Genomic DNA, 288,358 nt, shown 5'->3' with positions numbered 1-288,358 from the left:
GGCTTTTTATCGCTCCTGGGACAGCATTGGGGTTGGGGCAAGCATCTGATTGCTTTCCTTTATTCAATACCCAAGAGCGTTATGAGAAGGAAATAACATACACAGAGAGAGAGAGAGAGCAATTTATTTGAAATCTATGAAGCATCCACCATTTCGCGATTTCTTCTGCCAACATTAATCTCCCAACTCCAGCAGTATCACAGCTTAGAGACTGGAATTTTAAATAATGAAGGACACCCTTCCTCAGCGGAGCATCGAACAGATTGACAGGCTGGGACAATAAGAAGTGTACACCAGCAACTAGGAGTTCCCTAGGGCAGCCTGACTTAGATGACAAACAGCAGAGAACAGCTGTTAAAGGTTCAGCCAGAAACCTTTAGTGTCAATACGCCAAAGATCATCTTACTTAAGAATTGTAGGATCTTGGGAGAGTCACCTAATCTCTCTACCTTTTTTCCCTTCATCTCAATACACCTACTCCACAAGTCTATCAGGAAGATTTAAGGATATCATAGAGCATAAAGATTTGTTAGAATCTTTTCTTTTTTTTTTTAAACTGGTTTTTTGAGACAGGGTTTCTCACTGTAGTTTTGGTGCCTGTCCTGGACCTCGCTCTGTAGACTATGCTGTAGACCCACACAGATCCTCCTGGCTCTGCCTCTCAAATGCTGGGATTAAAGGCTTGCGCCACCACCACCCAGCTAAGATTTGTTACAATCTTTAAGCAAGTTACATGGATAAAAATTGTTAAAGTTTATAATGAAGTAACTATCTTCCATGCTTATGAGTCAATGCCAGCCCTGCTATTTGCTAGGTTTGAGGCTACTGAACATATTTCTTATTTCTCTACAACTCAGTTTCCATGACTAATCTGATAGGGTTAAGGTCTTAGCCTTGTATAAGTAGTTGTAGTTGTTAAAATCAATGTGGCAGTGTATGTACTTTACACAGTATAAGGCACACAATGGTCGTTTATGAATGTCAGCTCTTGATCTGTTATGATGACAATATTTCCAGGATGAGTCTTGTTTGCAGCCCAAGCTTACCTGGAAGTATGTAGCCCAAGCTGGCCTCAAGTCCTCCAGCCTCAGCCATTTATTTTGAAAAGCTCTTCCTAGGACACTGGAGGAGAACACATGAGGCCTTAGGGACAGCCTGCTTTGGAAGGCACACACACAGCACACCACCTACAAGCCCAGAGCAGCCGTGCAGTGACCCGCTGGAGTTGTCATCACTGGAGCTCACGTACCCCATCTGTGATTGCATCTCCTTGTTCTTCTACTTGTCTCTTTCACCTCGGAGTCTCTGCATGGCCATTGTTCACACTGCTCAGGATGAGGACAGCCTGCACCCTTAGCTGCATGGCCATTGTTCACACTGCTCAGGATGAGGACAGCCTGCACCCTTAGCTGCATGGCCATTGTTCACACTGCTCAGGATGAGGACAGCCTGCACCCTTAGCTGCATGGCCATTGTTCACACTGCTCAGGATGAGGACAGCCTGCACCCTTAGCTGCATGGCCATTATTCACACTGCTCAGGATGAGGACCGCCTGTACCCTTAGCTGCATGGCCATTGTTCACACTGCTCAGGATGAGGACAGCCTGTGCCCTTAGCTGCCGTCATTCTAACGCCTTCCTCACTTCCCACCTGACCCTCATTGCACACTCACATAGCACTTGAGCCCTGGGATCATTCCAGTGGTCTCTTCATTTACAAAATGATGTTTTAACAAAGCAAAAGAGGAAAGATTTTATCATCTGGACATCAGAAAAATAAAATAAAGAGGCTACAGGACCAGAGAAGTCTCAGTTCTTTGACTCAAATTATGTACAACAGATGAGAAGGGGCTAAAGTGTGGCAAGCCAGATTAAATCAATCTACATGATGTTTCCTGTTTTCTGTTGCCCCTAGACTCTTAAAAAAAAATCTCAATGCTATTAGGCATAAAAATGCCTCTGGCAGAGGAGCAGCTTGTAAGAGGATAGTGACAGCAGGATGTATATAAAATGCGTGATGAAAGGCAGGCTCCTCAAAACAGAGAGCTTCCCCTGGGAAATTAGGGCTGGCAAGCTCAGGAGCACACTCCATATGCCCTGTCCGACATCATCAGCCACAGCCACCTGTGACAAAATGTCCCCACCTTCCAATGTGCCCACGGTCAGGCTTTCCCATGCTGTCATTTTTTTTCCATGTCTCCAGACATGGACTCTCATTTTCATTTTCTCTTCTCCTACACCTTGTTCATTTAATTATTCATTTGATAAACACATCCTTAGCGTTATGTGATTCAGTGTTGTCTTCACTTTCCCAAATAGCTGTCCTGGTCTGCCTGAATCATAATCATAATAGTATAGTGATGAAAATACATGTACCTAGGCCCTTTCTCAACTCTAGTGGATGGGGGGCCTCTCATGGATGGACACAGGGACTTGAAACTGTGATGTACTCTGGTTGTATTCAAATATACAGGTTAGCGTGGGGGTGATATACATTGTACTCACTAGCCATAGATTTCTCTTATGCATAGACTGTCTTTCTCCTAGAGCAAAATTATTTCCAATCATCATTTCCGACTCATCACCTGATCCCTCATACCCTAGGTATTAGACAAGCTAACACTAGCTGCTTTAACAGATACATACATGCCCCTCAATTATGCAGCTTAACACAGTAATGGCTTACTTCTCATATAATACTTTAATGTAGGCTAGTCACTTATGCAAGACTGTTCTCAAAGTGGTGATTGGAGGACCAGATAGCTTTCCACTTGTGACTGCACAGCCTTCAACATATAAATAACCTCCCTAGGCATTCTTCAGGAATGCCCAGCAGTCCAGCCTGCCAGAAGAGAAAGGGCATGAGCGATTGCAATTCAGATTTTCAGGAGTCAGGCCTGAATAAGGCCATTTACTCTCTCTGTATACTTTCCACTAGTCACACTAGGTGACACAACCAGAGTGTACCTCAACGAATATTTAATGGTCATCTAATGATGCTCTCAGAGAGCAATGGTTTTACTTATTTCTATTTTTCACTGATAAGCCAACTCAGGGACCCTTTGATTTTGATTTTGAAAGTAATACATACAGATTTTTTTAGAAACAAAAACAGTACACCCTGGAACCTTCTGTCACAGGTGAGAGGTTCCTCAGGGATTACAATGATACCTGTCCATTAAAAAATAAAATGGGAGATGTTGGAAGACATTGCTGGCTGGTCAGAGGTCTCAACCTCCCCATAGCCTGGTAGCTTATCTCAATAGCACAGCAGCGTGGAGTTCCCTGCCTCCAGAAAAGCTTCCTGCTCTCTACTTGCCCTTATCTGGAGAAAGTCCTTGGGCTTGGAAAACTGACCTTATCTAAAAGCTGTCTCTAAACCAGATGCCTGATTTGTCTTTATCTTGACCCTTGGCACAGATCCTTACTAAGAAGACTTGCTATAGGAGCTCTGCTATAGGACCTTACTGTCAAATACTAAGCCTTGTGATAGGAGCATGCCTATATATTCCTTATAGTCTGGAAGAAAATTGAGATGATTCACTGAAATCTGTCTCCCAGAAGGCTGTCTCCATTTCTGCTCATGGGATGTGTACAAAACTTTCTTTCATTTCTACCTGTTTCCCCTTTCAACCTGGTGGTCAACAGGATGAGAGGAAAAGAGTATCCTATAATTTGTAGGTGGAGTTTTCTGTCCTGCCAGCCCACTCCCAAATAAATACACAGAGACTTATTAATTATAAATGATCGGCAGATAGCTTAGGCTTGTTCCTAACTAGCTCTTACAACTCAAATTAACCCATATTTCTTATCTATACTCTACCACATGGTAGTACCTTTTTTCAGCACAGCATGTTCATCTCCTGCTTCCTCTGTATCTGGTTGGTGACTCTGGCCTCTTTCTTCCCCGTATTCTCTTTTTGTCTGCAAGTCCTGCCTAACCTCTACCTTCCTAGCTTTATTAAACTAATCTGACTGCCAAATCTTCACAGTGTACAAAAGGATTATTCCACAACAGAAGTGTTGCAAGTAATGCAGACAATAGGTTTTCAGTGGGAAATAGACTCCATGAAAAATGTAGCTAGAGGTCATTTGCATAATATTTTGGCCCCAAATTGCTGTTGTTTTCTCTATTCCTGAGAAATTGAGTAACATGGATTTAAAAACTAATGGGCTGATTTCTTAGAAACAGTATTAATTCTGTTGGATGGTTATTACTGATGACTCATTCAGGTCTATAGTGAAAAAGAAACAAGTGGGGCAGAAAAAATGAAAAATCTGTTTTGCAGAGAAACACAGCCCTAGGTAGTTTTAGATGGCAGTCCTGTGGTGAAACAGAGATAGAAAATTTCAAGGTGTTTAGCATTATTGAAAAGAAGGTCCTTGCTTTGCATTGGAAGCCTAGGAAGGTACCCCAAGGGTAGGACTGTCATATTCCTTTAGATCCTTAAAATTTGGGTTATAGCCAGGTGACAGTGGTGCATGCCTTTAATCCCAGCACTTGGGAGGCAGAGCCAGGCAGATTTCTGTGAGTTCGAGACCAGCCTGGACTACAAAGTGAGTTCCAGGAAAGGCACAAAGCTACACAGAGAAACCCTGTCTCGAAAAACTTAAAAAAAAAATGGGTCAATGAGTAAAAACTTTATCAATGATGTCAAAACTTGAGGGAAAATGATTGGAAATGTTAATTTATTTCTATCATAGTTTATTGATGATGACTAAAAGATGAGCAAGAAGAAGTGAAACACATGTCCAAAAACAAAAATGATATTATCTATGTTTTGCAACAACATTTACTTATCCCTGCTACTACATTCTGCATGAATAAAAAGCACTCTGGCTGCTAGTCAGACTGCACTATTCTTACCAAAAGAAAGAAAGACAAGGATGTTGTTTCTGTTGTGGTTTTGCTTTGGATATCAGAGATTTTTAAAAAAAATCTGTCTGCACCTCATACAGTTCATTCAAAAAGTCATTCTCAAGCACCAGACAATCAGTTACATGAACTGGGGAGATGGCTCAATTGGTAAAGTGCTTGCCACACAAGCATGAGGACTTGAATTTGAATCCCTAAAAAAAAGCTGATCATAGTCAGATGTGCCTGAAATCCTGGGGCTGGGGAGACAGAGACAGGAAAATCCTGGGAGCTAACTGGACAGCTAGTCTATCCAAATCAGTGAGCTTCAGATTCATTGAGAGATGCTGTCTCAAAAAATAAGGTGAAAAGGTAATTAAGGAAGATATTTCACATTGTCTTCTGGCTTCCACATGCTCACATACATACATGCCTACACAGACACACACACTCACAAACAAACACATGCATATGATATGCACAAAAGATACTAAATGCATATATGAAAATATCATAATGAAACCTATTGTTATATATAATTAACATGTGCTAATAAAAAATGAAATAATCTTTCCCAAAGAAAAATCTTTATTAAAATGAGTTGTGGTGTCTGGTGTTGACATGACCCTTGTCACAGATTATAAACAAACCAATCCATTATATCTTTACCTCTTGCCTCTGCAGGTTACTGAGACCATATTGGATAGCAATGGTGAGACAAATCCTTATTATGATGGCCTTCAGAAGACTTTTAAAATAAATTGCCAGCTGAAAACATGGTCATCATTATCATACATGGTGGGAGGAATATTCCTGATAGAGAAAAGCATTTAAGTAAGGTGTGGTCAACAAAAGTGGTCTCAACAATCAAGAGTTTGTTACATTGGTGAAGATCATGTAGCAGATCCAAAGCTCAGAACCTTGGAGACTGTGGTAAAGTGATAGTAATCCAGAAAAACTCAAGTTCATCATCTCATTCTCTTCCCTCTGGAGCTGTAAAGGGACTAGCAAAGAAAGGAGAAATTAGTACTGGACAGGGAAGATAAATAGATAGCTAGAGAGACAGACAGACAGACAGACAGACAGACAGACACAGATAAGAGTAAGGAGACTGAGCATGGCAGCACAGGTCAGTTATCCTAGCAGTCAAGAAGCAGAGGCAAAGGGATCATGAATTTGAAGCCATTCTGGAATATGCACCAAGGCCAGCCTGGGTTACACACAATTACAGAGAGACTGAGATAGATAGATAGATAGATAGATAGATAGATAGATAGATAGATAGATAGATAGATAGATAGATAGATAGATAGATAGATAGATAGATATAAAGAAAGCAAAAATGATGGGAAAGGGCTTTTCCCTCGTGACTTAATCATGAGCTGGCTCATTAGCAACAATAATAAAGGTAATAGGGTGCTGTTGTTTGGTGATATATAAGCTGGAGTCATCTGGGAAGAATATGCTAATATGACTCAAAAAGATGTGACAGCTTAATTTTGGCAAGAAACAGTGAAAAACAGTGTTTATTTAAACCTCATCTTCAGTGTACATGAGGTGATATTATGTTCCCTAAAATATTGTCCACCCTAATAAACTTATCTGGGGTCAGAGAACAGAACAGCCACTAGATACAGAGGCCAGAAAATGGTGGCACACATGCCTTCAATCCTATCAATTGGGAGGCAGAGATCCATCCAGATCTCTGTGAGTTCAAGACCACACTGGAAACAGCCAGGAATGGTGACTCACACCTTTAATCCCATGAAGTGATGGCAGAAAGGTATATAAGGCATGAGGACCAGGAACTAGAGGCTAGCTAAGCTTTCAGGCTTTGAGCAGCACAGTTCAGCTGAGATCCATTTGGATGAGGACTCAGAGGCTTCCAGTCTGAGGAAACAGGATCAGCTGAGGAATTGGCAAGGTGAGGTGTCTGTGGCTTGTTTGCTTCTCTAATCTTCCAGCATTCACCCCAATACCTAGATTCAGGTTTGTTTTATTAATAAGACCTTTTAAGATTCGTGCTACAGCACACGTGTACAAATTAACAAATCATGCTCGACAGATATACTTCTGCTGGAAATCCAGAAAGAGCAAAACATTAAATTCCCAACCACACATTAATCAGCATTGCCAGCTACTCTATTAATTGGTCAATCTCTGGTTCAAGACTTGATAGTCTTTTGCTTTAAAGATATGAGAGCAAAAAATAAAATGTAGCACAATGATCACATGTATAATAATACTTAGATTTGCAAAGAAACTCTAAGCACCTTCATTCTGCTTAGTAGAATGGTTGGGAGAATCGAGTCACAAAAGGCAAGTTAGGTATGTGGGGCGTATCTGTGATCCCAGTGTCTAGGAAATTAGGACAGAAGGATCAGGAGTTTGAGGTCAGCCTGGGCCTGGGTTATATAGCAAGTCCTGAGAAAGAAAGAGAGACAGACAGACAGAGACAGAGAGACAAAGAGAGAGGTCCTTACAAATCTTTTGCAGAAAATTTCTCTTTCATATTCTCCACTTTATTCTATACTTTAAAAATCATATTGATATTTCAAGTTCCATTTAAACATTGTCTATTCTTTAAACCTGGTTATCTCTCATAGAGCTTTTGATATTATATGGATACTTGCATATTTCTTTGTAAGCTTCTTGCATTCCTTCACTGGAACAAAATAATGTATGTTGTGGAATATTGCTTTAACTGTGCAAAGGTGTGTTACATTTCTTTATGCTGCATTTGTTTAATTATGTAAATATGTGTTGCATTTGTTTATGCTGCATTTGTTTAATGATGTAAAGATGTGTTGCTTTGCATGCCTAAGACACCTGATTGTCTAATAAAAAGCTGAATGGCCAATAGCTAGGTAGTAGAGGGATAGGCAGGCCTGGTGGATAGAGAGAATAAGTAGAAGGAGGAATCTAGGCTCAGGAAAGAAGAGAATGAGGAGAGAAGAAAGGAGAAAGGGAGGAAGGTGCGTAGGGCCAGCCAGCCAGGCAGCCACCAGACAGACAAACACAGAAGAAGCAGAAAAAGTAGGGCATACAAAAGAAAGGTAAAAATCCTTGAGGCAAAATGTAGATTAAGAGAAACAGGTTAATTTAAGTTTAAGAAAAATAACTAGCCAGAAACAAGCATAACTTAAAGCTGAGCATTCATAACTAATAAGTCTCCATGTCATGATTTGGGAGCTAGTTGGTGGCCCAAAAGAGAAAGCTTGCTATAAATGTATGGCTGCATAGATGGTTAGAAGGATGAGCTGGAGCTGTAGAAAGGTACAAAGATAGTATGATATCACAGTCAAATAGTTAGGCTATTTGAGCGTTGTTTGTTTTTACTCTTTGACTCTTTTGGGGGCCCACCACCCAGCTCCCAAATAAATCACACAGGCTTATTCTTAATTATAAATGCCTGGTTTTAGCTTGGCTTGTTTCTTGCCAGCTTTTCTTAACTTTAAATTATCCCATCTACCTTATGCCTCTGGGCTTTTTCCTTTTCTTACTTCTGTATAACTTTTATTCTTACTCTGTGACTGGCTGGGAGGCTGGGTGGCTGGCCCCTGTCGTCCTCCTCTCCTTGTTCTCTCGTTCCTTCTCTAGATACTTCTTCTCCTCCAATATTTCTCCTCCTGTTTATTCTCTCTGCCTGTCAGCCCCGCCTATCCTTTCTCTTGCCTCAATATTGGCTGTTCAGCTCTTTATTAGACCATCAGGTGTTTTAGACAGGCAAAATAACACAACTTCATAGAGTTAAAAAAATGAAATATAAAAGGATGCAACACATCTTTGTATCATTAAACTAAATGTTCCACAGCATAAACAAATATTGTAACACATCTTAAAATAATATTCTACAACACCTGGATGTGGATTTCAGCTGTGCCACTCACTTGCTATGTAACCTTCATTAAATTATTCAGCCACTCAAGTCCAGATTCCTAATCTGTATAATGGAGCTGACAGTACAATCTTCTAGATATATGATTAGGATTAAATGAATTGATTCAATCTTTTATTTTCATAGCAAATGAAAGTTAAAAATATTTGGATTTTTCTAATCCACTATTCTGGAAGCATTATGGGAATTCATCCATGTCTGTGTAGTTTTCAGACATAGTCATCAGGTTGAGTCCTTTGAAACAGTGACTGTTTTAACAAGAGCACTGTTTTTTGCAGAAATTAAATGTAATCAGTGGATTTTTTTAAGTGTAGATGAATGACAACTTGTTAGGTTAAGCTCATAGCATAGAAAAAGAATACCAAAAATAAATAAAATTTCCCATCATTACCAACTCTCTTCACTTTTCTCCTAAAACATCCTCCCAAGTACTAGGAATATGCTTGTGCAAATTAGTAACTCCCTTGCTCCCAATAACTACTAGAATTGGTTAACATGAAATAAATATTAATTATCTTGTTCTACCTTAAATGTGACTTTCTGACATCACAGATATAGGCACTCTAGGTAGGACTTGTGTAGGGACACTTGGGAGTGGCACTGTTTTCCAGAGCACCATCACAGGTCAGTGTTTGCAAGAGGAAGGGGTCTGGAGCAGGATGTCTTCTCTTCTAGAAAACTGGTCAGCTGGTGTATACACAGATGTTCTCTGAAATTAATTACCGCCTGCCTCCATCTGTACAATCAAAAGTGTTGCTAAGTGATGAAACCAGGATGTCTGACTTTGATGAGGTTATCAGGAAGGGGCGTCTTACCTTGATTTTCCCAAAACCAAAGACTGGGACACTGGATCTGAGAGTTAGTGCAAAAGCATGAATAAGAGGAAAGAATGGGGCAGGGAAGGAGGAAAATTCAATCTCGGTGTGCATTATTAAAAGGCACTGTTATGCTAAGACAAGACTCCATTCCACCAGAGGAGAATAAAAAATAAAAACTGTCCCTTTAATCAATGTGTATGTGTTGCCTTGTTCATTTTGAAGTCGGTTCTTGGAGGTACTTCCCTTAGATTTATGGTCTGTATTCATACAAGGGATAATTATTCTTCAAAGGTATTAGAAGATGCTAGGGACATGGCTCAGTCAATGAACTTCTTGCCATGAAAGCATAATGATCTGAGTTTGATCACAAGAACCCATGTAAAAATAGTAGGGTATGGTGGCATGCACTTTTAATCCAAGTACTAGAGAGACGGAAACAACAGGAGGACTTGCTGACCACCTAGCCTAGTATACTTGGAGACCTTCAGGGAAATCAAAGACCCAGTATCCCAATAACAAGGTCAACAACACCCGAGAAAAAACACCCAAAGTTAACTTTTGGCTCTCCCATGTGTGTACATCTGCATACACATGAACATACACACACACACACATACACATACAAACACATACGCACACACACACACACACAAACACACACACACACACACACACACACACACACACACACGGGGGTGGGGCAGAATATAGAAAGGTAAGTGTGCTTGATGTCATCTCGACCTTTTCACCGACCATTTGTTTTCCTACCATGATCGCATTTCAAGCTCAATGAAGCCAAGCTGCCGTTAGGCTTTTGGGGCTACCAATCAGATGGTAACTTCCTAGTTCTCATGTTTGGGAATCATTGGTACATGAGCAGTTTTATGTGATAGAATTGGGTACAGCTACCTTAGAGAATGGGAAAGGGCAACCTAAAACTGAGTCCTTCAAAGTTATGCAATCAGAGACATAGGAAAAAAATGAACAAAAGATCTTTCAGATTGGTGCTCTTATTCTCTATTACTTTCTTTGTGTTTGTCTCTATCTCCTTCCCCTGCCAACTCCCCTCCTCAATAAATTTCATGTTTCCTATCACCTACCCCCAGGATTTCCAGAATCCCAGCACCAAACCACCACCTGACCACTAATGTCCTAGAAACTTTCTCCTCTACCTTTCCAAAAGACCAACTGTCCTTCCTTCCCACAGCACTGCAGAAGAACCCTCTTCCCATCAGCACATTCCTATTTCTAGAAGCATTCTACACAGATGATGTAAGTGAGAAACTAGAGTGCCACTCTGGTCTTCTTTGCCTCCCTCTTCCTCAATTCCCAGCTTCCACAGACATGTCTAGTATACCTACACATCCTTCTTCTTCTCTCTTCATTGTTAGAGGAGCAATTCAAGTCTTCAGATATATTTCTGAAAGTAGTATCATCATTCCCTCACTAATTTGAGTACCATCATTTTTTATTCATTGCCTTCCATATACCAACTCATCACACTCCTGAAATGATTTTTCTACAATATGAGTCAGATCATGGTATGTTTCTACACAATTCTTTAGACATTCAAGACCACAATTTTAAACACATCTCAGCCATAGGAGTGATGACTATCCTACACTCTCAGATTTGATAACCTAAAAAACAGGATGGACTGGGCTTCATTCAGCATGCAGTGAGCGTGTGAGTAAAGAAATGAAAATGAAAAGTGAAATTGCAATAATTGCCTTGTTACCTTAGTGAGCTACAAAGAATTCACTAGGCTGTTGTGGAATATTAGTTGAAGATGTGTAACATTCATTTATGCCATGGAATATTTGTTTAATTAGTCAAAGATGTGTTGCATTCTTTTATGTTGCGTTTTGTTTAACTCTGTGAAGCTTTGTTACTTTTCCTGCCTAAAATACATGGTTGGTCTAATAAAGAGATGAATGACCAGTAGCTAAGCAGAAGAAAGAAATAGGTGGGGTTGCCAGTCAGAGAGAATAAATAGGAGGAGAAATCTAGGCAAGAGAGAAGAAGAGCAAGGATCAAGAAAAGGAGGAGAGGAGGACACCAGAGGCTAGTCACTCAGCCAGCTACAAATTAAGAAGGAAAGAGGGATATATAGAAAAAAAATGGTTTAAAAGCCCAGAGGCAAAATGGAGTTAAAGAGAAACAAGATAATTTAAGTTAGAAAAGCTGGCTAGAAATGAGCCAAGCTAAGGTCAGGCATTTAAAAGTAAAAATAAGTCTCAGTGTATTTATTTGGGAGCTGGGTGGTAGGCCCCCAAAAAGTTAAAAAAAAAACTACACTAGGTTCTTATAATGATGCATCTGACTCTGAGAAAACAACATTTATAAAGCAGGCATGGCCCCCATAGTGAGGTGTGTGTGTGTGTGTGTGTGTGTGTGTGTGTGTGTGTGTGTGTGTGTGTAAGCTAAGGTGTTGTTTGAATCTTAGATGGTCTTTTAATAATAAACCCAGAGCCAGATATCAGGGTCAAAGCTGAAACATCAGAGAATTAGAATGGCCAGCCACTAGTTCTTACCTCTACGAAATCCTCAGCCTAAAGAGAATGAGTTCCTATTTCCTCATGCCTTATATACCTTTCTCTGCCCTGCCATATTACTTCCTGGGATTAAAGGTATGTGTGCTTCCCAGTACTGGGATTAAAGGCATATGCCACCACTGCTTGGCTCTGTTTCCAGGGTGGCCTTGAACTCACAGAGATCCACTTGGATCTCTGCCTCCAGAGTACTAGGATTTATGGTGTGTGCCACCACTGCCTGACCTCTGTGTCTAATCTAGTGGATGGCTCTGTTCTTTGATCCTCAGGAAAGTTTATTAGGGTACACAATATTGGACCTTTGACCATCACACCTACTGAGGCCCTCATTGGCCTCTCTGGTTTCCAGGCAACAGGAGAGAGAGCAGGGAAGCACTGGGGCATTGCAATGCTGACAGTCTTCCTAGTTTATTATTCTTGAAGTGTGCCAGAAATGTTAAATTTCCTCTCCCAATTTACAAATCCAAGAAAGGATGGACTGCATGCAAATTACAACTTTTCAAAATGTTTCTGATAATCCTGGCTATCCTCGTGTCCTGGCTGCTGTGCTTCATCTTCACGGTGACTGATGTCTTCCCTTCCAATAGCACCAACTATGGCTACTATGTGCGCACAGACGCCAGGAAGGCTGTGCTTCTGGTAGCCCCATGGTTTAAGGTTCCATACCCATTTCAGTGGGGGGATGCCCACCGTCTCTGCAGCCGATGTTGTTGACATGCTCAGTGCTGTCATAGCCAGTATCATTGAGTTCATCAGTGACCACTATGCCTGTTCCAGGCTCTCCTGCACCCTACCACCTCCTCCTATCCATGGAAGGTCTTTCCTGTGTTCTCAATGGCATATTTGGTACTGGGGATGGCTCTGTCCTCTGATCCTCAGGCAAGTTAATTGGGGTACACAATATGTCACCACACTAAGGTTATCCAGTTCACAATTTAATGGGGGAATATTCTGTGTAAATGCACAGAACACACACACATACACAGAGTTCCAAACAAAACTTGGTCCTTGGCTGCTTTCCCAGCATCATCTTTTTCCTTTCCCTGCCATGTTCTTCCAACCATGCCAAGGCAATTTCTCTTCTCAGTGGAATACATTGCTTACTACTCCCCTTCCCTGGGGCAATGCTTCTCCTGCTTTGCTGGTCTGTACAATAAAGTGAATTCATTTCCCTGCCTGTATCATTCTGCTATGTATTGTCTAAGTAATAACTTCCCGTTGCAATCATGCATGTGTTTGTTTCTTTTACTACACTTAGAAGGGTTTGAAAGTAGGGTAATGTTATTTGCTTGTTTATAATGCCAACATAGTGGGGGGATACATTCCAATAATGTTACATGATGAATTTAAAAGACCATACTTTTTGCATGTATTGTATTACCTATGAATCATCCAATCGAGGCCAAATATGGTGACTGATAAGAAAAGCTTTTGATGAAGAGATCAAAAGGCTCTTGCTTGCAATTAGAGCCAGTCCAATGCTGATGACCATTTGACAGCCAAAAATTTCAGAGGCAACTGGGCTGAGATGCTGCATAAATGGATCATGTCAGTCCTAATACAAACAGTTGGTGCTCTTAAACGAGGAGAAATTATTTGAATTACAGTGATTGCCTCATTCCTGTGAATTCCCTCAGCAGCAACACAATCTGTTCACCCAAAAGGGGCTTTTGAAAAGCTTCCCATATTTCAAGGCAGTGCTTCCTATACTGAATAAATTCACTCTGAAACATCTGTTAAGGTAGTTTGTACAAGGCAGAGATGATTTCCTTGAGAGTAGTGAACTGCATGAAGTCCTTCTCAGTTATACAAATATTGTCTGGCATTTGAAATCCTCATGATCTCCTCAAAGGATGTACAACAACAAGTAGGTAAAAAGGGAAGAAAAGCCACGGTTTAAATTTACCAAATTTCTGAGCTTTGAGCTGTTATTTCACGGGTGCATTATTTCTTTTACTCCTCATGATAACTGCTTGTGATTTCTTGAATGGGTTATTATTCTATTTCTTGCCTCTATCATCTGTTCTATACTTTTCATCCTTCTCTCATTCTAGAAAAATCTTTTCACCCCTTCAAGACACAGAAAGATATCATCTCTTCCAGAACCTCAGCTCCAGCTCCTTTCAGGTACCTGTCTGTGCTCTCAGAATCCTGAACACATCTCTATTTCATTGATGTTCTTCATAGTGGGGAAGGAAACATGCAGAGAAAGTATGTTGGCAGGAGAAGGAAGCTGGCCAAACACATTTTCACACATACACAAGGAGCAGAGAGAAACAGAGACAGAGAGAGACAGAGACAGAGAGAGACAGAGAGAGAGATGAAGCAGGAAGTGGATGAGGTTAGAAACCCTCAAAGCCCAACCCCAGTGCCATGCTTCCTCCAGCAAGATTGCAGCTAGTAAAGGTTCCATGACCTCTCCAAACAGTGCCACCAACTAAGGACCAAGTGTTCAAATCCGTGAGCCTATGGGGTACAGTTGTCATTCCAACCACACCATTCATTCACCATATGGGATTTGTGCCTCTGAGGAACCCTGACTAATATGCATGTCTTTTTTAAGAGGCAAATTCTATAGCTTACCTACAATATTTTACCAAAATCAGGGGTCATGAATTGGGATCACTGACTAAAAACCTTACCCCTAAATCTCTGGGTAAATAATGCAAAAGAACTTTATATAGAGAATACCAAGCAATTGTCTCCCTCAGAAACATGAATTAAGCATTACTTCTTTTTATGACTCAGTCATTTGGACTTATATGACTAGAGTACCACTGTACTCTAACAAATAAGAGAGAGGAAGCTTTCATCCTACTCTCTAGCAGATCCAAAGAGCATTTTAAAAAATACTGTATTTTAAAATGATACCTTGCTGGTCTGTCAAAGAAATCTTCTATGGTAGCTTTATGAACTGTCATGTAACTCAACATCCTTGATTTGTACAGTAAATTTTGCTTTTCCCTCTGAAGCACCACACAGTTTAGAATTCCCAGGATCAGCACCCATGAGAAGCCAGATAACCCAGTCAGTACACACATATAAATAAGGTTGCCATGGTTGGCTTGTCTTTTTCCCCTCCCTTCACCTTCAAGGGCTTACAAAGAGCTCCAATACATCTATTTTTAAACCTGTTTTCTATCCATCTGATTGATTCAGGTTGACAGCTCTAGGGAGAGAATAGAATATTCACCATCAAGGATCCCCTCTTCTTGAAATGATTTTCACTTTTACATACAGTGTAATCTATTTGCTTTGTTCCATAAGCAGGATCTTATTATCTCCTTTCTACCTCTTAACCACAGCCATTTGCAAGTTAAATTTTATTTTAGAACTCTAATCTTCAAATTAGGAAATATAGTTACATCACCTTGGATTTGGTCACAAAAACAGAAACCATTCTAGATACATTGAGCAGGAAGGAACTTGCCATAGGAAGTTAAGAGGCATACACACACCCTGGAAAGGTAGGGAAAAGTCAGGAAATTTGATCAAAACATACATATAGATAGGAGTTGCAGAAGTTAACATTCGTAGCTCCAGTGTGAAAGTGGACAGTTTTCAAGGGCAAGTTTGCAGCCTCTGTCAGCTGTTTCCAATTCCCACTGAAAGATAGCAGTCCAAATTTCATTTTTTATTATTTTATTTAAATAACGTATTTTTCATTTATCTTACATACCAACTGAAGTTTCCCCTCCCTCCTCTCCTCCTAGTCGTCTTCCACACCCCACCCCACCCCTCCCTCTACCCATCTACCCTCCTTCCCTGCCCCTCCATCCAGAAAGGGGCAGGCCTCTCGTGGGCTTAAGCAAAGCATGGCACATCAACTTGAGACAGGACTGACCTCCTCCCCTTGAATCAAGGCTGGACAAGGTAATCCAGCATGGGCAACAGCTTCTCAAAAGCCAGCTAAGTGTCAGGGACAGGTCCTGATCTCACTGCTAGGAGCCTTACAAACAGACCAAGCTACACAACTGTCACACACATGCAGAAGGCCTAGGCCGGTCCCACAGAGGATCCCCAACTGTTGGTCCAGAGTCTATGAGCTCCCACGAGCCCAGGTCAGCCACCCCTGTGTGTTCCCCATCGTGACCTTCCTGATTTGTGCAACCCCTCCTCCCTTTCTTCGGCAAGACTCTCAGAGCTCAGCCCATGCTTGGCTGTGGATTTCTGTATCTGCTTCCATCAGTGATTGGATAGAACATCTCTGATACCAATTAGGGTAGACACCAATTTCATTACAGGGGAAGGCCAGTTCAGGCATCCTCTACTATTGCTAGGAGTCTTATCTGGGGTTATCCTTCTGGATTCTGAAGTTTTCCCTGGCACCAGGTTTCTCCGTAACCCCAAAATGCCCCCCATCAAGACATCTCTTTCCTTACTCTCCCCCTCTGTCCCACCTCCCAGCATTTTAAAACAAGAATCCTATTTATAAGGGAATATGAGGAGCGTAGTCCTACTCTTCCCATCCCTGCAACACAGGAGATCCTTAAAGGGGAAGGAATGGCACTCAGTATCTACACTTAGTGTGTGAACAAGCACAGCAAAACTGTATCAGTACATAGTTAAAGAGTTCACACAGTGCGGGTAATTCCAAGACAGAAGCAAAAAGACTTAACAGCATTTGGGAGTAGAAATGACTAAATGGAAGATGGGAACAGAAGAGGAGGTAAGTTAATCTCAGATCACATTATAAAAATACTGCTATGCTTGGGGTTGGAGAGGTGACTTAGTGGTTAAGAGTTCTCTTGCCAACACCCATATTAGGCAGCTTACAACAGCCTGTAACTGTAGCTCCAGGGGAACCCAATGACACTTATCTCTGAGGGAACCTTCACTTATGTGCACATAACCCCACACAGAAACATACACACGTGTGTGTGTGTGTGTGTGTGTGTGTGTGTGTGTGTGTGTGTGTGTGTAAAATTTAAAACTAAATATAAAAATTTTCTGCCTTGCTAAGTGGGTGCTAGAGTCCACCAGAAAAGCAGAAAAAAACAGCTAAAACTGTAAAAGGTGGAAGTATGTGTAGATATTGTTTCCCTCATTGCAAGTCTTGTTCCTGGAGGTGCTTTCCTTGTAGACTAGTCTTTGCTCCTACATGGGACAATTGGGTTTCCAAGATGTCAGAAGGGTCTTTGAAGCAGATGCAGGAAGGTATGTGCTTGAGGTAGAGTCTTGTAAGTGTATTTAGAGTCTGGTTTTGCAAGGAAATTTGCATCTCTGCCATAGCTGAAAGCAAAGAGAGCTAGCAGGGATAATGTAGGTACAAGAGACACCGGTAAGAGCTTCCATTGCCCTGAACTTCTTTATTGGATCATTCTTGAAAGAGTCCATCTCCACTTTCTCACCAATTGTTTGTTTTCAACCCACTAGGATGGAATTTCAAGCTCAACGAAGGCAAATTTCTGTTTATTTGGTTATATTGGTGTTCCCAAATCAGGCCATCCATCACTTCTTAGTTCTTGGGTTTGGGAGTCACTGCTATACAGGTGCATTTCTGTCATGAGACTGGATCAGGACACCTGGGATTTAAGGTTCAAAAAATATGACTTGTGCTAGAACAAATCATTTTATTTAAGTGAACAGAAGCAAGCGATAGTCTAAGCAGGGATAGAAAGCATCTACTAAGTGCCCATCTGAGCCCTAACATCTGTTCTTCCAACATGACATTAGAAGTCATTCTTTTGTGCTATGAAGACTCTGTTTTCCTGAATCCCTAATTACATTGCTAGGGAATATCTTGGGCTTTCATTAACAAATATCAGAGGAGGAGTAGTTAGCAGCCAGTAGACCACAGATGGATAGACAAATGGGCCATCGATTCTGTGATGGGAAAATGTGCCACCAGAAGTGATTAAGGACAGTCATTCATAACAAGTTTGCCCTACTTCCCGATCTGCTGTAGGTCTGTCCTGTATGTCATTACCATCTTCCACAACTCAGGTAAAATGTTATTTCTTGTTTCATTCATTTTCACTGTCCCTTCTTGACTTTTGCTATTTTTATGTGTTAATGGAGAAGACATTTTACTGCAAAATGTTTGGTGTTTACATTTCATATCCAAGTCAGAGTACGTACTAACCGTGAGTTTGCTTAAGGGTTGAAATACTTTACCCATCCCACTATATGAGCTATGATTTTATTCAAATTCTTGACTTGAATTAATTAATTAATTAGGATGGTAAGCTATACTAGTATATTATGAATGATTATTATTGAGAGACAATAGATCAATAATAATGTAAAATATATTGGTATTTCACTAAAAGATTGATTGCATGAAGGACCTCCAAAAAATTGCATGATTTTTTCTGGATTTTGCCAGAAAAACAGACTTGCAATAGCTTTCTCCAGTCTCACCTGCCTCTTTTATACCCACAAGAAAAATAAAATCAGAAGAGAAATGAATGCTTTCCATGAAACAGTCTAAAGGCCAAGGCAGAGTTGGGTTCAGAAAATGGATTGGAAGAGAGGCAACAGCATGCCCTCACCTTCCTTCTCTACCTGGCCACTGTTGCTCTGCCTTCAAGATCTCCATTCAGCTTTACAAGCCTGACATTATCAGGCAGTGGTAAGCACCACCCCCCTATACCAGCATTACTCACCCTCGCCACTCCTTACATCTATGACTGGCAAATCTTTCACTGTGAAGGAATGACCCTGCACTGCAGTATGCCTGCAACATCCTTGACCTCTGTCTGAGGCATGCCAAGAACTCTGTTCAGTTGTGATAATCACAAACTATCTCCAGAAATGGCCAAATGTGCCCAGGCAAGGAGCTGAGTAGCTCTCATTCCCTGCACAACGTCTTGAAGAAGTCAATGATTCTGTAAGTCCTGTTTAGTTAAATGTTGATTGTCAGCACTTATTAGACTATTGCGGAACTAAAACAGAACTAACAAGCATGTATTTATCAGTCTAAGGAGTCTAGAATGCAGCAGATTTTTTTCTTGTCAATTGATTTCTTCTTTTCTTCTTTTTTGAGATTATAATATAATCATGTTTCTCCTTTTCCTTTTCTCCCTCCATGCCATCCTATATACCCCTCCCTGCTCTCTTTTAAATTCACAGCCTCTTTTTTTCATTGTTATTGCATGAATATATGTATAACCTGCTCAGCCCATATTATTTTTAATTAACATTGTTTAAATAGATCCCTCAGCATGTCTGAATAGGCAAGCCCTATACACAAATCCCCGATTACCTGAGAAAGAAAAATAGCCATTGCGATAGGCTGCTTGCAGTGCTCACACATTTCTTTAAGCTTTTATTTTGCCCTCAGCAGTAATAAGCCCATTCCAGTCCACTGCTGATCTGATAATGGGATGCATTTTCATATTTATCTGCTTTCACGTTGGTGGCCTCTTCAGGCATGCTCCCTGATTGCTCTCCAATCATTTCCCAACTCTTTTGAGAACATTAGGTATTAATTCAAGCTTGTCAAATCTTATATGATATATTCCATTTCGGAGCTAATATCTCATCAACCTTACCTGGCACTAGAAAATTCAATTTCTCAAGATACCAGCTGCTTTCCTAGAGACCTTGCATATCTTTTTGGAACAAGCAATCAGAAGTGTTCTTGTGGAGCTCAGATCTATTTATTTATTTATTCATTCATTCATTTTTGTAACTGGCAAAATTCTATGAAATATATATGAATTATATATATGAAGTGTATATATATATACATATATATATATGTCTTCCAAAATAAGTAAAGTGAAAAATGTGGTAAAAGAGCTTCTCTGCTGTAAGTAAGAGTAAATAATACAACACACATATAAGTATTTTACAGAAATTTTGCAAAGACCTTCAAAACCTATTGTCATTTCATCCTAATTAAAGCACATTAAACTCTAGAAAAGTCTTTAATAAGGCTTGGGGACATCATGTTAAAAATCTAACAGACTTCAATTATTTCTTTTAATGAATAAAAACATTGAAAAAGTCAATCTGCAGCAATACATTGTGGCAAAGGGAAGCTTCCACAGCTCATTTTGCAAGGCCAAGATTATCTCTCAAGACATCGGAATGCTCCAGAGTTTGCTGCACCAACTCTGGTTATGAAAACATTCAGTGCATTGTTTGAGCTGGAGAAATGAAGACTGTGGTCATGTGTACTGCGGCAGCAGGCTAATAACTACAGTGATTTCAAAGAAGGACCAAGCATAAGAGATAAATTAGAATATTACCATGACTGTAATCTGCTATAAAAAAAACTCTGTGATATCGATGAGAAGTAACTATAAATACTGTTAAGACTATTACAGTTGCCAATACTCTTAATTGGAAGAAACAGTCTTGGAAAGAAGCGGTGTATTTCAGTTAGAGGTCAGTAAAAATGAAATGTTTTAAAATTTAAATGTACCATCATCTTAAATTCTCTCTGTATAGTACCAAGTTAAGAAGAGCAAAAGTCAAGAGGAGTTGTAAAAGATTTGACCATTCAATGTAGATTTCCACCCAGCACACCAGCATTTTTGATGGCTTCTACTAAATTTTCTCCATTCTTCAGCCAATCTTACCCTCAGAAACTACTTTACTCTTCTCTGAACATGGTCTTGCTGAAGGGCCTTTGCTCATCCATTTCTCTGTACCTAGAAGAAAAAAAAATTAATGGGTGATTTAGTATTTCTGCATAGTAGGATCTTTAACCACTGTTGTTAAGGTTCCTCAGAGAAATCGAACTTATGGATGATAAGGGCTGGGTAGTCCAACAATGGCTGTATTCACACTGGACAAGCTGATAACCTGGTATCTGCTCCATCAGTGAGGCCGGATGTCTCAGTAGTCCTCTTTCTTCATTGTGTCTTTTCTACTTTTATAAAAAGAGCTGGAGAGATGATTCAGTGGTTAAGAGTATTTACAGCTCCCTTTTCTTTTAGAGAACTGGAGTTCAGTTCCCAGAAGCCTTGTCAAGCAGCTGACAACAACTGGTAACTCCAGCCACGGGGATATAATACCCACTTCTGGCTTCTGCAGACACCAGCACACATGTGCATATGCCTACACAGAGGCACACCTGCACATATATACATAAATAAAAAATAAAATAAATCTTTTTTTTAAATAGAACTAGCAAAAATTTTTAGCATTTTCATTTAGGGCAATGAAGGTTTGAAAGATTCCTGGAGAGTTGCTGGGTCTTTAGTCCACACTAGAAGTCCAAAGAAAATGGGTTCTAATGTCAGCATAAGGTAGCAACAACAGCAGCAGTACAGAGTACATACATGTACCAGCACTGAACAAAGGCAGGCATGTAAAAGCAATACTGATTTTCCCTTGGATCTCATATCTGGGGCACTGAGGGGAGGTACTAGCCACTCTGGAAGAGGTGCATCCCCTTTCACCTCATCTTTCCAAGACATGTTCTCACAGGCCCACATAGGGGCAAGTGTCTTATTGGTTCTAGATCCCATCTAGATGGTAGACCAAGATTAGCCATCACAGCTACCTTGACATTCTGGCTGCTGTTTAGGATCAAAATTTTGAATTTAGAGTTGCTATTTGAAATTGTAATCTATGTCATGGGAGTTAATTTCTGCATAGTTAGAATAGGCTAAGCCCAGCCATTCTATTGAAATAAGAAATGTACCTATATAACACTGATCCCTGGCCAGGGCTTGAAACCTACTGATTATAGTGTAACTTTTAGAGCAAAGAGTTTGGGGGAGGTTTGTACCAGCTTGTCAGGACAGTATATTGATAACAGATTAATAGTTTGTTCCCAGTCAGAGTGAGACCACCAGAGGTCTCAGCTGCCAATAGTGGTTATATAAGAATATACATATGCGGTCAACAAAAAAGATATAAATCAAAAGCCTCTTGGCAAATCTCTATTTCTCAGTTCCAAAGGTCTATGTACACCTATATGGCTACTGATGAAGAAATAAGCCTAACCCTTAGTTGATTCAAGACTCAATCAAGTTAGCAACCTAGAATAACTGTCACAACCCCATTGATGTTTTGCCCATGGCCATGGATCTCCAAAGGGAGATCAATGCATCCCTACCCCTAACCTCTCAAGATTTCTTATTCAAGATACCCTGTAGTTATTGTCTTAGTTTCTTTTTCTGATGCTGTGATAAAATAGTCCAACAAAGGGAGAAATGATTTGTTATGATTCACTGCTCAAGGTGAGAAAGTAAAAGTAGCTGGTACTTGAAGGAGCTGGTCACATCACATCTACAATCAGGAAACAAACAGTGATTAGTGTTATGCTGCTGTTTAGCTTTCTTTCCATATTTACACAGTCCAGGATCCCAGCCAGGGTATGGTGACACCCTTAGCAGGCATATGTCTTTGTCACTGTTCTATTGCTGTGAAGAGACACCATGACCACAGCAACTCAAAAATCATTTAATTGAGGCTTGCTTACAGTCCACTGTCATCATGGCAGGGAGCATGGCGGCATGCAGGCAGACATGGTGCTGGAGAAGTAGTTGAGAGTTTTACATCCAAATCCACAGGCAGCAGGAAGAGACACACTGGGCCTGGCTTAGTCTTTTGAAACTTCAAAGCCCACCCCCAGTGACACACTTCCTCCAACAAGGCCACACCTCCTCCAACAAAAGCATACCTTCTAATACTCAAGCAGTGCCACTTCCTGATGCCTAAGCATTCATATATATGAGCCCATGGAAGGCATTCTTATTCAAACAACAAGTCTTCCCACCTCAATTAATGTAATCTAGATAATGCCCTACAGGCATGCCCAGAAGCCTGTCTCCAAGATGATTCTAGATTCTATCAACTTGTCAACACTAACCTCACATTTGTGATATACCTATATTACTTTAATGTTCTTTCTCTATTGTGTGTATTTTTTTCATTTAAAAAAAAATTGGTATTCTTATTTAGGGTCCCATGAGTGCTCTTGAGCAACTTTTGTCCTACTCAACTGCCACTGTTATGAGTACACAATTCTGACCCTCATATCTCCCTCCTTCTTGCGTCTTGTTGACTTGTCCCCATGGCACTTATCTCTATCTCCTGCACTATTTATTTTACTTGTTTACTTTATATGCTATACATTCATTTGTTATTCCTTTGTTGTTTTTCTTATTTTACTTCCACTAGGAGTTCTATGAAAGCAAGATTTCTGACTTAATTTTTTTTACTGCATTATTTTCATTATCTTGACCATAGCAGACTTTCTGCAAATATCCAATGAGTGAACTGCAGAAAAAGGGAGAATAGAAAAATCATTTTGAGTTCAACGCAGTTTTGGCTCAGCTCTGAGGCTGAAAATCAATGCAGAGAAGCTTAGAAAGATGGACAATGATAAAGAGTATGTTCACCTGCTGATTATATTCAAGTCAGTTATCATAAGAGACAGAGATGTTAACTGACAGCCAGCTGCAATAGGAATTGATGCACATAATCTACATTGACTTAAAACCCAAAAACTGATGTCCATGAAAGGCCACAAGTAGCTAAGCACTTCTCTTTCTGACAGTTATTTCAGCCTCGGAAGGCAATCAGAATCACTCAGGTGTGGCATCTCTCTCAGTTGCTCTAATACTTTCAGAAGCTCTTGTTTTTCCAGGAACTCTGATGTAGAAGTGGGGGAACAAAATGGCTGGCATTTGGCAAGCCCCACAGAGTTTGTCAGTCAGCGACACTGGCGCTGAGGTTTGGGAATCTAAACTTTTGACAGTGAACTGCTTTGATGCTCCACTGGTTCAGGGGTTAGGTTTCTCATCACTAGAAGCAGTAGTCTGTAAATGCCCCTGCTTGGACTTCTGATCAAGAAAATGAACACTGACTTGAGAACTCTGCCCAGTTGAACAATAACCAACTGCTTGTTTGTTCTACAGCAGTGATTTCTAAACCTGGATCTGTATCAGAGTCATCTGAGGAGTATTTTAAGAACACAGATTCTGGGATCTGGTGATGTAGGTCAGTGATGTTACCTACCATGTGTGAAGCCCTGAGTTCCATCACCAGCACCACACACACACACACACACACACACACACACACACACACACACACACACACACACATATTCCCTCTGTACTCCCCACCTTGATTAGGACTCTAAATTACCAGATCTGAGGTGAAGGTGCTGGGATTCAGGTTTTGGGCAGGTGGTTGTTTCTTGGGGTTTTTTTGTTTTGTTTTGTTTTCATATCTGTATATTATTCTATTGTCTGGGACATTCATTCTTAATTGTGTTAGAAGTGATCAATGAGTTCAAAACCCATCAGTGATTTCAATAAGCAAGTTATTTTCATTTTTTTTAATAAAGAGGAAAGCCAGATTATTTTTTTCTCTTTTTAAAATGGTATGTGTGTGCATGTGCATATTTATGTACATATGTACACATGTGTGGAAGCCAAAAACCCCAACTGTCCTTCCCCAGGACCCATCTACTTTGTCTTTTAAGACAGGGTCCCTCATTAGGACCTAGGGCTTCCAGATGAGCCACCAGTCTAAGATGGCTGGCCATCAAACTACAGGGGTCCACCTCTCCAGTGCTAAGTCCCAACACCCAGCTTTTCTTTTTCACATGGGTGCTAGGAAGCAAATCCAGATCCCCCTGATGGTATGGCATGTGCCTTACTGTCTGAGGCATCTTCCCAACTAAGGCGGAAAAACAGTTTTAACTGTCAAAGCAGTGAAATCCTTTCAGAGGAGACTATGCAGCTTGCTGCAGGCTTAGGTAGTGTGGTGATTGACATCTTGTTTCTGTCTTCTCTTCATTGTACAGCGGTTTCAAACTCTCCAGGGAAAGTTGGACAAGATGCACAGTAAAATGGACAGCACTGTCGGTTTGCTCTTGACTTGGTTAAGAAGTTGGTCGCTGGTGTGGGGCTTTTTGTGCTTTTTCTTTGCTTTAATCTTTCTGCTCGTTTTTTTGCTGCTATTTTGTTTTGTTTGGAATCTTTAAACTTTTTTTTAACCAGAGGGCCAAATTCTGAGAAGGTGGCAGGTTAGCACCCTAAATGCTGCCTTACATCTCATCTCCAGTCATCAGATTATCTAGAACAAAGATGCCCAAGACACACCAAAGGCAATCAATCATCCTGGAACCTAGTCTTGGGGCCAGGTGGTGAGCCATATTCCTGAGACTTGGCATGTTGGTGGCTTCCTTGTTATCATTCCTGGCACTTTTTTTCTTTGTTCTTTGGTTTTGGTTTTGGTTTTCGAGACAGGGTTTCTCTGTGTAGCTTTGGAGCCTGTCCTGGAACTAACTTTGTAGACCAGGCTAGCCTCGAACTCACAGAAATTCACCTGCCTCTGCCTCCTGAGTGCTAGGATTAAAGGCATGAGCCACCACACCCGGCTCATCCCTGGCACTTCTTGTTGCTTTGAGAGAATCTCCCTCTGTGTCCCAAGATGGCCTGGAACTCACTATGAAACCCAGGGTACCTTCGAACTCATGGGCACTTCTTCTGCTCCTAGTGCTGCCTCCCTAGTGCTGAAATTATGAGCATGCGCCACCATGCAGATGCTAGTATTTTGTTTTTATTAATAAACTATAGGGAAAGAAGTGTCATAATTAGCATCTCTTATCAACTTGACACACCTGATAGAAGAATTGCTCCCACCAGATTGGCTCCTGAACATATCTGTGGGACATTTTCTTAATTGCTAATTGATGTAAGAAAGCTCAGCTCACTGTTTATGTGAATCCTTGAGCATGTGGTCCTTGGTTGTATATGGAAAGTAGCTGAGCAGACCAGAGGGAACAAGCCTGTATGCATTCCTCCATGGTTCCTGCCTCTTCTTCTGCCCTGACTTCCCTCTGTGATGGGTTGTGATCAGGAAGTATAAGCCAAATCAACCTTCCCCTGCCCCCAAATTGCTTTTAGTCATGGTATTTATCACAGCAACAGAAAAACAAGCTAGGACAAGAGAAAGGAGATGAGTGCTATGTGATTTTCCCAAGAGAGAAATAGCCAATAATAACTTGAGGACCTTAGGGGGAAAAAAAGCAAAATGTTTTCATGATATGCCACCAATCCCTGCCCAAAATAAATGAAAACATGAAATGGGAGATGGTCACACACAATTCACTTCGAGTAACCAAATAAATCCTCTTCAAATCATGCAGACTCCTCTTTGACATGTATATGCCAAATAAATGAGACACAGTTGAAAAGGACATCATCAAAGCATCTCTTGCCACTCTTCCCACCAGCTGACAATCTGCTGAAGCAGTTAACAGGGGATGGCCGCATTGTATATGATCTAACAATCACTAAAGACAGGTCTGGAATGAGCCAATATTAGCTTCCAAACGCTAATGGTGCAAATGTATTGCCAAATGCCACATTCCACAGCTTTATGTTAGGAGCTTAAGATTGGCTGTTATAGATATACTTACAGCACAAGAATTGGTAAACTACAAATCAGATGTTTGGATTTTTCCCATGGTCTTGTATGTTAACTATTTTACCAGTATCAGAGGCTGTTTCAAAGCCAAAGTAGACAAAACCAAAGTGCTGTTGCATTGTCGCTATATGATCAAGTTAAGCATTTATTTTAAACAACCTTCTATATTGAGAGCAGCCATATACAAAACACTGTCTGATTGTTCCTCGCTGGGATAAAAATGAAACTATATCACTAATCTCTGAGTCATTTTTTTTTGCATTTTAGTGTCTTTTTTGTTTTTGTTTTTTTCTTTTTTTTAATTTTTTAAATTTATTTTATATACCAACCTCATCCCCTCCTCCCAATCCCCACCCCTGTCTTCCTCTCTACCCACCCTTCATCCCCTCCTCCAAAAGAGTAAGTTCTCCCATGGAGGGACAGCTGAGCCAACTGAGCCAACCTCATAGGAACTCACGAACATTAGACCAACAGCTATGGAAACTGCATGAGACTGGACTAGGCCCTCTGCATATGAGAAACATATGCGCAGCTTGGTCTGTTTGAGGGGCCCTCTGGCAGTGGGATCAGGATCTCTCCCTTGTGCATGAGCTGGATCCCATTATCTATGGTCGGACACCTAGCTCACCCTTGATGCAGGGGGAGGGGTTTGGTCCTGCCTCAACTGAGTCATTCTTTTAAAGACAAAAAAAAAGAATTCAATGAAGAAGCCCATTATTCTTTGGATCATGATTTCAAGAAGGATCTCTGTCCACTGTGATAAGCCTAAGAAAATGAAGGTTTATGCGGGCGGGAATGGTGGTGATCTGTTTTATTGTTGTTGGGTTGGTTGCTTTGGGTTTTTTGTTTTAGTGGGGTTTTGCTTATTTATTTAATTAGTTTTTGTTGATATCTTTCAACACAGCAAGCACAGCTGGAATGAGCATGTGAGAGTAAAGTTTTCCTCTTGTAAAGTAGCTGTCTCCAGTCCTGACATGGAATGGAAATCACATGGGATACAGAGAGTCACAGCCTAAGGAAAATGATCTGCCAGCCTCATTGAACAACTAATTCGGCATCCCCACCACTGTACAACAGCTGCCTCCAATGCACAGATTATCCACCTAAAGACAGACAACTGCTTAGTCGTTAATCAGAGGGCAAGAAATCATCACTGGGCAGGCAAAGGAAAGAGAAAACGTTTAAAGCCATAGAACTTGAGACATTAGGATTCCTACAGTCCAGTCTCTCTAGATCCTTGGTGGAGTGTCTTCCTTGCAGTTGGTATGGTACACATTTCCTCTCCCTCTCTTGTCCTACTACAAATAGCACGTGAAGTTTCACAAAACCCAGCTAACATAGGAATCCATGGCATCAGAATCTATTAATGAGCCAAAAGCCATAACAGAGAATGTTTCCATCATTAACGGCTGGCAGCCACAGGCTATGCAGAAATTTATTAAGTATTTTTTCATCACCAGCAATTAGACAGTTCCACAGCACATCTGAGACATGACATTTAAAATACAAACACCATAGTTAATATCAGTTTGGGAAAATGCAGAGACGAAAATGGCCAGGTGATACACTAGATATGAAAATCTTCCAAAGAAACAATATGTACCTTCAATGCTGTGCGTTAGCTTTGTCTAAAGAATCTTTTATACTGCATTGGGGTGGCAAATGACCACAGTGGCCCTTAAATTGAACAAAGTCAGTCTTTCCCACTAAATCTAGACAAGTGTGACTATCGACTCTGTTTTGGTTGAGTTCATGCCACCAGCAGCCTTTCTAAGAGTATGAATTTGAATTTTGTTGCTCCCTCCATATTCTCTGGTGACAAAAGGCATAAAGAACTGCTGACTAAGGAACTACATCCTATATGAAACCCTGAAAGAGACAACTGATGCTGTCTGCTTATGACTTGGTACTCACACTATTTCACAATCATTTAGTTATAATGAATAGGATCTGCTTATGCTAGTTAAAGCAGAGGGATAAAGATATCATAGGAGAAGACTCTGTATAGATTCCAGGTTCCAGAAGCAACAGAAATAAAAAAAAACTTTGAAAAGCTTAATGATACATTAACAAGGATACATACTACAATCTTTGACTACTACTTGACTCAGCTGTCCATTCATCAAGTTACTACATTATTTGATTCAAATCTTCCAGAGAAGGAATGTGAATGACCACTGTCAAACCTACAAATTCGCTACCATGTGAGTGCTCTCCATATCTGTCTCATTAGATCATGGGCAAAGCCATGCAGGACAGTTACCATCTTTATGAATAAAAAGCAAGTATAAAGAAAGCTAGGACAGTAAATTGGAGGTGAACTACAGGTCCACTAGCATCTTTAGTCAGCACCTACCACAATACACACACAGCCTGCCATTAAGATTTTAGTGAATGCTAATCCAAATTCAAATATTCATTAGTTACTTTTATCATTGCTATGACAAAATACCTGCTAAAAGAAACTTAAGGAAGGATGGCTTTACGTTGCAGCACCGTTTGCAGGTACAGTCCATCATGGCAGGGAAGGCATGGCCGCAGGAGCATGAAGCAGCTGGTAGCATTCTGGTGCTCAGCTCACTTTTTCTTTTTTATTCAGTCTAAGACCTCAGCACATGGAAAAGTGCTGCCTATATTCATGGTGGCTTTTCCTTCCAAAGCTAAACATTTCTGGAAACACTTAAACAGGTATGTCCAGAGGGGTGTTTCCATAGGGATTTTAAATCCCATCAACTTGATAGCCATTACAGCATAGCTTGAAATTTACCTTACTTTAAAACTTAGAAAGAAAAATAGATCCCTCCCCTGAAACTAAAGCAGTCTCCCATTTTGTGTTTTCAGCCATCCAGTGAGTTGACTCATTGTGGGGAAAATTCAGCTGTGTCGCAATTGTCCATCTGGTGACCTGCAGTACACCCAGACTAAGAGAAACAAAGGATTTGACATGTATGCTGCAGAACATTTATTATGCTTACTTCTTGCTGTAAGGTTAATATTTTTGCTCCTCATTGCTAATTCTAGATCAGAGATCAGAAAACCTTTTTTTTTTTTCCGCTGTAATGGACCAGGCAGTAAATGATTTGGGTAGTGTCTGTCAAAACTCAATGCTGCTATAGTGCTGAAGCAGGATAGACCAATGGTGCAAAATAAACATACCTGGGTTCTAGTACAGTGTAATTCTCAGGGAAGAAATCCGGGAATGGAGCTTGAAATTTACCTTACTTTAAGGCTAGCTTAGGCTATAATTCCAGCACTTGGAAAGCTGAGACTGAAGAATTGTCATGAACGTGAAGCCAGTGTGGGTTACATATGAGTTCAAGGCCAACTTGGGCTACAGGCTGAGAAGTGTCTAAAAACCAATAGAAGGCATGAAGGATTTGTTCTGGTAACCAACCTTTTTTTGTGGCCAATCTCTGTTTTACACCATTTCTTCCTCATCCATGAGACACCTAACTTCTTTTAAATTCACACTGTTGGAGGATACATCTTGCCTCTCAGCTTTCCTGTAGTCATCAAGAAATGCGTGCCATTCAGACCTTGCCTCCCATCTCTTTCCTAGTCTTTTCTATTTGTCATTGCTGTGGGCAACTTTTCCAACCGTGACAAGACAATTCAGACTGAATCTTAGTTTCTTTGTCTTTGAAAACTTTGGTTCCAACAATCATTTGCTCTTTTCCACCTAATCTACTCACTTTCTCCTGGAGGATCTCTCCAATGACCAAACTACCTCTAAAATATGGATTTCAAGATTCTCAATAACGGCCAGTCTTCTTTCTAACTCTGTGACCCAGGTACTGACAGTCCTTTGAGTCACTGAGGCCACTGAGACTTCTGATAGACTTATCATCATCTGCCAGCCCTGTTGCCTCAAGTCTTCCTATCCCTCTGTGCCCAGTTTAGACAGGCAACATTCCATGGTACCCTCCTCATTAACTCCATCATCTCATTTTCCCAGTGCTCTGCTTGTGACCCACCTGCATCTGAGAACTGAATGTGACTGAAGGATAAACACCACCACAACCCCAGCTCTCATCATGGCAGCCCACACACTAACAATCCCACTGCATTTCTATAATGAAGTTCATTTTGCCACTCTTGGAGAAATTTTATATTTTTTCCTACTCTTAACTTCCCCACAAAGCCACCTTTCCATACTCAGTTATCCTGTGTAATTGAGAAAATAGGAACTGCCTGAGCTTGTACTTCTCTAGATTCCAAAACATGGCCATTGGTGAGCTGTGGCTGTGGCTCACTAAGGGCAGACACAGTCTTTGCTGAGCATCATTTTCTTGGGTAGAATTCCCATAATTCACTAAGAGAACTATGTTAATTTTCCCAGAGATGAAAGGGGGAGAACAATAACATGGGGAGACATTAATTCCATTCCCCCCAAATGAAAGAGAACTGTAGTTTTAGGTGGGTCCCAGAAGCAGATACTCACTTCTTCACACATAGAGGCTTGAAGAGGTGTAGCATGGGTTTAAAAGGAAGCTGCTACAGGTTCTTTGTAGGAAGGCTAGGTTCAGGTAGTCAAGCTCCCAACTTTACATGGCTGCCTGTGCCTCTTGTCTACAAGGAACCACAGGAGCCTTGAGAAGAAGTATCATGAATGATCAAGAATATACTTCTTGCAATATCCTGGGCAATAAAAGGCCTTTAACAGTTCTGCTTAACCCTTCACTGGAGTCTATATTGTGAATGAGCTTGAATTTCCAGCCAGATGGATGGTGGTTCATGACCAGCTGAACTCATTTTAGAGAACTAAAGAAAGAGAAAACATTTTCTGTGCTATATTAAAAAGCAAAATGCAGCCCACTACATTTGATCCTGTACAATGCAAGTCAGGGGACTAAATTTCTGCTGGGGGCTTTCTGGAGTGCATTCCTATTTGAGTAAAATACACAAAGTGTGGACTGAATGAGAATGAGGCTGATATTACCCCCAGTCATCACAGCCGTGGCTTGGCTTTACAGTAGAAATTCTTGGACTTCCAACTATGACACAATAGAATTATCTTTTTGAACTTATGAAGTTTACACACCTAGAATATCACATTAAAATTTCTATACAGGCTCACGGAGCCTTCTGAATTCACTGTACTCAAAAAAAAAAAAAAACGGAAAGAAAGAAGCAGACACGCTTTCCAAAGGGGCATAGAAAGTTAGAAAATCTCCTATCACCAGCAGTGAGCAAAGAGGCCTTGGGTAGGGAAGAAAGTGAGCGAAAATCAATTTTACTTGCTTTGGTCTCACAATGGATTTTGCAAAGGAAAGGGTAGAAAATCAATCTTGTCAAATCAGTGAGTATTTATATACTTGAAGGAGTCTAAAGGTCTTGGGTTGTGTATTAGGCAATAGAACATCCTTGTCCTCTCTTACATCATGAAGGCTACAACATGAAGGTTGAACTCTTTTCTGTACTAAGAGAAAAGCGACAGGGAGTTTTGCCGTGTTCATCATCAAGATCCGTCCAAGGCAGAAGCCAAACCTGGTTAACTTTCCTCAGTCTCAGCTTAAACACCATGAAGGCATGGCATCTAACAGAGGCTTCTTTCTCCTGCATCTGATGGTGTGTATTGGGAAGCTGGGTGCTACGCTGTCTGATAAGACTTATGGCCTGTGATCAAAGCCCACACCATAGTGAGTAGCAACAGAGCACTCTGACAGTGTCATTGGGAAACCAGGCAGGAAATCAGAGTGTGGAATGTGTGTGCCTAGAGTAGAAGGAAGTTGTGGCCCTCTCTGAGCTTCATTTTCCAGAGAATGGAAGAGAGATCACAGATAAGTCCTGAAAGAAGATCAGGAGAGGCAAGGAACTGATGCTCTCAATCCTGGGAAAGTTGGCCAGGAGGTTGACCAGGAGGTGGACTTTGCAGCAGATTTAATTACCTTTGTAAGCAAGTTGTCCAACTTGGTTTCTATACAGTCAAGTGACTCTCTTCTAAAACATCTGCCTGATGCTTTCTTTATTTAGAAACACAGAAGAGTCATGACAGCCAACACAAGATGCAGTTGTGTCCAACCTGGACACTTGACTCCCCAAGCAGCCGTATCAGTGGCTTTATTCTTGTGGAGAAGTGCCCAAAGTGAGTTGGCTTTTCTGTACCTAAGTTTCTCTAGCTATAAAATGAATACAACTGTGTTTGGTATCACAAAGCATTATAATTATTATATCGGGTAATATTTGTGAAAGTCTTTGCTCCAGGTCCAACATTGGGTCATATGTTAAGTGCTATATGCATGTTTGATAAAATAACAAAAATAATCATTGTTATGTTACTGTACATTGGACTTCAGGCAAATCAACCCAAACTTAATGGCTATTAGCCATCAGCAGGTATAGCCATCTGGAGGCATTCTAAAATGTCTCCAAAGCATTTACCTTAAAGTCAAACTATTACCCAGGTAGGCTTGACTTAGAAGCAGACAGTATTTTCCAGCTGCTCACAGTCAGGGAGATGTGTTCCTCATGGCCCGAGAGGAAGTAAACTGTGCTGGCATTTTCAAAAATGGCAAGAAACTCAGTAGTCTCTAGATGCTGAGAGAGCCCCTGACTGACAGCCAGCGGGAAAACAGGGTCCACAGTCCTACTACTACAAGAAACTGGTTTCTTCCAATAAGCATGAGTTCATTTTAAAAAAAAAAAAAAAAAGCCCCATGGACCCCAGATAAAAAAATAATTGTGTCAACATACGTGTGTAATGACTAATTTTGATTGCCAAATTAATCATATTAGGAAATTCCTCAGGCGTTAGTGTTATGCACTTTTGGTAGTGCCTATGAAGGCAATTCCAAGAAGGAATTACCAAGGTGAATAGGAGAAGACCTGCCATGAATTTGGGGCATGGAGTGTGCCATCCATCCCATAGCCAGGCTGAATAAAAAGAGTAATAAAGAAAGGTCAGTGTTGGCATTCCTTTCTCAATGCTCCTTGGTCCACTGTGACATGAGCAAGCAGCCTCAAGCTCTTGGTTGCTCAGCTTCGAGCTACAAGCTGCTCCCTGCTGTGATGACTTCCCCACAATGATGGACACAAAGCTTCCTCCCTCAAGTTGCTTCTGCTCAGGTACTGGATCACAGAGATGAGAGAAGTCACTAATACACTGTGGTTTCAGTCCTATGGAGACCTGAAACAGAATCTAGCTAACTGTGCTAAAAAGTCTGCCCTATAGAAACAATGACGGATGCAGTTTGTGTTGTGTCAGCCCAATACATCTGTAACAGTTTGTTGTGTAGCAGTCTGAAACTATTACAGCTGGAAAGAAAACAGTAAACATGGGAGTGCCAGATGAGCAGTCAGTGTTGTCCACAGTGTAGGGGACATCTTTGTCACCCTACCCCATGACAGGGAAAGATTTTGTCACCGACAAGATCAGCCCACAATGGTCTTGGCTCATACAAAGGAGTTGATATGCAATAACAAGCTTGATCTTCTAAGACTATATAGTGTGGTACTATATCTACCCAACTCACTGGAAGAACAAGGCTGACTCACTCACCCCAAGAGTTACCAAGTTTGGGGTCTCTCAGGCTGAATCATGGGATCCCAGAAAGCACTGTGTAAATGTCCAGGCCTAAACATAACATTGCTTCTCAGTATCACAGTAGGATCTTTGACCTACCGACCTGCTTCTCAATCCATGTTCCAGAGACCACCAGGAACTGGGAAAGGGGTTTTAGACCTGAAGAGCAGACCTCTGTGCTTGCTTAAAGAAAAGAAATGGCAAAGCACGGGATCGGCAAGAGATTTAACTTCTGAGTTGAACCCTAGCTTTGCCACTTGCTAACTGTGACACTTTAGCCCTTCTGTAGCCCTGTCTGTGGAGTGGAGCAACATTTGTAAAGATTAGTATACGTCACTAATGCTTCATACCTACCTTTTAGTGAGACCTGGGCAATAGGAGCTATTTTAGCTACGTGATGCTGACCTGGTCTTATTTTGAAACCCAAAGGCTGGGTTTTAATCACATTGTAAAGCCCCGCCCCTGTGCCCGGAATAGCTGAGCACACTTTGTTTCCTTGTTCCTGAGCCCTTGGTGTCTGTTTATTGCCTGACCACTTCAGATTGGTACACAGAGTACCAGACCACATCAATCAAAGCCAGAATTTAAAAGTCATTGTTTCCCAGTCCTTTTCTCTTGCTTTCTTCGTTCGTCATAACATGAATTATGCTAGCCATGTACACCTACTGAACCAAAACAAGAAACACATTGCAAAGCAACAATACATTAGTCTACAGAATGTTACGCTGTGATCTGAAAACAGATAAAATGCTTACTGGCTTTAAAAGATGGTATCATGAAGCTAAACTTACATCCATCATTCCTGTAAGTGGATAGCATAGGGTTTTCAGGGCTGTGATAAAACTCATGACCAAAAGCAGCTTGGGGAAGGATAGGTTTATTCTGCTTACCCATATCACAATTCATTGTTGAAGGCAGTCAGGGCAGGGAATTCAAACAGGGCAGGGACCTGGAGACAGGAGCTGAAGCAGAGGCCATAGAGGAATACTGCTTACTGGCTTGCTCCACGAGTTTTCTTATAGAACTCAGGATCACCAACCCAGAGGTAGCATCACCAACAGTGAACTGGGACCTCCCATGTCAATCATTGATCAAGAAAATGCCCTACAGGCTTGCCTGCCGCCCAGTCTTATGGAGGCATTTTCTCAATTGAGGTTCCTTTCCCTCAGATGACTAGCTTGTGTCAAGCTGACAGAAAACCAGCCAGGACAGTGAGGGTGTTTAAGCGTCACTTACACAGCTTTGATGATAGAATTGTTTGCATTGCATCAGGTTAACAAAACATTCAAAGGTGTACACCACTTGTAAACACAACCACATCCATACTCAGAAAAGTGGATCTTTTAAAGGCGTCTTCTGTCTGAGCATTGCTAAGTGAAGTGCTTTAACATTCCCCTAAATTGCAACGAGGGAAGTAGTGGTCATATTTTCCTGAAGATGACCATTTGTTATATGGATTTTCAAATTGCTTAATTGACTAGAATACTTAAAAGAAGAAAAATGTTCTTCTAGAAATTGTTACATTTTTGGATTACCATAGAAAGGGTTTGTCTGAGACATTTTATGTGAAACACCAAGGTTTAATTGACAGTGTTGCCTGTGCCTCGTGTGTGTGTGTGTGTGTGTGTGTGTGTGTGTGTGTGTGTGTGTGTGCATTGTTCATGTGTACGTTTATATGTTCATGCACATTTGCACATTTGTGCCCTTATGTGTGGATGCTATGGATCGACACCAGTGTCTTCCTCAATTGTTCTCCTTTTTTCCCCCTTTGAGACAGGGTCTCTCCTGAATCTGCAGTTTGCCATTCTGGCTAGATTGTCTTTGTCCCTACCAGCACCGGATTTAAAGCTGTGTGCCCCCGTGGGTTCTGGGGATCATCGTGGGGACATGAGTTGTCATGCTTGCATTTACTGAGCCAATTCCCTAAGACCTAAACTGATGTTTTCCATTTTAAAAAAAAAAATGTAAAAATAAAATAGAAAAAAACACTGGCAAAATGGTCACAGCTCCTGCCCCTTGGCAAAAGAGTCGTTGACTAGAATGTGAGAGTTAGGAAACAGTATCTGTTGTTAGAATATGCCGATCTCATTAACTTTTGCCTCCTTAGTGTCTAGAATAATGCCTGAAACAGACGCAGGCACTCACTAAATAATCCCTGGATAAACAAACTCAGGGAAATGAATGGAATTGAATGAATTAGCAAGATGCAGGAATACTTATGTTCGTTAGCTGTCTATAAATTGAGTAGTGAAAGTAAAGATGGCCAGATTAAGAGAGACGTGGGAAGGGCAGGGGCTTTATTCAAACTGGAACTATGGGCTATAGCACCAAAGAAACCATTGTCAGTAGAATCTATCACCACAAAGTTTTCATTCCCAAATGGAAATTTCCAGAGCCTCTGTGGTAAACCATTTTGTGACTGGTCATTTATGGGTAGCAAAGCTTTTGCTTGAATAAGTGTGTGGCAACAGCGCCATCTTCTGGAAAAACTTGTTCGGAATTTGAAAACCGTCTCCTGGAGTTTTTCATATAGCAAATTAAGAATCACAGGAAAAAATATATTGGTTATATTTTGGACGATCATCTAGGCCATATTTAATCTCATATGTCTGGTTACAATCTTTTCTTTCTTTATTATAATGATGTAACAGAACCCCAAATTCCTCTCTCAGAGAGATTACAACCATCCATACTAAACTGCATCACAGGTTTCCTGTAAATCTGAAACTGAAAAGCAGTTAAAATCTGTTAACTTACCATATGAGGAACACTGTCCAATAGAAGTTTCTGCAACTGTATCTGTGTAACACACTTGACAACACAGTGGCCGCTTGGCCTGAGTAGGTCGTAAACCCTTGATATGCGCCTGACGACACTGAGGTGGTTTTCCTTTTACTTGGCTTTAATTCATTTTTTTAATCCACCATATATGTGTACTTCAGGGTTTCCCAAGCTAGACACCATCTGCATGTTGACCTAGATAATGCTTTGTTGTGGGTCGGAGGCTAGCCTGTGTGCGTGTGATAGTCAGGAGAACCCTGGCCTCTGACTAGCTCTCTGTCAAATCATGCACAACTGAGATTATCCAGTAGTACAAATCTCCTTAGTAAAGACAACTAAAAATGTTTGCAGTCATTGTCAATATCCCAAGTTGGGGGGGGGGGTTGAAAAAATCACCCATGGCTGAAAACCCTAAACAGCAACTATTATATTGTACAGAGGGGTTCTTGAATATGCTTAACATGCATATGGGATTTGGGATAGAAAAAAAACTTGCTTCTCTATCTAATACATCCACAACTGTGTCATAAAGTGAGAAAAGGTTAATAGCATAGATACAAACAAAGAAACGTTGTCCTTCATCTCCCTTTGGATGCCATGGAGATGGTGCCAGGACCGTAATAACAGAAAATTCTGTCTTCGCTGAAATTGGCCAGGTTAACAGCAGACAATTTACGTTTGCATCTGGCTCCTCTGTCCTTGATCTGGGTAATTGGATGTATTGATCAGTCTGAGCTTCAGTGTATTACCTGGCAAAGGTAATACAGTAAATAGTGCCCACCTGGGCAGTTGGCTGTGAAGGCTCAATTAGATGATGCATAATGTGTTCCCAGCTTCGTGCTCGCCATGTAGGACACGTTCAAAACCAATAGCTCTTTTGTAGACAGTCATGTTTAAGCAGAGGACAGTCTTTGAGCTCTCTAACCAATAACATAACGTACCCAGTGAGTTCCCATGAAAAATAATTTTAAAGAAAACACTAGTCGAACATCATAAACAAGTTTATTTGAAACTCCAGTGGCAAGAGTTTCAACAGTCTTATTCAACTGTTTGTGGACCCACTCCCTACACAATTAAATGTGCAAAAGGAATCGCTTCAGGTTTTCCGGGAGGAAGAGTCCAGCAATCTTATGATGCTGCCAAATGCCAAAGCATTTCCGGATCCTCAGGCGGCATAACTCCATCAAAGACGGGGGTCCTGGAGGAAGAGCATGGGACAAGTCACACACTGGCTTCACTGACCTAGGACTGCCTTTTAAATCCTGCAATATATAATAGTCTTATACAGAAATACTATACACTTAAGACCATTTTTTTACTTTTTCTGAGATAATAATATAATTACATCGTTTCACCCTCTCCTCCCTCCAAAGATTCCTGTATACCTCTCCTTAATCTCTTTCAAATTCATGGCCTCTTTTTTCATTGATTGTTATGTGCATATATGAAGGGGGCATTCTGAGACCATGTTCTCTCTTTTCCTGTATTTAATGGAAGTAAAATCTTATGATGCTTTAAGATGTATTTTAATTTTTATCTCTATGTATGTGTATACATGGTAGTATGAGCACATGCATGAGGGTACCCATGGAGGCCGGAAGAAGGCGTAGGATCACCTGCAGCTGGAGTTACACAGGCAGTTGTGAGCTGCCAGATGTGAGTGCTGGGAATAGAACCCCAGTCCTCTGCAATAGCAGGAGGCACTCTTAACTGCTCAGTCATCTCCATCCCTCATTGGATTTTAATTTATGCCAGAGTGAAAGAAATTTAAAATTTACCCTCACTAACAGGAGGCTTCAGGAAACTACCTTGGAAATTAAATAACCATACAAAAATTCCAATCATAAAAAATAAAATTCACATTTCATGGTGCTTTTACCTTAAAACTTAAATCATACATGCAAGTATGTTTATGTTATAATTTTAGCAATTTAAAGCTATTCAAGTCTACTGAGTTCCCGATGAATCATAAGTTCAGGTTAGTAAGTTGTATTTACTCTTCTAGTCTCTATTCTAAGTTATCCCAAAGCTTCAGCTCATGGGTGAAAATGAACCAAAATTTGCACAGGGAACACCCAAGAGTTCACTAAATTTTAGGATGGTGGTTCTCAACAGGCTGGGGGGGGGGAGGAGGGGGAAGAAAAGGGAAATACTTTCTCCCTGGAGTCAGGAGCATAGCACAGCTCTTGACTCCAACTGTCAGTGGTACCACAGTTTAGAACCCCTATCATAGTATTAAAGGGAAGGCATAATCACCCATCCCCACCCCCACTCCTTGAGCCAAATTAAAATGGGAAGTTGTTTTTTGGGTAATTTTTAAAAGAAAACTATATACCCTTAATAACTCCCTGAAACAGTAGCCTTCAATCCAGGGTGCCATTTAGATTGGACTGGAGTTGGGCAAGTGTGCACTACACGATGCTGTGTCCTACCCCAGAGACACCGCTTCAGTTACCAATGGTTCGTGCCTGTGCCTCTAGCTTTTGTTAAAGCCCTGGGCCCCAGGTCATTGTATTGTGAAGTCAGTCTTGAGACGACAAGTGAAATGATACCGTGGCCCCTACTGTCCTGTAACCTCCCCACCAGCTACAGGCAAACTGAAGTAATGGGCCTCTCTGGTGGTGGAAAACAAGTAAAAACAAATATAGTCAAAGAAATGTGTGGACGCTGTAGCTGGAGCCCTAAGAGCGCCTTCCAGAAGGGACCAGTTGGAAATTAGGGCATCTTTCCGATTATGTTCAAGGCACAGACCAACAAACCTCACAGCATACCCTTAGGGAGAATGGACGTTAACCTAACTTCACTCAGGAGTGCTGGAGGATGCGACTAATATGTGCTAGATGTACTGTTGGGGCAACTGTGAGAAGCCCTCATAAAGTTCCATGAAGAAGACTTCAGAGCAAGCTTGTTGGGCTGAGAGAGTCATTTTACATTTTCAGTCCGTGCCATGGAAAAGAGTTTTAGACGCCAAGCACGGGAAGAAAGGATAATATTGAAATCCTTTCCTTTAGCTTCCAAAGAAAGGGAGAGCCCCACCTTTCCTAACTTCCATGCCAAGCTCAACTCCCAGCTCGGTTACGTTTCAGCTAATTCCCCAGTCCCCACACCCTTGAAGAAGGACAGCAATTTAATTAAGTTGCCTCCCTGAGCACAGAGCATCAATCAGGTAAGCTGAATCAGCAAGGAGACCTGGAGACAGAAACTGATGTGTTCTATCTGTAGGCTAACTTTTTGTGCTTGCCTGGGACCATTTCTGGTGCGCTATCAACCTGCTAAAAAGTAGCCTTACCAGAATCCTAAGAGTGACTCATGATGGCAACACAGAGGTGATTTTCTTCAGTGGCAAATTATGCTTGGCTGGTGTGGGGGTCCTTAGGATGGAACCTCGAGGCTGTCATTCTAGTAAGCAGGGGTTCTACCACCGAGCTGTACTCCTAAACCAGTAGGACCATAGGCCTTCCTGTCACCACGCCAAGTGGGAAATGAAGAAGTCAAGGATAACCTAGGTCTCTACAAATAGCTTTAGGGAACAGAGAAAGCACCAAGCTGGGCATGGTGGCTACACCTTCAATCCCAACAGTAAGGCAGAGGCAGAGAGCTCTCCGTAAGTTCAAGGCTAGCCTGATCTACACAGCGAGCTCCAAGATAGCCAGGACTACATAGAGATACCTTGTCTCCAAAAAAAAAAACATTTTTAAAAGGAAAACATCAGTGAAGACAATCTGATAAGATTATATGAAGAGGAAGGAGTTATCTTCATCCCACTGTGTGACTTCAAAGGGCCCTGAGGCACAACTGCCTCTGGGTATCACTTTCCCAATAAAAATATTAAAACTTATATTTTACAACTATGTTAGTATAAAGATGAATATAATTCTAGTTAGTCTTTATTCATCATTCTTCATGTTTTAACGAGAATTAAAACATTTCTGTGGGCCCTGAGGGACTATAAGAGAAAGTGGCCCTGTATGGATGCATAGAATTTTTTTTTTAACAAGAAACCATCCAAATGCAGGCAGAAATGCCCAGTGATTATCCAACTGTTTAACAGAAAGAGGTCTCTAGTTGATTCTTTCTGCCTACATCAGTCTTCCTCAGCCTGTCCTGTGATGCTAAAAGGGCAGGCAGCAACTGCAAGATGGGCGATTGCCCTGGGGCAGTGGGAGTAGGAACAAGTCCTTGGCCCACTTGATCATTCCGCCCAACATCAGCACTACTTCTCAGCCTGTGGGTAGAAAATAACCAGCTTATTTTCTTCAGGTATGGAGGCCTGCTTCCCAATCCCACAGTCCAACGGCGAAGCTCAGTCAACACTCTAGGAAGAAAGCAGGTCCTGAATTGCCTCCAAGAACAACTACTAATGCCATCAGGCATCCTCACAACCTGAAAGGGGTCTCTGCTCCAAGTGATTCCCCTTCTCCTATGAACACCACTGCTTAGTTATTTGTGAGCAGTGGGAGGTCTTCTTCATGGAGGAGTGTGGTTAACTGGCAAGAGTAAATGTGTCTTGATTGGTGTAAATCATTAAACACATACCCTAAACTCTCGGTGAGCTGCATCTTAACCCCAGCAATCAATTACTCCGTGCTTCGGCTGATGTACGGAGTAGTTAGACATCTTGGGGAATCAGACAATGCCTAGAAGACTTCTGAATTACTCTAAAGCAGTGGTTCTCAACCTGTGGGTCACAACCCCTTTAGGTGGTCACCTAAGACCATCAGAAAACATGAGTGTTTACATTATGATTCATAACAGTAGTGAGGTTGCAGTTATAAAGTATCAATGAAAATAATTTTATGGTTGGGAGGGTCAGCACAGCATGAGGAACTGTATTAAAGGGTCGCAGGATTAGGAAGGTTGAGAACCACTGCTCTAAAGCATGCTTCAGTTAACTTAAATATCAAATGCTTTTAAATAATAGCTGACCTCTTTAAAAACTAGCAGCCTGACTCCAACATATCAAACAACAAAAGGCTGTTTACTTCATAAGGAATACTGTGCCCTGTGAAATTATCTCAGGTTCCCCATGCATGCTGATGGCAGAGAGGGATCTTTTAGAGAACTGGAAGTCAAAATTTAGGAAATACCTGTCTCTCTCATACTAAAGATCAAAGGAGTCTTATGGGCTAGGGCTTAGATTCAGGCACAAGATAGGCACCTTCTCTCTCCAAGAAGATCTGGATCAGAGGACTGTCCGGAGGAACCAAATCCACAGGCCGTTTCCCTTCAGCATTCCTAGCTTGAGGATTTGCTCCAAAGTCTATCAGCAGATTCACCAGCTCCCCAATGCACATCTTGGCCACTACATGAAGAGGAGAATCCAAGCCTTTGCCTTCATTCACAGATGCTCCTAGACAGTCACAAGAACAAAAGAGGTCAACAGGGGAGCGGGCTCTATTCACCCACTATTTTCAAACATGGAGTCTCCAAAGTGTCTAAAAATGGGGAATCCATGATGAACATAATTCTGTGAGACTGAGAACTGACCTTACTTTATATCATTTAATGTAATAAGAGGGAAATTGGGCAATGGATATACAGCTCTGTTGGTAAAGTGGTTGCCATGCAAATATGAGAATCTGTGTTCAATCAGCAGCACCCAGAGAAACATGTGAGTGTGGTAGCACATGCTTGTAAGCGCAGCATGCTGAAGGGTGGAGACAGACAGATCCTTGAAGTCAGCCAAGCCTAATCAGTGAGCCTCAGGTCCAGTGAGAGACATGGCTCTGAAAATCAAGTTGGATGGCTCCTGAGGAACAAGGTTGACCTCTGGCCTCCACACATCTTGCCTGCGTGCACGCACGCGCAGGTACACACACACACACACACACACACACACACACACACACCCCTCCCCACATGAATATGCACACTTTTACACAAGTATAATAAAAGGAAACTATTATTTGACAATGTGACTGAAAGTACAGTGTGAGCTGTGGAGCACATGGAGTTAACAGCTCACCACAGAGTATTCTACATGGGCATGATACAATCAAGAAAAATCTGGGTAGCATGAAAGCTGTACATCCATTAGTAATGCAGTGTAAGTATTAGTACAGACCAAGAATGGGGCTAGATGGGGAGCCTGCATACATCCCGAAGCCAGATTCATACACTGAGCAGCCAGCACTGCATTTAAAGACTTGAGACTATGTGAGCTGGCTCATTAAACACAGCCAGTTAAGGAAGACATTTTTTTTTCCTAAGGTGGAATAATGGATCCTGTTACCACAGGAAGGGTGGCAAATTCTCTTTAGGATAAGGTGGATTTCTGGGACTATCTCCACCCAACTCTACCTACCCTCTAAATAATCCCCACCCCAACTCCGAGTTTGCTTCTCACTGAGGTATATGCAGGCTCACACTTTCACCTGCTGATGTCCCTCCACAAAAACCGATGCCCAGTTAACAAATGTTAATTGAGTTGTTTTTAAATAACACTTTTTCATTTTGTGAGAGTTGCCAAACATGGCCCTGTCCTGGATAAGAGCTTTAACTGTCTCAAAGCTTAAAATCCACCTACAAGTAGTAATAGGAAGGAGTGAGGGTGGCGGAGAAAACTGGTAAATTAGATATGCTACCAGAGACGTGAAAAGAAATGGAGAACACAAGAGAAGTGCGTGTGGGGGAGCAACTCCTGGGTCTTAAAGGAGGAACAGAATTCAGATAATTAAAGAGATGTCGTAGTGTTCCCAGTGTTGAGAAGGGGACTGGACAACCAGAGGGAGCTATGGAAAGATAGTACATCTCTTCAAGAAAAGGAAACTGTTTATGGCAGACTAAGTTCCTAATCAGAAAGAAATGGGGGAGATAGTCCCAAACTGGAAGAGTCAGCTAAAAGCCTGCCGCCTTGCAAGCTTTTCCGAGCTGAATCATGATTGTCCAGCTAGAGAGAAGCAGAGGAAAGGGGGGAACAGCTAGTGATCATTGAGGGCCACCTCATCATCACCCTCTTCTTCATTGTCCTGCGACTAAGAAGTGAGAGAACTGAAGTGGGGACGATGTAGAAGAAGTTCCCATCAGGACAGGGTGGCCTTGCTCAAGCCCTTTGCCCACACTCCTTCCTCTAGATGGAAGGATCATCAGGATTCACTCAGTTCACTTTTCATTTTCACACCTCATTTTGTTTTTGCTTCTTCACCTTACCTGCCTGCAGAAGAATCTTGGCACAGGCTATCTGCTGGTGTTTACAAGCCACATAGAGAGGACTGCCCAGGTGGCTGATGTTATGGTCGATATTGGCCCCATAAGCTACAAGGGACTCGATGCATTTCACATGGCCTACAGTGCACAAAAGAAGAAAAGTGTTACCGCACAAATTCCCTAAACAACAGTCCCTACAGTCTGTCTGTTTAAACCTGTCCCCAACACCTCCAGCAATCAAAAGCCATGTTCTAGAACGGAGAATAATTTTCAGCACTAGCATCAGAGTAAATGTCTGTTCCCAAGTCCATCAGGTCAGCTCCCCAACTGGACATCCTAGCCACATCATGAAGAGAAGAATGAGGCTTTTGCCTTGGTTCATAAAAACAAGAGGAGGGTCAGCCAAAGAGCAGACTCCAACCATCAACATCCACAGCTGCGGGTAGAATGGCACCTGCGTTCACCAGCCATGCAAAACGACCGACAGCCACTCACCTCCATCAATTGTTGTGTGTGCTTGTGAGCCATGGAGAAACAGGCTAAAGACAGTCCTGAAGAAGGACATGGAATGTATCACAGGCCAAGGAAGGAAGCTTACAGCCTTCGAAGGCTGAAGGAATAGGCCACAGTAAGGACAGGCAAGTCTTAGACCCTGACAAATCCCATGGGAGCAAGGCCCAGTCTGGCAAATCAAGTTTGGTCAAAGCAGACTGATTCTGCCTTGGCCCAGAATGTCATACTTTAAGCATTGCCCCTTTGGGGAGATCTCATGTTGAACCATTTTAGCTGTATGTATCCAGTAAATATGTTGAGTTAGTATGGCCCTTCATAAAGAAATGGCAATGCTTTCCCAGTTAATTACAACATGGTTTGGTCTGGGTGAATGCAAAGCCATTCTGGAAAGCCACTGGGGAAACAAAGTCCTCCAGCAAAGTACAGCCATGCCAGTGCCGATTAAACACCAGAGAAAAGTAAAATTTTAAAAAATCTTACTTTATAGAAAGATTTACCCCCTTGTGGCGACTGTCAACTTGACAGACTCTAGAATCTGATAGAAGGCAAGCCTCCAGGCACACTTGTGAGGAATTATGGAGACTAAGGTTGGCTCCGGGGAAATTCCACGAGGGATTATCTTGGTTACTTAGTATGTGAGACTCATCTCAACTATCGATGTGACCATTCCCTGGGCAAGAGAGATCAAGCTCAGCAGCGTGTGTGCGGCCATCATCCTCTGCTTCCTGGTTGAAGATGCCATGCATGGGACCAGCTGCTTCAGGCTCCCACTGCCTTGAATTCCCCACCACTGTGAGCTCAAATAAACCGTCTGTCCCTTAAGTTGCTTTCATCAGAGGTGTGAGTATTTTATCATGGCAACAGGAAAAGAAACTAAGTGATACCATCCCTGCCTGAACTGATAGAAAATCTTATAGTTCCTCAACTTAAAAATATGGTTCACTTGCCAAACTGAGATGACCCTAAGCCACTACTAACACCCTAAAATAGAAAATGAAAGTTTTAGAAAGCACAACAAATGCTGGTAAAGGACTCTTGTCCACTGCAGATGGGACTGTGCACTAGGACACCCACAATGGAAATCATTATGCAATGAAATTACCAGACAACTCGGCTATACCAACACTCCTGGGTATGGACGAAAGGAACCTGAGCCAATGTACCACAGGGATAGCTGCAAACCCAGGTTCATCATAACATGGTTCACAGTAGTCACGAAATTGAATCAGCGCAGGTCTCCATTAACAGCTGAATAGATTAAGAAAATGTGGTATGTGCACAACACAGAGTTTTATTCTGCCATAAAGAAGAATGGGATTATATTGCTCACATGAAAATTAATGTAACTGGATAGCATCGTATTCAGCAAAATAAGCCAAACCCAGAAAAACAAATACAAAATACACATTCATTCATATGTGGAACCTAGATTATTTATGTGTTCACAAGTGCACACACGTGAACACTTGTGTGTACACATACACACAAACATACATACATACACACACACACACACACACACACACACACACCATAAAAATAGAAACAGGACCACTTGAGGAAGAGGAAGAAGGGCAGGAGAAGGAAAGGGGGTTGAATATATTTGAGGTACATGATAGCCTTGAATGAAAATGTTAGTATGAACCCTATTGCTTCATACAGTTAAATATGGACTAACAGCCGGGCGGTGGTGGCACATGCCTTTAATCCCAGCACTCGGGAGACAGAGGCAGGCAGATCTCTGTGAGTTTGAGGCCAGCCTGGCCTACCAAGTTAGTACCAGGAAAGGCGCAAAGCTACACAGAGAATCCCTGTCTCGAAAAACCAAAAAATAAAAATAAAAATATGGACTAACAAAAAAAGCCTTGATTTCTATGGGATCAAGTATTCCACAAAGGTCCATAGTCTACTATGTATGTACCATCCCTTGTTATGAAAATATAGCTCTGAAAGGGTAATCTCAAACTTAACTGTGCATCAGAACCCCTAGGGAGATTTGGATCAATCTGGGCTAGAGCAGGACCCAAGCCTTCACAAGCCCTGTCATACTGATGATCCTACTACCAGGCACCTTTTGAAAACTACTTCTCCAAAATGTCCCTCTCTTTTCAGTAGTAAGAGCTTTCTTGGAGGACTGGGTTAAAAATCCTAAAGTTCCCCATAGATTTACCTCTCTTTGCAGCCTCATGGATGGGAGAGGCCAGATCACTCTCAGGTTGGGGAGTGGCTCCATGATCCAGAAGCAGATTCACACATTCCTGGCTGCCATTCACGCAGGCATTAAACAAAGGGGTTCGCCAGTCAATAGACATGGTGTTCACCTGTGAAGAAAATCCAACTCCAGGATGAAGACAGTGATTAATGTGAACCAAATTCAAGGTTAACTATCCCACTTTCAAAGCACTAAAGTTCATCTCTTTATATAAAATGAGGGCCACCAAATTGTCATGAAGTATAAAATATAAGGCAGTAATAATGCTACTGAAGATTCGATCTCCTTCCTTGGGGTTATGAACTTTAAAACTAGTTGTGATAATTTCCATAGCATAGCTTACAAATTAACACTTCCATTTTAAACATCCATCCTAGGCAGTAGCCAGAGTAATCTGAAATTGATTTAAAAAAAAAAACCTATTCCTTTTCATTTAAAGGTTGATTCTCATGCAAATATGCTTAACACATACCAAAGATTCCATTCATAAATGAGAGAATTGGTAAAATAATAGGGTCTGATCAGAGAAGAATTTATATCGTCAGTCAATATGCTACTTAACTACGTTTGCAAATAGATACAGAACTGGTTAACACCACCATAAAATTCTAGACTTTGGAGCCATTCTTTTCTAACATTAGAAATTTACAAACTAGCATCCATGTCACTATGTTTGAGCTACACACAAACACTAGCTAGCAAGCCCAAATCCACTCAGACTCTTCCACCTTGTCATATAATCTGATGTATGTGTTAAACGAAGATATTGTGGGGGAGGGACCAGAATTCACTGCCACACCCTCTTTCCAAGGAAGGCCAAGACCTAGAGGACACATAGGAGATGCTCACTCTCCAGGTCCCACAGTGCCACAGGATCACAGAGTGACTGTTTCATTAATGTTTCCATCCCAGCTGCCTCTTTTGCCTCCCATTAGCCTGGGCCCTGTTCTCATCATAACTGACAAGAAACCTTCTCACCCACTGTTCTCCTGACAAAGAAATGAGTTGGAAAAATTTGCCCAATTTTCCTTCCAGGCTTTTGTTCTGTTGTGTCTCATGCATTCGAAGGCTGTACCTTCCTTTAATTCCCCACTTGGCTGACTGGTTCTGAGGTCCTTCTGTTTCAGATTAGACATCATTTCCTATGGAGAGCCCCTTTTGATCGCCCCACTGTAAATAGATGAACGCTTGTATGTGCTCCCAATAATCTCTATTAATCCTATGACTCTGTGTTAGTTCCAAACTGGCCAGAGGCTCTTTCTAGCCCACAGTGCGTATTCCTTTACAACGTGGCTCTGCAGCCCCTCCCATCACAAGATGGAGGCTAGTTTTCCAATACTTGGGCCTGGGCTTGCCTATATGACGTACTTTGGCCAATATGGCAATGGTAAATGTGATGCAAGAGAAAGGCCTGCCTTCCTCTGCTGCCTTTGCAATCCCTGCTCTCAGCTTCCCGCTCTTGCTGCCCTGCCTGCTGATTGCAGTCATGCCTCTCCATCACGGACTCTTATTCCTCTGGAACCGCAAGCCCAAATGAATTCTTTCATCCTTGACTTACTTCTAGCCATGATGTTTTATCACAGCACCAGAAAAGGAACTAAATGTAACTTTCCAGCTAAAAATTAAATAGTTCACCTCCCAGTAAAGCATATGACCTTGATGAGCGTGATACTCTTGAAAAGTACCACTCTTTACATTTCAAATCAGACTAATCAAAGGTACAGGAAATTATTCCGAGGGACAGAAATAGCCAGTTTTCATTTTTTGATATTGTTTCTTTTATTTAAGCTTCACTTACCTGAGCTCCATGACTCAGTAAAACAGTTGCACAAGGCAGATGACCTCTCAGGCATGCTTCATGGAGCGGAGACACGTGATCCGCTGTGATGATGTTTACAGGCCAGCCCTAGAAAAAGAGAAATGGGCTCAAAAGGGAGAAGAAGGCAATAATAGTACCCTCAGGGTGGTTTTTAGCAGAATAATTCCATTACTATGGGAACTCTCTGAAAAGTTAAATCTTATGGTCAGGTTAAAAAAAAAAGTCAGCCAGGTGGTGGTGGTGCATGTCTTTAATCCCAGCACTCGGGAGGCAGAGCCAGGCAGATCTCTGTGAGTTCGAGGCCTGCCTGGTCTCCAACTCGAGTTCCAGGAAAGGCGCAAAGCTACACAGAGAAACCCTGTCTCGAAAAACAAAAACAACAACAACAACAACAAAAAAGTCTACTAAAATATTCACTGTAGTGTAACAACAAAAGGACCAGAAAAATGGCCCATCACACAGTGCAAATGAGAGCCAAGTATAATATAACTGCAAAGGAAATGACTTTACCAGGATCTACTGAAGCCAGCAACTCAGTCATTTCACTCTTAATGATAGAAACTCAAGAAACAGATACCTAGGAGTCTAGCAATGTACCTCAATTGACAGAGAACTTGCCATCATGCTCAATTTAACACCGGGCTTCTCCAAGTACTTACTGAGAAGGACAAGTAAGAGACAGGATAGTGAGGGGCAGAATACGTGCGTGAGCCTCTGCTTGCCTGCCTTACATGTGTGTGGCTGGGAAGCCCACCAGTGAGTCTTGTCTCTTGGTAGTAACAGCCTGTGTCCTCGTCTCCCCTTTACTGGGGTATTTGCTGATGCTGCCTCTTCCTCCTCCTTCATTCTTCCTTTTCTTCCTCCTTCTCCAGTGTCCCTCCTCCTCTCCTCCTCCTAGGCTCTTCCACTGTTCTTCCTCTACTCTTCCTCCTCCCTTGCACGTCTTCTCTTCCCCTTCTTCTCTCTTCCTCCTCCTCCTCATTCTTTTGCATGTGCTAAAGCCACTGCTCTACCCCTGAGCTACATTCGTACTAAGATTTGCTTCTAATTAAGAAAATGAATAAAGGTCATAAAAGGTTGTTTCCAAGATTAAACAGCTTTTATTTGGCTCACTCTCTTTAGTGTTGGCATTACTTCTTAGCTTATTCTGGTGAAGTCCCTGTCAAGAAAATGAGGGTGGCTTCCGCCCAACAACCAGCCAGGAAGTGACACCCTCAGTCCAACAACTCAAGAGGAGTCAAATTTTGTCAGCTACTGCCTCAGTGAGCTTGGATACAGATCTTCAGTTAGTCAAGCCTTACCGTGACTGTAAGACTTTCTTTTGAGAGTCCTGACGCCAGCAAAATGGTGTCTAAATTCCTGACAAAGTCTATAACAAAGCCACGCTTGTTGCTTCATGTTGCTAAATTTGGAGCATTTTTTTTTTTACACAGCAAGTGACGGGGGCCAAATGCTACCGGGCCAAAACACTAGGTGAACCTCCACAGATAAAAAGTCCCAAAGCAAAGGACAACTGCATTCCCACACTAGACCCTCAGAGTCTGGAAATGCAAAGAAGTCTGAAAGTTTATCCTTGGGATCCATCACCCTCTCGGGAAATGCATAGTCCAGGAGCTAGTAGACCATGAGCCCAATCCAAGCAGAACATGAAAAGAGGTCCAGGAGCAGTTCCACAGCCCAGCCTCAGCCCCAGTCTTAGAACACGTTGTTCTGGGAGACATGGATACAATAAAAGTACTTTTTAATCTATGTATGCTTAGGGTTGTTTTTAAGCGCGCGCGCTCACATTTGTGTGTGTGTGTGTGTGTGTGTGTGTGTGTGTGTGTGTGTGTGTGTAGGTGTGCAGGTATGATGTAGACACACGTGTGTTTAGGTGCTTGTGTCCTACTTGATCACAATCCTTCTTATGCCCAGGAGACAGGGTCTCTCACTGAACCTTGCCTTCAATTGGCAGTCAGAAAATCCCAGTAATCCTTCTATCTCTTCCCTCCCTACCCCCCTACACTGTTGAGATTGCATGTACATGTGACCAACCAATCAAGCTTTTCACATGGGTTCTGGAGATTTTGAACTCAGGTCCTTATAATTGTGTAGCAAATGCTCTTATCCACTTGAGCTATTCCTCTACCCTTTATGCATCGCTAATTTAAATCAATGACTCAAATATGTATTATAACTTTTCCTCCTGGAATAGTATAAAGTTGCCCAAAATTGTTCCAATAAATGGCCTTACTCTCCATTAGTCCTGACACATGTTTATCTACTTCTGCAGGCATTTATGAGTGGGTCAGCCACTATCATTCTGTGCCTTTGGCTTTTACCCTCTGAGCAGCGGGGTCACACATTTTGAGATATCAAATCACTCTGTGCTTACACCTCAGTGCACAGGGGCTCAGATCCAGAGCGCAGGAAAGGGTTCTGGGAGACTTGCCATAATATGTTTGTAAATGAGAGGCTCCAGTGCCCTTGACAGTCTTTCTCCATCCTCACTCTGCTGTTTACAGGGAAGGAAGAGACTACAGCTTCCCTCCCTCCAGAACCTCAAATCCCATCTGTACACCGGGACTCCTCAAAACATGGTTCCCGGTGCCCTGACACCGGAAGAACTTAACTGACTGAATTTATCCCTTCACAAGGTCACCACGGACTTTACAACCCGACACTTGTTATTTTACTATGGCCACTATCATTCATTTGTTCATTTTAGTGAAAGCACCGCCTCAAATCTTCTTGTTTTCTTTGATTTTCTCATTCTCAATGTTCTCCTATTTGTCTGATCTACACCATTCATGCTGCAGTCTCGGCTGCTTAGGAGACTGAGGTGGGAGGATCAACATGTCAAAGCCTGCCTGGGCTACATAGCCAAGTTCAAGGGTTAGAGCCAGCAACTTAATGAAACCCTCACTCAGAAAAAAAAAAAAAAAAAAAAAAAAAAAAAAAAAAAAAAAAAGGCTGGTAGCATAGTTCAGTAGTAGATTGCCTGCCAAGCATGTGTAAGGCCCTAGGTTCAATTTCCAGTAAAACACACACACACACACACACACACACACACACACAACTGCATTTTACCTGTGCAACAGATCATGAAATGAACGACACCTGTCCTTTTAACATAATTGTTCACTCATTTTGTATTCTACAAAGTAGCCCTCTAGCTATGACCACCATGTCAAAGCCAGCATTTGGGAACTTGCACATAAACCCAGGAAAACACAAGGCAACATGGAAATCAGTCCCAATGTGAAACCTTTTCACCATACACTATCTATTCCTTTAGTTGTCCTTCTGAACATTTAGGACCTTCTGTACAGTTCATCAGGCCACAGCTGTACTTTCAATGATCTTATACACTGTCTAACTAATAAGACAAATCTGAATCACATAACATTGGGGGTAATTTTTCATCAATTACTTAGTCCACAGTGGGATCTGCCTGCATAAACACATATTGACTGGATGGCTTGTTTTAATTTTCCTATTAGCAGTTGTCACCTCTTTTCAGCCCAGAGCCACATACTTTTTTTTTGGTAGGTTGCTTGGGTTGTACAGGATTGTGACATTCTGTTATGTCACAAAGTGTCATGTGTCCACCTAGCTGAACCTTTAGGCTGGTCAGCTTTTCTGTCCCTGGTTACCACTTCCTTCTCTACACTCATCAGAAAGGAAGCTGGTGACTATCTGTCTCCCTCCCTCCCTCTGTCCCTTCCTACTTCACCAAGGAGATCACAGCCATTTGATATGACACTCTATGCCCCCCTTGTCCCCACCCCTAAAGTCTGTCTGCACCTTCCATGGTCTTCCTTCCCTTTGGAGCTTTCTCTGAGGAAGAAATGTATGAGCTTGGCCTGACAGCCCTTGGAATTATGGGGCTCCTCCTCCACTCATAAGAGCTTCCATCACCTGCCTTCTTACCTTTGCGCATGCCCAGTTCTCTCTCCTCAGACATACTTTATTTTTGCCTCTTGCACCTTCCCATCCTTGAGTCTGCCAAGGCACCATTCAACATCCTCCTTCCTTTCACTATCCGCCCCCCACCCCCCGACCCTCACAAAAAATGACCTCTGCTCTGTTTCGTCTTCCACCTGATATTCCTTTCCACTACACAATCCTGCCCAAACTTCTCTTAATGACCTTCAGATGGAAGCGACAATCCAGCAGAGGGTGAAAGGCCTTCACTGGAGCTGAGGGAGAAGAGGGGAAAGGGAAGGTAGGAGAAGGTCAACCAAAACTAAGACTTATGCAAATGCCCTAAGTAAACCAGGATTGTATGTAAATGCCCTAAGTAAACCAGGATTGTATGTAAATGCCCTAAGTAAACCTGATGCTTTGTAAGCTCCATGGAAAACAAAATAAAAATAAGTAAAGCTCCCCAGTGCCGTCTTTGTCCAAGCCAGTATGCAGTGTGCAGTCTTCCAAGTCCTTCCACCTCTGACTTTGCTGTTTATTCATTCTGAAATAAAGCCTCCAGAAAGCTTTCCTCTGGCTTCTGACATACTGTTCTACCCGATTTCCACCTTCAGATCGTGGGTTTTTCTCTTTCACGGACTCTGTCCTTTCCTCTGTACCTCTCCCACAGTGGGTATTTCCTCACACGTTTGGCTTTTCTGTAAGTTCTTTCTATGTTGCTTGCATGCAAATGCACACATACACACCCATGCTCTTAATCATCCCTGGTACATTTTCTAATTCTATGCCAAGACAATCACCTAGGGACCCAACTAGCAATATAAACTCAGCCTTTTCCAATCTAAGAAAAAAATCCTTGTCAATACCATTTCTCTCAGTGGCATTATGATCTTGTTTGATCTCTAGAATTGAGACCTCAGGAGGTAGAATTGCAAAGAGATTCCCAAGTTCAAATACCAGCACGAGGATCTAGCAAGCAGTGTGACTAGCAGCCAGTTACATATCTCTAAGGTTCAACATGCTCATATGTAAAATGGCTACAATTTCACCTGCCTTCTAAGATTATTAAGAAGACTGGAAAACGGTGGGTGCATAAGTTTAGCACTCAGTTAACAGCCAGGCCAACACTATCTGGGATTTCTTCTTCTTTCTCACTTAGCCTTCAGTCTGCTGCCAGTTCCTAAATACAAGTGATTTTGTTTCTGTCCTGATCTTTAATTAGCCTTTTAAAGATCCCAGTGGGTATCTGTGCAGGCTAATTTTAAATCAACTTGAAAACAGCTAGAGTCATTTCAGAAGGGAACCCCAGTTGGAAAAAAAAAAAAAAGTCCCCACCAGATTGGCTGTGGACAAGCCTGTATTGTGTTTTTTCCTGATTGATGATTGATGTGGGAGGGCCCAGCTCACTGTAGGCCATGCCACCCTTAGGCAGGTAGTCCTGAGTATAAAAAAAAAAAAGTCGGCTGAGTAAGCCATCAGTAGCAGCCAGTAAGGAACCCTCCTCCATGGCCTATGCATCGTTTCTGCCTCTTGATTCCTTCCCTGACTTCCCTCCCTGATCAACTGCTGCTGGAAGTCTAAGTTGAGACAAACCCTGTCCTCCCCAAGCTGCTTTTGGTCACGGTGTTTTATCACAGCACTAGAAACCCTAAACAGGCAAGAAGGATTAACGGTTTTACTCAAGTTTCCATAGGATAAAAATCGACTCTTCCCTACTTGCTTGTGGTGAGAACTTGCCGAGCGGTTTCTTGGTTGGGACTACATGGAGGAATCATGTAGGAAGCTTTCAAAGAGTCCTGGTACCCAGGCTACATCCCAGAGTGGTGGTAACATAATGAAAGCAGGCCCAATTCAACTAGCATGCTGTTTGTTTGTGTCATTGTTAGAGCACTCAGGATCGAACCTGTCATTCATTAGGCAAGTGCTCTGTCTTTTGTCTTCTTTTTTTGTCTTTTGTTTCTATTTTCATGTTTGTGTGTGCTGTGTGCATGTGTGTGAATGTTTGCATACGTGTGAGTGTATACATATGGCTACACCTGCATATGGGCACAATTACATGTGTACAAAGGTCGATGTCTAGCACTGCACTTCCTCCTCATTCACTGGTGGAGGCTCTATAAGTCAAACCCAGAGCTTGCAGACATGACTAGTTTTGCCAGCTAGCTTGCTCTGGGGGTCTCTTGTCTCTGCTTCTGAGGCTGGAACTGCAGGTGGGCCGAATCCCCACCTGGCATTGATATGGGTTCTGGGATCCAGCCTCTAGTCCTTATGCTTGAGCTGCAAGCACTTTAACCACTGAGCCATCCCCCACCCCACCCCAGCCCGTTTTAAAAATGGGAGATAGAATCTGAGACTGGGCTTGAACATACTCCGGATGTTAGGCTGGCCTTGAACTTGTAGTCCTCTTGCTTCAGCTCCTGAGTTACTGGGATTACAGTCATGCCTTAGCAGGCCCACTGATGAATCTGTAATTTTAAAGACTCCCACCACACACGATCTTATGAGAATTCTAACACAAAATCTGCAGGGAAAGCACTGAATTAAGTTCAGTGTTATATCAATGGCCGCTTACTTTCTTCTGACCTAACAAACACCATTGTCAGTTTTTAATGATTTCTATTGAAATATAACAGATGTATTAAACAACTCACAAACCCTAAGTGTCATCTCAGTGAATCACCACAAAGAAAATATACCTGTGTAATCCCCATACAGGTAAAGAAAGAAAACATCTAGATGCCATCCAGACAAATCCCACCTCTGGTACCCAAAGGGATGCTGAGCTGACGTCTAACACTGGACGTTCAGTTTTCTCTCGCGTGTTTAACATTTCATTAACTGGCCCAAGAAGCATGTATTCTGTGTATGTGTTTGCCACTTTGGGTCAGATTCCTCCATCTACTTTCACTGCGGTATGTACATTATAGTTGACAAAATATATTCTTCCCTTGATTTGATTTACCCAATTCAATGTTAGCAGATGTAGCATAAACCAGAATTGGAAGGATTCCATCCTTGGACGATTTAACTTGTCCTGCTATGCAACAGCCTTTTGCCAAGAAAAGAAAATCCCTTAGGCAGCCAGAGGTCAAAGAAGGATGAGGGACATGTGTGCCACAGCTTAGAGATGAGCCCAGCCAAGTCAAGCTTATGTCAACTGACTCAAACATTCATTAGCAAGAAGTCATAGTTATGGTATACTGCCACTATATTGGGATGAGTGTTTCTGAGTTTTAAGGTGGACTAATAAAGGTGGGTGTTAGAAGATGCATTTTATAAAGGCAGGGATTGATGTCCAAACATAACTACTCAACTGCCCTGATAGAATCTAAATAAAGGCATGGCTTTAAGTTGATCATCAGTAAATATATAAATATCAAATATAGACAAGCACCTTTCTTGTTAACAAGTCATAAATATGGCTGGAGAAATGGCTCGCCAGTGGAGAGCACTGTCTGCCCTTCCAGAGGACCTGAGTTCAACTCCCAGCACCAACATGGTGGTGGCTCACAACCATCTATAACACTAGTTCCAGAGGTCACAGCACCCTCTTCTGTCTTGCTAAGGCACTGCACACACACGGTATACAAACATACATGCAGGTGAAACACCCATAAACATCAAATAAAAATAAAACAGACAAAACTCAAATGAAACAAGTGATACATAAAAGTACCAATGATCATTTTTTGTGTTATCCAAATATCATAAGTTATTTCATTTTACCTAAGTAATCTAACTTCTTTTAGCTACAGTTATGTGTTAGAATCCATTTATAATGGGCTGCTACTTCCAAAACTACCTTAACACAGTAGCTTAGGGTAATAAAAATTTTTCATTGGAAATAGTATTCTTATAGACAAATTTCTTATTTTAGATAGGTTCATGAAATTGAGGTATTTTCTGAATTCACTTTTATTTCCACTGCTTTTATGTGTTCTGAAATTAATAGCATTTTCATTCATAGCTATCACAGATATTTTCAGTGAATCATAATTAAGATAGTCTTACCGTGCTTAGAAATCATGATAGTTTCAAAATCACAGCTAAAACTTTAACAAATCAATCTAAAAGTCCATATGTTATTACATCACACATTTGTTTTAATATTTTGATAGGTTTTCCCTGATTTATATTTTATGTACTTAAAACTTTTCTTTGATAATGTGTCCATAGATTTTGCTGGCTTGCAAAAGAGCAAGATCCATTGTCCTGGACAAGGTCCTAGGTTCCAACCCTAACCCTACAGAGAGAGAGAGAGAGAGAGAGAGAGAGAGAGAGAGAGAGAGAGAGAGAGAGAGAGAGAGAGAGAGAGACTCACAAACATAGTGACGTTTTAGCGACTAGAATCTTCTGAACAAAACTTTGTAAGGATGTAAACTGCTTTTAAACCCGTGTCTGCAAGGAATCTAATAATTTAAAAACCAACAAAAATCAGTAAGTACAGGCAAATTACACCTAAGGAGAAGAAATCAAAGGACTAAAATCAAACTGTTGAGAGCCACAGGCAACTGGGGATTTGACCAAACTGAAAATATCACTGAAATTATAATTATAAGACTACATATATAAAAGGACATTTCCCAGCACTTTGGGAGGTTTTAAGCCTTGTGCTGCTGACATTTAGCGCTGTCTACATTTGGACATGGCGGCTGTCCTATACACTGGAGGACCTCAACACTTTCCTTGCTCTCTACCCACCAGATGCATTCGCACCACTCTAGTATGACGACCAATGGCGGCTCTATGAATTACCCCCAAGAGACAAAACTACTGCAGGTGAAAATCCATACAGTGCAAGATGAATTTGCTCAGGTGGTGCAAGTCCGTGTGTGTTTCTGTACGAGCACATATATGTGTGTTGTGTGTGCATGGAGGCTAGAGGTAGAAAATCAGAGTCTTTCACTTTTGCTCACGACCGTATCTTTTGATACAGCCTCTCTTACGGAACCCAGCACTCATCCATTGACTAGACCGTAGCTCCAGGGCTCTGCTCGTCTCTGTCCTCTGAGTGCTACCATTATGACATGTGCCACTGTGCTCAGTTTACTGTCTGTTGTTTTTATGTGGGTTCCGGGGCTTCCCACTTGGTTCTTCATGCTTTCCAGTGGGCACTTTACTGACTGAACCATCTCCCCCTGATAAATATAAGAACACGGTTTATTTAGAAAACTGAAAGGAACATAAATGACCACTTTCTGGCAATTCATTTAACAAGAATTTAGCATGCTTTCCACCGTGTGCTTAGGTTTTCACAAAACATTGACATTATGATAGCCTACAAAGAAGGAAATGGTTATTACAGTGAGATTCACCTCATTTTTCTGATTTTGCTTAAGAGGAAATGTCTGTCTTACTATTGCTCTGTTATTTCTTTTTTCTCAGTCTGGTATAGCAATGGGATATACTTGATACTGTTGTTATTTTTAGAGCTACCTGGCTGATAAGGTTCCTCAGGGTCAGCAGGCATCCATGGATGGCAGCATCGTGCAAAGGTGACCAATCAGACAAGACATCTGCATGGGAAGGGAGGAACAGGTTACATCATGCTAACCAAAATGCTTAGACCAGTACCCAAACTAAGGACCAAAGAAGCAGACTGGAAAAACATGTTGATGAGGTAAGGCAAGCACAGCAAAACAGTACAATGGGATTTAGCTCGTACACAGGAACAGTGGTCACCAGAGACTGGGGAAGTAGGATGAGAAGAGAGATAGGAAAGACTGATTACTGGATACTAAGTCACTATGTTAGAGGAACAAGACACTGTGGTCCACTGCTCCTCCCTAGGGTGATTGTAAATAGGAACTGCCTGATACAGATTTCCAAAAGCTACAAAATTCTTGATGTTTTTAGCATTAAGAAACAATCAGTGTTTGAGGAGACAGATATCTATAAGATGATTTCAACACGGATCGAGCCATGACACGGTACCTCATAAATGTATACAATTTGGGGTTTTATGCATCCTTCAAAAAACAAATCTGATTTAAATTGGTATTTTAAAGAGGCAGATTGGAATGACAGGTCGATGGCTACACTTCCATTCTCGTACTGGTTTCAAAGGCAAATGGTTCATTTAGTTACGTGAGAGCTTTGCTAATTACCAGCATTAGCGAGTTCAGCTGCGGTTGCCAGTCTCACTTCCTGCATGAAACACAAACTTTGGCATCTCAGCAAACAGTAGCATGCACTAATAGTAGCAATCATATAATTACATACACCATTAGGCTCAGAATCAAATCTAAGCAGAACTGTATCTATTTGTAGGTTACCGTCTGTCCCAATATTAAGCACAAGTCAGAATTCAGTCTAACCTTGAAATTGTGGCATTATTTGTGGCCCTCCCCTCTAACCAATGTGCTAATGTGGTTAAAAGAACATTCTGAGTTCAGACCCATTTGACCTCTTCTGAACAGTAGCCCCCTGAACAAACTCTGACTCTCGGTTTAATTTTGGATAAAGACAGAAATATACTTACCCATGGCTCAATACATATTAGCTACTATTATTATCTTGTCATGACACCAAACAGTGTCTTGATTACACCCCATAAGTATTGCATTGAAAACAGTAAATGCAGTCTACTATCATTCATGGGGAATACAAATTTTCAGGAAAGAAGCCTGTAAACCCTACCCAACACATTGAGCTTTCCTCTGCCCTTGTAATTAAGTGTAGATATAATTGATTTCGGCATAGACCAGATTTGTTTCTCATCTCAAGCTGCATCTGATTTCCAGAACAAACAGATGCAGGAAGCTACAATGGGGGAGGTTTGCCTGAGTCGGCATCAGCTCCAGCTCTGCCTTGCTTTGATGAGCAAACGACACGCAAGCAAGGTGCAACTGTCTAATGCTCCTTGCTCCTTGCATGGGCACTTAAGGGCTGTTAAAGGCTGAGAGAGCCTGCGAGCGAGGGGAATTGCTAATGCCTTACAGACTGAAAGGCCACGAAGAGGAAGACAAGAACACTTTGTGCCTAACGCGTGTTAGCTGAGGACTGCCTGCCACCTGGAGCCATCAGTGTCCTGGAAAATATGTCCCAGTGAGCAAATTACCCTCCTTGCAGATGGACTCATTAAGCATTTAGTACATGAAAGGATGCTGGGGGAGGCACCTACATGCAGCCCATCCAGTGCTTTCTTACTGGGGTCACTGAGGTCTGGAGACTAAACATCTTAAGGGAAACGGCTTTTCCTATCTTCAAAATCTTAGACTTGGAACATATCCTCACAGCATTCACAGAGGTTCCTGATTCTCTCAGGAAAAGCACTACTGCTTCTAGGGAGTTTTAAATTCAGATCACAGGTTTGGGAAGATAGGATTCTGAATTAGAATAAAAAGTGCAGGTAATCCCATCCTTTGGGTGTTGATAATGGCAGACATCATTCAGAGAGAATCTTCAGCAAGAAAAGACAAATTTTAAGGTTGGTTTTTAAAATCAATTTTAGTACATGTGCACTCAGCTGCTAAGAAATACAGTTGTTAAAATCCTCTATACCCTAAACAGTCCAGGAAGGTAATTTAGGGCCTAAATTATAACTCTGTTCAGATGTCATTAAAGTGTTGCAACTATATTATTAAATGGAGGCCAAAGACTGGGTCTTGGTTCCTACTTAGTTATCAAGGAAGCAGCACTCCTCTTTGTTACAGCAAATACAGAATGATACTCCTCCCCAAGGTCAAAACCAAGTCTACTGGATACTTTGAAATCATGCAGAGACAGCCTGTATCTTTAAGAAGTATAGGGTGTGGTTTGGGAACACATCACAAGACAGACAATACTAATATCTATATCTAGATAGCTAGTGAACGTTTTCATTGAGCTAAAACCTACAGATGATCTGCCCATTGGAAGTATATATAATCCAACGCTTTCCATTATAAATACAGAGTTGTGCAACCAACACCACAATCAATCTCAGGCCATTTTCATTACCTTGAGAAGAAACCTCATGGCCATTAGTATTCACTCCACACCTGCCCCAGCCCCTGACAAGCATTGATCTGTTTCTTGTCTTTAAGGATTTGCTTATTCTAGACAGTTCATCTAAGTGAAACTGTATGACATGTGGTTCTTTGGGACTGACTCCTTTAATTCAGCTTCCTCCAAGCCGCATCCACCCTGTAGCATGTGTTAGCACTTCATCCCATCATTGTATAGATAGACTACATTTTATTGACTCATTCATCAGGTGAAGCAAAATTGTGTTCTTTCCACTTTAGAGTTAGCAGGAATGCTGTTATAAACATTCCTGTCCACATTTGAGGGTAGACGTATGTTTGCAATTATTTGTGTCTATCCCCAAAGAATGAGATTTCTTATGTTTAGCCTCTGAGGGTACTTTCCAAAGCGGCTGTCCCCCTGTATATTTCCATCAACAATATGAAAGGCTTACCCTTCCATCTCTAAAGCAATTTTGGTATAGCATTTATTAAGCTCATGCTCCTGCCAGAAGAAAAACATGGGTCTGTAGCCTAAACCTTTCTTAAGTTTATACAAGGATTCTACCTTCAGCATACCTCAGAACACCAGGGTATACACAAACCTAAATATTGATACTAGCATTGACACGGCACAGATGGCACATGCAAGGGAGAAGGGAGAGATGGAAGGAGGAAAAGAGGGGGAGGAAGGGAGGAGGAAGCAAGCACCCTAATTTTGCAGCACAGACATAATCCACACATAATCCTTTTCTCTATAGAACTCCGGGCAGAAAGCTGAGACTTGCTCCGTGGGACGGGCAACTGTGGAAAGACCTAGAACATACTCCTCCAGGAGTTTCCAGGGCACACGCATGGAGTCGGCACTGAGCTACAGGCTCAATCCATGGCCAGTAAAATCCTAAGGCAGCCTCCCCCTCTTCCTGCCATCTGCCAGCTAGAAGGAGCAGAACAAGCAGAAGAGGGGACCTATGTTCCTATCAGACCATGGGTGGTGCTCCTGGGAGGAGACTATCCATGAGATGATGGGGAGATTCAATGCCATAATACCTTTTTTCCATCAACTCCACCAGAGTCTTTGAAATCCAACACTCATTGTATGTAACAGACTGTACACAGTCTAGGTATATTGAGTACTCATTCACAGTATTTGCTCAACCATGGTCTATATTTGGTTTTACTGCCAAAAAACAAAATGGATGCCGAATGAGGTCACTGGTAACACCATGGATCCAGCATTGTGGCTTATGGGTAGACTAGGGCAGGGAACTCTCATGACAAAAATATTCCACAAGTCCTCCAATTAGTGTCATTAAACTTACCCTTGAAAAGGAGAGTGTCTCTATCAAGCCTGTGGCACATTAGGAAGGTTGCCATTTCATTTTTATTATAGTTTCTGGAACAATTTCTAAGATTTCCATTATTTCAGGAGAGATTTAAAAGTACACTAATTGCTACGTTCTGAAAAGAGCTATTAAGGAAGCTCCACGAACCCTAGTAACTGTGAGGCAGTAGCATAAATGCATCCATCCATGATAGGAAACATTTTGCAAGGTCAAAAGTGGGACAGGGAGTTGCTCTAAAGAGACTGGAGTATCTGGGACGTGATAAAGGCAGACACAGTGGCATAAACCAACACCACAACACTGGAGAAGAATCCTGATGAGGAGAGGCTGAGGCAAGCATGAGACTTGTTGAGCAAGATGGACCTTCTACTCCATCTGTTATCCAGCCCCCCACCTCGTTCCTCCCCTCTCCTTCACTTCCCCTCTCTGTGCTCTCCTCCCTCCTGCTCTCCACAATTTCACATTATCGCCTCTTCTGTTTACACAGATAGGACACCCTCAGAGCATCCTCTGCCAAGTTGTCTCAATATCTTAAAGAACCCCATCAGAAGATGAAAATTCCTTCCTTTCAATGCCTATTATTGCCTGCTCTCTGCTTAAATGCAAAAAATCTCTTCTAATAGGGTGGGCTCAAACAAATGAAAACCAACTTGTGCCAGAGAGATGGCTCAGCAGGTGAAGATGCTTGCCACCAAGCCTGATGCCTGAGTTCGATCCCTGGGGTCCACATGGTGGAAGGAAAGAACCTCTGCCCTCAAACTGTCCTCTGACCTCCACAGGCACACACTCACACACATACAAAAGGAATAAATGTAAAAAAAATGTTTTTTAAAACTTAAAGCTAGATACTAATCAATGAGCAGTTGGTGGAATTAGGGAGGTGAATTTACCCTTCCAGGTATTTTATGAAGTGTCTACAAGCAGTGTGAATTAGTTTCCTAGAGTGCTGTTACAAACCTCACACTAGGTGGCTAGAGACAACTGGAATGTATTTTCTTGTAGTTGTCGAGGCTAGAAGTCTGAAAGACGTCTGAAAGCTTTGGCAAGGCCATGTATGCCCTTTCCAAAGTTTCCTGGAAGGAATCCTTCCTCGCCTCCTCTAGTTTCTCACACTGGACGTCCATCCTTGGCTTCCCTTGGTTCGTAGATCCCTTGTGTAATCACTGCCTTTGCCTCTGCCTCTGCCTCTATAGCATTCTCTCCGAGTGCTCCCTCTCCTTTTCTTATTGGAAAACCAAAACAAAACAAAACAAAACAAAACAAAAAAACAATCTTCTGGGATTAAGGATCCAACCCATGCCAGTGAGACTTTGTTTTAGTGATTATACCTGCAGCCACTCAATTTCCCAATGGAGTCTCTTTTTGAAGTGCAAAGGCTAGTTAGGATTTCAAAGTATCTTTTGGGAAGTATAATTCAATTCCCAGCAAAGAACTTTCAGGGGGGTAATGGTATTCTTTACCTATCCTTGGGACAGCAGAGTCGAGCATTAAACAAATCTCTGTGAAGAATTGGCTCTCCAACTTCCCATCCTTTCCTCCCTTCCTCTGGAGAAGAGAGCAGAGAAAAGAATGACCCATACCTAGGCCTATGCTTCCTTCTGATTTGTCCTTGTGCCAGACGGTACCTTCAACTGAGCTGAGTGTCTTGGAGCCAACTTTGGAAAACAACATTCTGAATGTTCCACATTCCACACTTCACCAAGGTCAAGGCCTCAGAAGGGTAAACAAATGTAACCAGCTACTGCTGAGGGTTTAAAAAAAAAAAACCTGGAGCAGGGAGCAAAAAAAGTCTACTTGGGAAGAGGAAAAAACCTAAGAGAGCTGCATGGGGGCAGTGATTCTGTAGAACGTGGAAGGTGGGAAGGAATTTATCATTCTGGATCAGAGAAGGAGGATGTAAGCAAGCAGATATGTCCAAGTGTCCAGGCATCTATCCTATGATTCCTGTGTCTTTGAAAACTGCTATCTCTTTAGGCTCGATGGAGTAGTAACATCAGAAATCCCTTTCTGCTTTCCTATCCAACTTACTGGTCCCACGTCTTTGCTGTCCCTAGGTGCCCGTTCCTGACCATTGGAAAATTTCTCCTTTCGCTGAGTTTCAACCACAAGCCCTCTGCAGAACATTCTGAGGCTTCTCACACTCAACCTGTGTTCATTTCCAACCTTAGCCCCAGATCATCAGGGTACGTGGATCCGACAATGTTATTCATACTTTTATGTCCCAAATAAAACTCTGGTGAGCTAGCAAGACAGTCAACTTACTAAAACGCTGGCCACGTAAGCATGAGGGCATGAGCTCAGATCCACAGCATCCACATTAAAAAAAAAAATTGACTATAGCAATGTGTCTATAATCGCAGTGCTGGGCGATAGTGATGAGGGGGCTCTGCAGCTCTCCAGCCGGCTACTCTTACTGAATCAGCATGCTCCAAGTTTGGCAAGAAACTCTGCCTCGAAAACTTAAGGTGGAGAAAGTTTAACGATCACACAACATTAACCCCTGGCCTTCACACATATCTACATACATATGCATGCATACCCATATGTACACATACATGAACATGGACATATAACATAGCTAGAGGAAGAGAACTCTGCATTCTCCCTTTCTCACTCCACTCCTAAGCCATCACTCCTTCAAACTTCCCTCGTATCTAGTTCTGTCAAAACTAATGTGAGGTTGAAAATTTGACAATTTAGGATACTTTCTCTCGGTTTGCCACAATATCGAATCAAGCAGCATAATCTGATTTCTCTCTCCTTTAGAATTAAAGCCCTTTCTGCATCATTTAGGAAGTTTGGCCTAGGTATCTGGTATATGCTTGGATTTGTGCAGCGGTTCTTAAAGTGTGGTCCATGACAATCCCTGTCAGCATCACTTAGGACCTTGTTAAGGATGAAGATATCCAGGCTTCACTCTAGTCCTGTCACTTTCCCTTTAACAACTCCTCTAACTGATGCTGAAGCATATGAGAACCAGTGGATTAGCACAGCCATTTTTTGTGTGTCCCCATAACCTATCCTAACTGGGAGTACTATATTCATCTACTTTTGTATTGCCAGGTCTCTGTTCCAGAACCATCAATGGCTTGCAGTTCCCGAACTCACAAAGCCAAAACCACTTCACACAGCTTTGAAAGCTTTAGCATCCAGTGGCAGTGGAGACGGCTGAGTGAGGAAGTGCCTGCCAAAGATCTGCATTCAGATCCCCAGCATCCACATAAAAAGCCAGGCATGAGAGCACACACCTTTATCCCCAGTACTAGAGGAGCCAAGGAGGCACACGGAGAGCTCTCTGGCCATCCAGTCTTGCCAAAACGTACACTCCAGGTTCAGTGAGAAACAGACCCTGTCTCTAAAAACATGGGAGAAAGCCGGGCGGTGGTGGCACACGCCTTTAATCCCAGCACTCAGGAGGCAGAACCAGGCGGGTGGATCTCTGTGAGTTCTAGGCCAGCCTGGGCAACCAAGTGAGTTCCAGGAAAGGCACAAAGCTACGCAGAGAAACCCTGTCTCGAAAAAGAAAAAAAAAATTGGAGAGAGCAGTAGTGAAACATACCCAATGTTGGCCTCTGACCTCCACCTTCACACTCCAATATTTAGTGCATGCACTCACTTTCATGTACACACACACACACACACACACACACACACACACACACACACACACACGGGGGGGGGGAGGGGCACACTCATACAATCTTCATCATCCACTTCCATCTCTCCAAATTAATTCTCACTCATTGACTCCAAGATACTCTCCATCCTAGCTGGAACAACCTGTCCATCAAAAGTGGATGGTTCCTTTCTCCACATACAAACAAAAATAAAAACAGAAGCCATTGCTGCAAAGTGACTCTTCAGAATGCTCCCGAATTCATCATTTGCAACGATTTAAAAACACTGATCCAACCCTTCTGTGAAAGTGAGTCTTGCTACCACTCTACCTTCCTACTATTCCTAATGTGTGCCCAATACATACTAATAAATTCAGCTCTGTCTTTGTGGATGGAAGCCCTGCTCACCATTGAGGGCCCTGCACAGTTTGCAAGGAAAATCGGGAAAAAACAATGTGCAAGCCTGTCTCCTCAATCAGAGATGGAAGGCATTTTGTTTCATCTACCTTCTATTGTTTTCTCTTTACATACTTTAGAACTCCTGTTTTTTGCCCTTCTAATAGACAAGTGTTATGGGCAGCCTACCAGTGTACTGAATGAGTACACTGGTAGTACTCTGGTACTGTCTGGTAGTACCAGTGTACTGTCTCCTTGAACACTTAGGCCCAGAATTCCTTCACCTGGAACCTGCCGAATGTTTACAGGAGAGTGACCGTGAGTGAATGCATGAGACTCTACATTAGCCAATGTGTCAGCCAACAGGTGCAATTCACACCTGTAGGAAACCTTCCCAGCATGTTCCAAGTCTCCTTTCTAAAGTCAGTCAACCAGCCAACATCCTTGACAAGCCCAGCTTCACCAAATATGAAATATCTAAGAGAACTTTTAATGAAAGAAATGCTTTAGCAATTTAAATGTTCCTATAGGAGCCAATCAGGTGGTGCACATATACATGCATGAACATACATAAATACACACACACACACACACACACACACACACCTGTAATGTCAGCACTTCAGAGGCTGAGACAGGAGGATAATGAGTTTAAGGTCAACCTGGACTACACAGGAGACCAAAACATGGCTATTTATAAGTAACTCTTAAACCTCCTATTTAATAAGTAATACATCTGACCCACAAAAGAATGATTCCTTGGAGCAAAAGTTTTCACCACTAGAAAATGTTATGTGATAATTAAAATTTGTTTCATCTTTATGACTCTACAGATAAAGGTATATTTAAAAAAAAACACATGAAGAATGCAGACTAGCAAGCTGTGGATGGACGTCTGTCCAGTAGCTACCCAATGGATATCCCACAGAAAGACCCATTGACATAGCCCAGATCTCTTCTCTCTCTTGCGCACATTAACCACCCTCCCCAACACTCTGATTTCACATCTTCTATGACTCACCCCCCATCAATGGGTTTGAAAGGAATCGGAGGTGAGGAGAGCCTCCTGGCTTGTCCATCCTGCCCCCTCTTTCACCATCCATAGTACTCTCGTAGGCCAGCAAACTACGTTCCACTTCAGTTGCTCAGGAAAACCAGAATGCCATGCTTCTGGCGCTCCTGGGAAATTCCAGTTCTGTGGTTGGCTGAATTGCACGCGTCCTGGTCCAGGCAATCTGCAGCAGAGAACAGCACAGGCAGGGTAATGTGAGTACTACCTGTGGTCAAACAGACTCTCATGCAGACATGAGCGCGCGCACACACACCACACACCACACACCACACACGGGCACACACCCATACACTCCACCTAGCAGGCTGGAGACCAGCCGAAGTCCACAACAGCCCCCAGGCCTCAAGTCTGCAAAGTTGCTGATGTCACGTCCTTGACTAAACTGAGACCAATCAGGGAGCAAGCTTCAGAGTTTATCTGGAAAGAAATTTACACTTTGTAACTTTTGGAGAACGAAGGGAGCTGGGTGTTTGTGTGGGAAGCAGTTGTTAGAGCTCCTGAGATCTGTTTGCTACCTAGGGGCCTCCTAGACAAGCCCCAGCATCCAAGAGCTGAGAAAGCTGCTTTTGCAGCAGCTCCGAGGAACTGCCTGCACAGGAACATGTACAGCCCAGCCTGGCCATCTGCACATGTGGTTTCAATTTTGCTGGGAGTGTCTTATGGAAAAATGTGTCTGTATGTTACAAAAATGCAAGGGGTAGAGGTGGAGAGGGGTAGAAAGAACTTGTTTGCCTCTTTGGGGGGCTGCAAATTCACCCCATGCCCTATTTTGCCTTTCCTGTACACATTTTGATTTTACTTGTAAATAACAGCTGAGTGGTTACTGTTAGGAAAATGGATCACAGGGTCTCCACCACAGGATGAAGGAGCGCCACTATCTGAATTGCCAGTTGGGAGGAGAGCTGCACTGTTACGGTGCCCTCCGTTTGCCCACATGAGTGTTTAGGCTTTCAGTATGAGTGACTTTCCAATTTCCATTTTCCACCGTATTCCCAGGTGCTGCTTCCAAGGCACGTGGCTCGTGTGGCCACCACCAATGGGTCTGAAAGGAACCCGGTGTGAGAAGAGCCTCCTGGCCTCAGCAGCTTGCTGCTTTTCCTGCCCGCTATCTATTCACCACCCATGACATTCTCCTGCACCAGGAGAACCACTTTGCTCTGCAAAGACGCCCACTTTTCCTCTCTTCCAGGTAGAAGAGACTATCATCTCCCCAAAAGGCTCTGAGCTACTCTCAAGCACAGGCTGGCTTCCAAACGCCAGAGATTTGTTTCTGTCTGAGATGTTTGGATTCTCAATTGAAACATTTAGCAACTACTTTGAACCACTGCGTGTTGTTTGCATGCTTTTTCCCGTGCTTTTTCAGCTAGAGGGTGGCTGCGTAGCTCAGGCTGGCCTGGAGCATACTATGCAGTCAGGCAAGCCTCGAACTTGGTAGCAAACCTGCCTCCACCTCCAGAGCGCTAAGATTGCAGGTATGCATTGACACATGTTGAGGCATCCTTCGTATTTTTAATGCATTTCTGTGCACGCATACACTTACCCTTGTACATCTGTACCCCAGTGTAAATTTATTATTATCCTGTCCTAGAGATTGTATACTTAGTCTGGAAAGCTTTCTGTTATCCCATATGTTGATATATTCATTTCTTTACTCTCCACTGTATTTCACATTGAGCCCAAAGTATTTCCTTGTGCCCAGTGGTCATGGTACATGCCTTTAATCCCAGCACTTGGGAAGCAGAGGCAGGTGGATCTCTGTGAGTTCGAGGCCAGCCTGGTCTACAGTGAGTTCCAGGACAGCCAGGGCTATACAAAGAAACCCTGTCTCAGGAAAAAAAAAGCATTTCCTTGTTCCCTAATGATGAGCCAGATGTTGCCATTTCTTGGAGTGCTAGATAAATTAAATACTGTAATCAGTGTCGGAATACATTGCTTTGGGCATACCTGCAAGTTTCTCTAGAAGAGAGATTCCAAAGACTATAAATACTAATTCAAGGTTATGTTCTTATGGGGCTGGAGAGAACCAGAGTTTGGTTCCCAGCACCCACATCAGGCAGCTCACAAACTGCCTGTAACTCTTGTAGAGTAAAAGGTCCGAGTCTACTGCCAGGTTTGAAAACCTACCAAACTCCAGGTTTGAAAACCTACCAAACTCCACCGATCCCTGAGGTTGAAAACCCACCAACGCTGAGCTTGTCCCTGAGCTCAAACCCACCAATCCCTTAGCTAGAAATCCCATCAGTCCTTGGGCTTGGATTGAAATCTCGCCAATCCCCACCCTGGAAATCTCCACCTTGGAAAACTCCTCCCCAAAGAAACCCTACATAAAGCCTGCCTCCTGCTCAGTTCCCAAGCAGAGGAGCCACCCTCTTGTGTCTCTCCCAATAAATCTTTTGGGTGAGGTTTGTTATGTGGTGTGACTTTGTATTATTCCTTGGCCCCCAACTGCCAGGACACCTTTCTTTTTAGAGCTGTAACACTTACAACTCCAGCTCCAGGAGATCCAATACCCTGTCCTGGACTCGCTTGTCATTCACGTTCACATACCCACACATAAACACACATATATCTATATTTAAGAATTTTAAAATAAATCTTTTTAAAGGTATGCTCTTACACATATGATAAATTATATGAAACCAAAGATATACACATACATGGCTGAATACAAGTAAATTTGGGAAACTTTGAAAAAGATCAGTAGATTACATGAATGTTGTTTTTTTTTCTTTTTGTCAGCAAGTATGTGTACATTGTGTGCATGCATGTGTTCATGTGTGGAGGTAAATGTATATGTGTGTACATGCAGGTATGGAAGCCAGAGACTGATGTCTGGTATCTTGCTCTCCATCTTATATATGTTGGTTCAGAGTCTCTCACTTGAACCCAGAGCTCACTGATTCAGCTACTCTTGATAGCCAGCTTGCTCTAAGGCTCCTCTGTCATCACCTCCCAAACGCTGTGATGACAGAGAAGCCTCCACATCGGCATGGCCTTTGCATGTGATCTGGAGATCTGAACTCAGATCCTCATACTTCTATGGCAACCACATTGCCCACTGAGCCATCCATCTCTCCGGGCCATGAATATTGACTTCCAGTTGTGACATTTGACTATACCATTGCAAAGAGGTCGCATCTTCCCACTGAGGGAAGCTAAGTGCACAAGAGAGCTTGTTTCATTATTTCTTGGAACGGCGCATGAATCTATAATTTTTCTTAGTAAAAATTTTAATTTTAAAGAGAGAGGCTGCTCATTGAAAATCAGGATAAATGCAGCCAAATTGCTTACCATCTCTGTTTGCAGGATTTACTGAGAAGGTGGTATGCATGCAAATCTTTCAGTGCTGTATCAGGAGAGACATGCAGAACCATAAACATACTTGGCAGAGAGTGAGCCATTTACTTCCAACATAGAAGGGCTGGGAGGGGTTTAAACGGAGAGCCATTGAGGGGCAGCTGGGTACTATCGCCATTTGTTCCCACTAAAGTCTTCAGAGCCCAACTTATTTACATTTAATTCAGTTTGAGCAAGATGTGATTTTTCCACAGTCAACTTTAAGTTTCAAAGTGACAGGAAAGAACGTTTTCAGGTTGTTGCCCTAATACCTGGGAAGGAATTCACCAGCATTGAATCTTCTCATTATATTTATTATGTTGAGCACTGTTGGCAAATAAAATGGGAGCAGGACTTTCAACTGCTTGATAGTAGTTCTCTACAGGAAAGCGTCATGCATTTTTAAGACCTCTTATAATAAAAATTGAACTACATGTATATGAGCTATGATTATAGGAAATAAGATGACTAGCCATAAACCATAAGAGAGCAATAGTGTTAGTAAGCCCTAGTGAGCCCTTGTGCCCGTCAGTGTGTGTGTGTGTGTGTGTGTGTGTGTGTGTGTGTGTGTGTGTGTGTGTGTCTGTTTATGTTCAGTGAAATTTGTCCAGGCTGGATAAGAACAACAAAAACAAAAAAAATACAGCATGCAACAGATGGCAAGGCCACACTCATTCCTTCCAAGTGGCATTGTTCACAGGAGACGGTGTCTGGGCCCCACCCTCACTTAGGTGACCAAATCACACCTCACTAACAGATTACTAGCCCATTTACCTCTGAGGAATTGAGGATCCTTGAAACTCACCGCCAATGGACAAGCATGGAGGCCAACCCCTGTAATCTCAGGTTTGAGGTGGCTGAGGTGGAGGATTACCACGTTTGAGGCCAGCCTAGGCCGCATAACAAAGCCCTATCTCCAAATCAAACAAAAACAATAAACATAAGCTGGGACTGACGCTGGCGGAAGGTGGGGGAGGGGGCTTCTAATCAGTCAAGGTTTGTCCAGAAGCAACCAGCCAGCAATTTTCCTAGCGCAAATCCTTTAGGAGCTCAGAGGCACGGGCTTCTCGCGTTAGGAATTACCTGCTTCTCACACAAGCTCCTATCTTTCTGTCATTGGCGAAGGTGCTACAAGTGGACAGCACCCATCCACTCCTGTCCCCGAAGCAGAACCATACAATTCGAACAACATAACGGAGTATTCATGAGGTGAGCTCAAAGCGTGAAATAGTCTACGTAACCCTGGGACTGGACTCTTGGGAGAAAAAAAAAAAAAACACAAGTAGGTCTGTTTTGTTTTGGTTTGGTTTTGTTAATTGAATAACCAGTGAGTCTGCTTCATTCTGCCTGGCCGTGCTTGGATGTGGAACCAGAGAAGGAAGAGGGGGTAGGGGAAGAATTGGAGGGAAGAGAAAAGGGGGTAGATTGGATCCAAATACATTATATGCGTGCATGAATGTTTAATAAAATGTCACTGCAAAAAAAAAGGAAAAGATAGAAAATTTGTTTTATCGTTAAAAAGAGGGGGGCACAAAAGGCAGAACTAAAAATGAGAAACTTTCAAGAATAGAGAAGAATAAGAAAAAAAAATCTTGATGACTGACTGATCCTTGATGGAATTCTGAAGGGTGCGACAAGACAGGAAAGGCATCAGTGTCCCAAACGTGGAAGGATAACTCTGCATGCTGAGTGCACTGTAGTGCTTCATATCTCACCTCCTCCCTCTCATCACCGCGCTGGGGTCTGGGAGAGAACCTCTGTGTTCTTGGGAGATGTAAGATGGAGTACTACTGGGGCAGAGGCGGGTGGGATTGTGAGGCCAGCTCCACTCCTTCCACCCATGGAAAAGGCTGGTGAGTTCCCTCTCCCTGGGACGACAACCTGGAATCTTCCTTGCTGTCATTTGGGAATATAAATTTGACTCTTCCCACTGTACAGTAATGAAGAATCATAAATAACAAACAACAGCCTATTTTGCTCAAATTATTTTTTATATTTTGTAGGCTTGCCTACAGCCTGATCTTATGGTGGCATTCTCTCAACTGAGGCTCCCACTGTAAGATCTTTGCTTTAGTACTGAATTTAAAAAAAAACTGCACTGTAGAATTTACCTTGGAAATTGGCTTCTTTTTTATTCCCACTTAGATATGTGAGATGGCTCAGCTCATAGAAGGAGATTGCTACAAAACTTGATGATCTAAGTTCAGTCCCAGGGAAGCACATTGTGGAAGCAGAAAACCAACTTCCAACAAGTTGTCCTCTGACCTCCATACATGGCATGGGGCACATGCATCTGCACATGTGTGTACAAGTGTAAAAACACACAAAATAAATAAATGCTTTTAAACTTCTATTTTTTGCCCCTCTCACGTCTTCTTAACCCAACTGAAGTGAAGAATCATGATTCCTACAACTTACAAATAGTTCATTTAAAAATATATATATAAGTACTAATATACCACTTCCCATATATATTATACAGAGGTATGCATACATATACGGAGTTGCATACATGTGTCTGCATGCATTTATGAATAAATACATCAGGAGAAGCAACCATGACAAAATGCAAACACTTAGTGAATTGAGGTAATGAACCCAACGGCATTTGTTAAGTTATTCTTACAATTCTTGTGCAAGATAGATGCTTTTCAAGATATAACAATGGTAGGTGTGGGTGAGATAGAAAAATTGGTAAATGGAAGTTAAAGCCTAGTATACACTTTTTACAAGTTAAATTGGTTAATTTGTGTGACCAATGTATTCGTTGTGATATGAGATCTTCTAAAGAAAGGGGAGAATAGCCGGGCGGTGGTGGCGCACGCCTTTAATCCCAGCACTCGGGAGGCAGAGGCAGGCGGATCTCTGTGAGTTCGAGGCCAGCCTGGTCTCCAAAGCGAGTTCCAGGAAAGGCGCAAAGCTACACAGAGAAACCCTGTCTCGAAAAAACAAAAAAAAAAAAAAAAAAAAAGAAAGGGGAGAATACATTCTACAAACATATGAATGACTTCAAGATTTTGAAAGCATTGGGATTTAAAACCATCAAAGGATACTGGCAGGCTTCCTTTTTTGGTTTTGTTTGTTTGTTTGTTTTTGGTTTTGTTTTGTTTGTTTGGTTGGTTTGGTTTTGGTTTTTTTCGAGACAGGGTTTCTCTGTGTAGTTTTGGTGACTGTCTGGATCTTGCTCTGTAGACCAGGCTGGCCTTGAACTCACAGAGATCTGCCTGGCTCTGCCTCCCAAGTGCTGGGATTAAAGGCATCTGGCCAGGGTTCCTTTTAAAAAGAGTATGATTCTGGGCATGGGGGCATACACCTTTAATCACCACACTCAGGAAGCAAATGCAAGCAGATATTTATCCATATGTATATACATACATGCATATATATAGTATATAGATACATAATATTAGGTTATGAAAAGATTTTCCCCAGTGTTAAAGATGTAGCTTAATGATACAGTGCTTGCCTAGCATCCATGAGGCATTAGTGTTCATCCCTAAGACTGAAAAAAAATAAAGTTTTATTCCCTGAAAATTATTCATTGTGCATATATTTATATTTTTTCACTATTGCTTTAATTATTTTATTATGTAAAGCTTATATCTAGAAATTGCAAACGAAGTTGTCTTGGTCAGGGTGACTATTGCTGTGTTGAAACACCATGACCAAAAGCAAGTTGGGGATGAAAGGGTTTGTTTGGCTTACACTTCCATGTCATAGTCCATCATTGAAGGAAATCAGGACAGAAACTCAAAGGGCAGGAACCTGGAGGCAGGAGTGGAGGAGTGCTTTTTTTTTTTTTTTTTTTTTGGTTTTTTTCGAGACAGGGTTTCTCTGTGTAGCTTTGCGCCTTTCCTGGAACTCACTTTGTAGACCAGGCTGGCCTCGAACTCACAGAGATCCACCTGCCTCTGCCTCCCGAGTGCTGGGATTAAAGGCGTGCGCCGCCGCTTCCGCCGCCGCTTCCGCCGCCGCAGCCGCCGCCGCCGCTTCCGCCGCCGCCGCTTCCGCCGCCGCCGCCGCCGCCGCCTCTGCCGCCGCCGCCACTTCCGCCGCCGCCGCCGCCGCCGCCGCCGCCGCCGCCGCCGCCGCCGCCTGGCTTGCTTCTCGTTGTTTACTCAGCCTGCTACCTTATAGACCTCAGGACCGCTATCCCAGGGAAGGCACCACCCACAATGGCACCATCACATCAATCACCAATTAGAAAATGTCCTATAGGCTTGCCTACAACCTGATCTTATGGTGGCATTCTCTCAACTGAGGCTCCCTCTCCAAAGACTCTAATTTGTGTCAGCTTGACATAAAATCAGTCAGCACAGATGTCCTTCAAACACTGTGTTGAACAAAGCAAACATAGATCTATTAAGGAAAAGTTAGAAAGTTTGAGAGGCACTAAGGAAGGGATATTGTCCTTCAAACACTTTTTTTTCATTATAAAGAAATAAGGCTGGAGATATGGCTCAGAGAATATACTTGCCACCCTTGTAGAAGACCTAGGTATGGTTCCCAGAACCCATGTGACAGCATGAAACCATCTTTAACTCCAGTTCCAGAGGATTTAACCCCCTTCTCTGAACTCCACGAGAACCAGGCAAACACATGGTACACATACATACACTCATACATATAAATAAATATTTATGTCAATATCATCTATTATAAAAGTAAATTAGAATTAATCTAAGCAGCTAACATTATGGAATACAATACAATAATTTAAAAGGGTAGTACCAAAATGTTTGAAACTTACCAAACTATTTCCAAAAGGTTTCTGAAAGAAGCAGACATCACAAATAATTTTACAATAGGGTCCCTACTTTCAATCAGAGTGAAAAGATAAAAGACATACAGTATTCTCTCTTATCCACTGTTTCACTTCCCATGATTTCAGTCACTTGGGTCCAACTACATTGTGAAACCATTCGATGAGAAAGTCTTCAAATGGCTCACAGGTTTTCAACTTCGTACCGTCTAACACATGAACCATCATCCCATCTAGTATCTATATGTACTGTCTACTTTGCTGCTCAGACCTCATCTTAGTCAAACATTTAAGCCATTACCTTCGTTATTACCTTGGTATGGGAGAGTACCACAACCACGCGTCTGCTGTTCAGGTAACCTGCCTGAAGAAGCCCAGCCTATGTCACAATGCGCCCACTGTTCCCTTCATGTCATCTGCTTACATAGGCATTGGTTGTACCATCTCACGTCACCACTAAGAAATGGAGGGGAGGACAGCCCAATAAATTATTCTAGGAGAGGGTGTTTTCAAATCTCTTTATTACTAGTGTTTTAGTTTTACTGTATGTGTTCATCATACACGTTACCATGCTACACAAAGACATTTTCATACAATTACCCTACATATATTAGGTATATTCCTCAATGTACCCCCCTACAGTCTTCATTTCAGCCCTTCCCCATCCTGCTAGTCCCTTTCTTCTTCTGGTTTTTACTTTCATATGAATCAAATATATATGATTTTTATATATACATGATTTTATGTATCTATATAAAATCTAAGAACTATGGGTGAGAGAAAATACATACTTGTCTTTCTGAGACTGACTTAATTCACTTAGACTACAAAGCAATTTCTTCAAATCACATGGCTTCATTTCTCTTAATGGCTGGGGAAATGTTTCATTTTATAATTTAAATTTCCATTTTTTTCAAGAATAAATAACCTACTGAGCCCCTTTGGTGTTGTGCATATATACAGGTGTTTGGGGCTGACCACTTGGGACTGAATAGCCTATCAGGGAGCTGGTCCCCAGAAAAGACTGATTCTCCCTCTCTCTCTTCCAGCAGCCATTTTGTTGCCCATAGTTCTTCATATAGGGATGGGAATGTCAATTGGTGTTGCTATTATGCAAATCTTGTTTCAGAAACCATAATATTTCATGTTTCATGGGGGCAGATTCCCTGTCATGTCTGGAAGACACTATTCTAGCAGCCAGTGTCCTGGTCCTCTGGCTCTTACAATCTTTCCATCCTCTCCTTCGCAATTTTCCCTGAGCCTTAAGTGTAAGGATTGTGTTATAGTTATGTCAACTGGGGCTGAGCACTCTGCACATACACCACATTTCTAACCCATTCCTCTGTTGTTGAACACCTAGGTTGGTTGTATATTATTATAATTGTTCTTTTTTTTACTATTATTTATTACTGGTAATCTCTTATACTTAGCTTCTAAAATAAACTTTGTTGTGAGTGTGAAGATATGGGGAAAGCACATAGACTGCATTCAGGAATACCCAAGGTTTAAGGCATATCCTGGGGAATTGGAACATATATCCAACCAAGACAGGGAAGGGTGAAATACATTGAGACAAAACACTAAACCCCAACAGCAAAAATTAACCAACAAATATTATATACATAATGAATAATAATATTAAATTTCAATTACTCCATCAAGACTGTCGTGGTTTGAAAGAAAATGGTTGCCAAAAGCAGTGGCACTATTAGGAGGCGTGACCTTGCTGAAGTCAATTGTGGCCTTGTTGGAGGAAGTGTGTCACTGTGGGGACAGACTTTGAGGTCTCTTTTGCTCAGGCATCACTTAGTGTGACACTGAGTCTACTTCCTGTTGCCTTCTGATCAAGATGTAGCCAGCACCATGTCCACCTACATGCCGCCATGCTCCCGCCATGTTGATCATGGACTGAACCTCTGCAACTGTAAGCCAGCTACCTCAATGAAATGTTTCTTTGTAAGAGTTGCCGTGGTCATGGTGTCTCTTCACAGCAACAGAAACCCTCAGTAAGACAGAAGTTGGTACCAGGGACTGGGATATTACTATGATAGGCCTGGCCATAGTTTTGTTTGGACAAATACGGACTTTGGGAGTTTGGGTTAGGAAAACAGTGGAATGCTTTAAACACTGTTTAGTGGGCTCTGTGAGTAGAAGCATAGAAGACAGCGGTGCTGAGTGTGATTTGATGAACTGTGGGGGCCTATCTCAAGAGGTTTCAGAGGAGAGGAACTTTAGGATGTTGCCTAGAGATCATTCTTGGGACATTTTGATGAAAAATGTGACTGCTTTTTGCCCTTGTCCAAAGAGTTTGCCTGAGGCTAAAGTGAAGAATTTTGGATTAATTCCTTTGGCAGTGGAAATATCAAAACAGCCTAGTATAGACTCTGTCATGTGGTTATTAGTGTTAACTTCAAAGAAGATTTGTAATGAAAAGGAGCAAGCTGAGCAATAAAAATACAAAATGTACAGATTAAGAAAAAGAGCACCAGGAAGTGGAACAGAGATAAATCCTATGTTCAAGGAGCTAAACAGATTTAAAAAATGTAATAAACAGGGTGGTGATCTCAGGGCGAGATCCCACCCATCTAAATTTCCACCTTGTGAAAAGGAACTAAAGAAAAGCAGACAGCTGTGTGTGGTAGTACACTCCTCTAATCCTAGCACTTGGAAGGCAGAGGCTGGCAGATCTCTGAGTTTGAGGTTATCCTGGTCTAGAGATCCAGTTTCAGGACAGCTAAGCTTAGGCAGTGAAGGACAGAAAGCTGGTGAAGATGTAGTTGAACAAGGGGGCCATGTTCCAGTCCCAATAAACAGCAGGACTTGGCAGCTTTGGCCATATTGTTCTGGAGTTAAGGATAAAAGAAAGGGGCCATGGTATTTGTGCCTGAGACTGAGGAAAGCCTCTGAGACCAGGAATGTGTCAGAGGTGTCTCTGAATGGAGGCCAAGAGAGGCAATCATATGAAGCTGTGAAGTTGAAGCCTGGATTGCTCTGGAGACCCCAAGATATTAGAGATGCCAGAGCATAGGATACCTGCCAAGAAGAGCTGCTAACAGGGAGTGGAACCAACCCAAGAGAAAGAAGTGTGTTACAGTTAACAAAGCTGAAGAGCATTTTGACATCAAACATGGAGATGCAAAGTTTGGAGTTTGCCTAGCTGGTTTTTGATCATGCTTTGGTCCAGCAATTCCTCACTATGCCCTTTCCATACATTTTGGAATGGTAATGTATATCCTGTGCCATTCAATGTTGGAAGTATGTGATCTGTTTTTTGATTTTGATTTTATAGGGGATTACAGTTAAAAGATTACATGAGTCTCAGAAAAGACTTTGAAATTTGGACTTTTAAACATTGTTGAGACTGTGATAGGCTATGGAAACCTTTGAAGTTGGACTAAATGCACTTTGCATTATGATATTGTTTTGGTTTCGTTTGGTTTGGTTTGGTTTTTCAAGACAGGGTTTCTCTGTGTAGCTTTGGTGCCTGTCCTGGATCTTGCTCTGTAGACCAGGCTGGACTCGAATTCACAGAGATCTGCCTGGCTCTGCCTCCTGAGTGCTGTGATTAAAGGCATGAGCCACCACCACCCGGTGCATTATGATATTGTTAAAAGCTTATGCAGGCCAGGGAGTGGAGTGTGGTAGTTTGAATGTAATTAGGAAGAGTGATTAGGAAGTTTGGCTTTGTTGGAGTGGGCGCGGCCTTGTTGGAGGAAGTGTGTCACTCCGGGGGCAGGCTTTGAGGTTTCCTATGCTCCAGATACCGCCCAGTGTCATAGTCCACTTGCTGTTTCCTTCTGATCAAGATGTAGCCAGCACCATGTCTGCCTGCACACACCGCCATGCACCCCACCATGATGATAATGCAGTGAACCTGTAAGCAATCCACCCCAATTAAATGTTTTCCTTTATAAGAGTTGTCATGGTCATGGTGTCTCTTCACAACAGAAACCCTAAGACAAGGACCTTACCTAACTTACTTCTTCATCATTGTAAGTCTTTACCATAATCTTTTTTATTGCTGCTCTTTTCCCTTCTTAACCTGACGTTATAGATCTGGAATATTCCATAAGTTCCCCCAAAGACTGGTTAGAATTAACCTCCCTAAGATTTGCAAAAATTCTTCAATACTTTATATTTTGTTGTATACATTTATGACAGCAAGAGATAGGCCATCTCACAACAGATGAGTTGATATATTTTTATCACCATGAAAAGCAATATGTATACTATAGCATGTAAAGCCAGTTAAATAGTCTATTAGATAGCCCATAGACCTAGTTTAGAACCAAACATGACTGGTCTAAAAGGGATCAATGAAATGATTCCTAATGATGTTCTCCTATACTCATAAATAGGTGCCTTGTCCAGTCATCATCAGAGAGGCTTCCTCTGGCAGCAGATGTGAGCAGGTGCAGAGACCCAGAGCCAGACATTATGCAGAGAGGGGGTCTAAATTGGAGGTCTCCATTGGATCCCTCCATTTGGAGCTCAGGGGAATCCCACAGAAGAGGGGGAAGAAAGATTGTATAAGACAGAAGGGATGGCGAATACCAGAAGAACATAGCCCACTGCATAAACTAAGCAGGGCTCATTTGAGCTTACAGACACTGAAGTGGCAAGCACAGGGCCTTACATGGGTCTGCACCAGGCACTCCACATATATGTTATGACTGATAGCTTTGTGGTTTTGTGGGACTCCTAACAGTGGGAGTGGGTTATCTCCAACTCTTTTTTTTTTCTTATTTTATTTTACAATATAATTTAGTTCTACATATAAACCACGATTCCCTTGTTCTCCCCACTCCTGCCCCCCTCCCCTTCCCCCCAGCCTACCCACCATTCCTACCTCCTCCAGGGCAAAGCCTCCCCTGAGGACTGAGATCAACCTGGTAGACTCAGTCCAGGCAAGTCCAGTCCCTTCCTCCCAGACTGAGCCAAGCGTCCCTGCATAAGCCCCAGGTTTCAAACAGTCAACTCATGCACTGAGCACAGGACCCGGTCCCACTGCCTGGATGCCTCCCAAACAGATCAAGCCAATCAACTGTCTCACCTATTCAGAGGGCCTGATCCAGTTGGGGGCCCCTCAGCCATTGGTTCATAGTTCATGTGTTTCCATCCATTTGGATATTTGTCCCTGTGCTTTATCCAACCTTGGTCTCAACAATTCTCGCTCATATAAACCCTCCTCTTTCTCGCTAATTGGACTCCTGGAGCTCCACCCGGGGCCTGGCCGTGGATCTCTGCATCCAGATTCCTCAGACTATTAGGTTGTTTGGCCATCCCATCACCAGAGTAGGTCAGTTCTGGCTGCATCTCGACCATTGCCAGCAGTCTATTGTGGGGGTATCTTTGTAGATTTCTGTGGGCTTCTCTAGCACTTTGTTTCTTCCTTTTCTCATGTGGTCTTCATTTACCATGGTCTCCTATTCCTTGTTCTCCCTCTCTCTTCTTAATACAGCTGGGATCTCCCCCTCCCCCAAGCTCTCTTTCCCTTGACTCTCGCCCTTCATTACCCCCACTAATGTCCAGGCTGTTCATGTAGATCTCAGCCATTTCTCCGTCATTGGGTGATCCCCGTGTATTTCTTGGGGTCCTGTTTTCCAGGTAGCCTCGCTGGTGATGTGAGTAGCAGTCCAGTCATCCTTGTTCCACATCTAGTATCCTCCTATGAGTGAGTACATACCATGTTTGTCTTTCTGAGTCTGGGTTACCTCACTCAGGATGATTTTTTTCTAGATCCATCCATTTGCCTGCAAACCTCATGATGTCATTGTTTTTCTCTGCTGAGTAGTATTCCATTGTGTATATGTACCACATTTTATTTATCCATTCTTCAGTTGAAGAGCATCTAGGTTGTTTCCAGGTTCTGGCTAGTACAAACAATGCTCATATGAACATAGCTGAGCAAGTGCCCTTGTCGTATGATTGAACATTCCTTGGGTATATGCCCAAGAGTGGTATAGCTGGATCTTGGGGGAGATTGATTCCCAATTTTCTAAGAAAGTGCCATATTGATTTCCAAAGTGGTTGTACAAGCTTGCATTCCCACCAGCAGTGGAAGAGAGTTCCCCTAGCTCCACATCCTCTCTAGCATAAAGTGTCTTCAGTGTTGTTGATCTTAGCCATTCTGACAGGCGTAAGGTGGTATCTCAGAGTTGTTTTGATTTGCATTTCCCTGATAATTAGGGATGTTGAGCAATTCCTTAAATGTCTTTCAGCCATTTGAGTTTCCTCTGTTGAAAATTCTCTGTTTAGTTCTATAGCCCATTTCTTAATTGGACTGTTGGTCGTTTTGATGTCTAATTTCTTGAGTTCCTTATATATTCTGGATATCAGTCCTCTGTCAGATGTGGGGTTGGTGAAAATCTTTTCCCATTCTGTAGGCTGTCGCTTTGCCTTGTTGACCTTATCCTTTGCTCTACAAAAGCTTCTCAGTTTCAAGAGGTCCCATTGACTGATTGTTTCTCTCAGTGTCTGTGCTACTGGTGTTATATTTAGGAAGAGATATCCTATGCCAATGTGTTCAAGACTACTTCCTACTTTCTCTTCTAGCAGGTTCAGAGTAGCTGGATTTATGTTGAGGCCTTTGATCCACATGGACTTAAGTTTTGTGCACAGTGATAGATATGGATCTATTTGCAGCCTTCTACACGTTGATATCCAGTTATGCCAGCACCATTTGTTGAAGATGCTTTCTTTTTTCCACTGTACACTTTTGGCTTCTTTGTCAAAAATTATATGATCATAGGTGTGCAGATTAATGGCAGGGTCTTCAATTCGATTCTGCTGGTCCACATGTTGGTTTTTATGCCAATACCAAGCTGTTTTTATTACTGTAGCTCTATAGTAGAGCTTGAAGTCAGGGATCATGATGCCTCCAGAGGTTGGCAATTTTACCAAAAGCAATCTACAGATTCAATGCAATCCCCATCAAAATAACAACACAATTCTTCACAGACCTGGAAAGAATAATTCTCAACTTCATATGGAAAAACAAAAAAAACCAGGATAGCCAAAAGGATCCTGTACAATATCTCCAACTCTTTTGCCTGCTCTTGGGACTACTTTTCTCCAATTGGGTTGCATCTACTGCTCCAGTGCCATGGATGCTGCCATTATTCCCTGCCAAGATCATAATGAAGCTCTGAAACTGTAAGGAAGCCCCTAGTTAAATGCTTTCTTTCATGAGAATTGTCTTGGTCATGGTGTCTCTTCACAGCAATAGAACAGTGACTAAGACAGACATCTAAGCTGTTTCCAATTTCTGTCTATTATCAATAGAGCCTCAGTGAACTTCAGTGAGCAGGTATCTCTGTAGTAAGACATAGCTGAGTCACACAGTAAACCTATTGATGGCTTTTTGTATAACCTCCACACTGATCTCAATCAGTGTGGCTATACCAGATTGCTCCCCACCCCCAGCAATGAATAAGTGTCCCTCTTTCCCCACTTCCAAGTCAACATTTGTCTCATTGGTTTATTTTTTTTTTATTTTTAATATAGCCATTCTGACTGGGGTAAGCTGAAATCCCAAAGTTATTTTTTCCTTTTTGTTCCCTTGATGTTTCTCAATCATTTGTGCTTCATCTTTTGAAAACTATGGTGGTTGAAAAAGAATGTTTGAACATTGGCTTGTATATTTTAATGCTTGGTCACCAGGGAGTGGAATAGCTTGAAAGGATTAGGAAGATTAGGTGTGGCCTTGTTGGAGGAAGTGTGTTGCTAGGGATAGGATTTGAAGTTTCAAAAGCCGAAGCCAGGCTCAGTGTCTCTCTTTCTCTTTATGCTTGCTTGTAGATGTCTCAGCTACCACAGTACCACACCTACCTGCCACCTTGTTCTCCGCCATGATGATAATGGACTGTCTCTGAAACTGTAAGCAACCACCAATTAAATACCCCCTTTCACAAGAGTTGCCTTGATCATGGTGTCTCTTCACAACAATATAGTAGTGACTAGACAATAAGTATCTGTTTAGTTCTATACCTCACTTTTAAATAGTATTATTTGTTTTCTTGATGTCCTTTTTTTTTCCATCACAGGCAATTTATTTTGTTCTATTCATTCACAGTTAATACAGAAAATACTTGGAAACATTTCCATATAATGTTTGACACAGAAATAATCAAATAGAAGTATACAATGTTGACAGGAGACAGTACATTTATAATTTATAACCCCAAATATATTTATAAATTAGAAATGGAAAGATCTACAAATGAAATTATGAAGGTTCACCAAAGTCATTTAATTGTCAGTTTCTCATTCATTTTTATGTCTTAATAATATTCTATTGTATGAATAAGCCACATTTTATTTCTCTCCAGTATTTGATAGCTATTTGAATTGTTTTAACTTTTTTACTATTAGCAACACACTGCTGTAAACCTTCATGTACGTGTTTCATAGGTGCACATTTTCAGTAGTTTGAGGATATATTCCTAAGGGTAGAATTGTTGAGTAACAGAGTAACAATGTTTTGCATTTTGACCAACCACCAAACTGTTTTGCCAAAGTGGCACACCATTTTACAATCTCACCAAATCCTTGTTTTTAAGGCTCTGATTTTTGTACAAAAGCATTCAATCATTCTGTCAGACCAAACCAGGAAAAGTAAGCTATAGTTCAGAGCTGTTCTATTCCATTTACTATGCAAAGCCATTCTTGGCATTTGCAACTCTCAGCCCTTTTGAGTATTCTTGCAGTGTTCATCTTTTCCTCCACCACTTTTTTTTTCTTCTTTTTTTCTGGTTTATTTCTATCTATTACAAATGTATAAAAAATCCTCCATCAACGCTGCTGATAGCAGCAGAACCTTGAGAAATATACCTTTGGTTTGCCTCAGAAAAGGAACACATATTGCACTGTAAAGTTTATAAAATTGGCGCAAAACATTGTGATAATGTTACAATACTAGTTTTAAGAGTTTAGTGACTAATGGGGAGCCGATGGGATACATGCAGAACTGTGAAAGCGATCTCACTTAGCCAGCTGTACACGTAGACTGTAAATCTACATTCAGATCATTTCTGAACTAAGACTATCATCTCAGTTTATCTGTTGAGGTCAACCAGGAAACCCTAGAATATACCTTGATTTTTGCAAAAAACAAAATAGGGGGAGGGGTTTCTTTAGCATTTCAGTCCACGATTAACAGTATCCTAACAGGCAAAGTGTTCTCTCACTGTCAACATAGAATGAACTGCTGCTGGAGGTCAACTTGGGCTTTAATTTGCATTAGCACTTACATGCATAGTAGTCCAAGTTGTTGACCTCATGACTTTAAAAAGTAACTCTAAAAAAGTAAAATGGCCCTTCTTGGAAGACTAAAGAAAGACATCCAGCCACAGTTGTAAAAAGTCTCTTGATGTCCTTTTTTTAGTTCTTTATATATTCTTAATACTAGCCTTCTACCAGATGTATAATTGGTCAAGATTTTTTCCCATTCTGTAGTCTGCCATTTTGCTGGAATGAAGGTGTCCCTTGGTACTTTTTAGTTTTATGATGTCATATTTATTAATTATTGGTTCTAAAGACTGTGCTATCAGGATCTGTTCAGAAAGTAACTTTCTGTGCTAATGAGTTAAAATGTTTTTCCTACTTCCTCCTCTATCAGGTTCAGTGTATCTGATTTAATGTTGAAATCCTTGATCCATTTGGAGTTGAGTTTCCTGCAGGGTGATAAGTATGGATCTATTTGCATTCTTCTATGTGCAGCCATCCAGTCTGACCAGCACCATTTGTTGAAGATGTTGTTTTTTGGCCTCTTTGTCAAAAGTCATGTGGCTGTAAGAATGTGGGCTTAAATTCTATTCCAATGATGGATGTGCCTGGTGTTTACACCCATGCTGTTTTTGTTGCTACATTTATATAGTATATCTTGAAATCAGTGATACCTCCAGGAGAGTTTTTATAGCATGTTTAAATTCTGGGGATCCTATGGCTTTATATATATATACACATACATACATATACATTTAAAGCTGGGCAGAGGTGGCGCATGCCTTTAATCCTAGCACTCAGGAGGCAGAGCTAGGTGCATCTCTGTGAGTTCGAGGCCAGCGTGGTCTAAAAAACTGAAAAAAAAAACTTTTTGATATCAGAAGTAATGAGTGATTGATTTCAACCTTTGGATGAGTTAATCTCTTCAAAAATCTTTCTTATTCACAAAGACTGAAGTCACCTGAAGCCCCATTTAACTGTGATATTTCCAAAGTACTTAGTTGTTTTCTTAAAGAGTTATTTATTTTTATTTTATGTGTGCAGGAGTTTTGCCTGCATATTGTCTATGTGCCATGTGCATGTAGTGCCTGTGGTGGCCAGAAGGGGGCATCAGATCCTCTGGAACTGGAGTTACATGTGGGTTCCGGAACCAAACCAAGTCTTCCACGAGAGCAGCATCTTAACTCCTGAGCCATCTCTCCAGCCCTCCTTAGTTATATATTTTAAAAAATTAAGAGAAATCAAAACCCTACAGAAATTTATTTTAGGAAAACAACAAACTAATAAAATGTATTGGGCAAGGACCAAATCAAGAGCATTTCTTACATACTTAAGGTTTATTTAATATTATCTACCTGTGTCTATACAATATTCAGGATGCTGAACACAGCCCCAGGTACTGGAGGGTCCTGAATCATCTGAAAATAGCCTTTTATCCCCCCCCCCCATTTCAGTTTCATTTTAAGCATATTAACAAGCGTTAAAAACTAAAAAGGTTTCTGGATGCCTGTTGGCAACCATTAAACTAGGAGTTTGCTCCCCCCAAGTGATTGGGTTTATAGAAGATTTACTCTAATTGGGTGAGCTGATGTTTAGGACAGTGAGTCAAGCCACTGAGAGTGTATACTAAGCACCCTACAGCAGGCAACAACCTACGCATTTCCAACTATTGGTGTAAGAGAAATTTCTCCAGCGGTTCTGGAAGGCCTAGCTGGCAGACGGCTTGATGACATGGACGACGGCCCAGGCACTTCCGGACACACAGGCGGCAGAGCTGAGAAAGAGCAGGCGGACCTGGGAGATGGAATAAAAATAGCATGAACCTCCCAGTGGGGTGGAAACTGTAAGTTTAGTTGAATGGCATAGGAATTACCAAATAATGGTAAATGGTACAAGCAGAGGATTCTGCGATGCCCTTTTGTAGAGGATGTCCTTTAAGTTTATCCTTCAACAGTGACCGCATTATTGAACAATGAGCTATCCACCGGCTAGGAAAGAAGTGGGGATCCACACAGTGCTTCTCACTCACTTTTATTGCCTGTGCTAATGGAAGTGATAGGCTGGATGAAGTGAAAAGCACTGGGGTGCAGGGCCCTAAGACAGAGCTTCAGCACAGAGGACCAGCTGAAGAGAGGGTGGGAGCAAGAAGTGTTACCTCTGTGGTTACACAGTCAGTGCAAGGAGCTGGACCGAGGGCCAAGGAGTCCTCGAAGTCCAGCCGGGGCCTCCCAGTACTAACTCCCTGTGTGGTAGACCTGGCTCCCACCTCCCACCCGGAAGGGCTCTCTGTTCTTGCAAGGGTTCCACCTCAATAAATATGTAGAAAGGACTCTACTTTAACCCCATTGTTCCCTGAATTTCGGTCTCAGCGAATCTACTTCTAAAGGGACACTTTACATTATGCCATTATTTCTTTGCTTGTCCATCAGCAAAGACTTCCTCAAGTGGATCTAGTTACTTACTGGCTTATACAGATCCTCACTGTAAGTAAAGTCTACTGTAACGGCATTATGAAAAATATGAAAAAGAGCAGTTTACATATGCAAACAGCCAGATGATACTCAAGATCGATGGGGACAAGGAACATGAGACAGAGAGCTATTCAAAGAACCACTCACCTTTAGTTAAAATGCTGGGGATTGAGAATGGAAAAGATCCCTACCCAGTGTCCCTCAAATCTGGGGCAAGCCTTCCATCAGAAACTAAGTAGCTAAGCGTATGGAGAACATATTAAAACAACGAACTGTTCAGTTCTCTCGGTGAAGCTCAAAAACAATGTTTGTGTTTATGAAGTTTGAGGACAGAGGAGCTTGTTGATAAGGAATGCAATTAAACCAAAGGGCTGAAAACACTCCCAATTGGGGGTGGGAAGGGGGGTGCTGAAGAAGAAAAGAAAAATGTAAAATGTACAAATTGTTACCAACTATGTTCTTAGCGAACAGTTGGAAAAGTACTTCCCAAACTAGGATCTAGTAAGGCAGGACACTACCCTCCAAGTGGCATTTCAAATAAAAGAGCATCTATCAATGGCCTAGACATCAGGACTAATATAGATCGGTGCAAATTAAAGTGTGGGAGCTTGCTAAATATACAGAGTTTAGGACCCCACTTGGACCGCCTTGATCAAAACCTGTATTTTAATAAGCTCCCCCCCCCCGATGATTTGTTTACACAGTAGGTTTTTTTTAAGCACTGACAGAAACTGTTTCCAAAACAATAAACCAGCCATTTCATTGGGCAGGATAGAGGCCCTGGGAGCAGTTTCCGGAAACAGGAGACCCCTTTCTATGTACATCGTTTCGGGAGAACTGGATTCAGGTCTTTCTGGGATCAAGTGGCTTGCTTAGCATCTTAGTGCTTCCTCCTAGTAAGTGTGTGATCTTCTGGAAGCCAGTTCCTCTATGCTTCACTTTTCTCATTCATAGCTAGAACAGTGTGAGTTTCTATCAACTTCTCAGCACTTTTAAGAATTCAGTGAGGTTAGTCATCTGCTAAGACGGCCATGGTGCTACTGGGTGATTTGGTCTTATGAGACCACAAGCTATATACTTGACCATTATTGATGGCCCTTGTGCAGCATGTGCCTTTATTTCTGATTTACCCACGAACTGCCTCTCAGTGTTACAAAGACCTTGGACTTATTCAATTGTGTGCTTTTCCTATGATAAATGTGGCTCTTGAATCATTTCTGGGTGAAAACAAGGTTGTCGGATTGTTTTCTTGTAGTAGAAAATAAAATGCAACAGTAAATACAGAGTGTAAAAGAAAAGTCCTAGGAAACACTGCAGTGAATCCAGGGCTTGTCCCTTCCCACAATACCATCCCCAACTACAAGAGAAAAGGAAAAATGGGGACTAGTCTAGAGATGAGACCACAGTATGCTTAGGGAGGAGAAGCAAATCCCCTATCAGGCCTGTCTTACCTTCATGGAGTAGGAGCGCCTGCTCCACACTGCTTTTGGGAGCAGCAAGATCAAGGGCGATTTTGCCCTGAGAGTTTCTGAGTTTCAGGTTAGCGCCATACTCAGTGAGCAGGTTGATGACCTCCACACTAGACTGCCTAGCAGCAGCATGCAGTGGGGTATCCAGCCACCGGCCATGGTCAACACTGGCTCCTTAATAAAACAGATGACCACAGTCAAAGCTGAGAGGGAATGTAAGACACAATGAACTATTGTCTATAAAAACATCTCAAATACTCTGGCATATTTAACCAACCTGTGAGACTATGTGACTGAAGCCTAGAACCTCAGCAATGCCTGTGAAGTCTATTCCAAAACAGATTGGAGAAAAGTGAAGTTAGGTGTTTGCACACATACACACACACACACACACACACACACACACACACACACACAATCGTAACATACAAAACAAAATATTTGAAATTCTTGTTACATGGATATTTGGAGGCTTTTAGGCAACACAGAAAGAAATTTGTTTGGCATTTATATTATGGGAGACTCAAAAAAGATTTCTAAAATCAACATAAAATAGTAAATGAAAGAATAAAATAAGTAATATAAAACATTTGGAGGTCAAATTTCTCAAGTAAAGATTCTTACTATACCTTACATGTTTATATCAGTAGCTAAATGTCTTAAAAGACTGCTTTAGCAGGAGAGAAGTCAGTCTGCTGCAAACGGCCACCACATTCCATACTCAGTTTCCCTTTGGAAAAGCATCGTCTTGTGAGTCTCAGCTGACATATCCTGAGTGAAACCTAATGACTGCAGAGTAAACTGAAATCTAGCCCTCAGCCCATCAGTAGCCTATACTGCTATCACAATCAACCGATTGGTTCAGAGATGGCCATGCATGCAACTCAAGGAGAGCCAATAGTCCTTCTTGTTACAAGCCCAAGTGTTTGTGGCAGCCATACTGCCACCACCAGGGAGAAGCATACTAGCCATATAAGGCCAGCATCAATGAAAGCAGAGCTGAGAGATAAATACTTGTTTCTCTAGATGAGTTGTGCATTTAGCTTTCAGGTATCCAATACAATAAGAATCTTATCTAGCCTGAGAAGAACGCTAACTTTAAAGCTATTTTTTAAAAAGCCAAGAGGGGAATCTGTGGTTAGTATGTAAAATGAATAGAAAAATCTCTTAATAATAAAAAAATGAAAAAAAAAAGCCTAGCAGCTTCATCTCATTAAAACTGTTCTAATAATTACCTAGTTCTAGAAGCTTCTTCACACAGTCGACTTTCTCGTAGGTACAGGCCACATACAGAGGAGTTCCTAGCTGAGGAAGCTCTTGCTCAATGTTAGCATTATTCGCCAGCAGAATCTCCATACATTCTCTGTGACCTGGTGGAATACAAAATAACCTCACTTGACCACTGTGGTGGCACACGCCTTTAATCCCAGAACTCAGGAGGCAGAGGCAGGCGGACCTCTGTGAGTTTGTGGCTAGCCTGGTCTACAGAACAACTTCCAGGACAGCCAAGGCTACACAAAGAAATGCTGTTTCAAAAAAAAAAAAAAAAAGACAACCTCATTCAAACAGGGACAAGGTGAATATGCACAGAATTTCAGGATTGCTTTCTAGAATGGGCTTTTGAAATAACAGATATTTGGGGCACTAGAGAGATGGCACAGCAGTTAAAACTCTTGCTGCTGCTCTTCCAGAGGACCTGGGTTCAATTCCCAGCACCACATGGTGGCTCGCAACTATTTGTAACTCCAGTCTCAGGGAAATGATGCCCTCGTCTAGCCTCTGAGGGCACTGCATGCACATGGCACACAAACACACACAGGCAAAACACCCATGTGCACAAAATAAATAAATAAAAATCTTTAAAAAGAAGCAATAGATATCCTCCCTATATTAGAAGAAAAACACTTAAGTTTTTGGAATCATAAGCAGAAATCTGCAAAACAAAACGATGAAAATGTTTCTTCCAGGGAACTTTTTTTTTTCAGTCCTGGGGTAACTTCAGTGAAACTCAAGACTCTAAGGAACATAGCTGACCTCACTCTCTATCATGAAACCACCACTTTACAAATGGATGGCTATAAGAAGGAGAGGGATAAATGGCCTTTGTTATTACCAGCACTTAAACCAAAGCTCAGTCCTATTCCCAAGCTCGATCCTATTCCCTCTCCATTACTAAACTCTCAATCTCTTCTTCATCCACCCCTGTAAAAGAGAACCTGTGCTGGGGGATGTCTTTCTGTACACTGTGAATGTATGTTGTTCCCATTGGTTAATAAATAAGCTGTTTGACCTATGGCAAGGCAGCTTAGAAGCAGGTGGGAAATCGAAGGAGAGAGACAGGAAAGAGAAAGGCAGAGTCTGGAGAGATGCCACCCTGCCACCCAAAGAACAACACACCAGCAGACCAGTAAACCATGGAACATGGGTTAATTCAAGATAAAAGAGCTAGCTAGCGAGAGGCCTGCCATAGACCATACGGTTTGTAAATAATATTAAGCCCCTGAGTGAATATTTTATAAGTGGCTACAGGACTGTGGGGCTGGGTGGGACCAGAGAAACCTTCTAACTACAATCCTGCAATTTTATTTGGTTAGACTGGAAGACACAGATGAGAATGAATCCAAACCTTCAGGTACAGAATATACTCAAATGAATTTACAAATTCTCTGGCTAGGGAGAACTCCATAAGTAAGCATTCTCTGTAGAGACTTTGTTCAATGACAGGATAAACATGATTAATTTGAAGTATATCAATTAATCCTTCATGAAGGAATGCTTCTGTGTTGCTGATGAAAGTTTGATGATAGTTTTGAATGTTCCTCAAAAGTTGTACCCTGAATGCCAGGTGGTGGTGGTGGCGGCGGCGGCGGCGGCGGCGGCGGCGGCGGCGGCGGCGGCGGCGGCGGCGGCAGCGCATGCCTTTAATCCCAGCACTTGGGAGGGAGAGCCAGGCGGATCTCTGTGAGTTCGAAGCCAGCCTGGTCTACAGAGTGAGTTCCAGGGAAGGCGCAAAGCTACACAGAGAAACCCTGTCTTGAAAAAAAAAAAAAAAAAAAAAAAGTTGTAACCTGAGGTTGGAAGGATGGTTCAGTGGTTAAGAGCACCTGCTGATCTTGTAGAGGATTCAGGTTGAGTTTCAAGCACCCATACTATAGCTCACAACAGCCTATAACTTCAGTGCCAGAGAGATACATACATACATGCAGACAAAGCACACATATACACAAAATTAAAATGTGCTTTTTTTAAAGCTGTTATCATTAATTAATTTAGCCAACCTTTTCTTTAGAGATAATCAGAACCAAAGCGTGCCTGGTAAATACATGGTAGCTGGTAAATATTTATTTCTGAATAATTCTTATCTCTTTCAATTTTTTGGCAGAACAAAAACTGAGCCTATTTTGAGTTAAACATAAACAGCCTTAAGAAGTTAAGTGTACAAGCCCAGATGTGGTGGCACATGCCTGTAGGTGAAAACATCTGGATCAACACTAGACCTTGAGTCATGCAAACTTCAATCAACCCACCGCCACTGGCTGTGCCCTGGAGTGGTTTACTTACCTCTCTTCACTGCTTCATGGATCGGTGAAGCCAGGTGGACCTCAAGCTGGACCTTGGCTCCAAACTCCAAGAGCATACTGACACACGCAGCGCTGCCACTGCAGCAGGCATTGAAGAGCGGAGTGGCCCCATGAATTGTCAGTCCATTGACCTAGTATCGGCAAAGCAAAACTCACAGAATTCACTCACTCATCGTCATGTCACCAAGTGTGTATTCCTATGTGTGCGCCTGGAGAAATTCCCCCACAATGCCGAAGGACTGAGAGCATTCCATATCTGTGGTGGTTTGAAAGAAAATGGCCCCCAAATGGAGGGGCCCTATTAGGAGGTATGGCCTTGTTGGATGAAGTGTGTCACTGTGGGCGTGGACTTTGAGTTCTCCTATGCTGAAGCTACTCCCACTGTCACAGACCACTTCCTGTTGCCTGCAAGCTATAGGACTCATCTACCTCTGCAGCTCCATGTCTGCTTGCACACTGCCATCCCACCATGATGATAATGAACTGAACCCCAGAACTGGAAGTGAGCCACCCCAATTAAATGTTTTCCCTCATAAGAGGTGCTGTGGTCATGGTGACCCTTCACATCAACAGAAACCCTAACTAAGACAAAAGTCAGTACCAGGGATTGGAGTATTGCAGTGATAGGCTGTTTTTGTTTGGAGAAATATGGACTTTGGGAGTTTGGATTAGGAAAGTAGTGGAATGCTTTAAGTGATGCTTAATTGGACATACAAGTAGGAACATGGGAGACAGTGGTACTGAGTTTGATTTGATAAACTGTGGGGAGCTGGCTCAAGAAGTTTCAGAGAAGAATTTTAGTGTGTTGCCTCGTGATCATTCTTGTGATATTTTGGTAAAGAATGTGGCTTCTTTTTGCCCTTGTCTGAAGAATCTGCCTGATGCTAAAGTGGAGAGATTTGGATTAATTCCATTGGCAGAGAAAAATCTCAAAACATCCTAGTATAGACTCTGTCATGTGGTAACTCTAATGAAGATTTATAATGAAAAGAAATGTAAAATGTAAAAATGAAAGAAAATGTAAAATTTGAAGAGCAAAGGTATGGAGTTAAGTGCAATGGAGTTAAGTGTGTTCAAAGAGATAGATTAAGAAATGGAATAAATGGAATGGTGATCTCAGGACAAGACCCACCCAGATAAGTTTCCAATTTGTGAAAAGGAATTAAAGAAAAGCTTAGAGCTAGGTGTGGTGTACATGCTTTTAATCCCAGCACTTGAGAGGCAGAGGCTGGCAAATCTCTGAATTTGAGGCCAGCCTGGTCTATAGAGCAAGTTCAAGGATAGCCAAGCTTAGGCAGTGAAGGAAAACAGAAAGCTGGTTAAGATGTAATTGAATGAGGGGGGGCATGTTCCAGCTCCAGTAAGCAGCAGAACTTGGCAGCTTTGACCATGTGGTTCTGGAGTTAAGGATAGAAAAAAGGGTCTATGGAAATTTCCCCTGCAACTAAGGAAAGCCACTGAGGCCAACCATGTGTCTTGGGTGCCCCTGAATGAAGGCCTAAAGAGGCCATTGCGTGAAGCTGTGAGGTTGAAGCCTGGATTGCCTGCCAAGGAATGCTGCTAGCAGGAATGGAACCAGCCTAAGAGAAAGAAGTGTGTTGCAGTCAACAAAGCTGAAAGCATTGAAGATCTGAAGAGTGCTTTGACATCAGACATGGAGATGCAGAATTCAGAGTTTGCCCAGCTGGTTTTTAGTCTTGCCTTGGTCCAATATTTCCTCACTATGCTCCTTTCTCTATGTTTTGGAACAGTTATGTATATCCTGTGCCATTATATGTTGGAAGCATGTGATTTGCTTTTTTTATTTTGATGTTACAGGGGATTACAGTTAAGAGATTGCATGAATCTCAGAAGAGACTTTGAACTTTAGACTTTTAATTAACTTTGAGACTGTTATAGACTATGGGGACTTTTGAAGTTGGACTGAATGCATTTTTGCATTGTGATATAGCTTTAAGTCTTTGGGAGCCAGGGCGTGGAATGTGGTGGTTTGAATGAAAATGGCCCCCAAAGGGAGTGGCACTATTAGTGGCCTTGTTGGAGTAGGTGTGGTCTTTTTGGAGGAAGTGTGTCACTGTGGGGGTGGGCTTTGAGGTCTTCTATGCTCACGTTACTCCTGGTGTCACAGATCACTTCTTGTTGCCTGCGGATCAAGATGTAGGAGGACCCTCAGCTCCTTCTCTAGCACCATGTCTGCCTGCATGCCACCATGTCCTGCCATGATGATAATGGACTGAACCTCTGAAACTGTAAGCCAGCCCCAATTAAATGTTTTCCTTTATAAGAGTTGCTGTGGTCATGGTGTCTATTCACAGCAATAGAAACCCTCACTAAGACACTACCTTTATGAAAATTTAAAAACTCATAGCATCATTGACAGATCAAGTGAGTTATTCTATGTGAAATACTTAAAATATTACCTTCTGATCTGATTTACTATTTTTTTTCCGCTTAGTTCATGTCAGTGAACATTTTCTGAGCTTCTTACTAGTTGCCAATGTTTTAGTTTTTTGGGTTTGTGTGTGTGTGTGTGTGTGTGTGTGTGTGTGTGTGTGTATGTGTGTGTGTGTGTATTGCTGTTTTCCCTGAATGTGTACATGTGAACTACATGTGTGCCTAGTGTTTATGGAGATTAGAAAACCAGATACCCTGGTTGTTTTACAAGATTTTATTTAAGATTTTTTAAAAGATTTATTTTATTTTAATTATGTGTATAGTGGAGGGGGGCAGTGGGTACAGATATCCACAGTGGCCAGTAGAGGGTGTAGGGTCCTCTGGAGCTGGAAGTTACAGGCAGCAACGAGCTGCTCAATGTGGGTACTAGGAATCAAACTTCTGGTCCTCTGGAAGAGAAGCTAATGCTCTTAACCACTGAACCATCTCTACAGTCCCAAGATTATCTTGATTACCTTATTTGAGGTGGGAAGACCTGCCCACTGTGGGTGGAACCATTCCCTTGATAAGGGATCCTAGACTTCATAAGAGTGGACAAAGTAATGTGAGTACTAATGTACAGTGCATTCTTCACGCTCTTCCTCTGCATTTGGACGTACTGTGGCCAGCTGCTTCAATTCCTGACACAGAGACTTCTCCGCCAGCCATAACAGACTATAACCTTGAACTGTGAGCAAAATAAACCCTTTCTCTTTTAAGTTGCGTTTATCAAAGTGTTTTATCATAACAATAGGCAAGAAACTAAAGCAGTTCATAATGTGTTTTATCCTTAAACCTCATTTACTTTAGTAATGTAAACTAAAATGATGGTTGACACATTGAATTGAGCAACTTTCACTGTCTGTTGAAATTTGTGATATTTGTTATATTTTATGACAAAAATGTTTTTTTAATGAACACATCTGAATATTCATATTTGGGTTATATAGGCTGAAAAGAGAAGAGTAACTCAAAAGATGAAATACAGACACGAATGGGGCCAGACCTTCACGTTGCTCAATGAGTAAGCACTCTGGAAGGTAACGCCTCCCTAGGTGTTTCAGCCCATGGACCTGGGCAGACAAAGCCAACTAGGCTGGGGAAGTACTCACTTGTGCACCATTTTCCAGCAAGGCCTTAGCACAGGCCACATGACCCCCAAGGCAAGCCTCATGGAGAGAGGAGACCCGGTTAATTGTCACAAGATTCACATTGACACCCTGCAGTTGGGAGAGAAGACAATTAGGTGCTGCATCAGTCCCAGCAAAGCAAGAATGCTGTTCAACAGGTTTCTGTTTTAGACAACTGGGTGTGGACAGCGATACCAGTGCCAAATACAACAGAGCAGAAGCCAAGACCATGCCATTCTAAACACAGCACCGGGGGCTGGAGAGACGGTCCAGAATTTAAGAGTGAGCATGGCTCTTACAGAGAACCCAAGCTTGGTTCCCAACACCCGCATCAGGCTGCTCACAGCTGCCTATAACACCAGCTTCTGGGGAATCTGGTGTCTCTGGCTTCCTAGGACATCTGCATTCAGAGAGAGAGAGAGAGAGAGAGAGAGAGAGAGAGAGAGAGAGAGAGAGAGAGAGAGAGAGAGAGAGAGAGAAAAGAATAAAAATAAATCTTTAAACATAACATGGAGCCTCAGAATCATCTGTTCTGGTTTAGGCAATGTGCTAGGACATGGGTCTTTGAAGTTTATGGCCCGATCCTCTCTCCTCCATGGGTCTACTGGGAAGGAAGAAATTTAAATAAACAAACAAAATGCAAGAAGAATGTCATGCTATAGGAAGCATGTTGAAATTTCAGCTGGGAACATGAAATATTCTGAAAGTCTGATTTAGGGAAGGAGAAAAAAAATCACCAGACATTTAATCCCAGCACTCCAGAGGCAGAGGCAGGCAGATCTCTGTGAGTTCGAGGCCAGCCTGGCTATTTAGGAAGACCATATCTAAAAAATATTAAATAAAATTAAAAGATTGTTTTAGGGTAAATTTCTTTTTGTTTTTTTAAGAGAGGAAATGTTTGATCTGCATACCTATTGTTGTATACTATGTACAGTATAATACACACACAGAGTGCTATAGAAATTTCTCTGCTGAAGGAGTATTGAGAAAAAAAAGTTTAAGAACAGTTAGGAATCATCCTCTCATTTTTCCTTTATCTTATCCATATATGGTTTCCTTTTAGGAAATGAATACTTGATATTCGGTGATAATAGAAAAGAGAAAAGGAAAAGCAAATGAAGGAAAAGGAAAAACTGAGAAAGGAATGGGAAAGAAAATGACTTAAAATAGTCTAGTCCACGAGGTGGCAGTATTGTACAAGAAACACACAGTTCCAAACTCAGCCTCTCGGCAATGGAGCAGTGACATCAAGCAGGCCTGAAGGTCAGTGGTTCTCACCCTTCCTTATGCTGGACCCTTTAATACAGTACCTCACGTCGTGGTGAGCCCAGCCATAACATTATTTTCATTCCTACTTCATAACTGTAATTTTGTTACTGTTATGAATCATAATATAAATATCTGATACGCAAGATACGTGATATGTGACTCCTGTTATCCGTAGCTTAGGGGGCCAGCCTCCAGCTACCAGTACCCTGTAAAAGAGCGATTTGACCCTCAAGGGGTTGTGACCCACAGGCTGAGAACAGTTGATCTAGATTGGATCTTCCTTATTGGGCATGAGAACATAGACATACAGAAAATGCAAATTATTCATAAGAATTGAGGTTCCTCAGCTGTTGGTGACAATATGACAACCTAGAAGGTCCTGAATGAATGAATGCTTTACTTGCATTTTCTCAAGGTTGTTGAATGTTTTACTCACATTTAGCATGTGACCTAAATGTAAAGCAAGTTTTAAACGTAGATTATATGGGCCAGCAAGACAGTTCAATGGGTAAAAAGACTTGCCACACACACAATAAATAAATCAAATTTTCTTTTCAAAAGTGGACTACAGGTGGCTGGAGAGTTGGCTCAGTGGTTAAAGCACTTGATGCTCTTCTAGAGGACCCAAGTTCAGTTCCCAGCACCCACGTCAGATTGCTCACAACTGCCTGTGACTCCGGATTCAAGGCCTCCAATGCCTCCTTCTGGGTTCCAAGGGCACTAAGACACACATGGCACACACACACACACACACACACACACACACACACACACACACACACACACTAAATCTTAAGTAGTAGTCGCTATATTTTTGACTAGTGCAAAGAGAAAAGAATTGATACTGCAGCAAGACAAAGTTCTTTTATGTAATGCCCCTATACCCTTAATCACACTACTAAAATAACAAGTTTGTAGAGTAGTGGTGATAGTATTACAGACCTAGTTGGGCCTGCCGGTGCTTGACTAGAACCCCAGCCCTTGGGAAGCAGAGGCACAAAGATTATGAGTTTGAGGCCAGCCTCTACCAATTTCTAGTCCAGACAACATGAGACTCTGTCTCAAAGAGCAAAGAAACAAACAAAATGGCAATAGAATCAGATGAAATGTAACATGCTTAAAAATGAACAAGTTAGCCGGGCAGTGGTGGCACACGCCTTTAATCCCAGCACTCGGGAGGCAGAGCCAGGTGGATCTCTGTGAGTTCGAGGCCAGCCTGGACTACGAAGTGAGTTCCAGGAAAGGCGCAAAGCTACATAAGAGAAACCCTGTCTCGAAAAAAACAAAAAAATAAAATAAAATAAAAATAAAAAAATAAACAAGTCGGGTGGTGGTGGTGCACGCCTTTGATTCCAGTACTAGCACTCCAGAGGCAGAGGCAGGTGGATCTCTTCAAGGTCAGCCTGGTCTACAGAGTGAGATCCAGGACAGCCAGGGCTACACAGAGAAACCCTGTCTTGAAAAACCAAATAAATAAACAAACAAGAGTTCTCTATGGTAGGACACTTGCTTAGCACATGCAGGACCTGGGGGCCATCATCAGAGCCTAAGAAGAAGGTCCTGAGGAGAGGAGAAGTCGGCAGTAGAGAACTGCCTAGCATGTGCGGCCCTGAGTTCCCTCAGAAACACAACTTGAGGGAAAAATAAATCAGTGACAAGATCACATACAAAGTCCAGGACTACTAATAGTTCTGTTCTCCTTTTGCCGATATTTGCATTTTCATACTATTTTGGAAGCGCTGGAGATCAAATGGAGAGCCTTGATGATGATGATGATGATGATGATGATGATGATGATGATGATGATTTTTTTTTTTTTAAGAACTGACACGGCTGTGAAACCGGGGATGTGACTGAATTGGTAAAGTGCTTGCCTAGCTTGCATGAAACCCTGGTTTTTTTCCTTGCTCCTCAGGCCAGCACAGGTTGGGTGAGGTACGTGCTTTTAATTCCAGAACATGGGAGGTGTGAGCAGGAAGATTAGAAGTTCAAGGTCATCTTGTGCTCCAGCTAGAAAGCTGGAGACTAGCCTGGGATATAGGAGACTATGTCTCAAAACAAGAGGTCATCGAGATGGGTCTGCAGGTAAGGACAATTGCTGCCAAGTCTGATGGACCTAAGTTGATCCCCAGTACCCATACGACAGAAGAGAACCATTAACACAAAGTTGTCTGCTGAATGCTCACCATGGAGTGCCCCCCTCCACCCCTATACATACACACAGAAATAAATAAATATTTGGGGGAAAAAATTTAAAAGCAAAACCAAACAAAAGTAATAAATCACTGAAAAGGGAGGGGCACACACAAAATGTCACTATCCCAGCTGTTTCAATTCAAAGGAGGAAGAAGGTTAGGTAATAGAGAGGACATGGGAAAGAAAGCACAGTGACTCACTTCCTCTGCTCACATGTAGAGTCCAAAACAAATAAAGCAGATGGAGGGTACACTTTCATTTATTTCATAAATCTTCACTCGGATGTTTATTCAACATGCAGGGGGGATACAGTCACCAATACAAATACAGTGCCGTTAATAGCTAAGACTTTCCTAAATCTCCCCTAAGGCCTAAGATATATCTGATTATTAACCTATTTAAGAGCCTACTCTTGAAATATGCATTGTTGTAGTGGGCAACCTCTCCATCGGTACCCTGTGATGCCCAGTTCCTAACGCTGCCTCAGTTGGATAATGCTTTCTTGAATGTGAGCAGCACTTACTTACATCAAATGAGTGCAGTATGGTAGGAAGAGAATTGATGTCACTTCAAAGATTAGACTTAAAAAAAAATGAAGGGATACCGGGCGGTGGTGGCGCACGCCTTTAATCCCAGCACTCGGGAGGCAGAGGCAGGCGGATCTCTGTGAGTTCGAGGCCAGCCTGGGCTACCAAGTGAGTCCCAGGAAAGGCGCAAAGCTACACAGAGAAACCCTGTCTCAAAAAACCAAAAAAAAAAAAAAAAAAAAAAAAAAAAAAAATGAAGGGGCTGGGGAGCTGGGTCAGCAATGAAGAGCTCTGGCTGCTCTTCCGGAGGACCCAGGGTTCAGTCCCAGCACCCACGTGGTAGCACACAACTGTCTGTAACTCTAGTCCCAAAAAATCATGCGCCCTCTTCTGGCTCCTGAGGGCATTGCATGCACATAGTCCACAGGCATGCATGCAGGTAAAATACCCATACATATATTTTTTTTTTTTTTTGGTTTTCTGAGACGGGGTTTCTCTGTGTAGCTTTGCGCCTTCCCTGGAACTCGCTTTGGAGACCAGGCTGGCCTCGAACTCACAGAGATCCGCCTGCCTCTGCCTCCTGAGTGCTGGGATTAAAGGTGTGCGCCAAATTTTTTTAAAAGGTGTTTTGTTTTTTGTTTTTTTTTTTTTAAATGTGACTTCCTTCTTAGGCACCCTCTCTGGAGAAAGTCAGCCGCTACCTCATTACACAGCCCAGTGGTGAAGCCCCCGTGACTGTGTGTAAAAACAGATCTCCCCTCCCCCCACCATGAATCATCACATGACCCTACTGCCACTTCACTGCCTGGAAGCTGCACCCCAAACCCCTAGAAACTTCAAGAATCCAAGTGTTTTTGTTGATAGGAGTCACCATGCTTTGCGGTGATTCATAGCGTGTCAATAGCCTATGAATGCAATCTCAAGACTGATGGCACTAATGCACACTGGAAGAACATGAGGTGAGTTAGCATAACATAAATTTGGGGATCCCCTTCATGTCCTTTAGAGGGAAACTTCTTGTCAGGGAGAGGAGCACCCAAAAAGGAAAGGAGGAGAAGTGGGCAGAAAATGCAACAGCTCCTAGCAAAAGCAGAATCAAGAGGAACACAGTGTGTGGGGGCGGGGATAGGGGTGGGGTGGAGACAGAGATGCCTGGAATGGCAGGGACCTGAGCACAGCTATGGCCAGAGCTAATTAGAAAGATTCTAGATTAGAGCAGGAGCACAGAGGACGGAGTCCGGTTTACTTACTTGTGCAATTAAAGTTTTAAGAGCCAGTAAACGCCCCTGCGCTGCAGCCTCGTGGAGTGGGGATCGGTCAGCCCAGCAGTCTGAAACACAAATCAAGCTCCTGGTCAAGGTCAGGAGACTTCTTCCTGCCACTGTTCCTGCTGCCCACCCACTGCGGGCCTTAAAGGAAGAGAAGAAACCCAACCCGCACCACGCATCCGGAATTGCTGGATACAGGAAGCTGGGCACCGTGGTTCATGCTGCCTTTCCATGGGCAGTTTTAACAAGGAATACTTTTTTTTTTTCAAATAAACAAAGCCGAGGGCTTGACTCTGATAACTCTAAGGTCAAGTGAAGGACTAAATGGACCAATTAGGCTTTGTTTGTTTTTATTTTCCATAATTGCATCTCACCTCCATTCATATCCCCCCAAATTCAAAACCTGTGCGCTACAGAGTAAACACAAAGAAATATGAGAAAAGAGGGCCAGAATATGGCTCAGTGGAAGATCATTTGGCAAAGCCCTGAGTTAGAAAGAAAAAGAAGGGAAGGAGGGAGAGAGGGACAGAGGAAGGAAGGAAGGAAGGAAGGAAGGAAGGAAGGGAGGGAGGGAGGGAGGGAGGGAGGGAGGGAGGGAGGGAGGGAGGGAGGGAGGGAAGAAGGAAGGAAGGAAGGAAGGAAGGAAGGAAGGAAGGAAGGAAGGAAGGAAGGAAGGAAGGAAGGAAGGAAGGAAGGAAGGAAATGCTTTCCTGAATTACTTAGGTGATCTGATTCTTTTGATAATAATATCTATGTATTCTGTGTATTTTAATATAAAATACCCTTTCAGATGATGTGATCCCCCCAAATTTACCCTAGAAAGTTGTCTACATGGGGCCAGTAGATCCAGGCTGCCTGAGCTCAAGTCCTACTTCGACCACTCTCTGCCAAAAGCAGTGTATTGCAGAAAGCATTTGAACCTCAATTCCCTTATCTGTAAACCAGAGATATAGTAATTTATTTGGCAGGGCTCTCAGAAGGCCAATCAAGTATATCCACAGAGTCGGGTGCTCAAGGCCACTTGTGATTGATTAATAATTAGACATTGCAGGGCAGCTCTCTGAGGGGCAGGCTCCAAACTGTTTTAAGAATGCATTTATTTTTTCTGTAATTGTTTCTCTACCACTGAGGCTGATCAGCTTCAATGGACATTTGAGAAGTAACCATAGATTCCAATGGACAATAATTTGTTTTGGAAGCAGCCCTGCTCCGGTTTGCAAAATCTGTGCAGTTTTAAAAGTGTGGCTATCCTCTTTCCATACTGAATAGAATGCAATACACTTTGGGTTTCTTTAATGCAAAGGGTCCTTCTGATTAATGTCTGCTAAGTGATCCCGATGGTGGCCAGAGATCAAGTTTCCTATTGTCCACAAACTTGTTAAAAATAAAATCCCACCGGAAATGGAAGTAGGTAAATTTGAACTCCTACAAGCCTCGCCTCAAGGAATAGTGCTGTTTTCCAATGTATGAGATGGGAAGCTGTGAGCATTTCAATAAGCCTCCTATCGACAGTACTCTTCAGGTTACAAAAATGAAGAGTGCTACAATGTACAGGGGTGGAGTGATACTGGAGCAATTGGTATGAAAATGTGATTTTCAAACTATGTAGACATAAAAGTGTACTTAGACAGACAGTGTAGTTGTGCCCTGAGAAAATATAAACCAGGGCTCTTTGAAGGAGTAGCTGACCCCAGGCTGGAGGGGTGTGTGTGTACTCTAACAGAAAGGAAGGATGAGGAAAGACAGAAAATGTCAAAAAGATAGTGATTCAGGGGCTTCTTGTAGTCAAATATGGGACAATTTGCACATGGAAATAAGCAATGAGAGTAAGAAAATACATTCTATCAAACCAGGAACCTATAAGTCCTTGCTGATATAAGTAAGACATCAATATGGATAATGTGCTTCTTCCTAAAAGATACTAACTAAAGACAAATGTAGAAGAAATAACAGGATCAGGTTCACATTATCACTATATTAATAATAAAGGGAATGTGCATAATTTTATACTAGAGAAATGTAGAAACAATCTTGACCAGCCCAGGTCTTCAAAGGAAAACACAAGCATTGATAAAAAACAAGTTGGCACCGGGTGCCATCTGATTGAATGCAATGAGCCACAAGACATGGTATGAGAGGGAACACAGTGTGAAGGACACTCTATCCCCCTGCCTGAGTCTACTCATGCCCTCAAAGCAGAGCCTGACTCTTCAGAGCAAACTGTGCAGCAGCTTCCACCAAGGGGCAGTCTGTAAAGGACCTGGCCCAGAGCCAGTTGCAGAAGAGCTGGGGGAATCTTTCCTAGACCGAAGCGGAATGTGGAAGGCAAGACCTTGAGTGGGATCCCTTTGCTTGAAAAGATATTATTGGAGTGGTTAGCTAAACATGAATGGAGGGCTTTGGCAGGAGACTAGGAATTCTTTGTATGGATCTTGTAGCTTTTCTGTTCAAATTAATTCCAGAAAATAATTTTTAACCGAAAGGAAAAAAAAAAAAAAACCAAAGGGATAAAAAATGGTCTGTCATCTCGTACTCCTGCTATGAATGCGAAATGCTTTTATAACAAAGAAAAAAAACATAAAAGGGTTTGATATAAACAAACATATGCTGTGTTTTATCTCCATTTACTTCTGAGTTGGTTCAAAGCTGGTGAGTGTGACGGTTTACTTCAAAGGGAAGTGTTTCTCGCTGTGCCACACTTTTCCCACTCAGGCTTTCCAAGACCAGCTACAATTGAGGTGAACTGCCTTTGGAGAAGAACGGAACCTTTGTAAGATTGAAGGTGTGAGAGAAGCAGTCAAGTTGGGAAGAAGTATACCGGTTGGTTCTTTTTTTTTTTTTTTTTTTTTTTTTTTCCGAGACAGGATTTTTCTGTGTAGCTTTGCACCTTTCCTGGAACTCACTCTGTAGACCAGGCTGGCTTCAAACTCACAGAGATCCACCTGGCTCTGCCTCCCAAGTGCTGGGATTAAAGGCATGCGCTACCACTACCTGGCCCTGTTGGTTCTTAAGGACATCCAAATTAACACATTCAGAGAAGTTTCCCAAAAAGCAAAAAATGATATTCTATAGCAAAGTTGAGCCCAGAGCACTCCATACCAGTAAAACAGAAGAAAAATAATAATGGACATAAAGGGGACAATGAACTTTTAAGTCAAATTTAACCAATAATTTTTTTTTAATTTGTTTTACATATAGGTTACATCTTGTGGACCTTGCTTGGCTAGCCACCAAGACAATGAAAAGTGAATTTTAAGACCTGGCTCATTTAGCATTCTTTACTGCATCCTTGTTTTCATTTACTGAATACTGTAGCATTCCATACCATGTCTGAAAATAAATACTAGCTACCAATCAAGGCTGCTAATGGAATTGTTAAGCTAGAGGACAAGGCCCAGCCGGTGAGCAGAATATTTCTGAATCTCCTTGAACATCTCCTTGCATTTCATCTCCAGTCCCCTTCTCATACATCTCCATCTCAGTCCTTGGCAGCTCTGCTTCAGATACACTGGACATGAACACGGGCCCCGGGATTTTCAGGAGTCTTGACCCACACTGGCAGTCCAGCAGCCCGGGCAACAGAAGCAGCAAGTCTTCAGCGTGCCTTTGGCATTCTGTTGTTCTAATGCTAGCTAGTCAGCCCCGGGTGCCCAAAGAACTACAGGTTAAACATTTATTTCTACTCTGAAGATCAAAACTTTAGAAAGAATTTTAGAACGCTCCAAAATCCAAAACTTCTGGAGTGCTGACACAATACTGCCATGCATAGAAAATTCCATCCCATGAACTCAGATGCATGCCCCCAATTTTTTTAAATGTTACATGAAATTTCATGTATGAATTTAGTATTTAATCTAGGGGGTCCCCCCCCCAAGATATCAAATATTCTGAATTCTGGGAGGAAAAAATAATAATCTGAAATCTAAAACTTCTGATTCCAAGCACTTCATGTAAGGGAGACTCAGCCTAGAGTGTTAACCTGGTCAAACATAAAAACAAGACAAGCAGCCACTTACTCCTAAAAGTTCTAGCTTAGGATGTCAACAGGAACTGGATGTATAATTCCCAAAACTTGCCTCTGTGCAGGCTCTGATGATCACTTTCCCTGTGAGAAGCAAGAACCTTAAGCACATCCGTTAGCCAACTCTAGACTTTCTAAACTTTCCGTTATTTATCAGGCCCATTAGACCCAAACCCTAGGCAGCATTTGGATAAACCACGCAAGACTAGTGAAAACAGCCCTAACCAAAGAAGCGTGCACCGTGGGGTTGGTTCTGTTTCTGTCAAGGAAGAAGGAAGGCGCACTCACCTTCGGTGTCAGGAGTCAAAAGTAAACTGAGGAGGGGTAGGGGCTGACGGGAACTGGGCATGGTAGGAGCTAGACTGACACTCGCCTCTCACACTTCCTGTCGGCCCTGCTTATGTTCACTAAGCCCCGGTGGACGTCTCTGTACTCGGGTCTTTAAAATGACTCCACCCCCCCTCCTGAACTTGCACCACGCATCTCCCCCGGCTCCCAGCAGAGAACATGGCTCTCTCTGCTCCATCAAGCAGCTGGAGGTCCAAGAGACAGCATGTTCTTCCCAGGCCTCCCACCTCTTTTCTCCCAGGTGCTTTGAAGATGAAAAGAAGCAAGGGGGACATGGCCCCTGACTCCCAGTTCCCTGGAAGAGGCCGTCCGTCCCACTCACCAGGTCTCAGCCTGTCACAGGCTGAGCTAGCATTCATAGTACTCTCCTACCCTGACTTTTGAAATGAAAATTAGGGCACCAAAATTGGTTTTGAAAAAAAAAAAAAGGATTTGGTATACTTCGGCCAAAAAGAGGAAAGGAAAAAAACAAAACAAAGCAAAACCCTCCTTTTTGACTTTCCCGGTAGCCATCTTACAATTCACAGAAAGGATGGGACAAAGGCCAGGAAACAGGAACATTTAGCTGTGGGTAAGAGCTCCATGTAGTCTCCCCCCAGGAGATGAGCTTTTGCCTTTCTAATACCATAGTCACCGATGAAGTCCCTCATCACGGAATTTCTTGGCGGGGGTGGGGTTGAGGGAGGCGGGGCACCTTTCAGTGTCATAGGCTTTGCTGTTAAATGCTGCAGCGGTCTCTCTGGGCACGTGACCCCTGAACCAACAGGCCTGCTCCTCAGCGGCTTGCTTACCCATTGACAGTTGCTTACCTGCTCCAGAGTCTCCTTAGCAGCGCCCCCCAACTCTCGCTCATGATTCTGAGGTCACCTGGGTATGCCTGTGGTGCCCCCTGCCACTGCACCAAGAAAAAGGCACTGGTGATTGCCTTGGGTCTCTTCCTCACTTCCTCTCTACTTTGCGACTCCAGCTCCATGGCCCATCCCCAGGTTGTACAGCACAACAGGACAATTCACTCCAACATCTGCCTAAGCAGATTCTTTCCCTTACCTGCCCCTTGCCGAAAGCCCCATGACCTCCAGGAAAGACGGGGAGAGTGTTGCTTTATGCATACGAATACCCCAAAATGAATGACAACCATTTTACTCCCATTAAAAAGCTCTCATGGCTAGTAAGCACTAGAACAAAAGGCTTGCGGACTTCAGAACAGACCTTGCTCTGTTTTTAAGAACTATTGTCCTCTAAATTCTGCCTCTCCTTGTGCTATACTCACTTGCAGCGGGGCCCTTTGGCATCAGGTAATTCCTGGTGAGAGTGTGAAATGGGTGCTGGGATATAGGCAGCTAAGCTAGAAACGTTCTGGCCCAGCACGCAGGAAGCCCTGGCACTGTAGAAAGCAGGGGAAGTGGAGCATGCTGTACTCTACAGAAAGAAGCCTAAGGAAGGATCAGAAGTTCAAGGTCATCCTCGGGTACACAAGAGAGTTTGAAGACAGCATCAGATTGAGACTGTCTCAGGAAAAGAAAAAAGTTTGAGATGGTCATGGTGGTGTGTATACCTGTAATCCCAGCGCTCAGGAAGCTAGCAGATCTCTGTGAGTTCAAGGCCAGCCTGGTCTACATAGTAAGTTCCAAGCCAGCCAGAGCTGCATAGTGAGACCCTGTAAAAAGATGTGCAATAAATCTGTTGTATTCCCAACTGGAAATAAAATCACTCTCCAGGAAATAACCTTTTCTGTTTTGATGACTGTCTCCTACAAAGGACCTGGAAGGGTCTTCACACAACTATGTTCCTGAATCTGCCACAGCGAAGGGTGCCTTGTTTTTATTCTTGTTCCCAACACAGGATCTCATACCCTTCTTAGTTGCAAATTGGAGCAAATTGTAAAAAATTAAGGATTAAAGTTATTTGGCAAATTCAGAATTTTTCCATTGCTTTCAGTAAATATGTAACCAAGCTCTCCAAGTACATGAATACTTAAATAGGACTCAATCATTCCCTTCCAAGATACTCTATTTTTACTTCCTTGGCATCCTGCCTGGGTCACAGGACTGCAAATATATTATGAAGATAGTTTACAAATATGTGCGTGCCTGATGAGGTGTATGGAAAATGTTCAAGCATGTTTTCATTTCCTCCTTCACATCTTCTTTCACGCTGTGATTTGTAGCTCTGGTTCTCAGAGTCTGAATAAAATTCACGACAACCCCCCCCAAATTATTGATTTAATAACAAAATCCATTCAGATGGAATATGTTGAAGTTCCAGGAATTCAAAATAAAATTCAATAATTCTGTTACATTTTTGTTTCAAGGATTTTACCTTGTCAAATTTCAACAACAATGTGAGATGATTCTAGAAGACCACCTGTTTACAATATTTGGTCCACATGGTGTTCAATCTTTGTTCAAGCATTAAAACCATAGGAAGCACATCTGTGGCGTTTATGAAAGACAACAAAAGTCATGCATCTCATTTCTGAATCAAAATAATGATAAGAACTTAGAATTAATGAGATTTAAAGAACATGGGGTTCGCTGGGAAAAACCTTAATGAAAATTCCGGTATATCTAAAATGTTATAATATAATGGGGTTAAATGAATATTCACTAGAACATCCAGTTCTGATCAGAAGCTGAAGTTTGGTCAGAGACCTGTATTAAGAAGGCTCCTTTGAACCCATTAGGGGCCAGAGAGCTGAGCTACAGGTTACGTGTGGAGGCAGAACCTTTGCCAGGAACTCGTTGTCCCTATTTGGAAATAGTCAGCAGGCACCGGAGATATTAACCACTCAGAGGACAGACAGGCCAAGGTTTCAGGAAATAAAGACGGAACTAACTAAGGCAAAAGGTTAGGTAGGTGCTGGGACAGAAGAGGAACAAAGGCAGAATACTGAAATGGAATGGACAGGAGTCATTGAAGGGCTGGCTCTCCAGTAAAAATCAGTCCCTTGGGAACAAAACCTAATGATTTGGAATGTAGCACTTAGAAAATGAACTAATGTTTTAGTCTTCCCTTCAAATTGTTTCTTTTTTCTTTTTTAAGAGAAGATTCTATTATTCTACAAGCTCACATCTGCAACTGTAAAATGTTCCAACTTCTAAATCCCTCACCCACTTTTATGGCTACAGCTTTGGCAGAAAACATGGCCAGAATTCAGGTTAAACAATTTCTCCTCTTTATTTGTGTTTTCATTTGGTGCAAATATGTCTGCATACTAGAGCTGAGCAATTCTGCCTTGAGCAGAGAGTCTTTCTAAGTCAATTCACTAACTTACTGAGGAACTGTCATATATTTTTCCAAACAAACCTTAGTCTGACAGAGGAACCACAAAGATGATTTCTGGTGTGAGAATAACACTGTCACAAAAAACCTTTTTTGTCTTGTTTTGTTTTTTCAAGGCAGGGTTTCACTAGGTGGCTATGGCTGTCCTGGAACACACTCTGTAGACCAGGCTGGCCTCCAATTCACAGAGACCCACCTGCCTCTGCCTCCCAAGTGCTGCAATTTATGGCATGCACCACTATTCCTGGCTCACAAAATTCTGCTGCTTTACATATGTAACTAAATAATGTCAAAATAAAAACAATGATTAGAATCATGCAAAAAAAAAAGCCCCACTGTTTTGGGCATGTTAACTGCCAGTTTATTATAGAAAGACATATCAAATCTGAGTGCACTATCATACATGTGAGAGGTATAAGGACACACATGTACATAGACAAATACACACACACACACACACACAAAAAAAAAAAAATAAACAAACTAGCCTCACAACCACCTCTTTTTAACAGTATCTGAAAATGGGCACCATCCCAGCAGCCTGAACAGGATGGCTGCACTAGAGAGTGAATGAGTCTCTTAAGGAGATTTCAAAATTTGGCTCCAGATTAAAATCCAAAGCATGTTTACACAGGTTCTGAGTCTTCTAACACCCTTAGAAGTACACTTCACTGAGGACCAGGAAGACAGGAGTCATGCACAGGAACGACTGGAGAAAATCTTTTACCCACTCTGTCGCTACTATCCCTGTTAGATTTTTGTCTAATAGAAATCATATCAAAACAGAACGTCAAATGCTAGCAAGTCCCTGCCCAAATTCATAAGTCAAAAATACCTTCCTAAATCACACTTCATTTGAAACTAAAAAGAAGCATTCATGTTTTTCCACCAAAGTTACATACCTCCCTGGAATGTGTGACAAATATAATCCCCAAAAGAAATCTCTTTCCACAGTCCAGGCCTTCTGATGCTTTCTTCACCCGCTAGTTGAAGCATTCTGATGCTTTGTCTTAGAGTTCTTGTGTCTTTGTGTAAAACCACTGATGCCTAGCGGTTTCCAAGTTGTCTAGTGCATTGAAATCACAAAGCATGTCTATTTTGAAAGAGAATCTTGGATGCAAACTGAAACAGACACCAACTAAAGCATGATGCAATCCAGGAACCCCTGTGAACACTAAAAATACATACAGCAACTCGGAACAGTGTTTATGACTAAAGCTGCCGCCTCCTCATCGCCATAGTCCTCTTCCATGAAGGGGCAATCCCAGCAATGAGGGCATATCTGCTTCAGTTACTTCTGCAGTATCTCACCACAATTAAGGCTAATTGTTTCTGGAAAGGGATGTAGACCAGCCTCTGCAAAGCACGAGACTATAAGATGTTTTATGTTCTACCCAAACCTTAGTAATATTATATTGTGATGATAAGCTCCACTTTCCGGGGCTTTCTGTGGAGTCAGTGGTACACAGATGGGTTTAGTGACGTTTTCCTGTGAGAAATGGCCAATCAATTCCATTTGCAAAGGACACCACAATATGTATACATACAGCATGCCACACTGACTGCTTTTCAATCAAATTAACTGGTCATTTAAATTCCCAAGGAAACTTAGTCTTACTACAATGCTCTTGTTTATTAGTTTGACTGTAACAACTCTTTTGGTTAGTAGTCTCTCAAGATAGCCTTTATAACCCACTATTCTGTTTACTTCTTAAATAATAATTGGGACTAGAAAATAAAGTTGAAGAACCTTCAGAAATTGCTGCAGAAAACATCATTTGCTACTTCTACTTCCAGTGACAGGTACACTTGAAGACTACACACTCAGCACAAAAGTACAGGGAACGCTTACCTTCAAAAAACACTATTCATCTGATTTTTCAGGCAGGACCTTTTGAGGTGTTGGGAATAAATTCAAGTGTTTTTACCTGAGAGTCCACCATAGATCTCTTCTGCTATCCTAGCTGCCTCTTTTCTGTTTCCTTTGACGATATAGAAATGGGTTAGGAGAGCCAAGAAAACTTTAATTAAAAGCTTGAAGAAGAAAAACGTGGCAAACATTGTCAGAAAAATGTTTTTAAAGCCAAAGAAAGCAGGATCATCCTCCATGTTGGCTTCTGCTCGGCACGGGTTCCCAGGGCTGCAAATTTTTCCTGAGTTATAATTGGCATCATATGACATCTATTTTAAACCGCCTAGCACTCAGTGCTCCTGTTACCAAGAACTCTGTAGGTTCTAATCCAACTCTGATGTGACTGGCTCTGTTGATATTTGTGGCAATGTTAAACAACTTCCTTCTAGTAAGAAACACTCCTGGAGAGATGGCTCAGCAATTAAGAGCACTGGGTTCGACTCCCAGCACATGGCTGCTCAAGACCATCTGTAACCCCCGTTGCAGTAGAGCCGATGGTCTCCTCTGGCCTTTGTAGGCACGAGGCATGCACACGGTACACATACAGACATGGAGGCAAAGCACCCACACGTGTAAGATAAATAATAAAATAAAAATGTTAAAAATACTGGGTGTTCATAACGATACGGAATTTGATCAAAACACATTAGATGCATGTATAGAAGTCTCAAGTAAGAAAACAAAAAAAAACAAAAAACAAGGAATTCCTATCCTGACCTCACTTCCATTTCCCTTCTAAACCCTTATTTTTGGTATAGTGTGTTGGAAAATTGGGATTGGAAAGATAAAAGGAACTCTACATTGCTACAGTAACAAAGCAATACAAGAAAGTGGGAATACAGTTCATCATAGAAAATACTGTTTTGGGGGGGGCACGGCACTTTTACTTGCTTTTCATGTAGAGGTTTACACAGGATTAAGTCCAAATCTTAACTATGATTGGTCAAAAAAAGAAAGAAAGAGGGAGGGAGAGAGAGAGAGAGAGAGAGAGAGAGAGAGAGAGAGAGAGAGAGACTCTTGGCTTTAAGGTACTATCGAACACAAGGCCTACCTTGCATGTTTCTCCAAATGAAAGTTTGAATGGAACTGAAGTACTGAGATGATTCTGGTGACAGGCACTGACCCTCGTGACAAGTTCCCTCAGCAAGCTTCTTTCTCGATCATTCATTTGAAGCTTCGGTGAAGATGGCAACTCCTTCTGGAGGATGCGGCCTACCCTTGATCATGGAAGTGTGGTAACAAAATGGATAAATGCCATGCCCTAGCTTCCAGGTGAAGTCACCATAGAGTCCATGAATCGGTATCGTCCTTAGCTGGGCAGTGATCTTATCAGCTGGCCAATACAAGTAAAACTGATTTGTTTTAATCTCCCTCACTAGTAAGTTTCTTTTTTTATTGTTTATATGAGGTTTTTTTTTCTAAGTTTCTAAAATCTCCTGAAAGTGCAGTGTATTAGTCATGGTTCTCTAGAGGAACAGAACTTATAAAAGAAATCTCACTACATATATAGAAAGGAGATTTATTAGATGGCTTACAGGCTGTGGTCCAGCTCGTCCAACAATGGCTGTCTACCAATGGAAGGTCCAAGAATCCAGTAGTTGTTCAGCTGATGAGACTGGATGTCCCAGCTGGTCTTCAGTAAATACTGGAATCCTTAAGAAGTAGGCTCCAAGGCCAGTGAAGGAATGGACTTGCCAGCGAGAATGAGGGCAGGCAGGCAGAGAGCGAGCTTCCTTCTTCCATGCCCTCTACACAGGCTGCCAGCAGAAGGTGCAGCCCAGATTATAGGTGCATCTTCCCACCTCAAGAGATCTGGATTAGAAGTGAGTCTTCTCACTGCAATTCATTTAAGAAAAAAAATCCCTCACAGGTGTGCCTGGCCATTTGGGTTTTAGTTCATTCCAGATGGAGTCAAGCTGACAACCGTAGCACGAATCTTAAAAGGTCTTATTAACAAAAACAAACCTGGGCCAGGTACTCGGGTGAATGCTGGAAGATCAGAGAAGCAGAACAAGCCACAGCCACCTCACCTCACCAATTCCTCAGCTGATCCTGTTTCCTCAGACTGGAAGCCTCTGAGTCCTCATCCTAATGGATCTCAGCTGAACTGCTGCTCAAAAGCCTAAAAGCTTATCCAGCTCTAGTTCCTGGTCCTCATGCCTTAGATACCTTTCTGCCTCCTGCCATCACTTCCTGGGATTAAGGGCATGTGTCACCATGCCTGGCTGTTTTCAGTGTGGCCTTGAACTCACAGAGATCCAGACAGATCTCTGCCTTTTGAATACTAGGATTAAAGTTGTGTACGCCACCATTTTCTGGCCTCTATGTCTATCTAGTGGCTGGTCTGTTCTCTGACCCCAAATAAGTTTATTAGGGTGCACAATATTTTGGGGAACACAATATCACCACAGACAACCAAGGACAGCCCTCAGAGAAAGCCAAAGGACAATTTTAAGAGTCGAGTTTTTTTGTTGGGTTTTGCTTAATATTCTTTAGGTATGAGTATTTTGCCTATATGTATATATGTGCACACATGAGTGCCTGGTGTGTGTGGAAGTCAGAAATGGGTGTTGAGGGACTGGAGAGATGGCTCAGAGGTTAAGAGCACTGGCTGCTCTTCCAGAGGTCTTGAGTTCAATTCCCAGTAACCACATGGTGGCTCAAACCATCTGTAGTTAGATCTGGTGCCCTCTTCTGGCCTGCAGACATGCAGGTAGAACACTTGCATACATAATAAATAAATCTTTAGAAAAAAAAAAAAAGAAATGGGTGTTGAATCCTTCAATTGTAGTTACTGATGTCTGGAAGAACAAGTGTTCTCTCTCATCAGCTGAGCCATCTCTCCAACCCCAGAGCAGTCCCCCCCCACCCCAGACAGGGTTTCTCTGTGTAGCTTTGTACCTTTCCTGGAACTCGCTCTGTAGCCCAGGCTGGCCTCAAACTCACAGAGATCTGCCTGCCTCTGCCTCCCGAGTGCTGGGATTAAAGGCGTGCACCACCACCGCCTGGCCCCAAAAGCAGTTTTTAAATAAATGCTTTAGGTCAAAAATATGAGTTTCGGGGCTGGAGAGATGGCTCAGAAGTTAAGAGCACTGCTTGTTCTTCCAGAGGTCCTGAGTTCAATTCCCAGCAACCACATGGTGGCTCACAACCATCTGTAATGAGATCTGGTGCCCTCTTCTGGCTTGCAGGGATATGTGCAGACAGAACACTGTATACATAATAAATAAATGAATCTTTAAAAAAATATGAGTTTCTCCAGCAAATTAGAATAACTATCTCTATAAGAACTAACATAGCCAACTTTTCTTTTTTTGTTGTTGCTTGTTTATTTATTTATTTTTGAGACAGGGCTTCTCTGTGTAACAGCTCTGGACCAGGCTGGCAGAGTCCCCTTGCCTCTTAAGTGCTGGCATAAAAGGCATACACCACCATGCCCAGCATAATGTCTCCAAAACCTCTTAAAGGTATCTCCTGGGGGACAAGACTGTCCTCCACCTTCCAGTGGATCCCCACTGAATCATAGCAATATATACAATAAAGAACAAAATTAACTTCCCTAAGTCCTGTAAAATACAAATCCTATGTAGAATGTTAATTTGTCTGATTCCATATTTAAAAATCCAGCCAGAGACTGACGAGTTAGTTCAGTTAGTCAAGTGCTTGTCTTTCAGGAACGAGGACCTCAGTTCTATCCCCAGAAACCATGTTAAAAGGTGCCATGTCCTTCTAATCCCAGCACTGAGGAAGCAGAAACAGGCAGATGTCTGAGGTTTGCTGGCCAGCCAGCTTAATCTGCTTGGCGATTCCCAGCTCAGCAAGACACTCTTGTCACCAAAAAGAGGGATGAGTGACAGCGGAAGGCCTGATTCCAAACAGGACATCTAGATCACTCCAAGGTTCAGGGCACATGGAAGAAGAGGAGGCAGAAAGAATGCAAGAGTTGGAGGATGGGGGGTGTGCTGCAAAAAAACGATGCCTTCTGGACATGACCACTTCTCTCGGGAACCCACCACAGTTGTGGTTCCCTGCGCAAAATGGAGCCCATCAACATTCCATTCCGACACCAAGCCAGGTAGGAGGGGCTCAGGATGAACCCCCCCCCCAAATTTTGGCAGTCAATGGTTGCTGGGGAAGGGACGCCATTTTGTTCAGTGGTACAGCCACTGATAAATTGCCTGTGTGCCAATAAATACCTTCTCACCCACACTCTTACAAACAAGTCTCATTTTAAAAAAAAAGACATGAAAGGAGGAAGATTTGGCAAGAAGGCTTTCAGTGGGAAAGGAGGGGAAACGAGAGGGTAATGAAGGGCATGGAAACAACTGAAATTCGTTATTGAGATGTATGAAACAGTCACATAAAAATAAACATTTTTAAAATCTCCCTGAATTCTATTTGTCAAAGAATCCAGGGCATAATAAAATATTCTACTCTCCTTTTTTTTAACTGGATGCTTGTGGAATGACACCAGACATTGTCAACCTCTACACAAACATGCACACAAATGTGCACTGGGACCCACCCACCCCCAACCCAGCCACTGGACAACCTCATTTTAGATCAGGCCGCCTGGGAGCTGGAGAGATGGCTCAACAGTTAAGAGCACTGACTGCTCTTGCTGAGAACCCGAGTTCAGTCCGCAGCACCCACACAGAGGCTCATAACCATCTATACCTCCAGTTCCAGGAGATCAAACACCCTCTTCTGGCCTCTGGGGGCACCATGTATGCAAATGTTGCAGACATACATGCAGACAAAACACTCATACACACAAAATTTTAAGATATAAAAAAAATGTTAAAAGGAGATCAAGCTACCTTCCTTTGTGAGAGAAATCTGAACATGAATGAAAATAACTGCTTACCACCACTCCTAACCCAGAGTGGGGAACGATAAGCCCTGTAAATAAAGTCAAAATTCAAACTTCTCTTAAAACAGCTGGCAACATACAAAGTAAAATTACGTAGTTCACACACACAATAGTGTGTGGATGTATTCATTTGCCTTCTGTGATAACTAACAGGGAAAAACAAGGGCTTATTGGAATCAGGAAACAAAGGTACAATTGAACTTGCTATTTCAAGAATACAAAAGAGCATATATTCTAGAAATAAAAGATGACAGAGTGGTGCATCAGACAAAGGACACTTCCTGTTTTAGCAAGGGACCAAGCAACACATTAGATCTACTCAAAAAAGGGGAGGGGGGGGGCGTTCCACAAGGAAAAAACATCCTGTCCACAAAATAAGACAAACTGAGAAAACTACTAAAAGATGGTTCTCATCTTTATTATTGGACTCGAGCATGTTTTAACAGACCGGTTTCATGTGTGTGACTGCAGCATCAAAAGAATACAGTGTCTTTTCAACAAATGCCTCATCCATGTTAATTTCACTTTTAAATAATTATGAGTAGCAGCGTGGAACAGTGTTTCCACATACTGACCAGTGCAACATTGACAGTTATAATTAAGGTATCCAGGAAGCCTGAAAATGAATTCTGTCACACAAATACGTTTATTTTCACTTATTCAAAAAAAGGAAAACAATTTTAATTCATAAATTACACATTTACACACAAGAGCAAATTACTTTTCAATTCTATTTTTTTTATCTTAAATAAAGAACAATTGAAGCATTCAGTGATAATTTTGGCAAAAACTAGAAGCAAACAAACATACAAGAAGAAACAGTAGTGTAGAATAAATAAAGCCAAGTGTTAACATGTCTCAGTCTACCATGAATATTGGCACTGTTTGCTAGATGTACATCTGTCTCAATGCATAAAGATTTGAGGAAGACTCAACAGTTTGGACCAGGTCATTTGTCTCCAATAAAAGAAGCCCTAACTTCTGTATTTTAAAAATGACTCTCTAGCGTTTGTCTTTTCATATACACAAAACACAAATATATCTCTTTTATATCAGTGGCAACCACGTAATAGGCATGTGAAGATACTCTTTAAAAAGTTTTGCAAATGTCGTCCTTAAAAAATCCTGTACAGAATCACAATACTGACAGAATCGAATGCCCACAAGCGCCTTGCTGCTTTTATTTCAGTCCTTTTCCCACAAAACCCATGCAAAAGAGTTCAAAGCATTATTAATACTTATCATAGGTAACTTGGGATTAAACAACCCATGGCTCTGGATGCCTGGGACTCCGACTGAGACATTCCACCCACAAAGAGACTGCGTGCTCTGACATCTTTCAGACTTGATACTCTATAAATAAACCACCCTGGAGGCAAACCTCTCCACACACTGGCAATACTTATCAGAAATCAGCTAGGCCATAGTGATGGCGAGGGAGTTCCATCCAGAAGAGAGGATAGCAGCTGCGTTGGAGATGGCACACCCCGTCTGTTCTGCTCAGAAACCACAAAGGGTGTTTACAGGGACTAACCAGGGCACTACAAAAGCAGAGGGTGAGCCTGCACTAGTGTCAACAGTGGTATCGGTCCGTAGAACTTAAAAAGCAACATTTCTTTACACACACACACACACACACACACACACACACACACACACACACGCACACACGCACACTCACACACGCACGCGCACACACACACTCACATGCACACACACACGAGGACAAGGGCTCTTCCTAGGAGAATGCATAAAACAGGTTCAGAGAGGTACTTGGAGTACGCCAGTGATGACTTCTTCCTGCCATTCACTCGCTTGAGCAGTGTGGCATGTTCGCTGTCTTACCACTTCTTGTTTACTAGTCCTTAGTCTCAGCAACCATCTAGTTCAACTTTCATATGTAGCAGATACACAAACATGCTGGCAACCACAGATGGTCTTGCTCAAGAAATCAGATTCCCTGTAACCCTTGAGTGGACCCAGTAAGGGTCTGAGAACATGACTTCAATGTCCAATGAAGGATACATGAACTTGACTTAAAACAGTTTACCTAACTGTTATACCTCCCTAAAGAAAGCTTGTAAACATCTGGTAAATATGAATTAATGGTATAACGTTAAAAACTGGCCAAAAAAGATCCAGAAACATTTGGCCTTTCAGCACCCAAGGCTCCCAAAATATAATGTTAAAACATGTCTGCAAGAGGGATCTGAGTAATCTGAAAAAGGTCATACCTGAGTGGCTAAACCGTTCTCCCCCAAATTTTTAAGAAGTGCAAGGAGTTTCCACACTCAGGAATTGCATAATTGTTTATCTTTCTTCAAAAAACAAAAATAGTGAATGATACAGAGGTAGCGTAATTTACTAAACCAACTTTGAAACCCAAAAACAAAAGAGCAAGGTAATTTTCAAATGCTAACAGGAGTATGGCAAGTGCCTAGGACTTGTGGACTTGGGCTTGCTTCTACCTGCTTTTGGATACCTTATCATTCTCATCTCTTTTCTTATCACGTGGACATGGATGAGTCCAGGCTCCCCTTGGCCCAGTAGCATCCACCGCAACATCAATGACAGAGTCTGGAGTCATCCATTGCAGGAAAATGAGGAAGAGATAGCTAAACACTGCCAGCAAAGCAAAAATGTAGCCTGTCACTGGGCCACAATGAGAGATGAGCCTGTTCAATCTCTTGTGCATTGGCAACACAGTTTCCTTCGACACACGCTCGTACACCTGGAAGAGAGAAGGTGACAGTGAGCTCTCTGAGCCACCACATGCCTGTACCAAAGGGTGAGCCATGACCCGCACTGACCAGGAGCATCTGGCAAACACGTGTTGAGAGAATCACTCACGTTTGCTGTCATTTAGCACAGTGCTTACCATTGACTTAATTCTGGGCTAAACACTGAGTGACACAGAGAACAGGTGACAGTCAGCTGACTACCGGAATGTCAAAGTCCTATAAGGTTGGAAGACGTTTTTTGGCAGGCACACTGTTGAGCTGGGCCAATGCCTTGACAGGGTAAAGAAAGCTCTCACTAACCCTGGCAGACGGCACACACAATCACAGCACTGTACTGAGGAGGGCTGGAGACGCTAGAGAAATGGCTTCTACGTTGCAAGGAAAGCAGGAAGAAGATGCTGAGCGGCAGAGTAGGTGAAAATAACGGTAAGGAAAACAAAGGACTGTGCTAAGAACTGGGAGTTGATGCCTTGCTTTGTAAACCACTGCTGATCCCGCATCCTGAAAACAACGTTAGACATGCAAACTTGTCTCCGTGGGGATTGGAGAAAATCACAATGGACAGTGAACAGAGCAAGCTCTTCTGGAGGTGGGTGGCCTTCGAAAGACACGATGCATATTCATCTAGCTCTTCTACCCTGGGGACATTTTAAGTATAAACATTTTAGTCAGAATGATGTTGAGAAACTGAGGCTGGTGGATTGTAACTAAAATAAATAAAAATTAAGAAAACAAAATAGAAGTTCCTTATAGCAGAAATGCTTAACTTTTGTTTGGAGACAGGGTTTTATGTAGCCCAGGTTGGCCTCAAACTCATTAGGTAGCTGAGGACGGCCCTGTCACTGCCTCCAGAATGCTGGGATGACAGGTGTGTACCACCATGGCCAACTTCCCAATTTACTTTTCAATCAATGTTCTAAACAACCCAGCCAAATTAAAAGGAGTTGAAAGGATCAAAATGTCCATGAGGTAAAAGACAAAATAACTTGTCTGTCCATCTTCACTTGAGGTCAATTAACTTATTATCTTAAGTAATAAATAATTTATGACAATAAAGAGAACATAATTATTATTATAAATGAGGATTAACTTTTTTCTGTTTGTCTGGCTCTTTGAGATAGGGTAGCACAGAACTAGCCTGGAACTCACTTGACTGCCTAGGTTGGCCTGAAAGTTGTGGTCATCCTCCTGCCTCAGACTCCCAAGTGTAAATCACCATGCCCGACTGGATTTTTTTCCTTTTTCTTTTTTTTTTTCTTTCCTTTTCTTTTGCAAATATGTACTGTAAATTAGCCGAGAATATAAAAGAAAACATATAAGATGTTTTCCTATTACCTCAAAGCAAAACTACAAGAAAAGTATTATTACAAAAATGCTACTTGGAGCCTTTAACACAGGCTGGTAAACTGCCATCACAGTTCTTTCCTGAGTCTCAGACTTGGGAGGTTTACATGATGACAAAGTCAAATCACAATTTACAGAGCTATGATTCCAAATCAGGGTGGAGTCTACGATCACCCAAAAAACCTGTCTGGCCAAATATTCCTGCCAACCATAATCCAAACTGCGTTTCTGTTCCACAAGGGACAAGTCAGAATCTAAGGAGTGGTTAGGGAGGTAAGGGGACAGAAAAACGGAGGACGTAGTCTGAAGAAGCTAGCCACGTGATTCTGACATGCACCCCCCCACTCAGTCCAACTTCCAGAAGGAAAAAATAATGGTAACTATTTTCCTAAGCTGATATACCTCTCCAGTCAAAGTTATGTCTGTTTCCAATACCTCTTATGTCACTGAAGCATATAGCATATGCCCATTTTTAAATGAGAACTTGTATCTCAAACCAAGAGTCTCCAGGATGGAAATCTTCTGAATTTAACACCAAATGCATAAAGCCTGAGTCTAAACTATTGACCCTTTTCATGCTCCACTCAACCGTCTTTCTGGTACAGGGTTTATTTGTTTGCTTTTTTTTCTTTTCTTTTTTTCTTTTTTCCGAGACAGGGTTTCTCTGTGCAGCCTTGACTGTCCTGAATCCAGATCTGTAGACCAGGCTGGCCTCGAACTCACAAAGATTTCACCTGCCTCTGCCTCCCAAGTACTGGGACTAAAGACATGCACTACACCCCCCTGCTGGTACAGGATTTCTATATACTAAGAAAGTAAGTTGTTTCCTTCAGCTTGGCATGTGGTAACATGAGGAATGAGGCAGAAGTAGACACAAGGGGACTTAACAGATGAGATTGAGTAGAATAAACATTACAGCATCCCTACAACTGTCCTCTCTAAGAGGATCTGTCAATCCTGTGTGTGGCTTCTTGGAATTTCGCTGTGGCTTCTTCCTTACCGGTGATCATTTGCTCTTAATTTCACATATATCATGAATTCTAAAACAGTGTCAATCAGCCTAAAGTTATGACAATCCTTTCTGGCAGAGTATCATCAGTCATCAGGAAAAGGGCTACCAGAGTTCTGGGAAGTATTCTGAATCAGCATTCACAATTTGGAACCAGCACTGCAATCACCTACCCATTTCCTAACAGAACAATAAACAGCTCCAACACAATGATTTACTTCTCTTTTTGCCTCTGACTGCTGCCACTTCTAGAAACGTTTGTGACTTCTTTAGAAAGAGCTGAGTGAGACTAGACTGTGTTGGTACTATTTTTAGAGGCCAGGGCAGTGAATGATGTAGAAAATCAGCCAAGCACGTGCACCAAATCTGGTGCAAAAATAATAATAATTCTTTTCCATTTGGGAGGGCTCATACCCTTAAACCAAAAGGCAAGGGGCAACCCTGTGTGTGAAGAGAAGCAAATGTGTGTACAAAACATCAAGGAATTCGGACAATCTTTTCTCAACACGTGACATACTTTTTCAGTTCTCTCCGCCACATTCCGCCAGGTGTAGAAAGCCTTTACTACATTGTGGATATTTTCTGGAGCTGGCAACGTCCCCGACTTCACTTGGAAAATAGCTTTTTCCAGGCCTTCACACAACGATTTTACTGAAGGCTCACATAAAATAATAAGATTTTCCGGAAGGACTTCAGGAATCCCACCAACCTTCGTGCTGACAACCTTAAAAAGACCAGAGAGAGTACATAATTCACTGTAATCATTTCCCAGGAAAAGCAAAAGACCAAGCTAAAAAATAACAATTTGGCATGTACTACAAATACAGAATCCCACAAGAGAAGCCCTTAAAGTGTTTTACCTGCAAACCACAACTGGCGGCTTCCACGATGGCCATGCAGAATGCTTCAGTGAGGGAGGTGTTGAGAAAAATGTGTCCTTGAACTAAGACATTTCTAACATCCTTGTGTTCTAAAGCTCCCAAAAGTTGCACCCTAATTTTTGCAATGAGAGGGAGAGAAAGGTGTAAAATTTAAAAAAAAAAAAGTCATGCCACAAAAGGAATTTAATTCCTAAGCTAAGTCTATTATTTATATTACTTACTGGTACTGATGTTTCCTACCTGAAAAGACTAGATATGGCCAAACACCAATGTAATAGAAACAACCTTAGAAACCTATTGTGTTACAGCTCATACAATGCAATTTCATCTTCTCCAAAACTAGTTTGGGTTTAATGAATATTAAGTTTTTGGTTTTCTTCAAGACAAGGTCTCGCTATGCAGCCCTGGCTGTCCTGGAACTCACCTACCCATTTACTAACTCTGTAGACCAGGCTAGCCTCAAACTCAGAGATCTGCCTGCCTCTGTCTCTTCCTCCCAAGTGCTGGCATTAAAGGCATGAGCCACTACACCTAGCTAATGAACACATTAATGACAAAACCATAATTAAATGTTAAAAGCGTCATTTCTAAGTGGGAAACTAACCTTTTTAAAATCAGCACTTCCCATAACATACACTGTGTGTTATAGTAATTACGAAGGAAAAGATATGTCCGAACCTGTATGTGTACAGCAATTTCCATGACTGGATCATGACACTTAAACCACACACAAGATGGCTTGGAAACCTGCAACCATTTCCAACCAAAGTTCTCCCCCAACCCCTATGCCTCTCATCATGCCTCCAACACCTGCCCCCCAGTCAATATTCAACTAACAGACAAAAGTTGTGTATTCTATAAGCTCTCTGATTTGATATAAACTCCCAAAAACATGCCTTATATTTGTATGCTCCTTATAAGCAGAAGCAGGAGCACACCTAAGTCAGGCATGCAGTCAAAAGCAGACACAAACAGCTGCCCTTTTCACACCCACAATGCCTGGGGAGCCGTTAATACCTGTCATGTAGTTGGTATCTTTCCCGCACTTCTTCCAAAATGATTCTCTTTGGTCCCTCTCCTCCAATTAGGAAATTTAATTCTTGATATTTCTGACAGAGTTCAGGTATTATACCACTAAGCAAATCAGTCCCTGAAATTATAAAGTTGAATATTGGAAATATTAATATTTTTCACATTTAACAAACTCCGAGTCCCAGAGAATCCACTTGTTTTAAGTATCAACTACAGCTAGCCTCTTTGAAGTAGACAAGCCAAGCCTCTTAAACTTTTCCCAGAAGGGGGGAATTATTTACAACTGCTATTGGTTCCCAAGAGTTACAACACTTGAAGATTCAGGTTCTGACAGGCATTGGTACTGCTACATACCCAAGTCATGAGCAACCCTGCTGCAGCTCTGTATCCTTTAAGCCATTCACTTGTTCATATCGCCTACTTCGAAAACGGTGTTTAAGATAGCTAAGGTTTGTCAGCTTTCTCCAGAGCACACAGCTGACTAGAAATCTAGGTCTCAGTCCAGCTCTTTATTTTTTTAAAACCAGTCCACCCTCTTATCCTGGCCTAGTAAATGCAGAGACATATATATCTAAAGTCCAAAGTCTCCAGCTATAAAAATCAACAGGACTATGATTCCACTTTCTGCAGCAGGAAAGGGCTAAGCAATGGCTTTAGCTCCTGCCTTCAGTTTGTTAAGACTGCAGTTTATACAGAGAATTTCAGAATGAACAGCAGTGAATGAAGGTGGCAGGGCCTGGGCTGGAAGATCATTATCGTCCATAGGCCTATGGCTATATCTTTCTTTTGTTTTTAAAAAAGAAAATGGTTTTCATATAATATGTAAGCACGATCTCAGGAGACAGAAAGCAACAGAGTAAGTCACAGCCTACTGGCATAAAGAGCAGCTAGCTAATGCTACAGCAATGCTGACTCTATTTGGGAACTTAGTTCATCAACAATTACAAACCATACATTCAAAAGCAAACATGAAATAATCTATTGAGCTGAGTTATTCAATTAAAATATGCACACACATAAATTTGCATATGCACACAAACCACATTTTTTCCCATCAATCTTCCTCAAAATAAGCACAGTGGGAGAACATAGGTTCACGTGGATTTTCTTTTCTTTTCTTTATAGATTACAAACCCACCCCTTCTTTAATATTGTGTGAATAAGGCGGATAATGATGAGTCCCTACAGACTCTCATTGAGTGTTCTTTTGAGCCAGCTAAAAGTAACAACCAGATGCTGGGTGTGGTTTGTCATTACCCAGTCACACCACCCTAGCAAACACTCGGGCAGTTCCCCCACTGTACGAACAGTCTGGCTCTACACTCTCAGAATGGCTGTCCACTGATTGATTAGGGACCCAGAGAAGTGACTTTCCAGATAAAGGAAATTCCTTTATTCTTTACTTTGAGATATTGACCATATAGATAAAAATACCCGTTCCCTGTATCTGACTTCTTTGGGGACATTTTCTGCTCTACGCTTCTATCTGACAAGCAAAACCATAACAAAATCACTTCTTCCACAGATTCTTTCCTTTATAAGAAATTTAGCTTTGGCTATTGTGAGGTTCTGAAGGTGCCTGTGTCTCTGGAAGCTGTCAGAATTTAGTCACTTTGTGGAACCACCAATGGATTTTCAATGATTATATACACCAAAAAAATCGATTCAGACGTAGGTTTCCTGAATGAAGAAGGCTTCCCACTTGCTATCTTTGTTTCAAGTCTATACACATCGACCGGATAACCAGGAAGCAGCTTAGTACCACTTAACACTCAGCTTCCCACCCTTTCTCCCTTTCCCTCCTTTAAAAGAGAATATTAGGTGCCCATTCTTCATACAAGAAAAGATGGATTAATCATTAAAGATACCTACAATGGCTACATTTATGGAACTGACTATATTCACAATCTACATAATACTCGGTTATTTAATCCTGACAAAAACCTCATACGAAGCGAAGCCAGCGACTACCATTGATGCTTTATTATAGTACTCTAGGAATAAAGCAGGTTTTCCCTCCTCACTCTATAACAAACAAACCAAACACAACCAACAAGCTTATTCTGGCTAGATTCTAACAGAAAACACACCACACAAAAGACTACTGGTCACCACATTCACACAAAACAGACAAAAAAAACAACCCAAAAAACTCTGATTCAAATTGACTTTAAAGCACAGTCCAACCATGCTTCAAAGAATGTTCAGATCTGTTCTAGGATAACAATGGCCAGACTGTGGCAGGGTCACAGGGAGACCTTGACTCATGAGCGGGATTCGTTTGTGATCTGTTGCTTACTGTGTAACCTTGGGCAAGCTATTTCCCCTCTCTGAGAACTGTTTCTTTGTCTGTTGCATGCAGGTAACATCTACCCTACAGTTGTTGGGGCAAGTGCGGTACTGTCCCATGCACAGGCTTTATCAGCTGCAGAATACAAATGTTATGTTGTCGTTACCACTACAGCAAGCGGCTGGAGGTGCCTGCACATACAGAGAACAGTGGGGAACCCTGACTAGATGGAAGCGAGAAGGTACAGAAGGCAGTCTTCCTCCATGAAAGCTGGGCAAGGAGAACATGGCTCTATCCTTTGACATTACTTCATTGGCCCTTGAAAATCTGGTCCACTGAACATCTCCCAGGGGAATAATAGTATTAGGAAGGAATGGACCATAATATAACTACTCGCGTTTGAGCTACAGACGTGACCATTGCTCCTCATGTAACATTTGGCAGGGTGCCTGGCCTATGGAGAAGGTTCAGTATATCTGTTGAATTATTGAATTGAAAACAGGAAGGGCTATACTTTGACTCCAGTGTAGCTAGCTCTGAAGGTTAATACCACATTAATAAGATAAAGTAACACATTTAACCTTTATATGAGTAGTTGTGCTGATTTTCAATCATACATGCCATTGTATTTTCTCATCCATCTCACCAAGGTAAGCTATTTGATTAAAAAAATAATTTGGGCAAAGTTTTGAAGTTATAATAAATACATCACCAGTATCCCAGAAGGGGTGCAGAATACAGAATTCCATTCACAACAGCTTGATTAAACAGCAAGACATGATTTCCTTTATCCCAGAAAATGTAATTGAGTCCAAGTTTTCTAACAAACTTCCACTTAAGGGGGTTGTCCAGAACTACTACAGTCATCACCTATACTGACCACTGTCAACTCCCAGATACGCTGCTACACGACAGAGCATAGCCTGCTGGCATTTCTCCACAAAGTCATCTTGCACCCATTCTCCTTATGACTGTACTGAATAATTTAATTAAATATCACAGCAGCTGACAAGTTTCTACAAAACCTAAATAGTTTGAAAGAGCCAATAAATGAATGCCCAAAAAAAGGCCTTGCCAGATGAGAGGTGACCTAAACTGGAGAGTAAAACTGAGAAAAAAAATGCCAAATCCAGCACAGTGTTTCAAACATTTCAGTCCCCCTCCTTTAAAGGAAACCCAGAGCAACTGCGCAAGATGGCGCAGCCAGAATCAGTGAGCTGATCCTCGAATCCTACAGCTCTAAACCAAGCTCCCTACAATTCAGCATGTGCTCAAATGTTTTAAATTCGAACAATTAAGGGGAGCATGTAGTATTTGTTACTGACTCCCCACCCCACAAACCTTCAATGCTATTTCTGACTACTGGACAGCTTTTCAAATACCACCGGGAGACCACTTCTATGGTAAGAAGCAGGTTGCTTCACATGTGTAATCAACACAAATGCTACAGTGGGGACTGTGAGTGCTGCGGAAATGTAAAAACCAGCAACAAGAACAAAATACTCCTGAGGGATAACAGAAGGCGGAGGTGGAGTATAAGCTAGGCAAAGGTCTTTATGAGAGTTGTCTCGGATCCTTCACAAAGTTCCTGTTGTGATCTAAACAAACAAACGCTGTTGCAGAGCTAACAAGTGACCTATCTTTGATCAGCAAGAGGCCACCTTCTCCTTTCTTTACCACTTGACTGCTGATATCAATGCTTTGCAGATGACCAGATAAAAGCAGCAAGCCACAGAACAGCTATGTGCCCCGAAAGGCCTACTGATTCTGAACAATGTGTACAGATATACAAAAGACAAGAAGTTGCCAATGAAAATAGTCATCATGGCCATCTCTGAATAAAATGGTCATAGATGTGCTATGTGAGCTTCGAAAACATCTGCAATTAAGAAACCATTACTTCTGCAATCAAAAAGAAAAGGCCACAGAGCACATTCTGTTCTGACTACCTGTGCGGGGCTCCTGAACTTCTACAAAGAAATAACTGATTACAGGACATGAGGTAAATGCTTTTTGTTGTTGTTATTGTGGTTCAGTAACCATTACAACCTCAAAGGTTGGGGCAGCATTCGTAGCCACTCTATATGTTTCTCTTCTTAGATACATAAACTTGATATCCAACCTTCCCTTGCAATAGTTACAAGGCATTATAAAGCTACCACACAAAATGAAAAGGCAAGCAATCGTTATATACAAGTATTGAACAGTGTTCTACAAGGAATAAAAAAAAAGTCGTCAATGCAAATAGAGCTACTATTTCATTACCTTTTCTGTAAACAAGTCTGCTGACAACAACAATAGTTATTAGACTATCATGCCTCCTAAATGGCTCTGGAGTGAAGTCAGTAGGATCTACAGCGTTAGGAATGACGGACACTATTTCAGGATTCAGTGCTGCTCTTAGTACAGTGTTTTCCTTACTAGTGTAAGAGACACAAATGATGTGGTTTGTGTCACAGAGAGACACAGTTAGAAGCTTGTTTGTAAGCACCGAGCTGACATCAGCAAATCCAAAAAGGGAATGGTCCGTGAAGACTGTCTGAAGCCCCATTGTCTTGGCGTGGAAGAGAGCATCATGGGCCATGGCAGAAAAAGAACTGTGGGAATGGATTATGGTAACTCTCTCCCGGACAAATATGTACCTGAGCAATGGCAGACTGTGGAAGAGAGTTGTGGCTGTAGATTGGTTGTACATGACTCTGAGAGGCAAGTAATAAACTTTGAGGCCATTGGTGAGGTAACGGACACCCTTTCGATTTCCGTAAGCATGGGTGATAATTATGACCTTGTGCCCCCTCTCAATGAGGCACTGAGAGAGCTGGTAAATGTGGCTCTCCACACCTCCCATGTTTGGGTAGAAAAAGTCAGACACCATGCATATATTGTGGGTGCAGGTCCTATTGGTAGAAAGACTTCGAGGGCTAAATCGGGACGGCGTCACTGAGGGAGGCCGGCCATGCCCACCTCGTCTTCTATTGGCCATGCTGAGGTGGTTCAGGCATCAGTTCTCAGAGCAAGCCAGTTAAGAAACGTGTCTTCCATCACCTGAATGAGAAAAATAGGACATCAGCTCAAAGCCACATCCCATTTCATATTCCAAATCCTGTTAGAAATAGTTTTAATGTTAAGGCATCTTTTAGAGCGTTCCCCCTAAATTTATTTATTTGACAACATTGACTTGCTTAGCATGGTGACGTGTCATATGACCAAAACTAAATTCTATGATGTGTTAACTGAGCTAGGAAACTGGTACATTTCAAATGTTAGGACATCGTGCACAATGGTTTGCCACAGTACCAAACCAATTCTTTCCAATAATAAAACATACAAGCATATATTTCCCACCTCCTTTTATCACTTTATCAGCTTCTACTTACTAAGTCACTATATATCCGACACTACACAGACTAAGAGTTTTCTATATGTTACCGTAGTCTAGTTGACACATCCAAACAAAGAATCAATTCTATAATGTAAATGCAAAATCTAAAGCTTAAAGAAGTTAGAGGGAACACAATGCCATAGTGATCCTCTCTACCCACATTTTTTTAAATCCGAGTTTTATGTATGTAGCTCACACTGGCCTTGAACTCCTGATATTCCTAGTCTGACTCCTGAGGACTGGCATTAGAAGCGTGTACCATCGCACTCCAGAATCTCCCTTGCACTTGGACTATTTAAGCCATAGGACATAGTAGAAGTGACACACAAATCTTTGACACCGGCCTACAAAAGGTCTGATGGCTTTCACTTCTGTAGTTACCACGTAAGTCATGCAACTACTGGTCTAGAAGGACATGGGGGAAGCCAGGAATGCTGGTGCACACCTTTTAGCCCAGTACTCAGGAGGCAGAGGCAGGTGCATCTCTGTGAGTTCAAGGCCAACCTGGTCTACAGAGTGAGTTCCAGGACAGCAAGAGCTACACAGAGAAACCCTGTCTCAAAAAAGACAAACAAAACAAACAAAAAAAGAAAGAAAGAAAGAAGGAGAAAGACATGGAGGAGACAATGAAGAGAAGCTTACAAGCTACATGGAGAGAGGTAATGACCTCGCCATCTCTACGCCCTTACCCACGCCCAATCTCTAGACAGACTATTAGCTAAACTATTAGCAGCAGCCTTCCCCGTCGACCCCTGAAAAGAATCACAAAAGTACCACTAGTTAAGTCTAGTAGCAGATTCCAGAATTATGAAAAAGAGCAAAAAGACTGTTGTTTTCTAGCGCTATCTTTTGTTCTGGTTTGTGAGGCAAAAAAAGATACTAAAACAGGCTAGGTTCTGAACCTATTTAAACCAACACAGTGTCTATTTTTATAAACAAAATTTTACAGGAACATGGCTTGCTCATTCATGTGAATGGCTACTTCTATGCTACAATGCAGAATGGCTTTGAAAGAGATCATATGACCCACAGAGCCTAAAATATTTACCATCTGGCTCTTCACAGAAAATGTGCTGATGGCCGCTGCACAGCTTAGCCAGCGATCCAGTTCATCCCATAAGGTTCTGCTGGTTAGCTCTGTGGTTTCCACTCAAATATATCTAGAGCTAGAACTTTCTTTTTGAGAGCACCCTCTTCAAGTGTTACCTGGAGCGCATTCTGCGGACAATCCAGTTTCTCCTTCCTTATTCAAGGATGCTGAGACTCAAGCTGCCCCCTTCTCTTTTCTGAACCTCTTTTAGTTATGTAGCCTTCCCGCCATGAGGGCGCTCCTTTCAGTGCAGACTCTGAAAAGAAAGATAGAACTGGGCATGGGATGCATGTGGGGCTCTTTCCTACATTTACGGTAGAAAATGTTTTTCTCTTTCTTCTTTTCTTTTTCTTTCTTTCTTTCTTTTTTTTTTTTTTTTTTTTTTTTTTTGGTTTTTGGAGATGGGGTTTCTTTATGTATCTCTGGCTGTCCTGGAACTCGCTCTGTAGACCAGGCTCGAACTCACAGAGATTCACCTGCCTCTGCCTCCTTGGTGCTGGGATAAAAGGCATGCGCCACCACCACCACCTGTTGGAAATGTTTTTTTTAGGAGTCTCCTTAAGCTATGCTGATATGAAACGTTAATACAATATTCAGTTCTATAGATGCTTACACTTTTAACGCTAGAGCCTTGGAGATCTGGCAAAAATCCTCCTTAGCTGAGATCTACAAGGCTGCAAGAACTCAATGGAGAATTACTATCCTAAATGCTGAGTTTCAGGTCTCACCTGCAAACTATGTGTCAATTTTCTCCAACAAATTCATCTACACTTAAAATATTCTCGGAAATACAATGTGGGGAGGCAAGGGAGGAACATGGACTTTGGAGGCAGAGGGTTGAGGGTTTCAGAGCAGGTAAGACTAGGCTACATGGCAGGGGGACTCTGTCACATAAACTGGAAAAAGAAGAAAACAGAGAAGATCGAATTTGTAACCAATAAATAATGAAAGCAAAATAATATCAAGCTTGCAGAAAAAAGGAAAGCCTCAAGTTAACACTTTTAAGTGGCTAATGCTGTTCTACTGCAGTGTGGCATTTAAACCTGAACCTTTAGTCCTATTCAGTTTAAAGAAATGAATGATAAGGAAAACAGAAATAAAGAACCAACTGAAATTATCTGAAAGTCTGCCACTGACCTCCAATGTTCTGTTACGAGTCTGCCTGCCAGCAGGTTATCATCCTAAAATCTCTATTGCGTAAAATCTCAACATATTGCATACTCACTGAATCTTAGCTTCTATAGGTTAAGGGAGAGGCTGTAAAATCTACTGAATTCATAGAACAGAGGCTGTAAAATAAGGTGGATTCTCTCGAGCATTACAGGTTGAGCAATCTGTTCAACGTAAATGACAAAGTCAAGAAGACCTCAAAATTCTCGATCATGGCCAGGGAGCTCCCTTATTAGTAGAAGCTCCCGAGGAGCCTTAGACCGGGATCGGGCGGGGCTGAGGAATCAAGAGAACCGTACTTTAATCCAGTCCCAGGGCAGTGGACACTCCCTGAGTGGCAGTTGAGTGCACTAGAGCCAAAGAGAGGATCAGCCCGGGTTCAAAAGCCACCCCTCCAGGATCAGGCAAGGTCTGGCCAGACCCAAAGGGAGAAAAAAAAACGTCCTGAGGTTCCAGTCCCTCGCTCTGTTAAACTCAGCCTAGGAAGCGGCTCTGGCTCTCAATGAACCCTCAGCCCCATTCGACTCCGGAGACCCTCGGACCCGACTTCCGGGCCTCAGGCAGCGTGGGCTTCATCCCCTCCACAGCTTGTCATGCTCCTACAAGTACCGCACAAGCCCGTCTGGAAGAGCGGCTGAGCATTAGAAAGGATAGCCAAGACGCGCACTTACCCTCGAGTCCCATGGCCGCCTCTGTCCGGACCTCCCGCGGCTGTAAGCAGACTCCTGCCCCCCTGCTCCAAAGCACCAATCAGAAGCGTCCGCGACCCGGGCGCCGCGCCCCCTTGGTAGCCAATCACGCAGAGGTTCCGAATACACGTGGAAGATAGACACCCAGTCATTCCCAACTCTCCAGCGCCGGGTTGTAGCGTCAGCGAGCGCCGGAGCACGTCTCCCAAGAGCTACGGAAGGTCCCGGGCGTACGTACCCTAGTTGCCTAGTTACAGCGTCTCTTTTCAGGAAGCCCGCTCTCTCTGCACCTCCTTCCGGTTAAAGAGACTTAGGCGAGAAAGGCTCAGGGAACTCAGGGTCATGGTGTTTTATGATCAGTACCACAGCCAACTCAACCACGCTGGTTCTTATTACTCTGGCACGGTTGCTAAATGCAATAAACAAAAGTACACAGTTGAAAAAAAAAACAGCAAGTCAAAACGAAATTATGAACTTTGAATTTCAGATGTACATTTCAATGAACGTCCCAAAGATTTTGGATGTTTCTTTTAAAAGTTCAGATTTTGGATTTTGTCTTACAACTCTACAGTCCAGGTGGGAAGAAATCTTAGGTATAACCTGAAATGCTCCCACTCAAACTGTTGCAGTCCTCAGCCGAAAGTGTTTTGAGGTCTGGAGCCAGATCATGGTATAGTGGTGCTTGGCGAAGAAGACAGAATCTATGTGATTGTTCTAGTGGTCACCCACTCTTTACAGTTGGTACTTGCAGTTCCCCGGCACTGCCATTCCTGCACTTTCTAGACTAAATTCTTTTCTGAGCAACATCACCATCGCCATGAGTGGCATCCCTTTGAAACCTGTGCTAAAGTTAAGGCTAAATAAAGTTGTAGTACAGTTGAGTTAAATCTGGGGATGATTTTAATTGTAGTATTCTGTCTGAATGACCTCAAAGCATGCCTTTAGAGAGCTTTTTTTTTTTTTTTTAGTTCTCAACCTGTAGGTCTCAACCCCTTTGGGATCAAACAACCCTTTCACAGGAGTCCCATATCAGATATCCTGCATATCATATATTTACATTATGAGTCATCATAGTAGGAAAATTACAGTTATGAAGTAGCAACAAAAATAATTTTATTGTCAAGAGTCACCACAACATAAGGAACTGTATTAAAGGGTTACAGCATTACAAAGGTTGAGAACCACTGCTTTAGAGAATGTTATTGGAAACCACTAAAATGTTGATGTGCAGTATGTTGTGATGATACTTGAAATATGAAGGAAGTCAGAACCAGTTGTACTATCAAATGTCCCAAACAGAAAAGATGTAAAATTAATGTAGGTATCATCTTCCCTTGAAATTTAGTTCTTTGCCAATCCATATGTAAATAAGCTTCCTTGAATAATTTTAGAGTGGGCAGGCATCACACATGTATTGAAAGCTTGTTATCTATATGCAAAGTAGATGAAAAGAAAATCTGGCATGAGTACTATTTCCAAACCAAGATGAAACTAAAGCATATGAAATGGTCTATGAGAAAAGGAATTGCTAAGTGTCATAAGAGAAATACATGGAGAAATACTGGGACTTTCAAGGGAAAGAATATTTCTATCTCCTAGCATTTATGAAACGACGATTAGAGGCTATCCATACAAGTTGAGAGCAAGAGCCTTTTAAGAAAAAAAGTGAATGAAGTTACAGAGACAGATGTTGACTGTTCAGTGGATATTTTTCTGTAATTATACAAGAAAGAAATAGGGAAGAGTGGCATTGGCAGTAAGAATAAGAGCAAACTGGTAGAATGCTTACGAAAATTTCCTAAAGAAAATGTACTTGATGCTGACCCAGATTTCCATCAAATATGACATTTTTCAATCATTATTTTGTGACTGTTTTCCTTGTTCTGCTTCAAGTACAAAAGTCAGATATAATATAAATGAGAAAGGTATATGCTTTGCTCTGTGTGTGTGTGTGTGTGTGTGTGTGTGTGTGTGTGTGTGTGTGTGTATGTATGTGTTTTAAAGAACCCAACAGATACAGAATCAAAATCCCAAACTCTCAATCAAACTAAAAGCTACATAGGCCCAGGACATTGTAAGTGGTGGCAGTAAAATATGGACCAGGGGTTAGCTCCTGTAGAATAATAGATACTGGCAGGATCCATGTACGGCTAGGGACGGAACTAGCCCTGTGAGAGACTTTTACATTGGTGGCCTTCAATAAACCACCTGTCAATTGATCATCTTTATTTAACTCCCTCCCACATCGAGTCTGAGGTTTGACCATGTGACTTGCTTCACCAAAGGTACTCTCAGCAACTGAAGTGCAGCAAATGCTTCATAAGTGTTTATGAACTGGCCCATGCCCTGTTGGAACCTTTGCTCTTGAAAGCCAATGGCTATGTAGGTAAAGAAGCCCAGGCAAGATGTTAAATGAGAACAGCTATACGGAAAATGACTCTGAAGAATGAGACTTAGGTTGGTCATTCCAGCTTTAGATGAGTTCTACTTTGATAGAAAGACTTCAGCCTGTACTGTGTGGAGCAATATAACCTCCTAGCCAATCCTTGTCAACCAACAGAATCAGGAGAAATAAAATCTTGAGAAAGTCAGTGTTGACTGCAGATACAAAGTTTTAGTGACGTTTGTTACACAGCAACAGATAACTTGCCTGAATCTCATCTCCCTACTAGATAATGGATATTGAAAAACTTGGTTGTAACAGTTGGTACCTGTCTAGAGATAGAACTGAGCTACTTAAAAAGTGATCTTCAGGATGCCATCATCACTGCTAGTGTGGTCTATGTCTCACAGATATACTCTCATGGAGGTGAGAGAAGCATGTTCCAGCTCTCAGGAAATTTCCAAAACATTAGAATAGATGTAATACTACAAAAGACAGCACAGAAATGTAGCAAGGGAAACTGAATTCACTCCCAATCCCATTAAAATCATACATGAATGTGAAAAAAACTGAAAATAAAAGTTTTGAAAAAAAGTATGTCAAAATGAAACATAATATCAACTGATAGTAAATAACCAATTAGAAAATTTGAAGAAGCTATTAGTGAATTTTTTAATGTAGGGCTGGAGAGGATGTAGGGATGTAGTTGAGCAGTCCCATGCTTGCCTAGCATACCTACGCTTTTGGCTTTGATTCCCAGCACCACAAGCAAAACAAAATGCTGCATTTCCTCATCCTAGTAGCATTAAAAACAAAAGCTATGAGCCAAAACAATCCTTTCCTTTAGTTTCGAGTATTTTATCATAGCAACGAGAAACCTAACAAATATAGAAAATTAGTACTTGGAAATGGGGCCATTGCTATGGTAAATCTGACCATGTGGTTCTTGAGCCCTCAAAAAACCCTGGAATGCGGTAAGCAGAGCCTAATGGACCATACTGGTGGTAGCTTGGCAGATAAGAATCCTGAGAGAAACACAGGCCCTGGAGGACTGACTGCCTCAAGAGGCTTCAGATAGAAGGAAGAATCTTATCAAGAACTGAGCCAAAGGGAATCCTAAGACAGGACAGAAAGAGAGGGAAATTTATGGGGCCATGAGAAGAGAAAGGAGCTAGATTCTGCTGGAAGCCGTTCACCATCCAAGATCAAGAGTTCTGTCACAGCCAAGTGCGGTGGCACACACCTTTAGATGTCAGCACTGGGGAGGCAAACACAAAGGCAGGTAGATCTCTGTGAGTTGGAGGCCAGCCTACATTGTGAATTCCAGGCCAGTCAGAACTATCCAGTGAGACTGTAACTGGCCTGGCAGAAATGAAGATATTCTAAAGAGACTCTTATGTCTATCAGCTAGACTATCAGACAGTTGAAATAATGGACAAAAAAACCTGGAAATTTCTCCAGAAAACTCAAACTGAGAGAAGCAAAAAGAGCCATCTATAGGGGTAATTTGTCTCCCAGAAAGAGATTCCACACTGTTCTAACAACTTTATCTGACCACTTTATAAGACGAGACTAAAATCTAGATGACAATGAGTTTAGAGTGAGCAGGACTACTTAGATGCTGTGGATATCGTTCTGTATTAACAAAACACTGATTGGCCAGTGGCCAGGCAGGAAGTATAGGTAGGACTAACAGAGAGGAGAATTGAGAGAACAGGAGGCAGAGAGAGACACTGCCAGCTGCTGCCATGACAAGCAGCATGTGAAGATGCCAGTAAGCCACGAGCCATGTGGCAAGGTATAGATTTATAGAAATGGGTTAATTTAAGATGTAAGAACTAGACAGCTAGAAGTCTGAGCCATTAGGCCAAACAGTTTAAATAAGTGTCTGTGTGTTTATTTTATAAGTGGGCTGTCAGACTGCCGGGGCTTGGCGGGACCCGGAGAGAAAACACTCTAGCTACACTTAGATGTGTATATCCTTGGCCCTCTCTTTAAATTTTGATCTTACCTCAGGACCCAGAAGAGGAAGGACAGACTTGAGGACTTTGCTGGACCTCTTTGTCCCTCTTCCTGATGTGGCCACATTGAATACATTCACTTTTCTTTTGGCTCTTTTCATTGGCTTATTGAGAACAGGTAGCCAGGCCTGGCTTGGGACACAGGTTCTGACCCCCAAGTTTGATTTAAAAAAAGACCCAGTCTCAAGAGAAAAAGACAGAGAGAGAATCCTAGCACAATTAAAATTAACATCTGACTCAAAGATTACTGACACAGAGATAACATTCCTTTCCTATATGGATATTATGAGTTAACATAGCAAAAACTAAGGCTTAAGATCTGAATGTATATGGCCTTGAGGGAGTGCTCATTCCTTCCCCTAGTCTTTTTCTGGGACTCTCATATAAGACTACTAGCCCTGTTAACAGTAAAGATACAGCCCTGCATTCCTGTCATTTACAGCAGTACCTTGTCATTATTATCCTGTCCCAGGCCCTTTGGGAACCACCCTGTGATCTCATTTAGAGTCCTTAGCAACCCTTTGAAATTATTAGCTCCAAAACCACCCAAATTCTATATGTGGCTCTTATTAAAGACAATGGGGTGTGAGTTTCTCAGAGAAGCCCACACCCATGCTCTTGGGTGTGTCTTCCTTTCTTCCCACACATACCTTTCCTCCTTTTAACCCTAGTGCTGAAGAAAATCTATATTAAAATGTCATTTAGGAAACTCCAGCTCTACTTCATACTGTTTCACCCTAAAGTTGTTTTCTGTGTCAAAGTTAAGGAACCTGTTTTACCTGAGCCAAAGTCCCTAAAAGATGAGGGCAAACTCTCTAGGATGTTGCAGGCTACAGTACAGAGCTGTCCCATCACCCACTGCTGGCAAATTATGTTATGTTTTGGAAAAGAATGTGGCTGCATTCTGCCCATATTCTGAGAACTTGAGTAAGGCTGAATTCAAAAGTAATGGACTCACTTCTTTGGTGGAGAAGAACTAAGATGGGCCAGGACTAAGGCTGTGGCAGGTCTATAGCTCCGGGTTATCCGGGTCCACAGTGAGAGAAAGTAACAAATGGGGACAGCAAGAAAGACGCTTGAGGGCAAAACACTCCCCATGGAAGACTTCACCTTGTGAGAACCCAAATTCATTTCGAAGGAGAGCCTAAAGTGAGAATGCTACTGAGGAGGTTTCCTTGTCAGAAACAAGCATGTAGGGAAGTTTCCCCAGAGTCAGCACAGAGAAGCTGCTACGAAACTGCGATCCAGGGCTGCCAGCCTACATCTCGAGCTGACAACAGAGCTTGGTAGCATCATCCACATGATGCTGGTTTACAGGCAGCAAAGATGTAGAGTGAGGGGGGTCATGGAAGCTTATGCCAAGGTTCCAGAAAGCCAACAAAGCTGACATATGTGGCAATGTTGAGTTCCCTGCCAAGAGGCCCTGAAGACAGAAGTTTGTGAAGCTGGCAAAGGGAAGCCTAAGTTTCAGTGGAAATCCTAGGGTGTCAGAGATAGCCACTGAAAAAAGTGGCATGCATGGAGAAGAACCACCAAAGAGAGAGACTACATATGCTGTACACAGCAGAGGTGGAGTGGCAGAACTATCTAAGGCAGTGGCTCTCACCCTTCCCAATGCTGCAACCCCTTAATACAATTCCTCAGGTTGTGGTGACCTCAACCATAAATTATTTTGTTACTGCTTCATAACTGTAATTTTGCTACTGTTATGTAACATAAGTGTCTGATATGCAAATTTTCTACTGTTGTGTTATGTAATGTAAATACCCAAGGGGTTGAGATCACCAGGTTGAGAACCACTGATCTAAGCCTCATTGGAGCCTCATTTCTAAGCTTCCATCATAACCCCAGATATCCTTCATGGAGCTGTGAGATTCAGTGCTTAACATGATGAGCTTTGATCTTGCTTTGATCTGTTATGTTATTTCCTTCCTATGCCTCCAATTTCTCCATTTTGGAATGGCAATGTTTACTTCATGCCACTGTATATTGGAAGTATGTAATTTGTTTTTGATGTTGTGGGGGTTCACAGTTAAGAGATCCGAATCTCAAAAGACACTCTGTACTTGCACTTTTGAATAGTGCTAGAAATGATTTTTATTATGGTTGTTGTTCAATTTTTTGAAATTAAAATATAATTACACCACCTTCCTTTTCCTCCCTACAGTCTCTCCCACCACCACCCTCAAATGTTTGGCCTCTATTCTCTTTCTTTAATTGCTGTTGATATACATATACATATGTCCCTAAATATATAAGTACAGCCTGTTCAGTCCATACAATGTTACTTGTATGCTGACCACTTGGTATTGGATAACCAATTGGAGAACTCTTCCCAGAGGAAGAATTCCCTTCTGCTCTCAGCATTTCTTAGTTGCCTGTAGTTCTTTGTCTGGGACTGAGGCTTTGTGAGCTTCAACCCTTCCCCTTAGCATGTCTGTAGGTGTCATCTTTATTCAGGTCTTGCTTAGGCAGCTATGTTGTTAAGATTTCATAGGTATGGTTTCCATGACATGTCTTTTTTTGTTTGGTTGGTTTTGGTTTTTGTTTTTGGTTTTGGTTTTTCAAGACAGGGTTTCTCTGTGTAGCTTTGCACCTTTCCTGGATCTCGCTCTGTAGACCAGACTGGCCTCGAACTCACAAAGATCCGCCTGCCTCCCGAGTGCTGGGGTTAAAGGCGTGTGCCACCACTGCCCGGCTACTGTGACAATTCTAAGACATAACCTCAGGGCAGACATCCTGGCCCTCTGGCTCTTACAATCTTTCTGCCTCCTCTTCTCCAGTGTTCCCTGAGCCTTGCGTGCAGGACTTGTGTTGTAGATGGTGTTGGTGTTGGCCACCACACGACGTCTTGTTCTCTGCATTGCCATTGGTTGTGGTTTTCCATAATGGTCTCTGACTATTGCAAAGAGATATTTCTTTAGAAAGGTGAGGGCTGAGAGCTACACTGATCTGTGAGTATAAGGGTACATATTTAGAATACTGTTAGGAATTATCCTGGTTTAGTAAAGTGGAAGGTGTAGGCTCTCCTACAAGATCTGTGACCTCACCAGACAACTACTCAGGGCTAGCTTGGCTAGATTTCCAGTACCAGTCATGATTTCCTTCCTGTCAAATGAGCTTTAAGTCCAATTAGAGAGCTGCTGGTTATTGCCAAGATACAAGGTGTCAGTATTGCACCCTTAGGGTTATTAAGCCATACTGGTAACTGTTGTAGTTCATAAGTATCACAGCTGGATAGGACTATTGGTTGCTTTCCTCCTTTGGAATCTTTATGGTTCCTTTTGGTACCACCAAAGCTAGTCCTCGGGGAGGAGGCTTTCAGCTCAGATCCAGCTCAGATTTGAAGTTCATGGTATCTTCAGCAATAGGAACATAACATTCATTTCTGGGTATGGGGGCAACAAAGGACAGTAACAATAGGCTATAATGTTTTGAGAGTATCTTTGACAACCCTGACCAACAACTCAAAAAGAGGATTTCTCACTTCTGGTGTTGGGGGTCTGTTTTTCCCACATCTCCCCTGTGATGGAACTGTTCAAAACTATGGACTTTTGCAGTTGAACTGAATGCACTTTGTATCATGAGGTGGCCATGAGCCTATGAGGACAAGGAGCAAAAGGTTATTACTTTAAAGTGGCATGTCTGGGTGTCAAGTTGACAAGGAGTGAATTTGCGATGGTTAGTGTCGTCAACTTGACAGAGTCTACAATCACCTAGGAGAGAAAACTCTAAACACGTCTGTGAGGGAGCTGCTAGATTTGTTTGACTAAGGTAGGAAGGCTCACTGTAACAGCTGACAGTACTATTCCATGGCCTGGGATGTCAGACTGAGTTAGAAGGAGATAGTTAGCTGAATACCAGTATTCCACCCTGCCTGCTTTCTACAAGCAGGCTCCACATAATCATCCACTCCGGTCTCTGGCCACTATGCCTACTCCTTCCACAATCTTCAAATTGTGACCCAAAGCAAGCCCTTCCTTCTGGAAGGTGCTTTTGTTATTTCTTTTGTCACAGCAACAAGAAAAGCACATAGTGACGTGAGATTTGGTTGAGCAATGTCTTCCTCCATGTTCTAGTCCCTAGTTTTGAAGATTTTGTGATGATTTTTAAGAGGGATGTCATGAGAAGGTGGGAAGGAGTAAGATTTTCTAGGACCTTACTTTTCATCCTTCGAGTTTATTCATACTTCCTGGAGCAAATACTGTGCTCTGAAATGCTGTACTTTGTTCTTGGTATAGACATGGTTTCATTATTGGTTCTCTATAGATCAGGCTGTCTCTGCCTCCCTAGTGCTGGGACTAAAGGCATGCACCACCAAGCCTGGCTTACTTCAGGATTTTTGTTTGTTTGTTTGTTTTTCAAGACAGGGTTTCTCTGTATAGCTTTGCGCCTTTCCTGGAACTCACTCTGTAGCCCAGGCTGGCCTCGAACTCAGAGAGATCCGCCTGCCTCTGCCTCCCGAGTGCTGGGATTAAAGGCGTGTGCCACCACCACCTGGCTACTTCAGGATTTTTAAAGGTTTATTTTCATCTTATGCATGTGAGTGTGTTGCTCAACGTGTATATATGTGCATCACATCCATTCAGTGTCTATGGATGTCAGAAGAGGGTGTTAGATCTCTTGGAACTAGAGTTAGAGATGGCTGTGAGACACCATGAGCTGCTGGGCACTGAACCTGGGTCCTCTGCAAGTACAGCACAGGCTTTTAACCACGGAATCATCTCTCCAGCCCCGGTGTCTTTGTATCTTTGATTTTTCTGTTTTTACAATTTCGTACATCTACATCATATATACTGACTACTCTCCCTCTCCCACTCTCCCTGTCCCCCTCTCCACCCCCCCCTCTCTCTCCCCCACCCCCACCTCTCTCTCTCTCTCTCTCTCTCTCTCTCTCTCTCTCTCTCTCTCTCTCTCTCTCTCACACACACACACACACACACACACACACACACACACACACACACACAAATTTAAAGTAATCAGATAAATCTTTTAAAAATCTGTTGACTTCTTGGAGTATTTACTCATGGCATTGGAAGAGAACCAAAGTACATAAATCTGTTTTTCATTTTTCTATTTATTTATGTATGTGTTTATTTTTGAGACAGGGTTTTACTATGTAGCCCTTCGTGGCCTGGAACTTTCTATGTAGACTAGGCTGACCTTGAACTCAGAGATCTGTCTACCTCTGCCTCCTGAGTGCTGGGGATTAAAGGTGTGTGCCACCATATCTGGCAAATGAACTCGTTTTTTTTTCTTTTTTCTTTTTTTATGTATTATCCATACTCAAAGTCCATGTGGGCAACTATAAAATGTTACAGCTGTGCCATAAATGTGTCTGTAATGACTTGAACTGCTAAAACTTAAAGTGAATGAAATAAAAGGAGGAGGCCATGACTACTCCTAAAATATGGAGAAGACTGTTATTGTAGATATAAGGGAGAAGGCAGGCAGAGGGAAGAGTCCAGGCTGAACGTGGCCGGCAGACTAAACTGGACCATAAGAGGAGAGAGGGGGAAGCAAGACAGGAGCCACTGACCTGGGCCTGGGCCTGGGCCAAGAGACCAAGAGAGGTGGCATGGCCAAAATGGCTACGTTATATAGGGAACAGGCTGGGGGAAGGGAAGCAGAAGCCTACCCCTAGGGAAGAGAGGTTTAGGGTGTGGAGCAGGTGAAGAGTGCTGGGAGGAGCCACAGGTACTGAGTGAGATTTGTCCTGGGTTTGAGACCTAACATTCCAGCCCTTTGTTGATAATAGGGAGTGATGTAATTGCTTCTATAACTACTTCCTGATGAAATGCCAGTCAAGAGGCTGGGAATGGAGGAAGTCAGGCAATGGACAGGAACTTCTGGCTTTTTGCTCACAGCCTAGGTTCTGTGGGGGCTAGCAAAGTCCAGGCTGCCTTGAAGTAGTCTGGAATGCCACTCCAAAGCAAGGCTCAGGCTGGAAGGCGCTGATAGGAGGCCTGGGGAAATTCTGTCAGAAGCATCTGGTTTACCAGCCATCAGGTAATTTTGCTAATTCTTTCCTGAAAGAACCTGAAGAGACAGAGAGCAATCATTATTATAAGAAATATGAAAATCAGTGGGCCAAGGAGGTATAGGAGCCCAAGGGAGGCCAAAATGAGAGTTCTGCAAAAGAGCTGGCCCCTGGAGGCCTTAGAGTCTTCCCCAGATCATGGAAGTTTTTAATCTTTCTTCCACCTGGCCAGACCGGTTTACATAGTAGCAGCTTCTTCTTTGAGGAAGGGGCAAGCGCGTCCCCTTTCAGTGGTTTGCAAGTCGAAGGCCCTTTGATTTTGTAGGACCACCGAGGCCAGAGAAGTGAGCTGGTTTTGGAGAAATTGTAGAGCCAAGGTTGATTCCTGGATGGTATCTGGATGGATACCTGCTGAGACAGATACAGATTGTGACCCCAGCTACCTTCAGCCAAACCTGGAGCAGCCACTGAGACTGCCAGACTACCGTGACTGGGGGGCTGTGGCTGGTTGATGCCTGTGTGAGATTTGGAGGAGAGTGTACCATTCTCCTTCCGTGGAGAGGGTGAGTTGGGGAACCAGGGACCATGCACAGGTTTTTCCTTCCTTTCATTGGGTTGCATACTTATAGAATGGCAAAAAGAAGGTAAACCCAGGTCATGGGAACAGCCCATTCAGGCTAGGTGATTTTTTTTTCAGTAGTGATTCAAAAAACTCTCATTCCTTCTATTTATTGTTAGTTGCTGATACTTGACAAAATAAAGACTATTTTATACCATGAGTTGATTACATTTTTCTGAAAGGGACCATGAAGTATACGTTTGAAGCACTCCAGGGTATCAGTTAATCAATTCTGTTGGTATGGGAGCAAAAGCAGCCAAAGGCCATATATCAGCAAATAAGCACATAATGTGTTTAGATAGAATCTCACCTGCCACAAAAAGCAGGGTTACAAAACCAGCCAGTGGGTCATTACTTACAAACCTATGTTTTTTGTTTGTTTGTTTTTTGGAGACAGGGTTTCTCTGTGTTGTTTTGGTGTGGTGGTATTGTGTTCCCCAAAATATTGCGTACTCTAATAAATTTATCTGGGGTCAGAGAACAGACAGCCACTAAATACAAAGGCTAGAAAATGGTGGCACTCACACCTTTAATCCTAGCATTCCAGAGATAGAAATCCCTCTGGATCTCTGTGAGTTCAAGGCCACATTGGAAATAGCCAAGCATGGTGACACACGCCTTTAATCCCAGAAAGCCAGCCTTTAATCCCAGGGAGTGGTGGTAGAAAGCAAAAAGATATATAAGGCGTGAGGACCAGAAACGAGAAGATTTTGGCTGGTTAAGCATTTGGCTGGTTAAGCATTCAGGCTTTTGAGCAGTAATTCAGCTGAGACCCATTCCAGATGAGGACTCAGAGGCCTCCAGTCTGAGGAGACAAGACCAGCTGAAGATCCGGCAAGGTGAGATAGCTGTGGCTTGTTCTGTCTCTCTGATCTACCAGCATGGACCCCAATAACTCGCCTCAGGTTTGATTTTATTAATAAGAACTTTTAAGATTCCTGCTACATTTTGGTGGCTGTCCTGGATCTCGCTCTGTAGACCAGGCTGGCCTTGAACTCACAGAGATCTGCTAGCCTCTGCCTCCTGAGTACTCAGATTAAAGGCGTGTGCTACCACCATCTGGCCAACAAACCTATGTTTTAAAACAAACAGCATCAATGATGAAATGACCACAGGCTAATTATTTATTAAGTTATTGGAAGGACCAGATATCAGAGGATTTGGGGATATTTGGTAAATATTTTGAGAACTGATCCTTCATTAAGTTCTTAGCAAGAGTTGCAACATTGGAATAATCCAGATATCCATGTCATCTAACGGAGTCTGAACAATATGGGTTGTGTAAAGTTACTCTTGGCATTATTTTAGAAAATTTTTCTTTGCTGACCATAAAATCAGTGAAATGATTTGCTGTTTATTAAGCAATTCTTTATTAAGGGTTTACTTTATTCAAAGCTTTGTTTTCACACAAAATGCTAATTCCATTACATTCACAAGTTTCACTGTGCTGTGAAATGCTTTCAGTGACGGAAAGTGGACTGTTTATGCCATGTCATTTTGCTAAGTGTCCCAGCAAGTATTTCAGTGGTCATCATTGTGCTGCCCAATTCGTTTCAGTCTCTACAGGGCTTCCCAGCACATTGCTTTGGTCACATATTTATGATGACCACTACACACTCTTGCCTTGTGGCTTACATGATCAGGGACATCATGTGTTGCTGCCATTCGTGGTTTGCTTCATGCTCCTGGAGAGAGCCCCATCATATTGTAATTTTTGACAAGTTGAGAATTTTCAGCTAATGTTCTAGTACTTAGTATGACAAATATTCCTGTACTGTGACTAGTGAATTTGAATAAGCAATATACCAGCCACTCTACTTCCATCCTATGATCATTAACCTTCATTGGGAACTTGATTGGATCTGGAATCACCTGGGTGTGTCTGTGAGGGAGTTTTCAGAGACATTTTTACCTGAGGCAAGAAGACTTACCCCAAATGCTGGTAGCACCACCCCATGGGCTGGCTCATGAAATGAATCAATAGGAGTAAAGGAACTGAGCTTCCTGCCTGTAGACTTGATGTGACCAACTGCCTCACGCTCCTGCCACCAAGACTTCCCCACCATGATGGACTGTACCCTCAAAACCATGATTCAAAATATACCTTGCTCCCTTAAGTTGCTTTTGTGAAGGCGTTTGTTGAGTCACAGCAATGACAAAAGAAGTTAGTACACATGTGAGGGCTGAAGTTATGTTTTAAGTTTAAATTACTGTACTTAAGAGATCCATAAAACAAAATGCCTCTAACCTGTAAGCCCCACTTGCCTAAGGACCGATAACTTCTTGGAATGCGGGGGGTTGTTGTTCATGTAAGATAACAAGTGACAGGTTTTCACTTCTGTAAACAAGCATGTTTGCACCAGCTGCACAAGATATGTGCTTGGTCACATGTAGGTGGGAGGTACATAGGCAGGAAGTACATCAAGATGTATGCTTGCCCCCGATTGGACAAAGGTGGGAAGTATGTAGCCTTGTGGGTTTTGTCTTTATAAGCACCAGACTAACATTTATTTTTGGCCATTCTCTGGAAATCCCATGTATGGACCTGTCCAGTGTCCATCTTCCTAGCCAATATTTAATTAAGCTTGCTTCAAAGCAGGGTGGTGGTGCATGCTTTTAATGGCAGCACTCTGGAGACAGAGGCAGGCAGGGCAGATTTCTGTGAGTTCAGGGCCAGCCTGATCTACAAAGTGAGTTCCGGGACAGCCAGGGCTACATAGAGAAACCCTGTCTCAAAAAAACAAAACAAAACAAAACAAAACAAAAAAAGAAAAAGAAAAGAAAAGAAAGAAAGAAAAAAAAGATGCTTGTTTTAAGTCACACCCTCCAGGACCAGTCCCATCCTGACCAGCCATTGGGGGCCAAGTACAATCTCTTGATGATTGCTGGGAACTGAGGCAGGAAGGGTTGCCAGGCTTACAAACCGCCAAGCCAAGCAGAAGTTAATTTGGCCCTGGCCTCATGACTTCCTGGGATATCTCCCTGTAAATGGCAGTTAGGGAGCTAGAGCCATTTTTAGCCAAAATACTTTTAATCCAAAGATTCAATATAAGCCCAAACCTTTCAAAGGCCCCAAATGTGTAGGATTTGTCCAAAGTCATCCTTCTATCAGATAAGGCCTTTGATGTGTAAAATAGGTTGTATTGCTCAATTTGTTTTCACTACTAATAACTAAAATGGAATAAGGGAGCTGAAGTTCAACGAGGTTGTTCAGCCTCCCAATTAGATTAGGTGGTGGAGCTTCTTAAACTTATGTCTTCTTTCCTCATCGGAGACTTGACCTCTCTCCCTTTGAACCTATCAGGAATGAGCTGAGGGCTGGAGCGAAGGCTCAATGGTTAAGAGCATTTATTGTCTTGCAGAGGACCCGGGTTCAGTGTTTCATGTCCACATGGCAGTTCACAACTATCTCTAACTCTAGTTCCAGGGTATTCAACACCCTCTTGGGCACCAGGCATACATGAACTACACATACATACATGCAAATAAAACACTCATAAAACAAAATCTAAAAATCCATTTAAAAAATGAAGGAGTGGAGTGACTCATTTATCTCTGCATGGTCAACACACTTGGATTGTCTTCTGTCTGCATCATCAGGGCAGCGTCACCAAATACCTTGGAAGAGTGTATGGTAGGAGGATGTGAATGAAATGACAAGACAGGGAATTGAATGCTAAGTGCACTTTATAAAACCTAGTTGTTTGTGAGCCCGTTCAGAAATTTGATTTAAAAAAAAGGAGAGAGAGAGAGAGAGAGAGAGAGAGAGAGAGAGAGAGAGAGAAGGGAAAGGCCATCAGCAGCCCTGGGGGCACAGAGGGAGAATGCAAGCATTCAACAGGAGAGGTGGGACTGGGCCAGTAGCAGGAAGTGTCTGAGCAAGGATAGTGACAGCAGAATCCGACTACTTTGGAAATCCAGATGAAAACCTAAGTAAGCCATCTGTATTTCTTGCTTTCAACTACCTGTTTTCAGCTGACTGTAAAACTCACTAATTCTGGAGGCTATGCAGCCCAGGATGTTCTTATTCGCCCTCCCTCAGCCCTGCTGTACATGACACTTCTGACCTGTGGGTCATGGTGGTAACAGTTGCCTAGTGCACTTCTCAGGGGTTTAAAGGCTGCTTATGTTGTACCTTCCAAGTAGTCCCTTGGGCCTGTGCAGAAGTCCAATGTGTGTGACCTTTTGATGTGTGAGGTGTGTGTGAAAGCTCCACCCACGGCTCTTGCTAATATCATGGGTCTTGCTAATGCTGTTGTTTTATGAACAAGTGTTCCATGGAGAGCCATGAAGATTAATTACATATTCATAGAGCGTCGACTGTGTCCCCTTTAATCACCTTTCAGCCTACTTCTTTATCCCATAAATATCCCTGTGCTCTCTCCTCTGGAAGGCAGGTTTGAGATTTCGGTCTCAGCCTTTCACATTTTCACTGCCACTTTGTGAATATACTCTTTCTCTTTTTGCAAAATTCATTGTTTTGGGATGAGCAGATACTTCATGGAACTGCTCCAGGAAATGTCCCATAGCTAGGTACAAAAAGAAAGGAGAGAGAGAGAGAGAGAGAGAGAGAGAGAGAGAGAGAGAGAGAGAGAGAGAGAGAGAGTCAGAGAGAGTCAGAGAGAGTCAGAGACAGAGAGACAGAGACAGACAGAGACAGAGACAGAGACAGACAGAGACAGAGACAGAGGACAGAGAGACAGAGGGATACAGAGACACAGAAAAAAATCAGGGACTAGAAATAAAGCTAGAAAGCATTGAAAGCCCCCAATCTACAAGCTTCAGACAACTTAAACAAACAAAGGGAGAACTCAGGACCTGCTTAGCAAATTTAAAGAGGAAGGACAGGCGTTTAGGCCAGGATCCAACAATACCACCACGGGGTTATATTTTTTTTATCTCTCTCTTTCTCTTTGTGACTGTCCTGCTCCAGGGTGGTCTGACCTGAGTGAGAAATTTGGGTTACATACTTATGATCAGGAAATTCTCCAATCCTAAAGGGTTGTGGTAGACAGATCTGAACACAACTATTTACACAATTGTGTGGTAACTGCTGTAATAGAATGTGTGTGTGTCTTCCTGTTTTATCTATGCACAGTGCTCAGAGAGATCAGTGCTATTTAATTCCCTCTGATGAGCCATACCACCAGCAGTAGGAGCACTTTAGGCACAGAAAAGAAAAAAAAAAAGGCCTTGTGCTCCCTTCCAGGGCAGCTATGGGAACAAAGAGAAGAATCATGGTGCCACCCAAGTTGACATGTGGATGAGTGTTGTAGAATAATATTTTAAGTTATGTTATTTTTGTTTATACTGTGTTCGTTAAACTATGGGAAGCTGTGTTACTGTGCCTGTCTAACACACCTGATGGTTTAATAAAAAGCTGAATGGCCAATAGCAAGGCGGGAGAAAGGATAGGTGGGGCTGGTAGGCAAAGAGGATAAATAGAAAAGGAAGATCTAGGAAAAAGAGAAAAGAGATGGAGGAGTGAAGAGAGAGGAGATGATCTAGCAGCCAGAGAAGGAAGAGGACTCCAGGGGCCAGCCACCCAGCTACACAGCAAGCCATGGAGTAAGAGTAAGATTTACAGAAGTAAGAGAACAGGAAAAGCCCAGAGGCAAAAGATAGCAGGGATAATTTAAGCTAAGGAAAGCTGGCTAGAAATTAAGGCACGCTAAGGCAGGGCATTCTTAATTAAGAATAAGCCTCTGTGTGTGATTTATTTGGGAACTGGGTGGCAGGCCCCCACAAAAGAGTAAAATACCAACAACAGCAGAGGAGACTGAAAGATGCACACATGCAGGAACACTGAGGGGCATGGGCTTTCGGAGGAATCTCAAACACTCAGACATGTGAAGAGCAGGGCATGGAGAAAGGTTCAGCAGTTAAGAGCACTGACTGTTTTGCCAGAGGACCTGGGTTTGATTCCCAGCACCCACATGGTGGCTCCCAAGTAAATGTAACTCCAACCACAGGGGATATGGTGCCCTCTTTTTGCCTCCAAGGACACAACATGCACATGGTGCGCAATCATACATGCAAGTGCAACACACACACACACACACACACACACACACACACACACACACGTTTTGTTTGTTTAATTCCAGGTCTTTGGGAGATGTTAGCATTGTTAGGCTGCTCTCCATAAAAGGATGATGGTCAAGTTTAATTTATTCATACACCACAAGGTTATTCACACACACCAGCATTCCTGTGTCGCCCTTGTTTAGAATGATAAACCTTCTGGGAGCTCTGCTTTGGCTTCCCAAAACTGAGGTATAGTTTTAGTCTATTTGTGTGTCCCCTGAACCTCCCATTTCTAGATTTCCTTTTTGTCTTGAAAATATTTCCCATTAGCATGAAAGGTAGAGGAATAGCATAGTAAACATCAAGTTCTATGGTTTGAATAATGATGTTTATTTCCTTTAAATACATTTAAATATGAAACATCAGGCAGTGGTTCAGGAAACTTGAAAAGTACAAGCTGAACAGGAATTACATCAGTGCTGATCATACAAATGAAATTCCACATAAGAAAGAACCAGAATAATTCATAAGCATTGCACTCGGACTTTGCCAGTCTAAGTGATGAATCACATGGCACCTGCTAGTCGATGGCAAGCAACCCTTGCTCATTCATCAAAACAATGGGCTCCCCCAGACCCCTTCCTCTCTGAGCACTGGTGTGCAGAGGCATCTGAAGCTAGAAGTAATCTGTCAGTGACCCAGAGAATCACCCAGCAGCTACTGCATGGAAATGTGGATTCACCATGGCACTAGAGAAAATCGATTTCTCTAACACCTGGGGGTGGGCACCAGTGAGAGCAACTAGCCAAAGCAGCATGCTCTTTACAGTGACAGGGGTGGGGAACTTGGCAGAAAGCTGAATCAAGGATTCTCCTGACTGTGGAGTCCCTGGGCCCTTCTCTCCTTTGGAAAGCGCCAGTGCTTTCCACAGGCTGGCTTTCTATTTGCACATGTTCTGGTATGAAAAGGACATCTGTCCTCACAGCTGTAGAAAGGAAAGTGAAGACGAGACTTTAGAGGCAAGGATCAACTTCAGATAAAGCATTCAGTTCTGATTTCATTTGATTCTGCTTTCAAAGGAGAATTTCCAGACATGTATTTAAAGTGTCAATGTAATATTTTAAATGGGCACTCAACCGGCTGAGGGCTCAGCCTTATCCAAGATGTTGATGCTGCCTCCTCTAAAGCTCGAGGCACGTAACAGAAGAGGGGTTGGGAAAATGTCAGCATCACAAGACAGAGAGAAGGACTAGGAAATACCATCCTCTAGGCATGTCACAGCCTTTGCAATCAGGACCTCATAGCAGCAGCAAGAATCTGCCCTAGCCCTACACAAGATGAAACTTCTCAATAGCTACTTGCGCATTTGTGAGGGGCTCTTGGGGCCCTACCCCTCTGTAATGAACTGTGGGCTGGCTACTGATAGAGTCTGGGAGACGGGGAGTCACCGTCTTCAGTTGTGGATCTACTGGTGGGTGAGCGGAATGAGCTCTGACAGAGAGTTCCAAACCTGTGGTCACACAGATGGCCCCAACTGCCCTTAATGGGTCACAAAACAAAACATAAAGACCTGGGTGTAGGAAAGGGACTTGCAGGGAGGAAATGAGTTGATAAGAGTGTGCTGGGGTTCAAAGAATGTAGGCGTAAAAGTAATTAGAATGCATTTTATATTTATATGTGCATGAAATTTTCAAAGAACAAATTTAATTATTTAAAAAAAATCTCCGTGGTTAGTTTGGGTAGATTTTGAAATTGATCAAAGCCCAATCAACGACCTCTAAGAATTATAGTCATCCATAAGTTTCTTGCCTACACGAATCTAGTGCTACCTCTTCATCAAGAAAACACACACACACACACACACACACACACACACACACACACACACACACACAGAGAGAGAGAGAGAGAGAGAGAGAGAGAGAGAGAGAGAGAGAGAGAGAGAGAGAGAGAGAATTAGTCTGCTGATCTGAACCTCTCTTAACCTGGTTGCTTAAATGTCAGTGACTTCTTTTTTTTGCTTATGATAGCATAATAGCAGGCATGGTGGTGCAGGTCTGTAATTCATGAAATCCTGTTTTGGAACAACAACAAAAAGTTAATCATTACTCTATATACTTCCACTTAAGTCTTAGATGCCAAACCTCTGTCTGTCTTATTAAGGGGGTGCTTGGGCAATGAGAAAAAGGAGCCCCATGAAATCAGATTAGGATGCCCTTTAAATGCCACCAGTCAAGCAAGTTAAGGGGTAAGCGAAAAGACCATTGACCTGCAGGTTTCCGGGTGAAAAATCTTGTGCTTTTGGCAGCAGCTCTCCAGACTTTCTTTGCATTCAAAGCAACTGCAGTTTTCTGGGTGCTGAATGAGATCACCAGCACATGATGTTTTGCAGACACACTCACAACGATCTTCATCAAACTTCATGTGTGGTCCACAGAGAACTGGTTCCTGGAGGTAAGAGAGGTCTAAACAGAAACAGAAAAGTGTTGGTTTGGCAGCCGAAGCCTAGAGGATCCAATGATCCAAATTAATTGCAAGTTCTACATCTTCCCAATAAAACGTGGATCCTCCCAATTTCCTTGCCTGTAGATTTTTGGCCTTAATTTTCTTCATAGGGTGAGTAAGATACATCTGTGATTTCACAACATAAACATATAACTCATATGTTTTCTTAGGTTTTTAATAAAAACTATCATAAGCTGAATATTTCCGACAGATTTTTATGTTGCCGAGTGACCTGTTAAGAATATATACTTCTGTGCTGGAAAGATGGCTCAGGGCTTAAGAGAACTCCCTGCTCTTGCAGAGGACCGGGGTTTGGTTTTCAACACCCAAGTGGTGGCAATTTAAAATTACCAGTACAATCCCAGAGGGTCTGTCGCCCTCTTCTGGCCTGCACAGGCACTGCATGCAAACCACGTGCAGACAATGACGGCAAAACACTCATACACAAAATTAAAATAAATCTTTAGCTACACACACACACACACACACACACACACACACACACACACACACAAACTTATGCAACCAGCCAGTAGTGACAAGACACAGGAGTATGAATGTAGTCCTTGCCAGTGTTTCAGGAGAGTGGGAACCAGGAGTACTGATGTTGTAGAAATATTTTCCCCAGGACTTCCAGATAACCAATGATGCATTTCCTCGTCTCAGATCACCACACTTGTATGAAACACATAAAGGTGACAATGAACTGCGGTCCAGTCTCAGCCAGTGAACTGGAATTCATTGCCCAAAGAGGAAGAAGAGGTGGGGGAGGGGTGACTCCACTGGTAGAATGCTGTCCTAGGGCCCACTAGAAGTTCTGCGTTCAGTCTCCAGTGACTCCTAAACTGGGTGTGGTGACCCATGACTGCAATCCTAGCACTCACTCCAGAGGTAGAGGCAGGAGGATCAAAAGTTCAAGGCCATCCTCTGTTACACAACGTGTTTAAGGCTAGGCTGTAGCACGGAAGCATCCGTCTCCAACGAAAAGCAAACAAGTGGAGAAGGTGAAAAGTTTGGAAGAACTCGTACTTTTCGCCTCAGCATTCGTGACGGTTTTGGAAGAAGATGGCTATCTCTTCCCCAAACCGGCTTCTTTTTCCGTTTGCCTCATTTGGGGACTGGCACCATTGTCCACTAGACTGTGTGGTCACTGTGTCCACTTGGTCCCTTGTCCATACCCTCCCTTCTCCACTGCGCTACCTCTGTCACAAGTCACTTGTATTTCTTATATTGGTGGCTGCCACTCGTGTCACAGCCCCAGCGTGTATCTCTTCAGTCTTCCCCTCAGGTGACTATCAAATGCAAACCTGATCCCATCTCTCGGTAACCCTGGCTATCCTGGAACTTGCTATGTAGACCAGACTGGTCTAGAACTCATAGAGATTCACCTGCCTCTGCCTCTTGAATGCTGGGATTAAAGATGTGAGCCACCATGCCCAGCCATGCTTTAAATGTCTTCAAGTTTGCCTTCACACACAAAAGGGCAAATTTTATACCAGAATCTATAATCATTAAAAGACCTTCCATGACCTTGACCCCTCATTCTCACCCCTCCCTTCCTCTTTTCTCCCCCACATCATCCCCAAATAGCAATCTCTCATGATCCAGTCTCACGGTTTTGACTGCTCTTTAATTGACACATATTTAGAAATTACGTGGACTGGATATCCACAAAGACGCCATTCTTTGTTTCATGAAGAGGAAAAAGATGAGCAGCATATGCTGTAAGTCACTGAGGCAAATGTCAATTTAGGTCAGGGCTAGATGACTGAAAAACAGTTAAGACTCTTAAGAGAGTCATTGAGCACTAGGTGGCAGCAGAGACACACATGAAAGTGTCATGCAGTCCCAGCTCCATTCTTAGAGTAGTTTAGGGGAACACAGTCCTGAGGTGTTCAGCAGGTTACATAGCAGAAGCAGAACGTTATGTCCTTACAAGCAAGTTAAAGGGAACAGAGACTGGATGCAGGAGAACTAGGTCAAACAGCAACCAGCTGAGGCTGACACCCCGAAGTCTTACATATCGATTTCCATCCCTAGGGAGGTTGACTCTGGGTTCCCGCTGCATTCTGTCCTTGGCCTTCTTTCATTCACTACTATTACTATGTTTTATTCATTATAGAAATGATAGGAAAATGAGTCGGATTTGCTGCATTCTGTCCTTGGCCTTCTTTCATTCACTACTATTACTATGTTTTATTCATTATAGAAATGATAGGAAAATGAGTCGGATTTGCTGCATTCTGTCCTTGGCCTTCTTTCATTCACTACTATTACTATGTTTTATTCATTATAGAAATGATAGGAAAATGAGTCGGATTTGCACCAACCGCATCCATTTGGAGAGTAAATAAGTGTAGAGAAGGCAATTAGCTCAACAGCTTTGTATGCAGAAAAGGTGTTTAGTGCATAGGAAGTAATGTGTCATCAGTTGAATGGGACCACGGGAGAAACACACGGGAACTTGGGCACATGAGGATGTTATGAGTGATGAAAACTAGAAGTAACTGGGATGCAATCCACCCTCCTTCCTCGCTTCCACCATTGTTAGTTTCGCCAGAAGTTCCCTGCTCCCTCTCCTGCTCAGGTCAGCTCATTCTTTTCTGCACTGTTGCTCACTTGATCTCTTTACAATTCCGACAGATGTTACCACTCTCTTTCCTGAATCATTTGGCTGGTTTCCATTTGTCCAGAAGATCACAGCCAGGCTCTTCCAGCACAAGCTTACTAAGTCCTTTCACGCCAATCCTAGGAGGTCCCCCAGGTTTGTCTCTTCAAATGGACTCCTTTCCCCATTATGATATATGCCCTTGTGATATGGTTAATCTTCTTTGTTGGCTTTAATGGATTCTAGAACCACCCAGGATGTATACCTCTGGGTATGCCTATGAGGACACTACCAGAGAGGTTTAACTGAGGAAGACCCACTGTAAATGTGAGCTGGGTACCCAGTCTGAATAAAAGGTGGGAGAGGAACAGGAAGGGCTGATGGGCAGGAGCATCCGTCTCTGTCTGCTTCCTGGCTGTGGACACAATGTGATCAGCCCTCTCATGCTCTTGCTGCCAGGTCATCCCCAGCATGGCAGGCTGTTCCCCGTCAAAGCAAAAACCAAAATAAGCCCCTTCTTTCCTCCCTCTCTCCCTCCTTCCCTCCCTCCCTCCCTCCCTCCCTCCCTCCCTCCCTCCCTCCCTCCCTCCCTCTTTCCCTCCCTTCCTTCCATCCATCCTTCCGTTCTTCTTTCCTTCCCTCCTTCTATTGCTTTTGTCAGGTATTTTGTTACAGAAACAAGAAAAGTAACTAACATACCCCAGCCCACTGCTAACATTTTTCAGCATTGGGTTTGTACTTTGCTCTCTCACCTCAGTGCTGAGCTCTTACAGCCCCATTGCTGAGAGCACATCTCTCCTTCCTTCCTAGGCCTTCCATCCTCAATACGCGAGCCTACCCAATGAGTCCTCACCAAGAATTAACCTCCCTCAGAAAGAAGTCTCACCCCAGGTTATAACCCCTCCCATAGTCTGTAAGACCCAATCTGCTGATTTGAGATGTCCCCCCAGGGACCTCCTTGGCTCTGACTCCAGGTAGGGCTGGCTGATGACTTCTGAGTAACTGCATTGTGGTATGCTGCCTTGCTTGTCGCCATTTGATAGATTGTGTCTGGGTTCAATCTATATGTGTGAGCCTTTAATTACATAACTTTAAAAATCGGTTACTTCACATCCTAGTTTGAGCTCTCAGAGAAACATTTAGAAAGCTGCTGAGAACCAGAAAAAACAGGACAACTGCAAATAACAGCTTGCTATTTAGTTTCTGTGACAGATACCATGAGGCTGAACCCTTGCTATTCTTGCTAGATCATAGTTTAAAACAAGCAAGATTCACATTTCATGATCCCCTGTGATAGTTTTCAGTGGAACTATGTGACATGTTATGGGGAACAAATAAAAAACTCATGCATGCTCCACCATATATTCATCCCAGGACTCACAGATTTACTGACTGGGAGACAGAATGACAGGCTAGCAATTCCCAGTGTGGCTGAGACCAATACCATGGTTTGCTCCAACTCCCGAAAAATGTTTCCCCATGTTCTTCTTCCATCCTTTATTTTGATTTCAAATGGTACAGTTGGAAGAAACCAAGTCTCAAAAGACCTTGTGTGCTTCACCCTGAAGTAGTTTTAAAGTTTAATGTTTGCTTTTGAAAGCATGCTTTGGGATGCTTTGGCCATTCTGTACTTTTCTTTGAGAATGAACAGTAGAGTGATTCACTGGTGGATATGGTCACAACAGAGAAGGTTCTAGAATCCAAATGCTTCTGCCACTGTTATCTATGTGATGGTAAGGAGATTACTGGATATCTTGGGGTGGACACTGTGTACTTGTGAAAATGGGCAATCATAGGGTTGTCGTGAAGATTACAACATTGCCTGATGTTATAGCTTGAATGAGAAATGGGCCCCATTGGCACAAGTATTTGAACACTTGATCCCCAGTTGGTTTTGTTCCGGCAAGTTATGAAACTCTTAGGAGGTGGGGCCTTTCTGAAGGAAGTACATCACTAGAGGCAGGCTTTGGTGGTTTATAGTCTCACCCCACTTCCTGTTCTTTTTTTTTTTTGCTTCCTGTGTGTAGATGAAATGTGATTAGCCAGTTTCCTGCTCCGAATGCCAGGCCTGCCTGCTCCACCATGATGGATTCCATTACCCTTGAACCATAAGTCAAAATATGCTCATTCTTCCTGAAGTTGATTTTGGTCATGATATTTTATCACAGCAACAAAAACATAACTAAATAAACCTGGTCATACTAAGCACAATAATGTTGACTGCTTATGTTCTTTGTTATTATTGTGGTTATGACTTCACTATCACCATCATTACCTGCTGTTCCAGGGAGTGGATTTTCATCTTGTAAAACACATTCACATTTGGTGTTATCCCACAGCATGTCAATAGGACAGAGTTTCTTGGAATGAGAACATCTAGGAAAAGAAAATAATGAGCCATATTTTAAAATTTTTCAAGGTAATTCTACTTTGGATTCTTAATATTTAATATCTAATCATCAAAATGTTCCGTGCGGAGCATGTTAGTGCTTTCAAATTTTGTTCTAAGAGTGATACAGGAGAACAAATGTGTGAGAGCACTGTGTCACAGGTGACTGCTAAGAAAAGAAAACCATGTGAGAACAATTACAGTTTTTTTTTTGTTTTGTTTTGTTTTAACTTTTTTACTATTAGCAACACACTGCTGTAAACCTTCATGTACATGTTTCATAGGTGCACATTTTCAGTAGTTTGAGGATGTATTCCTAAGGGTAGAATTGTTGAGTAACAGAGTAACAATGTTTTGCATTTTGACCAACCACCAAACTGTTTTTCCAAAGTGGCACACCATTTTACAATCTCACCAAATCCTTGTTTTTAAGGCTCTGATTTTTGTACAAAAGCATTCAATCATTCTGTCAGACCAAACCAGGAAAAGTAAGCTATAGTTCAGAGCTGTTCTATTCCATTTACTATGCAAAGCCATTCTTGGCGTTTGCAACTCTCAGCCCTTTTGAGTATTCTTGCAGTGTTCACCTTTAAAAAAAAGTGGTGGAGGACAATTACAGTTTTAAAGACCTTAACTGTGGGGGCTAGAGAGATGGCTCAAGAGTTTAGAGTGAGTACTGTTCTTCCATGGGACCTGAGTTCAGTTCCCAACACCCATGTGGGTTGGCTCACAACCACTTGTAACTCCAGCTCCAAGTGATCCGGCACCTTCTTCTGGACTCCAATAGCACATGCACACATGTACACAAACCCACAAAGAGACATACACAGACAGAAACATAAACAAAATAAAATATAAAACGTAATTTATATTTATGAATGGCATCTTATTAGATAGTAATTCTATAGTTGTAAATATTCTTTTTAGGAAAACTTTAGAAAGTAAACTGGAATTTAGGAGAGTCACTGCTTGCTCTGGAGTGAGGGAAGACATGGCAGCTTTGTTAAGAATAAAAGTGTTGGGCCAACGTGACAGTACATCTTTAATCCCAGCACTCAAGAGGCAGAGGGAAGCAGAACTCTGAGGGTTGAGGCAGCCTGGTCCATATGGTAAGTTTCAGGCCAGCCAGAGATACAAAGTGTGACCTTGTCACAGAAAAGCAAAAGCAAAACAAACCAAAAACTACACACACACACACAAATCCTCAAAGGTGTCTGCAAGTAAACATATTGAGTTTATAACCATCAAGGTGGTTTGGGGCCCTACTGCATATATATATATATATATATATATATATATATATGATATGTTTGTCAAATACTATGGATAGATCTGATTTTGAAGCCAAATGATGAAGAATTGTAATGAAGAGATAATAATTTTATAATTTTGCTTGTATCTTTGCTATTTGTTTCTTCAACATTTTTATTAATCTATATTGTGAAAAATAATGGTTTTGACCATTCCCTATTCAAGCATGCATAAAACATACTTTCTTTAGCTTGACTTGTACTTTTACCATCTCCCCTCTTCCCCCTCCTCTTCATCTCCTTTCTTTTCCCTAAAAATTCCCCTTCCACTTTCATGATTTTTTGTTTCTTATGTTCCACAAGACAGAAACCATGCAACACATGTCTTTCTGGGGATGCCTCTATATTGAGTAAAGGAATAAAAGAATGTACACACAATTTTGTCAATACATAAACAGACATTATCAAGTCCAGGAAATGCTTACTGATCTTCTTCTGGGATCTGAATGGATCTTCTGATAATTGAGTAGGGATGACGGGGCCCCGTGGGCAAGCACTTACAGCCTGTATGGTTGGCAATTTTAACAGGCACTAACTCAGGCACTGATGTCAGAGGCACTGATATCTCAAAGAGCTATAGCAAAGAGAGAGAACCATGATGTAAATTTTATTATAGACTTTTTTCAGTTTCCACACTCTGTATTTTTGCCCTTGTCCTTTATGGTAATGACTTCAGCGAAGTTATCCATGCATAATGGAGTTAGTCATTGTAAGAGGCTTGGAATACTATGAGACAGGAAACCGGGGGTTTCTCCAGCTTGGTAAAGTCTCTTAAGTGTTTTCCAAATCTGTTCTTTTTGCCATCACTAGAGTTCTTGAAAATGGTACCACTGGTCCCTGCTCTTGTTTTAAATTTGAGTATAAATTGTAAGGATAAATGAAATAAAATCCTTGGAGGTTCTTTGAGATTTGGGTAGATTTGATTGCTATTTAAACTATTTATTTATCCCTTCCCAAACCATTACTATTAATGACAGACAATTTCCTATGTTTTGACTTTGAGGTTGGCCATGACACTTGTTTTGGCCAATAAGATGTTAGCTGACATGACATACTATAATGTGGGACTGTGCATGCCTTGTGAGATGTATTATTTCTTGGTTATGGTATAGCCACGAGAAGAATATAACCTGGAAGCCATGCTGGTCCAAGGGATTGGGGACACAGGAAGCAGGCCTGGACTCTCAGCACCTTGGAGTATTTCGAACCTCAGATACACAAAAAAGAATAATTTATCATTGTCTAAAGCTCCTGAGTTTTAGGGCATTTGCTATAAAAGCATTGTTCAGCTAAGTTAAAATCATACCCAGACAGATAATTCTAGCTAGTGTGTCTATTTCTATGTCTCTATGTGCCTGCTCTATTGTAAATACTTTATTATTAATTTATTTATCACTTGTAAACACATTATATTTGAGGGAGCTGGAAAGATGGCTCATTAATTAAGAGCACTTGCTGCACCTGCAGAGGACCTGAGTTCAATTCCCAGCACCCACATCAAGACAGGTAACTTCAGCTCCAGGGGAATCTGGTGCCCTCTTCTGGCCTTCACAGGCATTTCACACACACACACACACACACACACACACACACACACACACACACACACTGATATAAATAAAATTTTAAAAAATTTAAATTATATTTTTAATGGTCTTTACATGACAGATTGAGAAAGACATGCCTAAAGTGTGTACAGAAGTTTTTAGAGTGGTTCCATGAAGTGTAGATGAATTTGAATTTCATTTTAAGGCATTTCCACTCAATCACCATTCCAGGAAGTTCTATTTACTTTGTTTCTAAGAAGCAGTTCATCACATAGTCTGTACCTTTAAAGTAGGAACTGCCAAAGTGCACACGTATGCCTATTTGGAAAGAAAAACTTCTGTGCACTTACACTTGAATAAATTCCTTCATATGAATCATTTGTTGAGTGCAGCAGTCAAAACAAAGCAATCAACGATCTACTAAGTGGAAACAATCCATTAAGGTTGTGTTTATTTGGACCTTTCAACATGTCATGGAACTTCCCTGAGAACAAGTAAGGGTGTTTTTCTGCAGAAACTTCATGTTCTTGCACAATTCTTCAGCTATGCTCCACGGAATAACATGATCAGACACTGAACCCTCTGTATGTTATGCAAGCTTTGGTTTACTAACCGTTTATCATAGCCATTCTTATGTCATTGTTTCTAATTATCAAATAGTAGGGGTCAGATATCTTGAGTTCCAAAATTCTCCAAAAGGGTTCAGCCACAAAATTCCTATGGTTTCAAGGACAGTTTAGATGGTAGTGGGGAACAAAACGAAGAAAACTTTAACCTACTAGCAAAACAAATGGGCGTTTAGAACATTCCTTGGCATGGATGTAGTCAGCGTCTATGTAATTGTCTTTTACTGCATGATCGTGAGGAGACAAGCAAATGTGATAAACGAGTTGTAGTAACACGTGAGGAATTCAACAGAGGACCAAAAGGAATGTGGCTTGGTTTCCAGCATTTTAATAATGCTTTCCTAAGGGGGTTACTTCAGGTCCCCCACGCAGCATCTACGTTTACAAGAAGATGGTAGCCAGAGACACTTAGCTAGGGCAAAGGTCACTTGATTCATGTATTTTATTTATTTCCTTCCTGGACACTGCAGGATTCTTTCAAAAGTCTCATGTGCTGCGCATTCTCCCTTTGTTCCCCACTCCACCCAGAGATCTGTCCTCTCATCCTTTCCCTTTCAGGCTCCATACCGGCTGTCACCGCCTCAATAACTGGCGGCTTTGACTCTCCCAGCACCTGCTTGCATTCTCCACCATGCTAATGGGTGGCAGTCACCAAGTGGGAAGTCCTCTACCATTTTTCCTCTGTTCCTCTGCCTTCTTCCTCCTTCGGCCTCTTCAGTTTGGGGGTGAGACCACCTCCCCCCTCTTAGCTGGTTCTTGTTGCATTCTTCCTTCTTTCTTCCTCCAACCCCATCCACACTCTCTTTCAACTCTACTCAGTTATTCCAATTAAATTCCACACACCCAAACAGCTACGTAAGACAGCACGGCTTCCTCCATTCCTTTTAACACCCTGTTCTAGTAATGTCCGAATGTACTGATTCTTGATATTACAGCATTAGGTAGATGGTAACTGATGAGGCTGTGTCGTGTTGGATATTACGTTACCTCCCTAAGCCTCAACGTGTTTCTCTGAAAAGGAGGCTAAGATATCCTTTGAGTTTGTCTAGGGAATTAAATGAGCTTTACCACATGAAGTATGCAGCTCAGTGCTTGGTAACAAGGTCAGCGGCAATGTCTTCATTTCCTCGTACCTGTTTGGAGATGTAGGAGGTGCTTGTGTTCATACACATCACACTCTCTTCATTGCAGCAGCCTCCACACCGGAACACGTTCACACAGGGGGGCTTGAAGAACGTGTTGGTTGTCTTTCCCAGCTCACTGGCGACTTCTACACAAGTCTCTCTAGGACTGCACTGGGTTCTCTGCCATTCCTCATCTATAACTGAAGTAATAAAGTTCATTGAGGCCAGCAGACAAAAATGTTCCTGATAAACAACATAGGTGTTCTCATGTCCTCCCCCACACCTTTGGGTACTTGCTTATTTCACTAGGTGGGTATTTAAACATTTCTTTCAGAAATGTATTTATTTTATTTTGTGTAAATGGATGCTTTGCCTACATGTATGTATGTGCACCACATGGGTGGCTGGTGCCTTTGGAAGTTAGGAGAGGGCACTGGATCCCCTGCAACAGGAGTTACAGGTAGTTGTGAGACATTGTGTGGAAACTGGACCCAGGTCTCATGCAAGGGTGACAAGTGGTCTTAACCACTGAGCCATCTTTCCAACCCCTAAATAGATATTTTTATTCATCCTTTAGTCAAAGATCTGCCTACAAAAAATTTTAAAACTGAAATCTCTATATTTTCCCATTGATACAATCACTTCATAAAAGATTTTGTTTACCCTTGTGGGGAGCACTGCAAATAGCCACACCCGGGCCATATGCAAAGGCTTGATAATAAGGAAGTCGGTGGACTACTGTGAAGACATAACATGTGAGTGTCTTTTATCAATCAACTTGCAGGGTACAACTGGATAGCGTTTCTTCTACCTGAAGCCAGGTATGAATAGGTTTTAAAATCATAGAGAAATGAATTTCTGTTGTCTGCTTATATAAGTGCACTGAGATTTAAATCTGGTAAACACATAAGTAGACATTTCAATGGAATTAATTTTTCCTCAAATAAGACTTTCTACATTTGGAACCATCCACTGGTTTACAGAAGAAGATGAGATAAGCTCCCTGGCCATAGCTAATTTGAGGGAAACCAGAAAAAGAGAAATACATCTCTGGCAATAAATAGGGAAATACAGGGTGTTGTAGAACAATCTTTTTGTGCACTGTGAAGATGAGTCTTTGCCAAGGCACCTTCTGATTGGTTTAATAAAGAGTTGAATGGCCAATAGCTAGGCAGGATAAGGTTAGGCAGGATTTCTTGGCAAAGAGAGAGGAAGAGGAGATGAATTGAGGCGTGAGAGAGACCCCAGAGGACACAGAGAGGGAACAGGAGATGCAAGATGGAAGAGAGGTAAAAAGCCATGAGGCAAATGTAGATTAATATAAATGGGTTAATTTAAGTTTTAAGAGCTAGTGGGGCAAGCCTAAGCTATAGGCCAAGCTTTCATAATTAATAAGGCATCTCTGTGTCATTATTTGGGGCTGGCAGCAGAAAAGAATGTCCATCTACAACAGGGTTTGGGAGATGGCTCAGTTGGGGGGGGAGTGCTGGCTGCCCAAGTGCAAGGACCTTAGTTCAGATCCCCAGAATCCATATAAAAAGCTGGGCACACTGATTACTCCTGGAAGCCTAGTGCTGGGAAGGCAGAGATTGGTGGACCTTTGGGGCTCGCTGGCCAGCCATGCTGTCCAAATCAGTGAGCTTCATTTCCAAAGACAGACCCCATTTCCAAAACTAAGTGGGAGAGTGGGTGAAGAAGATGCTTAACATTGATCTCTGGCCTCCACATGCATGAACAGACATGGGCACATCTACCTGTGTGCACATACATGCACCACATGCATGCTTGAAAAGAAATTACATATTTTTCTTGCATAGCTGTTTCATTTTTCTCACACCATTTTTTTAAAAAAAATTTGACACATGGTCTCACTGTGTAGTCCTAGTTGGCCTAGAATTTGTCATGTAGACCAGGTGGTGGCCTCAAACTCGAGAGATACACTTGCCTCTACCTCCTGGGTGTTGGAATTAAAGGTGTGCGCCACCATACCTGGCTTTCACCATTTAAAAAATGTTATGTTATTTTTAAGTGTGTGTGTGTGTGTGTGTGTGTGTGTGTGTGTGTGTGTGAGAGAGAGAGAGAGAGAGAGAGAGAGAGAGAGAGAGAGAGAGAGAGAGAGAGATGCCTGCAGATATCAGAGTCATCAGATTCCCTAGAGCTGGAGTTAAGAGCAGTTGTGAGCTGCCTGATGTGGGTGCTGAGAACCCAATTCAGTACCTGCTCTTAACTGGTGAGCTCTTTCCAGCTACACTTTCACCATTTTTTAAGTTAGATGTTGACACTTAATGCTGTGAGCAGCCCCTCTTCAGGTTTTTTTTGGGGGTGGGGGGTGCTTACTTTCAGCTTGTCATAGATAGAACTGCAGACTATGATATACTGGGAACATATTGAAACCTTTTTGTATTAGGAAGCCTTAAAATTGACCCCTAGTGATCCCTAGTTCCTGGAGGCCATGCCCTATGCAATTTCCCCTCTTTTTGTGTGTCAATGAAACTGATTAATTGGATTTTTGCGAAGAGGGTACCGCAAAACAGGATGCTACTTAGGTGCTTAGGTTGAAAAAATTCTCTGACTCTGCTTCTCTCCCACGTCCACCTCTCTTTACCCCCTCTCCCCACCCCCTTTCTTTCTCACCAAGGACCACTTTTTAAAAAAGATTTTCTTATTTCAAATTATGTGTATGTGTGTGGATGGTGATGTGCTTGCATGTGGGGGTGGGGTGTACATGAGTGCAGTGCCCCAAGACACCAGAAGAGGGAGACAAATGCCCCCTGGAGCTGGAGTTTCATGGATTGTTGTGACCTCACCCTGCATACGTGTAGGAAACAAACGTGGGTCCTCTGCAAGAGCAGTATGTACTCTTAACCTCCAAGCCAATGGTCCAGCCTGAAAGTCATTTTTGAAGCTACTTCCAACTGAGGGCAGCCTCTAGCTAACAGCCAGTGAGGAAAGGGGCCCTTTACAAAATCCTAGGCTGTCCTAAGGCTCCACAACCACATGCACCCATACACACATGTACATCTGCACATGTACACACAGTCTGTTTGAGACAGTCAAAATTTGGGGTAATATTAAGTTACAGGCAAATGTTTCTATACCCTGTCTTAAAAAATATGTATTGATGGGTGTGGTGGTTTAAAAGAAAATGGTCCCCAAGGGAGTGGCACTATTAGGAGATGTGGCCTTGTAGGAATAGGTGTGATCTTGTTAGAGGAAGTGTGTCACCATGAAGGCGGGCATTGAGGTCTCATATATGCTTAAGCCAGGCCCAGTGAGATAGATCACTTCCTGTTGCCTGTGAGTCAAGATGTAAGAACTCTCAGCTTCTTCTCTAGCACCCTGTCTGCCTGCATGCTGCCTTGCTTCCCACCATGATAATAATGCACTAAACCTCTGAATTATAAGTGGAACACCACAATTAAATGTTTTCCTTTATAAGAGTTGCTGTGGTCATGATGTCTTTTCACGGCAATAGGAACCCTAACTAAGACAATGGTTCTGGAGAGATGATTTAGAAGAGGACCCACATTTAGTTCCCAGCATCCATATGGCAGGTCATATCTCTAACTCTAGTTCCAGTGGGTCTGATGTTCCAGTGGATCTGACCTCCATAGGTACTGCACACATGTGGTGCACAGACATATATGCTGGCAAAACATCCATGCATACACAGAATACAAAATTAATATTTTTAAATTTTTGTTGATAAAAATTCATATGAAGTATCCTCAGATTGAATGCATGAGACACGAACTATTTAAGCATTACTAGGGGTGCTATTTAAATTGGTACTATTAGTCATAACTCTTTGAAGGGGAGAGTAATTGACTTAGGAAAATATTCCTTGTTTAAAATGTTGTTTAATGTTACTTTCTACTTGCTTTTTCTCTTTAAAATTCTAACTTTTAAAAGTTGGACAAGATTATAATCAAAATCTCATGCAGTTATGACCAATGCCACTGATTAAGATTTCATAAGGCCAGCGTTCTTTACTACTGCCCAGGGAATTACCCTGAAATCCATGAGAGAGAGTAGATAACAAAACATAATTGGTGTGACACACTTATTTGATAATCTACTGCTTCTAACTTAGTGAATAACTTCAGCTAATCCTCCATATAATTAGGAGGGAAACCGTGGAGGCTGCAAATTCTCTAATTTTTTTTATGGTTTCCTCCTTGGAAAATGTCAAGCTGGATGACTTTTAAAAATCACTGACTTGTGGTTTTATGGTAAAATTGTCTTTGCAGGTCATCTGTCCATTCCCCGCAGGTCTTCGGCGAGGTAATCTGGTCAAAACCTGTGGTCTCCAGATGTGCATGTTTTTGTAAAGTCTATGTGACATTACAACAGGAATGAACAACTCGACTTTCACTTAGACACACAGTACCATGCATGAGCACAAAGACCCTTCTTCACACTTACACTGCAGGGGGATTTGCCTCACCTCCACACAACTTTCCCCATAGCTGAATCCTGTGCAATCTATTCTTTAACAAATGGGAAAAAAGACAACTCTAGATAGAAAGCAAAGACTAGTTTTTGCTTAAGGATCAACTGAAATTAAGCAGTGGATATATTCATGTGCTATGTGATCATGTTTGTATCTACAAGGCTAAGTCTAACAATGGAGCTGGTTTTTTGAGTTGTTTTGATGTTTCATCAGACAGCTAAAGGTCTAATCAAGGCCACACAACTTTCTTTAAAAACATTTCATTCATTGTGGCACAGTATGTATAAACAATAGTCTTGTAAAGAGTCTATATCTCAATCTGGATATCATTAAAATGGCAGAAGTAGACACCACACACCCATCTCCACCCCTACCCCAGTAATCAACTTGGAAAGATGATGGTCCCTTGATATCTGTGGAGGATTGGTCCCAGGAATCCTTACAGATACACAAATCCTTGGGTTACCAAGTTCCTTATATAATTGGGCTAGAATTTGTAAATAACCCACCTATATCTTCCAGTACACTTGAAATTATGTCTAGATAATTTCTGGTATATAAATAGTTGTTACAGTATACTGTATGTCAAGAAAAGATCTGCCTATGCTCAGTACACATGCATTTCTCCAAGTATTTGACCTGTGTGATTGGCTGAACCCATGGGGGTGGGGAAGACCTGAGGATACAGAAGGCTGATTGCATGCTATTTTTCCAGTCCTAAGTGTTGATTATTTTATGTCAAGAAATTTCTTTGTTATTCTCTGAGTAACCAGTACCCATTGTTATGCTTCACCTTGCAATTTATGCTTCTCACTTTTACATAAAAAAAACCCACAGGATTTTGAAGAAAAAAAGCTATAGCAAAATTCTTGATTTTCCTCTCTATCTGCATAGTAATTGAGAACTCCTGTTGATGAATACTGAGGTTGTTTTGTTTTTTAGTAAACATGTTTTTTTTTCTCCCTAAAAGCAGTCTTTCTGTATTGCTTTGTACTCAAATTCCTGAGCTAAACATATTTTGATAATTTGCAATGTTCTTGGGTTAGATGTAGATATCAAAACCATATTGAATATTCTTCTTTGTGGAGTAGACATTTGAAAAATCAGAATTCTTGAGCTGACAAGTTGGTTCAGTGGGTAAAGGTGCTTGCTGACAAACCCGAAGACCTGTGTTTGATTCCTGAGCCCCACAAGGTAGAAAGAGAGAACTGATTCCTGCAAGCAGTGATTTGTTTAAATTTTGTATTACATCTATTTATTTAAGGAGGGGCACATGTGTGGCTATCTGAGAGCCATTCCCAACTTTATCCAGTGAACCATCTTGTTCCCCCTCTGACATATAACCACCTGTGCAAACTTTTGGAAGGAATTGGTACCTGTGTCACTACCTGATAAGGAAATAATCTGCCGTTTTACTCACAAACCCACCTTTTAGCGTTTCCGTATCGTAGAAAGTTGCTGCAAATCTGGTGGAGCGGTGGGAGGTCGAGCGCGAGTCCAGACTGGCCAGACTTTGGAGCTTCAGCCGGCATCTCCACCGCTTCCAATCTTCAGAGTGTGCGACACGCAGCAGCTCCTCCAAACTAGAAGCAGCTCTGATCTGTTGTTCAGATCGTTCCAACATTGACTGGGATGATCGCTCGAAAGACAAATCCTAGTTGTAGAGTGAGTTACAAAGATACCTTGATAACTGTGGTTGCTAGCAGTTTAAACTATAGACCATCTGAAAAGAAACTAGACAATATTTGAATGTGCACCCGTGCCTAGGCAAAACAATGTCTAATGGCGGACTTCAAAAGGATGGGTCTACTTTCTTACTGCCAGAGCCTGTGCATGTATAATGGAGGAAATTCCCTGAGGTATTAGTCACTTGAACCCAAAGTACAAGGACCAAGGTCCCTAGAAGCCAGGAGAAGACACAGACACAGCGGGGGCCATTTGAAGACGGAGGTGGAAATGACATGATGAGGTCACAACTCAGAGATTGCCTCAAGCCACCCAAAGCAGAAGAGGCAATGGCATCTTGAACTTTGGGATTCTGTTGTTCTGAGACAGCAGATTTATGGTACTTTGCTACTGCAGCCACAGAAAAGCAGTAAAGATTCTTTTTATTAACCTATTTCTGTGACAGCAACCTACTGTTTCCTAGTTTAAGCTGAAGGCTTGCTTTTTTCTACGGTTGCATCTGAATCGTGTTGGCTAATACAGTGCAACTGGACTAGATAGGTATATTCATGGGTTTGGGGAGCCCAAGAAAAGATTTTTCAATATGTAACTGCTTGTGCAAAAGTAGGGGCTTGATTATATGAAATAATGATGCATACATCCATATACTATGCAACCATCAAATTGAATGGAGCCCATTTCCTACTAGAGTTCCCTCCCCTGCCCCCCAAGCACTGGGGATTAGTATGTGGGCGTTTTAAACATGCTTGATAGGCATTTTTCCAACGGAGCTGTCTCCCCAGTTCTAGAGCTGAGGTCTCAATGGCCTCTCTCTCTCAGACTCACATTTATCAGTCCTGCGGCTTTGACTTTATGGTTTCATAGTTAATCGGCATTTAGCATTTATATTGCTTTACATGTTTGTTTACTATTGTTTTATTAACCATGTATAGTCTATGAACTAAAAAAAGTCAATATATGTATCTTCAAGGTCATGTCTTTTGTGTTGTTATTGTTGTTTTGTGGCAAGTTCTCATTATGTAGCCAAGGTTGGTCTGGAAATTGTGATCCTCCTGCCTCAGCTTCCAGAGTCCTGATATGTCAGGCTTGTGTGACCATACCTGGCTAAATTTACCTTAGCCGCTTTACCCAGAAGTCCAGATGGAAGTATACACATGAACACGTATGCACATTTTTGACTGATTTAGGAGAGTATAAGATATGTTTGTAAGCCAGGGGAAAGAGCCAACAGAGAAGAAACTGAAAGCATATACAATGGACATAAAACAGAGCCTGTAAGGCTTGATATATAGCGTGAGTATTAGTTGGTCAGTATGAAGTGCTAAGAAGACCACCTTTTGAAGCAGGGGAGCCACAGGGAGCCCAGTGGGTCTGTACAGAGCAGGGCTGCCTCAGAAGCTCAGTGAGATTACATTGGTGGTTTCTCGTATATCTCTGGAGTTTAACAAAGACATTTTTGGCAAGGAAGAGAAGGAAGCTTAAAGAGCACAGATGGCAAATGGATGGAACTAGAAAAAATCATCCTGAATGAGGTAACCCAAACCCAGAAAGACAGTCATGGTATGTACTCACTCATAAGTGCATTCTAGATATAAAATAAAGAACAATCAGACCACAGCCCATAGAACCATAGAGGCTATATATATAGCATGGAGGTCCCCAGGTTGACTGTGGCTTATAATAAATTTCGGTTCTATTCAATTATTGAAAAAAAAATAGCCAAATGAATGGAAACACATGAACTATGAACCAAAGGCTGAGGGGCCCCCAACTGGATCAGGCCCTCTGAATAGGTGAGACAGTTGAATGGCTTGATCAGTTTGGGAGGCAACTAGGCAGGGGGACCCAGTCCCGTGCTCATTGCATGAGTTGGCTGTTTGAAACCTGGAGCTTATGCAGGGACACTTGGCTCAGTCTGGGAGGAAGGGGCTGGACCTGCCTGGACTGAGTCTACCAGGTTGATTGCAGTCCTCGGGAGAGGATTTGCCCTGGAGGAGGTGGGAATGGTGGGTGGGCTGGGGGCAAGGGGAGGGTGTGGGAGGGGGGAGAATAGGGGAACCCGTGGCTGATATGTAGAACTGAATGGTATTGTAAAATAAATAAATAAATAAATAAATAAATAAATAAATAAATAAATAAATAAATAAATAGCACAGATGGGGTTTGTGAATTTGACGTTGAACTTGTGTGGCATTCCACAGCTTCTGTAGCTGAGAAGCCTAGAGACAAAGCTGGTTAATTGCTCATTTCCCTGACAACTCTTAAACGTGATGGTCCCACATTAAGGCTAATTTGTTAATGGCTGCTCTTTGCCTGACCATTCATCCCCTCTTTCTAGTTCTATGGCAGAGCTACCTCATATTCCATTCAATCTTCAAGATAAAATGCTTTGACAACACTGCTTCAATAAGCTAATGAGGCAGCCTAACAAATACTTTAAAAAAGATTATTAAATTGGGCTTAGTAGGCTCTCTCTCTCTCTCTCTCTCTCTCTCTCTCTCTCTCTCTCTCTCTCTCTCTCTGTGTGTGTGTGTGTGTGTCTGTATGTGCATGGTGTGCATGCCTGTCCACACTGCTTCTGTGTATAACAATAATTATAGAAGAAGAGGTTGTGAATTTGAGGAGTTGGAAAAAGACACAGGAGGAATCGGACAGGGAAAGGTAGGAGTGGAAATAATATAAATACAAGTACTTGTGCATGAACCCCTCTAAAATTTTAGATTAAAAAGTATTAAATTGTACATTGCTGCAAGAATATTTATGGAGGTTAAATTTCATTCAGTACTATCCCTAAATAAGGCTGATGTATGGCTGCATACGTCTTACAAGTCTTAATTCAATTTTGGCTTCTTTAAAAAAAATCCTATGATTAAAAAACCCAGGATAAAATATTTCCTGCAGCCTGAATTAAAGTGATTGAATGATGTTAAGACTAAATAGTTCCTATGACTGGTTTCTTTGTAAAACCACAACATCTACTTACATACTTAAAACTATTTAAGCCTACTTTGCTAAATGAAAACCTAGTTTGAAATAACTGAAAAATTGCAAAAGTCATTTTGATAATTCTAAATGGAAATACCAACAATAGCAAGTAATTCATCTGGGCACACATTTGGGAAGGGTTGAAAATGGACCCCTTTCCAATCGGCATTCTACACTCCTTGATTTTTGTGTAATCAACTCTATATTACCTGTATGGGTAGGACAAACCTAAACATCAAAAAGTGTGTCCAGTGTCCAAAATGCATACTTAAGCCCTTGATTTCAATAATTTTCACTGCCAAACTATTGCCAAATGAGTTGCTCTTTATTTCTTCCAATTTTCCAATACAAGAGCTAGTAAAATCTAAAATAGTTCTAATGTGATTCCACAAAATGAGAGGATGAGAGAGGCCTTCCTGGGTCTCTGCTTAGTAGAGTGGCAGCCTTGGTTCTGTCATTAATTCACGACTGTTAGCAATTCTCCTCCTAAATAACAAATCATTCTCTGATGCTTTTTAGCTACCAACAATCAGTTTTTAAAGCATGGGGCCGAAGGTCTCTGCAACACTACTTTGTCATCATATAAATGTTACTATATACATAGACTAACTTTTTCCCACATGCGGTTACATTCCTAACAGGCCACCAAGCAAGGGCCACACTGTTGGCTGGCTTATTCCCTTTTGAGAAGGATTTGGAGCAGAGGTTCCCAGACTTGCCTTCACCTTGAATGCATGTGAGCAAAAGCTTTAAAAAATACTACTGATTGGATCTTATCATCAGAGTCCCATTTTACAGATTTTGACTACTACTTCAAAAGAAAAAAATATCCCATGTCTGCTTCAGTAGCAGCCAAGTGAAGGGCTTGCAGCAACTTTCTGTATGTCTTTGCAACTTTTCCATAAAGTTAGAATTACTTCAAAATAAAGAGTATTCTGAAGAACTCTTTAGGAAGGGCTAGTGATGTAGCTCCATTAGTAGTCTGCTTGCCTGAATTCACAGAGCTGCACAAACCTGATGTGGTGCTACACACCAGTAACCAGCCTTGATGGTAGAGGCAACTGTATTAGAAGTTCGAGGTCACTCTCCAATATGTACTGAGCGAGTCTGGAATATGTGAGACTTTGTCTCAAAGAAAAAAATCTTCCCAAGTGATTTTAAGAGAACCAGTAATTTGGAGCCAGGCAACACTGATTTAAGTTCAAAGCCCTGGGTTAATATCCGAGATCTGTATAAGAACTCTGATTAGCATAGGATAAATGGCTGATACATGTTGAAAAATTGTCCTAGTCTTTGCATTCCTTTGTGTTATACCTTAAGGTCAGAATATGTGCATGAGTATTTGGCTGAATTGGAGTTTGAAAGCCGGCCCCTTACTCACATACCCTGTCTGTTGAATGTATGAAATGTATTGCCTCCCCAACTCAACTTAAAGCCTGTGGGCATTACATGCACATTCGATTCTTTTTATCCAGTTCTTAACTTGTATGACTTTTAAACGACTGAATAACAGTGATATTTTCTCACTTAAACAGTGTGATGAAGTTAACTGTCATCCTAAATGATAGTCTAAATTGCCTCTCAAATTCCTCCAAATTCCAAAGAGTCCATTTCTCAAGATAAATAAATTTTAAAAAAAGCATTGCCTGAACCCACTAGAATTCAACAGAAAGCTATGCATTCCCTCAAAAGGCAGTCCTGTAAAATATCTCAAGGAAAATATAAACGTCAAGTGGAAGAATCTTGACTTAGGGGTATGTAGCTGGGCCCCTATTCCAACTCTGGGATCTACAAAGAATTGGTCCATAAGCATCCTGGCTGCTTTCCTTAAAGAGCTACAGAATGCTTTTCCTGCACCATTGTGGTCCGGAACTCTTAAGACCCTCATGTTGCAGATATGGAAACAGAGAGCAGCTGTGCTGAGTTCCTCATAGGACCGACCTCTTGAGAGGCATGAGGATCAGACTATGAGTGCAGAACTGCACTGTCTTCAGGAAGTTGGGTGGTAGTGTCTGTGTGTTGAAATCGGGCTTGTGAAAGTGGAATGTCCCGGTGCTTTGGGCTTAGTTATGGAGGAAACACACTTCACATAGCTTTCCCTAGATTTGCTGAAGGAATTAGAAGTTGTAGCATGAATCTTAAAAGTTCTTATTAATAAAATCAAACCTGGAGCCAGGTACTTCGCTGGAAGAGCAGAGAAGCAGAACAAGCCACAGCTTCCTCACCTCACAATTCCTCAGCTGATCCTGTTTCCTCAGAATCTCAGCTGAACTGTTGCTCAAAAGCCTAAAAGCTTAACCAGGCTCTAGTTCCTGGACCTCACGCCTTATTTACCTTTTTGCTCCCTGCCATCACTTCCTGGGATTAAAGGCATTAGTCATCATGCCTGGCTGTTCCAAGTGTGGCCTTGAACTCACAGAGATCCAGATGGATCTCTGCCTCCAGAAGGCTAGGATTAAAGGTGTGAGTGCCACCATTTTCTGGCCTCTATGTCTGTGTCGTGGCTGTTCTGTCTCTGACTCCAGATAAGTTTATTAGGGTGCACAATATTTTGGGGAACACAATATCAACACAAGAAGTGTTACCTGAGGGCACAGTTCTCTCATAACCCATCTCTGCATTTCAAGAAAACACCACAGTCACCCATTTGCCTCTGCAGTGGGTTGGGGGCGATAAATTCCAAACAGTTCTACCTTCCTTCCACCTCTTAGCGACTTCTTTGGTTTCACTCAAGGAACACTTGCATTTCATCTTTACCTTCATGGTTAAGGATTGGCCTAAACCACTACACTTTTCCTGGCTTGATAAGCAAGTAACATTGTGATGCTCCACTCCCGGTTGCTCTCCCCAAGGTCCTCCTTCCTGTCTGCCAAGAAATCTGCCTAGGCCACAGCAGACTCATGAGTCTAAGTGAATATCTGAGATGGCGCCATGCCCTTGCTTTAAGTGGAATTATATTGCCCTAAAAGAAGTTATGCCTACTATCATAAATTATACTACTGACTACTCAAATGGCTTGTTTTAGAGGCAAGAGCACAGATCCCAATTGCTCAAAACTAGCTTTGAGTGACACGATACTCTGGAAGTTTCTTATAAACACGTGCCCATCATATGGCTAAGTAAGCCTACTCCAGGGAGTTTGTCACTCGATAAATGAAGCCTACACTGAACAAAACTCTGTACATTAAAGTTTGTAGTCACTTTTTTTAAATCATAGTCAAAACAGTTGGAAAAAACACATGTGTAATTCAATGAGCCGTTCGTGGCATACTACTCATTAATAAAAAGAACTATTGGTAAATGGGTTAAAGGTTAAAGAAGCCAGTCTCAACATGTTAGACTGCATTATTTTATTTATATGTGATTTTCTTTTTTTATTATTAAGAAATTTTCTATTAATTTACATACCAACCACAGATCTTCTCCTCCCTCCTTCCACCGTCCAGCCTTCCCCCCCAACCCATCCCCCATTCCCACCTCCATCAAGGCAAGGCCTCTCATGTAGAGTCAGCAGAGCCTGGTACCTTCAGTTGAGGCAGGTCCAAGCTTCCCCACACACACTGCACAAAGGCTGTGCAAGGTGCCCCACCATAGGCACTGAGCTCCAAAAAGCCCACACGTGTACCACGGACAGATCCTGATCCCACTGCCAGTGGGTCCCTTGAGCAGGTCAAGCTACACAACTGTCTGGCTTATGCAGAGGACCTAGTCCAGTCCCATGGAGACTCCACAGCTATTGGTCCACAGTTCATGAGTTCCAAAGCCTGGTTCAGTTGTCTCTGTAGGTTTCCCCATCATGATCTTTACCCCCTTTGCTCATAGAATCCCTCCTCCCTCTCTTCAACTGGACTCCTGGAGCTCAGCCTGGTGCTTGGCTGTGGATCTCTGCATCTGCTTCCATCAGGTACTGAATGAAGGCTCTATGATGACAGTTAGGGTATTCACCAATCTGATTATTATCAAACCAGGAATGACTAAGGACAGAATGCTACTTCCTGGGGGTTGGAAAGATGGTCTCTCTTTGACAGTGTATGGATATGGAACAACTTGTATCCAGGCTATAGTTGTGGTTACACAAATTTGTATGTGTGCTAGAATTCACAGAACTATACCTACAAAAAAGGAAAGTACAAGCACAGTATAATTAGAAAATAAAGTAAGCCGGCTTTTAACCAAGGCATGACTCCATTTTGACTGAGTGTGGGTTAACTTCCTTCAGATTTGGTTTCCCGGTTGATGTTAATAATAGGTACTTCACAGGTTGGGTGGTGGTGGTGGTGGTGGCGGCGGCGGTGGTGCACGCCTTTAATCCTAGTACTCAGGAGGCAGAGGCAGGCAGAGAGATCTGTGTGAGTTCAAACTAGCGTGGTCTACAGAGTGAGTTCTATGATAGCCAAGGCTACACAGAGAAACCCTGTCTCAAAAAACTAACAAACAAAACAAAGCAAAACAAACAAACAAAAACCTAAAAGCAAAAAAGCACACACACACACACACACACACACACACACACACACACACACACACACACAAAACCTACCCCCAGCTCTCCCCCCTAAAAGAAGCAGCCTAAATAGAAAGCCATCGAAGAGAACTCTTAAAAATTGTGATAAGGATGCTGCAGTGTAGCTCTCCATGGCTGATGGCTTCTGGTGACAGTGCAAATGGGGAAGAACTTAGTTTTCTTGAAGGCGCTGGCGGCTGGGAGTTTGACCATGCTCCAGTGAGTGTATGGGCAACACAAATTGGACTTGTTCCTTTTATTCTCCTATTTGGGGAGGGGAGGCAGGTCACAAGGCAGACCTGGGAGGATTTGGAAGTGATGTGATGGGGTAAATCCCAAAACAGTCAACAATATAAAAATATTATGTTGAAAAAATAGTTACTCCTCAGAGCTCAGTGGAGAACCTAGGAGTTCAAAAATGGGAAAGGGTTAGAGTACAAAGCAGGAATACAATTAATGTGCTTCTTCTTTTCTTTCTCAGGGGTGGGTCATCTGGACCTACAAGTTGGGGTAGAGGTTTATGCTTTATGGCCCTTGATAATCCTTAGTCACCAGAGAGATGGGATTTAAAATATCGAGACTTGGCAACTCTAATCCTTGCAAATACAATGAAACACAGCAAATCCAAACAACTTTTCCAGGGTAGACTGTGAGCTATCTTTTTCCAATGAGAAAAGCATTTTTTGAGTTATCTGTAAATGGAAGCAAATTTCCAAGTATCTTCTCAGGGCTTAGGTCTGTCTTTACAGATTCATGTAGAAAAAATACATCATGCTACTTCTTAACCTTTTGTGATTTGCTTTTGGGGTCTAGCATTTTGGGATTATACCAGCTGAGGGAAGGGAGGAGACTGCCCACTTGTGACTGCTGAGGCTGTGGTTATGCAGGTGCAAACTCCCACGGCTCTGGTGCCGCATCTCTGAAATCCAGAAACCTGACCACCTGGGAATAGAATCAGGCTGTTCTTCATTTGGGGGCCCTAATGGTACTGGTGGCTCTTTTGCTGCCCTGCTTCTGCATTTAAATGCATAAGTCAGAAATCCTGAGAGCTTACTCAAGGAAGGAGCTACAGATGTAAGAAAACTGTACATGTGTGCATGCAGACAGGAATGTGTGAGCAGGACTGCCTGGGAAGTTTAAGGCAGTGGAAAGGGGTTTGTTTGGATGCTCAGAACTGCCACATCTCACAATTTGATGACAATTGTTGGTGCTCTTCTCTCTAGCGAAGCCATCTAGCATTTGGGGAGATGTCTGTGTCCCCCTTCACATATGTTAAATCTGTGTTCTACTCAAATGCTTCTGCTCCTACTTGCCACAGAAATGAGAAGAAAGATGGATGTGGGGTGGGCTTGGGTGGCAAGATAGTCTCCGACCTTCTGAAACTGTGCTCTGAGCAAGCCTTATGGCGGTGATTCCTGAGCTGTCTGACATTCTCTGTGTCATTGATCTCAAAGATCAAGGAGCCAATGGCCAAAAAACAACTCAAAACCTTTATTGTGATGAAGTAGAACTGCTAACAACTCCATTCTGCCTCTCCACAGCTGTCTTGGTGTTGGCTCATGTGACCTACTTTGACATGTTGCAAGCACAAGCTTGACAATGAATTCTGACTCATTGCACTGAGCTTCTACATGTCTCCCACCTCTGCAAGCACATGCTCCTGCCAGCCCACTCATCAATGGGAGGGTAGACACGTGGAGCAGACATGTATTCAGCCTGAGGTTTAGGCCTTGATCCAAACTCTCAGCTGACCCACAGAGATATATGTGAGAATAAACTATTGATGTGTTAAGCCACTAAAATTTGTATGGGTGTGTAACAGCATGATGTGACTCTATCTCAGCCAAAATACAGCATAATCAACTTCATGGGAAGACCTTTGTGCAAAACATTATGGTCTCCTATAAGGTAGTTCTGCTTGCCACTGGCAGCCAGCCTAACATATCAGCCTTTAAAAATATTTATTTCTAAACATCCAGTGGTCCTACATCATCATTTACCCATCATCTTCTCTTCCTCACCAACATCTATAACACTGTGTCCAGTGATCCCTAGCCTTCCTATAGCAATGTACTTATGAAGTAAGCATGCAATTGCAAAGACCGCTTTCATGTTTTTATCCTGCTTTCTCTCTCTTTCTGTGTGTGTGTGTGTGTGTGTGTGTGTGTGTGTGTGTGTGTGTGTATTTTCTTGATTTTAAAATACCCATTAAATCACTACCTTTGGCTTTTACAGTCTCTCCACCCCCTCCTATAAAATTATCCCTGAGCCTTGCTTGGGAGGAGGGGGTGCAGGGTAGATGTTCCACATGTATATAAATATACGGTCAATACAAATTAGACGCTGATGGGTTAAAAAAATGAAGACACAAAATTGAGTAGGTAAGAAAAGGAGATAGGTCTGGGAGGAACTCAGGGAGGGGGGAATATGGTTAAAACTCAATGCATGAAATTCTCAAAGGACTAATAAAAATGAAATAAAAAGTTATTTATTCAATCAAAACTATACTTTTCCTAAAGAGTTCCGCTCACAACAGGACAGCAAAATATTTAACATGCTATTTTTCTCTCTGCTGTGATAATTTTTATTTAAATGCTGGTCTTTCAAAAAGCGATACTCATCTTCACCTTGTCAGTGCTAAGGTTATTTAATAAGATCCAGTCAATGGTGAAATAAGCCTTGTTGAGATTATAGTATTACTTACAGTTTCAGGCATTAAAATTATCCTTCCTATAAGCCAAAGTGAACTCCCTGGTGGTTGGTAAGACATGAAAATGACTAAGACATCTTTATTTTATAAAAAGTGTCATTTCCACTCATGTGCTTGGCACACGGAAGACATTCCACAAATGTTTACTGAACAGAATGTACAGCTTTCCTTCTCCCAGGGAGGAAGGGTTTCCCGAACAACTGTCTCTCTTCTACGTGCCTTACCCTCGACACCAACCACAGAGTTCTCAATCTCCAATGGAGAATTTCCATGTGAAAAGGACATTATTTCACACATTAAAAGAGGAATAATGGAAACCAGTGACAATGTATTCTCCAACACTGCTCTAAGACAAGAAATATTAAACATAGCCAAAGTTGTGTGTGATAGTTATTAATAGTGTTCCTGAAATATTTCCCGCATCCTACCTTCGGAAGTCAAGGTAAGAGTGCACCTCCTGGCTCTTTGCACCTAAATGGGACAGTGGATCCATGATGTGTGCCACTCACTTCTAGGTCAGAGCATGCAATGGTCACAGTGATCTAGAACATTCTACATGTGGGTACTCAGCTAGCTTCATACTGATAGTGAGTTGACTGTGGATGAACCAAGAGGGTTGTGTAGTACAAGCAGCAAATAAATTTGTACGGATTATGAACCACCAAGATTTTGAGGGTGGTTGTAATTACAGTATACTCTCACCTTACCTCACTAAGTATCTGATCACAGTATTTTTGTCATAATTTGCCACACCTTCACAAATCACTCACGATGAAAACATAGGTAGGCATCTGAAGGCTTCAGAGATAAAGACAGGGAGGTGTCTAAGTTGTGCACAGAGACACTGTGTGACTAGATGCTGCTTTGTGTAACTTCCTGTGACCGTCAGGCTGAAATAATGGGCTAAAGTGACTCCACTCTGACTCTGGGTTCTAGAAGTGAACATCCTATTGGATGGCCTAAGACTAGAAGGACATTTCAGGATTCTTGGACATATTCACCTAAATCTTACCCCCATGTCCACAGTAAAATATCACAGGGTAAATACACTGCCTCAAAAAGTGCTTTTGGATTTTATAAAAATCATGCAATCAGGCAAGCCAAGGTGACGATTGATGCCAGAGACCGTTTAGTGCTGTCCTTCACCTGGCTGTCTCAGGATCCTCCAAGGCTAGTCTATCAACCAGTCAGCAAACACTGCTTTCAGCATCGTCTGTGTGACAGGTTTTGCAAGGTGGTGGCTGGGACAATGCCATAAACAAGACAACGAAACACTCCTGTGTTGAAAAGCTTTCATCCTACTGGTGAGGGTGTAATAAACCAGGATAAACACACCACGAAATGTCAGGTACAGGTGGATGCCGTCAATAAAATTAATAGTGTAACACAGAACACTGTATGTAAACTGTGACCCAGGAGCCACATCCAGTGTGCAGCCTGTTTTTGAACAGTCTATGACTTAAGCACGTGCTTTTGCATTTTAAAAGGTTGAAATGAATGAAAACAAGGTTTCCTGGTGCATAAAATTAAAATTGTCATGTCTCTAAAGTTCTGTTGGGGCTCACCCCCACCTGCATGATCTCTGGCTACTTTCCCAACCCTGAAAGTTGCACTTCTGAGCTCAGCTTACCTTCCACCAGCCACTCTAGTTCTTTGGCTCATCCTCAGAATATCCAAGCTATTCCCTCTTCAGTCACTACCCTGATGATGACCTCTGCCTGCTTCACTTCTTTCAGTACTGTGCACAAATATAACTGAATTAGAAGAATCTCCCCCTTTATCTCATTCTGTGTCCTCTCCTTCATTTGAGTGTTTTTCATTATTACTGTTCCTGACATGTTACCGATTTGCATATTGTCCACTTCTACCAAGCACAATCAAAATATGCATTCCAAGAGAGCTGAAATAGTTATTTCTCGCTGCATTCTCAGATCCTACACACAGTAGATACTCAATAAATACCTGCTGAAAAAAAATAATGAGTTATCAAATATTGGAAAGTTGTAATGAGAGATACAGGACAGTCTTTATGAGTTAGGGCATCTTAGCCAGCCAAGGCTTTCATGATGCTGAAGATGCCCCAGAATGCCTTTGATTTATAATGCTTTAGTATCTTAGACTATAAGAACGAGAAGCAAGAGAGAGAAAAATGGATTTGCCACCATAAGTACAACCTAAGCAAAATTGCTCATTTTATTGATTCCTTTCATCCCATTTCATTCCCAATTATGCTAAACTCCCACTCTCTGCTCCTATCATATGATAGAAATGAGTTATACGGGATGGAGAGATGGCTCAGGGGTTAAGAGTATTTGCTGATGTTGCAAAGAACAGTTTGGTTCCCATTAGCCAAGTTAGGTGGTTAACAACTACTGGTAACTCCAAATCTAGGGGACAGAGCACCCTCTTCTGGCCTCTGCAGGTACCCACACTCATGTGCACACTACACACACAAAAAGCTTAAAATGAAATAAATCTCTCTAAAAAAAAAAAAAGAGCTGACCCCTAGATATTGCTCAGGAACAATTTTATTGTCCTTTGTATACCTATTTCTCTACTGCCTTTGTCCAACTGTGGAAATATTTGTGTCTGAGAGATCCAGGTCTTTTACCAAGGGTTCTTTTATGGGACCATTTGTATATACAAATACCTTGTTTCTATTTCACAAATTATCTTTGTGATGTTTATAGCAACATTTTATTCACAGGTGTTAAGTCAGGATTTTTCAATTTAAATGAGCCATACAAGGAAGTATTATACACAGGATGTAAGGTTCTATTGTATCTTGGGTACTACAATATCTTAGAGTGATATAAAAACTCTTACTGAATTCACAGCAAGACAGAAAAATCAGACAAGAGCTCACTGGCTCGCCTGACTAGCAGCAAAGCCAGGAAACTCTCCTGCAAGTTATTTCCTAGACCATTTCAAGAGAAGTCAAATGGCATGAAGGTGATGAAGTCTTGTGAGCCATGTGGATTTGGGACTTATTCCAATCTGATGTAGCACTGAATGACTCCATCATCTAACAATACCCTTCTATACACATTACAATGCCTAAAAAGATAGTACAGAGTGAAGCTGAAGAAGAAAGAAACTTTCAAGAGTTCTGGAAGCTATCATGACTTAGAATTAATCCTCTATTACCATACCGACAGGGCTTCATAGCACCATGGAAAAGATGTATAGAAGCTAACTTCATCAGTAATTATAATGACTTCCAACATACCTGGTGACAACAATTATTTATTAGATCAGCCAGAAACCATGCTGTCTAGAAGGACATGTTGAATGGCAAGAGCATACAGCTGTTGGTAATTATTTACTAAGTGTCTAGAGGGTACAATATTGTGATTAGATGTATAACAAACTGTTGTAAAGTGCACACCTTGAGGAACTATCTCTGTTAATCTCAAATGTATAAAGGGCTTGAGAAAATAGAACTTGAAATAAACCCCACACCTGGTCAGCAATCTGATTTTATTAATGAGTCAATCAGGGTTTTTTTTTTAACTTAAAATTTTTTTTGAAGATTTATTTATGTGTCTGGGTATTTTTTTTGAATGTATGTTCACCACATGTGTGCCTGGTGTCTATGAGGTCAGAAGGCATCGGATCCCCTGGAACTGGTGCTAGGGATGGTTGTGAGCCACTGGGAACTGAACCTGAGGCTTTTGTAAGAGAAAGAAGTGCTCCTAACCACTGAGCAATCTCCCCAGATCTTTGTTTTGCAAAGAAAATGTTAAGATTTCTGCAAAGGTTTTCCTCAGCTCACACTTTCCAAGCATTGTTGACCCCAAACAGCTAGTTTTCCAAGCATAAGCTGCAAGACTAGTGAAATAAGGATGTCTTTCACTCAAATGGCATTAAGTACAATTGTCCTAGGTGGTAGTAGCCATCTGCATGATTATAGTAGAAGAAAAATGTTCACAGATTCATAGAAGTGTACCATAGTCTCTGCCTGTCTAAGCTGAAAAAAAACAAAACAAAACAAAAAACCAAACAGGACAATTCTCTAAGCTAGGAAGTAAAGTTCAGACCAGGGAAGGGGGCAACATGGAAATAGATTTGGCATCACAGCCATTCTGGGACAGATGTGGTCAGAAAAGGGAGCATGGAGAAAAGCATGTTCTCATAGACTTAGGACTGAGGAGGACCACAACGATTGTATAACAAATGAACATTCTTATAACTAAAGCAAAAACTAATCAGTGTTAATGTCCTAATCCATTACTACTCTGAATATATTTTTATGCTAAATTTTAATTTAAACAAGAAAATATCCATGTTAAGAAATAGATTTCATCTAGTATCCATTTATGAATGAGTACATACCATGTTTGTCTTTCTGAGTCTGGGTTACCTCACTCAGGATGATTGGAGGAGGTGGGAATGGGGGTTGATTGGGGGGGAAGGGCTGGGGAGTGGGAGGAAGGAGGACGAGGGAATCCATGGCTGATATGTGAAATTAATTATAAAATAAAAATATTTTTTTAAAAAGAAATTTTTAAAAAGGCAGTGGTGGCACACGTCTTTAATCCTAGCACTGGAGAGGCAGAGGCAGGTAGATCTCTGAGTTTGAGGCCAGCTTGGTCTGTAAAGTAGATGCTAGGATAGTCATGGTTATTTCATAGAGAAACCCTATCTCAAACAAAACAAAACAACAAAAGAATTCTTTGGTTTTGCTTTCTCTTGAAGAGGTGGGGAGGGGAAAGAGAATATATAAAGCAAAATGATGTCTGTCGTTCTGTCTCAGAACCCAGTCATGCGTAGTCCCAAACTTCTATTTAACTACAGGCAACACTTTCTTCACCTAAGAGACAATCTAATTTAGCTGGGAGCTGGGTGGCTCTAAACTCCCTGGATGTAGCTTCGCTGTTCAAAGGGAAAATAGGTCACGTAAGAGAAACACTGAGAGGCATGTTAGTAAACACAGACTGCACATCGGCCATCTGTTAGGGCATGTTTTCGGTCCCATGAAAATGCAGTCACTTTCTTCCATTGCCCATTCAAGAAATTTCAATGGGAGAAGTAACTTCAAAACATGTAAAATTTCACTGTGCCCGGGACACAGGGAGGATTCTGGTAGCTGTGTCTATAAAAGAGTCAATTCTAAACATTGAAAACTTCACTGGGGAATAGGGTTGAAGACTAGTGTTAAGTGAAATGTTGAACAGCATTGTGCTGGGGTAGAAAGGTTTCCTGCCTAGCAGCCTGCACCTTTCAAGCTTTGCAAGTCCCAAATGTACATGGCAGAAAGGACCGTCCTCAGCTCTACATGACTGCCACCAGCCTTGATGTTGGATCCCCATCTCAGGCTGTAGGTGAAAGGAAATCCACTGTAAATGTGAATCCCAGTGCCAGGAGCCTTTGAGTCTTGCCCTATGAAGCTTGGGTGCAGATTTAGTACCTGATTAATGACTACATGCATATGGTGCTTTCCATGCAAACTAGTTAACATCCTTATGAACTATTTTCTGCTCTGGGAGTGGAGATATGTCCCCCTATTGAAAATGCATGCCACAAAGCTCAAGTCCACATCTGATTTCTGTCTGGTCATAGCCAGAAATTTCTGAATCAGTCATGATTTAGTAGTATTGCAGTCAAAACAATTACATCTGAGTCCTTTTCAAAAAAATAAAAAGGCTTTAAAATACACAACATTGAGTGACAATGTTGTTCTGGCCATCAGTAGCACCCTAGGTCATCCTTTTTGCATTGTTCTCAATTTCTTGGGCTGTCCTTGATGCTTGCTCATAGAACCAAAGATTTGCCAACTGCTTAATTTTATACACATTTTCAAAAGCAGACGCACAAGAACAAAAACAGACTCTAAGAAAACTTTTTTTCCCTGGTTGGTAGCGATTGGTAATTTGCAGAACCAGACAGAAAACATCCATGAAAAGCACTGTGATTTTCAATTTACAGAAGAAATTACTCAACCTTGCTGCTCACAACCAACCTAAAAAGCAACAGCCCATAAACTTGTGTGTGTCATAAAGACGAATCCCAGCTTCATCAGAAGCCACTGTGCCATCATCAGGCAAAACTGGGAGCAAACGTTCCCATGCCATGTCAAAAGTTTCCAGAATGCTTGTGTGCTATTCCCATTCCAAATACACACAACACATAAAAAACAATCATACAAATTTTCTCACACATAAACATTTTCATACACTCATGGCAAGAAGATGATTAAGTCCAAGAAACAAAGCAGTCACTAATACAGGCAGGCTAAGCCTGAGCTTTTATATTGTTTTAACCACAGTGAGGGCAAAGGACTTTTTCTGTGAAAACCAACAAAAAGAAACATTACGAAAAAAAATCGAGCTCACCTACCTTCACTGGTCCATGTTCACTATTGAAGCCCTGCACCAGGTACACGTAGGACATCATGAGAATATTCACCACTGCCCACTCTCTATACATTTTGAATATTTTAAATGTCCACTGATGACTAAGCAGTTGATACCAGGCAGCTACTAAAAAGTGCTGCAAGACATTCTCCAGAAGCAAAGTTCGAAACCCCACAACTTTACAAGGAAAAATCACATGATCAGTTGTAATCAAAATCCAATGAAATGACTTGAGTTAGTCAAGGGACACCCCCTGCCACACACAATCTTAGTATGAGAGAAAGACAAAAAAAAATTGTAAAGATTCCTGCTGCAAAAATAATCAGGAGGTGGCCATGTCTTCCACTTTAAGCTAGAAAATACTCTACAGTCATTTCATGTCCAGAAAGTTGAAAGAAAAAAATCCCCACTATGCCCTAGGTTGTGGCTGCTTTATAAAAGGAGGTGACCGACACTTGGAGCTCCAGCAGGCTGGAATCTAACTATGGATTAAAACTTTTTCACAATCTTCAAGGAAGCGCGCAGGAGCATGTGTCGTAAATCGGACACAGACTTTGGCAGAAAACTGCAGGGAAGTCTTGGCTGGAATCCTGCTGTGTCCCTCGCAATAGTGGGGCAGTTTTCAGAGCTGACTCACATGGTCAGGACTGCTGTGTTTCTTCAAGCAGATAACCTGTAACATGAAACCCAGAACAAAGTTCTGAAGGCTGGGAGGGCGGCTGAATTGCAGTAGGACAGTTTAAGATGCTCAGATAGCGGCCGCCAGTGACAGAAAGAAGGAAAACATGCTCGAAGGAAACCCCAAAAGGCAGAGACTAAAAGGGCATCTTCTCACATATAAAAAGCACATGTACATAAGCAATTGTTTTTAATAGCTTAATAATTTCCATCAAAAGGAAGAACATTGATTTTTAAAGAGGTAACAATTAGAATTATTTGCATGTACTACTACCATTTTTATTGTTTGTACTTTGCCTTTTTAAAATAGTTAAATCTGTTCTTTGACAATTTCATACATGTATATAATGCATCCTGATGACTCACTACAAAAACCACCTTTTCATTTTAATGTGGAATTCTTTTTTATTTTTTACTTTTGGGTTTTCAAGACAGGATTTCTCTGCGTAGCCCTGGCTGTCTTGGAACTGGCCTGTAGACCAGGCTGGCTTCAAACTCAGAGATCTGCATGTCTCTGCTTCCCAAGTACTGGGATTAAAGGCATGAGCCACCACCACCCAGCTAAATGTAAAATTCTTTAGAAGCATCAGCTAAACCAGCTTTGGAAATTGAATATACTGAATGGCCAGTCCATCCAAATGGCAGAATTTCAGCACTTCACAGGTTTCCAATCTTTGACTTCCAGGTTTTGGCCCCCTCAAAACCATTTTTTGCATTCCTGAAATCAAGAATGGCCTCAGAAATTTCTTCATTGGTGTTCATCACAAATGGACCTAGGGCAGAAAGAGACATTTACAAAGTTCTGGATGATAACATTTTCTTCTACCACTGAAGTGGTATGTATTACTTTAGTTCCTCATTTGAAACAAAATCTAGGCATATCTGGGCAGCAATGGTCTCTTTTCACAGCGTTCAGTCCTACAGGACTGTAATTGAGTTTTGTGGCTGGGACTGTGTATGAGTATAAGTTAGCATACAGACCAAACCTAGATAAACACGATTAGGTCTTACTGTCCACTGCAGGTTCCTCACCAGTCATGACGACCTCTTTATTCACACATTCTTTGTAGTTGTCATTTGTACAACATGAAGTGACGTCAGGAATGGAACCGACATGGTGTTATGAATCAGCTAGATCATAGCAGAGTTCTGGTGTCTGTCTAAGCAGTGGGTGGGGCTATGTATTTCTGGGATGGTTCTAAGTCTGTTTTGAAAACTAGCAGTATTTTCCTGACAACAAACAGGGGCTTGAAGTGCTTCTGAACAGCTTGTACACTAATAGTTCTTTTGCAGTTCCCCAGACGATACCTCCATGTGCCCTATAGCAACCACGGGTTGGGTCAAGTTTTTAAATTTGGCTAGTTTCTCCTTCCTGTCATGAGTCACTATCATGTGCTTGCATGAAAGGTGTTTTTATCTTCCTGTAAACTTTTCTGTTTCTGCTCCTATTGTCTTTCATTTTAATAATATCTTATTCACCCACCATTCCAAAAGGTACATCACACTAGTGTGACCATCCTCTTGCCAAGGACCACTGGCACCATCGCTTTAATAAATTTTACTAATAAATTTCAAGTCAAGAAGCACTTTTTTAAAAAAAAAAATATTCCTTAGAGTCAACTGATTTTTTATTCAGGAAAGGGCCTGGGATTGTATACTTTAGATTTTATGGGTCAAACGAATCAAATACTGAGTCAAGGACTGACCTGATATGCAATAATTTTCCTATGGTTTCCCCAGACAGAACCCCATGATTCTTATACCTCAACTCTTTTTCTGTAGTTCATTTCTATATTCGATTTTTGACACCATCCCATGTCTCTCAGTTTTATAAACTGTCCTTGGGTCACCTAAGACATTATGCAGAAAGGGGGGATGCCTTGAGTGAATGTCTATTATTGACAAGGACCAATGTCTCCAACTCATGGGAACCGGCAAAATCATAAGTCAGGCTCAGGAAATTGGCAAGTCTTCCTCTGGTTTGTGTGAGGACATGGCAGTGTATGCGAAAACTAATAACCACAGCTTCCTCATCCTGGATGATTGCAACCTGAGACTGCTCTCCTACAGAGACCTCCCACAGACAAGAGCTGACTCTCCCCCTGTGCTGGACATAATTCACTTGCTGAGGTTCTGGGTTGGTGCATAGTAGGCAGATCTCCATCAGATGAAGTACAGGCCACCCAATTCCAGCTTTCTCTATGTGTGTCTATGTGTCTGTCTTTTCATCACTCCCTTGTCACCCCAGTCAAATGTTCAGGGTTGTTTTGAAGATTAAATAAATTAACACTTGAAAAACACTCTGACTGATACTTAGTAAACAGTAAATGGTATGAAAGTATACGTTAAGAAAATGAAATGTCTGCATTTTTTTCCTCACTTGTAGGAGGGACATAACTCCACTAGAGTTAAGGTTCTTTTCTAATCCAACATGCTGTGACGTCTTTGCCTAATGTCTTCATTAAGAACCCTCAACGACAAGTGGAGCAGGGCATTAATAATTCACAGACATGCAACCAGTCCCCAAATACTCTCAAGATGTCTGTGGCTGCCTTTGAACATGAAAAGGTTAAAAAAAAACTTAAAAAGAAAAGCAAATTAGGCAAACCAAACAAAATGCTTTGTCTCTCAGTAACTGACAGTTCAAGAGACATCCATCTATTTTGTCTGATTAATGTGGGCTTGTGCTTACAAGAGCTCAGAGGCTCTGGAAGAGGATTTACATGCACAGTGCCTACGGTTTTGCTTTGCCATCTTCATTCAACTGGACTCTTGTTTCTCATTACTGCCAGGGAGGGAAGAGCCTAACATAAAAGGTTTTCATCCCAAACACTCTTTTCCTATACAAATTCCAGTCTATGACTAGATGATGACCCGACTCCATTTGTTTGTAGCTTTCTTTGCCAAAGAACAATTTTATTTAGTCCTGACAAAAGGAAGAAGGGGCTATGAACCTTGGGAGTGAAATTTTGAAGTGTGAAAAATTAACGTGAGATGTCACAAGCTGGGGGCATATGATTTAATATTCCCCCTAAATTACTGCTAGAACAAAAAATAATATTTTCTAAATATTCAGTGTTATTTAAATTTATGACTAGCTGGCTTATCTGAGATCATTGTGTATGCCTTGGAATTCATGCCAAAGTAATGGAATACAACGAGATCTTAAATCATGTCTAATTTAATGATTAGTGAACTGCACAGTATATTTTGCAGACAAAGGTATAAATAATAAATTGGGTTTGAGGTGTTTCTCATTTAATCAAATGCCAATGATACAAAGACATCAAGATCCAAAGTGATAATGTACCTGTGTCAGTATTTTTTTGCCTTCAACTATAGTAATACCTCTTCCATACAATAATTAACTCTATTTCTTTTTCTTTAAAAAATATTTATTTTATTCTTGTGTCTGTGTGTGTGTGTGTGTGTGTGTGTGTGTGTGCACATGTGCGCACGTGTGTGTACACGTGCATGTGCAGATGCCCAAGGAGGCCAGAAGAGGAAATTAGATGTTCTGGAGCTGGGGACTAAATTTGACTCCTCTGCAAGTGCAGCATGTACTGCTGAGCCATCTTCCCAGGCCCCCTCTATCGTAAAAATTTTCAAAGAAGTATTATTCCCAAGAGGCTCATATTTTTCACAAAAAATATAATAGATTACAAGGATGGTGTTGGCTTGAATATTGATCTTCCCCTCCACAATTCATATTGAAATCTGAGTGTCCTTGGGCAGTATTGGGAGCTGGGACCATCAAAAGGCAATTAGATCACAAAGATGAGGTACAAGTTTTTCCAGTGGGTAAGTTCTCAATCTTGTGGGACTGGCTTAATTTTTTGGTTCAGAGAGAGACTGGCTTTATTACCACGACAGCAGATTGTTATGAAGCATATCTACTCCTCAAGTTTTGTCTCTCAGGAATATAACCATTCACCTTCTACTATCTGTCCAGAGTTGAAACAACATGAGGCTTTTCACACACACACACACACACACACACACATGTTGTTGGACTTCCAAGCCTTCAGCAATGCCTACCAAAATAAATTTCTTTTCCTTAGAAGTTACTCGGTCTCGTGTATACTATTATAGCAACACAAAACAGTATCGAAACCATTGTTATTTTAGTTAAATGATATTCATGTCCCTAGTGGACAACGAAGACTTTTTTCCCTTCAAGTTGAAAACCCTTATGACAAAATCAAAGAGTTTTCATTCTTCCCACAGATCTAAGATCAATCTATTACACATCATAGGTATTTAGAAAATGTCTTTTTTCAAAAAGAGATGAGTGTAGACATAAACATCATGTACATATTTTCCTCTGAAAATAGAGAAATGACTTCCTAGTAATACCACACACACACACACACACACACACACACACACACACACACACACACATCAAAGGAAAAGAATTTCAGCCAGGAAAACCATCAAAATTTTGGACTTACCATGTTGGACAACTGGTTCTCTTAATGGCTCCCCAGCAATTAAGACAAAATGGCTTTTTTGGGGGTCCTAATGTAATCAAAGAAGGCATCAAATAATGAATACATTTATTTTTTAATGTCAAATTGGACACAATTATAGCTAACGTAGAAGTTAAGTGGATGGAGATACGGGAACATTTCCTCTGTAGTCCTTGCTATGGGAATGTCTATTCCTTAGGATGGTTAATATCCTAGCTAGCAACCAGAATTCAGCACTAAGTCCAGGTTACCTATATATTAACATCTGTAAATTAAAGAAGGGAAATTGTAGTTAAAGTGTTCTTTGTGTTTGGGTGTGTATGCAGGACCACATGTATATGCATGTGTGTGGAGGCCAGAGGTCTTTGTCAAGTGTCTCCGTCAGTAGCTCTTCACCTTATTTTTGGAAACAGGGTCTCTTACTAAAACCCTAGCTCACCCCTTGCCTAAACTGACGAGCCACACACTCCAGGGATCTGCCTGTCTTGGCTTACCTCCTGTGTAGATTCACAGATATATGCTATCACACCCAGCCTTTTACATGGGTGCTTGGGGAACCAGCATCAGGTCCTCATTCTTGTTACTCAGGCAATTCACTCACTGAGCCATCTCCTTATGGTCTTCCTTAACAGAAACATCTTCACAACGAAATATCTGAACTAGCTTTTTTCTCATTAACAAAATCATTTTTTTAAAAATTTTATTATCTTTCCTTTTTATTTTAAAAACTTTTTCATACAACAGATTTTGGTCATCTTTCCCCTCCCCCATACCCTACTTTCTCCCTATCTATATAATTTCATGTTCTTTCTTTCTCTTAAAAAAAATCAAACCACTCCCCCAAAAAAGCACGCACACACACACACACACACACACACACACACACACACACACACACACAAATACATGGAGTCCATTTTGTGTTGGCCAACTAATCCTGAGCATGGGGCCTGGCCTAGAGTGTGGTTGAAATACCCATTGTCACTCCACTGAAGAAAACTGATTCTCCCTCTTCCAATAGCTATCAAATGCAAATAGATTCCTGGTTGGTGGTGAGACTTTGTGCCCACTTTCCCCTTTCCGTGTTGGGATTGGTCCCACTAAAACTTGTGCAGGTCATATGAGTGCTGTCACAGACTCTGTGAGTTCATATGCACATCAACCCTGCTGAGTCTGGAAGACACTGTTGCCTTGGAGTCCTCCACTGCCTCTGGCTCTTACTTCACTCATATTCTAATAATATAGCATCTTTCTAAATATGCAAAACTATCTTAAATTATACCAAATATTTATACATGTCTACTAATGCAAAGCTCTATTATCTTAAGTTACATAAAATATTTATGTGCTTCTACTAATACAAAGCTCTTTAACTTGAAATAATTCCAATGTCTAGTCTCAGAAGATTTACCACTGGAATCAACAAAATTAATACTTAACCTTTTCTTCTTCTGTAAATTTAATAAGCTGCAATATTTCAAAGGTCTGAAATGTGTTTATCTTTTTGGCTTCAATTGAAAATAAATTAATAGCCAGGCAATGGTATGGTGATATTTTATTTGTGCTGAAATGTGATTTTATTTGTATGTTAATAAATAAAAGTGCCTGGGGGTCAGAGCTAATAGCAAGCCATAGCAGAAGTCTGGCAGTGGTAGCACATATCCTTAATCCCGATCACATGACAGGCAGATCTTTGTGTGTTCAAGGACACCACCAGCATGGAGACACACGCCTTTAATCTCAACACCAACCATAGAAGACCCGGAGGTCTGTATAGACAGACAGTGACGAGGAGGTCATGTGGTTGGGTTTACAACCAATGAGAAGGCAGAACAGAAAGTCAATAAAAAGACAGATACACAGGAAGTAGGCCTCTGTCTCAGGGGAAGGACGGCAGCGGCAGCGAGTGGTAAGAAAGGGTTTTTAGTATCAGCTCTTAGCTACTGCTCTGACCTCTTAGGCTTTTAACTCTGCATTTGGCTCTGTGTTTCTTATTTAATAAGACCATTACATCTACACAATGGTGTTGCATGCCTTTAATCCCAGCACTTGGGAGGTAGAGGCAGGTAGATCTCTGTGAGTTTGAGGCCAGCCTGGTCCACAGGGTAAGTCTAGGACAGCCATGGCTATACAGTTAGAAACCTCGTCTCGAAAACCCAAATAATAATGATAATAATAAATGCAAATTAAGTAAGAATGCATGGCAGAATGGTTTCATTTTTTTTATTTTTATTTTTATTTTTGCTATGGGAGTGTGTTTGAAAGGATACATCTTCAAAAGTCTTAATGTATTACTCCCTATATCTGAGGGCTGGTAGAATTTCATACACACACCTGGTTGATGTTTTAATTACTTCTTCACATATAAGAAATACATGTCAGGTCTGGAAAGATGGTTCAGCAGTTAAGAGCACTGGTTGCTTTTCCAGAGGACCCAGGTTCAATTCCCAGCTCCCATACGGCAGCTCACAACTGTCTGTAACTCCAGTTCCAGGGGATCTGACACCCTCATACAAACACACATGTCAGCAAAACACCAATGCACATGATACAAAAATAAATAATTTAAAAAAAGAAATATATGTGTAAACCTTCAGTCTGTAATTTTCTAAACATCATGGTCTTACTGACTCACATAATCCAGCTCACTATCAAAATGCACACAAATGTTAACCGAGCTGGAAATCAGTCATTTGAAAACAGATGTCTCACGCACTAAAATTCTTTCTTTGCTGTAGGCACAGATCTTCATCCACTCCCTATTGACTCTTGCTTCTGCACAGTCCTAAGAGCTAATCATTGTGCTTGTTCTAGATTGCTTCTCTGGTAAAACATTGGCCAAAGCCAACTGGTTTATTTGGGTTACAGTATGTCATAGATGGAAGCCAAGGCAGGAACCTGGAGGCAGGAACCTGGAGGCAGGAACTGAAGCAGAGGCCACAGAGGAAGACTGCTTACTGGCTCACTTCCAGGCTCACGTTCTGCTCTCTCCCTCCCCACTTCCTTCCTTTCTTCCCTTAGAGTTAGTTATTTTATGTGTATGAGTGCTTTGCCTGCATGTATGCCTGTGACTACACATGCCCGGTGCCCACAGAAGTCAGAGGGGGCATGGGATCTGCTAGAACTTGAGTTCCAGATGGTTTTGAGATGCCATGCGGCTGCTATGAACCTCAACCAGAGGACTTCTGCAAGAACAGCCAGTGCCCTTAGTGGCTGAGCCTTCTCTCCAGCCCCTCTCCTCCCTTTCTTACCAGCTGAGGCCCACTTGCCTAGAGATGGTTGTGCTCACAGCTAGGGCTCTCTTACCTCCTACATCAACCAGAAATCCAGAAAATAACCCACAAACGTGTCCACTGGCTAGCATGATGGAGGTGATTCCTCAACTGAGGTTTCCTCTTCCCTGGTGTGCCAAGTTGACAACCAAGATTAGCCATCACAATGGTTGTTCAGTCTGTACAACATTCAGAGATCCAAGGAAAGGAGGCACTGTTTTGCCACATCGCATACCAAAATTCCACCAGATTCTAGGGCTGCTCGTGGTGTTTGTGGTGAGCTACTGGCTGACACAGCTGGGCAAGCTTTTCATCTGGCTTGAGCTCTTCTTTTTTGTTTCCAGTGTGATGTGTAAATGGCTAAGACCTCAATAACAACTCATTATCACAAAGGACTTATTCTCTAAGGGGTTTGGAGAGGTGAGGTTTTAGGTGAAAAAGAGACATGGGACAGAAGGTCCCAACTCTTTAGGTGTTTGGTTTGGTTTGGCCATGGCCAAGGCAACAAACTTAATTTGCAGGGTCAGCAAGTGGAAGAGAAGGGGTTAATGGAGCAGAGAAGAAAGACTGGCCTCTATGTAATGTACACTGTGACTCTTCAGAATGGAAGTTTCCCAATCACAAGAGAGGCCTTTGGGGAGTAATAAACATGCCCTGTTTCCACACTGTGAAATGAGAAAGTGCTAAAAAAAAAAAAAGGCCTTGCTCTTTTATATTACTCAAATAAAATGATGACTTTCCAATTATTATTTGGACCGCATGATAAAGGGACACGTGCATTTTGTCTGAAATGAGAAACTATGAACCTTTTAGGAGTTAGAGAAGTTTCCCATCATTATAAGACCCTGGAGGTTTCTGCTCCAAACTTCTTTCAGTGACTTTCCTACAGATTTACCATCTGGGTGGCCCCTTCTTTAATCTAAGCCAGATCTCTTTTCTGCCTCTTGCTTTTCAATTTTTTTACATTGTTTATTTATTGTGTGCAGGGGATGGTGCATGTGTACCATGGTATGTATGTGGAAGTCAAAGCAGCGATTCTGATAGTTGGTTCTCTTCCTCCACTGGAGATTGAACCCAGGTTACCCACTGACCCCCTTCCCTGTGCCCTTGTTTTTCATTTGTTAACTAGCCTTTAGCAAAAACCTAATCGCCTCGCTAGCTATTTAGTAGCGTGCTAATGTAGTTCAAACTCCCAGTAGAAATTTGTCATCAATAGTGTCAAAGGATGAAAGTCATGCAAGAGCAAAGAGGATGAGAGACAAGTCTAAGACAGTCAGTCTGTAGGTGCCTCTAGGCCAGTGCCTTTATGAACACTGATTTCAAATCCTCCTGCAATGTACTAGAGGCCCAGATGATTGTTTCATGTATAATGACTCCATCTCCAAAGCAGGACCTCTGAGAGTCTGGCTCCTGCCTTTTGCTTTGGTGTGTCTTCTGCGGTTCTTGGTTCCTAGTTAAGTCTTTTGCATCTTCCTTAAACACTGAATTTCAAAAATTGCCCTTGGGGCCAGCAAGATGGTCGGCAGTTAAAGGTACTGGCCACCGAGCCTGACAGCCCAAGTTCTATTCCCAAGACCCACATGGTGGAAGGACAGAACCGACTCCTATGAGCTGTTCTTTGACCTCCATAAGTGCACCATAGCACATGCATGTGTGCTCACCCCACACTCAGTGGTCACTAACTAAATAAAACAAAATAGATAAGTTGCTTTTGATACCCATAACAGTTACAGCCTGGGCATATGCTGTGTCTCATGGAGACCAACAATACATGATCAAAGCCTAGAGGAAAGGCCCAGGGGTCATTTAATGTGTTGATAACTTCCAAATTATGAGTCTGCAACTCAGTTCAACTGATTACAAACCCGAAGACTGCAATAAGAGCAGAATGGTATTGCTTCTCACCCTTTGGGCTAAGATCAAGTGTAGAGCAGAATGGTGGGAATGAAGCTGTGGCATGCCTTTTGACTACACCCCCATTTACTACTGTGATGAATTGCCTGGAAAAATTAGCAGAAAGAAACTGAACTGCAGCATGAATTAATTGCATGCACTTGCTCTTTCTAAACTTCACTGTTTTTCCTCAGGGTGTCAATGGAAAGATCAAGCAGTAAACTGTTCTCAGTTAAAACAAACAAACAAACAAAAAAACTAGCAGTCCTTTTTATCATGAACTCTTACACAGACTAAAGCAAATCACTGTCGTTAACTTCCATAGAGTGCTTTGTTTCATTTCTGTTTCAGTGGTTTTTTTCATCAAATCATTTGAATGAGATATGATGGCCGTTGACAGTTTAAGAGCATGGTTGTCCTCAACCACTGTTTCCACGACAGTGTGCACCTACCTCAGTCCACTTACTACAGATGAGCTTGCTCTCTTCTAGGAATTCGGAACAACATGGGTCTAAAGATTCGATGGAATTATCTTTCTTAGTGCACTCTGGTGCTTCTAACCATGGGTCCACTAGAGCAACCATCACTCAGAAGAAAACTCCAGCACACCAGTTGCAGGCCAACCAAACTCACAGAGGGAGCTTTTGAAACAGAGGCAGCTTGAGGGTAACCTGAACTAGTTCAGGATTGTGTGTCCAGAACAGCTTGTGGTCGATTCCAATCTCTGAGAACTTTGAAATATTTGAATTCATTATAAAGGCCGTATGATTTGGGCTTTGTCCATGAAGTCAAAGGGTCTGGCCCAAAGACTTTCAAGCCTGGTATAAACCAGGGCCACTGTCATTGTTAGGTGTTACAGAAGACTTAAGAATAATAGAATGGGCTGGGGAGATGGTTCAATGGTTAGAGCACTTGCCATACAAACATGAGGACTGAAGTTTGCATCCCCAGGGGGGGGAAAAAGAAAAAGCAATAATGGAAAAGGCAATCTATTCACTGAGGAGGGAAGTTTAGGTTTTCATGGGCTAGCCCACATTAGCCTGAGATAGATCAAATAAATGATAAGATGGCACAAAGGAAACTGAGGTGTGGCTTTGCACATCATTTTATTCTTAGCTTCTTCTCCTACCCCACAGATTAGTCACTCTAGAGGAATGGCCCATACTCTGGTCCCCAAAGGAGATGGGCATGATGGTGGCGGGCATGGGGTGAGGTGTACTGAAACTGCAAGCAGATCAGGGCTAAATGAAAGTTAGGTGCCAAGTAGGTTCCTTATTCTAAACCATAACCCAGTGCGTCTTTCTTGTCAGAATTCTCAGGGCCTTTTCTAAAATTTTTTAATTTATTTTTAAATTTTATTTTATGTGCATTGGTGTTTCCACCTTCATATCTGTCCCTATGAGAGTGTCAGATCTTGGAGTTATAGACAGTTGTGAGCTGCCATGTGGGTGCTGGGATTTGAACCTAGGTCCTCTGGAAGAGCAGTCAAGTGCTCTTAACTGCTGAGCCATTTCTCCAGCCCCAGGGCCTTTTCTAAGAAGTGAACATTGTTATGTGGGACTTGAATCCTTATCAGAGAATGCATGTGTGAGTGTGGTAAGCCGGGTACTGTCAGTAGCTTCATTTCCCCTTCCATTACTGGGTACTTCCACTGTACTACCCCAGGGACTGACAAACTTGCTCTGTAAAGGGCTGGAAGTCTTAGGCTTTGTTAGGTCGTTCAATCTCTGCCATAACCGACTTCTACCCACACAGTGGAAGGATCCCCAGAAATGAACGCAAGTGACAGTGGACCAAGAAAACACAAAAAAATGTATTTGGATCTGGCCCATTGGACATCATTTGCTGACCTCTATGCTAGATCTGGAACAGATGCTGGCAGAGGTAAGCCTGCTTCATTTGAATAATCCTAACAGTTGGTTGGCTTCCATTATTTCAATTTTGCAGACAAACGAAATGAAGCCTGGGCCAGGGAGACAGCTCAGTGCATTTGCTGCCAACCTGGATGACCCAAGCTTGATGCCTGGTCACCACACCTGAAAGTTATCCTCTGGGATCCATATGCATGCTGTGGCCTGTGCACTCCCGCACACATACACACAAGTAAATAATAACTGTAAAAGAAACGAAGCCACCGAAGCACAAAGCCATTTAGAAACATGTCCACAGTCTCATACCCAACAAGAGGCAAAGTCAAGACCCAAGCCTTCGCAGCCTCTATCCTCTTGTAAAGAAAACTTCTGACTTTCCTACACACATACAACCTCTTTACATAACAGTTCTTTTCAATACAGATTTTCATTCTAAAGTCGTCATGACCACATGAACAATGACAGAACTGCATACAACAGTAACAGGATGCCCCCGGGTCAGGGATGCCCCATTGCCAATGAACGAATCCTTATTTTTGTCTAAGCTATCCTCTGACCTGCAGGTTCCCCCATCACTTCTTTCAATTAGACCTTCTAAACTCTTATCTGCAGCGTGTTCTCTGTGACACAATAGGAAGAACTGAGGTTGCCAAATGAATCCAGACCCGACTAGAAACTAATACATCAGCAAGTTCTGGGCTGCGAATAATTTTCATGCCTTTTTTCTGTACTGGGTTGAGATATGTGAAATTGCTTTTTTTGAAAGTCAAACATGGAAATTTCCTATGGTTTGACATAAAATCCGAGGGCACAGGCCTGAGATATGCATTTTTTCTGGTGTTCCTGAGATTGTGTTTTGTTCCATTTATTGTTCATAGAGGGGCTGCTGTTGATCAAGGCAGCAGAATGTGAGCTGTCAGTAAATTGGACTGGAATCTAAAATCGCCTGCAGTCCACTGCATTCTATGATAGCAGGGTCAGAGGGCGAGAAGTGTGTCAGACTGCCTCTTCCTTGGTCAGCTGCTGCCCAAACAGTTCTTATTCCTGCTTTTCAAAATGTACCTGTCCAGGAACTTGTACACAATTGTCTCCTTAATCTTCCTCACTGGAGTGACACAAAGCAGTCAGATTGGCTTAATGGGCTCACAGAGTCAATTGCTCAGTGGGATGTAACAGACATGAGAAAGAACCAAAAAATGTCCCAAGAGACCTAAAACTTAACTTGAAAAGCAGAGATTCTCATTTCAAAGAACTATGAAACACATCACATGCTTTTCTTAGCTCCAAATGGGGATGATTCTGAAAGGGCTCTTTGTGAGCATGCAGATCTGGACTTATATTCCTAGAGGACTAGCCTAGTTTTACTTATGCTAAATAAAAAATAAATCAGTTTTGTGACAGAGTAATATTAAAAAACAATGAAGATGCATTGCCTCTAGATTCAAATGTTTAGGGGGAAGCAATACAGACAGTAAGCAATATAGACGTTTACATGATTGCCGAAGGCAAGAGATGAATAGAGATGAAAGTTTGAAATATTACCAATAGAAAGCTCAAAATAGAGCAATGCAATCAGCAGATTAGTAAAAGGGTTTGATAAAATAGTGGCAGAATTTATTTCCCAAAGAAGAGAAGAAGTTTCCAGTTTTATGAGAGATTGAAGCCTTTTCATGGAAATTAGTAAAAAGTATAAGCTAAGAAAATTAAAGGGGAGGGAGGAGAAGATTGTAAGAGCCAGAGGCAGTGGATGTCTGTAGTAAGACTATTTCCTGGACATGATGGGCTATTGCACATATGAATTCAAAGAAGCTGAGACTCCATGCACATGACCTACACAAGATCAAGCTAGACAAAATCCCATCATGAATGGAGGGTGGGCCATGAAGTCCCACCCCTACCCAAGGATCTATTGGCAATTGATGGCTGCTGTGGGTGGGAGAGTTAGTTTGCTTTAGGAATGCAACCTCTAAGAGGCTGCCCATGCTCCAGAAGATGGTCCTACACAGATGCACGTACAGACAGCATGCTAGGTAGACTTGGTGGGTTAAAAACAGAGACAGTACATGGAGGACTACTGAGAAGGAATAGTATGGGAGAGGGGAGTAAAGGAAGGGAAAGAAAGGAAATGGATTCATAAAACTCTCAATTTTAAAAAAGAAAATTAGATGTTTGGGGCTGGGTTAATGGCTCAGTTGGTAAGAGCTCTTGTTATTCAACCATGAGAATGTGAGTTCAAATCACAGTCATCCACATAAAAAACTGTGTGATCACTCATACCCATAACCCCCAAGCTTGGGGGGTGTATACAGAAACAGCCAGGTTGCCTAGATGCAATAGTGAGTTTCAGGTTCAGAGACAGACCCAGGACTGGACACCCTCCCTTGACCTTGGCCTCTGCATGTGTGTGAATGGGCATGATCACACACACACACACACACACACACACACACACACACACACAGGGGGGGGAGACAGAGAGACAAAAAATTATAAGTTTAAAATACCTTATTTTCCACCTGGACACTGTCACCTTCTCCAAGCACCGCTGTGTGATGGGGTTCTATCTTTTGCTGAGCACCATCAGGTCCTACAACAAAAGATGACCCAGTAACTTTGGTGATTGTTAGAGTGCATCCATCCAATGCCCACACTTTTGGTCAACTACTTAGCACTATAATACTTTATAGTTTCAGAAATAACAGACGTAGGAAACCTTGAATTTCTGGGCTGTTTACATCTGCTATTACTAAAGGCTAAAACTGATCGGTTTTTCAATGTAGGAAACAGCAGGAAAGTGAACCCTGCATCATGCTTCCATTTATACTCTTAATTCCATGACCAAATGTTTTCATTGACCCTTTTTTTTATTTTGTTTTGTTTTTGGTTTTTGATATAGGGTTTCACTGTATGTCCCAGGCTGGCCTCGAACTCACAGAGATCCGCCTGCCTCTGCCTCCTGAGTGCTGGGATTAAAGGCGTGTGCCACCATCACCCGGCTTTCATTGACTTTTAAAAGCCCTTGGAATTACATGTTCATAAAAGTGTTCTCTTGTGTAAAATACAAACCTCATAAGAAGCCAGCAGACCTAGAAAAATGATCAAATGTCATCAATAATTCATTTCAACAAGAATTTACTGAGCATCTCCTCCAGCTCTCAAGAACTAGAGAAAAAAATGCAAAGATGTGCAAAGTAGATTCCTTATATCTAAATAATTCAAAATGTTCTTGGAATCAACCAAATATAAGCACATGCAATTATCAGAGAAGAATTCAACTGAAAACTAAATGAGTCAGATAGCATCTTATTGCATAATGAACAAGGTCTGATTCTAAACCATCTCGAGGTGGGGTGCCAAACCCTTTGGAGGGTGGGTGCTTTCTAAACCCTCTGGAGGGAGATGCCTTCTTTTTGTTTTATAATTTTTTTATTTAAAAAATTTCTTTCCTTTTACATACCAACCCCTGCTCCCCTCCCTCCCCATCTCTCACTCCCCCCGCATCTATCCCCCATCCCAACCCCATCTCCTCCTCAAAGAGGGTAAGGCCTCCCTTGGGTAGTCAACACAAGCCGGCATACCAAGTGGGGGCCGGACCTAGCCTTTCCTTCCTGCATCAAGGCTGAGTAAGGCATCGCACCATAGGGAATGGGCTCTAAAAAGTCAGTTCATGTACCCGGGATAAGTCCTTGTCCCATTGCCAGGGGATCCACAAACACATCAAGTCACTCAACTTTCACCTACATTCAGAGGGCCTAGTTCGGTCTCATGCAGGCTCCCCAGCTGTCAGTCAGGAGTTACCTTCTAAACCCACTGGAGGGGGTGCCTTCTAAATGCTTCTGGGGATGCCTTCTGAACCCTCTGCGGAGTAGGTGCCTTCTAAACCCTCCAGAGGGGGAGGCCTTCTAAACCCTTCTGGGGGTGCTGTGCCTTCTAAACCCTCTGGAGGGGGTACCTTCTAAACCCTCTGGAGTGGGTGCCTTTTAAACCCTTCTGGGGGTGCCTTCTAAACCCACTGGAGGGGGTGCCTTCTAAGCCCTCTGGAGGGGGTGCCTTTAGGATAGATAACTTTCCTTCCCTTCTATTCTAAGTCTGGCAGATGAAGTGAAGCTAGTTAACACTTACAGGTAACAAAGATTCCTGAGAAAACAGGAGTCTTGGAGACTCATTCAGGTTGAAGCACCCCAAGCGTTTGTTCTGGAAGAAGTAAGAATTGAACAGAGCTGTGCAATGTGCAAGACAGGGCAGATCTGCAGGAAACAGAGCTTGGAAAAGGGTATCGCAGACAAGAGGACAGGGTGTCGGAGGTAGTGGGTAAAAATTTCTGGGGAAACTGTGAACCTCCTATCATGACTTCAACATTCTATTGGGAAGGAGGATGGAAATGTATCAAGGAAACACTCCAAAGTCATTCTTATACATACAAAGTGAGTGAGTGAGCTAAACACACACACACACACACACACACACACACACACACACACACACACAGAGAGAGAGAGAGAGAGAGAGAGAGAGAGAGAGAGAGAGACAGAGAGACAGAGAGACAGAGACAGAGAGAGAGAGACAGAGACAGAGAGAGACAGAGACAGAGACAGAAAGAGACAGAGACAGAGAGACAGAGACAGAGAGAGACAGAGAGACAGAGAGAGGGAGAGAGAGGAGAAATAATGAGATCTGTGTCTTGCGGATTTGAAAGGAGAGCAGAAAAGGAAATGGAGGGCAAGTCTGAACCTAGGAAAACTTGTTGGGAGTTCTCTTAACAGTCTAAAGTGCAAATGGATTACAATGTGAACAGAGTGAAAAGAGAAAGACCGGTTGAAAGAGCGGGAAGGAGGGCACGAGGGAGTTGAGAAAGAAGCTGAGTCTGACATGCTCCTTTGTAAGCATGTGCTGACCTGCAGCAGTTCTGAGAGAAGGCTCTGGACAATGGAGAGGTCGGAGTGGGCTAGAAGAGCCACCGGGAGCTGTAGAGAAGGGTGAAATTTAGGCTGTCTTCCAGATGGGTGGAAAAACAACAGACATGTGAACAGAAAACAGAAGGAAGATCCCAAATCCAGCATTCAAGGGGCTAGGGAGGAGGCTCAGATGGCACCTCCTGCGCAAGCGTGTGGACCCGAGTTCAAGCCCCTATCCTTCACATAAAAAGCCAGGCATGGCTGTGTATGCTTGCAACCTTAACACTGTGGGGAGCAAGCAGTTAGGAGGATCATCGGGGCTGGTTGGCCACCAGCTTAGCTCCAGGTTCAGGAAATGACCCTGCCTCAAGGGAGGAAATGACCCTGCCTCAAGGGAATAGGGTGAAGAGTGACAGGCCTGGTCCTCCACATATGCATGCACTATGTGAGTACATCTCACACACCAAAGGCAAGAAATAGCAAAGACTTCAAGCTAAAACTTAGAGCTTACTAAGGAAGTGATTAGCTAAATAAAACAATAACTTGATGAATTATCATAGAAACAGGATCACAATTTGTAAATTTGGGCATATTAGTTAGCATTAAACGGCTATGTTTTCTACAGAAGTCATCTTTCAGCCTATATTTTGCAGATAGGGGATATATTTTACAGGGGCATATGGCTTACATCGTTGCTGACAATCATGAAGCAGGATCCTGAAAGAACAAGAGTTCGACACAAGTCCACAGCTAGAACTGAGTGTGGCCTTGGACGGGAGACAAATCACGTATGCAGTTTCTTCAACAGCTAACTGAAATGGAGCTTTTCTTAAGCCACAAAAGTAGCCAACAAACCACAGTAGTATTCGTTCTATGGATAGCTCTGTCTCCAAGAGAAGCTGCAGGTATTTGAATACTGTGTTATGGTGCAGTGCATTATCTCCAAATATAGTTTATGCTAGTTGTCACATACATTTAAGAGCAGACCTGCTACTAAATCACATCATTTCAAATGCCACTAGAGAAGCATAGATGCCATTGTGTCATAAACTGGTTCTTTAATACTTTAATAATGTCCCTGAATTTAAAAACATTGTCTGAGGGGTGCTTAGCAGATGTAAAACAAAAATTCACAGCAGAAAAAAAATTAAAAATGTGTTTACTCACTGGCTTTGGAGGACAGTGGTAGCCAGAGAATAAACCCGACTTTGGTGTATCACAGTTTCCCTGGTGAAAATACTTTGCCAATTCCGAAGATTCAACATGAGCTCAGGCACAATCAGCCTCTGCACATTAGCAAGAGCCACCCCCAACATAACGTCCATTCATCAAAGGTACATGTCAGCAAATGTCATGGAGTGAATAACAGAACTCCATTGACTTTCCACTTACACAGAAATTTGGCAAGAAAAGTCTGGGAGTCCAAGAGGAATATCATTTAGAGCTGGGTAATATTTTAAACTGTGACAGGGAATGACATTTTATTAGGTGTGCTTTACTGACATCCTCTGCAGAGAATGAACCATTTTTCTATCTTCAACTAATTCATATGTAACAGCCAGTACCCACGTGATCCACGCCTGGACCCTGATTTTGTTATGTAGTGTATTTTGTGATATTGTTTTAATAGAGTGAGCTGACAAGAGGCAGCACTCAAAAATACTGCTGAATTGGTATTTCTCTGCACCCCGTATCAGGGCAGTGTGCTTGACAGCAGCATTGACCAGCCTGTGAGGGAATCTTAATTTAGAAACAGAGTTAAGCATGTCCAAAGGCCTCTAATCCTGACTTGATGTTGGGTGCTGATGCTGCCCATGCTCCCTCCTGATGGAGAAGTGAAATCATGGTGTCTATACAGAAGGGGCCACTGGAAATGTTCTACCCCATGGAACACTTTCCTCATTGACACCAGAGTCGTTTCCAGGCTGATCATTTTCAGTCTACCATGAGTTTCCAGCCTCCTACTCGAAGTCTTCAAAACAGTGCCACAGAAATCGGGCCAGCTGCGTCTTCCTTTTCCGATCATTTCTGTGATATGTCACCCATCTGGTTATCTCCTGAGCCTCAGATAAGTCCCTCCAAAACACATCCTATTGTTTCTGACTACTTGTAATTATAAAACGAGCCAGATCAGATAATAAAATACTTTCCATTGGCAATCTTTGCCAAGAATGTTAAATTGAATAATGCAGTTAAGGAAAATTTAACCAAAAATGTAATTGTAGGGTAGTTTTTCTTTTTGCCTAAACTATCATAAAAGGGCAAAATATTTAAAAATATTTTAATGTTGGGGTCCAGCTCCAGAGTGTGAGCTTCCTCTTTTCATTTTCTTCTCTTTATAAGAACTAGTGTCAGACACTGTCCCACAAATTCTGGTAACTTCCATCACAGATTCTAACATCATCAAATATATATGTATAGCAGAAGTTCTTCTGATACAACAGAGACTACTAATTAAAACACAAACTGCTTCCAGCACCATATTGTAAAGTGTAAATGTACAGTAATTTACATGTTTTGATAAATACAGTTGACGTGTTTGATACCTAGACTGAAGCATTGTCTTTCATTTTAGTTATTTCTTTAGCATGTGTTTCTGTGTGTATACAGGTGTGTGTGTGTGTGTGTGTGTGTGTGTGTGTGTGTGTGTATGGTAGTCTGGCTAGAGGTGGACATTGGGTATTTTCCTCAGTTGCTCTCCACCTTGTCCTTTGAGACAGGGTCTCTCACTAAATCTGGATCTCACTGATTGGTTAGACTGGTTGGCTAACAAGCTGCAGGGATCCTCCCGTCTTCCCCAACACAGCACTAATTTTACAGGTGCCCACTACCACCACACCCAGCTTACTTTTTTCATGCGTGCTAAGGATCTGAACTCAGATCATCATTCTTATTTTTTATTTTATATAAGAGATTTTCTAGTCATTTTACATATCCGCCACAGATTCCCCTGTCCTCCCTCCTCCCACCTCCCAGCCTTCCCCCCAATCCTCCCCCCCATTCCCACCTCCTCCAAGGCAAGGTCTCCCCTGGGGATTCAGCCCAGCCTGGTAGATTCAGTTGAGGCAGGTCCAGTCCCCTCCCCCTGCACCAAGGCTGAGCAAAGTGTCTCAGCATAGGCCCTAGGTTCCAAACAGCCAGCTCATGCACCAAGGACAGGTCCCAGTCCCACTGCCTGGGACCTCCTAAACAGTTCAAGCTAATCCACTGTCTCACTTATCTGGAGGGCCTGGTCCAGTTCCATGGGGGCTCCTCAGCTATTGATTCACAGTTCATGTGTTTCCGCTAGTTTGGCTATTTGTCCCCAGATCACCATTCTTAAACAGTAAGCACTTTGCCTACTGATTCATCTCTTGTCTTTTTTTAAATGACTACCCATAAGTCCCTACCTAAATCCTTCTAGATGATTAGTTTCACTAATCTTTTACTGTTCTGTCATATTTTCTACAGCAATTTAATTTTATAAATAATTTTACTTAGTCTTAGATTTTTAATTTATTCTATTAATTTACATATTATCTATTATTTTCTACATTATTCTCTTGAGACAGGGTCTCTCCCGGAGTCTGGAGGTAGGCTGATGGCCAACAAGCCCCCACTGATCCTTTCTGCTCCTCTACCTACCACTGGGGTCACAGGCACATATACCCATGTTTGGCTTTTTGTGTGGGTTCTGAGGATTTGAAATGGGAATACTTGGCCTATGCCTTGGGATGCCCAGCCCTATCCACATCACTAATCACTGAGGATAGTGGTGAAGAAGAAGAAGGAGGAGGAGGAGGAGGAGGAGGAGGAGGAGGAGGAGGAGGAGGAGGAGGAGGAGAAGAAGAAGAAGAAGAAGAAGAAGAAGAAGAAGAAGAAGAAGAAGAAGAAGAAGAAGAAGAGGAAGAAGAAGAAGCCAGAGGCTGAGAATCTCAGGAGCTCACTGACTAGCCAGCGTGTGAAGTCTATGACTGAAACTGTGAAGTTCAGGTTCAATGAGAAACTCTGTTATAAAAAATAGTGTGTGGGGGAGAGTAACTGAGGAGGCAACTTGATGTTGACCTCCATGTGAACCTACACACATGTACACACATCCACATTAACAAATGCACCACATGTAGCATACTGTACACAGAAGACAACATACACATTTTTAGGGATCTTATCATACTGGGTTACATAAGGCCATTCCAAGCAAGTATATAATGTACTTAGAATATATTCACCTCATACCTCCATACTCTAACCCTTCTCTTCCAACCCCCTTGCTTTGTTCCCAAATTAATAGCACTCTTAAAGTTTTATTTTATGCAGTCTTCCAAGATTACTTTTGCCATCCAAACTGTGGCCTATTCTAGCCCAACACACTACCTACATATGTCAATGTTTCATTAACTGAACAACGGTGTTTGACATTGTGTAAAAGAGAATGACTATCAGTTCCTGCCATCTGGGGGTGGGTGAGGGGTGCCATTCGTGTTTATAGGCAAGATAAAAATGAGGTACTAATATTGGGAAGCATTTTCTGGCTTCTCTTTCTAAACTTGTGAGGACAATTTTAACAGCTATTTCTGTTGGGTCATTTCTTTTTCTCTGGTGATGTGTTGCTGCCCTTTTGTGTTTTTTTTTTTTCATTAGCAACATCATGAAGGGGTAGAGAGGAGCACAGCCAGGAGACTGGATTCAAATGATGTCATTTGGCCTGGTGCTCATCGGTTGAAGCAGAGTCCTAAGAGGCCAGTTTGGGGAGCTGGATTCTGTCCATGGTCCAGTTTACTTTGGACACACATAACTTCACTCAGAGGCTGGAGACCATAACTCCATCTTCTGCCAGATGTTTTGTACACATGGCCCATGGTCATGGGTGTGTGGGGGAGGAATAAGCCAGGGAGAAGAAATGACTCAGGACATTGTGACCTCATGTCCAGAAGAAACAAGTGGAAGTGTAGGTCCCTCTTAGCCTGGAATTTCTCAACTCTTCATTTATTGACTCCTGAGGCTACAGGTCTGTCTGGTTAAAAGAGGCTGTAAACACTGGTTAAAAGAGGCTTGGCAGATTATTTGTTGATCTTTCTACCATTCATCCTCTCTTTAATGCCATATAAGACAAAATCATGTGTGAGCTTTTGCAGAGTCAAGACGCTAAGAAAGATTTCACCTTAAGAAAAAAAAACAGCAAAGAATTAAAAATAGTAGTTCAGGGTACATGAAAAATACATGAAGTTCACAAAAACTTGGATTACAATATGTATCCCATTTATTTATGCACTGTCCACAGTTGTTTTCATACTACATGGGCAGGGCATAGTAGTCCCAGAGATAAAAATATTTGCTCTCTGGACCTTTCCATAAAATTTGGTCCCCATTACTTGTTCTTATTCTACATAAACATTCCTAGAATCCTCAACACCTTAAAACTAATGCCCTTTCTTTATTATATTCCATTTGTGCAAATTACTTTTTATCTTAACATCATGTCTAGGTGAGACCTCCAAAACAGATTTTTTTTTCTGTTTTTATAAAGTGCTATATGATTCTCAGACTATCAAAATCCTCCCAGATGGTTAGTACACTTCATTGTGCACACGCAGGAGCTTACTGTACATCTGCTGGAGGTGTTTTGTTTGTTTGCTTGTTTTTTTTTACAACTTGAATCTTTACTCTCTTGAATGATAAAAGAAGTAAATTTTGTTTGGGGCTTATAATTAAAATGCTATTCATAAAACAGGAACCAAGCCCAATTACGCCACATTAGGAATAAATTCTAATTACTGTGATTTCCAGAAGTGTCAAGTGATTGAAAACCGGATTTTTGGAGAGTACAAAGAATGGTTTCAATAAATTACCCTGGCTATGGCACAACAGCCTGTGCAGATGTCATTAGCAAGCCATCTGTCTCTCCCTTGAGAATATATTGTCCAATGAAGATGTTCACTACAAATGGAGAATGCATTGCCCAAGGAGGAAGTTCTCTGCTGGCATCCCCCACGAGAGTGTAGAGAGCAGGTCTCAGACATGGGGAATCTTGGCCTCCATCTTGGGATGCCACATCCACATCCACGTCACTCATCACTGTGGATGGAGATGAGGAGGGGAAACCAGTGACTGGTTCTCTTACTGTAGCTTTTTCCTGAAGCACAGTTCAAATGAATGTTCTTGTGTAAGGAGCTGATTCAGGAGATGATGCACCAGGGAATAGCAGTCCAGATATGAGTAGAGTTATTCAGGAAAAGGAAGTGCAGTACATGCCTTTCGATTGCTATGACTACGGCAACTTATAAAAGAAGTTGTTTGATGGGGCTTATGGTTTCAGAGGGTCAGAGTCCATGATGGTGGAGCAAAGGCATGACGGTAACACCAGCTGAGAGTTCACATCATGATCCACAAGCAGAAGGTAGAGAAGGTACACTGGGAATGACACGAGTCTTTTGAACCTCAAAGCTCACCCCCTCCATGCCACTCCTCCAACAAAAGCCATGACTCCTAAATCCTTCCTGAACAGTTCCACCAATTGGGGACCAAGTTTTCAAACATAGGAGCCTATGGGGACCATTCTCATTCAAACCACTACAGCAAGGAAGGACAGGTATCTGATCACACACTCCCACTGTGAAAAGAGTTGAAACAGAACTGCAATGGGAAACTCAGGCATGGGCTCTGAGATAGCCTACCTGAGGGGTCAGCAAACTTCCAGAATGTTAATTCTCCAGAGCTTTTGTCCTTCCTGACCATGACAAAGCAGTCTTTCCAAGTTTCAGAAAAGATGGCATAGGTAATGGCAGTTGGAAGTCAGTCAGCAGGTTCTGAGGAAGCAAGGCCTTGTGGGATTTTGGTGGGGCATTCACAGCACATGCTATCACCCAGCCATTTGCTGCCACATAGAGCTCTTTCCTGCTTCCAGGAAGATGGGAATTTTGGGGGGTGGACACAAGCGGAGGCAACCTGCTCTACATGTCCTTCTCCTATCATCTGGGTTCTGCCTCTTCTGCTACCATGTTGGGTAGGCTTGAAAACACAAGCTGGCTTGAACTCTACATTGTAACTGAACAGTCTACTTAGGACATGGAGACTGGGATTGAGAAACAATTGTGTATCAGTGACCTTTCTATTGCTGTGATTTGAAAAAATATGACAAGGGAAACTAATAGAAGGAAGTGTTTATTTGGCTTATGGTTCCTTAGGGATAAGACAAAAATATTTAAGTGGAAAATGCTGAAGGACCACTGAACTCGATGTTGCATTCACATATCTATATCTGTATAAAATCATGATTATAAATGTTTGTTTAAAAAGGTGAAGTGCAAATGTGCATTTAACAAGAAGCTGTAGATTTTCAACACTGTACCCAAACTCCTTTGTTAGAAATAAATATTTATGTTTCATAAAAAAAAAAAAAGACTCTGTCCTGGTAGGAGAATACGGCTGCAGGCAAAGCAAGGAGGCTGAGCCTGGAAGTTGAGAGCTCGTAACTTGAACAGTGAGCAGGAATCATAAAGTAAGAACCAGCGATGGCAGGAATCTTTAAACTCTCAAAGCCTACTGCCGGTGACACACTTCCTCTACAAGGCCACACCCCCTAGACATCCACAAACAGCACCACCAACTGGGGACCCGTTCTCTTTCACACCACCATAGCTCGGCTCTTGTCTTGGGTGTACAAATGTGAAAACTTGGCATAAATAACTTCTTTTGGATATCCCACTGCTCATGTATAAAATGAGAGTTGGTTTGTTCTTAAATATGCATTTCTCAACAAGCAACAACACACAACCCTTGGAAGGAAAAGAAATTGGGAGATACCTGGAATATCTAACCTGTTTTCTTCTACCTCCAGAGGGGTAGTCAGACTGCTGTTCTCACTGGAGCTCAATCTCTTTCTGGGCATGGAAACTGCTAACCCCTCAGATTTAACACACATAACCATGCCTGTACCTTTCACCTGGGCCTTTTGTTCATGTTGACCTCTGTCACTGAACATTCTGGAAGCTGTAAGGCATGCTGCTCCAGATGGGTGTGGGAAGGAAGGAGGCACAGTATTCAATTACATACAACAGTCTCCACAGTTTATCCTCTCGGTAGTTTGAATTAAACTGCAATTGAATCCCAAGTGGCATACCCTTTACTCACCAATATATACATCTCCAGAGATGGTGTAAATGAAGCTTGTCCATCCTGGAAAAGGACCAGAGACATTACGACATTAGTATGCATAATATCAATTTATACATATTTAATAACAAAAGAAACGTTGAGGATGAAATATTTTATTTTCTTTTAGATATATATTTTAAGATTTTAGTTCTGTGAGCTATTTTTTAACCTATTATATATTTGCATATTTCTCCTCTCTCACACACATGTACACAGGCATGCACAGACAAACATACTTCTCTACCTAAAGGACTTAGAGTCCTTGCTATTTAAGGGACACCCAAAGTAGGCACTCTACAGTTCACTATTTGCCAAAAGTTGTATTAACAAATTATTTTATTTTCATTTGTGAGTATGAGGTGGGTACCCACAAAGGTCAGAGGAGGACATCAGACCTCCTGGAGCTGGAGTGAAGGCATCTGTGAACTGGATGCTGGAACCTGAACTATAGTCCTCCAATAGAGCAGTAAACACTCTGAACCTCTGGGCCACCTGCCAGCCTACAGATTGTTTTTTCCAGCTCTGTCCCCATGCTATAAGCTATAGCACTCCAGTCTTGCTTCATGTCCAATTTGCTGTGCTTCCAAGCAGGCCGGTGTGAATAATCATACCAAGGACCATTTTTGTATTTAGGTGAGTTCTAGTTTCCAGTGAACACATCTCTTACATTTCTTTTTCTATCCTAAATGAGTGCACACATGAGTAACAGGTGCCATATCCTGGAGGGCTCTAGAGATTAACCCAACTGGGGTATCAACAGAATGAAGACACACATACACACACACACACACACACACACACACACACACACACACACACACACACGAGTGGAGAGAGACGCGGCAATCTGGGATCAGGTGGGCTTGGCTCTCAGAGAAGCTGCATACTATATATACAGTTGTGTGTGTGTGTGTGTGTGTGTGTGTGTGTGTGTAGTTGAACAGGGAAGCATTGTTATTACATACAGCTGAACAAGGAGCCAGGGGTTATGACATATAGCTGAACAAGGAGGCAGGATTGGCTAATCTCAGGAAGAGCAGTCCTGTAGGGAAGCAGTCTTCAGGTTGGAAACAACCCAAGGGGAGATGGAAGCTATGCCAGACATTTTCTGCAGAAACTCTTAACATTTGCACTTGAAACAGAGAAAAGCTTTGCCATCCCTCTGAGCCTCGCCCAAGAAAGGCTCTGCCACTCCCATGCTGAGGCACTAGAGTCCTTGACATGCCTGTGCTCATGTCAACAACACGCATGTACTCAGGACTTCACTCACTCCCTACATAGGAGGAATCTAAAATCTTTAGTGATTAACAGGTTTCAAATGGCCTGTGAGCTCCCCGGAACTGTCCATACAAGTTTTCAAAGAAAAGGATACTGTGACCTGTGGAGCTGACAGCAGAGACAAGCTCAGCAGGAGCAACTAGTTTCCATAGATATTTATGCATTGTACCCACGGTTCAGAAGAGATGCTGTGTTCCCACTGAGAGAAATGGAGCCAGAAATGGCAAAGTCAGAATAGATGAGAATATCACTCCATATTCATTCCATGGAACGATTAAGAAATGGCATTCATGGGTGGATGGTGGGCATCAGACTGGAGTTCGTTTGGGAATTGGCAATATGGTGACGCAAAGTGAAACAGGAGAACAGGGAGGGCAAATAGCCCCTAAGGGTGTGGTTATGATGGTAAATGGACTGAAACACAATAGTGGCACAGAAGGGAAATGAACTGGCAAACTTCAATATAAACTGAGTCATTAAGAGAATTTGAATGATGGCCAAATAAACATACTTAGTTGGGCCAGGAGAGACCTTTTCCTTCTCCTGTGCCACAGTTTTAGGTTGTTATAAATTTCTGTGTGCACATACACGTGGAAGCCAGAGGTCAACTTAGGTGTCCTTCTCAGGAGCCATCCACTGTGTTGAGACTGGGTCTCTCTCTCGGACCCGGGGCTTCCAGATAAGACGTGGGTGGCTTGCCAGCAAGTCGCTGGGATCTGTGTGCCTGTCTCCCAAGTGTTAGCATTTCAAACACACACCACTACTTCTGGCTTTCCCTGGGGTTGTATGAGAATGAATCTAAGCCATCTGAGATTGATGCTGTTGTGTCTCCTCCTTCATTTAGTCTCCCTCTAGTAACTGAACCTCTGTCACTGGTCCATGTTGTGGGCGCAGATACAAACATCAAGAGGGTCCAGCCGCTGGTATTCAAGTGGGACACCGTGAGGGTGGAAGGTCCCTCATAGATGTTGAAAACACATGCCGATAATCTATAACCCCACTCTTGTGTGCACAGCCTGGCTCTGCAAGGACCCTTGTTTCTCACTAATGGATGACCAGCTTTCCTATTCCTATTTAGCCTAATTTAGAATTCTACTCTACAACTAAATCTCTTTCCTTTCAGCACAAAAAAGTTTGGATTTGAAAATGGTTAACATTTCTTTCTCTAAGTGCAGATGGCTTTACTTATTTTATCTTGAGAGAAAATTAACATGTTCTTTTAAGAATACCAAGGCATGGCCCATCTAAACTGTAAATTTTTCTGTAATTCTCAGAACTATCCCATCATAAATGGTGAGCAATTTGGTTATTGTACTTTGGGGACTTTTTCCTTTTATGTATTATATATTATTTGCTTCAAAAGTAGAAGAAACTCAATGTTGTCTTTTAAGTATCTTTCCATGTCAAAAAACATCCTTAGGAAAGAGTGCAGAGCATTCCATTGTCATGAATGTGTTTCCGTTCATATAATCAATCCTCCCTTCACAGTTTCAAGTCAGCTAAAAGGTAAGTATTTCTACACCTGCCAAAACCTCATCATTCTCAGTTGCTCAGCTGAGGTTCTTATTTTGGATCTTTTAAATTATCCTCATCTCATTTCTCCTTCACTTGCCGATTGACTCTCCAAACAGACACCTAGCCCACAGTAATCACTGAGGTCTGTTTTCTTTCCTTTGAAAATCCTTTCTTGACAAAACCCAGAAGGACAATGTGAGCCTCGAAGAGCACCAAATGAGTGTTCTACATGCATTCACCTGTCTGCTCCTTGTTCAAGTAGTCTGTTGGGACACACAGTGTAGCACAGCTCAGTATAACACAGTTCACGTAACTGGGTGGACAGCCCAGAGCAGCAGAGCTAGTGAGCGGGGGCAATGGAGCAATGCCCCTCCTATCTTCTTTGTGGCAAGATAGCCACCTACACATGCTATCAAGCTTTGTTTCCTTTCTAGGGAGCACTGTTTCTCAGGGAAATAAATGTCAAATAACAGAAATGAATGTATTCTGTGCGCTTAAGAAGAAACACATTTTGTTCAAATTACTGCTTGCTAAAAGCAGGATTGCATTAGCCAAGGGCTCTCCCCTGTGTGATTCAGGTCCTTCTTTCCTTCAGCTCTCCTCTCACTTTTATGTCCTGCACGAGGAATTGATGCCACCCTCAAGTTTTTGTCATTCTACCAGAGGTCACATAGCCTACATTTTCCTTGTGTCCACAAACATGGTGGCCACCCTACCGTCTCTTTGCAGCTGGGAAGATCTTCCTTTCCCTTGAGAAATAACAAATAAAATGTGTTGAGATGAAGATCATGTTTTTCTTCCAGTCCCCTAGGACAGTTCAGTCAGCCACACATACTAGTCTGTCAGCCAAACACAAAACAAATGTACAACGTGGCTTTTAAATATGTAAATCATTTTCTGTGGCATTTGCTCCATTTCCAGGGAGGTTCCCGATTCTTAAAAATATCCCTAGTGAGAGATTTCCTCAGCCGACATTCCTTGGCTTAAGCCAGACCATTTTTCTCCTGTCTTCATTAAGAGTTCCTCATTCCAGTGGATTTACAGCTACTCTTATGCATGTAGGTGGTGGGAGAAGTAGAAAAACACGGCCTGCTGACACACCAAATTCCTAACCAGGTCAGATAAGTAGAGAAAAGGAGAGAGGACAATGAGGCTAAGAAGAAAATAACCATCCCCAATTTAGGCTTACACTGTGTGCCAGACCCCAAAGCAGCCACCATCCTAAGAGCCTGCATCGGAAGCCTCTACATTCACCTTCCTCAGGCCACTCCATCACTGTGGACCTGACATTTGGTGGGCTCTGTGATAGGAGGCAGAACTGCCCGGTCCTCTCCTGCCTGCCCCTCTTCTTTAAAACAAACTATTTTCCAATTTTTGATTTGAAATAATTTCGGACTCGTGGAAAATCCCAAAGATACTACAGAGAATTACTATATAGTCTCCCAAAGCCAGCACATTATCCCACATGCCTGATCATTCTTCTGCTGTAATATAGGCCATTCCTTACACACACACACACACACACACACACACACACACACACACACACACACACACTGAACAACTAGCCCTTAGATATTTTAAACAAGCTTTAGCTCATTTTCCTTCTCATCCCTTTCCTTTCTCTTTTCCTCAACATCTATGTAAGTCAGCACTTCTAACAGGGCTGTGACCTAGGCCTAAGATGGACCCAAGTGCCCCAAAACACCAGCCCAAGTGCTCTGCTCTTGGATTACAAAATACACTAAGCCAAGAGTGGCAGGGTCACTGTTACCCAAAACATAGTCAAGAATTCTGCATATTAGGACTGTCTCCCAAACATGGTATACAGGTATAAAATTGTCAACAAAAGAAAACAAAAAAACCTACAGTAGCAAGAAGAACCCTGTGGCACCTAGGATTGTGTATTCTCCTGAGTATTGCAATTTAGAATAGCTGATATTAAGATGAATTTTCTGGCCAGGTAGTGGTGGTGCACACCTTTAATCCCAGCACTCAGGAGGCAGAGGCAGGAGGATCTCTGTGAGTTCAAGGCCAGCCTGGGCTACATAGTGAGTTCCAGGACAGCCAGGGATACATGGAGAAACCATGTCTCAAAAACAAAAAAAAAAAAATGGATTTTCTGATCTCACAACAACTGAGAGCTCACCATAAAACATAAATAAAGGGATAGATCATTAATGTCCATCTTATAATTAAATATAAATAGCAAGAGGAAGAGAAGTCACTAAAGGTCCACTAATTGCTTGAGTATGGAACAAGATAGTAGGTGAAAAATCACAGTAACATTGAACTGGTTGTAAAATCTCACCTCAACAATTACTGCCTAATGGATCTTGAAAGGTTATACAATCTCTCTGTACCTCAACTTCCTTATCTGAAAAATTGGGATAATCATACTGGCCCATGGGTGTTGCGTGTTTTTTACTCTTTGCTTTTTGTTCTTTGCTCTTTTGGGGGGGGCATACCACCCAACTCCCAAATAAATCACACACAGAGGCTTATTCTTAATCATAAACACCCGGCCTTAGCTAGGCTTGTTTTTTTGTCAGCTTTTCTTAACTTAAATTATCCCATCTACCTTTTGCCTCTGGGATTTTAACTTTTCTTACTTCTGTAATCTTACTTTCACTCTTACTCCATAGCTGGCTGGCTGGCCCCTGGAATCCTCCTATCCTTGTTCTCTTGCTCTTTCTTCTTCTTTTCCTCCCAGATTTCTCCTTCTTCTATTTCTCTCTGCTTGCCAGCCCCACCTATCCTCTCTCCTGCCTCACTATTGGCCATTCAGCTCTTTATTAGACCATCAGGTGTTTTAGACAGGCACAGTAGCACAGCTTCACACAGTTAAAAAAACACAACAGAAAACAATGCAACACATCTTTGCATCACTAAAACAAATGTTCCACAGCATAAACAAATTTAACACATCTTAAAATAATATTCTACAACACATGGGATTAGGAGGATTGTAGGTGTTAATACAGGGGGAGCTCTAGAATAGTTATGACAAACAGTAAGTTATGAGTATTTGTATTACAACAGAATTGAGCTGCAACTACTGAAGATGCTCATGACAATCCTCGTCCTTGGGTGAGCCTCCTAGGTTCTTACTCCCCTCCCTTTCTCCTTCCCTTCCTTCTTTCCTTCCTCCCTTCCTTCTTCCTCCTCCCCTTCCTTTCTTTTTTTAGATAGAGTATCACTAAGTAGCTCAGGCTGGCTTCAACTTCACTGTCTAGCCTAGACAGACTTCGCACTCCTCTAAGAATCCTCCTGCTTCTGCCTCTTGAGTGCTGGGATTAGAGGCATGCACCACCACATTTTAAAAATGTAGTTCTACATCGGTGCACTAAAAACAATTTATCTGCATGTATAAAATTTCAGTTCAATAGTACAAGTTCAAAATGCTTATTTTTACAATAGGGTACTAAAATTACTAACAGTGTAAATTCTCAGAAAAATGTTCTGTTTAGGGCTATGAGGTAGCTGAGTGGTTACGAGTAATGTTGCTCTTGTGGAGAACCTGAGTTCAGTTTCCAGCAGCCACAGAGTGGCTCTAATTCCAGGGGATCCAATGCTTTTTACTGATTTCCACAGGTACTAGGTACACATGTGCTAAACATACATACATACAAACATACATACATACATGCAGTCAAAACAATCATACATGTGAAATAAAACAAACAATTCTAAGCTATGTATGGTAGTGTATGCCTTTAATCCCAGCACTTGGGAGGCAGAGCAGAGGCAGGTGAATCTCTCTGAGTTTGAGGCCAGCCTGGTCTACATAGTGAGTCCCAGGACAGCTAAGGCTACATCATAAGATTCTGCCTGAAAAAATGTTCTGTTTCAGTCATTAAAATAACTGTGTGAGGTAGTAATATGTTAGGTATCTAGATTTAGTCATTCTACAATGTATCTATACTTTAAGACATGTTGCACAGGAAGAAGTAATACTAATTTACTGGCCAATTGAAAATAATTTTAAAAAGAGGAGCTGGGGATGTGGCTCAGTGGTAGAGCAGGCTTATGTCTCTGGGTTTCAACCCCACCACTGCAAAGAAAAAAAATTACAAAAAAAAAAAAAAACTAATTCCAGAAAAGTAAACACACCAACACAAAAGACAAACAACAAAACACCTGGTAACCTGGAGAACACTTTCATGACCTTGGGTTTGGAAATGATGATTAAAGAAACCAAAGAATGTACTAACCATTAATGAACAGATTTGTAAACTCAAGAAAATTTTTTATTACAGTATAGAAATAGTACAGAAAATGAGAGGTAGAAAGGAGAAGATATTTATAATATAAATGATGATGACTAGAACTCAGAACACAGAGTTGCTACAAATCAATAGGAAAAGGACACACAGCTCACCCAAAGTAATTATAATTTAAAATTTCTTGCTGGATAAGTTTACAACTGCCTCTGATTCATGTCCACCAATGCTTGGAAGACTAATTGATTTATGTCCAAAACTGTTAAATGTATATCATAATTATGAGGGAAGCTGAGATCAAGTATTCTAATGCACTTCTAAGCACTTTGCCAAGCTCTCTACTTAGTAATAGTGCATTAGAATACTTAATTCACTTCAATTAACAAGCAAAACGATCCCTTACAGACATGCCACAAGACAAGTTGAATATTTGATGTAGTGAACAAAAATCACACTTTCTCTTTAACAACTCCTTCCAACCTACAATTCTACACATACTATTCATGTTTGGGGCCCCTCCTTAACAAGAGAGACACTGTTAGAAAACAGGTCAAGAATTCTGAGACACCCTTCCCCCCCATCATGCGTTTCTCTAGGCTTTTTCAGATAATTAAAAACATCACAATGAGATGGGGATATGGCTCAGTGGTAAAGCAATTGTCTATCATCCATGAGGTTCTGGGTTCCGGACTCATTATGAAAACAAGTTACAAATTAGAGGGAGTTAGAAACACTACTCATCGTTTGGCCACTGGCCATAAGAAAACTGGGTTACACTTAGCACCGAAGCAGAAGCTGTATTATGATTGCTCCAATTCTAATTTCCTTTCTGCTGCTGTGATAAAATACCCTGACCAAAAGCAATTTGGGGAAGAAAGGGTTTATTTGGCTTACAATTCCAGGCTACAGGTCATCATTTCAAGGAAGTTACAAAGGCTGGAGCTTAAAACCCTAATCTCATCACACCCAGCCAGGCAAGACCAAAGACAAATGAACACACTTATGCTGCCTGCCTGCCTGCCTGCCTTCTTGCCTGTTTGCTTGCTTGCTCTGAGCTAGCTTTCTTTGTTCTTCCAAAGCTTGCAGCCCAGCCCACAAAAGGTGAAGCTCACATTCAGGATGGGTCTTTTCACTTCAGTTAACAATCAAGACAATTCCTCACAGACATGCCCACAGACCAGCCCGATCTAGATAACATATCATTGAGACTCTCTTCCCGGGTGATTTCAGGTTGTGGCACATTGACAGTTAAAACAAACCAGCACAGTGGTGAACTCTCATGGTTCCTGCCTTCTGGTGTTGTCATATTAATAACAACAACCCAAAGCCATCTCTTTGAGTGTGGCCAGCACTTGGTGGCTTACTTCGGGCTAGTACAGCAAAAATGACAGAGCATTGCTTCTGGGATTGTTCATTCTTTTTCTCCCTCACATGCATGCTTTGATGGAGCCAGAAGCCATGCGAGCCATCCCATGAAGAAACCCACATGGCAAGGAACAGAGAACAGAGCAGTCAGTGAATCCTGCCAACAATCACATGAGCATGAGTTTGGAAGTGTCTCCCTCCCAGTGCAGCTAAGGATGACAAAAATGTTGGCAGACATCGTTATTATAGCATTGTAATAGTGCCTGGGCCAGAGGACACAACCATGGTATGAGACGATACAAACTGTCTTAAAGCACTGAGTTCCAGGTTGGTTTGTTTCACAGCCACATTGGCAACTTGTACAATAAGATTCACCTAAAGATAAACTATATAGTCTGGTATTAATGTTTAGTATTTCTAGTAAGATTTTTTAATATTACAAAGTCCAAAATATGAAAAATGAACTGAGTTACTGGAGATTAGGGGTAGGAATTATCTGATACTCTTACCTCAACAACTTATTGTGTATGTTATCATCATCATACACTAAAAACAAGCAAAATGCTGTGGCTAAATATTTCTGTGCCACAAACCTTAATTATCCTTTTGAAAAATAATGGAGTGTTCCATTAAGAAATAAAATAAAATAACGTACTAGGAAATGCTAAAAGAAAAGTTTCAGTAGCAGAATTTTACAACAGTAAAATTCATACTAACATACTAGCTACATTAAAAAAATTCCCTAAAGACACCTTATTGTGTCTTATTAGTACCCAATATTGAAAATCACTTTTAAAATTGAATGGAAAAGAAGTGGCTCTCTCCCTTTTTCCTTCATTCCAAGGCAAACACAGAAGCCAATTTATACTGACATTGTTTCAGATGATCTCTTGGTTTCCCACTGCAAGAATCATCCTGACATCACTCTGCTTCTACATCAGAGTTCCCCTTGCTCTGACTTGCCTGATATCTTCTTTTATCTACATAGACGCTGATGATGACAGCATGCCCGCCTGGGTTGCCCAGACTAACCTCTCATCATTAGTTGGGCTCCATTCCTGGAGCAGTACCTAAGGCAAATCAGCTTAAAAAGACAAAAGTGGACGTTGGCTCCTGGTGTAGAGGTCTCACTCCGCCCATGACCAGCTGGCCATGGACTTGTATGAGGTAGTGCAACATGGCAATACACGAGTGACAGACAAAGCGTCTCGATTCTTAGCAGCCAAAAAAAAAAAAAAAAAAAAAAGGAAAGAGAGAGGAGGAGAATCCAGGGCCATGGTGTCCTTTTCAGGGGTACATCTCCAAAGACCTAACCTCCTCCAAGCACAACCTTCTAGAGTTGCCCCTTTCCCCTCCAGTGGCAACACAGGCTGAGGACCAAGTCTTCATCACACAGGTTGAAACCATAAAACACTCCATCTCAAGAGCCTTAATTAACTCATACCTGCAAAGTCCTCTTCCTTTCTTTTAGACAGAGTCTCAAGTAGCTCAGGCTGGCCTTGCATTCACTATGTAGGTGAGATGGCCTTGGACTCCTGATTCTCCTGTGACTGTGTCTACCTCCTGACTACCATGATTACAGGTCTACATTAACACACATGGCACATTTTTGCTGTCATTTTGAGACAGGGTCTCATGGAGCCTAGACTGGCTTCAAATTTTCTATGTAGCCAAGGATGACCTTTAACCTGCCTACAGGTACTAGGAATTGTAAGTGAACTCCACCATACATAGCTGTAAAGTCCCTTTGCCATGTAACACAATTTTAGGTCCTGGGAGTTAGTACATGAACATCCCAAGGGAGGGAGGATATTATTCTGCCTACCAGAGTGGTACACTATACATTGTCTGAAGATAGTTTTGTCATCGATGTATTTACACCATAAAGAAAAATTATAAAAGAAGGAAAAGGTTCAATGAATGAAAAAATTTCCACACCATAACAGTTTTCCATAAGCACACTCCAAACCATGCTTTAAAGTACATAGAAACAGAGATGCTATGTAGAAAGGTAGAGAAAATAGTCAGTAGACAAAGGGGTCCTGAAGATCAGAAGGTATAAGTTTCTTGGAAAAGAATGAAATTTTCCAAGAAATGCAAATTTGTGTCCTTCATGATGAATGATAACAATGTTGTCGGCACATCAGTTTACAGCAAGAAAAATCAGATTGCCTTGCAAGAGATGCTAAAAGTCACCATGCAAAAAATGGACCCTACTCATTCTTATTTTAGCCAAGAGCTAATGGGGAAAATGTGTGGCCAATGCAAACGAAATCTAGTACTGTCAAAAACTCGACGGATTGGATTCTTTGCAAATGATGCATCGTCAGGCTCAATTCCTGATATCAACTGTCTTCCAAATCACCACTGCATGAAACATCTGTTTTCTGCGAGATTAGCACAACCCAATGGAAACGTGCCTAGCCCCAAGGAAAGAAAGAGATGGTAAAAATTGATTCTAATGCTATTTATGGGAAAGAATTCAGATAGACCCTGGTAGTGTTCAGGAAGAATGTATCCAGGCTCTCCCTTAACTGTGTTTCCCTTAACAGGCATTTTCTTGGTATCACAGGTGGGATGGTAGCAATGTGTGCTTCCATTTCTACCCAATTAGTCTGATAACGACACAACCAAGTCAACACTAAATTAGACTGCTTATGCCAGAAGCCAAACACAACCCAGACATCCATGTCAAATCACTTTACCATGAGTAATAACACCATCAAATATGATAAACGAAACATGTCTGGGACAGAGCCAATGGGCCACACATTTCAAGGAATATTTGATGCAATCAAGCATCCAAATAAAATGAAGTTAGACAGTTCTTGGAGCTGTAATGGAATTTGACCTAGAAAAATGGTGACAGCAAAGAGAGAAGAAGTAACCTTGACTTAAGTAACTTCATAGTCAAATACAAGCTGTGTAAGTTGATGCCTAGTATGTTTGAATACAGACAGCCAATGCCATTGAAACTACAAATAAATAAGTAGTTTTAAATATCAAATATTTAAAAATCAATTGATTGTATGGCAGACAGCAGACAGGAAAAGTGTCAAGCTTTTGGATTTCTTACTTATTCTATAGAAGCATGCACATGCAGTTTTTGCAAATTTAAAGAGAAAGTTCCTGGAATATTATGCAGAAGTTTGCATTCCCAAGAAAGCGGCAGCTTGGGCTTTGATTTCATTGTCTTTTCTGACATGGCTACCAAATTCCAGAACCCGTCATACCTTTAGGAATAGGCTGGGAATGCTTTGCTCCTTGGTCCAACTTGAAGTCCAGATATAAGGTTGGTGTGCGTGTATAAACCTTAGACTGAAAAGAAAAAGGAAACCATCAACAGCTTTCTAATAATAAGTTTCTTTTAGAAAATATTTATTGTATATATATGCTCCGTGTGTGTGTGTGTGTGTGTGTGTGTGTGTGTGTGTGCTGTGTGTGCTGTGTGTGTGTGTGTTGTGTGTGTTCATGTCTGTGTGTAAGGGCACATGTTTGCCACACACAAGTTGTGTGTGGCAAACATGTCAGAGGGACAACCTCAGGTAGTAGTCCTCATCTTCCCCCTTGCTTAAGGAAGGTTCTCTCTTGTTTGCTGATGCTCTGGACACCCCAGGCTAGCTGGCCCTGGAGCTTCCAGGAGATTCTCTTATATCCACCTCCCATCTTACCACAAGAATGCTCAGATAACTGACATGCACTGCTGTGTCTGGCTTTTCTATCAATTCTGGGGATCCAAACTCAAGTTGCCAGGTGTGTGAGGCAAATACCTATACCTGCTAGGCCATTTCCTTGTGTGTCCCCCCCCCCCAGATAAGATTCCCTCCTTCAGCTGAGCCTTTCCATAGTAGGTGCTTACAGCCTCTCTACAACAAACTCCTCAGCTGAGGAGCTGGTGAGGTGAGAGGTGGCCGTGACTTGTTCCTTTGTCTCTCTGATCTTTCAGCATTTACCCCAGTATCTGGCTCCGGGTTTTTAATTAAGACCAATTAGGAGTTGTCCTACATCAGGCCTAGGCCTGGAGCCATTATATTTACAATTCTTCCTGCCTTTATAGTCTGATCAGCAAGCTAATTTCAATATGGCATTTATCTCCCTACAGCTCCAAGGGCCCAGCATTAAGTTTTTTATTGGCCTATAATTGTTCCAACTTTTGTCACTTTTAGCCTTACAGTTGATATTGAACATCATCTCATAGCCAACGGCATGTTTATTCCACAGAACTTGATAACGCCATTTTCATTTTGAAATTCAAGTAAGGGACCCTCATATTACTTTTCCTCATTAGATCCTTGTAGGGGGGAGGGGGGAGGGGGAAAGCTGGTCGGCCACTGCTGGTTTAACAAAAGCTCAACCCCAGAGTAAAACAAACATGTTCCAGTTTTCTAGTATAAACAGTGGTTCTGATTTCATTAACAGCTCAGCAGAGTTGGAAATTCAATATGATGTCATCCTGAATTGTGGGCATAAATGAAAGTCTAAGGGATTAATATTTGCTGTAAACTTTATGATGTCTCATTGCTCACACAAAACCCCGGTGACGATTGGATTTTGTTTTTCTGCTTTAAAATGCACATGAAAATGAAAGTCTGTATAATGCTGAGCATGGCAAAAACATGGAGTGACAGGCAGGCTTCATACATGCTGTGAGATTGAAATGTAGTGCACTTAGAAAAAAATACTTGTTGACATGTAGCCGAGGTGAATAAATACATGAGTAACTTTTGACTTAAGAATCCCACTCGTGAGTATATTCCCAGTAGAAATGTTCACCAGAAGATGCATATAGGAATCTTAATAGCCCCAACCAGAAAATACCAACATCAGGACTACTTTCCACAAATATGTAACAATAGATTAGACAAATGGATTCTAATACAATTTAACAGTGGACTAGTAAGGATAATAAATAAACCTCACCACATACAACAACTCAGAGGCATCATATAAGCATAAAAGCATAAGCAAATGAAGGCAGATTCCATACCTATAAAGTTCAGAACAAGGCAAAATAAGCATATGATGTCAGAAGTCAGGAAAAGTAGTTGAGAAGATGAACTGGAAGGCTAAGAAGGAGCTTCAAAAAAGAAAAACGCCATTGTAACGCTCTGCTGTTTGGTCTGGCTGCCTATTTCATGGATATGTTTACTTGATAAAAATTCTCCAAGCTATAGTCTTGACTTGTACACTTTTCTGTATATAAATCACATGTTCATACAAACCTGATATTAAAAACATACATTTGTAAATAGACATAAAGAAGAATCCAGAGTCCAGAAATTTTCAGTACCTTTGATAAGGACGTGATTTTGGAGAGATAATTATGGAAACTGCATATGAACATTTCTGCCTTTTCAACACTGAGTCTCTAGAACCAATCCAGTGTCTGTCATACAGCAGGTGTTTGTTAGACCTTGATTAAAAGATGTTTCACAATGGAAAATACCAAGTGACACTATACATAAGATATTCATTAATATCTTTACCTATATGTAGTCACCTGCCTGTCTTCAGGACAAATGAATTTGGTATGGTCAAAAAAAATTTGTCTATGCATCAAATTAGAATTATGAATCATGAGGACAAACAAAAGATTTTTTTCTTTCTCTTCTATGAATGTCTCCTATGGAAGCCTTAGATTCTTAAGATGTTCTAGTATTGCATGGTTTGGAAGGTCAAACTGCATTCATTCATCTTCAAAGACCGGAACACCAAATCCCCCTGTACATACCTAAATGAAACCAGAACGCCCCGTGACATCAAGTGCAACTTGAAGCTAGAGATTTACAACCTATCTGATGAGGTTGAAGTATACATGAAACAAGAGCAGCACACGAGAGACACCAGATCCGGTTGCCCGGGATCATGAGGTGTGTAAGGCACCATCTGGAAAGAGACTGGTTTCCGCCACAAAAAGACTTCTAAAGTTACCTCTTAAAAGATCAAGGGTGAACGTCACATAGTATCAGATGACCCCTCTGCTCAGGCAGCCCTGAACTCTTTCAAAAGTTCCTCGTTTGGCTTAAGTATCTTTCCCAACCTCTGCCTCAGTAGCAGATTCGGTAGCCCTATCTAACTCCCAGCAAGGAGATTAATCACAAAGAGATGCTTGGCTTAATTTCCCTAGCATGCTCCCAGACTGCGAGGCAGGAGTACTGTTTAGTATTGCTTTGCCCCAGTCATCAGCAAAAGGCTCGTCTTCTTCGGGTTGAATTCACTCATCAGAGAACTTTATGGGGAGGCTTGGCGGGAGTTTAAGTCTATTCAAGGCTTGAAGTTCACCACTAGAAAATGAATATCCTTCTCCATGCAATAACTGTTCAATTTCCCTTCTGATTTTGGCAATTAGGGCTGCAGAGAAGAGAGAATGTGGCTGGGATGAGGAAGGGCACTTAGCGTGAATCCACTGGCTAACTTGCTCTATTCTCACCATCAAGTTTACTCAGTAGCTTTGCCCTGAGTAAAGGCTGTCTCATTTTCTTTCTTCCTGCCTCTAGATATAATCCATTCTATAAGAAAATAGTAATTTACCTCTTTAAGATGCAACTACACAGATGCATGCAAACACACACGCACACACACACACACACACACACACACACACACACACACACAGACACACACACACACAGAGTGCTTTGTATTCAGTATATGGATTCATTAGAAAAATTTGAATAGGAGCCAGAGAGGCTTTACAGAGCCACCCACACACCCTGTTACTTTACAGTGAGAAAAGGACTAGAGGAAAGTTTCATATTCATTTTAAAGGTGCTTTTGGCAAGTCTAAAATGTGATTTCCATTCTAAAATCCTTTTGTATTGAAAACTGGATGAAGGATATCAATATTACACAGGGTGAACAACCAATTCCCCACTCACCCAAACTTAAATGACTATTTTTATCCTTTAATTCCCATGAGTGTGTATAGGTACACATACATATCCATACATACAGGGTGTGTGTGTGTGTGTGTGTGTGTGTGTGTGTGTGTGTGTGTGTGTGTGTGCATTTGGAAAGCAAGTAGTCTTGGTTTTTAATGTCTCACCTCTCTGGGAACTCAGTTAAAATAGTAAATGTAAATTGTGTCAACTTCAAGACAGTAATGCCAATCTCAAATGCACTTTGAGAAAGTCTGAATTTACTGTTTTTGTTACATGCCAATAGGCACATTGTGTCCTTATGTTCTGTTTTTTTGTGTATTTTTATGTACAACATTAAAGAATGGTTCCTCAAAGTATTGAGAACTCAACTAGATCATATTCTCTCTCTCTCTAATTAAAAATAAACTATTTGTTATGTGACTTTAGCAGAAGTAAGATAAACTGGTCTGTGAAAAACTGAGTAAGATCCCTGAACAAACTTCAGCACGAACCCAGCAAATGAACTTCAGTTCTGTCAGTGAAATCGCTTTCTTTCCTTCACTCTCTTTTCTGTTGTGGTTTCGATTCCCAGTGCCCAGTGAGGCCCAGGAATCCAAAGCCATTTCTCCTCTTCCTCCTTTCTTTTTATTTCATAATTCTCGGTTGAAAATGTTTACCCTTGTATCACTTAAACCCTATTGTTCAAGAGGCATGCAGGGAAGCTTCTAGAACATAAGCAATATATCGTAAGAGGTTAAGGGTAAATTTTCCTAACTATAACAGGGGTACTGCCAGTTCAGGGGGGGGGTCCTCTCTCTATATATAAACATGTCAGAACTAAACCCCTAATGAGTCTCAAGCAACACTCCTATAATGATTCCTGAACGACCCAGACAAAACAAGGCCTATTAAACCACTTCCTTCCAAAAGTCAACTACCTTCATTTTCCATCCTTCAAAGACTTCCCACTTACCCTGGCTTTTGGTATCAGACCCTTGTCAGGCTGACTTCCTTCCTCTACTTTTATTTATAAATCTGATCTTAATTAGGAGATGGAAATTACTCCCATATGGAAACCATGTGCTTAAAAACATTTTCCCAGGACAGGGAGAGTGCTGCATTTCTCTCTTGAGTGTGGCAAAGTTAACTATCTTCCATTTGACCATCATTCCTTCCACATTTGAGGGCTCTTCATTCCTGAGTGTTGATCCTTCTCCACCATGCTGTGCTTCACTGACAACAAGTGTCAGAGATCTAATGTCACATGGTAATAAATGTGCTCACAATTCGCTACCTTGTGAGTTTTCAAAAAATGCATCAAATTTATCAATCTGACTATAACAGCTCAAGGAAGTGAATTATTCTAAGTAGCTGCATAAGGGAATAGCATTCTTCAATACTATGTAAGAGAAGCAAGCAGAGTTGTTGCTGTCCTAGGCTCTCATCACCCTACTGGGACCCCCTCCTAGTGCTGGCTATTGTGTTTTATGTGGTGGTGGTGTTTTTGTATGTGCATGTGTGTACATGCACATGTGCCTGCTGTTACCAGCTTATGATGAATGTTACTGTACATAAACCTCTAACCACATTTCTGGCTGTTTTCCTTGCAGAAATTATGGGTCTCCAGGTCTAGACACCACAGCTTAAATCAAATTGTCAACATAATTATCTAGTTAGACATCTTTTTTTTTTTTTTTTTTTTTTTGCTGAAAATATACACCGCTAGTCAGGGTCTTCTCTATGTTTGATAATTTTGCTACTCTCCAGAGCAGTTTTGAAACTCTATACCTTTCCCATCTAATCTGCTGTTGGAGGGTTATATATTCCAACCAATTTCCTATTTGTACATTCATACTTTCTGCTCTTTATAAACATAAATGAGAAGATTTAATTGCTGAAGAGGAAAAACATAAAAACAAAAGAGCCTACCTGGAAATTTTTGAAGTGTGTGTGTGTGTGTGTGTGTGTGTGTGTGTGTGTGTCTGTGTGTGTGTAACTTAGAAAATAAACAAGCTTAAGGCAATGTCTCTATACTGCAAATAAATGGTTTTTTATTGGGGTAAACACCATTTTGTTCTTTCTTATAGTAACTGGCTTACTTTCAACTAAATTTTCTTTTGTCGAATCACTTGGTAAGCACCTGTAAAAACAGTGCCCATCTCATTAAAACACTGAGCAGCTTATTTTTTATTTAATTTAAAAGACAGAAATTGGTACTACCATACTCTTTCAATCTAGCAATTAGTTCGGACGATATTATCAATCTAAAAAAGAATACTAAATATTCTTACTATAAGAATAACTAAATAAAATGAACATATACTCTCTCTGTATGTGTGCATTTTTCTTTTCATCAGCCAAGTATCAGGCACTAAATAGGGGCTTCATGTGTATGAGTTAGGCCACTTGTACTTCCCTTAAAAAACTTTTTGTGGATTTATTTATTTTATGTGTATTTTTTGCCCCCACCTATTTAGGTGCATTTATTGTGTGCCTTGTGCCCACAGAAGCCAAAACAGAGACTGCATCCCCTGAAACTATAATTAGAGATGACTGTGAACCACCATATGGGTGATGGGAATCAAACCTGGGCCTTCTGCAAGAGCAGCCAGTGCTCTTAACTGATGAGCCATCTCTCCAGCCCCATATTTCCCTTTTAATAAGCTGTGTACTCATTAACATATTGCTTTCTCTGATTCACCTATTAATTACTTCTTTCAAAAAATACTGATGGAGGGCCTATAGTATTCTCTTCTTTAACCTCTCTCTTCTCTCACTGCTGCTGAGGCTCAAACTCAGAGCCTTGTACACACTAGGCAAGCTCTCTAGCATGGAGCTGCATCTTCAGATGATAATCTATAATATTTTCATGGTTGTCATGTTTCTACGTATACTTGGCTCAATCTTGGCTGGCTCTTTTTCTGCTGGCAACTTGGGGACATCTCAGTGGGGAGACCCAGGTGTGAGTCATCTAGCTCAGGAGCCTCACTAACAGAAGATCATTTAGAACATAGGGAGCTCATAGAATCATCTAGTACATCTCTCTCATGGCTATCCAAGCTCCCCAGTTTTCTTTCAACCACTTTCGCTCCCTGCCCCCACATGGAGATCCATACTTCCAAGGCTTGAGGAAATGATAAGTAGATTTTCCACCTTATTTAAAACAAACTCCCAACTCATTGTTTAGAACAGAGCGATGGTCTTTGACAAAGTGATGTCTTCTGTCTCCAATCCAAAGCAGTCTGATTTCTGAATTCTTGATTGAACAATTCTGGATTAGAAGCAGCAGAGATTAGTTTCCATCCTCACTGCCAAAACACTGTGGAAAGGACTAAAACTCTGTAGTCTTAGTTGACATATCCATGACGTGCTACATCAAAAGAAGACTAGGAACTCTTCGGCTATGAACCAATCCTCTGTGCAGGGTGGGAGCTGGGGATGGCCAGAAAGCAATCTAACCTCTCAACAATAATGGATTCTAGACAGGTTTAAGCATCAAGCTTCTTAACTGTCTGAGAATGTGGGACCCAGCGAAAGTTTCCTTTGGTGTGATCTCCACAGCATCATCTTCCGATCAGCCCTTTAATCAACAGTAACACTCTATCTCCTCTCCCCACCTTTTCTTTATGAGAGAGGGAGTATGGAGAGGAGGACTAGAGGGGATGAGAACGAAGATGCTGATGAAACTCACAGACCTGAAAGTTAACCAGGAACAGGTTCATTGTGTAACTGGAGTTTGGTGTCTTCCCTCTTTGAGTCAGCATCCTTCCCACAAAGATACAGATGTTCCAGACAAAGAGAAAAATCTCCATCTTCTGAAAAATAATCCATAGCCCAATAAAAGCAACAGTGTTGCAGGAATCTTAAAAGTTCTTATTAATAAAATCAAACCCGAGGCCAGTTATTGGGGTCCATGCTGGTAGATCAGAGAGACAGAACAAGCCATAGCTATCTCACCTCGCCAGATCCTCAGCTGGTCTTGTTTCCTCCGACTGGAAGCTTCTGTGTCCTCATCCCAATGGCTCTCAGCTGAACTGCTGCTTAAAAGCCCGAATGCTTATCCAGCCAAATGCTTAACCAGCCAAAAGCCTCTAGTTTCTGGTCCTCACGCCTTATATATCTTTCTACTTTCTACCACCACTCCCTGGGATTAAAGGCTGGCGTTCTGGGATTAAAGGTGTGTGTCACCATGCTTGGCTATTTCCAATGTGGCCTTGAACTCACAGAGATCCAGAGGGATTTCTATCTCTGGAATGCTAGGATTAAAGGCGTGTGCTATCACTGACTAACTAGTGGCTTGTCTGTTCTCTGACCCCAGGTAAGTTTATTAAGGTACACAATATTTTGGGGAACACAATACCACCACACAACAGTATAAAGAAACCACAAATGGCCCCTATAGCTGCCAACAAGGAGCCTTCCTATTCTTTGTCTCCAGTCCAGAGGCAATAAGTTCCAAAATTGAGTCAGCAAGTCTATTATCCAATGCTAAAATATTCCTTACGGGGCATTATGATATTTTTTAAATCTGTATTAGCTACATTTGGTATTTACTAAAATATTTTAAGAGTTCTTGCAAGAAAGTGCATCAAGATCTAACATGAGAAACTATTTGGCAAAGATAAGATTTCATCGAGCTCTGGGAACTAATACCTTTGTGTAGATAAGATCCCTCCTTGTAAGATAAAGAGGAAATGCATCATGGCACAAGTTGCTCCTCTGTGATTGTTTGCAGGACATTCAGACACACACAGACAGGAGTGGGTGCGTGTGCAGATATCTGCTGAAAGGTACCATTCTGGTAATGAAAGAAAGGGATGGTCAGTTTTAAGCTTTGTTCCATGAAACTTAGTTCAAAGTAGAGTCATGCCAACAAATTCATACACAAGGGTTGAATGATGTGACAGGGAGGGTAATGTTCACATAAAATGAGGCAAAATTCAGGAACCTTGATTTGGGGTCAAGCCCTTTTTTTTGCAACGAGCTATGTGATCTTGGGGAACACTTTGTGCCTGGCTGGATTACAGCTTTGTCATCCACAAAGTAATGAAATTTGAGAACTGATTTCATGGGTTTATTTCTGCCTGGCATTTGGATTCAATGAAGAGGCCAGAAGAAGATGATTAGAATAGGACTTGGCTGGCTTTGAGAAGCATCAAACTAGATCAGGAATTTTAGATTTGCTGCCATAAGGAGTTCATTCACATTCTCTAACACTCTATTACAACAATGGGGTAGCTGAATGAATGGAAATGTTCCTATTTGGCTATCACAAAAATAGGGCAGCAACGGCCCCCTGTACATTAGGTTAAAAGGACCTCCCATGTTGTTTACCTCCCCACAGCAAGCTAACACCAACATCTACTTGTGCCAAACTCAAGTTCTGAAATGTCAAATAGCTTCAAAAGGTGTTCTGAATAAGCATTGGCAGCCATCTGGAACCTACCTATTTTATGTGCAGCACAACTATGTCCAGTATCTGCTGTCCAAAGGGAGCCCAACAACCCTTTTAGAACCTCTAGTTCTAAAAGCCCCAAACTGCTGTAGAACTTCAGATCTAAATGCTCTACCCAACTGCAGAGTGACATCATTTACCCACCTAAGTCCCCTTTCTGTTTTTCCTCACTTACCCAGGAAGTCTCTTGTTCTATTTCCCTTCTGGGTGATGGCCTCGTGCCACACTCTCCCTGGAAGATTTTCAGCTGGGAGGGAGTTCCCTCCCAATGCAACCTGGCCCAAGCACTTCCCCAGTAGATTCTTTGTGTTGCTGCCTGTCATGAAGATGCCTCTTCTTGATCAATCACCAGATCCCCACCCTTACCACACCAACCCATTCAAAGTGGAATAAGCGTTTTAATGGTTTCCAAGAAATATCAAATATAGAGCTTAAATTTTCTGCTGTTCCACAACATCACACAGAATCTGAAAAACACTGACCAAATATGCTGAATAGATGGAACCTTGCGGAAGAGGTTATTATATTTCTAGGTCAGGGTAGGGAGCTGTTCATGAATTCTAGGGAAGTAGGAAGTTTTTGGTTACTTAGCACAGATCCACATGGGTCAAGAGTTTTTTTCTGAACCCTCAACATTCACCTCTCCTCTTAGGTTATCTTTAAAGCTTCCATAGCAGCTAAGGTGTGCTAACTAAGATTTTGACTAGTACTGGGATGTGCTGAATGGGTAAGGACCCATAGTAAGCTCATGGTCAGCCTCTTACACGAGACCACCTAGTTCGAATTCCCAGTCTGTTACCCACTACATATGCAACCCTGGGCACGCTGCTAATCTGTCAGAATCCTCTGTCATGTGGACAGAATGACTGGACACCTCATGTGCCTCCTCTGGGTCATTGGTTGCTGCCCTACAGTGTTGTCACTGGTGCCATCCACCCCTTCAGCCCCCCCCCCCCGCCACTGACCACTAAGTTCTGATAACCTCAATTGTCCCTGCAGTGGTGGAGGCCACAGCAACTCCTTCACCTGACTAACCTATTGAGGGTCTGGATCCTTCCACACTAAGACTTCGGTGAAGAGCTAAACCACAAGAAGCGGTTTGCAGTCTCTCCAGAAGGTACCTAAAGGGGCTAGGGAATACAGACCAGAAGAGCAAAGAATCCCCATTCCCCAACAGGCCTAACGCTGACCAAAAAAATGGTTGGAAGGTGTGGACAACAGATCAATTTTTTTGTTCTCCCTCATTTGGAAAGTCCTGAGACAGTTTTTAAATAGGCATTTCATATAGTTGTGTGTATGTCTCATTTCCTTTCTTCCTTACACATACTGCCCTGGAAGTGTGTACTGGTTAGGTTTTGGGGGTTTTGTTTTTTTGTTTTGTGTTGTATTGTTTCTGTTTTTGTAAACTTCAAACAAACTAGAGTCATTTTGGAAGACAGATCTTACTTGAGAAGATGCCTCCATTAGACTGGGCTGTAGGCAAGTCTGTGGAGAATTTTCTTGATTAAAGATTGGTGTGGGAGGACTCAGCCCACTGTGGGCAGTGCCAACATTGGGCAGGTAGTCCTGAGAGGTACAGGAAAGGTAGCTGAATGTGATTCTGCAGAGCAAACCAGTAAGTGGTGTTCCTTTATGGTCTTTTCTTCAGTTCCTGCCTTCAGGTTCTTACCCTGAGTTCATGCCTTGACTTCCCTTGGTGATGGACTGTGACTGGGACACATAAGCTGAAATAACCCTTCCTTCCCCAACTTCCCCATGATGTTTTATCACAGAAACAGAAAGACAACTAGGACAAAGTACACATCAGACTTGCTTACATCTCTTTTTCCCAAAGAACGTAAGTTAAATAAGATCAAAAGAGTTGACAACCTAAAGTAGTCAGAACACTGTCCAATACAATTGCCACTTAGCCACTTACAGCTTTTGAGCACACGAAATGTGGCAGACTGTACTGAGTAGTAAAATGCTCATATCCCTTGAGATTATGATGAGTTTGTAATAAAATGTCCCAAGTAAAAATTTACACCTCAGAAAAAGGATTTATTACTGGGTTAGTTATTGTAGCATTGCTTATGATAAGAAGCATTTACATGTGATTTTTTTAATTATCAAGAAGAGATTCAAAGAGTAAGGACATTCATGTATAATATATTACTTGAATATTAAATTTGATATGACATTCTTAAAAGTGGAGAGGTGGCTGATAATTTAACATTATTTGCCAAGTCTTTTTTTCTTTAAAAAAGTTTTTCATAAGTCTATTTTGATCATATTCTTTTCCCTTCCCTAACTCCTCCTAGATCCTCTCCAACCTCCCTATCCACCCAACTCCATCATGTTCTTTTCTATATATCAAAAAGAAAAAATCAAAATCAAAACAAACAAAACAAAAACCCCAATAGCACAGACCAAAAAAGCACACACACACACACACACACATACACACACACACACACACACACACACACACACACACACACATATGGAAGCATCCCTGTTGTGTTAGCCAACTACTCCTGGGCACAGGGCCTGCCAATCAACTGGAATAAATAGATTTTCCCTTTCTAGCAGCCATCAAATGCAAGTAGCTTCTTGGTAAGGGTTTAAAAATTCGGAAATTTCTAAGTTGTAGGCTACTTTCATTATGAGCTTTGGTTTAGACCTTTGGTGCTTTGCTTTATAAGTGCATGAAGGTTCCTAGCCATTTTCATTTCAGTTGGCAAGAAGTTCTAGAGCTTTTTGTCAATAACGTCGGTCACAATGTAAGGCCTTGTGATAAGGAATGTGGGAGCAGAAAGACACAGAGAAAGGCAATCATCAGTAAGTACACTCTTCTGCTACAGTCAAATAACTCGGGGACTATGTAATAGTATTTCCATTTGGCAAATGATGAAATAGAGGCAGAAAAATCATTTAAAATAATCTTTCCTGGGTTACAAAGATACTAAAATGGCAGAAGGGAGGTCTGAACACACAGTCCACACTCTTTTGCATCTACCATGCCATTGGCAGGTTGGCTCTGTAATTCTAGGTATAGTTTTGATAATGCGACAATCCAATTTTCCACGTGTGTTAGGCTCCCTAGAATCCATCCAGCCACCAAAACGGGTGGTCATCTACACCAACCTCATAAAGCAGGCATGAATTCTCATTCTTTCTCCCTTTACCTCTTCTCTCTTCTTTCCTTCCTCCCTCTCTCCCTCCTTGATTGTATGGGATGGAACTGGTCAGAGATCACAGTCCATAACCCTCGGGTACATGATTCCCATCAATCAATGAGAACCTCTTGTCCTGTATTATTTGGTTATGATCAGTGGAGGAGGGGAAGTATTAAAGCCCCCAAAGTCTTGGGTTCCAGCCATACAGTCTTATAAACATTTGACTGGAAAAGAGGATGGTGTTCGCATCCCCATCCGGTCACCTTCACAGTCTGTCTTAAGTCATTCTACACGGAGAAGGGAAAGAAACCAAGGGTCTTTGCAGCCCTCTATTTGATGTCTATCAGTCCCAGGCCCTCTTCAACGCACTTCTTTCACCCGGCTGACAAAGACTGTCAGCTACAACCAATGCAAGTATCTAGTGATGCTCACCAGAAACTCTTGCTCAAACCCTCTTTGAGACTGATGAGTACCAGATGGCCTGAAATCAGTGTCTCAGCCAAGTTTTGTTAGTTAGTCCAAGACATTCAAAGTCTCTCATGATAGAAAGTGATGTTGGCAAGTACTGATTTCTGACAGGCAGATATGCCACTGCCATGAAGGGAGGTTAACTGGGGGAGGAAGGCATCCAGAAAGACATAATTGGCAGGAAGCCCACTGATGAGGATGGAGTGAGACAGTCTGTAAGACCCCCTAAGGGACTGGAGATGTGGCTCAGTTGATAGAGTGCCTAGCAAGAACACAACTCCAGCATAGCATAAAACTGGGTACAATGGTGGATACTGGTGGGGGGATCAGGAGCTTGAGGTTGTCCTTGGTTGTGTGGGGAGTTCAAGTACAGTACAGAAGCCTCTGCCTCAAAACGAAAGAAAGAGAGGGGGAGGGGAAGAGAGGGCAAGGGGAGAAGAGAACAGAAAAGAAGAAAAGAAAAGCTGGTACCAAAATGGTGGAAAAGCAGAGAAATAGCTGGTTATTTTTCTTCCTCCTTTTCATACCCCAATTCTTCCTCTTTCTTGTGGAACACTTATTTGTAATTAGAGAGTCATGGAAGGAGGTCAGGATGATGAAGCCAACATTCACGTCAGAGACTAAAGATGAGAAGAAAACTAACCAGACTCGTGTGTTTGAAGACTGTAGAGAAAGGAGCCTGGCTGTGGACCTCAGATTGCCTTCTTTTAAAAAGAAACACTGAAATCTCTTGAGTTACTATTTATAGTTGGTCCAAGAAAAAAGAAAACTTATGAACATCATAATGTTAATCCACTGTCTACATGGAAAGAGACAAGGTTTTTTTGTGTGTTTTTTTTTAACATTTCAAGAGAAAGGCAAAGTTTTCATCGTTCTCTTCCTCAATGATCCTGGACAAGGTAGCCATCCATCAATGTATGCTGTACCCCATGTGGAATAGCTATACTCTCAACATGAAAGACTATCATACACATGAAAGTAAATTGCCAGGAAGTTTTACATGCAAACGATTCTAACTTAACCCTTTTTCATGCTTAGGACAACACATGTGTATTCTGAACATTAGCTGAACACTGTCTCACATGTGGCACAGAAGCATCCTTAACTGTACTGTCCCCATCCTTCTTGTGTATGAATGAAAGTATGGTGTGTGTGTGTGTGTGTGTGTGTGTGTGTGTGTGTGTGTGTGTGTCTTCATATGTGTATGCTTCCAGGTTTGTGACAGTGTGGATGTCTAAACATGCCGGTAGAGGCCAGAGGTCAACACTGGGTGTCTTCCTTAACTGCTCCCCACCTTATTTTGTGAGACGAGGGTCTCAATGAAACTAGAGCTCAATAATCCAGCTAGACTGGGTGACACAGCAAATCCCATGGATCCTCCTGCCTCCACCTTCTCAGTGCTGGGATTACAGGTGCATTTCTCTTGAAGATCCATTTTTACTGGGGAGAGGAGTTGTGCAATGTCCCTGGAGCTGGACTTACAAGGGTTGTGAGCCGCCCCAAATGGGTTCTGGGAACCGAACCTGTGCAAGAGAAGAATGCACTCTTAACTGCTAAGCCCCATCTCCAGCCCCATGCCGGGTTGGTCTGTTTTGAGTACCGGGAGCTCAAACTCAGGTCCTCAGGCTTGCACAGCAAGCACTTGACCACCTGAGCCCTCCCCAGCCCTTCCCATACTTGTCTGGCAGGTCAGTTCTCTCTTTTAGACTTAGTCCTGCCTTGCCTGACCCTGACATTGCCCTGAGCCCCCTTCTGTGCCTTCCCAGGGACTCATGACTCACAAGTCTGCAAGCCCATCACAGTGCGCTCATCTCAGCAGCGATATGTCTGGCCCTTCCTGCCTTTCCAGCTCCTCGATTTTGTCACCTTTCCTTCCCAAGTCTTATGCAGGTGGCCCAGAGTACATGTTAGCTGAGCTCAGGTGAGCTAATGGTAGGTTTTGCTGGGGAATCCTTTTTCATTTCCCATGGATGATTGTGGAAGACCTTCCAGAAATGGCAGGTGTGTTCTTTTTTTTCTCATCTCATTTTTCAAAGATAAAAGAATGCCTCTGGATCTGCAGTAGATGCTGAAAAGGATTCCCTGTGGTTTTACGACCACACCATGCTCTTCTTCTTAAAAATACAGAACAATTTCAATGCTTTACAGCACATTTGAGTTGGAATTTTAAAACATTTGAAGTGCTTATTCTCTATCCATAGTAGTAAATTATTTTTTAAGACTGATTAAGGTATAAACAATGTATCATTAAAGTCTAATGCTTCAAGTAAACAGCATTCTATCTGGCACTGAATTTCACTAATCACATTTAGTTTATCTGCCAATCAATTAATAAAGCACTCTGATGAAAATGAAGTGCTGGTTTATAGCTATTCACTTAGCTTTATATAGTAGCATACACCTCAGCTTTTAATGCATCATACAGGAGCCTGAAGACAACTTTTTGAAGCTGCCTTGTATTTTTGGCTGTAGTTGAAAAATATTTAATATGTTCCTTAGGAAAGTCTTATTACATCCTAAAAATCCAAACCTTGACAGCCATAGGAATGAGCACAATGGTATGCTAACACATCCACTTGCCTTTATGAAAGGTGATATCCTCATTTTTTATAGCATTCATTAGGCTTTTAGCCCAAATTTCCTTGCAACTTTATAATCCTCACCAGTCAGGCCAAGGATATATGAATGGTACAGAATGTAACTTCTGGCTTTAAATGCACCTATCTATTCTTCTGTTTCTTGCAGAACAGAGCTTGTCAACACCGGTGGAATGTACTTCCTAGGTGATTAGGTCAGCGGGGGCATCTTGAAGAAATAAGAACATCTGGCATCCATAGTGCACACCAACAATGGTATTTCTGGGGTGAGTGGGCTGCCCTGGGCAAGAGTAACCTTTTGTACAACTGATTTGAACAGATCTTGACCATTGTTTATTTGAACATTCCTAACTCCAAATGATGTGCCAACTATGGCTGCCTACCATAGGTCAAGTTCTTTGAAGTTGTTGGGTGCATTTCTTTGGTGTCCTCTTATTTACTAAAAATACTAGCAGTCTAATTTTGCCTATTCTCAACACCAAATCAAAGCCAAGTGTTCACTTTTCTGTGGAATGAGGCTGAGAATCAGCAGGAATCACCTAGCCTGTTTTGAGCCACTCCTACAGAAAAAAAAATAGCTTCGTGGTATCAGAAATGAAATAGGACTATACAGAGATGCTGAGGAGCACATATACCTGAACCTCAAGGCCAGCTGTTTAAAGAAACGCTGAGTGTGACATGTATTGTAATGGTAAATTGTCATGTAGTGTTTGAGGCCAGTGAGAACCTGGGAAGTGGGGCTGTCTCTCCCCAACTTCAGATCCAAGCATGTTAGGTCACGTGTCCTCCAATACTGCCCCCTCTTGAGTCAGGCTGGCCCACTGGCTCTGTGATGGGGAGAGGGGAACAGCAAGCCACTAAAGGTATTAAAATCACTGTGTCCTCGAGAAGAATTCGGAGTTAAATGATCTCCAACAGAGCTTACTATTGTTTATTCCATGGTACAAAAATGTCTGCAGTGGGGAAGAGAAGCCAAAAATTCAACCATGAGGGCCTCATCCATGGAGAGAAAATTCAATCCAGAATCCAATCAGGTTGTAGCGGATTTTGCAAGCACCCAAACTGATGAATTAGCTCTGTGTTGCTATTTGTTCTTTTACTCAGAAACTTCATCTAAGGAGACATTGCACTGTCTGGGACTCTATGGAGAGCTCCAGCTGACTGTCTCTCTCAATGGGGCTTTCCACACTCAATGTCTGCTGGATGCTTTGACTACCCAATCAATCAATTTGATGATGTTTTGCTTGCTATCTAATCTATCTATCTATCTATCTATCTATCTATCTATCTATCTATCTATCTATCTATCTGTCTGTCTGTCTGTACTGGCTGGTTTTGTGAGTCAACTTGACACACTATAGTCATCAGAGAGGGAGGGGTCTCAGCTGAGGAAATGCCTCCATAAGATCCAGCTGTAAGACATTTTCTCAATTAGTGATCAATGGGGGAGGGCCCCGCCCATTGTGGGTGGTGCCATCCCTGGGCTGGTGGTCCTGGGTTCTATAAGAAAGCAGGCTGAGCAAGCCAGGGGAAGCAAGCCAGTAAGCAGCACCCCTCCATGGCCTCTGCATCAGCTCCTGCCTCCAGGTTCCTGCCCTTTTTGAATTCCTATCTTGACTTCCTTCAGGTGAACAACAATGTGGAAGTGTAAGCCAAATAAACCCTTTCCTCCACAACTTGATTTATGGTCATGGTGTTTCATCACAGCAATAGAAACCCTAACTAAGATACTATCCATCCATCCATCCATCCATCCATCCATCTATCGTTCTATCTATTTGCAATATACTTAATAAACTCACTCATTCAAAACCAAAAGCACAGCCATCATAGATCATTCTCCCAACCATATAGAACACCGGGAGAACAGGATACAGAACCATATATACAATTAATGTCAGCCTCAGAAACAACACAAAGTCAAACTTCCTTGTGAATTTCCCTTCATTCCAATATTTCAAATCATCTCCTCTTGCCCTTTCACAACTCCACCAACACCTGGTTGCCTAGGTAGCCCCGATTACCATTCTAAGTCGTTTCCACTTTACTCTCTTTTACTCTCTTAGCTCCCACTGTTTATTTTTTGTGTTTGCACACGGGCACACACGTGGGAGGTGCACATGCAAATGTGTGCTTCTGGAGGCCAGAGGTCAACCTCGGGCCTGATTCCTCCTCAGATATCATCTACCTTGTCTCTTGAGACAAAATCGCTCACTAGAACTCAAGGTTTGCCAAGTAGACTAGGCTGGCTCGCCAGTGAGATCCAGGGATCAGCGTGTTTCCACCTTCCAGTTCTGGCATTTCAGGAATGTAGCACTATACCCAGCATTTTCATGTGGGGTTTCGTTTCGGACTGGATTTGGGCCCTCATGCTTGAACTGCAAGCACTTAACCTACTGAGTTATCTCCCCGGGCCAGATCTAAGCTTTTTATAGAAACCACTATAAGACACAACCCCTATCCCTTCTGTTTCCGTCACTCTCTTCCTCTACCCACCTAAGCAGAATTCATCCTCCTGTCTCTGACTAATCATGAAACTTCTTTATTTGTTTGGTGCTTTTGGGGGGGGTTGTTTGTTTGTTTGTTTTTGAGACAGGGTTTCTCTGAGTAGCTATGACTCTCCTGGAACTCGCTGGCGTCTACCTCACAGAGATCAATTTTTATATATGGCCTTTTTATTGTTTTCCCATGTCATATTATACTTCTGATATTGCTGGCTTCCTTCTCCACCCTAAACTGAGCCTTTTTTTTTTTTGAGGCTAGTGGTTTAATCTCATTCACATCTTATAGCTAAGGTACGAAAACAAAGTATACACCGCAGGTACCGAATTACTGAAAGAATAGAGATCCTGGAGAAATGGGAGATGTAAATAAAATGTCAGAAACTTCCCTGAGATGTGAAGCTAGGACAGATGTGTGGATCTGTACAGAAGGCAAGATGCTTCTAGTGGTGACAGCTGGGAGGATTGAACCAAAGGGGAGGATTCTGGGTTTGCCCTTGATGAGCAGTAGCAAGCTGAAGAAAACATTGACCTTCTAAACGCCATTTTCTATAGCACATTTCAATATTTTTTTCTCCCTAGTAACATGTTACCTCACTTCCTCTGTGTCAACAGAGTACCAGGAAGCTCTCGGCCCCATTATAATAATTCCTTTCATCTCTTGCCCCATCTCCCCATTACAATATACTTCTTTCAGAAGAGAAACTGAACCAGAATTCAATATAGTGGTTGTGATTATTTAAGGTAACATTTTAAAGTCATTCTCATACCATCTAATTAAGTTAGATCCTAAAAGTAAAATCATTGTAAATAAAAACTAACAAAAATGGGATTAGCAAAGGGAGAGAAAATTTGCATTATTAAATGCCTTGAGGAGCTAGTAATATGGTAGAGTGCTCTGAAATACAGTTCCAGTGCAGTGGATGGGGCTTTGGTTGATTCATTGATTGATTGATTGAGATTAGTGAAGCCAGGCCAGGTGCGGTCACTCATGGCACCCGAGGTAGAAGAATGGAAAGTTTGAGACAAGCTTGGGCTGTATAATGGGACAAACAGATAAAAACAAATAGAAAACACCAGGGCTAGTGAAAGATGCCTCAGCAGTCAAGAGGAAGTACTGTTCTTGCAGAGAACCCAAGTTCGGTTCACAGCACCCATGTTGGGCAACTTAAAATTTCCTGTAACTCCAGCTCCAGAGAATCCAATATACTTTTCTGGCCTCCATGGGCCCCTACACTCACATGCACACACTTCTGCACAGACACACATGCATACACATAATTAAAAATAAAAATCAACCTTAAAATAACAGACCAGGTAGAGGTGTCGTATGCCTTTAGTCCCAGCACTCGGGAGACAGAGGCAGACAGATCTCAGTGAGTTTGAGGCCAGCCTGGTCTACAGAGTGAGTTCCAGGATGGCTAGGACTACACAGAGAAACCCTGTCTCGAAAAAAAATCAAAATAAATAAATAAAATAAGTCTTGGATTACTAAAATTATTAAATCATACTAGGTTCCCAGAAACTGCTCAAAAGTGGATATTTACCTTTTAAATAAGTATCTATTTAATACTTAATTTGACATTGGATAGTATATTATTTTCTTAGCTTGTTTACATTTGTATCCATTTTTCTTGCACTGAAAATCTTCACTCCTAAGATATTGACAAAAAAAAAGGTCCTTAAAAAGTCGATGTTCTTCTCTGTTCTGTTATGTCGCTGATTATCTTCATGCCAATTTTAGGTTGTTCATTTGTTCCTGTTCATTCCCCCCACCCTTTTCCAGTTTAACTTGGCATTCTAAATATGTAAACGCTTCCATCTTTTAAAAAAAAATGGAGTTCAGTCTAAAGTTTATCTACCTCTTTGCATCCCATGGCAATGTTTGCTCAATACCTACACATCTATAGTCACAGATTTGCTAAAGCTTTCACAGAGCTCTGCTTTATAAAACAAATGACCAAAGTGGCCTTGGAGAGACAGGATTACTTCCTGAGCAAGCTTTCTTTTGCTTGCTCTCTAGACCAGCTGGAGCTTGTTCTCTGGGGCTCCCTTTGTCAGAAACCCACTGCCCCACTTAAGTCTTGCATCAAGACAGCATCTCTCAGGCTTGCCCCATAAACTCGCTGGAATAATTAAAGGCAAAAAAAAAGGGTTGTGCATATGCTACCCACCTTCCACATGTAATCATTTTTAAAACGCTACTTGGTGGACTCATTCTTTTGAGTTTGGGAAGGAAAGGGCAGCTGTCCATGGATGAGCAACACTGCCCACATCACTAAGGGGACAAAAGCAAGCTCAGGTAGGCAAAGGGAAGGGAAGAGCTCCATGGCAAAGGCACGGGAAGAGATCCAAGAAATCAAATTTCCTCTGAATGGGGACACAGGTAGAATGCAAAATGAGTGAAGTGGATTACTTTAGATATATGGCAAATTCCTTTGGTAACTGGGCTTTTTAAAATGGAGTCATCCAGCCCATGATTACATAAGTTTGCCCATCCAAAAGAAGACTCTTTATGTTGTATCTGTAGGCCACATGACATTATCTATGGTTTTAGAAAGGGCATGAAAATAGCATATATAGGACCACATAGGACTTCCATATAGGACTTACTCTTTGCCAACACACACACACACACACACACACACACACACACACACACACACACACACACGGGGAGGGGTGTATATAATCAATTTACTCCTCCTAAAAACCCTCTAATGTGGTTACCATGGCCATCTCCATTTTACAGATTAGAAAACTGAGGTTCAGCTAGCTTAAATAATTTCTCCAACGTGTTTCAGTAGTGAAGCTAACCTTGAACTCTGGCCACCTGGCTCCAGATTGTCTTTCTTTGACTTCCTTAAGGCTTGTTTTTGACATAACGGAATGTAGAGCAGCAGGAGTCAAAGAGAGGCATTGGGTGGGGGGCAGCATTGTGTTCCAAAAGGAGCTGGCAATAAATACAGTGGATTGGCTGACTGATAAGGATGGAATGGGGTTTGGAAAACTGCATACTCTCATGAAGCAAACATGCAATTGTGTCCTTTCAAAAGTGACAGAAACTATTCAAACTATCCCATTTTTCTTCTCTCCCGTTTCAACATTTACTCTAGACTGTGTTGTCCTGGCAGACTCTTGCTCAGAATTGGCTATGGCATTTCAAGGTCTGTGTAAATGATTAGACACAGACACCCTGGGAAAAAGTGACAGAGTTACCTTTGGGCACATTAAAAAGATGGCTTTGCTAATTGTAAGGCTTATAGCATCTTACATTGGCACTCTTCACCCCCTTTTTTGCAGATATAAGTACTCATGTCTAGAATAATTAAGCAGGATTTGCTAGAAGTCACTGGATTGAACTATTTAACATTATCTACAAGAGCCAAATCAAACTTCCTAAGGATGAGTATATTCCCCTGGCCTGGATGTCATGCCCATTACATAAACTAGAGTGGTTCCTGGGCAACAGCAGAGAAGCACTCAGAAGCCTCTTAGAACTGTGTAATCTCAGACTTCACTGCAGATCTGTTACACCACAATCTTTACTTTGTCCAAACCTGTCAGGCAATCCATATCAATATTAGTCAACTGCATTGCAGTAGTCACCAAATCCATTTTGCAGAAAGTTTACCTATGGCAGAAGTTGTTGGTGAGCCTATGTTGATTAAAAGTAGATCAATCTTTTGTAAGGTATATTCTTCGTATCACTTTGTAATCTAACTTAAAATTATCTTCTTTTTTAATTTTAACTTTGTATATGTGTGTGTGCATGGGGACATGTGCATGTAAGAGCATGTGCCCTCGGAAACCAGGAGAAGGCACCTGATCCCCTGGAGCTAGAGTTACAGGCAGTTATGAACCACCTGATGTGGGTACTGGGAACCAAACACAGTTGCTCTGTAACAGCAGTACACTGAGCCATCTCTCTAGCCCCAAATAATGTTGCTGATGCAAAACTATCTTTAGTGCCTCTTTATGGTAGCTCTAGATCACTTCAGGCTGAATCATTCATTGGTGAGAGGATATCCAGTGCTGTGATGTGCAAAACTCGGTCCCTTAGCAGACCCACAAAGAAACAGCCAACAGTTCTCATTTCTGCAATGACTCTCCCTGGTGACCGTCCTTCAAAGCAGATTAACTACCTTTTCCAAATTGCAAAACACTCTCTTTGGCATTGGTGACATACATAAATCTCCACCCCATTTCTACCCAAGTTGACATAAAACAATCAACATAATATCAACAGCTACCACCTATGTAGTAGTTACAAAACTGAGTCAAAGAGAAATCAAGCCATTTCCTTAACACCACGCAGTCCACACAGCTAGTGCATGATGAGGCGCCTTGCTGCCTACTCTGCCGGTCTCCAGAGTCTCCAGAATCCACTGTGGGTCCATGGATCCACAGTGCTTCTAGAAACTCAAGGCTGCTCAAGGTTCCAATGGATCCTCATTAAAATGCCCTCAAAATAAAGACTAATCATTTACTTTGGAAAATACAATTTGCTTCAGAAATTTTACTCAACAAAAGGAAATAAGTGAGGCCAGCAGCTACCAAGACATCATTTCACTAAGTTAAAACATTACTTCTGGCCTCTAAGCCTTGGCTGCAATTGCAACATCACATGGTCTGCTAGGTGTGCTTTAAAATGCCTATAACTGGAACTGACTCCAGCCTCAGAAGTTCCCTGTGTTTTCTGTAAATGAAACACCATTGCAAACTCTATGAATTTATGATATTGCAGGCTTTGCTTATTTATTAATTCACCAGTTTGATTTCTCCTTTTTGCTCCCGACAGACAAATTGTTTGGGGATAGAGGGTTAGACAGGGTCTCACTATGTATCCCAGACTGGTCTCAAACTCAAGATCCTCCTGTGCCAGCCTACTCAGTGCTGGGATTACAGTTGCCTGGTGTCACACCTGTATTCTAAATGGAATCTCCCAGACAATTCTAATAGACTCAAGCAAGGTCTTGAGCTTTGGTTGAAGTGGAGAGGGAGTCTCCTACCCTTCAACATCCACCTCAGTGTCCCTTGAATGCATGCCTCTAGAACGTGAGAGTCCTGGAAACAGGTAACAGAGAAAATAATGAGAAGGGTTGGCAATTTCACTTGTGGGCTTGTCTGGTGCACCTTAGTGATGTTCTCTGGCCTTTCATCAGAAGACCTCACGAGGTCTTAACTCTCCTCGGCAGAATGAAGGTGGGGAAATTTCAAAAAAGCTGAAAAGGGAAGGCTCCATGTTTGATGAATAGAAACAAATCAGTCACAGAAACCCGAAGAAAGGCCATTTCCAAGCACACTAGAGGATGGTGAACAGCAGTCACATGTGCGTACCTGTGAGCAAACACTGCTTTTTATTTTTTCCTTCGATTATTTCTGTGTGCACCTGAGGCACAAATAAAAGCAAACATATACTGGTGTGTGCTTTAAATCTAGAACTGTGGTTTCAATGAAGGCTAAAGAAAAAATAGTGAGTCCCAGGCTACAATCCAAGCCCACCTGATAATTATGCAATGTGTGACATTGGGTGATTATTATTCAATAGCCACTGACAAGCCATTATTCTCACACATACATAAAATGATGAAAATTTACCAAATGTCATAGTAAGCTCTCATCATCAACTTGACACAGCCTAGTGTCATCCAAGAAGGGAAGCTCAACTGAGGAATCGCCTGGATCCCATTGGTCCATGGGCATGTGTGTGGGAGATCGTCTTGATTGGTAATTGATAAAGTAGGGCAGCCCACCGTAGCCAGCACCATTCTCTGGAAAGGTGGTCCTGTGCTGTGCAGAGAAGCTAGCGAAGCATGCCCCAGAGGAAGCCAGCAAACAGTGTTCCTCCACAGTTTTTGCATTAGGTTCCTGCTTGATTTCCTTTCCTGATTTCCCTCAGTGATGAACTGTGACCTGTGACCTGAAATAAACCCATCTCTTTCTTTAAGTTGCTTTTGGTCAGAGTGTCTTTACCACAGCAACAGAGAGGAAACTAGAACACTTAAGGTACTAGTTAAAATCGTCTCAAGTGCTAGTTGCTCACTGGGAGAATAGCAAAGTACTTTACAATATTCTGATGTTCTTATTGCCAGGTGCCACATCTCCAGGCCCCTTAACAGATTCCCTTTGCTATTTTTACCCTCCACTCAAGAATCAAAGGCCAAATGAATGACTGTTTGATGAGGGAGCATGAAAACCCTGCTGTCTTGCCTGTGACATGCTGATCCTGAAGAGTCCCCAATGGAGTCTGGTTAAAGCCTCTCTTCCGATCTATGCCCAAGACAGTGACACTGCTTAGCATCCTTCCTACTTCATCCAGATTCTCTTTACTGTTTCCCTAGGAGCACTTCCTTTAAAACTTTGTGCACAGGAATCTGCATCTCAGGGTCAGCTTCTAGGCACCCCACCTACCAGGTTCTGTGACCAAGCTCACCATTACCACAGACTGGCTGCTGTGTGGCTCCTTAGCCCTCCCAGAAAATTGTTCCAGTGGGCAATTACTATAATACCTGTCATACCTACTTCATAAATTGATTTTTATTTCATTAAAAAGTAAGACCCTAACCCAAACAGTAATTAAGTAAGACCCAAACCCAAGTCTCAGTTAAGTCTCAGTTAAAACATACAAAGCATGTCCCATATAAGTTAAATGAACGGCGAATTTTGATTTATTCTTTAAGATTTTATTTTTAGCCGGGCGGTGGTAGCACATGCTTTTAATCCCAGCACTCAGGAGGCAGACGCAGGCGGATCTCTGTGAGCTTGAGGCCAGCCTGGTCTACAGAGTGAGGTCCAGGACAGCCAGGGCTGTTATACAGAGAAACCCTGTCTTGAAAAACTAAAACAAAAAAAAATTTTATTTTTTTATATATGTGTGTGTCTGCACGTAGGAGTGGGTACCCATGAAGGCCAGAAGAGGGGTCAGAAGCTCTGGGGCTGGAGTTATAGGTGGTTGTGTTTCAATGTGGGTGCTGAGAACCAAACTCAGGTCCTCTGCAAGAGCAGTAAGTACTCTTAACTGCTGAGCCATCTCTCCAGTCCCAACAGCTAATTTGGTCTTAAAAGCCTGCAATGTTGCCCTGTGCTTTCCTTGCTTACTAAGTGGGGCATAAATTATTTGCATGAATCTGGGGTGACACTGATCCTGGTTTTTGGTTGCATCATAAAAGCAATGACTTTGCATGATTAGAGTGGACTTAAAAATAATAGGAATTAGAGTAAATCTGCACATGCATTAAGATATACCTAGAAAACTTCTTTTCAATCAAACTCTTCATATGAGCATAGTTTCTTGCATGTATTCCAACTCTATGAGTTTGCACAAAACAAACCATTTCTGGGTTCCCTTAGGTTTCTCTTATCCTGATACCTCTGAAGCAAGTCCATCCACTGGGACACATACGATGATAAACTGAGAGCTGACAATGAAGCTAGAGCCTCCCTGATGTCACCATACATCTCATGTTCCAGAGACACGCAATAGGCATGACTTACCTTTATCCCCAAGGCTTCTCCTGAAATGACAGCGACTGTCACACCATCCTTGGTGGGTTTTGGGATCTCTTCACTTTTCAGTTCCTGGTATTGAGGCTCCACCATCTTTTCTGAGCGTCTCAGATTCACCCACAGCTGTAAGCCATGGGCTGGCTCCTCTGAGCAGGGCATCTCGGCATGCAGAATGCCCCGGCCTGCAGTCATCCACTGCAAACACCAGAACAAGAGGCTAAATGTAACACAGCCCCTAACAAGTCTGTGCATGCAACAAGTACAATGCTGTGGTACATCCAACAGGAGCTGTGGTCAGAGTGCCTGGGCATCTCAAGAAATAACCAAGGTCCTGGGGCTCTTTCCCATTTCCAAAGCCTTCCTAGTTTTTGAATTAAAGCATCAGAATTGGAAAGACTCCTTTCTGTGATGATCGAGTTTCATGTTGAGCTCCAAGATAAGGAGTTACAGCCAGATAGTACTAGGGTGTGATTTAACTTAAGAAGGGTAAGAAACAGTACTAGGCAAGGAAAAGGGCAGTCAGCAATGCAGTTGCATTACAGGCCTAGCCAACCCAACAGGGAGATGTGCAGTTGGGCTAAATCTTCAGAATTTTCCTGAAATCAGCCAAGAGTTATCATAGGACTGCTCCTGAGTAGGAAGCACAACCTTGAGAAAGTCAATTTCCTGCCACAGAGTACAGTTCCTAGGGAGGAATGCAGCAATGAGCCATCAACGGATAACATTGCCCATCAGCTGGAGTGAAGGGTGATCCTAATTAGCCTTACCAATAAAAACCAGGTAGTCAGATAACAGGGTAAAAGCTGAAAAATCAGAGAAGCAAAGGAGCAACCCCAGTCACTTCTTACCTCTCCAAATCCTCCGACCAAAAGGGCCGCGATCCTGTCTCCACCTCACCTTATCACTTCCTGTCTCTGCCCAGCCTTATTACTTCTGGTCTCCTGTCTGTACAGCTCTCCAGACCTCTCTATGGTTAATGGTTAACTAGTGGCTAGCTCCACCCTCTGATATCCAGGCAAGCTTTATTTGTCAGAACACAAACAAAATATCACACAACACTGTAGAATATATATGTGAGACTAAATAGACATGGGAAAGCCCTCAGCATCCACTACCCTGGAAATGGCAAGCTTGTACAATGGCGTACAATTACAGTAATGGAGCCCTTACTACTGAAAGAAACAGTTGTCTCTGGCTGTTGGGCAGATTTTTCAAGTGTTTGTTTACATGTTTGAGAACATATGGGAGGCCTCCTCTAGGCACTAGCCTCAGACTCTGAGGATGCAGGGTTAGAACATGATACATCCATTTCCTGCTTGTCTTAGTTTGGACTCACCCATAGAAGACACTGAATCAGGGACCTACATACAGGTTGTTTATTTGAAAGGTGATACAGGAAGCAAAACGGAGGGAGGAGGGAAGGGTGAGAAGGGCAAAGGAGAGAGCCAAAGAGGAGTGTTCATGAGCAAGCCCCAGCTGTGGAGGCCTGGGACTTAGTCCCACTGGGAATCCTCTAGATAAACTTCAGAATTATTGCACAGAAGACAGAAAACACTAAGACATTTAGATTACATTTGGCATCCCTCAGTGACCAGGAGCCTCTGAGAGAGGCCCAATGCATGCACTTCAGATGGGGTGCTATGTATGGATACATGGGAACTGTTACCACCTAAACTCAGAAGCAGGCCAGCAGCAGCATCTCCCACCCAGCCCTTGGAGAGAAAAAAATCCTTATAGACAACCGATCAAACTAATCATTGCCATTATCTCTGTGCTTGGTTGGTACGGTGAAGAATGACAATTCTACCAGAGTCCATGTAGTGGCTCAAGTTGCCTTGGCTCTACCATCAGGCTGAAACCCAGAGTAAGCATGGACTAGTGGAAAGAAACAGGAGGAGTCCAGAGAAAGGGAACAGCAGCATGAGAACAAGAGTCTGAGACAAGTATGAGGACCTGAAAGAAAACTACTACATGTTTTGGAGATTTTTTTTTACTTCATTAAGTCTAAACATATTTCTCTCTACTCTGTTGGATAAGGCTGATAGAACCTTCTAATGGAGATCCATTATTTTTCTGTCTGACAATAGCTATTGGTGTTCCTCAAAGATCTCTTTCTATTTTCCTCCTCCATAAAAATTCCTCTCTTGGTATTTTTATTTATTTTATTTATTCTTTGACAATTTTTTTACATGTATACAATGTATCATAACAATAGCCAACTCAAACCCCCCTCCTATAGTTTCAATCTCTTGATTAACTTTTTAGATAAAAAATAGCTTGGTAATACTTAAAACAGCCCACTCACAGGGTTTGGATGAGGAGAACATGATTCTCTTTCCATTCCCATCACTTACTAACTCTGAGGCTTTTCAAATAACTCTAATACCCTTTCACTTTTAAATACCTTTAAATCCCTATCCTCTCATTTAAAACTGGGATGCAAAATACTAATGATCTCAAAGAGCTCATGGAGATGGAAAGGTTGAATAAGCTGAAAGATACTATGCCTAAGTCTGTTTTGTTATTGTTGTTACTGGGGTTGCTTTGAGATAGGATTTCATTATGTAACTCAGGCTGGCCTTAAATTCTTGATCCCTCCAAATTCTGCGATTATAGACATAAACTGCCATGCCCTGGTCCCAGCTATGAAATTGTGACGGTCTAAGTGTGGACCAGCATCTACAGGGGCAGCCTGATGAGGTGAACAGCAGAAGTGACCAATTCCATGAGCAGGACATGCCCTGGGGTTCTTATCTGTCTGCCACTTTGAGCAAACTCTGTTTTATGTTCTGCTCTAGTGGGAGGTTCCTTTTTCTTTTGTGATACCATTTTCCTTTTGCTTTTGTTTTTTATTTCATTTTCACTGAAACATCATGATCCAATATGTATACTTTGCATCCCACAAAATATGTAAATGGTCTCATATAGAGCTCCTACCAACTCAACTGACCAAAATGGTCTAAGCAGTTTCAGGGGCACACAGTTTGAGTTATTATCTTTTATTTTCTTTTTTGAGATAGGCTCTTACTATGTAACCTGGCTACCCTGAAACTCACTCTGTAGACCAGGCTGGTTTTGAACTCGCAGAGGTCTACTTATCTCTGCCTCCTGAGGGCTAGGATTAGAGGTGAGAGCCACCTTGCCTGACCTTGGGTTACTAACTTAAGTGACAACACTGAACCATGCAAATGAATTGAAACATAAATAATGAAGTGTCACAAGTGCAGAACCTAAGTCTAGAAGGACTGAATTGAAATGGTCTTCAAGTGCGGAGTTTGGCAGTAGGGACATCATAAATGATCACTACCCGAAGAGCTTCAATACAGGTTGAAGGGAAGGATGCAGACAGACCAACTAAGGCTTCCGTGAATTGAGAAAGGAATGGCAGTTGGGACAGTCACTCTTGATTACACTTTAAGAAAAGTAAAAACAAACAAAACAATGACAACAGAACCACTGGGTGAGCACTAAGAAGTGACTGGTGATATCCAAAACTGAAATGGCTCAGCAGGTCAAGGCACTTGCTGCCAAGCCTGACAACCTGAGTTCGATCCTGGGGATCCACTTGGTAGAAGGAGAGAACCGACTCCCACAAGTTGTCCTCTGAGGGCTATACATGTGCCACGGCATGTGCTTGCATACACATACAAATAAATAATAGATAAATGAAATGAAATACCATAAAGATTGCATCTGATCCCCAGCACCACAAGAAACAGTGATTGAGGGATCAAGGAAAAGATGAGAACAGAATACGGGAGATCTGTGTTGGTTTCCCGGCAGCATAGAAGAATACCCAGAAAGGGGGGTAAGATGGCTAGTGTTCTCAGCTTGATAGAATCTGGAATCACCTGGGAGATGGGCCTCTGTGCATGCCTGTGGGGATTATTTTGATGTGTCAACTGATTAGTAATACCATCTTTACTGAGGCAGGGCTTTTTTTTTTTTTCAGGGGATTCTGAACTGTATGGAATGGAGAGAGTGAGCTGAGCATGCATTCATTACTCTCTGTTTCTGGTTATGGATGTGATATGAGCAGCTGCTTCAAGCTCCTGGAGCCTGGACTTTGCTGCCATGATGGACTATACCTTTGTTATGTAGCTAGACTGGCATTAGGACCCTTGTAAAACACTGAAGAGGGATTCCTCCCTCATGGTCAGCTTTGGCTCCCAAACACTTTTTTCCCTGGTAGTACTGCTGAAAGAAAAGTATCAGTTTTGCCCCTTCCTAAAATTTAAAATACTATATGACGAGGGGGAGGTTTCAGGGTTCTGTTGAAGTCCATTAAGGAAAAGCTACTTCATCCCATCAAAAGAATGGTATCTGAGTTTACCCCGGCCTTGATAGAAACATGGCATTCTAATTGTCCTTAAAGATTGGAACATTACATACTGCTTCTCCTTCCTTAAGAATTAATCCAGTGAGACAGTTGTGTAGCTTGATCTGCTTAAGGGGCCCCTGGCAGTAGGATCAGAATCCATCCCTGGTGCATGAGCAGGCTTTTGGGAGTCCACTACCTATGGTGGGACACCTTGCACAGCCTTGAGGCAGGGGGAAGGGCTTGGACTTGCCTCTACTGAATGTACCAGGCTCTGCTGACTCCCCATGGGAGGCCTTGCCTTGTTGGAGAAGGGATAGGGGGTGGTTTGGGGGGAAGGTGAGAGGGGCAGAAGGAGGGAGGAGAAGGAGAATTTGTGACTGGTATGTAAAATGTATAAAAAAAATCCTTAAAAAAAAGAAAAAACAAACAGATTAAAAAAAAAAAGAATCCAATTGGACCTGTCAGTCATGTAGCCACAAGACCATTCCTCAAGAAAGCTAATTCACCAGAAGACAGGCTAAGGAGGTGGGAGGAATAATTATCCCCTTAATGAGATGATGCACTTATACACCACAGAAGCCCCTCCCTCAGGAAAATGCCGATCATCACCCCTGAGCTTGCCTGCTTTCTGAATTCTAACTCAGAAAAACGTAGCTTCCTTTCTTTCCTTCTATCTCTTCTTCAGATACTGACCAAAAGCCTAAGCATGCTTCCCTGATCCTCTGGACTTTCTCACTCTGTCTCTGAAGTGCCTCTCCCCTTCCAACATGCAGCTGCTGGCCAATATGCTGAGCTTTCTTAGACCCCAACTCAAAAGACTTTCTCTCAGCTTCTCTGTCTGCATCTTGCTGACAGCGCTAAGTTTCATAGCTTGCCGGGTCTGTTGTTTTTCCCTCAAATGCTAATAAACTGTCTCAAGCTTCCATCTGAGTCTGGTTGGTTTTTTTTTTTTTAATTCTTTATCAGTGAGACTGAAAACCAACAAGAGAGATCCCTGTTTTCCCTGGTAACACTATGAACTGTGAACTAAAAATGACTCTTTCTTCTTCAAGATGTTTTTGTCGGGGTATTCTGTCATAGCAACAGAAAAGAAACGAAGACAGGAGAGATCAAGGTATGAGTAGGAGAGAAGTGGGAAGGATGGTTATTGTACTGGAAACAGGCAAGATCAAACATACACCATCTAAGACTGCTAACCAATCAGCAAGCCCCTGCCATGGCCATACCTGTAGGTCTCCTGGGTTCATTTTACCAACATGCCCGCAGAAGTCTTCATGGGCCATGCTGCCCCCTTCCAGAAGGTAAGATACCTTTTTAGAAACAGAAGAAAAAGTTGATCCTTTGACTATTGTAAAATCATGTTGCTTGGGATCTCTACTATTGACTTGCATCAGTTCCATAATTATTTTAGATATAAACACTACCTTCATTTGTAAAACATTTTTTCCTATTTCAAGGTGCTTTTCCATTAAAATAATGGACAAAGGATATGAATACATATTTTTCCAAAGAAAAAATGCAAATGGCTGGCGGGAATGGGAAGAAATGCTCACCATTACTAATCAGAGAAATGCAAATCAAAACGACAATGTGACATCACCTCACACCTGTTAGTTACATACTCTCCAAGTCAAAACACGGGGTATTGTAAAAAAAGAATGTGGGAAAGGGGAGCGCTTATATACTGTTCGTGGGAAGTAAACTGGTCTCGACACCATAGAAAACAGGATGACAGTTATTTTAAAACACTAAAACCAGAATTACCATAGGATCCCACTCTCTCAATCCTTGCTATATACCAAAACCAAATGAATTCATCATAGGAAACACATAGCAAAACACTGATGTTTACTGTAGTACTCACTATTCATAATAGCCACGATATAGAATTAGTTCAGGTGTCCAACAAATGAAGGGATAATGTAATGCGACACACATACACAAAGTGCAGAATGATCCAGAGCCTTACAAGGGGAAGATAGCCTGCTATTGTTTACAGTGTGGATAAAGCTAGAAGACATTACATAAGTGAAATAAGACAGACACAAAGAGACAAGGACTGCACGATCTCACTTACAGAAATTGAGATTAAAGGGTTAGTCACTAAGGATTGGAATGGAAGAAATACAGAGATGTAGGTCCGGGGCCCACAGTTATGTGATAAATAAGTTCTTGGGGCCCAATGCACAGTATGTGACTAGAATTAGTAATACTGCATTTGATACTATGGGGGTGGAGAGATGGCTCAGTTGGTAAAGTGTGTTCTATGACATCCCAAGGACTTGAGTTTGATCCTCAGAACCCACCCAAAACAACCAGGCATGGCAGATACTTGCAATCCCAGTGCTGGGGAGGTAAAGATAGACAGATCCCTGGGGTTCACTGGCCAGCCAACCTAGCCTACGTGGCAAGCTCCAAGCCAGTGAGAGACTGTGTCTTTAGAAAAGGCAAACAGTTCCTGAAGAATTACATACCCAAGGCTGGCTTCTGACCTCTCCTCACAAACAGAAATATGTACATACATAAATACACACATGATAACCTTGTGAGATGATAATCATTCCACAATACATGCATGCATGCATCAAAACACTGTAATACATGCATGCATCAAAACACTGCAATACATGCATGCATCAAAACACTGCAATACATGCATGCATCAAAACAATGCAGTGTATAGAATTGTCACAGTATATCTTAATAAAGCATGGAGGAGCGAAGGATTGAGTATTTGTGAAGATCTGTTCAATTTTTCTACCAAAGACTTATTGTTAGAAGAATTAAGACAGGAGAGCAACTTGAAAGAATGAATCTGTGACAAGGGGCCAGACTAATCACACCACGCGATCTCTTTAAGGGGATTTCACTATGCCTCATTCTCCAAGGAATGCCAGAGCTCATGGCTAGTAAAATAACACTCGCCCTGAAGGCCTAGTAAAGTACATGATGTGTCTCCCACAGCCAGGCCTGAAGCTCAGGTTAAAACAAGCCTGTTCTTGGACTAACAAGGTCTCTGCTAGCAAGGCCATGTTCACACAAGTGTAGAGAATGGCACATCTCAGGTCACCACACCTTGCTCTAAAGGTGAGTCGGGAAGCCCAAAGGAAACATTTCTGACATCAGGTACACAGACTCAGGAGGTACTCAACACTGTTTATGACATATGGCAAGTAATTTCAAATTGAAGTCATCATTCCCAGGTTCGTGTCCATACTACATCTAAAACGGAAGAGAAATGCTATGGGTCCCCAAGAGTGGCTACTAGGCACATGCAGCTCCTTAAGTTTCACTTAAATCAAATTAATAAAATTTAAATTCAGCTCCTCAGCTTCACTGACCACATTTTGAGTGCTCAATAGCCTCCTGTAGCTAATGGCTGCCGTAACCAATAGAGTATATTATAAAACGTTTCTATCTTCACCGAGTTCTGCTTGCCATTCTGATCTAGACAAATGAATTTAAAAATTAGATTTCAGCAATAATGGGCATTTTGTATACAGTAGAAAATCTCCCAGTCCAGAAGCATTCTAATTGGCCTCTCTTATTTCTATTTAATCAAAAGAAAAAATGAACTCTAAAATTCCCCTCTTTAAGGGTCTTATAACCAAATCAGGGGAAAAAGACTAAAGAGAAACCAAATACTTGGAACATTTAATTACTTCAAAGACATCGTCATATTGTTACAGGAAACACTCAAGTTAGTACCTGAGGCTTAAAATGTGTGGGGATCAAGATACAAGGCTCTCTTTGTATGATTTATTTAAAGTAGTTAATTTGTACACACTTGTATCTCCTGAAAGAAGTGCCATTCAGCTTAAGCCGTTGTGAAAGGCATGTAAATGGTTCTCTGAAAACTACCCACTTCAGGCTCAGCAGTAACAGCAGTGCATATTCTCATAACTGGAGGCATTCTCCATACTTCAGCTACCTCTGTATTTTCTTTAAACCTCAATGTGATTATCCTTTTTAATCTTGAAAATTTTACTTCAAATTGTCATTAACCATTATTATTATATGAGCGAACCAGAAGAATAAAATCTCTGATTAAAACCCCAATATCTACTGTTGGGACGTTAATTTTCACTGAAATATACTAAACCAAATAAAAGAGGATTTTTTAATTTAAAAAATTATTAGGGGGTGGGCTGGGGGAAGGGGAGGGGGGCAGGAAGGGGGAGAACAAGGAAATCTGTGGCTGTTATGTAAAACTGAATAATATTGTAAAATAAAATAAATAAAAGAAAAAAATTAAAAAAATCAGTACTTACTAATTAATTATCCTTTCTACCAACCTCCTAAACCAACAACTTTTACCAACTCTCTAAATCCTAACTCTGTAAAATCACAAAAAGAAAAAGAATGAAAATATTGTATTTTTTAAAAGAAAGCCAAAACACATTGCCAGGAGGTAAGAAATGAGAAAATATTTATGAAGTTTTCGGTATCTATCAGATACTGAATCATCATCACCACCATCATCATTACTATGTGTGTGAGGATGTTTTGCCTGGATGCATGTCTGTGCACCATGTGCATGCTTGGGTGCTCTGGGAGGCCTGAGGGGAGCATAAGATCCCTTGGAACTGGAGTTGTGGCAGTTGAGAGCCACCACTTGGGTGCTTGGACACCCCAAAGGTGATGACACAATTCTATGGGGTACGGTTCATGACTGAATATTTAGAAGAAAGAGATACGAGCAGCAGTATTCATCTTTCCCCGCTTCTTGACTTGATGCAGTGTGACCGACGACCACCTCAAGCTCCTGCCTCCACGCCTTCCCCACCATGATGGACTATACCGTAAGCTCCAACTGTGAGCAAATAAACCCTTCTTTCTTTGGGTTGCTTCTATTGGGGGCTGTGTCACAGCAATGAGAAAAGATGGGGAAGTGCCAGGGGAAAAGGCACTGGTGACAGTGGGCAAGATGGGTCTTCCATGAAGACTCGGAGGCTAATAAGGGAGAAAAACTTCAAGAAGGGGAAGACGTTTCAAAGATCTAAGAAACAGAACCAAGAATGACAGTACACTGAGTTTATCCACAAACTTGCCTCCCATTGCCATAGCTTGACTTATCCCCTGTGACCATTGTTCCATCAGCCACAGCTGATTAAATCTCAAGCTAAAGCTTCGGGAGAACCTGTGCTCCCCCTTTGGTATTTCCTCTTACATGGAGGGTATTCCGTTACTGTTAGCATGCCCCTGCCTCTTGAGGCATGCTTCCTAGTGGGATGAGCTTGCAAGACAAAACTGGGTGGGCCCTTTCCTTTCCCCTTCCTCTTAGGAATCAGTTTTCACATAGAAAGCAGGACCTTCTTTGATGATTCAACTCTGTGACAGGGACCTTCATGGGCAGCATGCAGAAGCCAACCTACCCAGAGATACAGGCCACTGGCTCCAACGTTAACTTTATCACAAATACAGACATTGGGGGCCTCCATCTTTCCTACTCTTCCATCTTCTCACGTGGTTGACAGTTGAAGCTGGGCAATAGCCACCCTTTATTACATCTCTTCATAACCTCAAATGAGGGCACTAACAGACCTGCTATTGCCATGTTATTGAGGTTTTATACTGTGCCATATAATATGCCCTCCTTTACTTAAGCAATCGGTATTGGGTGTCAGTTCTTTTTGATTTCTGTATCTGTATGTGTGTTGGGGGCGGGGTTGATGGTGTGTGTGTCTGTGCATATAGGCACAGGTGCTTTCATTAGCATACAAATGAACAGGTTTCCTCAGGCCATGTTCATACTGCTTTGTTTTGTATATTCTTTCCTTCACTCCTCTCCAGATCTTCCTGTTCTGCCTCCCTACTTGTATGCAGGGAGTACCCCCAGTTCTCCATTTTCCACCTGCATGCCACATAGTGGGGGGGGGAATGAGAACAATGTAAAATGACACATATGTAAAAAGATGGCATGATGAATCCCTTACTTTGCATGCTCACCTAAAAAGTGAATTAACAAGAAAGTATCTGATGTATAAGAATTAAATGTTTGTATGGAAGAAACAGCAGGTTACATAATAATTCTATTTTACACTTGATCTGAGCCAAAATGCCCAGAAGTGATAATAGTTCTATTTTAAAGTAGTCAAATACAACAGTACACATAAATAATTCATCACAGGAAATTTCATTCTGTGATTATCAGTCTACATAGAGATGCCTGACACACATATACAGAAAACGTCAATGGTGGCCATCTGAAGATGGTAAATGCAGGCATGTTTTACTGTTTTCGTTCCCCTGTTGTGATAGTTTGACTTTTCTATAATGAATAATTTCTCTTTTTCCCCCCAACAGAAACATGTATTCTTATTCTGAAAACCAGAGTGCCTCTTCCAAACAGTAAAAATGAGTGTTATGGATTAGTCTTTATAAATTTGTTCCCCAGCTAAATGGGCAGGGCTGGGCAGGAAGGCAACAATAAGCATGATTATTCCACACTTCATGTGACAATAGTGTAGCGCAGACTTTTTCATGTGTAGTGTTTAATTTTTCTAGAAGGCACTCATGCCAGAATGGTAATAAAGCACTTGGGATTCAATAAGCACCTTAAGGGGACAAACAGCATGCTTCCAGTTCTCAAAGAGTGGTGTCTACAATTGCTTTCCTGTTTTTGCTACACATGGATTTTGAACTAAAATAATTGCAGGAAAAAGGGCAATTTCCCGTCTACTGGGAAATTGGGCTGATGCTCTCCTTTGGGCTCGCAAAGAAGACCCTCTTAAATTACAATCCTGGATTATCTTCAATTATTCAAGCATGAAGTCTTCCAATTTGCAAGCCATAACCATCATATACACACACATACATGTGTATATATATACATATATATGTTTGCATGCATATGCATATCTACACACAGAGCGATAACTTGAAAAGTAAATTGTGATATGACTCATTTATACATGAAAATATACATAAGAGAGGGCTCTTTTCAAGTTCGATTTCAGGGAGCACTTGCAAACTGTTCTTAGACCATGGGAAAAATGTCATCCACCTCCCCCCCACCTCGATTTCCCCAATGTGCTCTTCATCTTTTTTCCTGGTAATACAAAAGTAAACAGCGTTTGTTATAAAACATGAGTTAGAGACATCTGGCCAGTGAAGCTTTACTGGACGTACCACACCTACCTTTCAATGATTAAAGCAAAAAATCTCCAAGCTCCAAAGAAACTACTGTCACTTTATTTATTATAATCTTTTGTTTTGTTTATTTATGTACTGCTAAGTGTCATTAATGTTTGGCAACGACTTTGTGTATGAGTTGATGCCTGTAGAAGAGCTTTAAAAAAAAAAAAAGAAAAGAAAAGAAAAAGAAAAAAAAGAAAGCCTCAACAAGCTACTTCCGAGAGTTGAGACAAGCCAGATGATCTTTTAGGGCATTACGTAATCACAAACAGCTGGAGAATCGCCACTGGTCGTTGGCGAATTGTGTTCTGTTTAAGCTCAAGAGTTGTGTGTGTCCAATTAAGTAATTCGTTTGTAATCTGAAGCAGGTGTTTCCTCGGAGCACCTGATACGCTCCTGGGTCTCCTGCCTTCCTTTCCTCCTCCTAGGCTTTTCCATGGGTCTTTTCCAAGTATTTCTTCCCTTGTAAGTTCCTAATTCTTTGGCTGTTTGTGTTTGGAGAAAGAAAGGCACAGACTCACAATGTGGCGAAAGAAAAGGGTCATTTACCATGAGAAGTATGAGAAAGGTGTATCTCAGGGAACTGGAAGCTAATTCGGAAGAATTCCCAACAAGAGAAAATACAGCTCGTGGTTTTTTTCCGGCTGCCATGTAAAAAGAAGAGCAAAAAGAGGCCCTACTCTATGTCTGGTAAACACAAAACTTAGCCTGTAAAGCCAAAAGTTCCCTACATTCTAGGGAAAACTGTATTTCCTTTTCCTGTTTTGCCCTAAAATGGTGACTCTTTTCTACTGGTAGCCGTGTAGTACAAAAAAGAAAAACAAAACAGAAACACCACGAGTTGAGTTCATGGCTGACAAGAGATGCCAGCGAGGAGCATATTGTGTAATAGCAACTGTGAACTGTCCTCAAGGGCAGAAATGGGATGTTTGAATTCATACACTTAAGGACTCCAAAATGAAAACATGAGCAATCCCACTGAAATCTGAACAATGACACCATTAACTCTACCCATCTAACACTAATCCCAAGTCCCCAAGCGTGTTTATAACAATTTTTAAACAAACAAATGAATGAATGAATGAATGAGTGAGTGAAACTGGATGACACACAGTCCAGATGTTCAGCCAATGGGCAAATACAAGGAGAGTGCAGTTCCTCTGGTCCTAACTTGACATGGTCCTGTCATAAGCCTACACAGGGCCAAGCCTTCAAGAACTCCTACCCTGCTGCTCCCTGATGGTGAGGCTCTTTCTGCATCCAGGGCTAGTCAGGTTTAGGCTTGCTTGGAATCACCAGGTTGCCGTCTATGTGATCTGAGTTGTGAGCTGTGGAATGAAGTCCTGTACTTTCTCTTAGAGGACCAGTGGAGTCCGATACAACATGGACCTAAAAGTTGGGCTGCTTGAGTATGGTCAGAACTAAGTGATGACACGTGGCCAGGAGCCCAGCACATGTTCAGTAAGTTCTAGAGTTGGCACATCCATCACATCTCCTCCTCGGGCAGGGATCCCATTTGCAAGGCCTCCCTCAGACCCTCCCTCACACTTCCTAAAGTGTATTTCCCAGACATTCTCGTGGTTCCATGTCACTTCATTCAGACCTCACTTCAGATATCACACACTGAATGAAACCATCTCATCTTGTCTACTCTATCCTGCACTGACCTACACTGAATTGTTTCTTCTCAGCTTTTTCCCTACAGGACACTGATATTGTAAACTATCTATCGAAGGCTGGGACTTTGAAGTATTCTTAGTAGTGTAAACAATGGAATTCGTTGTGTCCGATTTACATTCTCATCAGCAGTGTATAAGTGGTCCATTTCCTCCTGCATCTCCCCCAACATTTGGTGGTGTTTGTGGTCCTGATGATAGCCATTCTGACCAGCGGGAAGTGCTATCTCAATGTGATTTGCATTTTCATGATAGCTAAGGATAGTCAACATCTTTTTCATGTATTTGTTGGCCATTGGTACTTCTACTGAGAACTTTTTGTGCAATTGTTCGCTCATTTATTAGTCAGATGACTTGTTTTGGTACCCATTTCTTGAATTTTTTCTTTTCTTTTCTTTTTAAAGTTTTTAAAGACAGGGATTCTCTGTGTAATAATAGCCCTGGCTGGCCTGGAACTTGCTCTGTAGACCAGGCTGGCCTCGAACTCACAGAGATCCACCTGCCTCTGCCTCCCAAGTGCTGAGAGTAAGGCATGCACCACCACCACCCGGTTCTGAATTTTATCTTCTACACATCAATCCCTTTGACAAGGGGATTCACCTAAGGATAAATAATTAGCAATTTTCCCCATTCTGTAACCTGTTGATTATTTCTTTGCCATACAGAAGTTTTTTTTATTTGATGCGATCCTATTTGTCAATTCTTGGTGCTGTTTCCTGAGTCACTGGGCTGTCTGTATTCAGAAAGTCATTGTATATGACTACATCTTGAAGCACTTTCTTTCTTTTCTTTTCTTTCTTTTTTGAAGCACTTTCAACAGGGACATTTTTTAGCTCTTCACTGTGCGCTGCATCCAGCTGTCACTGAAGCTGGATGTATTGAACACATTAATGCAACTTGGATTTGCATAATCTTTTAGGACTTATTAAACATCTGGCCCTGGGTACATGCCGTAATCTACATATTATTATTATGGTTTGGTGTCATTAAGGTTACATTGTAACAACAGTAGAGCAAGAAACTAAAGCAACATTTTCTCTCTCTGAGAATGAAATTATTTCGACCAGCCCATGCTGCCTCACAAATGCTGGTGCCACCACATAGCTTTGTGACCACAGTGGTTGCCTCTGAGGAGAGATCTGACAGGAGATGCTACAGCAGCCAGAACGGTCAGCAGTCACGACATTAGCAAATTCAGAGGCATCAGCCGTTCCGGGCAAAGATGAAATCCTAGAGCTGTATGTATGTAAGCCTTATGATTTCTGAGTGAAAGGATGGGGTCGACTGAGAGACCCAAAGCCATAATACCTTATGATGAGGTGACTGTTAGTCCTTTGTTATGGACAGTAAGAGCTTTACATGATGACATCCAGCTACAAAGAAAGCAACCGATTCACTTTCCTCCTATTTTACGCTGCTCCCATTCTTGACCGTCTTTCAGGTCTACCAATTTTCCTTTCATCCTGATTAAACTTTTTGACACGCATGTCAAGATTCTATAAAATTCAAATTCATAAACCTAACTACTCAGGCAAGTTGAATGGCAGACTCCCTCAGTACCTTCCACCTGCTCCCAGATCTCCTGAGGCAGAACATGCCTTCCTCCTCCAACTCAGATGTTCAAACTTAGGAGCAATTTCTTCAGACAACACTCATCGGGGCTCACAGAGACTGAATCAACAACCAGGGAGCCTGCATGGGACTGACCTAGGCCCTCCACATATACATGACAGCTGTGGAGCTTGGCCCTCTTGTGGGACTCCTAACAGTGGGAATGGGGGCTGTCTCTGACCCTTTTGTCTGCTTTGGGGACCCTATTCCTCCTACTGGGTCACCTTGCCCAGCTTTAATGCATGGGAAGGTGCTTAGTCCTACTGCACTTGATATGCCATGCTTGGTTGATACCCATGAGAGGCCTGCCCTTTTTCAGTAGAAAAGGAGGAGGAGTGAATGGGGGCAGTCAGAGGGGAGGTGGGGGGAGGGACTAGGAGGAGAGGAGGGAGGGGAAACTGTAGTCAGGATATAAAATAAATAAATCAATTTAAAAAAAAACAAACGAAAAACCTTCTCCTGACATGCCGTCTAACCGCCAGCTAGCTTCCTAACTGCCATTACCTACCTCCTATAAAAATGTGGGAAAAGGGCTCACTTCCACTGTTTTACCTTCTGGGTTATACTGAAGGTCTCAAGTAAATGATTTACCAATGTCTGTGAGTATGCCAACTTTAAGCACACGGCAGTGTTCTATCTCCATCCAGTGGAAGTCAGTAGCTACAACTTGTTGCTTCAGAGAGCCCCCTGCCGACTCAGATGATGTGTACTGTTCATCTACAGCACTGGTTATCAACATGCGGGGCCTGACCCCTTGAGTCAACGACCCTTTCACGGGAGTCGAATGTCAGATATCCTGCGTATCAGATATTTACATTATGATTCCCAGCAGTGGCAAAATTACAGTTATGAAGCAGCAATGAAATCATTTTATGATTGGGGTCACGTCAATATTAAAAACTGCATTCAAGGGTCGCAGCATTAGGAAGGTTGAGAAGCACTGGTCTACAGTCAGCCCTTACTCGACTAGATGCAGGCCGTGCTAAGAGCTGCATTCATGAGTAAATATGTCTCTTGGCACGTGAATGGTGCCTGTGCTTTAGGACATGGTGTCATGAGACAGGGTGTCATCTGGTCATGAAGGGGCCACTCTGTCGTGGACTAGAGCGGAGTTCTCCCACTTGGTTCATTCTATAGTGAAAAGCTACCAGGGAGGCTCCGGATTGAAGTGCCTGAATTTCCCTTTTACACACACACTTCTGGGCAGGGTTGGGGTTCACCCTCTTAGCCATCCAGCAGTCTCCCCAGGCAGAAATGATGTTTTAGTGAGTTCTCTTTATTACACTGCCCCATCTCCATATTTTCTACTTTAAAACTCGAGGAATATGCCAGGCAGTGGTGGCCCACGCCTTTAATCCCAGCACTCAGGAGACAGAGGCAGGCAGATCTCTGTGAGTTCGAGGCCAGCCTGCTCTATAGAGCAAGTTCCAGGACAGACAAGACTATTACACAGAGAAACCCTGTTTTGGAAAGACAAAAACAACCCCCCCCCAAAAAAAAAACCTCTAGGAATATAATCTGTAATAAATAATACAGAGTGGGTGAGGTGGACATGCCTGAATGATCTTCATGGCTTTAGGAAGTGAAATAAACTACCTTAAATGTCTAGGTACAAGTAACTTGATCCATTTCCTCAAAATCCCGAAAGTTCAGAGAAGCCATTACTTTGCACTTTCAGGTAGGAACATTTGGGTCCCTGGCCCTAGACAGCATCAATTCCTGCATCAATTTAGCTGCAGTCCTGACTACTACCCACCAGATGGCAGCAGGACTCAGAGCCATAACCAAAAAGGACTGGAAATTTTGCAGGGACCCCAGTGGACAAAATTGCCTTCAACTGAGAACCACTGACAGAAAATATTCTACCAAAAGCTAAACTTCTGGGCTAAAGATGCATCTACTTTAAACAAATTATGTCAGCTTGGGAGTTTCTGGATGTAACAATGCCCACTGGTTCACCATGAGAGACCAATCTGTCTTGGCCTTGAATGCTTTTCTTAGTAATGGCGCAAACTTTAGCTTTCATCTCATGCCTCAGGTCCCCCTGCACCCTCACACATACAGTTTCTACGTCTGATTAGACAGACTACTTACTGTTTCCACTACAGGCCCTCTACCTTTACCTCCACTGTGCACAGGATCCATGTTAGTCCTCAAGGCCCTACTAAATGAGCAAGTTTATGGTTGGTTGCTTTGTTTTGCTTTGCTTTTTGAAGCTTGAGGACAGCTTTATTATAGTCTACAAAAAAAGACACCACAGGGCCAGCAAGCTGTAAATTATGGTAACTGCCTCAAGGAAGAGAATAGAAAGGAGAAGACACAGTAAACTACAATCATGCTACTTGAATTAGGCTAGCGTAAAGGTTAGCCAAGCAGCAGTAGGCAACATGCGGGGGGGCGGCGGGGGCGGAGAAATACAAAGGAAAGTTACATTTCCTGAGTAATTCAGAAAAGCAGGCAGCTTACGAAGGAACATAGCTATGTTCTGTAAGAGACTATGTTAGGGGCAGAAACTCTGGGAAGGAAAAGTGCAGTATCTCTTAAAGGGATGATGACTCCTCCTCTCTAACTTGGCAAAGGTGAACCAGCCTTCCTAGGGCCAGTGCTGCATTCCAGAGGAGGGGCCCTTAGCCAGTCCATTGATCCTGCCCCGCCAGAATGTTAGGTCTCCACGCGGGCCAAAGGTTCTGTTTTCTTGGCCACATATCTTCCTTTAATGGTTTTTTTTTTAAAAAAATTGCTACTCCAACACTGTCTCCTCTGAAGGGGTAATCTTAAAATCATTCAGGATATGGACTGAAATTGGGGGATATCTATAACCCATTTTCACCAGGAAAATCTGGAGATCCTGTTCCAAAGCTGCCCACCAGAAGGGATCAGTGTCTGGACTGGAGGTCTAGTCCCCATACACAGGTCCACCCACACGTATGGCCTCTGGGAAGGGTGCTCATTGAGGAGGAGATAGGAAACTGGGAGTTCATTCTGGCATTTCTGGCCAGAGAACCAAGGACATTTCTAGAACTGCTGCTTTGGGGCCCCTGCCATGAGCTGACGGTCCAGTTTCTACCTCCTCTTCTCATCATCCCCCCTCTGAAGAGGATATCCTCACTGAATGGCCACATACCTCTCATACCTATCTGGTAGCAGTGATAGTCAGTCTCTTCCTCACTTGGACCAATAAGCTTCTTCAACTGGACCTCTTTTGTTCCTCCTTAACCATTTCCTAAGTTTGTGTAAACTAAAAGTCCTCTGCCCCTACTTCTAAACTCATGTATGCACATGAACACACATACACAATTTTTTTCTTTTTGGCTAAGAAACATTCTCAGTTACGCTTTTTGGCATTCTTTTCTACTGGTGGGACCCTAGGATGGTACTCATATAACGTGTTTCCTAGAGGAACCTGCACATGGATGAACCTCCCCTTTACATGCTGCTATATATTAGTAGCTTGGCTGATTAACTAGAATAGAACACAACCTAGCCACATTTTATCAGGAGAGAAGAGACCCAAGTCACTCAGTAACGTTCTTTGGAAGCAATGCTACCAATTTCTTAAGTGTCCTGTCAGAGATGATCTAGGTCTGTGCAAGAACCTGATCTAATTGTTATGATGTGTGCTTTTTCTCTGTCAGCACCATGCTGTTTGGGTACCATACTTTGACTGATGTTCTTAATATGTTGGTACCAAGGGGCATCTTAGAGTCGGGATTGCTTTTGCTACCTTCCTATATAATCCTTTAGCTTCCCCACAAGCAATACCACATCAACATATATGTTAAAATCCACATGTTTGCCTGAGCCCGCACCCCCTCCAGTCAAATCATTAACTAAAGGCAGATTTGTCACCTTGGCATTTTCTTCTATTGTCATATTATCTCTATATAATTTCCTTCCCCATTGTCAATATCTACAATGCCTATTAATGGCCCCCAAAGCTCTCAGACTGCATCAAAGCATCATAGTTCTTATAAGCAGTCTTGTCTTTTTTTTCTCATGTCCATAGGAATAACAGGATGTCTCACTGTTAAAGGCAGCAGAAAATAATCATTGAACAATGGACAGTCTCTATGATATTGACAAAGTATCATTTCCCAGTCTTCCCAAAATATTTTTTCTTTGGTTTTTTGGGGGTTGAGAGTCTCTTATAGGTCAGGTTGGCCTCTAACTTCCTACTGTAGCAAAGGATGGCTTTGAACAGCTACCTCCTGTCTCCTTCCCCCAAGTATATGATACCATGCCTAGCTCAGAATGTTTTCTTTCTTTGCAAAATTTGGTGATGAATTGAATCAAGTTTTTGTTTTCAACCGGGATCCAGCCATGTTGGAATTGTTTGCATTAGAAAATGGTTCACAGCAAGCAATAAGAACAAAGCCGTGTGGAGACAGAAGGTCTGAGGTCTGTCATAAGTTGTAAGTGTGAATCACTAGGGCCTTTCCCTTCCTCTCCAGGATATTGTTCAGACACCGCCAGCAAATGCTGCTGGCTACTAACCAGGAGTTATGAGCTTGGCTTTTCTGATGGGCACACCCTTGGAAACAGGGTGGTTTTGTACGAACAAAAACCAAGGAACTTGCTGAGGCTTGTAGTGAAACTTTAAGATATATTCTCAGCTTAACTGAGTACATGGACAGCATCCTAATATGTCCCCGTGAAGCAGATCTGCTGGTTTGATTCTAACAGGTTTATTTTCTGGCTCCAAAAATTTTAGCTAGATGAATAGATGATAGATAGATAGATAGATAGATAGATAGATAGATAGATAGATAGATAGATAGATAGATAGATAGACAGACAGATAATATATATCTTTATCACTTCTGTTCCTTTAGGGAACCCTGCTTAATACACTTCCTGATGTGATTGCTAGGAACCAAATCTGGATCCTCTGCAAGAACAGCAAATGCTCATCATTTCTGGGACATCTTCCCAGCCCCTATAATACACTTTAATTAAACAAGAGCGACCCACTACCTCGGTTTGCCCAAGACTGAGGAGTACCCAGAAACATATGACTTTCAGTCCTAAAACCTGAAAAGTCTTGATTCTATCATTTGAAGGTGATTTTTAAAGGCACAAACCCCTCTTCTCCACAAGGCAGTCTAAAAACTCATCAATAGTGTATGAACTATCGATATCTCTTTTTTGAACTAAACTTTGGAAAGGCTTGCCTAATCTTCATATCGTCCACTGTTTCTGATCATTATAGTTGCCCCAGGCAAATTTAACATCAGCCCTGGGCAGAAATGGGCTAACTGCTTTGTCTTCGACTGCTTACCACTCACACGTTTTGAAAACGATCTTTCCCGGAAATCTGTATTCCTGGCAGGAAATTGTGTTGTAAGCACTAGCTGTACTTCTTTCTCCAGGGTATGCCTTTTCTTTGATTTTTTTTTGGCAAGTTTTTAAAATGTTTTAATATTAGCATATATTAATTATACACGCTAACACGTTTTATTATGACAACTTCTCATGTGTATATAATGTGTTTTGACCACATCTACTCCCTCGCCCTTTTCTTTCCAACTAGCCACACTCCTGCTTTCATGGCTGTTCACTGTTTTAATGACCCACTGAGGTTCATTGGGATTGCTTAAGGACAAGCGTCAGGCAACAACAAAACAGAGCTCTACATAAATCTAAGAGTCTGGAAGCTGATTACCATTAACTGGGCAAAATCGAGTTTTTTACTCTTATTTGTCGTCTCATAGTCCTAATAGCTCTAGCGTGGAAAGTCAACTGGACCAGCATTTTTTTACATTTGTTTGCAGATGTTGCTCACTCTGTTGGATCCGGTAGCCCTGGGGTGGAGTCTGAATATTCCAGGAGATAACATTGCTGGCTCATGGACCCCACATGAGGCAGTGAGAATTTTATAGCATACTCTCAGGATTTCTTTGATCATGTATATCTATACATTTTGAAAAGATGAGCTTGTATTCAAAATATATCGGTTATATTTTATACCCATGTGTATTTAAAAAAGTGATCATGAGCTCCACAGCAGCACTATTTTAAGTACCACTGATGCTGATAACACACACCCATTATGTGAATGTTCAGTGCATACTTGTGTTACCTGGGCATAAGAAAATCGCCTGGGTCTGGGAACTGATTCCATCTTGCATAGCCAATTGAACTGACTGTCAAAAACAGACTTTGTTCTGTAGTTTGTATCTATGTTGTACCCAAAGACTAATATTTGGAAGCATGCAAAGCAATCATCACCCTTCTATCACTATCTCAAACTCCTATCACTGAAAAGGATTCGATTTCCTTGATATACAAAGAACTTATATGAAACAACAATAATAACAACAGGAGTAAACTCTGTGTATTCCAAAGTTTAGTTTAAATTGAAAAAGAAATACTTATAGTTCACACATTATTGACAGCACAAGGCGGAGGGGCAAAGATATAAGTATCTGCAATAAACAAATATCTTTAAATCAAAAATCAACCTTTTAAAAAAAATCAGTCTTGATCAGAAAATTGTAAATTAGAACTGCAATGAGGTAGTTTTATCGTTAGAATGGCAAACACTTAAAAAAGTCAAGTATTGGTGAAGCTGATGGGAAATGTTGTGTCTTCACATATCACCAATTGGTCGTCCATCAGGGCAGACACCAAGGTCATTCAAAAAACTGGAGCAGGTGAAATGGCTCAGGGGTAAAGGTGCTTGTCACTGAGCCTGACGCCCTGACCTCAGTCCCATAGGTAGTGGAAGGAGAGGGCCAATTCTGGAAAGCTATTCTCTGACCTGTGACCTACAGACATGTGCCATGGCATGAGCGCGCGCGCGCGTGCACATACACACACACACAATAAATAAATAAAGCGATGCCATCTTTTAATTAGCTTTTTGAAGAATGTTGGAAAAATTCTAATGGTATAATGTTATTTTACAAAAGATAGCATGGGCTGGAGAGATGGCTCAGAGGTTAAGAACACTAACTGTTCTTCCAGAGGTCCTGGGTTCAATTCCCAGCACCCACATGGTGGCTCACAACCATCTGTAATGAGATTTGGCTCCCTCTTCTGGCCTGAAGGGATACATGCAAACAGAACACTGTATACATAATAAATAAATAAATCTTTAAAACAAAAAAAATAGCATGATACCTGAAAAAGAAACAAACAATAGCAATTACTACTTCTGGGAGGTAATGTAACATAACAGGTGATCCTAATGTTCTTTTTATTTCCAAGTCATTTTACTTATTTTTTAGTTTTATATACCTGTTAGAATTTTAAGCATGACAAGCTTTTGGAATTTAGATTGAGCTTCAGAGAGGAAGTAAGTAATAAGAGCCTAAAGTATACTTGGCTTCATTGTTCACTTACACTTTTGGAAGGCGTTTTATCTTTATTTTACATATATGAATATTTGCATGTGGTGCACCTGTACTGTGCACATGCCTAATGCCAAATGAGGCCAGAAGAGGACACTCCTGGAATCAGAGTTGCAGATAGTTGTGAGGAATGTGTGTACTGGGAACCGAACCCAGGACTTCTGCAAGCACAGCAAGAGCTCTTAACTATTGAGTCATCTCTCCAGTCCTAAATTGCAGATTTAAAGGTTGGTATTTAAAGAGAGTTAAGTCCTGGCTTACCTGTACTCTGGGAAATAAAATTGACATAGTAATTTCTCATGATCTGAAGTAATAATGTTCTATAAAACTATCATGATCCCTTAATTAACAAGTCCTAACCCACTGGGTGCTAATGGCAAGCTAAGAGTGGTCACCTTCAAGTCTCTGGCAACAATGTTTTTGGCAGCGCATCGATGTATGCTTCTATTACCGTGGTTCTCACCCTTCCTAATGCTGAAACCCTTTAATACAGTTCCTCATGGTGTGCTGACACCCCAACCATAAGATTATTTTCGTTGCTATTTCATAACTGTAATTTCATAACTGTTATGAATCGTAATGTAAAGGTTTGTGTTTTCCAATGGTCTTATGTGACTCCTGTGAAAGGGTCGTTCAACTCTCAAGAGGTCATGGCCCACAGGATGGGAATCAGTGCTCCATTATAAGTGTATTTCTGTTTAAAGACCCCCCCATACACTATATATATTGTTCACTGATGTTGATGAACTCTCAACCAGCAGTACCAAGTCATACCTAAAAGAAGTTAACTGAATACACATGTTTTCTCTGTGAACAAGGCACATTAACAGCCTTCTGTGAAGGAATACTAGAAAGAAAGCTGTACAATGCTCAGGAACCATTTTGAATGGTTACCAAAAAGCAGGAAAATATAAGAAATGTACCACTAAGGTTGTTACGAGGACGCTGGCCTACGTTATGAGCTGAAGCAACCAAGAGGGCGGCATCACCTTGTTACATATCTCAGTTGGCAAGAGACACAATGGGTGGCTCTAATACCCTGAATTATCATCAAAGCTCTACAAGCATTGATTTGGCAATTGGCAATGGGTTCTCCAAGCAGGCAAACTCGTAAATATAAAGTCGACAAATAATAAGGATAAAATGTAATTACAGTGTAATTGAAGGGAAAATTCTTAATCACAAGGAAAGGACCAAACATCAATATTCTACAGCTAAGCTTCTTCAACAAGTTCTTTAAAGCTGAATACCATAGGACTTACAAAGCAGTCCCCTTCCAGGACACTTCACATGATGGGAACAGGTGCAATGTGTTCAGCAGTCATTTCGTTTAATATAGTCATTGTCTGTAACAAGAGCCAGTTACTGACTACCTCTACACAGTGAACGCAGAGAAGTGTGGGCTAATGCAAGCCGAAACAATTTATAATCCTCTTGGGCACAGTAAGGGGAGGTTGAGGTAATTCTCAGCTCTAATGAAGGACAGCTGCTCAAGGCCACCAGCAATGTATACATGTATGTTCAACTGGTACAAGCATCATGTCATTGGGACCAAATGAAGAAGAAAGTGCATCCTCTTGGGATTGTTCGGAAAACATGATGGAGATACTAATACGTGAGAAGAGCTTAAAGGATTTGTAAGATGGCAACCAGAGTTATGGAGTTCTGGGCAAAGGATTGGAATCAAATACAGGTACAGAGAAGGTGAAAGCATGGCTCCCATCATTGCTGTGAAGTAAGACAGTATAGCCAATACACTCGCAGAGGGCAGAACCTGAAGGCCAAGGGATAAATGAAGGAGCACAGATCTAAGTAGCCTCAGCTTGTTTCTGGAAGCTTCTTGGTTAAATCTTTCCATGGTTACAGTGATCAAATCTTTCCCTGTTTTTACTTCCTTAACTAGACTACCTACGGAAGCAAGCAGGGCTCAAGCCTCATTCTGTCTTCTACTAACACTCCCCAACACACAGCACACCCCCAACATATGAAAGATCAGCCTCCACCAGCACTTGCTTGTTATAAGCGCTGGGTAAATATTTATTCATCTGATAATTGCTTTTACAAATACACTAAGCCTTTAACAAGCCCTGCTCTGTTTACCGCGAATACAGGTGGTTCTCATGGAGAAATTGCTAAACTTTGTAAAGTCTCCAAGGTTTCCCAGAATGTATGTGTGTGTGGAGAATCCGAGCTGTAGAAAATGCCACAAGATTACACCACACATCTTTATTTCCTATTGAATTAAAACAAAAAGAAGTAGTGTCCACTAGAATCTCCAAATTTTGTAATTAAATTTATAAATATGTGAGTATGTCCATAAAATCTGAAATTTTAGACTGTTAAATTTTGGCTCCCTAATTCTAATTCCTTAGAACTTAATATAATACTCACTGAGTTCTTAGATTATGTGTTGGTGCTTATAATATTATGTTACACAAAGTTAAACATTTCTGTATACTCTTGGGGAAAAAAAGATTTTCTTTACAAAATTATTTAATCATGCCTGAGTTTCTTCTGGCTCCAATAAATTGTTTCAATTGCATATTTTTAAGAAGCTGATTCTTGCTCTTTAATAACTGCTCAGACAGAAATGTCAACAGGACACAAATTGAATAATATTAAGAATGAGCCGGGGGCGGGCGGGGGGGAGTAAAGGACACCACAAGAAAACCCACAGAATCAACTAACCTGGGCTCGTAGGAATTCAGAGACTGAACCGCCAACCAGGGAGCCTGCATGGGACTGACCTAGGCCCTCTGCATATATGTGACAGCTGTGTAGCTTGGTCCTCTTGTGGGACTCCTAACAGTGGGAGCAGGGGCTGTCTCTAGCTCTTTTGACAGCTTTTGGGACCCTTTTCCTCATACCAGGTCACCTTGCCCAGCCTTAATACAACAGGAGGTGCCTAGTCTTATGTCAACTTGATATGGCATGCTTTGTTGATATTCATGGGAGACCTGCCCTTTTCTGATTAGAAATGGAGAAGGAGTGGATGGGGTGGGAAGGCAGAGGGGAGGTGGTGGGGAGCGAATTGGAGGAGAGGAGGGAGGGGAAACTTCGGTCGGGATGTAAAATAAATTAATAAATGTAATTAATAAAAATTGTTTTAAAGTTAATATTTAAATTTGAGTATATTTCATTCAAAACCGCTATAACAGCTACATAGCACCCTATGGCAAGAAACTTACAAATCAATATTTGCCTCTATTCACTGCTTCTAATTAAATTTCTATTACAAATAAAAGTCAAATTTTGAAAGATACATGTTTGCAGTCAAATCGTGGTACTTACTGTTTCAAAACCTCGGTGTGGGTGATCAGGAAACCCTCCCGGCCTTCCTCCTTTAAACTCATCAAACAGTAAAAATGGATCCAGATTTTTCAACTGGAATAATAATAAAATTCGGCATGTTAGACATGGCTTTTAAGTCATACTACAGGGGTACATTCACAGACATGTCTAACAAAACTCACTGAAGAGTGCACAGCCAATGAGCAACCTTCTAAAATGAAAATTACATTCAGAAGGAAACAATGCATGTACATAAGGATTCATCAATTACACTGGAATTGACATTGTAAGAGAAGAGTGAAGCGTGAGCACTTCACGATTATCTATGATATAGTCAAATAGGTCATGATCCGTCTGTAACAGATTCTTAGCATCATGGGGTAGGCGTCTACAAAACCAGTATCTGCAATGCTTTATGAGTGCTCTCAAGGAAAACAATTTCACACATATAAGAACGGGTGACATCAGGGAGTCAGCTACCAGGGAAGTGGCTCCTGAGCTGAGTCTTGAAATACATGTTGGAGTTAATCAAGGGAAGGATATGAAGATTTCATCCTCATGACATAACTGACTTCCAAAGACTCTGCCTGCTAATACCATCAACTTGAAGGATGGGATTGCAAGCTTTGATTTGGGGAAGGATACATACATTTACACCATATCAGTATTATTTGTATTCTCTGCACACTGGCTCCCTCCAGTCACCAATCTATGCCATATGAAGAAAGCCAGTAAAGAGCTATAGAATCCAGGTAGCTGATCAAGGCAAGAATCAGAGGAATGAAGTGTTCAACTGGCCAGAAGACGAGAGGCATGTATAAGAGACACTCCAATAAACAAGAGTATGTTTGCATTAGACTGTTGCACCAAAGTGCTACTTGCAGGCCTGAAAATTAGTTCTTACTAATCTCTAAGCATTTGCAGTAGCTTCAGCAACATGTTCAATAAACATGTGCCATCTGTCCACAAGAACAGACTTCTATGAGAACTCTAATTTTCTAAAATGTTTTAATTAGGTTCCCAATTCAATCACTCTCTATTTTCCTACATGTTTCGTTTCCTTCAAATACTTCCAAATCCTATAGCTGCCAAATTTAAATAGTAGCTTCCAAGATTGTTCTTTCGGCATCTTTAGAACTCCAAACAAAACATGTGGCCACCAGCCCTCAGGCCTGTAGCAACCCCATAATAAAGCCCCAACAGCCCAGTAAGGTTTGGCAATCCGGAAGTGCTGGAAGTGCCTGTCAGAAATGGCAGGCCTTTGGAGACAGGATGGATGCTGTGATTTTCAAATGGCATTCTATTGAGTCTAGAATATTCCTAAATATGCAGACTGTACCCCACAAACTCTGGGTGGTGCTTTTGATAGATTCTTTAGTCTCTTGTAGCTAGGTCCTATGATTGAATCTGGTTACCGCACAGCAATTCCAGGGTAGAACTTTTAGAGTCATTCCTTATGAAATGAGGGTGGACAGTTGATGTTTGTCCTTTTGCTTTTGTCCTCTTCCTCCTCTCTGTGTCACAGGACAAGTGGCTGCTATTGCCTCAGGAAATAGCTATTAGATAATATTAAGGAATTCTTTAATGTTCCAATATAAGGGGACTACAGTTATATTTTTATCATCCTCTCTTCTTGGGTCATCCCCCTCCCATCTTTTCATTCATTTGTCAGCTGGCATACAAAGTGGTGATTTCCAGTGTGTTATTTTCATGTATCACTATACTGTGTATCTATTCATGTCCGCATTCTCCCTCTTGCTGATCACCTCCTACCCCTGAAATAGTTCATCCCTTCAGCTTCTGTCACTTAGATCCCATTATTCTCTCTTAGTCTTGTGTTTCAGAGACAGAAATTGAAGTAGTTATGAACAAAATGACATCTGGGCTTCTGTTCCAAATACTTTGAGGGGAGAAATGGAACAGGACATTCATTATGTGATTTCCTCTGGTTTTCTTTGTTTCAAATTATCCTCTTAAGTAATGAAATAACCCACAGAGAGTAGCATTCTACTGAACAGTAGCTGGTGGAATCAGGCAGCATAAAGACAAATGCCACTGATGATGATGGGTTTCTCTCCTCCAGGGAGCACAAAGGAACCACAACAACATGCTAGTGAGTCCATCAGAGTCCATGACTGTCTAGCGGGGTCCATGGATAACTATAGTGAAGGATGGAAGCCAGCCCCAGTCCATCTTTTCTTTATTGCTAACCATAGAAAGGCTCACTGTAAGTTCCTCTTTGGCTTCTACATTTCAGTGGTAGAAATGGGTGGGGGGCACTTGTGGCAGCTACTAAAACGGAGCAGTTTTGCTTCTTCAATGTGAAAATAGCTTTGGAGTCAAAAGTTTCCATTTCTTTGAGACATAAGCCTGGTGCACAGACTTCAAAGAGTAACCTTAATGTAGACAAATGCCTTCCTTCATTTCTGCTGGCTGGGGGACAGAAATGTGGGGTCTACCTTTCTGTAGAATATGGAAATATGTTAACAACATCAACAGTCAAATACAGGGTCTTGAACAAGAGAATGATGGTAGGCTTATACAGTAAAAGGGGGTATTTTTTAAATGATGTTTATGAAGAATTTGTAACAACACAGAAAGCTCTTGTGTCACCATGTGAAGGGGAAAACTTCACGACACAAAACTGTGTCTTCTATATAATAATGTAAAACATAACTGTTTGGAAACACCTTCATTCTCATTTGTAATTAAACAAAGTTGATGACATTCAGAATTATTCCTCTGTCTTCTATTAAGGTTACAGAATATTTGTGACATAGGAAACCTGAATTTAAATAACATATCAGTGTCTTGAAAAATCTATGATTTTAATCAAGTTTTCTTATATCAGATAGATAAAACAAAATTCAAATATATAAAATTATATTGAGGTGAATTACACCTTTGTTTTTACTAACCTCTATTTTCTGAATTTTTTATTATAGTAAAATAGATATAAAATGAAATTAGCAATTTTAAAGATTTATTTATTATTATTATTATTATTATTATTATTATTATTATCTGTATATTCCTGTGTCTGTGTGAGGGTATGTGCATATGAATGCAGGTGCCTTCCGAGACCAGAAGCAAAGGCCACCCTGAAGCTGGAGTTACAGGTAATTGTAAGTCACCAGATATGGATGCTAGGAATCAAACTAAGGTCCTCTACAAAAGCAGTCCACTCTCTTAACCACTAAGCCATCTCCCTAAGCCCAAGACTTAGCACCTTTGAGACCACAGTTCAGTAACATTAAGCACACTCACATTGTCGTGCAACTATCACTATCATGTCCAGACTGAAATCCAGTAGCTTCTTCAATTGTGAGTAAGCTCAGTCAGTTATAATAAATTACCCATAACTGTGATTCTGGGACCAATAGAAACTAAAGCTATTTCATAACAATATTACATCTGTGAGTAGGTATATGAAAATATTGTTCATGTTTGAAATTAGAATGTGATTACATGCATCACTCAAAACTTTTAAAAATAAAAACTCTTAAAAACTTGTAAAAATATAAGATGACTAAATTGTCTCTTAAAAACAACCTCAACCATGTTATAATATAAAATATTTTCTTGGAAATCCGTCTATTCTGTTTTGTGTACTTCAAAACACTGTTTTACAAAGGAATTGATAGGTTTCGTCAGACCACCAAAGAGGTTCACAGGATTAAAAAAAAAGTGTTAAGACATTCTCAGCAGATACATTCTTGACAGATGGACTAATTAAAGTAATAGCTACACTCAGTACATAGTAATGGCTGACTAACAGGTGTCTGTGGGGTCTCAGAACTCTCTCCAATTTTTCGTTGGTGCTGTTATACATCTAAGAGAATATGACACCGCCTCCATCTGGCCCTATGCATTTAGTCATTAAGATAAAGTTATTTGTGTCTTTTCTTTAACAAATGGTACATTTGGGATCTCAAGAGCTATCTAGGAGTGAGTTACTGTTGGAAAGGAAAACGGCAGAGGCTCAAGACAGAACAAAGAAGAAAGACTGATGGAGCTGATGGGGGAGCCTACTGCGATGGCTGATCAGCATCACGCTGAGTGAAAGGAGCCAGGCACGGAAGAACAAATACTGCATCCCCTCACTCCTATGTGGAATCTAAACAAATAGAATGGTGGCTTCCAGAGTTGAGGTGAGCCGAAGGAGAGATGTTGGTCAGACAGGAAGAGTCAGTTCAGGAAGTCAATAGCACTTGTTAACTGTAAAATGGCAATGTAGTATATAGTTGAAATTTGCTAAGACTAGATTTTGAAAATTATTATGTGAAGTAATACAGATGTTAATCAGCTAGTTTTGACCATTCTTTGGAATATACAAGTATAAAAACATCTGCTGCACACAATACACACAATTTTTCAATTAAAATTTTAAAATTGAAAACATAAACCCATTAATGATATAGGGCAGGACTCACTGAAGAAAGCCAAGACTTTCCAAAGCCTGTGAGCAAAGGCGAACCTGTCAATCCCGGCTATTCAGGAAGCTGAAGCAGGAGGATTTAAGTTCAAGGCCAGCCTAGGCAACTTAGTGAGACTCTTGTCTCAACATAAAATCCAAAATGAGGATTGTGGATATAGATCAATGAGTGATTGATTGCCTAGCAAGTACAAGGGTCTCCCTATGTTCAATCTCCAGCACTAAAAAAAAAAAAAAAAAAAAAAAAAAAAAAAAAGCCTGATGAATATTTTTCAAACACACTTTTTATCAAAAAGTAGACAAAGAAACCCATATGTAATGAGAGGTATAAAACTCAGCAACAAGGCAGTATGAAAATCCTGGAGTGGAGTGTAAGAAATCAGCCCTGTTTCCCAAAAACGCAATCTATCCCTACAATGCATTTCTTCTCTTACTCACATTTAATGTGGGATAGCACTGAGGCCTCTAGCCTCTCTGTGCAGCTAAGACCCCTCCCTAAACTTCATGTATTCCCTAGTATTCAGATAAAAATCGTTCCTAATGAAAAAAAAAAAATCTAGAGTCACAATCTCTGAGTTGCCTTGTGTTCCTGCCCGCACAACAGAGGTCTACAGAGCTGGATCTCAGTGCCCAAATACAAATCCTTTATTATGCGGGATCAGCCAGGAGACCTGACCCATGAGGAACCAATCAGGTTGTTTTCCCTAGGAATCTGAAGCTGGGATCCACAATTCCTTGTGCTTTGAAGTATGAGCACGTAAGGAAGGGTGGAGAGGTTACAAGTTGGCCACATCTGAGGATATGCATGCTGATGCTGACAGCGAATGCTCCTTAGCTCAAGGCAGAACACGGGCATGCAGAGAAAACCAGATACATCTGCAGTTCAGCTGCACCTGTTGCCTAGCACCTTCTTATCCATATTCCAGAGACCCCCTATAGACTGGGGTTGATCCACACAGGGCCCCAATTGTGGAGTTTCATGTTTCTCCCTCTGGCAGTGGTGGTTTGAAAGGAAATGGCCCCCAAAGGGATTGGCACTACTAGGAGGTGTGGCCTTGTTGGAGTAGGTGTGGTCTCGTTGGAGAAAGTGTGTCACTGTGGGGACAGGTTTTGAGGTCTCCTTTGCTCAAACTTCCCTCAGTGTGACTGTCAGTCTGTTGCCTGCAAGATGTAGGTAGGACTCTCAGCTATTTCTCCAGCACCACATCTGAATGGAATGAACCTGGGAAATTATAATCAAGCCACCCCCAATTAAATGTTTTCCATATAAGAGTTGCCATGGTCATGGTGTCTCTTCACAGCAATAATAACCCTACCTAAGACAGGCACCCCCACAGGGAAGCTCATGACCAGATCCCCTTCAACACCCCACCAGTCCCTTCAGAAAGGAAAGCACAAAGTAAGCATCCAGCCAGCGTACCTCAGGTCTGCCAATGCTTCTGCGGACCCGCGCTCCAACCCCCTCTGACTGCTCCCGGCTCAGCACTGAGAGAGTAACCTTCTTAGAGGATCCCATTTTGAAGTCTATAAAGAACGTTCTGGTGGGGAGCTGTAGAAATGGGGAACAAGATGAAAGACAACGAAATAAATCACAATGGAGGGAATATCTACAGACTATAAACGAAGAATATTAACAGTAGACTTTCCCCAAATTCTAACAGTTGTAATTTATTGAGTACTTACTGTGAACAGAGGCTAGATTAGGTGATTTTTAAAACACAATGATAGTGGACATGTATTAGTATCTACCAGGTACCTGAACCCCATTATTAGCAGTTACCTCATGTAATCCTGCAGTCATTGTGTACAAAGGCTAGCGATTACAACTCACAGGAAGAACTTAATAGAAATATATAAAGAACATTGTATATGCTTTGCTTCAATGATGTCTCTTGACCTCCCACACCACCACACACCCCTCAGTGGCCACCCCATGCGGTAGGGTGGAAGATGAAATTGGGGGTTCTTTTGGTGTCACTGGAAACAAAGAGAAAAAACAAGAGGTATATGAATCTCACCAGAATATGACGGTGTTGGCATTGAAAGAGATCTTCAAGGGTGACTGGATTCAGTTACCCCTGTATCTCTAACGTCCATGGCCATTAAAAAAAAATCATTCCTCAGTAATTTCAAGCATGTCTACAATGTGTTTTTTTAATCATATCAACCCCTCATTCCCCTCCAATTCCTTTCAGACCCCCATCACATCTCACTGCCAGCTTCATGCTGTCTTTTCCGTGGCCTACTGAGTCCAAGTGGTGCTGTCCTTGTTGTGCACATGCGTGTTGGGTCCTCTCCTGAAGCATGGGCATCCTAACAGGGGTCACTTTCTTCAAGAAAACTGGCACTCCCTACCCTAGCCGCCTCCAAGTGCCAAAGTTTCTCAGTTAGGGGTGGGAGTGCACAAACCTTCCTCCCATCTGTGTTGGAATTTTGACTGGCTTGATCTTATGGAGGTATTGTGCATGCAATTTTTTAGACAGGAAACCTTTGAACTTCCTAATAAAGTCCTCTAAAGCACAGAGAAATTATATATGAATGCCCCCCACAAGGGAACCCATGGTTCGGAAACAACCTATATACTACATTTATTATTCAAGAGGGTTTCATTATGTATTGAAGATATCTAAGCCCTAACTGAGGAAACATCCCCGGACCCCCTTTCTATCTTCAGGGGTTTGCTGATAAGTAATCCTAAATCCTCAGATCTGTTCTCCAAGTGAACTCTAACCAATCCTTCAAAGATTTCTAATGAAGCCAAGAGAAGTGTTTTCACAAGATGACGATTCTGGAGCTGGACACCTTAGATTTCTATCCCAGCTTTGCCACATTCCAGCCTGCTTTCACTTTGGACTCTCTGTGCCTCAGCTTTTCCATCTATAAAATGGGATTAAGAAATGTCTACCTCAAAGGATTCCAACAGTGCTATGGGAAAGTGATCCGCTCTTATTTATAGGGACTTTACACAGGAGCACCCTCCAGTTAGTAAAGGCAGATCCTAAAATGTACCCTCTCTAGCAGACAATCAATATACACCTATTGGGCCATAAAATGTGGGGCACAGAAACGAACTTCTGAATACAGGCCTGTCATCATTCAGACATACTCAACTATTAAGTAGTTTTGCCTCCACTTGGATTTTCTGGGTCCTTCCAGACTCCCACAGTTAGATACTACACACACGAACAAGGATGAGGAAGTTAGCTAATTACAGTGTTTTGTCAGGAGAAAAGCCAAGCTGTGGTCCTTTCACCAAATCTCGGTGCTATTTAAGTAAGCATCTTCCTCCCTCAGCTCCCCGAGGAGCCAGTAGTAGGCTGGGAAAGGAAGCATCATGAAATCTGGTCCGGGCATCTCCCGCCCCCCCCAACACACACACACACACACACACACACACACACACACACACACACACACACACACATCACCCTCGCGGGGGGTCGGGAGGAGGTGTCCCCGGCCACTCACTCCGCTGTAGCTCAGGCCCAGGAGGGAAACCGCGGCCGCTGTCGAGTCTCCGCAGCGTCAGGGACACAGCACAGGCAGGTTTTGCAGAGCGCCGGCCGTCAGTCAGCGTGACTCAGCACTCTGTTGTGGGGCCTCGGGGAGGCGGGAGTCTCTAGGTCCCAGGGGCCTTGGACCGGGATGACACTCCCTTTATTTACCCTGGGTTTGGATTCTCTGACTCCACCTCTCTGGGTCTGCCTTTTGACCTTCTATCCAAAGAGTGATGCGCACCCCGGCCTCTTGGGGGCGCGCTGCCCGCCCCCATGTGTGCGATGCTTCCGTGCTCTGTATACCCCTTGACTGACTTGGAAAACCTGTTTTCGCTCCAGTCAGCTTGTCACCCAACCCGTTGGCTCTTTGAACGAGAATGTTTGCTAGCCACTTGTCCTGTTTGGGGCAGGTGACTCAGCCTCTCTGTGCATCAGATTTGCCCGCCGTGAAATGAGAGTGGTGAAGATAATAGTATCACCATTGGAGGCTTGTAAAGAGAACAAAATGAGCCTGACTCCTAGGTGCTACATACACAGTTATTTCTCATAAATACGCTCCTTGCTGTTTGCCAGTGAGAACGGGGCCAGGGCCAGAGCAGAAGCAGGAGCCAAAACATCTCCGTTCCTGCCGAAAGAGAAGGCATACTCTAATAGGTAGACATGTGATCAAGGGCTTGGATTTTGTTGGGATGGAGGGAGAAGGCATTGGACAGTTGCCCTCAGTAGGATGAGGATGTGTACCCAGCCAGGAAGCAATCCAGTTTTCCTAGAACTTTTAATCAGCGGGCAGGCGAGGCTGCCATTCTGAATGTTCTTTTTTTTTTTTTTTTTTTTTTTTTTTTTTTTTTTTTTATTTATTATGTATACAGCATGTATGACTGCAGGCCAGAGGAGGGCACCAGATCTCATTACAGATGGTTGTGAGCCACCATGTGGGTGCTGGGAATTGAACTCAGGACCTCTGGAAGAGCAGTCAGTGCTCTTAACCTCTGAGCCATCTCTCCAGCCCCCCTGAATGTTCTTTAAACACCAGAAATTTCATTGTCTTGTCTTGGAAAAGAGTGAAAGCGGTGACTCTGAAATAAATCTGGGAAACTGTCTGGTAGTAAATACATACATATATATTAATATAATAATATAATAAAATGAAATTATATATATATATATATCCAGCTATGTAGGTCTTCCATGGAGACTGCTCCAGGTTGCTTTTGTAGCCAGAAAGCAGCCATAGATAACACTTACTAAGTACGGCTATGTTTCAATAAAAACTTTATTACAGATAATAAATTTTGAATTCAGAAGACTATGTTTTGAATTCATGCAATTTTCACTTGTCATGAAATATTCTTTTGACTTTATATTTCTGCTAATATTCTGAGACCTGTTTCCATATATCCTAGGCTGGCCTGACCTCCCTAGATGGCCAAGGATAACTTTGAACTTTTGATTCTCCTGCCCATAGTTCCCGCGTGTTGGGGTTACAGTGGTTCATCCACCACCATGGCCAGTTTTATGTGGTGCTGAGGACTGGACCCAGGGCTTTGGGAGAGCTAAGCGAGCACTCTACCAACTAGCCACATCCCCAGCCCCCTCAACCTTAAAATGTGAAAAAAAAAAAATTCCTGGCTTTCAGACCGGACAAAAATGCACACAGTGGGTGGGGTGCATAGCCATTTGGGCTACAGCATAGTTTGCAGACTCCACTGTAAACTGGGGAAGGAGAAGAGCTAAGACTTTTCCCTGACGCTCAATTGGGCAGCGCACCCTGAAATTGGAACAGGACAGAGGAGAGCAGCCTGGGCTTTGTACAAGGATGGCTGGCGTGCAAATGTGTGAAGTTGTCCCTGGTTTGTTACGCTCTCTCCTGAGAAGTCCATGGCCATGCTTGGGTGTACATTGTCTTTCTTGAAGTGGCAATCTCTCTTCCTTAATGCCCATACCTAAATCCATAGTAAAACATAGTCTGAATAATTCTTTGTTTGTTTTTAAGTCTTTTCTCTGGGCTCTCCTGTCAGTGGGCTTCAAACTGATACTGCCTACCTTAAATAATTCAAGGCCAAATGAGATAATCCATGTAAACATCAAAACTGCCACCGACTAATAAAGTATTGGTACTTGTCATTATTATAATTATTTCTAAAACTGTTTCCACATAAAATAGAAGTATGAAACTTCTGCCTGGCACATTGCAGAACTTACCTTGCATTCCGTTGACCAGTCCAACATTCAACCAGGTGACTGGGCTTGGGGTGCAAGCTTTCTCCTCACACTCTTTCAGCTCAAAAGCCTGTGGATTCGGATTTCTAACATCTCTCAGTGCGTCCAAACCTTCCCATTCTGAAGGCTACAATCCATCTTCCCCAATCACCATCCACTCCTCCTGCCGTCAGGTCCAACCACTGGCCAACCCGTTTTCCCAGTGGCAGACAAATAGAAAACCAACGCCTGAACCCCTCAGAGGCTTCTCTCTGGCTTTAGTAGAAAGTTCTTTAATGTCTCTGAACCGGCCTCCCCCTTTTACCAACTTGTGCAGGGGCTGGGGAGGAACTACACAAACATCTCTCCTTAGTTTGCCGGGCCTGTCTAGAACTTTCCCTCCTTCACTTTCACTTAAGCTTTTCGCTCTTAACTTCTCTGTCATGCTCCATGGACAACCTTTGATAGTTGTTTCCTCAAGTCTAGGAGAAAGTTTCAACGTGAAAAACACCTATATAGTATTTCCTAAAGCCATTGTTTATCAGCTCTCGGAAGATCCCATTTTCCTCCAGTGGCCTAAACAGTAGTTTCTATCTCACAGGTTTGTTCTGAAATATGACCCAACACTCTACTGAATGTGAGTGCCATTTATTCCTCTTGCTCTTAGGTCTATGCAGAACTGGTGGCTGCCTTGACCAATTCAGCGTGGTATTTCTGACTGGGGCTTTGAAATGAGCTGGCAGTTACCACATCTGTTTCATGGAAACCAGCTGCTCTTTAAGAGTGATGACCTTGCTGGGCAGTGCATGTCTTTAATCCCAGCTCTAGGGAGGCAGAGGCGGGTGGATCTCTGTGAATTGAAGGCCAGCCTGATTCATAGAAATAGTTCCAGTTCAGCCAAGGCTTACACAAAGAAACATTGTCTCAAACAAAACAACAACAAAAAAGAGTGATGACCTTGAGGTTATCGTTTTGAAAGAAGCCAGGGCTCCATAGAAAAGAGGCCTTGGAGGGAGATACACCATGAGAAGAAAGGAAGTTTAAGATCACCCTGAAAGTGGATCTTGCCGGGTGGTGGTGGTGCATGCCTTTAATCCCAGCACTTGGGAGGCAAAGCCAGGTGGATCTCTGTGAGTTGGAGGCCATCCTGGGCTACAGAGTGAGTTCCAGGACAGGCTCCAAAGCTACACAGAGAAACCCTGTCTCAAAAAACAAACAAACAGCCGGGCGGTGGTGGCGCACGCCTTTAATCCCAGCACTCAGGAGGCAGAGCCAGGCGGATCTCTGTGAGTTCGAGGCCAGCCTGGGCTACCAAGTAAGCTCCAGGAAAGGCGCAAAGCTACGCAGAGAAACCCTGTCTCGAAAAACCAAAAAACAAACAAACAAACAAACAAACAAAGTGGATCTTCCAGCCCCAGCTGCACCAACCAATGCCACATGGATACAATCTGGAACCAACATTGTTCTTCTCAACTTCCTGATCCACAAAGTCAAGTACCTTTAAGGTAAACAGTTTCAGGGGAGTTTGTTTCATAAAAATGGGTACCTGGAAAAATATTTTCAGGTCATAGGAGAAAAGGAATAGATTTTCAAAATGCTCCAGGCTAGTGACAAACCTTGCAAAGTAGCTATGTCCATTTAATTCATCATGAGGACAATCAGCCATCAAGTGAGACAAACAATTATTAAATTGGAATTTAGAGGTTCAAATGTGCATCGCTGCTACTGGCCGTAGCAGATGCCTCCAAAGTGCAGATGTGCCAGCAAAAGGACTCCTCTGTGACAAGTATCATTTAATGATGAAAGAACTTCAGAAAGAATGGTGATGTTTCAGTGGACAACTTTTTGGAAATTTTTCTGGAATTCAAAATCTACTCCACCTCTGTATCCAGAGAAAGTGATGACATTTCTCAAAGCAGAAGACAAATGTAGGGTCATGTGTAGTCACAGCAGAACAGAGAGATTCCATTTGTAGGCCTTTCATGGAGAAAAAGAAAATGAGAAGGAGGGGGGAGGAGGGAGGGAGAGGGCACTTCCAAAAAGCTAGAAGGTTGAAAGGGAAAAACAAGGATAGGAGAAGAAAGATTTTTTGCAAATGGAGTAGAAGCCATACAATGCTTCCCTGTGAACAGAGTCCACTTTAGAGGTGAGAAGTGTAATCCTGTACATTTGAACTCCGAGCCTTCTTCACGGTGTCATTTGAAATCAAAGGAGGATGTGGAGCAGGCCGCTGGATATGTGACCACCAATCACCTTTGGAATCCTGAGCAACATGAAAGGAAAGTTTATGCTGATATGGCAAAGAGCAAAGCCTTCCAAAATGACTCCAAAGACACTACCATACTCTTTAAAGACACCCATATTGTCACCACATGTTTAGTCATAGCTTCCCCCTCACTTTGTTTTGCTTTTGTAACAGGGTTATATGACTTCAAACTCACTATGTAGCCACGGATGGCTTTGAATTCTGAACCTCCTGCCTCTATCCCCTGAGTGTTGGGATCACAGGCTTGTAAACGCATGCTTGATTGATGCAGTCTGAGGATCAAGCTCAGGGCTCTGTGCATGCTAGACCAGCACTCTCCCAAATGAGCTACACCCTCGGTCCAACTTTTTGCCTTTTATCCAACTTATTGATTTTCATCTTTATAACACTGAACATCTTTCCAAAGGAATTATTTCATACAAGTGTATGGTCATCTTAAACACTCCATCATTTGCAGGTATTTTTCTGTTTTAAGTTATCAACACAAATATTCTTGCCTGTGGATTTTGGTAAATTGCTTTCCAGGGCAACAAAGTTGCTATTCATTAAAGGGCCAGTACCTCTGAAATATTCCATGTTAGAAATTCAGAGTCATTAACCCAGAAAATCAGTTGGCTTCAAGTCAAAGACCAATTACTTCACATGCACCAGTGAATGGAGGCCAGTATTCTGTTGGGCAGTTCAAGACATCCACTTATATCCAGGGAAGGTGGATACATAAGACTTCCACCCCCGCCTGGCTGAGAATCTCTTTCACAGATATTGCTGGTTCTGACCCAGAAGCTGCATTGGTGTTCCTCTCTATTTTCTCTCTGGGGTTCTGGCAAAAAAAAAAAAAAATCCCAGAAAAAGCAACTTAGGACCCTCTCTTTGGAGCCACAGAACATTCCTAGAATTGATCACAAGCAAAACCCTCTTGGCCCTGACAGGCTGATTCATCTCTGAAGCAGAGAAGCAGGGAAATGTAGGTGACTGATTCCCCTGATACTTACTTTAATTACCCTGATAACCTTTCTCAGCTTTCAACATTTGTAAAACTGTGTCTTCCGACCAGAAGAAGACAGCTTTGTGGATCACAGCATTGAAGTGAAGGTCAAGCCTAATTCTAATAACTTCTAGCTAATATTGTATTTGTTGAGTTGTTTATGGAGGGCATGTACTGACGTCTACAACTTACTTTGAATGCACCAATAATAATAACAACAACAATAATACCGTGGTTGATGGGTGAATAAAGCCATGACGAAGCCAATGTCAAGAGATTGTTAGTTGTAGAATATAGGCGGTGGTATTTGGGTCTTTTGACTTCTTTTAACCTTTCTCCATGCTATCTTTCATGATAAAATTTTGTTTAAAAAATTAAAATTACAGCCGGGCGGTGATGGTGCATATGCTTTTAATCCCAGCACTCGGGAAGCAGAGGCAGGCGGATCTCTGTGAGTCCGAGGCCAGTCTGGTCTACAGACCGAGATCCAGGACAGGCATCAAAACTACACAGAGAAACCCTGTCTCGAAAAACCAAAAAAAAAAAAAAATTTAAAATTAAATAGGAAGGAAAACTGGAAAACACCCATAAAGTTACTCCTCTTTGCCTAGTCTCTTTGCTCCCAACTCGAGTACCTGGGACAGGATCTGTGAACCAGAGCTGCCAAATCTAGTTCCAAGCTACTACTAGGTCATCCCTACAGCTAGCAGGATTTTTCTATGGCACGAGGGTTAGCCAATTTTGTTTCGGAGAAAGCCAGATAGTGAGCACTTGAGACTTCATAGGCATCAGTCTGCCGTAAGTGCTCAGCGCTGCCATTACATAACAAAGGTAATCACATACAATGATACATAAATACACGGTTGCTCTCCTCCCATTGATTTTGTTTTGAGAAAGCAGGTACAACTGACTCGCTTTTCTGACTGTTTCTAGACTTCAAATACTTACCTTCCAACAAGGAACTGGGATAAACATGACTGGATGGCCACAGTTTATGTGAAGACGTCATGGGTATCTAGAAAGGTTATAACAAAGTGATCTAAGAGGCCTTTCTGTACACACTCCACACACCCATCTTCTTTCACAAGGAAAAGGTTGTTTCACCACTGAACCCAAGGTTTGATACACGAGTATCTTTGGGAGGGGTGATATGTTCATCTTAATTTCCAGTGAGTGTGAACAATCCGTGTCAGATCCCAAGTTCCAAGCAGGTTGTTTTAATACCAGAAGACATATATGCAACAAGTGATGGCGTTATACTCCCAATAAACACCTGCCCATAACCAGCTTGGGCTACAAGAAAGCTGCTGGAGCCCTTGTAGGCTCACACTTCAGTAAAGACAGACAAATGAAATTATGCATTGTATCATAGGAGAATGAGTACTAGTGGGGAGGAAGGGAAGCAGAAAAATAAGAGGGACTGAGCATACCAGGTCGGGGTGGGGTTGTAGTATTGAGCTGGATGGTCAAGATAAGGTTCACTGGAAAAATGTTAGAGCAAGTCTAGGGTGAGGGGCTGGAGAGATGGCTCAGCGGTTAAGAGCATTGGCTGTTCTTCCAGAGGTCCGAAGTTCAATTCCCAGCAACCACGTGGTGGCTCACAACCATCCGTAATGAGATCTGGCGCCCTCTTCTGTCCTGCAGGCATACATGCAGGCAGAACACTGTACATAATAATAAAATAAAAGTCTAGGGTGAGGCTATGAGCTAGGCAGATCCTGGGATAGTTAATCATCAGAAGATACGGTCAATGCAAGGGCTATGGGCCAGATGATGGTTTTCAATAAATAGCAATAGGCCAGTTTTAGGAATTGGTAAGATGAAATAAAGTACTGAGATGATGTAAGAGATAACCCTAGGGGATTCATTAATTCATTAAGTGGTTTCCAGGGTGTAACCTAGGCTCTTGTGCATGCTAGGCAAGCACTCTACCACCGAGCTACCTCCTATATCAGCCTTAGATTTTTGTAACAGACTCTTACAGACTAGTATGGCCTGGAACTCTCAGTGTAGCCCAAGCTGATATTGAATTTGTGAGAGATAACTCCAGTTTAGACCAGTAAGTATTGAGCAGAAGTATTGAAAGTGGTCTAATTTTTGACACATTTAGAAGATAGTGCTAGCCATGGCTCCTGAAGGTTGGAGAGTTGAGTTTGTAAGGAAGAGTAATAAACAAGTAGCCCAACTTGGCTGGTCTGACCCACTAGACAGATGGAGCTGCTCTTAACTGAGGAGGGGAAGACTACAGGAGGAGGTAGTTGGAAGGATTAATCAGGAAGTCTGCTTTCAACATCTTAAAACTGACATATCTGTTAGCTATCCCAAATAGAGATGGCCACATTAACAATGGAATATGCGGCGCTGGAACCCGGGGGATCTTGGCTACAACCCGAAAGAATCATATTTAAAATAATGAGTTAGAGGTGGATGACTCTTCCTGGTTGGCTAGCATCCGTAGTGATGGACAGTGCTGTGCAGAATGCTGCGGGAGAAAGCCATCCACAGTCTTACCCAGATGTGGACCCATATTATTACCATACGAACCTTCTAGGTAGTATATGCCCACTGGTACATTAGTGGTAAGACTGTTTGCGGGACCATCAACTACTTATGCTTGTCTTTGAGGCCCAACTCCATGGGAGGAAATACATGCCTGGAAATATAAACCTGGCCAAAAAACCTTAAGGCTGGGGAGGTCACCGGCCCTAGTGGAGAGTCTACTATTGTTCTGTTAAATGGGCATGTAGCTAAACTGTCCTCTAAGTATTTGTGTTTGTACCCATAAAGCAGTGCTTCTCTTAGTCTGCTCAAAGTGCTCAGAATAAATAACTTTCAAGTGCTCAGCTCTAAATGGGACAGATATGATCTGGTTACCCTGTCCAAGAACCAAAGAACAGCCCAGAAGAGGAGCCAGAGAGACCATGAGAGCCGGGGGCGGCAGAGGAGTGCTAGGACATCCTGTCTTCCAGATGTGGCACGGCTGTTGCAATCACGACCTCACAGCAGCTGGGACCCCCTGCACATAGAGGAAAGCAGAGGGGGTAGCAGGAGTGGGAGCAGGAAGACAGAGAAGTGGCTGTGAGTAAGGACATTGCACACGTGTATAAAATTCTCCAAAAGTTTACAAATAAAACGTGAGTCAAATGAAATTGTGTGAGACATGGTCTCACTATGTAACCCTGGCTGGCCTGAAATTGCTATGTAGACCAGGCTGTCCCTAACCTCACCGCGATCCACCTGTCGCTGTTTTCCAAGCGCTGAACATAGCAAATAATAGAGGCCAGCCACTAACCTGAAACATATTCTCTCTCTCTCTCTCTGTCCCTCTCTCTCTCCCTGTCCCTCCCTCCCTTCTCCTCTCTCCTTCACTCCCCCCCTCCTTTCTTCTTCCCTTCCTCCCCCTGTTCCTCCCTCCCTCCCCCTTCGCTCTTCTCCTCTCTCCTCTTTCTTCTCTCTCTTCTCCCTCTGTTCCCCCTCTCTCCGTCCCTTTATCTACTTCAGTTATCGCAGGTTCAATACCATAAGTGTAAGGGAACAAGCTTCTTCCTGTCACGAGGTGAAATCCCATGCTGTGCCCCTTCGGCTGTTGCTTGCACAAACAAGCTTTCCAGAAAAGTGCCAGGGACCTCCCCTGTCAAAGGAGATAATAAAGACTATAATTTGAGTAAATTAAATCATGCAATTGGAATCAAAAGTTAGCAGCTAACAGAAACCATGGAAAATACAGAGCCGAAGAAAGTTTCAGGAGAAATGGCAGGGGGAGAGAATTAATAGGAGGAGGAAATAAATCTGTGGCATTTTAACTTAGAGGAAACCACTCCTCCTTGCTGCCTTTGAGTGTTTCAAGGCCCAGTGGGGTGTTGAAATCCCAGGAGATTATATGCAGTTTTTTCCATGGTTATACCACTCCCTACTTCTCCTCCTCTAGATTATTCTTATTCTAAAATCTGCCTACCATGTTGCCATATGTAAGACATGAAGTAAATATAAATCACCATATGGAAAGAGGCACAGAATGAAATCACTTCACCAGGTCGCTAGGTCTGTGCTAGGTTTCCTGTCATGTCTACAGCCCCTACCAGAATGATCAGCACATGGCAGGCTCTCCATATGATTTCACCAACTCAAAGAATAGCAGTGATATTAATACCACCTTTGCTCCAAAGAATACTTGTTGGAAACTCAGGGACTTTAGTCTCCATTGCCCACACAAGGCATCATCATGTGACCATATCACGCCTGCTCACAGACACATTAACATGCCCACCAGTTCATTATCTTATACAGTACATCAATGCATGAGTCTAAAATGTGCCCTGAGAGGGGGCTGGAGAGATGGCTCACTGGTTAAGTGCACTGGCTGCTCTTCCAGAGAACCCAGCCTTGATTCCCAGAACCCTCATGTTGCCTCTCAACTGTCTGTAGCTCTAGTCCTGGAGTATGCACCCTTGTCTGGCCTCTCAGGGCACTGCATTCGCGTGCTGTGTAGATACACACTCGGGCAAAAAAAAAATCCACACACATAAAATAGTAAGTGATCTATTTTTAAATGCTGTTAGATTGATTATGCATGACCAGCCAGCATGCTCCAGAGAAAATAGTGGGATGAAAAAAGCCAAATACCAAGATGTGGTCATTATCAATAAAAACTGGCAGTCACACTTTGTCTTTGTGATATCGGTGCAGCATACATTAGTAAAATCAGTCTCCTTCTCATTTTCAGACTAATTTCTTTGACATAAATTAACCCATTTCCTGTGGGTGAAGGCATGACCCACTGGTATAATTTTTGCGAACCTTTGAATTCCTTCAGTCTTCTGATAGCGGACAGTAGAGGAGGTGTTGTAGGTCCAGGTCCCACCAGCTACTGTTTCCATTCAGGAACCACAGTACTAGGTGCCCACAGCTCATTTCTTTAGCTAGGTTTGGCCTCTGAAGAAGCAAGTGTGCTTGGCTTCCTGGCTAATTCCCATTTTTAGCCATTTTCAGAGGAAGCCATCATATTAGGTCCCATTTTTACTGACAATTCCAAACTCCTTTCTAGTCTTTAACAAAATGTGGCTATGTTCACCTTCAGGCTTGTAATTTTTTTTTTGTCCTGGCCTCCCTTTGTCCAAGTGTTGGGCTCAA

The 288,358-nt window shown here is 42.0% G+C and overlaps 5 protein-coding genes across 18 annotated transcripts; all 5 read right to left on the bottom strand.

Moving 5' to 3' along the window:
• Positions 1-37,761: 37,761 nt before the first annotated feature.
• Asb9 (ankyrin repeat and SOCS box containing 9) lies at positions 37,762-75,255 on the bottom strand. 3 transcript variants are annotated; one of them, XM_042269384.2, is made up of 9 exons: positions 75,160-75,255; positions 74,835-74,855; positions 66,698-66,911; positions 57,808-57,887; positions 48,445-48,552; positions 46,605-46,755; positions 43,925-44,059; positions 41,934-42,125; positions 37,762-37,973 (listed from the first exon to the last, which is right to left on the bottom strand). In XM_042269384.2, the coding sequence occupies exons 3-9, from the start codon at positions 66,777-66,779 to the stop codon at positions 37,849-37,851; spliced, it is 873 nt and encodes a 290-aa protein (XP_042125318.1). In that variant the 5' UTR covers positions 66,780-66,911; positions 74,835-74,855; positions 75,160-75,255; the 3' UTR covers positions 37,762-37,848. The 3 variants fall into 3 exon arrangements, with proteins under 3 accessions (XP_042125318.1, XP_042125317.1, XP_042125319.1); XM_042269383.2 differs by having other exon boundaries at positions 75,148-75,251; XM_042269385.2 differs by lacking the exon at positions 74,835-74,855 and having other exon boundaries at positions 75,160-75,232.
• A 10,057-nt stretch (positions 75,256-85,312) lies between these two features.
• Asb11 (ankyrin repeat and SOCS box containing 11) lies at positions 85,313-110,219 on the bottom strand. 3 transcript variants are annotated; one of them, XM_006973200.4, is made up of 7 exons: positions 109,995-110,219; positions 100,398-100,477; positions 95,138-95,245; positions 91,573-91,723; positions 89,247-89,381; positions 87,994-88,185; positions 85,313-85,865 (listed from the first exon to the last, which is right to left on the bottom strand). In XM_006973200.4, exons 1-7 carry the CDS (start codon positions 110,173-110,175, stop codon positions 85,738-85,740), a joined length of 975 nt encoding a protein of 324 aa, XP_006973262.1. In that variant the 5' UTR covers positions 110,176-110,219; the 3' UTR covers positions 85,313-85,737. The 3 variants fall into 3 exon arrangements, with proteins under 3 accessions (XP_006973262.1, XP_006973263.1, XP_076418784.1); XM_006973201.4 differs by lacking the exon at positions 109,995-110,219 and adding an exon at positions 108,969-109,248; XM_076562669.1 differs by lacking the exon at positions 109,995-110,219 and adding an exon at positions 104,725-104,884.
• A 5,026-nt stretch (positions 110,220-115,245) lies between these two features.
• On the bottom strand, positions 115,246-130,538 carry Piga (phosphatidylinositol glycan anchor biosynthesis class A). 4 transcript variants are annotated; one of them, XM_042269113.2, is made up of 7 exons: positions 130,462-130,538; positions 128,737-128,876; positions 126,414-127,193; positions 121,844-121,976; positions 120,806-120,938; positions 120,463-120,669; positions 115,246-117,582 (listed from the first exon to the last, which is right to left on the bottom strand). In XM_042269113.2, exons 3-7 carry the CDS (start codon positions 127,129-127,131, stop codon positions 117,316-117,318), a joined length of 1,458 nt encoding a protein of 485 aa, XP_042125047.2. In that variant the 5' UTR covers positions 127,132-127,193; positions 128,737-128,876; positions 130,462-130,538; the 3' UTR covers positions 115,246-117,315. The 4 variants fall into 4 exon arrangements, with proteins under 4 accessions (XP_042125047.2, XP_042125051.1, XP_042125048.2 ...); XM_042269117.2 differs by having other exon boundaries at positions 127,113-127,193; XM_042269114.2 differs by lacking the exon at positions 128,737-128,876 and having other exon boundaries at positions 130,462-130,512.
• A 17,346-nt stretch (positions 130,539-147,884) lies between these two features.
• Positions 147,885-183,102, bottom strand: Vegfd (vascular endothelial growth factor D). 5 transcript variants are annotated; one of them, XM_006973202.4, is made up of 7 exons: positions 182,299-183,102; positions 165,503-165,728; positions 159,631-159,821; positions 156,750-156,898; positions 154,901-155,001; positions 149,782-149,977; positions 147,885-148,497 (listed from the first exon to the last, which is right to left on the bottom strand). In XM_006973202.4, the coding sequence occupies exons 1-7, from the start codon at positions 182,386-182,388 to the stop codon at positions 148,374-148,376; spliced, it is 1,077 nt and encodes a 358-aa protein (XP_006973264.1). In that variant the 5' UTR covers positions 182,389-183,102; the 3' UTR covers positions 147,885-148,373. The 5 variants fall into 5 exon arrangements, with proteins under 5 accessions (XP_006973264.1, XP_076418588.1, XP_042124956.1 ...); XM_076562473.1 differs by having other exon boundaries at positions 165,503-165,713; XM_042269022.2 differs by lacking the exon at positions 147,885-148,497 and adding an exon at positions 149,555-149,586.
• Positions 183,103-183,247: 145 nt separating this feature from the next.
• Pir (pirin) lies at positions 183,248-278,000 on the bottom strand. Of its 3 annotated transcripts, XM_042269023.2 has the most exons (11): positions 277,750-277,994; positions 275,702-275,830; positions 269,847-269,939; positions 250,006-250,089; positions 244,447-244,653; positions 226,466-226,585; positions 219,144-219,228; positions 207,506-207,550; positions 197,006-197,088; positions 187,448-187,514; positions 183,373-183,766 (listed from the first exon to the last, which is right to left on the bottom strand). In XM_042269023.2, exons 2-11 carry the CDS (start codon positions 275,795-275,797, stop codon positions 183,651-183,653), a joined length of 996 nt encoding a protein of 331 aa, XP_042124957.1. In that variant the 5' UTR covers positions 275,798-275,830; positions 277,750-277,994; the 3' UTR covers positions 183,373-183,650. The 3 variants fall into 3 exon arrangements, with proteins under 3 accessions (XP_006973266.1, XP_042124957.1, XP_042124958.1); XM_006973204.4 differs by lacking the exon at positions 226,466-226,585 and having other exon boundaries at positions 183,248-183,766; positions 277,750-277,989; XM_042269024.2 differs by lacking the exon at positions 250,006-250,089 and having other exon boundaries at positions 277,750-278,000.
• Positions 278,001-288,358: the final 10,358 nt, after the last annotated feature.

Source organism: Peromyscus maniculatus, chromosome X, assembly GCF_049852395.1.
Source record: "Peromyscus maniculatus bairdii isolate BWxNUB_F1_BW_parent chromosome X, HU_Pman_BW_mat_3.1, whole genome shotgun sequence".
In the NCBI taxonomy this organism is placed as follows: Eukaryota; Metazoa; Chordata; class Mammalia; order Rodentia; family Cricetidae; genus Peromyscus; species Peromyscus maniculatus.
The sequence above is the reverse complement of the archived record's forward strand: the minus strand, read 5'-3'. Positions and strand labels throughout refer to the sequence as shown.

Excerpts from the sequence above, each read along its gene's own strand:
- Vegfd (XM_006973202.4), bottom strand. The coding sequence starts at position 182,388 with ATGTATAGAGAGTGGGCAGTGGTGAATATTCTCATGATGTCCTACGTG. Across the intron at positions 159,822-165,502 it reads CGATACGGAAACGCTAAAAG|TTATAGATGAGGAATGGCAG; the intron begins GTGGGTTTGTGA and ends TTATTACTTCAG. Across the intron at positions 156,899-159,630 it reads CCTCCTACATCTCCAAACAG|CTCTTTGAGATATCAGTGCC; the intron begins GTACGAGGAAAT and ends TCTTTGCTATAG.
- Asb11 (XM_006973200.4), bottom strand. The coding sequence starts at position 110,175 with ATGGAGGATGATCCTGCTTTCTTTGGCTTTAAAAACATTTTTCTGACA. Across the intron at positions 95,246-100,397 it reads TTAAAACTTTAATTGCACAA|GGTGTCAATGTGAATCTTGT; the intron begins GTAAGTAAACCG and ends TCCCAACTGCAG. Across the intron at positions 91,724-95,137 it reads TGCTGGAAAATGGTGCACAA|GTCAATGGACTGACAATTCA; the intron begins GTGAGTACTTCC and ends TGCCGATACTAG.
- Asb9 (XM_042269384.2), bottom strand. The coding sequence starts at position 66,779 with ATGGATGGTGAAAGAGGGGGCAGGATGGACAAGCCAGGAGGCTCTCCT. Across the intron at positions 48,553-57,807 it reads TGAGGAACCTTATCAGCCAG|GGCTGGCCTGTAAACATCAT; the intron begins GTAGCTCTAAAA and ends CTCTTTTTCTAG. Across the intron at positions 46,756-48,444 it reads TACTGAGTCATGGAGCTCAG|GTGAACACCATGTCTATTGA; the intron begins GTAAGTGAAGCT and ends TTTTCTTCACAG.
- Pir (XM_042269023.2), bottom strand. The coding sequence starts at position 275,797 with ATGGGATCCTCTAAGAAGGTTACTCTCTCAGTGCTGAGCCGGGAGCAG. Across the intron at positions 269,940-275,701 it reads GAAGCATTGGCAGACCTGAG|TTGAAAAATCTGGATCCATT; the intron begins GTACGCTGGCTG and ends TTATTATTCCAG. Across the intron at positions 187,515-197,005 it reads GTGTCCAGGTGGAAAATAAG|GACCCCCAAAAAAGCCATTT; the intron begins GTATTTTAAACT and ends TGATTACATTAG.
- Piga (XM_042269113.2), bottom strand. The coding sequence starts at position 127,131 with ATGGCCAATAGAAGACGAGGTGGGCATGGCCGGCCTCCCTCAGTGACG. Across the intron at positions 120,939-121,843 it reads AGATACCAACTACATGACAG|GGTGCAACTTTTGGGAGCTT; the intron begins GTATTAACGGCT and ends TGCAAAAATTAG. Across the intron at positions 117,583-120,462 it reads TGGCGGAGAGAACTGAAAAA|GTGTACGAGCGTGTGTCGAA; the intron begins GTATGTCACGTG and ends TCTCTCTTCCAG.